Below are 238,068 nucleotides of genomic sequence, written 5' to 3'. Positions count from 1 at the left end.
GGTGGTCTACAACGTAACAACATGAACATTGAATTCTCCAACTTCAAGTAACTCACATCCCCTCTGTCCCTTTCTCTCTGCTTCTGATCCACCCAGGTCCTCTTGCAAACCCCCTGCTTTTCAAACCAACCCCCCCCCCCCCCCCCCCCCCCAGCACCCTGTCACTCAGTTCCTTTCCCCTCTGCCATCTGGTTCCATCTGCCTATCACCCAGACACTCGATCCTTCATCACTTTGCTTCCTCATCAGATTCCCTAATCTGCAGTCCTTTGTTGTCTCCAACTATCACCTCCCAGCCCCTGTCGCTATCTCCACCCCTCTCTCCTCACCTGGATCCACCTATCTCTTGCCAGCTCTGCCCCACCCCTCTCCCTCACGTCTTTATACTACCTATCTCCTCTTTACACTCTCAGTCCTGATGCAGGGTCTTGAATGAAACATCAACCATCCCTTTGCCTTCACAGATGCTGCCTGACCTGCTGAGTTCTTCCAGCAGTTTGCTTTTTGCTAATATCCCAGCATCTGCAATCTCTTGTGTCTCTGCAGAATTAAGATGTTTGGCAAAAGAACTGAAGATGACACGAAGAATATTTTTTAGAGCACTGAGCTGTGTTTGGAAGGCATTGCCTGAAAAGTAATGTAAGCAGATCTGGCAATAACATTCCAAAAGGAATGCAAGGAGGAAGTTTTCAGACCTATGGGAAAAGAGCATTGGGAATGGAACAAAATGGAGCTCTACCAAAGAGCTAGCACAAGCACAATGGGTGGAATGGCCTCCTTTGATGTAACATTCCCTGATTCTTTGTCCAGTGATTATCAGACCATGCCAAAGTGTTATGTTGGAGACATAAGAAATTCTGCAGATGCTGGATGTATCTGGAGCAATACACAAAAAGTTCTGGAGGAACTCAGCAGGTCAGGCAGTGTCCATGGAGAGAAATAAACAGTCGAAGTTTTGGGCCGAGACCCTTCATCAGGACTGGAAAGGAAGAGAGCAGAAGACAGAATAAGAAGGTGGAGGGAGGGGGAGGAGCACAAGCAGGCAGGGGACAGGTGAGTTCAGGTGATAGCTGAGTCCAGGTGAGAGGGGGAAGGTAGGTGGGTGGGTGAGGGGGGGAAGATGTAATCAGCTGAGAGGTGATAGGTAGAAGAGGCAAAGGGCTGAGGAAGAAGGAATCCAGTAGGAGAGGGTAGTGGACCATGGAATAAAGAATGGAGGAGAGGAGGTGGACAGGTCATCAAGGCAGGGGAAGGGAGCCACAGGAATAAGGGAAGACAAAGGAGTTGGGGGGGGGGGGGGGGAGAAAAAAAAAGAGTGGGGATACCAGAAATTAGAGGAATTAATGTTGAGGCCATCAGGTTGGAGACTCCCAAAGCGGAATATGAGGTGTTGTTCCTCCAACCTGTGTCTGGCCTCAATGTGGCAGTAGAGGAGGCCATGGATAAACGTGTCAGTATGGGAGTGGGATGTGAAATTGAAGGGGGTGGCCATTGGGAGATCCTGGCTGTTGCGGCGGACAGAGCAAAGGTGCTCGATGAAGTGGTCACCCAGTCTGCGTCGGGTCTCACTGATGTAGAGGAGGCCGCACCAGGAGCACCAGATACAGTAAATGACACCCTCAGACCTTGGCAATCTAAAGGCTGTAAAGAATGCTATGGGCTGAGGCACACTGCTAATGCTTCTTGTGACTAATTGGTGTGTGGGGCATGAGTTTAATGCTTACATTCTCCTGACTCATATTCCAATTACATCATGCAGGTACCAACATGTTGCTTAAAAAAGATTATCGTGTAGTTACTACTGTCTGCATTTGTACAATGTATACTTAAACATCATCACATTCTGGATTGTAACTTGGATGTTACCACACCTTCAAATCTATAGGTTGGATTATTCCCTGGTACATTTGAGCAATAATTGGAAGTCATGTGCAGTCAAATCAAATAGATTGCAGATTGTGACACACCTTCTCATTAAATGCACATCATTGCTCTCCAAGTTTCTAAAACAACAGACTGTCACACCCAGGATACCAGCAGACAAAGTCCTATTGCTGCCTCAGGCAAAATGGATCCTGAACAAGAAGTGGATTTGAATTATTGCATTCCAGGCAAGCCACAGAGCATTAGCGAGGTGCTGTCCTGTATATGGAGGGAGGGTAAGGAAGCCAAGATAGGCCATATCCAGTCCATTTCAGTGCAAATACCAGATCTCATTTCCAGAACAACCTTCGTGGAAATCTGGGAATGCTTTTCCCAAAACATCTCTATTGTCCTTGACCTTTTCGGCTGGTAGGTCATCTCTCTTTTTGCACTCTGTGTTCCCATCCAGTTCTCCCCACCTTCCAGCACTGATGTCCCCCCCCCCCCCAGTACAAACTCACGGCACCGCCTTGAATCATTGCCCACAAATCTGGTCCAGTCATCCAGCAATAAAGTCTTATACCTTTTGCCTCCACAGATGCTGCCTGACCTACTGAGTTTTTCCAGTGTTCTGTTTTTTGTTCTAGTTCCAACATCTGCAGTCTCTTTTGTCTTCATCCCCAACATCAGTATTCTTTTTATGACATCATGTGTTGCTGTGGCTTGCTCTCTTTGGCCAAATCAATTTCTGAGTAAACCAGCTATATGATCCAGAGACTTGACCACAAAAATCTGGTTGACCTTCCCAGCAGATAACCAAGAGAGTGCTGGATTGTTGGAGATGTTGTGTTTTGGGCCCCATCTCCCTCTCAGGTGGATATTAAAAAGTCCTCTGGTGCTATTTCGAAGAGCATGGCCTGGTTAATATCTGTCACTCAATTAACATCACTAATGCAGATTACGTGGTCACATAACTGTATGTGAGGAACATTGTTGTACACTAATTGACTACATTACCACATAACTACTCTTCAAAACCTAGCTGTGATTCTGTTATAAAAGGCATTATTTAAATGCAGGTCACATAGCACAGAAACAGGCCCTTCAGCCCACTGAGTCTGTGCTGACCATCAATACCCATTTTACACTAAGCCTACCTTAATCCCTTTATTTCATTCTCCCCACATTTTTATCATCTCCCCAGATTCTACCTCTCAGCTACACACTGGGGACATTTTACAGTGGCCAATTAAACCACCAACCTCATCACCTCTTTACGATGTAAGTGGATATGGGGCACCCAGAGGAAACCTATGTGGTCACAGGGAGAACGTGCAAACTCCACACAACAGTGGAGGTCAGGATTGAACCTGGGTCTCTGGCGCTGTGAGGCAGTGGCTCTACTGTTGCGCCACTGTGTCACAAGTCTTTCTTGAAAATGAACTGCTTCCTCAAATCCTTGTCACACGGTAATGCAGCAGTTAGCATAATGCTATTACAGCGCCAGCAACCCGGGTTCAATTCCAGCCGCTGTCTGTAAGGAGTTTGTACGTTCTCTCTGTGTGTCTGCGTGGGTTTCCTCCGGGTGCTCCGGTTTCCTCCCACCTTCCAAAGACGTACAGGTTAGGAGCTGTGGGCACGCTATGTTGGTGCCAGAAGATTGGCAACACTTGTAGCCTGCCCCCAGCACATTCTCAGTAACACAAAAAGACGCATTTCACTGTGTGTTTCAATGTACATGTGACTAATAAATAAATACCTTAAATATCTTATATCGTGATACAATCTCCCTTCTGAAGCCGTGAAAAATTTATGAAATTTTGAGCCTCTAAGATTGAAATCATTCAAACCTCTCACCCACTGCATCTCTGAGAAGCCAACACCCTACACCTTGTCTTCATTAGCTCTCCGAGATCATCACATCTATGAGATCCACTATCTGTTCCTGACCAAGTTAATGTGTAGACTCTGGGAGCCCCCTTTTCACCTCCACATGACCCTCCTATGATTCATTGACCTTTCAGATCCCACAAAGCGAGTTGGCCTACCACTGCAAACTTCAGCACTATTGATCAGGTGTGACAGGGTTCAAAAAGGAACAAATGGCATCTGGTGTCGGAGCTAGGGCCAGTGAGCTTGTAGTGGGAGACCTGCTTAAGACTTGGTGGGGGTGGGGGATTGATGTATTATTCAAGAACTTGGTGTGGAATCTTCACTGGTTGGAGCCAGGTTGGGAGGTGGGGGCTCAAGAGGTAGTAGGTAAGTAATGGGACTTATCACAGTGGATGAGTCCCATTCCAGAGGTGTGCCATGGCTGTTCTAGAAATAATCATCAATGGTTGCTCACAGGACAACATGGATTAATTTCCCTGATGGCATTGGGAAGACATGGCACAATGAATGACATAATTTGATACTCAACTTAAGTGAAATTCATATCAGATGTTCAAGTTTGGCCCATGCCAGGAAGAGCTTAGCTAAAATTTCAGAGTGATGCAAAACAACTCAGAAATGGTTATTATTGTGGTTCATTCCAGGACAAGTGTATTTTTAATTGTGCAGCACTGGAATGAATAGTGTTATTCAATTAAACTTCTAGGCAACTGTAATCTTAACCAGCGCCATTAACTCTGGTCATGAGGAGAAGTGTTCAAGAGGAGGTCTAATGAGGTGCTCAACACAAGAAGGAGGACTTGGAAAAAGAAGGAAGGACCCTTTCTTGGTGGCACAGTTTAAGATATATGATAAAGGCACCAGAGGCAAACTGAGTAATGTTTTATTTAACATGATGAGTTGTAAATGGGGGCGTGCTACCTGAAAGTGCGGAGGGAGCGGATTCAATAGCAACTGCCAAAACAGGGTTAGATGAACATTTAACAAAAATAAGTTTGCAAACTACTGAAAAAGAGCAGTAGGAATGGGACTGATTGGATGGCTCATTCATAGATGCAGAGCAGGGAGGCTGGAACTCTCCATGTGTGTCCACAGTAGAAATCAGCAGCAGTCCCCAACCCTTATTTCCATTCCATGAGTACCTGGATAGCAAAAAGGTAGCACAGCATTTGCAGTGAAAAGCCAACATTTTCTGACCTTGTTTCAGGTCCATTGTTGGAGCAATCTGATTATTAAAATGAAGAAAGGATTGGATTTATTTTGCACAAGACATCCCAAAGCTAAACGATGCTTCTTGAAGTGTTGTCAATAGTGCTCCAGAGATGTGAGCACAAGATCCAGGATGATGCTCCAGAACAGTACTAAGGGAATGCTGCACAGGAGGAAATACAGTAGCTAGTTTCACAGCAAGTTTTGTCAAATAGCGTGATAAATGAGAAGATCATCTTTTCATAGCCATTGATTAAGTTTTGGCTAGGAATAATTACCCTAGTCTTCTAAGAGGGCAAACAAGTGCCCTGGTCTAATCTCTTTTACATTGGTGACCACCTCCAACAGTGCAGCACTCCCTTAGTACAAGAGTGCACACTGGATCCTGTTTTCATGTCCCTGGAGTTTCACTTGAGTTTAACCTGCAGACTCAGAGGCACAGCTAGTACTGACTCAACAAGCAGAAGATAAGGTGCATATTGTACAGAAAGATGCCACAGAATGCAACATCCTGATGTAGTCTCTGGTTTGACTTGATTTTCCTTTTCAGACAATCTACAAACTGAACAATTCTGAAAGAACAAAATAGCAGTTAATAATCAGAATGGTAGTTCACTGATGCTGCATGTTCCAAGCTACAAATGGGACACACACTGTGTTCAGCTTCCAAAGCTGACACTCTTCCGTTTGCACTTTGAAGTTGTTAGGACACTGGATTCCAGATGAGGTCTATTTTGATGCAATCTTTGCAGAATGACTCAAGCTGACCGTGTAACAGGGGCCCAGACTGATCCACAAGTGATGTGAACATCTGGGTTGTACTTATATCTGTAATGAAGTAAGATGTCCCAAATGTCTCTTTATGATGCTTATTGTCATGATGAGGTATTAGGGAAGAGCTTGGTCATAGAGGTAGGTTTGTTTTAAAGGAGGAAAAGGTGGCTTAGAGGCAGAGACATCCAGAACTTAGGGCCTTGGTAGCTGAAGGCATGGCTGCAAATGCTGGAATGGTGGAAATCAAAAGGTCATACCTGGCAACTCATGGTTTGACCTAAAATCTCTGGTGTTCTTCAAAAAATTTTAGAAATCCAACACCTGGCATACACTCAGCTTTTCCTACGTCTGTCCCTTGTGAGAGCACTGTGCAGCGACATTGTTCTGTGAACACAGGCAACATGTAGTGTGATGCATGTGGTGATGGTGGTCTATACCTGCAGTTGTACAGTTTTCTGGTGCAGAATGTGTTCTGCAGGGCAACCAATGAGAGTTCAACCTGGTGAATTCTGACTGTCGCAATATGAGGATTAATTTTTTTTCTCACACTTGGTGGGAGGGGCAAGTAGGTAATGACACACAGCACACAGAGCAGCGGGCTGTGTCCCTTTTGTTTTGTTTTATGACGTTAGCACATTTTCCATTTTAAGGATACTGTGCTTTAATGAGCTTCTTAAAGGGAGGTAGTTCAGAATTTAAAACCAAATTACTGAATAGGCATAAAAAGCTATAGTTGATAATGGGGAACATGAAGCTTGTGAATTGTTGTAATACCTATTCTCTAATATCTCTCAAGGAAGGAACTCAACCTTCCTTATCCAGTCTGATCATACACTAAAACCTTGGCATCTTGCCATTGAATTTGTCCACAGAAACGAATTAACTAATTGTTTCCACTTCCTCCATAAGACTTTTGGGAGCTTTGAGCCAAGATATCCGGTATCAATATGATTAATTGGCAAAGTACTATGGAATATATTGATATTGATTAGTTCAGTAAGGTCTCTGGACTCTCAGAAACTACCACGTCAGGTGACCATTTCACTTGGTTGCTGAGAATCAAATTTATAAACACCCACTCACACTAATCTAATGAGGTGCAGGTGTGATCTTGACAGTAACCACATGATGCACTTTTGGAGCTCTCCAGACAGGAGTGGACTGCAACTAGATGGAAGGCAAAGTTGTGTCTTCCAATTACAGAGCATTTTCTAAATGTTAGTACTTGCTGAAGATGTCTCACTTGCCATGGATTCCAGAGTTTATTTAGCCAAAGACAATACACACATGGACTGTCAAGTCTGCATTGCATGGGCTTCTATTGTGCAACAAAAACAGGTTTGTAACAACAAGCCCAGATATTAATGAAAGTATGTAATATTATCATCAGAAGTTGCGTAAATGTTCTTGCTTTATTTCACTTGCAGAACAACAGCTCAGAAAACACTCATATAAAAATTAAGTGCAGTTTTAGGATAATCATGTAGAAGGGTGTGTATGAAGGGAGGGACAAGACACATTAACTGTGAATGTTTAGATAAGTCACACTGGAGACTGTAATTAGAACATTTCTTTTGCAAGGTTCAGATCCCACATCTGGAATTCCCTCCCTAAAATTTTTCACCTCTCCCTCTTCCTTTAAGATAATTCATTATTCATTCATTCATGGGATCTGGGTGGTACTAGCAAGAACAGCACTTAAAACCCATCCCTAACCTTCATGAGAAAATGCTGGGAAGTTATCTTCTTGAAACTGCAGCCCTCCTGGTGTAGTCCTCCTGTATTGTTTTTGGGTAAATGGTTCCAGGATTTTGGCCCAGCAATAATGAAGGAATTTTTCTAAGTCAGGATAACATGTAACTTGGACAAAAATCTGCAAGTAATGGTATTCCCATGTGTTCACTGCCCTTATCCCTCTTTGTAGAAAAGGTTGCAGGTTTATAAATTGCATTTAGCAGTCACAATGTGCCATTGGTGGAAGGAGTAACTATTTATTGCGGCGGACAGGGTGGCAATCAAACAGGTTGCTTTGTCCTGGTTAGTGCTGAGTTTATTCAGTGCTGTTGGAGCTGCCCTCATCCAGGCAGGTGGGACTATGCCATCACTCTCCTGATGTGCCTTCTAGATGGTGGAAAGACTTTGGGGATCAAAAGATAAGTCGCTCGCTGCAGGATACCCACCGTCTGACTGCAGTTGTAGCCACAATTTTATGTGGCCATTTATGTTAAGTTCCTGATCAAAGATGACTCCCAGGATATGGATGATGGGGCTTTTTGAGTTGAATGTCAAAAGATGGTCATTGCCTGAAATATATCAGTCCATGCCTGAAAATCGCACAAATATTTCTGCTCACAACTAAAAATGACTGTTATATCAAATCTTTGCAACAAAACTATTGGCCACCTGCTATGTTACCTGCTAAAATCTTCAGTGATAAATTATATTTGACTAATTGCCTTAATAATTAATCAGATCCGGGGCTTTGATACCTAAAAGTGCTTGCATAATGTTTAAAGATGCTTGTATAATGCATGTGCTTGTTGGTCTCCCAGTTCAGTAGAAATCCTTAAGCATGGATTGATTCTGCATAGTTTCTGATAGTCTTCCACATGAGAATTGCCCTCAGAAGCTTTGGCAAGAAAGCTGAGAGTTCCCTGCAAGTTATGTCGTTTAATATCTGAGGGAATCTCACCCTAATCCTTATCCCACTTGTGTCAGCAAGGTTCACTGGATTCTGGAGAGCAATAGTTTAAAAAAAACCTTGTTTTTTAACACCATCACTAACCTCCTCGCATTGCCTCAATGTACACTGTTGTAATGCAAACAACATTCTACAGTCAATTTGCACACAGCAAGATCCAACAAACAGCAATGTGATGATGGTTGTGTGGGAAGTATTGGACAGAACATCAAGCTCATTTTCAAAATAGTGGAATCTTTTAAGTCCATATGAGAAAGCAGATAGAGCCCCGGTTTAATATCCCATCCAAAGATTTTGTACTCAAGTATCTGGACTGGGTTTTGAACCCATGATTGTTGACCTAGATTCATGAGTTTCAGCCACTTGACTCACAGCTTATCTGTTACTAAGTAGATGATATTATCAGCAGCAGACATGTACATCCAAGGCTCCCTACTGTTGCAGCCTTGAAGAAGTGGCAGTGTTGCCTGAAAACATCATCTGCCTCCACCTGTGCCTTGGCTCGTCACCCATGCTTTTGTCACCACCAGACTCAAGAATTCCAGTGTTCTTCTGGCCTGTCACTTATGTTGCATTCTGGCTCCCCGGGTCCCATTTGAACATTGCCTACTTTCTAGCTATGACTGTGAGAGAATACCTCAAACCTTAAATTCTTGTCTGTGTGTTTATTTTACAACCTATCTGACTCTATCACTATACTGTCTTCCATCATTGCAATCTCCCTCATAGAGCTCTCCATTGTGGCAATTTTAGTCTCTTGTATTGTTGCATCACCATCTGTGGCCTTATCTTCCCTTCAACCATTTGGTTCTTGAACCAACCTCTACACAACTCGAATCACTACCTCAGTATAGCAACACTATGACCACTTTGCACTACAATGGACTTTTTTTTTGGTTCTAATTGTGTTATTTCTTGTAAAAGTTGTGTATAATTTATGTTTACGATATGTTTTTCTTGTGAATGCTGCAAGTAAGTTTTTCATTGCACCTGTGCATACATGTACTTGTGCATATGACAATAAACTCGACTTTGACCTTATCTCTACTAATAGAAGTGGCCAAGGCACGCATGTGACCAAAGATATAACTCTATCTGAAGGATGAAATAGAACTGAGAGAGTCTGAATTTCCTGCACCTGTTCTTCCAACTCCATGCATCAACCATAGCAGATAACCGTGTGCTCCAGTACAATGCAGCTCTCAAGAAGTCTTTTATGTAGCACCACTGCAATGTAAATGCACTTGACAGCCAATTTGCACACAAACAGCAGTATCCAGAAAGGGGTCATGAACATTGAACCATTTGATTGGGACACAAGAGAACCAGAGCTGCTGCATAATCTGCTTCAGTCTCGCAATCAGAATGGCACCACTAAGACTGAAGGATTTTTATCAAGATTATGGTGCCCCAGTTTGTTATCTACCAGTATACAAAGTCTGCACACAAACAACAGCAGAAAAGCTTTCCACAGGAATTCAAATCCAGCTGAACCTTGTCCCATATAATGTTTTGGCCAGGAACTCTGCCCCTGAGTGCAAAACTTTAAAGCAACTACTTTTTGCCAGATCAGTCATTTTATGGCTCTGTGCCTTATCTCTGTGACCAATTAATTCTTCAAGAGGGATTTTTTTGCTCGATGCCTATTGTATTGCAGGTGTAGGCCCATTAGAGTCAGATATGGGAAAACGTATAATGGGGAACAAAGAAATGGCAGAATAATTACGCACATACTTTGGCTACCTTAAAAAATACTAGGGAACCAGGAATCTAGTGAAAAAGAGGAATTAAACAAAATTAGTATTAGTAAAAGAAAAGGCCTGGGGAAATTAATGGGACTGAATACAAATAAGTCCCAGGGACCTGATAATCTATATCAAAAGAGGTAGCCATGGGAATAGCAGACACACTAGTTGTCGTCTTCTAGAATTTGATTGATCGTTGAACAGTTTCTGCAAGTTGGAGGGTGTTAAATGTAACCACAGATTTTAAAAAGGGTGGAAGAGAAAAAACAGGGAGTTACAGACCAGCTAACGTAAATCAGTAGTAGGAAAAATGCTAGAGTCTATTCTAAGGAGTGCGATAACAGGACACTTGGTAAATACCAATGGGATTAAACAAAGTCAACATAGATTTATGGAAGGGAAATTGTGTCTGACAACCCTTTTGGAATTTTTCTGAGGATGTAATGCATAGAGTAGATGAAGGACAACCAGTGGATATGGTATATTTGGATTTTTCAGAAGGTGTTGGTAAAGTCCAAAAGTTAGTGTGCAAAATTAAAGCACATGTTAACAGATTGAAAATTAGGTGACAGAAAGGAAGCAAAGAGTAGAAATTATTGTTATTTTCTTTGGGTGGCAGGTGGTGAGTAGTAGGGTACTGTTTGGTCCCCAGCTGTTCACAATATGTATCACTGTTTTTAAGGCAGCACCAAATGTAATATTTACAAATTTGCTGATGATACAAAACTAGATGAGGTTGTGAGGAAGATGCAAAGTGGCTTTGAGGTGATTCAGACAAATAAGAGTGGGAAAGTACATGGAATATGGATTATAAGGTGACTATGTGTGAATCAGTACATAACCAGAAAGGTAGAGTATTATTTGAATGGTTATAGATTGGGAAATGCTGATGTACAAAGGGACATGTGTTCTTGTGCACCAGTTGCTGAAAGAAAGCATGCAGTTAAGAAGGAATAGAAGCATAGAAAATAGAGCATGAGTAGGCCATTTGACCTCCTTTAGGTTACTCCACCACTTAATATTATCATGATTCATCATCCAAATTCTGCACCTTGTTCCAGCCTTCTCCCCATATTCCTTGAAGCCTCCAGCCCTACAAACAATATCTAATTCCTTCTTGAATATAGTTAATGATTTGGCTGCATTCTTTGGTAGAGAATTCCACAGGTTCATCACTCTCTAGGAGAAGAAATTTCTCTCATCTTAGACTTCAATGGCTTACCCTTATTCTTAGACTGTGATCCTTGGTCCTGGACTCCCCTGACATCAGGAACATTCTTTCTGCAGCTAATCTGTCCAGTCCTGTTAGGATTTTGTAAATTTCAATGAGACCCCTCTCACTCCAGTGAATATAACCCGAATCATCCCAATCTCTCTTTATATGTCAGTTTGGTGAATGTAAGGTATGTTGGCCTTCATTGCAAGAGGTTTTGAGTGCAGGAGCAAGGATGTCTTGCTGCAATTATGCAGGACCTTGGTGAGACAACACCTGGAGTGTTGTGTGCAGTTTTGGTCTCCTTACATAAGAAACAATGTACTTGTTGTAGAGGGAGTGTGGCAAAGGTTCACCATACTGAGCTGCGATTGGCGGTTCTGTCCAATGGGGAGAGATTGGGTCAACTTGGCCTGTGCTCACTTGAGCTTAGAAAAATGAGTACTGATCTCATTGAAATGTATAAAATTCTGACGGAGCTATATATACTGGATGCAGAGAGGATGTTTTCCCTGGATGTCTGGAATGTCTCAGGATTTGGGTTAAGACTTTCAGAACTGAGATGAGGAGAAATTTCTTCACTCAGTGGGAGGTGGGCATGTGGAATTTTCTACCACGGAGGGTTATCACGTCCTTCCATCCAGTCCATCTTCATAGTGCGTTGCATTAGGAAGGCTAACTCTGTCGTCAAGGATGTCTGCCACTCTGGCCGATCCTTTTTCTCTCTTCTACCTTCTAGGAGAAAATACAGGAGTTTGAAAGCCCCAATGACTAGACTCAAGAACAGCTTCTTTCCCACTGCTATCAGACTTCTAAACCAATCACCTCTTTCACATCCCCTTTCCGGTGGTGCTGCCACATTCTCATGCTCTTAGTTTGACTTTTTCTGTAATTGCCACTTTAGCATTCCTTTTTGCACTACCTCAGTTTGCACTACTATCCTTTGCAACATTCTGCTATTTTGTGCTCGTTGCTGTACTTGTTGTTGTATTTATTATCACCATGTACACTGTTTACACTGTGAGCTTCATGCGAACAAGGAATTTCATTGCACCCTGGTGTATATGACAATAAACTAATCTGAATCTGATCCCCTGGAGAAGGGATATTTCATGGCCTTGTTCTGGCAAAGCTTTTATTTGGTGGCTTAAAGTGCTGTGAGCTCTGGGCCAAGCAGGCTGAGGGGTGGAAATTTGAGGTCACAAAACAGGTGGAATGGTATCTACTGCTTGATGTACATTCTGCTTCCATTCACTTTCATTGACTTAAACATCAAATATCAAGCAGGGTGTATAATACACAACACAGCTGTTCAGTGCTAACAAATTTCTATCCTAGTGTAAGTAAATTTCTATCCAGTGTCTTTTCTCATCCCCACAAACATTAAAACACATTAGAATGTGTCTGTTATGGAATATGTCCATGGCTGTGGCAGCATGCAGTTCAACAGAATGGTATTGGTGTTCCATGCTCACTTTGCCCCACCCTAAAGCATCATTTGGAAGACTGACTTTTGGTTCATGTGAGTGGGTGGTGCTTGGGAAGAATGGCTCTGGTCCATCTGTTCCCAACAAATCCGTCAGTAGATTCAAAGTCCATTTTTATCTTCATTTGGCAGAGCATAGACTATGTCAGCCAAGTGTGGACTTCATCAGTCCATGAACAGGCAGTTGCAAAATAGCATCAGAGGGTAATCTTGCACCTGATTCCTGGTCAGCCCTGTGCTTACTGGCCATGATTAAGCAACCTAAAAATCCTCAGCCTTATTTCTCACCCACTCTCTTGGTTTGCCTCATCTCCTACTCTCCAGTATCATCCAGCCTCATGACCCTCAGAGATGTCTACACTTCCCAATTCTATACTATAAATTATAGAGGACGTTATGTCGATTTTGTTGCAGCATTGAATTATAACATTGGGACGGGGTACTTGAGCTATACAGCTGTGGTGTTTCACTTCTCTGTCTCTGCCATTTAAGAACTGGCAGAAATATTACTGAGCTCATCTTCTGTCTGAGTGCATGCCTCACATTCATAGAGGAAGTGGTCAGCGAGCATGGATCTGAGGTAGGACATTAGCCGACTGAATCAGAGTTATTTTTAATGCAACAGCTTGCTGGCTGAACTTGACAGCAACAATGTTAGGAGTGAGTTGGTGAGCAAAATTCCTGTGACACGGCTTTCAGAAAATAACTACAGCTGCTGACCCTGCTCAATTGAGTTGGCTGTGTGAACTTATGGGTGACTTCAGTCAGTGTTAACACCCATTCATCACACCACCAATGGTGGACAAACCTTCAGCAGCCTGGCCCTATATCTGCAATAGCCTCTACCGCTCTTCCTTGAAGAAGCCCCTCAAACGCTGTCTCTTTGACTAAGCCTTTGCTCACCTGTCCTAAAAAGACCGTAAGATAAGAACATAAGAAATAGATGCAGGAGTAGGCCATTTGGCTCTGAGCCTGCCCCACTATTCAGCATGATTTTGGCCATTTTCCAGTACCATCTCCATATTTTGAATGAACATAATGACTGAGCCACAGCAGTCCTCTGGGACAGAGAATCGCAAAGACCCTACACCCTCCAAGTACAGGTCCTCTTCAACTTACGAACACCTGACTTATGTACAGCCTGTACATATGGACAAGCATTTGGGAGACTGGTGGGAGGCGTCTTCTGTCTGTGTTTGCATTTCTGACTTGCAAATTGTTTGGGTTACAAACAGTTCACAGGAACAGAATCCTGCCATAACCTGGGGACAAACTGGAAAGAAATTTCTCCTCCACTCAGTCCTAAATGATCTACTCCTTATTCTGAACCTCTACCCCCTGGTATTAGACTCCTCAGCCAGGGAAAACATTCTCCCCGCATCCAGCCTGTCACAACCTATAAGGCTTTTGTAAATTTCACTAAGGTCTCCCGCCATTCCTCTAAACTCTAGAGAATGCAGGCCTGATGTACTCAGCATCACCTCATAGGCAAACCCACCATTCCCCAGACCCAGTCTAGTGAATCTTTGCTGCATTCCTTCTATAACAAGTATATTTTCAGGTGAAGAGTCCAATTCTCCAGGTGCAATCTCACTAAGACTCTGTCCAACATTTTTTTGGCTTGCTATCAAATTTTCTCTGAGTATGCTCAGTGTGTTGCCCCTTGCGAGGTTTTATTATGTTGAAGGAGATAAGTCCTTGTTTTTGTTGAGAACACCCCAGATGTTCCCATCACTTGTGAAAGGTCTGAACCACTGTTACATGGTCAGCTTTAGTCATCCTGCAAACATTGTGCTAAACTGGAAATCATCTGATATCCTGAGTCCTAGCACAGTTCACACAGATATGATGGTTTTGGAAATTGAGTTCAGTCTTTATTCCCTTTATCACATTTATGGCTTTAGAAACTGCAGTCTGATGCACAGTTGTGATTAATAATCAGTGCTTTGCTCCTTCAGAAATATTTATGTACATCAAAGATTTAGCTGTCAGCTGTTGTTTAGTTGATAACATTGCTGCCTCTGTGTCAGCAAGTTGTGGTATCACATCCTTCTCCACAGATATGAGCACAAAATCTGGGCTGGAATTCAAGTATAGTGCAAAGGGCCATGCTGTCTTTTGAAGGAGACTTTAAACATTGGCCCTATCCATCCCATGACACTATGTGGAAGACAATCAGAGAGTTATCCCTGCCCAAGGTTTATCCCATTTTAGTTGTTATTACATTGGAAGTTTGCTGTGAAATAATTGGCTGCCAAGTTTCTTACAAAGGTGACTACACTTCAAAGTCAAAGTCAAAGTCGAGTTTATTGTCATGTGCATGAGTACACGTATGTACAGGTGCAATGAAAAACTTACTTGCAGCAGCATCACAGGCACATAGCATCATATAAGCAGCATTCACAAGAAAAACATAAATTAAACACAAATTATACACAATTTTTCCAGGAAAGAACTCAATCAGAATAAAAAAAATCAAAGTCTATTTTAGTGCAAAATGGTCAAAGTGGTCATAGTGTTGTTAAACCGTAGTGATTAGGGTTTTGCCGGTTGGTTGAAAAACCAAATGGTTGAAGGGAAGAAGCTGTTCTAGAACCTGGTGGTTTGGGACTTCAGGCTTCTGTACCTCCAGCCCGATGGTAGCTGTGAAAAGATGGCATGGCCCAGATGGTGGGGATCTTTGATGATCACCCATCACCGATCCAGATGTTGGAAGAGGAATAGATTTATGAGACAAACCTTAGATGATTCCTTGAATGGGAGAGAAGAGGGTTCAAAGCAAAGTACTGTTGCCAACTTATAGAATGATTCATCACAGGACACCATTCAGGCCATCATACTTATTGAAAGAACCATCTAAACAGTCCCTTGGCCTGCACTTTCTTAATATTGGTATTTCCTCATGTTGAACACCACCTCTCTCCAAACTGACCAAGGTCGAAGGTCACTGAAGGCAGTCTGTGCCTTCTGCAGATTGTAAGAGATAAAGGGTAAAACTACTTGTTTTCATTGATCTTCCTATTGTGAGTGCATCTGTCCACAATGGCATCGCTAGGTGGTGTCCCATGCACAAATTTTTCTGAAGACAAGGTCTTCCCTTACACTGAGGACATACTCCATTGTGTTATGTGGTACATTATCGGGCTAATGGAATAGATTCAGAATGGATATGGCAAATCAAACTGAGCATCCACATGGCATGTGAACCCAGCAGAGGCAGGACTATAAAAATAATCATACTTTGTAACATTGGCCTTCACTCTGCTAATTCAATTGACACAGGGGATCGATCCAGAGGTAGCAAAGAGCATGATTAAAACTGGTGAAGCTACAACACCTGAAAGCAGAAGCAGCAAACTACATACAGAGCTAAACAATCCTGCAATCAACAGATTACATCGCAGCTCTGTTTTATTGCCATATCTGTTTGTCAAAAGTAATTAGCACAAAGCAAGATGGTTGTGGTTGTTGGAGGTCAATCATCCCAGCCCAAAGACATCACTGCAAGGTTGCTCAGGCAAGTATCCAAAGCCAGCCATTTCCAGTTGTTTCATCAATGATCTTTCTCCTGTTATGAGGTCAGTGGGACATAACATTACATGCTGTACACGCACCAAGCAATGACCATCTCCAACAAAGCTGGATTGTTAATTGATGCGGCAGATTAGAAAAAAATCCTTTAAACTTGGAAATTAGTGCCGTAGGATATTTTACTGTGTTAAAAGCACAATGTAAGTGCAAATTATTATTGTATATGATGGATAATTATCATGTACAATTTCCATTTGTTGCTTAAGGTATTCCTGGAGGTTCTGTCACATGACCCAGCCTCCACTATTTGTCACAGCCAATTAGAAATTTCTGTCTCTTTATTACCTAATTAGATGATCAGTAGAACAGCTTTTAAAATATATTTTTATAACTAATAAACAGAAATGTTTAAAAAAATGAATTAAATAATTTCCCTTTATTGCCATGATGATTTTTCTACTTTGTTACTTCCGTCAGAGTATTGAAGAAAAATTCCTGGAAGTTCCAGTCTGATCTCAGCGAGTTCACAACACCAGAGTCAGGAATAATTAATCATACTTTCCAATTAGAGAGTTAAATGTGGAGATACAGAAGTGTTAGCAAAATTTTTTTGCTTTGGCTGAAAATTCAAAATGAATGTTTATCTTTTATACAAGTCAATTAGCACTAGGCCACAATAAAACCCCATAAAGAAGATCAACAACAAGCATAAACTAGACAGATGCCATTCACAACAGAAAGTCTTTATAAATCAGTGCAGACAACAAGGTCGCAGGTGGAATGCTAAATGAGCCTAAGTCAAAACAGCACAATCCCTGAAGTAAAGCCCATAGGTGGAGTAAGTGGGTCTCAATGGACAGCAATCAACCTCGCCAGAATTGTTCCCAGATTATATGAGAATGTTCTTAAGAGAGTAGGCAAAAATAGAAAGCACCCTTAGTTAATCATCCAGGAGTATAAGAAACACATCAGAAAGAAATTAAAATTGAAAGGGTTTTGATAGCTCAACCAGGGACAAACTGTTTCCAACAGCACATCAGTTGGTAACCTAAGGGAACAGTTTTAAGGTAATTGATAAGAAATATGAGAGATTAGTTAAAAATATTGATGATCTGGGACATGTTGGCTAAAAGAAGATTGGAAACATATTTGCCAGGAGCTTCCAAAAGTTGCAAAAAAAATTGCAGTGTTGTGGGGAAGGCCTGTCTCAGTAGTGGTAACCATGAAAATATCAAAGCCCATGTGGTTCACTAATTTTCTTCAGGCAAGGAAATCCATCATCCCTACTCAATCTAGCCTACGCATGACTCATGACCCAATAATGTGGTTGACTCCAAACTGTCTCCAGTCCTGAGGCAACTAGGAATGGGCAGTAAATGTCAGCATTGTCAGCAAGGTCTAATCTTGTGAGCAAATTACTTGAGTGAAAGACCAGGTGAGTAGAAAGAATAAATTCTCCCAATAATGAGCTGGCATCAGCACCACAGGTGATTGGTTCCTTCCAAGTTGTATCATTCTGCAATTCTGCAAAAACTCAGTAAGCCAGGCAGCATCATTGGAGGGAAAGACAGAGTTAATAGTTCAGGTTGAACTGGAAGTTAGAAATTGGCATTTTCTAAAGCATCGTGAGAAAAAGGGAAGGGCAGGAAAGGTTAATTGACAATGGAGAAGATAGTGTGAGGTAAAAGAGGATGTATATCACAAGCCTGATAGTGTTCTTTGAGGAGGTGACCAGACAGATTGATGAGGGTAGTGGGATCCAGGGAAGCTTGGCCATGTGGATTCAGAATTAGCTTGCCTGTGGAAAGCAGAGGGTTGTGGTGGAGGGAGTGCACTCAGATTGGAGGGCTGTGACTAACGGTGTCCCACAAGGATCGGTTCTGGGACCTCTGCTTTTCGTTATTTTTATTAATGACTTGGATGAGGGGGTAGAAGGGTGGGTTGACAAGTTTGCAGATGACACAAAGGTTGGTGGTGTTGTTGATAGTGTGGAGGATTGTAAAAGATTGCAGAGGGACATTGATAGGATGCAGAGCTGGGCTGAGAAGTGGCAGATGGAGTTCAATCCGGAGAAGTGTGAGGTAGTACACTTTGGAAGGACAAACTCCAAGGCAGATTACAAAGTTAATGGCAGGATTCTGGGTAGTGTGGAGAAGCAGAGGGATCTGGGTGTTCATATCCATAGATCCCTGAAAGTTGCCTCACAGGTGGATAGGGTAGTTAAGAAAGCTTATGGGATATTAGCACTCGTAAGTTGTGGGATCGAGTTTAAGAGCTGCGAAGTAATGCTGCAGCTCTACAAAACTCTGGTTAGACCACACTTAGAATACTGTGTCCAGTTCTGGTCGCCTCATTATAGGAAGGATGTGGAAGCGTTGGAAAGGGTGCAGAGGAGATTTACCAGGATGCTGCCTGGTTTAGAGGGTATGCATTATGAGGAGAGACTAAGGGAGCTAGGGCTTTGCTCTTTGGAGAGGAGGAGGATGAGAGGAGACACGATAGAGGTATACAAAATATTAAGAGGAATAGATAGAGTAGACATCCAGCGCCTCTTTCCCAGGGCACCAATGCTCAATACAAGAAGGCATAGCTTTAAAGTAAAGGGTGGGAAGTTCAAGGGAGATATCAGAGGAAGGTTTTTTACCCTGAGAGTGGTTGGGACATGGAATGCGCTGCGTGGGGTGGTGGTGGAGGCAGGTACATTGGTCAAATTCAAGAAATTGATAGATAAGCATATGGAGGAATTTAAAATAGAGGGATATGTGAGAGGAAGGAGTTAGACAGTCTTAGGTGAGGTTTAAAGGTCAGCACAGCATTGTGGACCAAAGGGCCTGTATTGTGCTGTACTGTTCTATGATTAATGGGATGGGGATAATGGAATGGCCTAGAGGAGGTATAAGCAGCAGCAGTGAATTCACTGGCGTATCCCCCATCCGAGGAAACATCCTCATGGTCTAAAGTTGCTATCTTTGCCATTAAGAACAGAAGGCTGCAAATATTTTATTGAAAGTTTGGGAGCTGACTCCAGTTATGCAATATGAAAATATTCCCCCCACCTGTGAGCTTCAGGGCAGCCCAGTTAGTGCAGCTGCTTCACAGCTCCAGTGACCTGGTTCACTCCTGACCTCCCGTGCTGTCTGCTTGGAGTTTGCATGTTCTCCCTGTGACCATGTGGGTTTTCCTCTGGGTGACTTAGTTTTCTCCCATATGCAAGTTCGTAGCTTCATGGGCCACTGTAAATGGTTCCGGGTGTAGGTGGGAGAAGGGATGTGTGATGAAGATTCGAGGGGAAATATGAAATTAATAATGTAGGATTGGCGCAGATGGTGCTTAATGGTTGGTGTGGAAGCAGTGGGCCAAAGGGCCTGTTTCCATGTTCTATGTCTCCGTACCTATCTGTGGGGATGGTAGGTGAGAGGATGGGGTTGGAGGTTTTGGTTTGACTTGCCTCGGCATTCCATCGGTAGATGGCAGGCTTGATGGACCAGCTGGTCTTGCACTTGTCAATCACGTGCATATTCACTGTAGCTGAAAGCTCAGTGTTGATGAACGTAAAAATTACCAGTTCGTTTCCACCAAGATCAGGGTTTACCCAAAGTGTCAGAACTACCTCACCCCCCCAACCCCCCGCCATGCACCTCAGATAAATTCACATAGGAGCTCCTTGTGACTTGCCATCATTAGACAGAGATCACCCCACAGAAGTGGCAATGGAGTCCGTGATTTCCAGAGGGAAGCAATGGGTGGCTCACATTATCCTTCCTTGGTTTATGCTGCTCTGTGACTCCACCAGCAAGTGGGCTTTCTTTACTGGCTGTCAAAGCTTTTGGCCTTGTTGAGTTCCTGGCAAAGTTTGTAATTCTTCCTACTCTTGTTTAGGGATCCGTGGGGCATAATTTTGTTTTGTGCATGCCTTAAATTGTCTCTTGTTTGCGTAACGAGACAATGGTCCATTTTGCACAGGCTGGAACTGCAAGCCCTTTAATGCAGCAAAATGTTCCAAGGCATTTCACAATAGCACAAAACATTACACAGAGAGTGGTAGGTGCCAGGAACATGCTGCCAGGGGAGGTAGTGGAAGCAGATACAATTGAAATATTTAAGAGGCATTTAGACAGGCAAATGAACAGGCAGGGACTAGAGGGATATGCATCATGTGCAGACATATGGGATTAGTTTGGTCTGGTATCATGGTCAGCATAGACATCATGGGCCAAAGGGCCTGTTCCTGTGCTTTTCTGTTCTATGTTCTATGTAACCGAACCACATGGAGGTGATGGGATGGATGACCAAAAGATGTAGGTTTCGGAACAGCAGCAGGTAGTGCTTCTGTCTCATAGCTCCAGCGATCCAGGTTCAATTCTAACCTCTGGTGCTGTCTGTGTGGAGTTTGCATGTTCTCCCTGTGACTGCATGGGTTCCCCCGAGTGCCCTGGTTTGCTCCCACATCACAAACGTATAGTTGGTGGGTCAATTAGTGAATGTACTTGCCTCTCTTGTGTGGCTGAAATGGGAGGGGGAGCTTAATGGGCATAAGGAAGCAAATGAATAGCAGGGAAATAAGTGAAGTATGGGAATGATGGGATTACTTTGAGGGCCAGCATGGACTTGATGGGCCGAATGGTCTCCTTCTACTTCATTTGGAATATATGAAGTGTAAAGGAGGAGAGCAAGGAAACAAGATGGGGAGGTTTAGGGAGGGAATTCCAGAGCTTGGGGCCGGGTCGATCAAGAAGCCAGAATTAGAAGAATACAATAACCACTTTAAACAATCACTCTGCTGCACATAAAGAGCTCTCAGCATCGGGTCACCTACCAACCACTTCTCACTCCGTGGTATTGTTCTGTTAAAGGAGCAAATTATTGAGTCGGAATTACTTTAAGACATGCAACAATCACAAAGACTTGCCTTCAGGTCGGGCCCTTGGCACAACACGGACTGCTTCACAAGGTTGTAATCAAATGATATTTGACCTAGAACCACATTAAGAGTAGTTTGTCAGGAAAGTTAACCTGAGGAGAAGAGAGTGGTGGAGAGGGACAGTGGTTTCGGAAGGGAGTTCCAAAGCATAAGGTCCAGGTAGCTGAAGGCAGAGGTGCCAGTGGTGGAACGATTAATGTTTATAATTCTTCTAATGCTGGCTTCTTGATCAACCTGGCCCCAAGCTCTGGAATCCCCTCCCCATCTTGTTTCCTTGCTCTTGGAGGGATGTTGGAATGTCAGAGGGCTGTAGGGCTGGAAGAGGATCCGGCGTTAGGGAGGGCTGAGGCCATGGAGGCATTTGAAAACAGGGATGTGAATCTTAAAATCAAGGTTCCTGTGTAGACCAGCGAGCACAGCAGTAATATGTGAATGGTACTTGATGTGAGTAAGAACTGTGAGGTTATGGAGAGGTCTGCTGGAATAGTCAAGCCTAAAGGTCACAAAGCTGTCAAAAGAAGGGGCAGATCAAAATATGGACTATGTGGGCCCAGAAAGTCAGGACAGAAGAAGGAAAGGAGGGCAGTGAGGGGGAACTGTAGGAAATTTTGACAAATATTTCCATAACCACATTCTAAAAGTACACAGCTGGGACAAAAGAGTATGAACATAAAAAAGCATTTCAATAATCGTAACTCAGAAAAGCAAACTGTGAAAATGAATGTCAAGTCTAAAATTGACCCTCAAATAACTACAAAACAGAAGAACAAGAATTTAATGGCGCAATTATTTTCTGGGCCAATTTCAGGTTATGATTAAGTAGCCGAACCACAAGATGTTACAGGCATGGTGCAGACAATGTTCAATTCTCACAGATTGCCCACACACTACCTACTCTATCCTACACAACATTTCACATTTCGTTTCATTTTACTCCCTTACACATAAGAGCCTCGGTGGATAACACTCTTACCCTGAGTCAGTAGACTGTGAATTCAAGTTCCACACCAGAGATTTGAGCTCAAAGATCTACATTGATACCACAGTGCAGCTCTGAGGGAGGTGCCCTGTCTTTCGAATGAGACATTAAGCTGAGGCCCCATCTGCTCTTTAAGGTGGATGTAAACGATCCCTCTGTGTCCAGCTGAGGAAGAAGAGGGAAGGTGTCCCTCGTCTCCTGGTCACTGTTCATCCCTCAGTCAACATTGCTAAAGGATGTATCACATATAACATTATTAATGGTATCATTGCATTGCCTTTGAAGGAATCTTACAGTGCTACATTTCCTGCATTGCAACAGTAACTACACTTCATTTCCCTGTAACCTATTCTTCACACATTCCCATCAATCCTTCTGCCCACCTCCATTAGAGGAAACTTACAGTAGTCAATTAACCTGCCAATCCACACTTTTAGAATGCACAAAGAAGCACCTGGGGAAACTCACACGGTCACAGAGAACACGCAAACTCCACATAGACAGCACCAGAGGTCAGCATTGAACCTGTGTCACTGGAGCTGTGAGGCAGCAGACCTAACTACCTAGACATACAATGGTGGAGCTGTGCCACAGCTAGAAGAGCTGCTGAGTCACAGCTCCAGCCACCTGGGTTCTAACCCGATCTCTGGTGCTGTCCTGTGAAGTTTGCACATTCTCCCTGTGATGTGGTTGGGTTTCCTCCAGCTGCTCTGGTTTCCTTTCCCATGTTAAAGGTGTGTGGATTGTCAGGCTAATTGACCACTGTAAATGGGGGGACAAGTCCCTGGACAATGGGGGCAAAATTGTCCCCAATGTCGCCCTCATCCTGATGACCAAATTTGTCTGTGGCTGCATCAGGCTGTGCATGGAACCAAAGTACATGGGCACCAAGTGTCACTACATGCCGAGGTTCTACCTGTCCCCGGTGTTGTGAAAGATGGGCCTGGCCCCATTGCCGCGCAACAGCCCAGTCAGCTGGACGTTGCCACACTACCTGTCTTTCGTAAAAAAAGGTTCTTCCAGACCAACACCTTTGACCACAAGTCCATCAGGCAGTGGTCAGCACGGAACATCCTGCAGACACTGCAGGAGAAGGACTCGATGGATAGTGTAGGGTGGTTCCCTGAGCAGACTGTCCAGACCAGCTGGCAGAATGCCTCATCGCCAGAATTCACCAACAAGCACCAAGACCTCGCCTGGCTGGCGGTGAGAGGGGCCCTCCCAGTCAAATGCTTCCTGCATGGTTGAAACATCAGTCCCAGTGCGCACTACCCCTGGGAGGACCACGCTGGGGACGAGATGGTCGCCCACCTCTTTGCAGGCTGTGGGTTTGCGAGGAGGGTGTGGCAAAAGATGCAGGGGTCCTTGTCACATTTCATCCCCAGCAGCTGTGTAACAGAGGATTCTCTGATCTACGGGCTGTTCCAGGGGACACACACAGAGACGGACATCAACTGCTGCTGGAAGGTCATCAACTCAGTGAAAGACGCCCTTTGGTCTGCCTAAAACTTGTTGGTCTCCCAGCACTGCGAGATGTCCGTAGGGGAATGCTGCTGACTGGCGCATTCCAGGCTGCAGGAGTACGTGCTGAGGGACGTACTGAAGCTGGGTGCAGCCAATGCAAGGACTCGGTAGGGAAGGACTACAGTTTAAGGTTCTTCTTCCACTGGAGAGGGAGGGGCGGGGTCAGGCAAGGAAGCCGCATAAATATTGTAAGTAAGGGATTGGGGTAGCCCCCCCCCAGGGAGCCACACAAGTGGCATTGGTGCTGTGTTTTTTTAATATAAAATGGTAACACTAATGATTGATCTGTACACGAATGTAAGGGTTTGCACTGTTTTATTGTTGTATATAGTTTGGTTTTTATGATGAATAAAGTTTATTTTGGAATAAAAGAAAATGGGGGTGCTAAGGAGAATGTGAAGAAAATGTCGTGGCATTAGTGTGGATGAGTGCTTGATGCTTGGTGCAGACTCAGTAGCTTGAAGGGTTTGTGTTCATCTCATTTGCCTCTAGATAGAGAGGATCTACTTCCACTGACAAGAATCTCAGTAACAGCGGACATAGATTTAAGGTAGCTGGCAAAATAACAATACACAGAGATCTTTGATTTATTCAGTAAGTGTTGTGACCTGGAATTCACTCCCTAAAAGGGAGTGGAAATAGATTCAACAATAACTTTAAATGGGAATTGGATAAATATTTGAAAGGGAAGAATTTCCCAGGGTATGGGAAAAGAACAGTGGCACAGATTTAATTCAACATCTTTCAGAGAGAGGGCACAGAGATGACAGAAGAGTGGTCTTCTTCTGTGGTACATGACGCTGTGTTCTGAGCAATAACAGAGTTTCTCTCAGACTGTACTATCCATTTGATTGAGATTTTATAAGTGGTCCCGTTAGTGCTTAGAAACTTGTCCCTAACCATCAGCTGAGAATAGGCCTGGCTGAATTTTCCTTCTAAATCATGCTAACATCTGGACAGTGATTAAGACAAGCTAGTATTTCACTCAGGAACTTCCTCATTTGTAGGTTTCTGTACCACACCAGGAGCTTCAGTTATTCCATAAAAACACCAAGATCCTAAACTCATTTAAACTAGAACTCACACGTGTATGATTAATGTCTTTACTTGTTCTTGCTCTGAACCAATCTGCCATTTTATCAGCAACATTTCTTTAATTACAACATTCACAAGTCTCATAAAGTATTTCACTGCTTTTGGACACTCTGAGTCCATAACCAGTGCTGTATAAAAGTAGAAAAATTGCTCACTAACAAGCATTTCCACAAATAAAAAAGCACTCCCAACTTTGGATTCATGCATTGACTGTTAACCATTCTATGTCCAGAGGAGTTCCTCCTCCAGCACTATTACAACACCCATCTGGACAATAACTTCCTCTCCGCTTCCTAATCAGATTATTGTTTTGTGTATTGATTCTACTGTCTGACTGAGAGCTTTGAATTGTTCACATTTCTCTCTGTTTGCTGCTCTTACATTAATAGTGGTTTCCTGTGCAGATCCAAAGTTGAAAGTGTCATTTACCAGTGGAAGTATTTGTGAATGAGCAGTCTAAGGGGAATATGTTAACTTGCTCTGGTTTATTTTGTTCACACAGTCAATAAGGTTTCTGCAATCAGATTGTGTTTACATCCACTAGTGATAGCATTTGACAAAGGCTGCTGTTCCTTGTGGGAAAGGGAAACATTTGGGGAACTCCCACATCAACCACAGAAATTTTGACAGGCCAGCTTCGACAATGAATAAGTGTTCAAGTTCTGACGCATTCTTGCTTGACGTACTTTGTGTTGCTTAAACCAGAAAGATACTATTTCCATTGTTAAGTGTTCATTCAAGACCCTGTTGGCCCATGCATGAGTCACAAAGGTTGTGGGCCCTAATCACGCCCCAGATGCCTGAATACAATAATCTGCACCAATGTTGCTGTTCAGTGCAGTGTGAAGGAGTGCTGTGCAGATGGAGGTGCAACCTGCCAGGATAAGATGTTAAATAGAGACTATGTAAAGGATCCCATGGTTATATAGGATAATGAAAATGGGATGTTCTCTCCAGCATCTCTGTCAATATTTATACCCCAAACTAAAACAGATTACCTGGCCAGCTTTACCAACTAAATCACAGGGAATATTATGGAGGAATTTCAAAAAATTGCAGGAATATCCCAAGATTGGAAACACACACAAAAGAAAATAGTGAGGTGTCTGAAGGTCGCACAACTGGATTTCAATTAAAATAAATTGCAAACTTTATACTGATTTTACAATAAGTTTTCGACTTCCTGTTGTAAAATTTATTGCAGCTGGGATATTATCCTGACGGCACGGTAGCGTAGCGGTTAGCGTGACGCTATTACAGCGCCAGCGATCAGGGTTCGATTCCCGTTGCTGTCTGTAAGGAGTTTGTACATCCTCCCATGTCTGCGTGGGTTTCCTCCGGGTGCTCCGGTTTCCTCCCACATTCCAAAGATGTATGAGTAGGTTAAATTGGGTTTAAAATGGGCGGGGCGGACTCGTTTTGCTGAAAGGGCCTGTTACCATGCTGTAAATAAAAAAAATTAAAAAAATATATGTAACTGAGGGTGACACAGTGGTACGGTTAGTAAAACTGCTGCTTCACTGCTCCAGTGACCTGGGTTCAATCCAGACCTCCAGTGCTGTCAATATGGAGTTTGTATGCTTTCCCTGTGACCACAAGGGTTTCCTCCAGGTGCTCCAGTTTCCTCCCACATCCCAGAGGCGCTCGGTTTGCTAGGTTAATTTGCCACTGTAAATCGCACCTGGTGTGTAATTAAATAGGTAGAATCTGGGGAAGTTGATGGAGTATGGGGGAATGAAGTGCATTTAACATTGCTTTGGTTAATGGTAGGCATAGTTTTGATGGGCTGAAGGATCTGTTTCCATGATGTACGACTTTATGTCTCTCTTGATAAATGGGTTATCTGGGAGCAATACACCTATTAATGAGTTGTATTGTGTTAGTTCTTGTGAAGGAACAAATGTTGAGTCAGCAAATACTTGACATTCTTCCTATTGATGCATTAAACTAAGCCAGAGCCAGAATAAATTAACGTCAATTTAGTCTTTATCGTATGGTCCATCAAATTCCATTTTACCCCCTTTGATCTTAATTTGACTAAAGGCAAAATTTTTTTTCCTTTTATCTCCATCCACCTTCACCTTTCAAATGAGATACAGCAGCCTTTCAGGTCCAAGCCATTACCCAGAAGAGCAGCCAGTTATCCCTGGAGCCCTGGACACCAGAGATCCTTTAGTCAATATCTCTAAACACTTCAGACTACAGTTTTGTGGGAGCTTGCTGTGCCTCAATTGGCTGCTACCTTCTCTACTACAGCCACTCCCCAGGTTACGACAGGTTTCCATTCCCAAGAACTGTTTGGAAACTGAACTGTTCATAAGTCGGAAATGAACAAAAACAGTGTATTGGAGAGGATCACTGAAACAACGATGATGGGAGGGCGAGCAAGTGCGGGAAGAGCAGCCGCCAGCCGACCTCACTAACTCAGTGAGTGAGCGAGTGAGTCTGCTCAGCGGTCCCGGCTCTGCTCGGCTCCACCCAGCCCCCAAGTGTTGCGGCTAAGAGAAGTAGATGAGGGGATGAGGTGTGGAGAGAAGGCACGAGGAAGTGCCTCGTTCCCACCCACAGAAGATGCCTGCAGCCCTGCAGCAGCTGGCAAATCCATCCCCATCCATCCTGCTGTTCTCCCAAACGCTCTATGTGTGGGCTGCCCATAGGTCCGTGTTGGTAACTCAAGGGGGGGGGGGACAAATACAGTGCCAAGAGAAAGGGAGGGGAACGGTGCTGAGAAATACTTTAGACCCTTTAGAATGAAAAAGCTGATATCAAAGAGTTTTATCTTAGGAGGTGTATCCTTTTTCAGAGATAGTGATCATGTGGAGAATTCCAGGACTTTGACTAGTCTTGGTGAACATCAATCTGACTTGGCAAAGGGACTCAAAGGTGACCGTGCACTGCGAGAGTGATTTCTTGGTGAAGGTTGCACAGCTGGGTGGAAAAGTGAAACAAAAATAGAAAGTGTTAAGAAACAATCTGCAGATCCATATTTTCATATAAGATATAAGATATTTATTTATTAGTCACATGTACATCAAAACACACAGTGAAATGCGTCTATATGCGTTACTGAGAATATGCTGGGGGCAGCCCACAAGTGTTGCCATTCTTCCGGCACCAACATAGCGTGCCCACAGCCCCTAACCTGTACGTCTTGGAATGTGGGAGGAAACCGGAGCACCCGGAGGAAACCCACGCAGACACTGGGAGAACGTACAAACTCCTTACAGACAGCGGCAGGAATTGAATCCGGGTCGCTGGTGCTGTAATAGCGTTACGCTAACTGCTACACTACTGTGCTGCCCCTAAATGACATAGAAGGAGGCTGTTTGGCCACACTGAGTCTATGGGGATAGGGGAAAGATCATCAAAAGACTGAGCTACCCCACACTGCACACACTCATTGCTTATTGTCTGATGAATCGCCCACACAAATGGACCCAAGATCAAGCAGTCATTGGAGATAAGTTTTTGGGAAGGATATCGTATTATTTTTCATTAACAATGACAAATCAATTGCACAGGCTGGAGAACAGCAGTGGTTTAATGAAGCATATAGTTATTGATGTGCAAATCTGTCAACAAACAGATCTGTCAACAAACAGATGCAGTATTGATTGTGGGATAGGTATTGGCCAAGACTCCTCTTACTCTTCCTAAAATGAGTGATGTTAGACTTTAATGTTCGCCTAAGAAAACAGGTCACACCTTAGCTGAGAGATAGTGTTCTTTATTAGCTGCACTGGAGTGTCAGCCTACATAATGGGCCGAAGGCTTTGAAGACGGGGCTTGACTCCACATCTTCTGACTCATACTTTAATTTACACCAGTTTGTGGGGTAGATTTTCACATAGTGTTTCCAGTAGGGAACCTTGACCACATAGCAAAAATCAGATATGTGATGCATATGGAGTTCTGATCCTCAGGAGGCAGTTCCCAGTAGGAATAGGAAACTGGAAAAACACAAGGGAGAAGGGAATGAAAAGCTCTGCTGCTGGGGAGGGAGAAGAGGATGGCAAGGAGGCCCACGCAGAGTATAAACAGCAGTGGTTGGGATGAATAATCTGTTTTCCTGCAGTAAATACTTTGAAATGCTTAGTAACCTAGTCAAGAATCCTTCTCCTTTGTTATGCTTAGCCTGTTTCACCCTGCAGTGCCAACAGTCACAATTCCAAAAAGAATGCAGGAGACCTTTCATAAGAACAAAATGGAGCCAACAGGGTTTCTGTTCTCTGGAAAAGAAAAGTCTGAAAGGGTGAAAGGGTTCCCAACAGGGAACTCAGGAGAATCTTCCTTTATCTAGAGACAGATGACAACATGGAACTCACCCCCACAGGGGAGAGATTGAAGCAAATAGCAAAGATGCATTTAAAGGGAAGCTGGATTAACATATGTGGGGGAAAGGAGTAGAAGCATGGTGAAATGAAGGAGACATATGTGGAATAAAAAACACCAACACTGACCATTGGACCAAAGACCCTGTATGTTTGCAGTAACATTGAACTGTTAAATCAAGTGTCTTTTAGTATGATAATTGTTAAGCTTTAGTGTCTGCAAATGGAGACTGTTGAACAATGATACAGCTTTATGAAAACATCTGATACGAGTAGGACTAATTTGATAGATCTTTCTATCAAGGACGATGGGAAGAATGATCTTTCTTTATGTTAAGTGAAGTGCTATGGACAAAATACAAATCACTGGATTGAAGGGAGAATTTTTCCCTGATACATACTAGTCCAGATGAATACCATTCATTGTTTTGGAGAAGAGTATGATTATTAATTCACTTAAATAGAGAAGGATTATGTCATTTAAAACTATTTTTGTTCACCAGTTTTGATCATGTCACAGTTTTACTTCATGTCCTGCCAACAATTTCTGCTCTCTAGCTTTTGTATTATATTAATTTGTAGCAAGATAATGTAACTAAATTCATCAAGGAAAATTTTAAAGTTTGGTACTTAAACACAGTGGAAAAATATTTTAGTTTGGATATCTGTCACTTTATACGAGCATATTTTTAGAGTGTGACAGCTTTTTCAAATCACTTATCAAGATGGGAATGGCATAAGACGTTTCTTGTTTGCAACAGTTTAAAATGAAATGAAAGCCATCTGGTTTTACTTTTGCCTCACACACAATGGGGGTTTAATAAGGTCATATTCTATGTCTGGGAATCGTGGGCTCAGTACAGACTGTGGGCAGATTCACATTACAATCCACGTTTGAGTAAACTGAAATGCAAAACCAAGATGTGGAACTTTTTGTATCACAATGCAATTTTATTTTTGTTTTTCTGTCTAAGTGTCCTACTTTCACTGAGAATGGAAACCACATTTTTAATGAGAAGTAACTCTCCAGAGCAATCATGGTCAAGGCATTGTCCAGAGATTGTGAGTGAACACTGCTAATTTGCCACTGATATTAGAGTCCTTTGCTATGATGTGTGCTATGGCCCAGTGGTAGCATTCTCCTCTCTGAGGCTGCAGTTCCATGTCAGGTGCTTGGACACGCAATCCAGGCTGACATTCCCAGAAGGCCCGAGGGGGGAGATGCACTGTCAGAAGCATCTAAGGAGACATTAAACTAGCCTCACGTGGACGTAAAAGATTCCATGCCAGGTTTTGAAGAGCAGTGGAGTTCTCTCTGGAGTCGTGATCAATATTTAAATCTCGAGCAAAAAACAAACTGCTGGAGGAACTCTGTGGGTGCAGCAGCATCTGTGGAGGGAAATGGACAGCTGACGTTTCAGGTCGAGGTGAAGGGTCTTGACGTGAACTTTGACTGTCCATTTCCCTTCACAGATGTTGCCTGACCTGCTGAGTTCCTCCAGCAGTTTGTTTTTTGCTCCAGATTCCAGCATCTGAAATCTCTTGTGTCAACATTTAAATCTCAACCAACAACACTGACCACAGATTATGGGATAAGAATTCATCTTCACTGGCAAGCATTCAAGTGCAGAATATAGTAACATTTATGGCAGAAAACTTGTACCTTCCCATTGTATTCTGCTTCCACTAATGTTCATGATAAAGTGTGAGCACATATACAGTACTCCTGTATTGTGCATTTTGAACATGAGCAAGAATGAATTTCTCCTCCATTATCTGGTCACTATCATATTGGTACTTAAGGAATCTTCCCATGTACAAATCAGTTACCTAATAGTGATCACACTTCAGAAGTACTTAATTAGTTGTAAAGGGTTAGGGATGATCTGTGGTTGTAAAAAGTGCTATTTAAACATAAGTCTTTCTATTTTAACAGTAGAATACTAACCATTGATTTAACATAATGCACTTCCTGCTATGCGTCTGGGTGCATTGAAAACGTTGCTTAATGCAAACCTTGATGCTGGGTGACTTTGCCTTTGTATAACTTTCAAACTGTTCAAATATAATCCATTCATTCGTGCACACTTCATATTATCCTTAAATACCACTGGTGTTAAAAAAACACCCTCAGAATTGGCCTTTATCTCAGAAGATCTGGAATGGAAGGGGAGGGATATTGTGTCCCAGGGGCTTGGACCTCTAGGTGAACCCACTCTGGAGTACTTAGTTCTGTTCAGGGCACTGCACCTCAGGAAGGATGTACTCATCTTGGAAGGTTTGCAACAAAAAATCACAGAATGATTTGGTGAACTAATTGTATTGTTTAAATTTTTAAAAACTGCAGATGCTGGGAATCTACAATAGTGGAAATATTCACCAGGTCAAGCCACATCTGTGGGAGGAGAAACAGAACTAATGTTTCAGGTTGAAAATCATTGATTTGTTTAAATTGATTAGAGGATTTGATGAAGCACTATTTCCTCTGGTGGGTGGAGGAAGGTGGGAGCTCAGAAACAGGAGTCATGACATTATCATAGCCATACCATCCAGGGGTGACGTTGGAGCACAGCGCTTCACACAAAGGGCAATGGAAATCTGAACGCCTTCTCCCAAACAGATTTTAGGTGGTTAACCTGAAGGTCAGATACAGGTCAGAGCAACTGAATGACAGCATAGACTTGAGGGATGGGGGGCTGTTCCTACCTTCCAAAATTTAGGATTTAGATATGCTAAATGTTATGAGCTTGCAGATCACAGGAGCTCAGTGACTGGAGGGGTCTGGTGTTCCATATTCAATAGAGCAACTTGGTCAGGTGTGCTCTGCTAATGTTGAATGAGTGAATCATAACTGAAAAATCTGGAGAAAATTTAAAGGGCGATTTTATTACCTGTGACTGTAACCCTGGAAATCTAAACAGAAGCTGGAAAAGTTGCTAAATTATCCATTGGAAGGGAAAGCTGGTGGGGTGGAAGGTGAATACAAATATGTCCAATGGTGTTTTCAGCAGGGAAGGGAAGGGGGAAGGACAGTAGCGCAGAAAGAGAGTCGGACAGGAGTGAGGGACCTTCCCGCCGTGGCATGAGATGAGGAAATCTAATCCGCTGAGAATTGTCTGGAAACTGTTGTTCTAAACAATGGTCTGGCAAGTCTCAAAACACATTGAGTCATATTGCACAGAAGCAGGCCCTTTGGCCCATTATGTTCATGCCAGGCCGAGGTCTTTGTACGTTTGTACGTTCTCCATGTCTGCGTGGGTTTCTTCCGAGTGTTCCGGTTTCCTCCCACATTCCAAAAGATGTATGGGTTAGGAAGTTGTGGGCATGCTATGTTGGCGCTGGAAGCATGGCGACATTTGCTGGCTGCCCCCAGAACACTCTACGCAAAAGATGCATTGCACTGTATGTTTCGATGTACATGTGACTAATCAAGATATCTGAATCTCTTTATCTTAATCTTTTGCACTTAAGTATTACCTTAAGGAGCCGAGTTGTCCACTCCTGCTCCAAGTTGGTATCTTGGTAACTTGGTAACTTAAACTGCTCCAGTTTAAGTATTACCTTTACATCATGGTGAGGTCATCCAAGGATTTGTACGATGCATTTACAAGGAATTTTAAATCTGAGTGCTTTCTGCCCCTTTTTCTCATTGAAGTCTACTTTTGAACACTTTCTTTCTAGTCATGGTTAGTTACAGTATATCTCTTAGCAGACTGAGCAAATGAGGATCCAAACAGGAGCTGGGAAGGAAATTCCAACAGCCCATGTGGGAATTTTTTTCTGATTTTCTTTGGGCTATTAATTAGTAGGTTTAGATTAAGAATAACAACTATCTGCAAACACCGAAAAACTACCTCGGACTATATTTCTTCTTTCTCTCAACTTGCTCTAATATCATTATGTTTATTTTAGTTTATTTTGTTGCGTAAGTTATGTATAATTTATGTTAATTTAAATCCATGTTTGTCCTGTTTATAATGTACTGTGCTGTTGCTGCAAATAGTTGACTTTCATCCCATTTTGCCTATGACAATAAACTTAAACTTAAAACTTGAAACATATCACCTGCTTCAGATCATTTGCTGCTGAAGCTCTTCAAAGTTGCTTTTAATCATCCATCTTACTATCTCTTTAGATAGCTCTGTGTCAATCTTGGGTTGATAAATCCGTGAAACTCCTTGGGGTATTGTGTTAAAGGTGCTGTTTAAATAAAAGCTGCTGTTATGTTGCATTTAAGGCCAAAAACTTAAATCTTCACATCTGTCTATGGTAATTATTTACAGCCATACGTAGATACCAACTTGGAGCAGGAGTGGACAACTCGGCTCCTTAAACCAGCTCCGCCATTCAATGAGATCATGTAATCTCAACTCCACATTATCTTTTATCCATAAGTTGCTGCTTTACAGTGTGGAGACATTGATTCCTCTGCCTGGACAACTTAGAACCAGAGGTATTGTCTCAGGATAGAGAACTGCCCATTTAGGAGAGAGATAAAGTACTTCAATCAGAGGGTTGTGAATCTTCGTAATTCTTGACACTGGAAGTATATTGTTGACTGTATTGTGGGCTGAGACCGGTAGATATTTGGACATGGGGAACAGATCTCATCGAGGAGGAGGTACAGGAGCCTGAAGACTCACACTCAACATTTCAGGAACAGGTTCTTCCCCTCCGCCATCAGATTTCTGAACGGTCATGAACCCATGAACAGTACCTTGTTATTCCTCTTTTGCACTCTTTATTTATTTTTGTAAGTTATAGTAATTTTTACGTCTTTATGTCTTACACTGTACTGCTGCCACATTCAACAAATTTCATGACATATGTCAGTGATAATAAACCTGATTCTAGTTCTGATTCTGATGGGATGGAGGATTGACCAGAGAATTATTGAATGCAAGACCATGCTCAAGGAGCCATGTATCTACTTCCCCTTCCATTTCTTATGATCTTAGGTCCTAAGAGCACCCACATCATTACTAAACAGCATTCACATCATTAGCAAAACACAATATAAAGGAGAATTCATAATTGGATTTTTACTTAAAATCAGGCTTTATTGCCAGTGAGGAAACCTTTAAGTTGATAATGCCATGTTTTACATTTTGGAGTTATCTGTAAATTTAGTACGGTGTCTGCTGTGACTCAGAGGCTTACACTCTTGTATCTGACTGGGAAGTTTGCCAGTTTCCCCTTGCCAGACACTTGTGCACAAATACACCAGAGCTGAGGCAGTGCTGTTTCAGAGTGAGATGTTGAACCATGGGCCTTGCTGATGGATATAAAAGATCTTGTGACTTGACTATGAAGAGCAGGGGAGATTTCCCAAATATCCTGGCCAACATTTATTCCCTAACCCATGGTTTGCCTAGAAAGTAGATTGTGTAATGTCCTGGTTCTGTGCGCCAAATGATTCAACTTCTATCAATCATAAAATAAAAATGAAAATCAGAAACTTAGCAAGAATCACAAAGTCTGCTGCTTTCCTCACAGCTTTCCTCCATACATCTGCTGCATAACACGTTCAGTGGCATCCAATAATGCATAGAACACTGCTTCCTGCTGTGCAATAATCATTTAATGGGGATCTGCAGCACCAAATAAATTCTAGGTCATCATCTGACCATTATCAGTGCTTCCTGCACTACACAGTGGCTGTACTTCAAAAGGACCTCACCAGCAGTGTAAACTAATAGAACACCTGAGGTTGTGAAAGGCTTTATACACAGCCCAGCATGTCACGGACACCAGCCTCCCCTCCTTGGACTCTGTTTTTACCTCTCGCTGCCTGGGCGAAGCAGCCCGCATAATCAAAGACCCCACCCACCCGGGTCATTCTCTCTTTTCTCCTCTTCCTTCAGGTAGAAGATACAGGAGCCTGAAGGCACATACCACCAGGCTCAAGGACAGCTTCTATCCCACTGTGATAAAACTATTGAACAGTACCCTTATACAATGAAATGGATTCTGACCTCACAATCTACCTTGTTGTGACCTTGCAAGTTATTGCACTGCACTTTCTCTGTAGCTGTGACACTTTACTCTGTACTGTTATTGTTTTTACCTGTACTACCTCAATGCACTCTGTATTAACTCAATGTAACTGCACTGTGTAATGAATTGATCTGTACGATTGGTATGCAAGACAAGTTTTTCACTGTACCTCGGTACAAGTGACAATAATAAACCAATACCAATACCAAATTAAAGTCATTCTCCTTTTAATTTAGGTTGGTACTTTGATTTTTGTCCATTATGTTTTGGATCTAATTTGTACTCTCTTCCCTTAATAAGGGTTTTGTTTTTAACAAAGTGCTTGATGAACAATTTTATGTCCATCCTAATGCAGTAGTTTAAAATTTGGACTGTTGACTCTGACACCAATCCACTCTTCTACTTGTAATATGACAATTTGTTTAATATAGCATCTTTAACATTGTAATGGAAAAGTCTGCATGCTAATATAACAAGGTACCATTTGTTGAAATTGTGGGGCCAAGTTTTATTCACACTATTTGTATGATGCTATTGTGACACTGTGGTATGGTATTTATATCAGAACACAACTGGTATTCACAACAATAGCTACATTTTAAAACACTGTAAGGGATGTGAAGCACTTTGGATGACAAGAGGCCACGAAAGGAGCTGTAGGAATCCGAGTGCTTCTTTCTCATTTAGTCATAGAATCATGGAAGATGTACAATGCAAGAAGAGGCCATTTGGCCCATCATATCCATACTGTCAGAAAAGAACTATCCAGCTGAATTCACAAGAAAAACATAAATTAAACATAAATTATACAAAATTTTTCCAAGAAAAAACACAATCAGAAAAAAAAAATCAAAGTCCATTTTAGTGCAAAATGGTCATAGTGTTGCTTAACCCCAGTGATTAGAGTTTTGCAGGTTGGTTCAAAAACCAAATGGTTGAAGGGACGTAGCTGTTCTTGAACCTGGTGGTTTGGGACTTCAGGCTTCTGTACCTCCTGCCCAATGGTAGCTGTGAAAAGATGGTATGGCCCAGATGGTGGGGATCTTTGATGATAGATGTTGCCTTCTTGAGACAGCACCTCATATAGATACTACCGATGGTGGGGAGGGATGTGCCCTTGATGTATTGGGCAGAGTCCACTATTCTCTGCAGCTTCTTACATTCCTGTGCATTCGAATTGCCGTACCAGACCATGACGCAACTAGTCAGGATACTTTCAACAGTATATCTGTAGAAGTTTGTTAAAGTGTTCGGTGACAAGCCAAACCTCCTTAACCTCCTAAGGAAGTAAAGATGCTGGTGCACTTTCCTTGTGAATGCATCTATGTGCTGGGCCTAGGACAGGTCATCTGATAGGTTAACACCCAAGAATTTAAAGCTACTGACCCTTTCCACTGCCGATCCCCCAATGCCCCCTGCCCTTTAACTGTTCTATTAAAGGAAATAGATTTTTCCTGTTTATGTCAATGAGACTCCTCATACTTTTATGGATCTCAGACAAATCTCACAGCTACAAAGAAACCACACAAGCCTTTTCAAGCTTAACTCATCTATATTTTTCCAGCTCGACAAATTGAATGAAGCTGGACAGTAGCTTTGACAACATGTGGGAAACAAAGATAGCTGGTATAAATAGGATGCTGTTAACCAGCAAAATCTTCTTTCTTTTTCAATCTTTTTATTGGTTTTCAAATTAATACAGATTACTATATCAATGTTTATACATGTAATACAAAGAGATCAGGAGAACAATCATGACAGGGATGATCATAAAGAACAATAAAGTATAAAAAAAATCTGTAGATCCAACGATCTGTTAGTGAATGAATATAATATAAAAGAAAAAGATTTATTATAAAATATAAAAGAAAGAAAAAAAACCCCAAAACAATAAGAAAAATTATGAACAATATATCAAACCAAACTAAGCTAAAGAAAAAAAAATTCAAAAAAAGCAGAAAAAAAAACTGGACTAAAATTTCTCAATAGAAACAGAGCAATATTATGTCGTCAACTCCGTTCCTCTAAATTGAAATAAGGGGATCTATATCATGTGAAAATATTGAATAAATGGACTCCAAACTTCCTCAAATTTAAGTGAAGGATCAACAGTACCACTCCTAATTTTTTCCAAGTTTAAACATGATATAGTTTGAGAGACCAGCAAAATCTTGATCCCTCATGAAAACCTCACCAGGTAATGTGCTGCCATAGTGTTAAAATAAGTGCTTGAACTTGGTATGTTGAGCAGCAACATTTATTTGACACATTGAAAGCATCCTCCTGTGCATTAGAGGAGCCACACGATCTGTGTATCAGTGGGTCAAGTAAAGTCGAGTTTGTTGTCATGTGCACAAATACGGTGAGGTACAGGTACAATGAAAAATTTGCTTGCAGCAGCGTCACAGGCATGTAGGTACAGACAACACACAGTATATAAATTATACATAAAATTATACCATACAGTGAAAGAAAAAGACTACAAACACAGGACCTTAGAGCAAAAAAAAAGCAAAGATACAATCAAAGACAAGTCCATGGTAGTCCAAGAGGTTGTTCCATTACTGAGGTTGGGTTAGGGTTGTGCAGGTAGGTTTAAGAACCTGATAGTTGTAGGAAAGAAGGTGTTCCAGAACCTGGTGGTGTGGGACTTCAGGGCTCTGTACCTTCTGCCTGATGGTAGTGGTCTTCCACTCGCCTCCAAGTTTGGCGGTTGTGGGTTCAATCTCCACTGCAGTGCTGCTCCAGTGAGGTATCGAGGGAACACTGCACTGGTGGGAGTGCAGCTTCAGAAGGACTTTTGACATTAGATCCTTTCTGCCCTTTCCAGGTGGTGATCCCACCACATGAGTTCAAAATACAGCAGGGAAAATCCCCTCAGAATCCTGAACAAGGGCCCAGAATTTCCTGGCAATAACTGAAAGCCAACACTGACTGCCTACCTACCCTTTAGGCCCCATTATCTCATTAAAATGGCACCAAGTGATGAATTTCAGTTACCTGGTCTTGTTTGTCTTAAGCCAAAGGAAGTTGAAGGGAGATTTAATGGCAGTGCAAAATTAGGAAGCATCTGGGCGGTGTAAGGAAAAAGAAATTTGGGTAGAAGTTTAGCCACTGGCACTAAATGAGCTCTGGTGTGCTGGCTATCCTCCTGACCATTTGAATACAATGGTCACTCATACTTTAGCACACAGCTAGCACTAGAGCTCAAAAATGAATTCCAAGCTCTCTGAATCCATTTGCAGAATTAGTTGTTGTTGTTGATTATTGCACCGTCTAAAATTTTCTAAAGGATTTTTGCATGGCTATTGAAGATTTATATGTGAATTTTCATATTACAGATTGATAAAGACAAACTTACGTTACTATAGTACCTTTTATGACCTCGTTGTTTCTCGAAGTCAACAGATAACCTTTGAAGTTTACGTGCTGCTGTAAGAAATACAATGGCCAACCTTTGCATGGAAAACTCCCATGAATTGCATTGATCAGATGATCCTGTCAGTGTTTTGGTTTTAGGTTATATTGACCTGAATTTTCTGCATGGAACTGCTGACATTTCTATGTGTAAGGATCAGTAAACTCAGGACAAAGTCAAAATTACTGAATTTCCTGAGAGGTTCCAGCCTGGATTTTGCAAATTATGTTCCACCACAGTGGTTCTCATTGGAGCCATCTTCCCTCTTCCATCCGCCTATTACCCCTCCTCACCTGGATCCACCTATTGCTTGCCTGCTCTTGCTCCATCCCTTCCCTCCTCCTTTTTACACTGGCTATATCCCCTCTATCTTTTAGTCCAGATGAAGGGTCTTGACCTGAAACATCAACTGTCCATTTCCCTCGATAGATACTACTTAGCTCACTAAGTTTCTCCAGCATCTTGTGACTTGCTCCAGATTCCAGCATCTGCAGTCTCTTGTGTCTCCAGCAGTGATCCTTTCCCTCCTTATGTTTCTGTAACCTGGACTACTTACAGCAGGCATCTCAAAGCACTGGAGAGATATCACCAATGCTGTCTCCACCAAGTCCTCCAAACCCACTGGTTGGATAATCATACCATTGTTCCCACGTCAGCGTCCCTAGCACTGAGACACTAATCACACTCAACTCTGATGGGTGAGCCATGTTCCTTGCATCCCTGACACCAGATTCCTGAAAAATGCTCTCTACTTGGACAGAAACAAGTTAAGTACATTCTTAAACCGACTTGAAAAATGGTATCATCCCCACTGATATGTGGGAATCCCTGGCTCATGTCTGCTCAAAATGGAGGAGTAATATCTGGAAAGTGCCTGAGAACCTTGAGTCTCTTCAGTGGGATCATGCAGAAGCCAAGTTAAAATGGTAGAAGGAAAAAACCACCCAAAATACCTCCTGACCTCTGCCTGTCAAGAACCTCTTGCCTCGCCTGTGACTCAGACTGCAGATCCTGCATAGTGTTCACCAGCTACCTCAGAGCCCAGAGATGTGGAGTGGTGGCAAGTCATCCTCAACAGGAACTGTGCTTAAGAAGAATTACCATCTCTCCAGGATTGTCTTGGAGTCCTCTAAGAATGAAAGACTAAACTCCCAGACACTGCTGACATAGGTGAAGAAAGCAGTGGAGTATTCCTTTAAATTTTTCATTTGTGATTGTAAAAAACTATTGGCGTTTGCGTAAAATAGAACCCAGGATTATCGCAGGTGGAGGCCATTAAACTGCAGGAATTCATCCAACCAGAGCCAGTAATTCTGTTGCTGCTTGTTATCAGGTACTGTGGAACTCTCAGATTTTTATCCTCTGTTCACTGCTGTTAAACTGATTGCAGCTGCAACTGATAATTCTTTATAGCAGAACGTTAGCAGACTGCAAACTATGGGATCCAGCATGTAACCTTTGCAGCCTAAGTCATGGCACAGTAATCAAGAGCACAGGTTTTCCTTTATCCGTTTGTACCTCCTAGTCCTTCTCCAGCTGGGAGCGCAAAGGTCAACAGTGATGCTTGACCTGTAATTAGTTTTATTTCACTGCTGAGTGGCATTCAGGTTTCTGGTCAGATGGTAAGTTAGCACAAGGACATGGCCAATGCTAAAGTGCCAATGACCTTCCATCAGAATGGGAAGAAATTGTTTTGAGCAAGTACAGAGGCAAGGAAAGGTGAGGAAGGAAGGAAAGAACAGAAAGGAAGACACTTGACAAGGCAGGAGATAGGGGTAAATAACTAATAGTTCAAATGAAGGTTTGAGGCTGAAAAGAGTGTTAATGAGACACGTGTAGCAGCAACAAATATGTTAAAAGCAGAAATGGCCTCCTGGTGCAGTCCTTCCAAAACACTCTGAACTTCAGCATCACTGTGAACTGCTCTCGAGGTTGTGGTAGGGATGAGCCTGTTACCCAACTCCTGCTGGGCAGACCCTTTACATGAAAATTATGGAGAAAGATGCTTTGGTATCTGTCCCCTTCATCCCCAATAGGTCTCCATGCTCCACTAACTATCCCCCGTGATACACAGTGAGACAGTCATCAGTTGCTGGCTGATGGTCTACAGGGTGAGAAGGGCCCTGTGGTTCGCTCAAAAGCTGCTGGTCTGCAAGCAGGAAGAACCGTTTGTTACTGAGTGTTGCCGACTAGCACACTCCAAGCTCCAGAAGTAAGCTTGGTTGGACACAGTGGTGTGAGGTGTGATGTACACAAAGAACCTGTGGGGTAATACTAGGGTGTAATGCCTTCTCCAGCAAGCCTCCCCTTACACCAGGAGGCCATTTCTGCTTTTAACATATTTGTTGCTGCTACACGTCTCTCATTAATACTCTTTTCAGCCTCAAACCTTCATTTGAACTATTAGTTATTTACCCCTATCTCCTGCCTTGTCAAGTGTCTTCCTTTCTGTTCTTTCCTTCCTTCCTCACCTTTCCTTGCCTCTGTACTTGCTCAAAACAATTTCTTCCCATTCTGATGGAAGGTCTGGGAAGACAAAACCCAATATTATTAAAGACATGAGGATTCCCTTTTACCCTCGATAACAACTACACCTGCCAATCACTCCACATTTACAGCTCATACCCAACACAGAAAGTGGTCCCGCACTACTGTAGAGCAATTGGATGGCTATGGTGAAGATGGGATGGTTTGGACCAGGAAACTGGAAATAGTTAACTTGATGGAGGATGTTGGAAGAGCCATAGACAAAGGAGGGAAAATCTGAAAACTGTCAAGTGGAAAGTTGCAGTCATTCAGAAATGTGTTTGGTTAATAACTTGACCTTGACTATAAAAGTGGGCCATGGTGCACCTCCCAACTGGAGGTTAATAAAGACAAGTAGTGATAATGTTCCCTCTGTTGCCATTTATGCCTCCTTTGGATTCATCTTTACTTTCTTTATTCCTCCCTTTATACTGGTATGGTACTAAAAACTCACATTTACATTATCATTTAGTAAGAGATTTCACAGAGTTGTATAGCACAGAAACGGACCCTTTGGCCCACCACGTCCATGCCAAACTTGTTGCCTATCTACACTAATCCCACTTGCCTGCATTAGGACTATATCTTTCTATGCTTTGCCTATTTAGGTGTCTGTCTAAATGCCACCTAAATGCAGTAATTGTATCTGATTCCACCACCTCCTTTGGCAGCGCATTCTAGATATCAACCACTCGGTGTAAAAAAAGTTACCCCTCAGATCCCCTTTAAAACTCCTTCCTTTCACCTTAAACCTGTGCCCTGTTATTTTTGAGACCGTTAACATGGGAAAAGAATTTTAACTGTCTACCCTATCTGTGCTTCTCATAATCTTATAAACTTCTATCAGGGCATCCCTCAGCCTCCTTCACTCCAGGGAAAACAAGCTTGGCCTATCCAATTTCTTTCCATAATTAAAGCTCTCCAATCCAAGCAATATCCTGGTGAATCTCCTCTACACTGTCTCCAATGCAATCACAATCTTCCTATAGTGTGGAAACCAGAACTACACAATACTCCAAGTGTAGTGTACCATCCCAGCTCTTCCTCCACCACCCTTATCGACCTGTGTTGCTACTTACAGGGAGTTATGGACTTTGGACCCCTCAGTCTCAGGGTACTGTAAAACCTGAAATCCAGCTGATGTTCTATATACAAAAACATACCGTGAGGACGTGCATGATCATTGATACCAGCTTTGGGATCACTGGGTTAAAGTAGACCTGTGAGAATCGCTAAGTTGCTGCCAATTTCACAAAGTAATGCTGATGAGTACTGGTGTAGTTTTCGGCATTAGTACTACAAAATCCTGACCTGTACATTTACAGTTACATGAAAGTAGCACCATTTACTACTTTCAATGGTGCAATCATGTAACTGAAAAAGAAAACAACTTATTTTGAAAGCCTCATCTTAAACAATTGCATCTTGTAGTCAGCATTCCTGGGGTCATCTTGCTTTTTAATTTGATTTGGGGCCTGATTTGTGGGCAGTGCTTGCCTCCAGTGCAATGTTTTCCTTGTACCAGTATTAAAGTGTATTAAAATTGTGTCAGTCATAATTTGCCCTTAATAATACCTTGATCCTGGAAAAACTTGTGCAACGTAAGGGAAATTTTACCCTGGTGCATATGCCCAAGGGAGTTGGGAGTACATTGATGCTTATCTGACTTCTCAAGTACATAGAGTAATAGAGGTGAACAGCATGGAAACAGGCCATTTGGTCCAGCACATCTATGCTGACGAGTGGGCACCCATCCACACTAATCCCATCTGCCAGAACTTGGCCCATACTCTTCTATGCCTAAGTGATTCAAGTGTTCATCTAGGGACTTCTTAAATGCTGTCAGCAATCCTGCTTCTACCCGTTTCTTGGCAGTGCATTCCAGGTACTCACCACTCTCTGGGTGAAAAAGGTCCCCCTCATATCCTTTCTGAATCTCTTCCCCCTTACCCTAAATCTATGTCCTCCAGTTTTATCTACTTCTGATATGGAGAAAAGTTTCCTGCAGTCTACCCTATCTATACCCTTCATAATTCTATATACCTCAATCATGTTCCCTCTTATCTTCCTCCACTCCACAGAAAACAGGCCTAGCCTCTCCAGTCTCTTCTCATAACTGAACTGCTTCATCCCAGGCAACATATTGGTGAATCTCTCTGCACCCTCTTCATCACTATCACATCATTCCTATGGTGCGGTGTCCAGAACTGCACACAATACTCCAATTGGGGCCTAACCAAAGTTTTATAAAGTTGGAGCATAACCTCCCTGTTTTTTTATTCAATGTCACGACTAATGAAGGCCAGTGTTCCATATGCCTTCCTAATCATGTTATCTAATGCCATCTTCAAGGATCACTGGACTTATAGTCCAAGGTTCCTCTGTTCATCAATGCTGCCTAAGACCCTACCATTCATGGTATATGTCCTAGCCTCATTAATACTCTCAAAATACATCACCTCACATTTATCTGAATTGAATTCCATCTGTCATTTATCAGCCCATTTCACTAACAAATTGATATCATACTGTATCTTATGACTACCTCCACACTAAATCTAAATCTCTTTACTATCCATGACTCTGTCAATCTTTGTGTCATCTGTGAACTTATATCATGCTTCCTAGATCCACATCCAAATCATTCATGTATTTTACAAAGAGCAAAAGTCCCAGCACCGATCCTAGTCACAGGCATCCAATCACTAATACTATTACCTGCTGTTTCCTATTGTCAAACAAATTTTGGATCCAATTTGCCAAATTGCCCTGGATCCCATGGGCCCTAACCTTGTGGACCAAACTCCCATGTGGGATCTTGTCAAAGGCCTTACTGTAGTTCATGCAAATCACATCTACTGCTCTGTCCTCATCAATACACTTGGTTACCTCTTCAAAAAAAATCAATCAAATTGGTCAGACAGGGTCTGCCTTTGACAAAGCCATATTTACTGTCTCTGATTAGACCCTGTCATTTCAACTGATTGTTAATCTTGCCCCTCAGCATTTTCTCCAGTATCTTCCCCACTACTGATGTTAGGCCCACAGGTCTATAGTTAGCAGGCTTTTCTCTGCTTCCTTGTTGAAAAGGGGGAACCACAGTTACTATCCCCCAGTCAACAGCAACTCACTTTTGGTCAGTAAGGTTTTAAAAATCTGAGTTGTCACACATACACTGAGCAAAAAAAATCTTTAAAGGAATAGAGGCAATATTTGAAGGACTTTTCTTAATTACAGAGAAAATAGACAGGAAATCGAATATATGTTGTGCAGAATTAGGTCTGATCAATGCATTAGCATTCCTTGAACATAAACAAAATGGTGGGTGTGATAAGTCCTTCCTGTGGCTGCTTGAACTATTTTAGTTATAACTGTGGGGAAAGCTATGTGTAGTCAACCATTTGGAATCTATTTTGCACATTGTAATTCAGTCCTAATAACGATCTGCTATTAATAGCTGAAAACCAGTCCTTTGAACTTTGTGAATTGCTTTTCCGTAAAGCTGGTGATTTCTTTTGATAAAAGAAGTGGATAGATTAAAAAAAATGAATCTAAAGGACTCAATTTTAAAGTTAAAATAACTTTTGAATCTGCTTCCGCTTTGTAAAGCAGTGTATTCCTGATCAAAAGCTGGAAGTGGTTGTCTGCATCTGAATGGGTAGTGGATAAAGGATTCAACCTTGGCTTTCAAAGAAGAAATGGGAAGTAGTTGAAGGGGAAGTACCACTGGGGAAAGAGCCGGGGAATGGAATGAACTGTAACGGTCTCATAAAAGTTGCTATGGGATCAATGGGTCTTCTGTGCTATAACAATTCTGTGTAGGTCTTCTATAAAAGCACAGTACATTTTGTATTTCCATTGCCATATTCCTAGGCACATCTTCTATTTTTCCCTCTCACTTTGATATTCTGTTGGAGTCATTTTATACCTCTTTTGGACCCACCTTTTGTCTGAAATTTCACCATGGACAAGACCTTAGAAGTACTTGAGTGGCTATTAAGTGTTTATGATGTCCTCAGGCTGTAAAAGGCAATTTCTACTTTCTCTCTTGTACCAGCTCTCTTTTAAGAAACATCATTTCAGTCTATTATTCTGGCATTCATTCAGTTAAGTGTAGTTCATTGAAGTTTGTATTGAATTTACATGCTGAGCATAACTATTAATCTTCAAGACAGGCAAAAACCAAAGAGATCAGCAAATATCTTTCTATCCTAGTCTAAGATGGAACAAATACTGATTTAAAAAGTCAGAGTTTTTTTAAATTCATCAATTCTTGAGCAAGAATACACCAACAAGGAGATGGAAGCAGATGTAATGGAAATGTTCAAAAAGGAATAGGATTAATACATTAAAAGTAAATATTATGCAGGGCAATGGAGTTAGGAGCAGTGGGGGTGGAAGAAGTGGATATGGGGAGTACAGATTGCATGTGTCAGAGGAGAAGTGGTAGAACTAATTGGACAGCTGACGTTAATGTGATGGGCTGAATACTCTCTTTGTGTACTGTGGAAATTCTGTGACTCAATAGTTTGCACAGGAAAGCTTACATTACAATAATTGCAGAAGCCTCCCATTTGCCTTTTATCACACCAACCATCCTTCTCTAATATAAAATTTCACCTACCTGACTTGTGACTTACTGAAAATACATCCAATAGAAATCCCATGAGCAAAACTGGTGATGCAAACAAATAGAAAACACACAAAGGGCATCGTAACAGTGCAGAACATTGGGGAACAACACTCCAGCATCGTTGTCATTCTGATGCAACAAGATTTCCGGTTGCCAATACAACTATAGGTTATGGGGTTTGGAGGTCATTGAGAAGGCTATTTAGCCCTTGAGCCTATTTTGCATTTTAGTTTTCTTCTTTTGGAGGCTGCACAGGCAATCTGTTCCTACCTCTCTAAAGTGCAGCTATGAATTGTTATAAGATTTTTAAGGTATTACTTAGAATATTCGAAATTCCAATATTTTATTTAAACAGTACTGTACACAAATTCAACTGCAGTCACTTATACTTAATGCAAAATATAGCAATAGTTGTGTATTCATAAAATCACAGAATTATTTTGGCAAAGAAGTGCACTCAGACCATTGCATCCATGCTGGCTTCCTGCAAAGCAATCCATTTGCCTGCTGTTTCCCTATAGCCATGTACATTATTTCCCCTCAAGTGCCAATCCAATTCCCCTTTGAAAGCTCTGATTGATACTGAATTCACCAACTTTACAGGCAGAGATTTCCAGACAGCATTGTATCCTGCTTAAGAAATATTTAAGTTGGGTAGCTTGGTTGTCATTCATCAATGAGACATGGAGCCTTTCTACCATTATGTTCCCCAGTCTTATAAAAGAAGAAATCTGAATGGCAAAACAGGCTCAAGTGTCAAGATCTTTGATTCCAATATTCCTAGTTATCTAGCTTAGGAGGGTGATGTGTTACCAAATCTCAGAGAGGAACAAAGGAATTACCTGGACCTATCCCCCTACCTACCTAAACATCATATGGGATGACTCTGATACCATTTGCCTACACTTAATATGCATCACTTGCTACATTCGCTGAAACATAGAGGTAAATTCTCCCACCCTGCCTAAATCCTCTCCTTTTTCAAGGTAGTGGTTATAGTGTTGTACACAGCTATGTTGTTCAGTACTTCCCACTTTGAAGGCATCTATGTATACACCATTCCTTTTGTTCCAATAGCTTGGGTCTAGAAAGTCTGTAGAACTTCCCATTTCCATCCACACTGCAGCCACAGTAGCTTCTTCAAAGCACCATTCAGCTGGATGACACTAGGAAGTCTCCCTAGATATCAGGAGGTGGAATAGGACTACAGCAAAGGTGGCCCTAGGAGTTTTTCTGACTGCTGCTTCTGCTATCACTACTGAGTAAATCATTATGCCCTCCAACAGGGGAGTGGAAGGGCATGAGTACAATATGGAAATGAAGCTCACACCTACTATTGAACAAATGCAAGCTGTAGTTATGAGCTAGGGATCACACTATCCATTTTATCTTGTGCCGAAATCAATATATTAGATAATATGTGCTCGCTCTACAATTAAGGAATGAAAGTCCAACGTACTGCTCATATCTGTCTTAGTGCATCTGACATAATAATGTAGTCAATTCTTATCCCAGCCTATGTTTATTGTCTGGTAAAGTACACAAGAAAACCTATAAAGCAAGTAAATAGATACTATTTTCACTGACAATATATCCTACAAATCAGGGTCCTCAGATTATCAGATGATAATGTCAGACTTGTTTGTTTGAAATCCAGTTCAGGATGAACAGAAATTTCTTCCAGATAATGAAAAGACCGAAGCATTTGACCTTGGACTCTGCTACAAACTTTGTTCCCTAGTTATTGACACCATCTCTCTCTTTGGCAAGAGTTTGAAACTGAACAAGTTGCTTTGCAACTTTGATGTCATATTTGGCACCAAATTAAGTTTCCATGCCATCACTAAGGATGCCTACTTTGTAAATCACCCAACTCCACTCATACCTCAGCTTATTTGTGGTTGGGATCCTTCTCCATGCCATTGTTTCCCTTGTCCTACTCTTTATAAATTTGAGATCAGCCAAAGCTCTGCCAATGTATCCTAACATGCACCAAGTTCTGTCCGCCAATTAACCTATGCTTGCTGATCTACCCTGCTCCAAGTTAAGTAATACCTTGATTTTAAAATTCTCTCCTTTCTTTTAGTTTCCTCCTTACTTTCTCCAGCATATAACATTTCAAGAATGCAATTCTCCAAATTTGTTTTTTTCTCAAACCTGAATTTAATCTCTCTGTTTTCAGCTGCCTAGACCCTTAGCTCCGGCATTTCTTCCTTAGACTTCTTTATCTGTACCCTAATGACTTGTTGTTTGGCTTGAAGTCAAATGTTTCATTGGTAGCACTCCAGTAACTTTTTATTACATTAAAGATGCTATATTGCTGCAAGTTGTTGGTGTGGGAAGTGAGTCCTAAATTTGAATATCTCAAGCAGGTGCCTGTACATGACCTTATGCACCAGGCTACCTCAATTGGTCTCAGGTACAACAGAAGTCCTGGATGGTAACCACCAATGAGGAAAGGCATTAACAACAAAATTCTTGAGAATCAAAGACTGTGGGGCAGGGAGTTCAAAGGACCACAAGATTTCCCAAGATTTCCAATGGAAGACACCAAAGACTCTTGTATGTCACTGAAGACTCTTGCAAATTTCTACAGATGTACAGTGGTGAGCATTATGACTAGTTGCGTCACAGACTGGTATGGAGCCTCCAATATGCAGGATCAAAAGACACTGCAAAGGATTGTAGACTAAGCTATCTCCATCATGGGCACAACCCTCCCCACCATCGGGAACATCTTCAAGAGGCAGCGCCTCAAGAAGGCAGCATCTATCAATCATTAAGGACCCTCACCACCTGGGACATGCCCTCTTCATGTTACTAGCATCAAGGAGGAGGTACAGGAGCCTGAAGACCAATACTCAATGTTTCAGGAACAGCTTCTTCCCCTCCGCCATCAGATTTCTGAACAGTCCATGAACCCATGAACACTACCTCGTTATTCCTCTTCTGCACTATTTACTTATTTTTGTAACGTAGTAATTTTTATGTCTTGCACTGTACTGTGGTTGCAAAACAACAAATTTCATGACATATGTCAATGATAATAAACCTGATTCTGCAAAGGAGATCAAGTCCTGTCAGTGTTTTGATAGAATATTCAAGTTGCCTATGAGTGCAATTCTAACAATGTTCAATAATCTTTGTGCAATCCTGGAAAAAACTGGCATACCATTCACCACCCTGAACATTCATTCCCACTGGTGCATCACGGCTGTAGTAGGCACCATATTCTTCCACAAGGTTTCTGACAGCAACTTGGATATCCACCACCTCCGCTACCTGGAAGAACAAGAGCATTTGGTGCATGAATTCCCCTTCTAGTTGCTCACCCTCCTAATTTTGAAATATTTAGTAGGATCAAAATTATGCAGCTCACTACCCAACCATACTGCGAGAGCACTTTCAATGTTACATGAGGGGCTCATTATCAGTTCCTTGAAGGCAATTAGGATTGGGCGTGAAATGCTAAACTCGCCAGTAGAGCCCATATGCAAAAAATCTTTTTTAAAAAAATTGCAGGTCCCAAAGCAACTACCTTCCCACCAGAATTCAAGCTGGATGCTGGTGTAACAAAACAAAAAGATGGACTATGGCATTCAGAGGTCAAGAGTTAATCTGCACTGTAAAGCCTTTCTGATGGTTGCTAGTGGCAAAACATTTGTTCTGGGTGTTTTCTTTAATTGCTGTCATCAGCTTTTGTGACTGATTTAAATGTTAACTCCTTTAGTGAATCACATTGGACTGAATCAAATCAAGCAAATTAAGCCTCTGCAGCTTCATAAAGATCTTGGTGTACCTTGCAATTGTTCTGATGGCAATATGCTGTTCATCTGAAGACAATGCACCAGTAGCATTTATTCCTTTGGCTGTGCTCCCATGGAACTGAGAGTTTTTTCTCCCCTGCACATTTTCAAATATTGAAATAGAACTAAACGTCACGCTCATGGGAAGAGTTTCTGAAGCAAGAGGAGCAAACCCTAACATGTTGCTTTAAGGCTTCCTGGTGGAAGACCAATGCAGGTCAAAGTATTTTTTTAAAACTTACACTGAAACGTTCTCACCCACTCTCCTAACTTTGCTAAGCTTCAGTCCAACAGGAGGCTAACACCAAACAAGATCTCATCTCATATGGGTGGTGGGTTGGAACAGTTTGGAACACCAAGAACTAGAACAACTTCTGTCACTGGGAGGCCTGTCTCCATTTCTGGCTGCCTACTTTGGGAAAGATGCAAAAGCCTTAGAATGGTTGCAGAAGGGATTTGCTAAGATGACTTCAGGGATGAAGACCTCATGTGAAATAGGCAGGAGCTGTTCTCTTTGCAAGGGGATCTGACGGGTATTTAAATTCATGAAGGATATTATTGGAGTAGATAGAGAGAAACTGTTCCCATTGGAAGAAGGGGTAAGAACTAAGGGATGTAGAATGAAGGAACTATTTTAGCAAATTTCTTCTGTACCCTCTCTAAAGTGCCTCTATCTTTCCTGAGGTGTGGCTCTTATAACTGGATAGAATATTCAAGTTATGGCCAAACGATTTATTGTGACTTCTTTGCTGTTGTTCTTTATATTGTTACTTATTGGCAAAGGAATCAAAAATCAAGGAAAATCTTTTTACATAGCAAGTGGTTAGGGTCTGGATGCACTGTCAGGGTATTAGAAGAGGCAGATTCAGAAGGTAAATGATAAGTATTCAAAGGAAAGAATTTGCAGGACTATAGTTAGAAAAGAGGATAGACTAGTTAGATTGGTCTTCCATAGAAGCCAGCACAGATTTGGAAGGCTGAATGGCCTCTTCCTGTGCTGCAACCATTCTGCTATTCTGTCATTAACACTTTGGAGCACTAAGTGTTTTTTTTTAACTAATTGGGAATATTGGGGCAAGACTGAGCAGGTGAGTGACATCAGTGGGTAGCGCGCGAACAATTTAAAAAGAAGATTGCCATATCCAGTGGGCAGCGTTCGGAGCAGGCAGTGGAGTGAGAGGTAGCAGAGTGATTGGGCTTTGGCTCAACGGGCTTAGGCAGTAACGGAGCAAAGCGAGGTAGGTGCTAACAGAGGAAAGGGAGTAGTACGAGTGCGGTTTTCTGTGCTCGGTGTCAAATGTGGGAAGTTCTGAAGTCCTCCAGCCTCCCGGACAGCCACTTCTGCACCAGGTGTGTTGAGCTGCAGCTCCTAAGGGACCACGTTAGGGAACTGGAGAGGCAGCTCGATGACCTTCGTCTGGTCAGAGAGAATGAGGAGGTGATAGAAAGGAGTCATAGGCAGGTGGTCACACCGGGGTCACGGGAGGCAGGCAAGTGGATCACAGACAGGAAGGGGAAGGGGAAGAGGCAGATACTAGAGAGTACCCCTATGGCTGTACCCCTTGACAAGAAGTGCCCCTGCTTGAGTACTGTTGGAGGAGACAGCGTACCTGGGGGAAGCAACAGTTCGGCCCTGTAGCTCAGAAGGGGAGGGAAAGAGAGAGGAGGGCAGTAGTGATAGGGGACTCTATAGTTAGGGGGTCAGACAGGTGATTCTGTGGATGTGAGCGAGAATCCCGGATGGTATGTTGCCTCCCAGGTGCCAGGGTCCAGGATGTCTCTGATTGGGTCCACAACATTCTTGAACGGGAGGGAAAGCTGCCAGAAGTCGTGATACATGTTGCTACCAACGATATAGGTAGGAAGAGGGATGAGGTCCTGAAAAGTGAGTTTAGGGAGCTAGGCAGAAGGCTGAAGAATAGGACCTCAAGGGTAGCAATCTCAGGATTGCTGCCAATGCCACATGATAGTGAAGGTAAGAATAGGAGGAGATGGCAGATGAATGCATGGCTGAGGAGTTGGTGCAGGGGGCAAGGTTTTAGATTTTTGGATCATTGGGATCTCTTCTGGGGAAGGTGGGACCTGTATAGATTGGATGGGTTACACCTGAACTCGAGGGGGACCAATATCCTCGCAGGCAGGTTTGCTAGTGTGGTTTGGGAGGGTGGAAACTAGTTTGCAGGGGGTATGGGAACCAGAGGGATAGGTCAGTGGAAGAAGTGCATGGAGTAAAGCCAGATCTAGCAGAAAGAGAGGCTTTGAGGAAGGAGAAGCAGAATATAGGGTATAAAGGTAGTAAGGTGGATGGGCTAAAGTGCATTTACTTAAATGCAAGAAGCATCAGGAATAAGGGTGATGAACTGAGAGCTTAGATAAGTACGTGGAACTATGATATTGTGGCTCTTGCAGAGACTTGGCTGTCACCAGGGCAGGAATGGATACTGAATCTTCCAGGATTTCAGTGTTTTAAAAGGGATAGTGGGGGGGGGGGGGGCGCGTGGAAGAAGAGGAGGGGGTGGCGTTACTGGTCAGGGATACTATTACAGCTGCAGAAAGGGTGGATAATGTAGCAGGATCCTCTCTAGAGTCAGTATGGGTGGAAGTTGGGAACAAGAAAGGAGCAGTTACTCTACTGGGAGTGTTCTATAGGCCTCCTGGTAGCAGCAAGGATGCTGAAGAGCAGATTGGGAGGCAGATTTTGGAAAGGTGCAAAAATAACAGGGTTGTAATCATGGGAAACTTCAACTTCCCAAATATTGATTGGCACCTGCTTAGTACCAAAGGTTTATACGGGAAAGAGTTCGTAAAGTGTGTCCAGGACACATTCCTATCACAGTATGTTGACAGGCTGACTAGAAGGAATGCCATATTAGATCTAGCATTAGTTAATGAACCGGTTCAGGTGACAGATCTCTCAGTGGGTGAGCATTTGGGGGATAGTGACCACCGCTCCCTAACCTTTAGCATTGTCATGGACAAGGATAGGAGCAGAGAGGACAGGAAGATATTTAATTGGGGAAGGGCAAATTATGAGGCTATAAGGCTAGAAGCTGCGAGTGTAAATTGGGATATTTTTGAAGGGAAATGTACTATGGGGATGTGGTTGTTGTTCAGGGATCTCTTGCAGGATGTTAGGGATAAATTTGTCCCATTGAGGCAGGGAAAGACTGGCAGGGTGAAGGAACCATGGGTGACAAGAGAGGTGGAACTTCTAGTTAGGAGGAAGAAGGCAGCATACATAAAGTATAGGCAGCAAGGATTATATAGGGCTCTTGAGGAATATAGGATAGCAAGGAAGGAACTTAAGAAGGGGGCATGAAAGGCCTTGGTGAGTAGGGTTAAGGAAAACCCCAAGGCATTTTTCACATGTGAAGAGCAGAAGGATGATAAGAGTAAAGGTAGGACCGATTAGAGACAAAGGTGGGAAGATGTGCCTGGAAGCTGTGGACGTGGGTGAGGTTCTCAATGAATACTTCTCTTCAGTATTCACCAAGGAGAGGGGCATTGATGACGCTGAGGATAGTATTGGTAAGGTTAATATTCTAGAGCATGTGGATATCAAGAAAGAGGATGTGTTGGAGCTGTTAGAAAGTATTAGGACAGTTAAGTCCCCGGGGCCTGACGGAATATTCCCCAGGCTGCTCCGCGAGGCAAGGGAAGAGATTGCTGAACCGTTGGCTAGGATCTTTGAGTCCTCGATGTCTATGGGAATGGTACTGGAGGATTGGAGAGTGGCAAATGTTGTCCCCTTATTCAAAAAAGGTAGTAGGGATAGTCCAGGGAATCATAGACCAGTGAGCCCTACGTCTGTGGTGGGCAAGCTGTTGGAAAGGATTCTTAGAGATAGGATCTATAGGCATTTAGAGAATCATGGTCTGATCAGGGACAGCCAGCATGGCTTTGTGAAGAGCAGATCATGTCTCACAAGCCTGATAGGGTTCTTTGAGGAGGTGACCAGGCAGATTGATGAGGGTAATGCAGTAGATGTGGTCTACATGGATTTTAGTGAAGCATTTGACAAGGTTCCACATGGTAGGCTTCTTCAGAAGGTCAGAGGGCATGGGATCCAGGGAAGCTTGGCTGTGTGGATTCAGAATTGGCGTGCCTGTAGAAAGCAGAGGGTTGTGGCAGAGGGAATGCATTCAGATTGGAGGGCTGTGATTAGCGGTGTCCCACAAGGATCGGTTCTGGGACCTCTGCTTTTTGTTATTTTTATTAATGACTTGGATGAGGGGGTAGAAGGGTGGGTCGGCAGATTTGCAGATGACACAAAGGTTGGTGCTGTTGTCGATAGTGTGGAGGATTGTCGAAGATTGCAGAGGGACATTGATAGGATGCAGAACTGGGCTGAGAAGTGGCAGATGGAGTTCAATCCGGAGAAGTGTGAGGTGGTACACTTTTGAAGGACAAACTCCACGGCAGAGTACAAAGTTAATGGCAGAATTTTGGGTAGCGTGGAGGAGCAGAGGGATCTGGGGGTTCATATCCACAGATCCCTGAAAGTTGCCTCACAGGTGGATAGGGTAGTTAAGGGAGCTTATGGGACGTTAGCATTCATAAGTTGTGGGATCGAGTTTAAGAGTCGCGAAGTAATGCTGCAGCTCTACAAAACTCTGGTTAGACCACACTTAGAGTACTGTGTCCGGTTCTGGTCACCTCATTATAGGAAGGATGTGGAAGCATTGGAGATGATGCAAAGGAGATTTACCAGGATGCTGCCTGGTTTAGAGAGTATGCATTATGAGGAGAGACTAAGGGAGCTAGGGCTTTGCTCTTTGGAGAGAAGGAGGATGAGGGGAGACATGATGGAGGTGTACAAAATATTAAGAGGAATAGAGTAGACAGCCAGTGCCTCTTTCCCAGGGCACCAATGCTCAATACAAGAGGGCATAGCTTTAAAGTAATGGGTGGGAAATTCAAGGAAGGTTTTTCACCCAGAGAGTGGTTGGGGAACGGAATGTGCTGCCTGGGGTGGTGGTGGAGGCAGGTACAGTGCATTGGTCAAATTCAAGAGATTACTAGATAAGCATATGGAGGAATTTGAAATAGAGGGATATGTGGGAAGAAGGGGTTAGATAGTCTTAGTTGAGGTTTAAAGGTTGGCACAACATTGTAGGCCAAAGGGCCTGTATTGTGCTATACTGTTCTATGATTCTATGTGCTAAGACCATCAACTCATCCTCCTTTCTTTTTGCATAACAATGCAAATTATTTCTCCTCCAAGGCTGCGTATCTTCTGGTTTTGTGCAGCTTTGTCAATTCAGTCTAGCCAAGATTTGCTTTAGTGCCATTTAAGAAGTTGTGAAACTTCAAATGCAAATTACATCCCTGCTATTCTCCAAACAATCCTTGGACTGAATTAATCACCATGGTTAATTTATTCCAATTGTGCCAATCTGTTTTCTTTTTAAGGCCATTAAAAAAAAAGCATTTATTTTGGGTGCAAGGACACTATTAAGAATCTTTCACATGTTTAATGATTAAAAGATAGTTGATGTATTATGAAACTGACAAACTAGACTTGCAAATGTTTCAGTATTATTTTAGGTTACTTTCTGTGACTGATAATCAGATTAGGCATAAGTGGAAGTCAAGACCTTCCTGTCCAAATGTTATCTTCAATAATAATGCTTGCATCATCAGTTTGATTTATCAAATGCACCAGCTTGTAACTGTTATTGCATCACTGAATGTTTTAAAAGGTTACATTCCATTAGATTGTTTTGTGCGCATTTGTATTTGAGCAGGAACTGGAACCATCATGACTTCAACAATGGTACAACTTCAACTTTAATTTGTGCTGTTTCCTGATTGCACCCCAAGTAACACCTTTAACACCAGATAAACAATTAGGAATAAGGATAAAGCAGAGAAACAATTATCATGAGCCTTTTGTTTTGCTGGAATAGTACTTGAAATGCAGCATATCAAGTGGACAAAACTTGATTACCTTGGAGGGAAAGATTTTATGAAGCATGTCTCAGATTAAATAAATAAATAATGCCCAGCAGAAGGTGGCACAGATTTAAGGTAAAGGGTGGGAGGAGATCAGAGGAAGAATCTCTTTATTTGGCAGATGGTTGAAACACAGAATGCCCACCTAAATGAGTGGTGGAGGTACTCTCACAGCATTTAAGTGGTACCAAGATGAGTTCTTAAATTACCAAGGCATAAAAATGGAATCAGTACAGATATGTGCTTAATAGTTGATTATGATCATGGTAGGCCAAACTACCCATTTCTGCAGACAGGGCAGTGAGCAGCAGACAAAGATGGAAGGTATTTGGTAATTAAAAGCAATAATGCAGGGCTTGAGAGGGGTATTGAACTTTGGGTGGGAAGCAGTTTTACCCAGTGGGTATATGCACTGCTAGAAAGGGCACTGGAAACAATTCAATTGTGGGTCCTATGAGGTAATTAAATTATAATTAAAGCTTCTGATGCAAAGACAATAAAAAGCTACACTGTGAAGTTCACCTAATAAATAGGAAATAAGGTTGTGCATTTCTACTGCACCTTTATTGTTCCTCTGAGGACATCCTTAGGCGCTCTGCGGTAAAGGAGTACACTTGATGTGCAGTCCTGATTGTCCTGTAAAAAAAAATGTATTGATGGTTAAATATTGGCTAGATAGTTAACTTGGTAGTCATGCTTTTAATGCTATGGTATTCCCATACAAGGGGAACTAATTTAAGGGATCTTGGGGTGTGGCCCCAAAGAGGAATAGTGTGGATCTACACATACACACGTGTGCTATATTTATGCAGCAGAACATGGACTTCAGTCATCCTGGATCTTCTCGCCATTGGACCAAGACATCACTGTCAAAGCCAATAGCTGGTTTGCAACACTAGCCTAGTTTTAAAATAAAAATTCCAGGTACAGATATTTTCAACTCCTCAGGAGTGGAAACAAGTCATCCCCAATTGAAGGTCTACCCAAGAACATGTGGTGATGATGCAGTTGTAAAAGTACCAGACGTCAAATCACACCATGGCATCTGTGGAATTTAAATTCTGTTTTAAAGTTCCAAATTGTTTAATTAAAATCTAGTCTCCATAATGATCAAAAAAACCTAATGCCTTTTAGTGCAAGTCTGCCATGCTTACCTGGTTTAAATGTGGTTGACTCTTAACTGCTTGCTGAAGGAGCCTTCTAAGCATTCAGTTAAATGGATAATTAAAACTTCTGATGCAGACACAATAAAAAAAACTACCCTGTGAATTTCACCTAATGAATGGGAAATAAAGTTGTGCATTTTTACTGCACCTTTAATGTTCCTCTCAGGACATCCTAAAGTGCTCCATGGTAAAGGAATACTTTTGATGTGTACTCACTATTGTCCTTTAAAATAAATATTACAGTTAAATATTGGCTGGATAACTAACTTTGGTAATCAGGGTCTCTGAAGGTGGCTCACCACCATACTCTCAAAGACAATTAGAATATGCAATGAATGGTGGCCTTGCTAGTAACATCCACATCCTGAAAAATTAATTGCATATATGTTGACACAACTCTCCAAATGCTATGCTTTAGTATTTTTAAGAAAAGTTTCAATTCCTTTTGATTCATCTGTATATGTTTTGTGATAAGGGCCTCAGTGCCCTGACCACTATTTATTCCTCCATTAACTTCCGCAAAACAAAATCTGGTCATTATCATGTTGCTATTTGTGGTAGCTTGGTGTCATAACTATAAGAACAGAAAATGCTGGAAACACACAGCAGGTCAGGCAGCATCTCTGGAAAGAGAAAAGAGTTGGGAAAGAGAGAACTGGGAAAGAGAGAAAACAAGTTTTCAGTAGCAGAGAAGGTGGGGAAGGGATGGAAAAAAGGAAATATCTTTGATAGGCAAGACCAAAGTGAGTTAACGTGGCATTTAGAAAATAATCCATTTTTGTCTGTGTTGTGTGTCATTAATAGGAGGGCTATAGGACACCCCTGGCAGAACAGATTATATTAATGGAGAAAGAAAACCAGCCAAAATCAAACATAGATGACAGCAGAGTGGCTAGTTCTGATATGGACAGAAAACGTTAGCTACAGTTTGGAGTCTGCAATGCTGCAACGTGCATAGATGGAAGAGGTGGTATTGCTACTAAAGTTTGCGTTGGGACATGTTATAAAGTGCAGGAGACCACAGACTGATGGGGGAGTGGGATGGAGAACTAAGGCAGCAGCAGCAGGAACATAGGGTTGCCTCAGAACACAAGTGCTCCACAAAGCAAGTATCCAATCTGCCTTTGGTTTCTCCGAAGCAGAGAAGTCTGCTACTTCTTCCCTCTTCCTGTTTATATACTGCTTATCCTCTGAATGAAATATTTAACAAGAATCTCAAGGTTTTAGATGCTCATTTGCATTTTAGGGGATGTCATCCCAACAAAAAGGCACAAAACAATTTGTCACCACTTGATTTTTTTTAATAACAATTAAAACAAACACTATACGTTATAATCTTGTACCACTTCATAAAGTAGTGACAAATAATTCATACAAAAACTATTCACATTACAACTACATTCAAATCCATTTTATTCAGTAAAAAGTTGAATGTACAATTCATATCTCAGAATATATAGTCTTCTGAAGCAAAATTTTTCACTGTTTAAGCGCTTAATGGCAGAGTCTGGAACACAATACAAAGTTGACAATTAAATAAAGCACGCTTGTTTTCCTGTGTCTGCTTATGTACATGGCAATGTCAGTGTCATTTAATAGCAATCTCAGATTTAAACCAACAAGGACAAAGCTGATACATTCTACATGACTATAGTCACCACATAATATTCCAGGGTCATGCAAGGCTCATATTTAACACCAAAAAAGCCCACAGAGGCACAATTACTGGGACCCTTTTAGCACAGGATTGTGTCAATGACTGATGATACACAAATGTAACTTTACAAAGTTGAAATAAACCACAATTGGTGTTGACACCTCTCCTTGTAGGCTTTGTTCTTGCAATGGATAAAAATATACAAATGGCTCAATAAAAATATGAAAATCGTAAGATTGTGTATCAGAGACAATTCATTTTTAGTTAAGCAAGTTTTAGAGGTGCCACACAGTGCTTTGTAATTGCAGAAGTGATTCAAATATTTACCACTTCCACTATGTAATTTGTTTTGAAATTCACAGCTGAAGTGTCATGGAAAAAAACCAGCATTACATTAGGTTGCAAGTAAAATTCTCATTTCAGCACTGGCCAGGCTAACAAAAATTTTGTTAAAAAACAATTCTATACAATAAACACAGTCAACAGTAAACAGCAAAGCTCAAATGACTTTAAATCATAAAACTGGTGGATCACAACTAGACAGTTTTGATAACAACAGGACATCCTCAGGATTCACCCGATTCATGCCAATGGATGGGTGGGGTGAGATCATATATACAAACATTATACTTGAGCTGTGCAATAGTTATAGTGAGTAACCCTTCACACCAATAAAATGACATCATAAGGGTAATGGTCAGAATAAAAATGAGGCAAGGGAGGCATCAGCGGTAATAATAAGCTAAAATTTGTCTGGCCCCAGTTGAACCAGATTGTCCGAGCTTAAAGTGCATCATTCACCATAATGCTGCTTGAAAAAAATTCATTATTGCTCACAATGAATTTGACTGTCCAGCAGTGATTTATGAGTAAACCAACTATTAAAAAAAATTAACTCCAGGTTCTAGGTGTGTTCTGAATACAAACAATTTGAAAAGTTGTATTTATGACACATACATTATGCCATTTCTAAATGGCTGTAACCCACCCATCGCCCCTTGAACATAAATTCTGCACACGTTCCTCAGAGAATAAACGTTCCTCAGTCTCACCCCTATTTATCCAAGCAAACATAGCATTTTCACCTCTCCTCTCCCCCCCCCCCCCCCACTACTCCACCCACTCCCAACCTCACTGCTTTTAAACAGATCTAGTTCACCACTACAAATGGTTATAACAATGAGCTGAGTAAACTGGATACTTTTGAATACAAACATCAACACATAGCCTGGGGAAAAAAAACTCAACTGCATGCATCAAGTTTTTTTTTGCAAAAAAATCATTAATACGCCACAAATACTAAATGAGTCTTCATTAATGTAGTCTAGATTGAAATGACAATAATGAAAACAACATTAGCAGACCCAGTTTGACAACTTTTGAATTAGGTGCTGTAGTCGTAATTATAACCCCTACAAGCCCTCCCACCTATTAAACATTATTCAGTTATGCAAAAGGACACAATATTTACAAATTATTGAACTTCACATCCTTACTTCAAAGGCAAGGTTTTAACTTGAAGATGCCCAATCCCATTTTGTCTTGAAATTATCATTCACTTAGCTGGAAAAATATTATGCAGCCTAGTTGCTTTGATTCTCTGGAAAAGGCTACTTAGCTGCTGAATAGGCAACAACAAAATCTAAAAGCTAATGCACATGCAATGATTACCACTAAAGTTGTTCCAGAAGATTGCAGATAAAATTAACTTTAGCCCACTTTTGGTCATTGCTATAAAAGGCCAAAAAATGCCTGTTTGTCAACCACCCCGATGGAGTTTCTTTAAATATAATTTTTCATTAGCTAGTTACGCAGTTTGCATCAATGGAGTATTTACCCATCAGCTTTTGTTTTTATTCCTAAGCAGTGCAGTGTTGTTTGATGACCAAACAATCTCCAAACCTAACATTTGAAGAAACAGTGCTTTGTACATCTGGTTTATATATAAAAAAAAGTTCAACTATTTTTTAAAAATTTTCTAACCCACCATTTTGTGCAGACAATAGAAAAACATGCATTTTTGGCCTTAAAGTTCCTGCAATTGTTTGTTTTAATTTCAGCTGCAAGTGCCAGGCAAATAAATTAACTTAGAATACTAGGACACATGTAAAAACTAGTGAAGGTGGAACTATTTAAAAGTCTTTGTACAATCATAATACTTTTCTTCATTTCTACAGTCAGGATGTGCTGTTCATACATCAATAATTTCTTCAGCTGTGCCACCACAGCGCAGCTTGTAGCGACCTGTCCGCCAGCTTATGGTGGGGTCCCAGAGGGCAGACAAGAATATATATATTGTCATGGATTCTCTGATAAACCAGGCAACTGCATAATCAAGTTTTGAGAAACACAGAGGTCCACCCTGGATTGGAGATGAGGAAGAAAAAAAGAAAATTATTAACAGTAAATTAACAGACTTGTATTTAAAATAATGGCAAGTGACGTTAAATAAATTGCTAATGCTTAATTTGAAAAACTACCACTCAAGCATTTTCATGTTTCTTCAATTCTAATTATCTAAAGTATTGCCCAGAGCTAATGAACTGAAATGTCAAGGGAGTGAAGTTTGAAGTTTACATATCCCAGTTTTCCAGACAACATCACAAACAGATTAGTCTGTTTATTTATTTCATTGCTGACTGTGGGAATTTAGTGTGCATAACTTGACTGGCATGTTTTCCTCTTGCAAAGCACTTTATTGGCTTTGAAACATTTAAATGCTTTATTTTTAAGATAAGTTATCTTTATTAGTCGCACGTACATTGAAACAGTGAAATGCATCTTTGGTGTAGAGTGTTCTGGGGGCAGCCCGCAAGTGTCGCCATGCTTCCGGTGCCAACATAGCATGCCCACAACTTCCTAACCCATGCATCTTTAGAATGTGGGAGGAAACCAGAGCACCTGGAGGAAACCCACGCAGACATGGGGAGAACATAAAAACTCCTTACAGACAGCGGCCAGAATTGAACCCGGGTCACTGGTGCTGTAATAGCATTATGCTAACGGCTACACTACCGTGCCTGCCCTTTAACATTATTAGCTACGTGGGTTCTGGGGTTAAAGCAGCTGGTGTCTTAAACTTGTACTTGTTGAGTGCATTTAAAGTGAGAAGGATAGAAGAGTGAGGAATAGCAAAAGTGGGGATATGGAACTAGTGCTTTACTTTCTCTCAGAATATTCCAAACCCATTACAGCCGATGAAGGACTTTGAGAATACACATTGTTGCACTATAACATTTTCTGATCTGACTAGTTTAATGACTATAATTCAAATGGAATCACAGTTTCAGGGTGATTTTACTGATGCATTTCACACTAACATTGGACTCCAAGTTACTTGAATTGAGCTCCAAACCAAAAGGCGCGTTTTCCCCCAAATCACCTCCAGCAATGAAAACCCACTGTTTGCTGAAATAAACTCTGCAGAGTGCAAAGAAATTTCAAAAATCAAAACTGAACAGCCACCAATGTTCCAAAGTAAATCAGCACAGTGACCAATAATATCTTGTAGATACTTTTATGACCCCTCATCCCTATTAAGCTTTGGTTCATATTAAATATTCATAGAAAATGTAGGAGCGGGTTTGTTTACTCTGATTTTCTTCCCTACTGCATCCTTTTCTAAATGGACCAGTTTGTCTGTCTTAGCTTAACCAAGTGGATCTTCTGGATATGTCTCTCAGAATTGAGTAATTGGCTACTTGAAGCTGGAGGCCACTGCAGGCAAGCAGGAGCTCTACCCCAGAAGCTTTCCCCTACACCAGTCCAAGGATACCAAGATCTACAGCACAATCACATCTTTAAAATGGATGATTAGAATTGCTACCGGATGTCTAATAAAGCATTTGCTATTTTGCAAAACATGTTTATGAAAAATTTGCAATAAATATAAAAAGGGTACACAATTCCTGAAAACTATGCTAGCCATGGTGTGTAGGCCATGGATTACTAACAATAATAGCCCACAAGGAGGGTTCCTGGTCTCCATTATGCTAATAGTGAGAGAATCAAAAGGAACTGAGCTTTTTGAGATTACTTTTCTGTCTTCTTTCAGAAAGCGGTGTTTTGTAGCAGTATTTCAAAAGTAACATTGGTAAAGGCATGAAAACTGATTGCCTTATGACAGAGGGGCACAGGCTTCCCATTATAAATTAAGAAAAAATAATTTTGCAGACTTGCCCCACAACAAATTTACTGTAATGAGTCAGCCAATTACACGTACCTGAATTCCTCTGAGCTGGATGTAATCAGATATGAACCATGCCAAGCAGTGACACATAAAAAATACCATAATGTCCCATTTGAAAACATGGTGAGCTGCCCATCCAATTATCAAACTTGCAACAAAGCACTCAGAGATCGGTTCGCAAATAATTGTAGCAGGCAGCATGTTGATACGCAACTTTGACCACCTTATTGAGGAGGGGAGAAGAGCAGCAAGATATTAGAATACTTTCAACAATTCTCTTCATCATCTGTTTCCTCCCCCACCCCCACTTCATTTAAAGTGGTGTTCACTAGGCTGCACTCAGAACTGAGTCAGTAGTTTCAAATCCCACTCCAGAAACTGGAGCACTAAATCAGCGCCAGCACTCCAGTGTAGAACTGAGGGAGTGCTGTACAATTAGAAGTACCATCTTTTGGACTGAACCAAAACCCCTTCTCCTCTCAGATGGACACAAAAGTTACAATGGCACAATGTTAAAAAGCAGAGACATTATTCCAAATGTGCTGGCCAGTACTTATCCTTTTAACAGTATCAGTGTAAAATGGTTAACCTCTTTCTGTATCACGTTGCTGTTTAGGAGCTTGTTGTGCATAAACTGTCAGCCTTGTTCTGCTACATTATAACAGTGACTATACTTTTAAAAAGTACTTTGTTGGCTGTAAAGTACTTCTAGTTCCATGGAGGTCATGAAAGACAATTTATAAATAAATGTCTTTTCAGATCTACAAACTGTGGCTGATATTGCTGTGCACCAAAAGAAAGTTTTTTAAAAAGATAAAATATTTTTCCTATTATTTCTTCTTTGAACATTGACTCACTCAGATTCACAAAATGCCACAAGTGATACCATTCCTATGCCATTGTGATATACAGCCAAGAATGGATTGGTTCAGGCACAATCCAATGGAATTCAAATCAAATTAAACATGAACTGCTGAAGCAATGTTGATTATTCAAGTGCTATTTCTAACAGTCAAAATATACTGGAAACACTCGGCAGATCTGACTGTGGGTGGAGTCAACACTTCAGGTCAATGACCTATTTTCAGAGCTGATACCAATTAAGTTTTAGGCTGCAGAGAAAGATCAGTGAGGATAGGCAGCAATACCTCCGGCACGATTATTCTCAACACTGGTGCCCCACAAGGCTGTGTCCTCAGCCCTCTACTCTACTCCCTATACACTCACGACTGTGTGGCCAGATTCTGCTCTAACTCCATCTACAAGTTTGCAGATGATACCACCGTTGTAGGCCGTATTTCAAACAGCGATGAGTCAGAGTACAGGAAGGAGATAGAGAGCTTAGTGGAATGGTGTCATGACAACAACCTTTCCCTTAATGTCAACAAAACTAAAGAGCTGGTCATTAACTTCAGGAAAGGGGGCGGTGTACACACACCTGTCAACATCAATGGTGCTGAGGTCGAGAGGGTTGAGAGCTTCAAGTTCCTGGGAGTGAACATCACCAACAGCCTGTCCTGGTCAAATCACGTAGATGCCATGGCCAAGAAAGCTCACTAGCGCCTCTACTTCCTCAAGAGGCTAAAGAAATTTGGTTTGTTCCCTTTGACACTCACCAACTTTTACCGATGCACCATAGAAAGCATCCTATCTGGATGTATCACGGCTTGGTACAGCAACTGCTCTGCCCAAGACCGCAAGAAGCTGCAGAGCTTTGCGGACACAGCCCAGCGCATCATGGACACCAGCCTCCCCTCCTTGGACTCCGTCTTTACCTCTCATTGTCTTGGTGTAGCAGCCAGCATAATCAAAGACCCCATCCACCTGGGACATCCTCTCTTCTCTCCCCTTCCATCGGGTAGAAGATACAGGAGCCTGAGGGCACGTACCACCAGACTCAAGGACAGCTTCTACCCCACTGTGATAAGACTATTCAATGGTTCCTTTATACAATGAGATGGACTATGACCTCACGATCTACCTTGTTGTGACCTTGCACCTTATTGCACTGCACTTTCTCTGTAGCTGTGACACTCTGTACTACATCAATGCACTGTGTACTGACTCAATGTAACTGCACTGTGTAATGAATTGACCTGTACGATTGGTTTATAAGACAAGCTTTTCACTGTACAAGTGACAATAATAAACCAATACCAAGAGGAGTGATGGAAAGAACAATGGGAATGTCTGTGATAGGGTGAGGGCAAGAGACCGACACAAATGATGAAAGTGCTGGCTGGGGGTGAGGTAGGGACAGGGGGACATGGGTAACGTCTTTTACCCTTTTCTTCAAAACAAATTCACTTTTAATCAGCCCCCAGCAAGTTTCTGCTCATCTCTAGGCATCCATGCCTCTCAAAAGTTCTTACATCAAGTGTACACTCATCCAGAATTCTACTTAAATCTCTCCAATCAAACTTCCATTTTGCAGGAGCACCAAAACAGCCAAATGACATTCTCCTTGACATCTCCAACATACACACCTAAAGCTCAGTAGAATTGCTCTTAAATGGTTCCACTCATCCAATCACAACTAGAGCATTTTCAGCAATAGCTCTTTCTACCGAGTACCTTTACCTACAAGCAGCCTCCTGATGAGATGATCGACAACTGCAAAGTCAGCCAAGAACACCCAGATCGCTCCCTTCCTTAAAGCTCTTTGCCACATCGGGGTCATCAAACTGCTTCTGTGATCTTCAACTTTGGATGAGCTGCAATTTTCCTTAGTTAAATACTGTGAACATTGAAGCAATCACCTTTGCATGTAATCTATCAGACCGAGTAACATGACCCATCTCTGCCTAGGACTATTTTCTGCTGAAACACTCATCTATTCCTCTATTATTCCAGTGTTCCCTGGCCAGCCTTCAATCCTCCTCCAATGTAAATTAGTTTATATAAACTCTACTGTCTATTCTTTAACACTCACTCCCATGCTTACTCTGGACAGGTCCCCAGTACCTCCATACTTCCAAACTGAAGTTACCATCTTCCTATTCAAAAACTTTCAAAGCTTCCTTACCTTGATCACCTCCTCCAGCCCTAGAACCTTGTGTTTCAGCTTTGCCCTCCTATGCATCCTCTTTCCGTTTTCACCATTGGTGGCCATGCCTTCAAATTCCTCAGCCCAATTTTTCCTTCTATCCCCACCTTTTAAGATCTCTTTAAAACTTATTTTGACCAAGATTTTTAGTTACTGCCTAATGTTTTCTTGAGTTCTTAATTTTTGTGTGATTATACTTTTGCAAAGTAACTTGAGATATTTTACAATGCTCATGGAGCTATACACATGGAGACTGCTGTTAAAATAACTGTACAGAGGTCAGAGTCGTGCAGAAGGAGAAAGTCTAAATTATTTGACAGCTGTTACAATACAAGATAACTTAGATTATGTTATCAAAACTCACCTGATCATTCTTGACTGGAAGAGAGAAATAGAATAGCTGCCAGAATTCTGCATCGCTACTTGGCTTGCCATAGCAAACTTCCATCCCCTAAAATAAAATCAACATAAACCAAGTTCAAACCACACCCAAACAATATATAAAAAAGTACTTCTGAACATAATAATACTGGGCAGATTAGATCCTGCTCAACTGTTGCTTTTATTGCAGGTGCAGCAATTAGAACACGTTATACGTCAAAGACATGATCCACTAGTGTCTGAAAAGATTTCCACTGCTAACAAAAATATAGGACCAAAAAAAAGGCAGAATTTCTTCTTGGATTTCAGATGATTTCTAAATTGTTCATTCTAAATAAATCTGAACCCTGTTAAATGGATTTGTAACATGCTCCTCAAAGGATATAAAGGCTTTGATTTACCAGAATATTACCTCGGGCTACAATGATTTTGAGTAAGAGTAGACAAAGCACCTTGCCCTTCCTGCTGTGTAGAAGGTTAAGGGGCAGGCTGATTGAGGAATTTTGCATTTTGAAAGATATTGACAGGGTGGCTAGAGAAACATTTTCGTCTAAAGGGGCAAGTCTAGGACAAGAGGACAAAATCTTACATTTAGAACTAGGTCGTTCAGAGAGAAGTTAAGCCAGAAATGTGGAACTCTATCAGAATAGAATACAAAGGCAATTGAAAGTGTAACCCTTTCCTCCAAAAGCTGAAGACATTAAGTTAATTAATTATTTTACATCTAAGATAGAAAGAACCAAGTAATATGGAGTCAAATTAGATAGACCATAGGGATATGGATCAACCAATTTTCCACCTTTTCCTCAAACTTAATTTCTTTCTAGAATGAATGCTATGCATGGCCTCAAAAACAATGCAAGAAACTAATACTTAGGCTATGGCAAATGCATACAATGACTAAAAGTACATAAGAGAACAAAAGGCTGTTCCTTCTCTCAGAATAAGATCTCTGCTTGTTTCATGGACTGCCTTGGTTGAACTGAGATGCACCAGTTGGAAAAATGCAACCATACCAATACTTGATTTCTCGGTGCTAACAATAAAAACAAATTCAGCACAGAATATACTCAGGGACACGATAGCTAATAACTATTTGTTTATCTCAATACTGGTTAGATAATTTGTTTAAGCACTTAAACATATTTTCGTACTTACGGATTTCTAAATACTAACCTGTCTGCTATTGCCTTGGACATAAAATAATCTTCAGCAATATACTGAGCAAAAGCAACAAGTCCTCCAGCTTGATCCAACACATCTTTTCTCATTAAACAAGACATCCCCGTTACACATTTGAAGCCAGTTACATTGGCTGATAGATATGTTCTTGGGTGTGATGTGCCAAAATACACCTACAACACATTGAGATTGCAGAAGGTCAGATATATTCCACTACATATTCACAAATCAAGATTCCAGAACAGGGTTACATTTTAAACATGTTAACAAATAGTAAAAAAGTCATACAGATACTAAGTTGCTAAAAAGAACCAGTTAAATAAACATCACATATTACACTCAGATCACGTCAACCAACATCTCAGGGAATATCTGCATTAATTCAAGCTTATTATCATACAGTGATGAAAATGAGATGGGATCCCTTCAACTTGTTGTAAGCAAAATAAGTAACAAGATCTTAGGAAATCAATACCAACTGTAGGTTAACAATCCAGAAAAAACGTGAATTTGTTCCCTACTGTACCTATGTCATAATACTGCTGAAAAACTCAACACCTCATCTTGATACATCAAGTTTGTTCCTCATCAGTGCCATGTAATAACTAGGATTTTTCATTCTATATATAAGTTTAAATAGGTAATACAGAAGGTAAAATAATTTGTCAAATACATCTCACAATAATTTAGACTCTCAAAATACATTCAATATTGTGTTAAATCAAACAGATTTGAATAGCCGCTACTTCCAATTAGGATTGCTCATTCACAATTTGCACCCAAGATAATTAATAACCCTATCGAGGTATGCTAACCAAAGATGGAACTCCTTTGTAAAAATAGCATACCATGTCAACACAAATTGATCATTTTCATCGAGGCTCATGTTGTCATTACTGATTTAAACTGTAAACACAAAACTTCAAAAAAGTAGAAACTGGAAACCTTTAGATTTATACAGATATCATACTTATGAATTCATATAAAAGACCATTACATTTGTCACAATGTGTGAAAATTTTAAGAATCAGCTAGGTTTTAATAGGATCTAGTAAACCATTACATATTTGACTGTATAGACCAGCTCAAAACATGTCAGATCTTAAGAAATTATAAAACTCTTAACAGATTTTAATAAAAATACCATAGAACAGGGGACAGAAAATAGCATTAGGAAATTATAGAAGATGGGAGAGACCAGAGGAAGATGCAGGTTTAGGGAACTTACTGGTTGAGGGGAGGGTATGGAGTAGAAGGGAAATAAAAGCAGCTGATGTTACTGAATGAATCTATCAGTATTAATTACAAGAAACTTCATAAGTTCCTTGTACATATTGGAAGCAAGGGAAGGAAAGTGCTCAAAGAACAACTAGAAGTGAAGAAATGCAATGATCTTTGCTCACCAGAATGATTTTAAGTAGTGGACGGATTTTGGCAGGAGAGAACAAAACTGATTAGCATTCAACATGAGTACATGTACATGTAAAAATGGATAAAGCAATAACACACTACAGATGCCAAAACCGTGTTCACTGAAGCACAAATCAATGCCCTACTGGGGGAAATCAACTGCAATGGCAGAGACTAGAGGTTTTACCAGGGATAAAGGTATCACAGAAATTAGGTTAGGAGTAATTGAGCCATTTGACAACCACAGAAGCAGTAGGACAAATAATATGGCATACACTGCTGACCACTTGAAACTTTGATAGTGCAGCAGAAAATGGTTTCAACTGATTACTTTTCAATATCCCCATTAAAAAGTACAAGGGCATTTTCCACAAAATACTTTTGATTTGTCAATTAAATTATTTAAAGCTTTCCTCATTAAACAACTATTAACCAGCAAGGAATCTTCTCCAATACATTCAAAACATTTAAGAAAGCAGTCAGTCTATATTTTCAATAATCATTTAGTTTTCTTTTAAATTACCTGGGCAAAAACAGTACTGTAGCAGCCAAATCATTTTGCTCTTACCTGTTCCAAAGTAGCAGCAAATCCCTGCCGATCTGCAACATATGGTAATCCGTGGACCAGACCTACTTTCTCAGTCATCATATTGGTCATATCTGTCAGTGTATCTGGTTTCACTGAACATAAAGGAGCAAAATGAAAGCAGTTTAAAAGGTGATCACATTTGCTGAAGAGCTTCCTGCCATTTGTGGATTCTCTTATGTTCCCTTAGAAAAAGAATGAACCTATATATTGTTGGCCTGGGGTATTAACTCTATTTCTCTCTGGCTTGCTATGTGTTTCTAGGATTTACCATTTATGGTTTCATATTTCCAGCATGAACAGATTCTTTTCTTTTCAATCCTTTATCAGTTCTAACACAATTCAGTTATTTTCTCTTCATAGATGCTACCTGACCTGCATTACCTTTTATTTCAGATTTCCAGCAAATGATACATTCTACGTCTCAGCTCCAGCAAATATTTTTCGCTCCTTTTCTCCTCCTGTCAGATGAGGCACCATTAACATGCCTTCAGCACCCTCCCCTAATTGTTATCAATCTGTGTCATCTATCTTATCACAGACATCCCCTTTGTTCTCTCCATACATCTCACTTCTCTGTAAATTTAAACATGCCTACTTTAAGTTTTTCCAGTTCTGAAGTTCATCAACCTGAAATGTTAGCTGTTTCTTTCACCACAGATGCTGCTTGTTCTTATTTCAGATTTACAACATCTGCATTTTTTTCTTAAATTTTCATTTGAAAAAATAGAGTAGTAAATTGCAATAAATTCAGAAAATCTCAGACAATTGTTACCTCGAATTCCACTGTCGCAGATCCAAACAAGTTCATATTTGGCTGTCTCATAACCTGGCATCAAGTTATTTATTTTGGGATTAATGCCAACCTTTTTGCCACCTGAAAGTTATGAGAATCTCCCATTACTTTATGGACAATTTATCAAAAGACATTTTAACAATATTTTTGACAAGGAAAAGCTAAAAGACTAGATTAAATATCTGAAAACATCTCAAAATGGATTGCAATTTCACATTGCATTTTAGTCACATCACAACTGCTCTGTAGATCACTTGGAAAATGAGGCGACAAATCAATGGGTCAGGATTAAGTATTGCCCTAATCCACAGGTACAATCAAGGGTAAATGCAAGTAAATATTTCCCCATACCACCTAAATTTAAAAAATGCAAATGAATCATATAGAACTTACAGCACAGAAGCAAGTGTTGATGGTCCACATGAACCTCCTTTCATATTTACATAATCCCACCCCGTCAAAAAGTTATCCTACTCAGTTTCAATGTATTTAAGTCATTTGCCTCAATCCTTTCATGTGCTGTGAAGTTCTGCATTCTCTGAAGAAAGAGGTCCCCTTCCCCCCCCCCCCTTCCTTATTGAACACAATAACTAGCTTTTATTAGCCAACAAAACCTGGACTCCTACTACAAATTAATAAATCAAGATGCATGGATTTTCATCAAAAAAGTTAAAAGCACCAATTATGTTCAAGTATTTCCTGAAACAATACCTACTGTTGAAGTCTGCACCAGAAATCAATTAAAGAGAATTGCCCTAAAATAGCCAAAACTTAGCAATGATTGAAAAAGCTACAAGGAACTGCAGATCACAAATTTCTATCCTGTTGTAACATTAGCACAGTTTGCTTTGCCAGTCAAGCTTGAACCACTGATATAACGTAGAACATAATGCAGCACAGGAGCCTGGCCTTTGGCCCATGATGTGTATGCCAACTAAAATTAATCCCGTCTGTCTGCACATGATCCATATTCTTCACTTTCCCACATGTTGATATGCTTGCCTAAATGCCTCTTAAATGTTGCTATTAAATGGCCACTGGAACACCCCCCCCCATGGAGAAACTACGCAACAACATAGTAGCCATCTTCTCCTCCACTACCTTCTCTATTGCTCACCTCATTCCTACTACAATACAAATGAGATAGAGAATACTGATATGCAGGAGAAACACACATTTTGTACCAGTGAACCACACAAGGCAATGTACAGTACCTGTAGAGCTGTCTGTATTTAACCGGGATTGGGCAAATTTATGGGCAGTTTATTTATGCAGCTTCACCTTATATAGCATTTGCAGCACAGAAACCAGTCATTTGGCCTAATAGACCTCCACAGATGGTTGCACTCCATACAGACTTACTCCAAATCTAATTTATCTAACCTGCTGATCTTATACTTCCCCTTCATAGCTTTTGCCTTCAAACTACCACTGTATTCAGTAATTTATGTAAGCAATTATGCATGATTAATTCTAATGCAGAAGGAAAACACTGCGATCTGATTTTAAGCTTTATTTCTTACCATCACAGTACAAGAACAGAAGGCAGTCATTTGGACTGTTGAGCATCTTCTGCCACTCTGAGATCATGGCTGATTAACAACTGAATACCACTTACTCATCTCTGATTGTGTCCCTTGATATCATTTCAATAAACTTCTTGAAAATTTCAACTAAGCATTGAAAACCTACTGGAAGAGGAAGATCTTAAGTTTCCACCATTTGCATGTTTAAATGGGCTTCCTCATGACATTGCAACTATTTTAAGCTCCAAGTAATTTAAGACAAATTTATATGACTGGTTCTCATAACTTAAAGAAAATTAACCCCACCGCACCCCCCCCTCCTCCATCATTCTGGTAAATGTGTGCCAAACTCCCAAGGCCAATATAATTTATATATAGTACAGTGCCCAAAATTCAGTGCTCTAGCTGGGACTTTCTGTAAAGTGAAAACCAAGTTCCTCCTTGCATTCCAACTTCCTTTAGATATTGACTGATATTCCAGTAGCCTTTTAATTACTTTCTCTCCTTGTGCATTAAATTTTAGCACACATGGACACTCAAATCCCATTATAAATATAATACCCTAGCCATTAATAAAATATTCCGATTTGTCTTTCTTACATCCAAAGTGTAACCTTACACTTCGTCACATTGAATACCATCTGCAAATTCACTTAGTCTATGAACTTTTGTAACTTCCTGTTCTCACTGGCACAATTTACTGAACTTCCTAACTAATCAATCATTTAGAAACAGAGATATGCCATTCTCTATTCCTTTATCCAAGTTAATATATTATGGTGAAATTACACAAATTCCATGGGGAGCACCAACTGATACAGCCCACCAGTCAGAAATGATCTTCACTCCTAATCTGATATTTCCTACCTCCTAATCAATTATCCAGTTACCAATCAATTATAAGGTTATTTCCAACTTCACATTTCAATTTTCTTGCTAAAAATCTCATGGCTGGTATCTCACCTATCATTTAAATCACATCACCCATTGACAACTGGCTACCTTTCTCAGAAAAATTGGGTTAATCAGACCTATTCTTCACAAATCAGTGTTGGATTGCTGATCAACTCAAACTCTGTCCCTGGAGATCGGCTCATTTTAATAAGGCTTATTTTAATAAACCCCTCCTAAATGATAGAAAATGACAGATCAATAGTTAGCCAGTTTCTCCCCTTTTTAAATGGAGTGATCATTGCAATTTTCCAGTTCTAAGGGACAATTCACAAACTCGTTAAGATTTTGAAATCAGGAACCCAACCTTGACAGCAAAGATGCAATAAACAAAAAAGTCAGAAAAGTAATTGCAAACTGAAGATATGTATAGAAAAGCTAAGGAGAGAGGGCAATAGGCCAGAGTCAACAATGATGCAAGGTGGAAAGGCTAATCTACTTCCAACATATTAAGCATAATATACCCACTCATTCATCAGCTTTCTGTTTTTTTTACAAAAGTGGAGTTTCTGTCCCTGCATCCATTTATTTTACCTCTCAATATTAGCAATGAGCAAAGCACCACCCAAAGCTACCTAGAGAGAGTAGCAGTTCATTAATATAGAGTTGGAATGTGCAAAAATTAGCAAGAATTCATAATGCAACACCTTTGTATGCTGTCATAATAAGGGAACTTCGAAGCTTACGATTAAAGACAACTTTGCAAATCTTTTTTCTTAACTGGCAAAGTGGAGGAAGATATGTTTTTCCATGTTCAATTTGTGTAACATATCCATACCAGAGAGTTTAGATAACTTTGAAAAGCTATTATGCAAATAGGGTACAAAGTCCCTCTCTTTCTCTACAGTTAGATTATTTTTAAACATAATACAATTTATGTCATAGAACAATACATATCCTTTGGCCCACCATGTGGTGCCAACCTTCAAATCACTCCTAAGACTATCTAACCCCTTCCTCCCACATATCCCTCTATCTTAAATTCCTCCATGCTTATCTAACAATCTCTTGAACCTGACCAATGTATCAGCCACTGCCACCACCACCCCAGGCAGCGCATTCCATGCACCAACCACCCTCTGGGTGAAAATCCTCCCTCTGACGTCTCCCTTGAACTTCCCACTCATTACCTTAAAGCAATGCCCTCTTGTATTGTATTGAGCATTCAACTCCTTTTGTAAATTGTTTCAGTGACAGACTACTAAAAGCATTTTCAGGGGAGTAACAAAGTGGCATCAATGAGAGAAGTTGCTGATGTAGTCTGACAATACACATCTGAATTATACAAAATGAACCAAAGCAAACAACTTCCTAACACAAAGATTGTATTAAAAGAATTCTTACAGCATATAGAAGGTGTCTTGCATATGATTATGCCTGCGTCTGTTTAATCACTTACACAACATGGGCATTATTAGCAAGGCTAATATTTACTACTATCCAGAATTGTTCGGGAAGCTAGAAGGGAGCCATCTTCTTAAACCACTGCACTCCTTCTGTTGAAGGTACTGTTGATTAGAGGTCCAAGATTTAGGTCCTGCGACAATGAAGGGACAGCAATATACTTTAAAGTTAGGATAGTATGCGAATTGAGAAGACCCTGCAAGTAGCAAAGTCCCAATGTTGCTGATGTCCATGGCCCTCTTGATGTTAGAGGTTACAAGGTTCGGAAGTACTACTAGAGTCAATACAGAACATTTTGTAGAAGACACAAAATGCAGTTGTGGCATGGTAGTGGTTGTGTAAGTGCATATTTAGGGTGGTGTTTGGGTTGTCAATCAAGCAGGTTGCTTCAACTTGAATGGCACTGTACTCATTCAGTCAAGTGGAGAGCATTCCATCACTGATTTGTGCCTTGTAGATGGTGGAAGGGCTTTGGGATGTCAGGAGGTGAATACCCACAGGATACCCAGCCTCTATCACTATTGATGTAGCTGGTTTGAGAGTTTCTGCTCAATGGTGCCCAACAGAACACTGGGCTCTACAATGGTAATGTCGTTGAAAGTCAAAGTTAAGTCTTGTAACTGCCTGACATTTGTGGTGTCAACATTAATTGCCACTTATCAACCCAGGCCTAAATATTGTCTAGACTTTACTGGATGCAGACTGCAACATTTTCTCAGGGTTTAGAGAGTGAATTAAAAGGCGACCAATTTTCTTTAGCAGGAGGAAAACTAGAGGGCCAAAGGTTTAAGCAATAAGTAGCATCAGAGACCCAAGAAAACATGATTTAGCCCAAAGAGTAATGGGGGCCTGAAACTCACCACCTGAAGAGATGGTGCAGGCAGCAAACATAATCAGATAATAAGTATATGAATGAAAGCAATTTGCCATAACCTAACAGCCTAGAAAGTGGGATTAACCAGGGGCCAGCTTGCTTCTTTCTGTGCCATAAATTTATTTCTATGATCAGCAAAATAGAATGAATAATGTATTATGCTAGAATAAGAACCATTACATTGGTGAATATTTGAGTAAATCATTAAACCTGCTATAAGAAGCATCTTGATTTTTAAAATCAGAATATTCAATTTAAGAACATTTAAAATGTAATGGAAAAACTTCCAATCTATAATGTTGAGAAGTTCTAAGCAGGTTTTGGGGAAATAGCACCAAACATAACTTATTTAAATGCAGCTCAACACCAGCTTCTGTCAGTACCAGGAATAGCTTTATATTAAATCTGCTTACCGATAAATAATTTGGCGTCCACATTTGGATATTTGCCCAGCAGCTTTTTACACACATCAATTGCAGGATCTTCGTGGTCTTGTATGCAAAGGAGTATTTCAAACTGGTAAGGGTAGGGCAGGAAAAAAGAGTAGTGGTCAAAACCATGCAGTCTGGTAAAGGCGAAGAATGGCACAGCCTTAATGGAAACTCACAGGTAAATGACTATTCCTTATGAAGTTAATTAATTGCATCAATTCAAGTGCAAAATCTGGGTTCTCTCGTTTCTTTCTCTCCTCTCTCTCTGGCATTCCTTGCACTTAAGTCAAGGCGAGTTTTTTTCCCCTCCAAAAGGGAAGAGGAAATCTAGAGGATGGATCTAGATTACTCTCATGACTTTTAGAAACTAGATTAATAATGGTAGATTCCGATCAAATGGAAGAGGGAGAAACAAATTTAACATTAGTTACATCAATAATTTCAGATTTTTCTAGACATGACTTTCCATCTTGAAAATTTACGCATGGGTTTGGTCACAACGGATAACAAAGCTAACAGTGCAAAATGGTCACAAATAATCCTAGTTAGTACTTAGAATGCACCATAGAAAGCATCCTATTTGGATGCATCACGGCTTGCTATGGCAACTGCTCTGTCCGTGACCACAAGAAACTAGAGTTGTGGACACAGCTCAGCTCATTACAGAAACCAGCCTCCCCTCCATGGACTGTCTATACTTCTTGCTGTCTCGGTAGAACAGCCAGCATAATCAAAGACTCCATCCACCCCAGATGTTCCTCCTTCCATCAGGCAGACGATACAAAAGCCTGAAAGCGTGTACCACCAGGCTCAAGGACAGCTTCTATCCTGCTGTTATAAGACTTTTGAACAGTTCCCTAGTACAATAAAATGGACAATCTACCTCGTTATCACCTTGCACATTTTTGTCAACCTGCACAGCACTTTCTCTGTAACTGTGACACTTTATTCTGCATTCTGTATTGTTTTACCTTGTACTACCTCCATGCACTGTATAATGAATTGATCTATATGAACTGTATGCAAGTTTTTTCACAGTACCTCTGTACAAGTGACAATAATAAATCAATTCCAATTATCCAGAACTAAACTATGAACAATTGAAGCGAAAAGGATTACCAAGTTTAAAAACACGATAGGTAGATAGTCAATATGGAAAGGGCAATGCAAGCAGAGAATGAGTATTTTTAAGGTAAAGATAGACTTTTGATTGGAAGGGACGTAAAAGGTTACTGTGCATAGAGCATAACTCAGTTTACGGTCAGATTGGGTATGATCTCATTAGTGGAGCAGATTGGATGAGCTGGGTAGCCCACTCCTGCTCTTAATTCATGATACCAAAACGGATCAAATCAGTATACATATTACATGGCAAGGAGTTATTTAAAGGCCATAGTTGATTTGGATTACAACAAAAAGCAGCTCAGTCATATCTACAATTCTCAAAAGCCTCAATCTGATTATAGTCTTGAAATCATGTTATATACCAATGATAAAACAATCAGAATCTGAACCACCACCTACTCACTCAAATCTTTATAAGGTTCCATTCATCTACCATACTTATTTCTGATACTTTTGAATGTTTAAATAATTGCCAGCATATATTGCTACAGAGATCTAATTTACTGAAAACCAAATTGACATATCCAAGAAAGAATGAGCTCATGGCTACAACTTAAAATCCAGCTTCAATATATCTTTCTGGAGATATAATTAAAACACATGGTATAAGTATTTGGAGGTTAGGTGAGAAAATCAAAATCAGACAATCTGACAACAAATTAAGTAGATATTGAGACAGATAATCAAAATATTTCAAGGAGACAGTTTGAGATACTTGGAGAAGGTTTAAAGGAGCCAATATCCAGAATTTAGCTCAGCTGAAGATAGGAGACAAGAAAAACATTAACCAGTTATTAATTTTATAAGATTCAGAACCAGTTTAAAGCAGAGGAATGGATCAGAGCCATCAGATACCTTGCCAAGTGATCACTTTGCATGTACAACAGTGTTTTCTGCATTATTGATACCAAAGCAAAGTATAATTCCACTGTCACCCAACATTAAGAACTTGTCGGAAACCTAGCTCAGAGGAATTTTCCAGCACCTCTTACTCCAACAAATTTTAACTAATTTAGGAATTGATCCAGCACCATCTAGATGAAATGTGATCAATTGAGCCATCTGGATTTTCTAATATAACATTAACACAAAAGTTAATTAAAACATAGCACATTCAGCCCTATCCCTCGAAATGTATAAATTTCATTCCTTTTTGTTTAATTTAAAGCCCCAAAGCCCCTTTAAAAAGTTTTCTTTTTAAAAATCACAAGTTCTGAAACATACCAACTAAGCACAAACTTGAAAGTCAAAAATTTCTTCCCGATTATAATGATTTGCTTAACAGCAAATTACAGTTGAAATCTGGGTAAAACCTGGGTATAGATAGGAAATTGATAGGAGAATAGAAACGAACAGGTATAAATTCAAGGTGTCTGGAGAGGAGGGGAAATGGGTGGGGTGCAGAAAATATGCAATGTGTTTCTAGTTTGGATCAGTGGCTTGAACACAGAAACCCGATACAAAGTGGTCAAAGTTGCTGGTGATATTGAGCTAAGAAGATCTATAGAACTGTAGAAGATAACTGAAAATAATGAAATTCAGTCTGTCCAATGTACAGTAGGGCATAGTAAAGCACACAATCTTTGAAACAAAGATGTAACAAAAAGTTCCATGAAATTTCATACATACTTTAGGATAATCAAGTTCAAAGAAGGTTTCCAAGTTGCTTATGAGGTTTGGGTCCACTCCTTTCAGAGGTTTAAGCAAGGATACACCAGGGAGCTTGCTGTAAGGCTGTTTGTCAGTTGTTTTCTTGTTTAGATGAAGGCGGCTGAGAAGGAGATGCAAAATTATCATGGTTAGTAATTGTTTTGTTATTAGTTACAAGTAAAACAGGCACAGAATTGAGTACAAGCACAGCACAATTGTAAACGCAGGGCTCAATTCTGATGATTGAACAAACAGTTCACTTGATGCTGTTGGTCCACTTGACAGGTCAATGCCAAATTGCTTGGCATACACTGTTTAAAAAAAAACACAGGATTAATTAATAGTTAACATTACAGAGGCAACACAGGGAATACCAGGCATTCTCATTAATTGGTGAAAGTGCATTTGCACTACTTTTATTTAAATATACCCTATAGAATAGTTAATACATTCCCAGTACATCATACAAGGGAAAATAAATGAGAGTTTGTAAGCAGGAATTAAAAGATAATACAAGCACACCCTGCAAGAAAACCAAGTAAGACTGCATTGAAACAGGAGAATTGCAGTATGTAAAGCAGACATGCACTTGTATAATATTTACTGATACCCACATCCTGAAAAATAATTTTAAAATTTATATATCAAAAAGGCTTAAAGTCATTAATTTTTTTTGCAATTCTGTCAAAACCAAAAAGAAACTCACTTGATTGCTCCTAACAGTCTTTTTGCTTTACTTCACTAGATTTATGCAATGCCATATTATAGAGTTCATCACAAAGAATTTCACAAAATCATTACACAGTTCCGTTACCTTGCAATGTCAGTCTTTTGGCCATTTAATCTATCCTTCCTTCTCTGCCATTGTGCACATGCTCTTGCTTTTGTTCTACTCTTGTGACATTCCTACCCGTTCTAAAACCTGTTTAACTTGTTGCAGATTGCCAGACTTTTTCCAGTTGAGGAGAGGTTTCAGTTTATCGTTTACCCTTTCCCATTTGATGCTACTTGCAATTGCACTCTTTTCTGATTTATTTCAAGATTTACAGCAGCTGCAGCATTTTAATTTTAGTCTTTTTGGGTGATAATACCAAAAAAAAATGCAAGTATGTTTGCCTGAGTATACTGTTTAATGCTCTGCAATACATCAGTAAAGAGAAAAAAAACCACCATATACATGCTGGTATAACACTAGAGCTGTTAATCCAGCACAATTGCTGTTGCATGCTTTCTAAGTTTGTTAAACCAGATCAATCTAATCATTGGTTTGTGGTAACTCATGGTATACATTAAAAAAAAACTAGGTGCAAGCATCAAACTACTGGAAATATACAAGCTTGTTCAAAAGCCTTTATGCTTCCTGCATCCACAAGGGCTAATACATGGATGGCTCTTTTCACAATTGGATACTGCTAAATCTGATGTAAAATTCACAATGTCAACAGATCAGATGGTGAAATGCTTTAGTGGAAGTCTGTTGGAGATATTTTTCTTACACAAGGAAAACTGCTACTGCTGCATAGTTTTGCAAAACAATCACACCAAATAAATGGACACATTTACAATTCGTACCACCTGCATGTGCAGAAATACATTTTAAATGTATTATTTCAAATTTGTCACTGTGTAGAAAACATAGCATTGTTCAACATAGCATATCCTGTGGCAGTATAGCATTAAGCCACAATTACCTGGAACTTTACAAGTTAAGCAATGACTCACCTGCTGCAATTAAAAACTTGGCTTTATTTAAACATTTATAACTGGCAGCATTGAATAACATTCACTGAAAGTTTTGCAAACTATCATCTTTTGTTAAGATCTGCCTCCAAAAAGGTAAAAGTCAAATATAAAGTCAAAAACAGGATGGAATGTTTAATCTTTAAATAGCATGGCAAAATAAAGGTTCATTTTGTTCAGTTTTGGACAGTTTCCATAAAACACTAAGTCATTTAAATAGCTGTTGTTACTGTTTTAAGAATTGGGAATGAACACAATACACACTGATATCAAAAGACTAGTTAACTCTTAACTAAAATGGAAAAAAATTACCCATCAGGGAAGCACGAGCAAAGTTCTTGTAATTACACAAGAATACATGAAGCTGAAGACGTTTGAAATCTTTTGAGGCATGGCTTACATTACTATCAATTCTTCCATTCCCCAAATTCTGTGGGTGAAATGGAAGAAATATATTTAAAGAAGCATTGTTAAGAATGCCCTTCTCAACAGTTAAATTTCCCAAGTGATCCAGAAGCCATGTCCATTGCACTCCCAAGGTTACTAAGGCTTCTATCATTTGCTATTTGTTTGCATTCAGGAGCATATAGGGCAAGATTGTGTCTACACTGACATATGCTTGGTTCCAATGTCAAAATAAAGGGAAATAGCATTTCCAAAGTACTAAATAAAAATAATGATGAATTTAAGGATAGGGAAAGAATCATGGGATTTTCACTAATAGGTTGGTCTTTGAGAGAGACAATATGAACAACAAAATTTATACACACACACAAGATTTCCATAGTTCAGCAGTAGCAGTTTTCCTTGTGTAAGAAAAATATCTCCAGTAGCCTCAAATGGTTGCTAAAGGGAAAGTAGCAATACAAATTTCAAAAATATAATGTGCAAGTGATGATATTTGGAAGATCACATACCTCAAATTGACATGTTCAGAGGATGTTAGGAAGATAGAGAGGGTTAAGGCCATGGAAAGGGCTGTAAATATAGAGGAGAGTTGTGAAATCAACATACTGCTTGACCAGGATCCAATGGTGATAAACCAAAGACATATGGAGCAAGGCAGGAAATGAGCATAGCTTGAGCAATCTTGAATTTAGAGCCTTCAGAGGTAATGATGCAGGAAGCCATTGATTGGGATGAATAGGTAAGAAAAAGTCATACTGCAGTCCCACTCAGTTGGATAACACTGCAAAGATTATGGAGGATAATGCTGTGGTCAACCGCATTAGTGCTTGTAAGTAGTTTGGAGGATGAAGAGGAAATACGCATTTGTGACTTTGATAAAAGATACTGTGATGGGCTTAAAATTTTGATTGATATTCAAATTTTCCATGAATGATGGATTTTGGTTTGGGATATTACAGCCTGTCCACTTTAGAGGAAAATTAGGCACAAGGTGGGTGGTTGCAAGGGCAGAAAGGTCAAAGGATTTATTTTTTTTAAAAAAAGAGAATTTTGTTGATAGCAGATCTGAAGAGGAGAGGCAGTACCAGATAACATGAAGAGGAAGGTGGATGGGTGGTTAACATTTTAGAGCAAATGGAGTTGAGGGAGAAGAGGGTCTCAGACTAGATGATCTTGATGGGGACAGGAGAGAAATTAGAGAAATATGCTATTTTAATGTAGGGCAAGGGGGAAAAAAATCAACCTGTTAATCTCAAGGCCTGAGAAAAGGAGGAGAGGATGAATGGATCGTTTCAAATCCTGTTGAGAAAAGTTATTCAATGCCTCATGTTTTTTTGTGTACATGGATGGGGGAAGCAGGGAAGAAAACCAAGATGACAGCCCGTACTAGTCAAAAGAAGCCAGATTATCTTTGTAGTTCAAGATGAATCTGGAAGAAAGAGTAACTTAGTAAATGAGTACCAGATCTTATGGTGCTTGGGAGGTGTCACAGTTGTTCACATTTGCATCCCTTGAATTTTAGGCCAAGGATACAAGAACCATATCAGCAAAACAAATGGCCAAACGTCCTCCTCCAATGCTAGAAGAATTTGAATCTACAAATAATGCTGCATTCTTCACTATAGATGAAACAAAGTAGATACCAAGTTTTAGGGTTACCACCATCAAATAATAGCAGTTGCTAAGATAAATTCTGTGCTTTAAAAGGTTGGTTATTAACTATTTAGTTTTACCATTTGCATCCCGCAAATTTGATTAATCTGGTTACCAACAAGACACTAGCTACAGCAGTGTGGATTGCATCTGAAGACCACTGGATGGTTTAGACTTTCCAACCAAACAGGTGATGATTCACATAATTGTTGCCTGAGTGTGACACAAACAAGAAAATGTAAAATACAAACAAAATAGATTACCACAATGTAAATAAGCTGCCCAGCCATGAAAAGTATTGCGTTTAATGCCATTTTTCTAAACTCTAATCAAATATACATCCCCAATAGGAAAAACTAAATTACCTCTGGAGTTAAATCGTCCAATTATACTTTATTCTAGTCCTTGCAGTACCAACAGCCACACACCTATCAATCTACTTCAGAGACTGGGAATTCAAGACACTGACATTGTCATCACCACATTGAGTGAGACATAACTGCAATAGATAGCCAGTTCAAAGAGTAAGACAGGGGATACACCTTCCTCTGGATGAGAAAGTCATAAAAGGAAATGAATGCTCATAGGATAAACTTCACTCTCAAAAATTAGTTGGTTTGGAACTCAGTGACGCCCCATGGAATAAGTGAATGTCTCTTGACTGTCCGACTCCAGCGCACTACGGCCATCAGCACATATACCCCAACACGAAGTCAAAATATGGCCAAATAAGATTTTACACCATCTTGGGGATGGAAAAAAAACTGGCCCAGAAGACAATCCAATCTTCCAGGTGACTTCAATGCCAGGATCAGAACACACAGAATCCTCTGGCAAGGTGTAACGGGCAAGGGCGTAGGCAAGGCTAACTCCAAAGGATTCCTTCTCCTTCCAAACCATTTGGAGCATGGACTTGCCATAATCAATGCCCTGTTTTGCCAGAGACATGCAAAAGATATGACAACACCCTCAAGCCAGACACTGGCATCTGTTGGATTATCAGAAATGTTTCCACGAGAAAATCAATATTGAAAGTCTCTAGGACCCCACAAAGGTTGCTTTTCTTAGTGCATCAAAACTTGAAGATCTCCAACAGTATATCCATTGTGTCTGGACTACCTAAAGTCCACCTTAGCCACCATCTGCAAAGAGACCTTTGGCTGCTTTATCAGGAAACACCTGGATGGTTTGATCACAATGATCAAGAGATCCAGGAACTAATTAACCACAAACCCAAGACATTCTTGGAGTGGAGGTTCCAACGAGCCACAAGGAAAGGAAACAATTTACAGGCACCTGAAAGCCAAGTTCCACAGAAAACCCTTCACTGAAGGAACAGGTGGAGGGTGGAAAGAGCGAAGTCTAGCAACCCTCTGATAACCATGACACATAGGAATTCTTCAGCCCTGTCAAAACCAACCATTACCCAAACACTCAAGGACACACCCCATAGAGCTTTCAACAGAAATAAACATCAAAAAAGAGGCAGACAGCACGCACTGGAAGGAAGAGTTCAAAGAACTCCAACTGTGACTCTGTTCTGGCCCAGGTTCACTGCTACTCCAATTGACAAGGTCAAGAAAGCCATACACCAACTGGAATAAAACAAAAACTCAAAAGCAAACAGTATTCTGCTGGAGTTTTAAAACTTGGAGGAACATCAGTCACTCATTCACAATCACAATGAGAAAGAAGATATGACAGGGGGACTTGTAATAGTGACCATGTTCACTGAAATTGAGTCAAAATGGATTTGATGAAGGACACAATTAACATTGCTCTCAGATCTAATAAAACTCTCTAGATACAGAGTAAAGCTACAAAATTCAATTATTTCAGACACCATGGACTATAGCTGTAAACTTTATTGTTGAACAAAACCCCAACATTAAACATCATTGGTCTCAGCCACTGCTAATGTACAGCTGGAAAAAAATCACCCAAACCTGATATTGAACCATCAGGAATTATAGTGGCACTGTGAAACTGAGCCATTTGATGCCATTGGTTTATCCTCATGTATTGAATTTAGTCAGGCTGGGGCAAAGACAATGGACTCAGGGAAAGAACATCAATACTGTTGAAAATCTAGCTGTGTAAATGGAAAACCAAATGTACATGTACTTGCAGTTTCCAGATTTTTGGTTGCAGCAGTGGCTGGTTTATTTTCTCCATCCTGGCCATCTGAAGCTCCTGGTTGCTAGCCATTTTAGTTCTCCTCTCCATTCCCACATCAACATGTCTCTCCTCAGCCTCCTCCACTGCCAGGGTGAGGCTAAACGCAAACTAGAGGAACAGCAACTCATATCACCTGGATAGATCATTGAATTCTCCAATTTCAGGTAAACTTCTCCCCGTCTTTTTTTTCTCCTCCTGACCTCCCCAGTTACTCCTACACTCACCTCAGGCAACACCCTCCACCCTCCAACCCCCCCCCACACCCACCATTTCTTTCTCACCCTCCACCCACTCCATCTGCCCATAACCCACACACTCCTTCCGTTTGTTCCCCTCCTCCCCCACTGTTCCCAAGTGCCCTCCCCACCTCTGTTAGTTGATTGCATGCTCTACCTTCCTCTCCTTCAGCCCTGTCACCTCCACCTATCACCTCCCAGCCTCTGTCACAATATCCACTCTCCCCTCCTCCATCTGCCCATCACCCCTCCTCACCTGAATCCAACTATCACTTGCTCCTCCCTTCACACACACACACGTGTATATGTATGTGTGTGTGTATATATATACACATACATACACACACTAGCTATCACCCCTCTATTCTTCAGTCCAGATGAAGGGTCTCAGCCCCAAAACATCAACTGTCCATTTCCCTCCACAAATGCTGCCTGACCCACTGAGTTCTTCCAGCATCTTGTTTGTTGCTCCAGATTCTAGCATCCGCAGTCTCGTGTCTAGTTTATTTGCTGGCTGCCTTAGTTTTGAGAGTACACTTTTCTTTTGCATTTTGTTAAGCAGCCAGCTTCCATGTAAGCTAATTACAAATTTAACATATCTACTGCACACAAACTGATTCTGACTGACATGTCAGCAGGTGCAAAGTATTAACACCATTACAGCACATGACAGTGGACATATCAGAAACTAGAGGAGCTTTCAGTGCTGCAATAAACTTGCATGTCTTAGCGGTAATCATGTACACCTAGTGAGATAACAATTCCAATATTTACAACAAAGACCAACAAGTGACAACACTGCATGTGCCTAATTATAGCAGTCTGTAGTTACAACAGGACTTTCCTTTGGGAAAAACAAAAAGCCCTCAGAGAATGCCATGTTCTAATTTATTCAGTCCTGATCCTCGCACCTTAGGGAATATGCCATAATTCAAAATAGTAGCTACAATGACAAGATAGCCACACAGAAAACCTGTAGAAGATCCAGTAGCAATTTGAGGACAAAGATTAAAAGTAAACTGGTAAAAGAACAAAGATAACATTATTTTTTAAAAAGGCACGTGAGGTATATCGATCTGGAAAGCACTGCATGAAATGGTGCTGGAAGAAAACTCAGCAATTTTCTAAAGAGAATGTTTTTCCCCCACACAGAGGGTGGTGGGTATGTGCAACAAGCTGCCAGAAGAAGTGGTAGAGGCCAATACAATTATAATATTTATAAGGTATTTAGGGAGGTACATGGATGAGAAAGGTTTGGAGGGATATAGGCCAAATGTAGGCAAATAGGACTAGCTCAGGTGGGCAACTTGGTTGGCATGGGCAAGTTGGACCGAGGGGCCTGCTTCCATGCTGTATAAACTTATGACTCTAAATACTTGAAGGGGAAAAAATGTAGGTGCCATGGGAAAAGGGAGGGCAAAAGGGATTTATTCAATAGCTCTTTCAAAGAGTCAGCACAAGCACAATGAGCTAAGTGACCTCCTCCTCTGATTTTATTATAGAACCTGCATGACTTAAAACAAGCCATTAGCAGTCACGGATGCCACCCAGCTTCAGCAGACAAAGGTGAATAGGAGTTGAAACAAATGTATTTTGTTTTAATTTCCATCTAAGAATTTCTCTACAGCTAGCATGATTTTTTTTAAAGTTATAAAAATGCCCTTTTACTTTTCTCAAGCTAAAGTGCAGTAACTGGTCAAATTAGCAGCTGGTGCATAAAATCACTGACATTTTAGGAGGTGCCATTCAGCCCATTGTCTCCTCTGCACCTTCTCCAGTACAATTGCATCTTTCCAGTAATATGGTGCCCAGAATTATATGCAGAACTTAAGATGTGATCTTGATGTTGTACTCAATTCTAGCACAACCTCCCTTGCTCTCTCCCTCTACATATAAAGGAAACATCCTGTAAGCGCTTTTAACCATATTATTGACCTGTCCCACTACCTTTTAAGGATCTGCGGACATACACTATAAATAGGAGCATATTGAGAGAAGTGTATTCTCTTACCTTGATGCATTTCCTAAATGCATCATCACATATTTTTCTGGATTAAATTCCATTTGTCACTTTCATGTCCACTGACCAGAGTATCTTTATTTTCTCCATAGTTTAAAGCTTTCCTCCAGTCCACCATACAGACAATTTTTGTATCGGCAAACTTATTGTAAAACATTGTTAGAAATCATGCAAACTACCTCAAACACACAATCATCAACTCTGCATGTAATCAAGAAATTCAATCAAACCAATCAGGCACTGCCATCAATAAACCATTCTATGCTGACTGAACTTCACTAATTTGTGCTTTCCAAATTAAGGTTTACACTATCCCTCAGGATTCTAATAACCATTGAAGTTAAACTAACTGGCCTATAATTACTTGGTTTATCCCTTTCTCCCTTTAAGGGATGGTACCATTCCTAGAGCCAGGGAGGATTGAAAAATGAAGGTCTTATTCCCTTAACTAACTTTGCTGTTTTTTTTTAAGTAACCTGGAATATATTTCAATTGGGCCTGGTGATTTATTTACCTTCAAAGGTGTTCATCCCTTAGTTCCTTAACTGTGTTCACACTATTCACCATCTCTCACTTGCCTTACGTTCTAGTCTCTCTTCTTTCCTCTGTACAGCAGGAAGTATAGCCAAATGGGACAGTTAAACAACACATTTCATATTTTTTTGCAATATGTCGCACTTCCATATGGCCTTTCTTTCTTCAGTGCACTCACTTTTATCATATTTTTGTGCATGAAGGATCCCTGGGCTACTTTAACTCCCAATGCATCACCACCTGCTATGGAGGCTCCAATGCTGAAGATCAAGAGAGGCTGTAGAGGGTTGTAGACTCAAGCCAGCTCCATCACAGGCACAACTCTCCCCACCATCGATGATATCTTCAAGAGACGGTGCCTCAAGGCGGCAGCATCCATCAGTACCTGGGACATGCCGCCTTCATGTTACTACCATCAGGGAGGAGCTACAGAAGCCTGAAAACCCACACTCAATGTTTCAGGAACAGCTTCTTCCCCTCCACCATCAGATTTCTGAACAGTCCATGAACCCATTGAACACTACCTCATTATTCCTCTTTTGTACTATTTGTTTTTTTAACCTACAGTAATTTTTATGCCTTTATGCCTTGCACTGTACTGCTGCCACAAAACAACAAATTTCATGACATATGTCAGTGATGATAAATCTGATTCGGATTTATTTTTTGTGAGCAATAGAGAATAAGGGGACTCAATTTTTCTTTTCATGAGTTACAGATTTTGTGATCTATTCCCTACGTGCTTGGGTGGAAGGGCCTCGAAATACTCAGCCGGTCAAGCTGTATCTGTAGAGAGAGAGAGAAAAAATCAGAGCCAATATTTCATGTTAATAACCTTTCATTGCACAGGTCATGCATTAGAAGGCTTGAGGTATACATTTCCCAGATAACTTGATAGGGTGGATGGTGAGAAACTGTTTATCATTACTGGAGAGTCTACAACCAGAAGTTGGTCTTGGGATAAGGGGTCAACCATTTAGCACAGAAGTGAAAATATTTCTTCGCAGGTTTCTTAACCCAAGGACAATGGGCGCTAAGTCATTAAGTATATTGAATTGGTATCAGACTTTTGGACATAATGTAAGTCAATGAACAGAAAAAACAGGGCAGGATAGTGGAATTGAAGGACATTACGATAATCTTATTCAGGAGAGAAAAAGGCTGGCATGGACTATGCCTGCTTCTACTTCTTGTGGTCAAAAGATTAATTTGCTATAATACAAACATCATGAAAGTATGGTTTCACAAGGTCAACTATAATGTTGCCACCAATATTGCTGGCAACAATGGAAATGAGTGATATAAACAATATGACAAGGTAGTTTTGGCCTGCAGCTCCAGCAGCAAGGCAATTATGTTTTTAATAGATACTGGTGTCTGTGCTCAAGGTGCTCCTACCTATCCCAACAAGTCGAAGGTTTGAGACTGGGCTCCTACATATTTATGCCCTGGTTAATGGAGAAATTACATCTTAATAGGAGTGGGAAGACATATAGACTTGGAATGGAATAAGTATTATAGAGATTAGCCTGCAACTTAAAGGTTTTTGCAGCAAAAGGAACAGAATTTACAATGTAATTAGAAAAAAAAATATTGTATATAATTACTGGTTTTTCAATAGTCAGAATATTGCAATTAACGAGAGCCTTTATTAGAATGTACAAAGTATATGAATTACAAAACCTGAAAGTTTATTTCCATGCTTCATGATCACAGTTTTAGAAAATTTAGAGCCACCACAGAGTGTGCGCGATTTCCTCTGAGCAACAAAAACATTAACAAACTTAGTACTTTTCAGGCAATAAAATCTTCTGAGGTGCTTCACACAGCTGGTTATCAAATGAAGTTGGGAGATGTGCAAGAGGCCAGAATGGAGGAGCAGAGAGCCAAGGATTCATGAAGAGAGTGGCAAGAGGAATTGGAAAAGACAGTTTAAAAAGAACAGTTGCTGTGCTGAACTAGGAGCCAAAATAGATCAGCAAGCACAGGGATAGTGATAAGGACCTATGCCAGAAGTAGAAAACCTGAGGCAGAAGGGTTATCTCAATTTATCTTCTGGTCAGCTAAATGTTAATAATTTTAAGTAATAATATAATTTTCATCCTTCTATTGTGTGAAGAGCAAGAGTGAAAAGGATCTAATATGGCCTCATTTCAACTGCAGAAGTTATCTTGAGCCTTCACAATTGAATGATATCAAAGACAAATTTAATTTACAGATTTTTAGTCTCTTTGGTGAGTGCAAATCAGCTTACTTATATGTATTCTTGTCTTTTCAAGCTACCTCAGGAGATAATTACCAATGAGTTATGATTTACAACTTTAAGCCTACAAGGTGTGTTTTATATCAATATTCTTATATATAGGCCATCCCTGGCTAATGAATCGGTTCAATTTTTATAGACGTTCACAAGTCGATTGGGTCCTTGGGTCGGAAAATACAAAAAATCAATATGGCAACCATACGTCCACAGTATTGTGGTGTGTGGCATCAAAAGCACATAGGACTGAAGAGAAAGAATGATTACTAAAAGTAGAGAGAGAGGGGATACTAACTCTGCTGTCTGTAGGAACAAATGCATGAACACACATTTGGACTTCTGAATTTAATATTATAGGAGCTAATTCATAAGTCAAGGTGTCCATAAATTGGGCATTTGTAACTTGGGGATGGCCTGCAGCTGATTTATTAACACAGATTGATAAGGAATCTTGAGATACAGATTTTAAAAATTGAAGACCTTTTCTAATGAAAAAGCAAAACTAGATGAGAAGCAGTAGAGGAGGGAAAATTGTGAAGACCTGGCTGCAAATATGGAGTTTTCAGTCATCAGGGAATGCTGGAGTTTCAAAAATACAAAACTCAAAAGCTGATGTCACCATTTTATAATCTGCAATAAAACCATACTAATTACATCCTGGTTTTATAGCATGAGCTTGAATTATTCTGAGAACAAAATGTAAGTTCAATTCTTTTTTTTCAAAAAACTATTGGATTTCCATTGTTTTACCTTCTATTGAAACTATTAACAGAAGAATGAGGGACACCAACTTTTCAGCATGCATCATATTAGTGGGTCTAAATTATATATTCCCCACTGTTCTCTTCATCAAAAGAAAGCTGACATTTACTGTTCATTATACACTTTCCACTAAACAGAGGCTGATATTTGGTTATCTTCAGACCACACCAGCACCATAAAGCACAATTAACATTAACAATCTGATTTAATTTGAAATCATCACAACGTAAATATATGTCTTGTCACTTATGAGGTCTCTCCTTCCAGCAAGTCCCTTCTGCACGTCATTGCAGTAAAACAAAATAAATTTTCCTAGCTTCCTGTTAAAAAGATTCAAAAAATGTCACCAGTGCTGAGCAGAAAGGGTTAATAAATTTGGAGGATAAAATATAAGAAATACACATAACAGGAAGAAACAAATTATATATCTAAACAAAGAACTAATCTTTTGCAGGCACGTAGGATTTTTACGTAAGGTTGTTTTTAGTAAACACATGGCCATCGGCTCTGGCAACACTTCTTTTAAGCACTGAAGGCTTAAAAAAATATTTTGGCAAAAAAAATGTTCTGTATAAAAAATAGAGGAATACATAGTGGTTAAATAAAACACATTATTCACTACAATTTTTATGTTGGAAAAGCATCCCAATATCTGAAATATTAATGCTCTCATGTGCACCAATTGCATTTCTTTTGAATGAGACTTGCACATTTGACATTCACTATTTTACAGTCACAGCAGGCAGCCACAGATTTTTTTGCAGCCATATACTGCACCAGTTGGAAGTGTCAAGCAATGCGTGCTCAGCAAACTGCCTTTTTTCACCCCAAAATATATTTGAAAAAAAACCTGAGTTTTTCCTGGGTATCAAACGTTTGGTTTTATGTAATATTCAACCACACTCAAATGAAACTAATTAAATTCCAAAGCAGCAGAATAACACAAGCTCTCGAATTGTGATTTATCCAAATACGAAACACCAGACAGATTTCCTACTGAGGCAGTGCAAAGTAAAATGCTGGATGTGCAATTTTATAGCATAACAGATTTTCTCATAACCCTGCAGCACTATCAGCCCAAAAGCACTATAAGACCCTCCTGAAAGGTCAAACAACAATGCACTGAATTATATTTAGAGCTTTTAAAACAAAAATTCTCACGTACAACCCCGTGCATATAAAATGAACACAAAAGATACTGGAAAATAAAAACTCTGTGTCAAAGAATTTTGCCATCAATTGATAAATTTCTCCTGAACCCTCATTAGGTTTTTACCTTGCAACATATACTCATGTCTCCATGTGCAAGTTTTGTACAATAATGGAAGAACATAAATGTACTGTAACCTCTTGTTCCTCTGGTATTTATGCATCCAGACTTCTCATGCAACTGGCAAAAATTACTAAGAATATTAAGCAATTTCAGAAAATGCCCAGTGAATTATATTTTAAGTGCCATAACATATGTGTGAAAAAATATTTTAAATTTATTTACCTTTATACAGAAGGGCAATGCAATTGTAGGCTGATAATTAGCAACATCCTCTGAAAATTTGGCACCATATAATGGTGAGTACAGTCATTCATTTCTGCTGTATTTTACATTACTAGAATTTAAAGTATAGAATTGCATTGTAATTTTTTTTATTTAAAAGGATGGAGTTCAGCAATTTAATGGAGTTCAGCAATTTAATGGCAATTTATTTAAAGGTTCATGCAGAGAATATGAATGTGTGATGTACAGTACTTTTTTTAAACAATTCTTTTGCAATCAGCATTCCCTATGGATGCCAGATAGCCAAGTATACCGTAATTTGAAATTCATGCTTGAAAATGTCATGACTTACAGAAATCATATACCACATGACCAAAGCCCCATTTGAAACTGTACATAGGCTTTCCCTGGGTTAAGGACAGACACTCAACCTATGGACATCTGTACATACGAGCGAGCTCCCATAATATTATTAAATTCAAAAGTCTGATGTACATACATTGATTCCAACGAATGGCAGAACTAGTTTCTTCTCTCTCTCCACTTTTAGTAAGTGTTCTTTCTTATCAGTCTTGTGCACTTTTGATGCAATTTCATTACAATACTATGGAGACTTGTGTATTTTCTGACATGAATGTCTATAAAAACGGAACCTGTTTGCTACCCAGGAAGGCCTGTATACCATTGCATCAGAAGGCCTTTAAGCCCACTACACCTAGCCAAAGCTAAGTGTCCAATATTCTGATGTTTCTCATCACCAACAAGGACCTTGCTATCCAAATGAATGTCTGCTCTAATATCCTGATAGAGTTCCCTTGGTTCTCACCTTTCCCCACACTAACCTCTGCATCCAGAATATCATCCTTCACCATTTCTGCCAGCTGCAATGGGATCCAATCACCTGTCACATCTTCCACTCTCCTCCCCACCTTGCTGCTTTCCTCAGGAACCTCTTTCCTTGACTTCCTGATCTGCTCATCCCTCTCTACCCCTAGCACTTTACCTTGCAACCACAGGAGGTGCTTTCCCATCTGCTCATTATCCCTCCCTTATCTAGTTCCACATCACATTCAAGTCTGTTTTTATCTTCCCATTCCCCTTCCCTTTGCCTTCACAGATGCTGCTTGCCCACAGAGTTCCTCCAGCAATTCTTTCTTAACTTTCTTAGCACTCTTCCTCCAGCACTTTCAAAACTAATCTCAATGAGATCCAATTAATGCTGTAATGAGGTAAGATTTTGTAGAAAGAATTTGAGCACAAACATAATTTTTTTTAATAAAATAGAAAAACATTAAAGCTCTCATGATATCACTCATTCCAAGTCAAATTGCAATTTTAAAAGACAGCGGTGATATTCTGCAGTGTCTTCAAGACTGGTTGTGAGTACTGGATTGATGCCCAGCATTCAATGAATATAGGCACTCTCCAACAAATGTAAAGAGTAAATGGGTTCCTCAGCTTTGTTCCGCCCATATTCGAGAAAATTTGCAGGAAAACAAAGGAAAGCAAGAAAGCATAACAGCTACTCTTTCTCAGTAAGTGAATCAAGAATCTCATCTAATCAAAAAGAATGCTTCAATTATTTTTTGAACACTTACAACCAAAAATTTCTAACCATTGGTTGCAAACCTGATATTAATTAGTCCCTTTCAGCTGTCTTGTTATACAATAATGACAACTTTCTGCTAATTATTAAGACTTTAAGTTTAAAGGTATTTAAACTATGAAACAGAATAAACAAACCAGAAGAACAACATTTGATTTTCACGAGAAGAGTAAATTCATTTGTGAAAATTTGTGTAATTTTAGATTACAGAGTAAATACTTTATCTGCAAGACATGGGCATCACTAGCAAGGCCCATCCCAATGTACCCTTGAACTGAATGGCATTTAAGAGTCAATGTCATTCCTGTAGATCTGCAGGTTGCACATGGACCAGACCCAAGAAAGCATAACACATTTCATTCCCTAAAGAACATTTCAACAATCTGTTTCATAGTCACCATTGCTAATACAAGCTATTTAATTTTATATTATTTAACTAACTGCATTCCATATATTCCATGATGGGATTCAAACTCATCCCTTGATCATTTGTTCAGGCTTCTGGATTACCAATCCATTAACAACAACTAAGCTACTGTACACTTTTAAGGCTTTTCCTATGCTGCATTATCCCATGTTTATTAACAATTTTTCAGCTAAATGACCAGTTGTTTTAATGAATTATATACATATCAGATATATAGACCAATGGTGAAAGATATGAAAAGAGATGTACATTCTTTTCTATAGCTACAATTATAAGAAAAAGCAGGCAGTGGGCATTTTGGTCCTGTGTCTGCTCCATTAATTAACATGGTCATGGCTGATATTTCATCTCAGTGGAATTTTTCTGCATTAAGTTCACTTTAAATGTTCTTTTCCAGGACCTGGGCATCAGCAACAAGGCCAGTATTTATTGTCCATCCCTAACTGCCATTGTGAAGGTGGCGATGAGCTGCCTTCATGGGTCACTACAGTCCTTCTGATGTAGGTCCTTCACTGAATTTAGGGCAAAGGTTCCAGGATTTAGACCCAGTGGCAATGAAGGATATTTCCAAATTAGGGTGGTGAGCAACTTAGTGTTATCTTGTGCACCTGCTGTCTAACTTTTGGAGTTGGAGGTTATAAGCTGTTAATGTAACCAGAGAGAGTAACTGCAGTGCAGTTTGTAGATGGTACACATTGCAGTGAATATGCACCAATGGTGGAGTGAATGAATGCTTAGGCTAGCCAGAGAAGTGCAAATCAAGTGGTCTGTTTCAAGTGGATGGTGTTAAGGTCCGAGAGTTGCTGACACTGCACTCATCCAGGCAAGTGGAGAATATTCCTGATTTGTGCCATGCAGATTGCAGAAAACCCAGCCTCTGACTTGCCCTTGTACATGCAGAATTTACTTGGCTAGTCCTGTAAGGATGCTGGTCTGGTTGAGTTTCTGGTCAATGACAACTCCCAGGGTGTGGATAGTGAGGGATCTGGTAATGAAATGCCACTGAGTGTCAAGGGCAGGCAGTCAGACTCCCTCCTGTCAAAAATGGTCTCTACCTGGCACTTTTGTGGTGCAAATATTACTCGTCACTTATCAGTCCTTGCCTGAATGTTGTCTGGGTCTTGCTGCACACGGGCATACACTGTTCCAAATGACAGAAAGAAGGTCATTAACAAAGCAGTTGAAGATGGCTGGGCCAAGGAAGTTGCCCTGAGGAATTCCTGCAGTGATGTCCTGGGGCTGGGATGATTGACCAGAACCATCTTCCTTTGTGTGAGATATGACTCCAGCTGTTGAAGTTAATGTACTCCCTTTGATGCCCCTCGACTTCAGTTTTACCAAGACTCCCCGATGCAACACTCAGTCAAATGGTGTCTTTGTCACGGGTGGTCACTCTCACCTCACCTATAGGATTCAGTTCTTTGGTCCATGTTTGAACCAAGGCTGGGGCCAAGTGGTTCTTGCAAAAACCAAACTGGGCAGCTAGTAGGTTAAATGTGATGTCATTTGGGCACTGACTGGACAGTAATTAGCCAGATTGGTTTAGTTCTATTTTTAAGTGAATGGGACATATCTGAGCAATTTTTCACACTGTTGGGATGCCAGTATTTAACTGCACTGCAACAGCTTGGCTAGAAGCTCAGCTAATTCAAGAGCACAGGTCTTCAGTACTACAGCTGGGACGGTATTTAGTTCCATAGCCTTTACTGCATCCATACTCTCTGCCATTTCTTGATATCACATGTCATGAATCAAACTGACTGGAGACTGGCTTGTGATGTTGAGGATCTCAGGAGGAAGCCAAGATGGATCATCTATTCCACACTTCTGGTTCAACAATGTTGTGAATGTTTCAGCCTTTTCTTTAGCACTCATTTGCTGGCACCCACCATCTTGGCGCCTTCTCCTTCCATGAGGTGATTGTCTGCTATCATTCATAACTGGATGTAGTAGGACTGCAGAGTTTGATCAGATCCATTGGTTGCAAAATCACTTGGGCCTGTATATTGCATGCTGTTGTTTTTGTTTAGCATGCAAGTGGTCTTGCACTGCAGCTTCACTAGGCTGGCAACTCATCCTGATAATACCACTCCCTGCAAACCCCTCTAAACTCCTCAATGACACCCTAGTCTAACAGTCAATTTCTGCTGCTGATGATCCAGAGCATCTCAAAGATGACCAGTTGAGCTGCCAGATGTGTTAAGACTATCCCATTTAGCACATCTGTAGTGCCACACAATACTACGAAGGGCATCTTTGGTTGAAGGCAGCCCAAATCTCTCGATTCCTTTATTATTTAAAAATCTAAATGCCTTGTATTAGTATTTCACATATTTTGAAGAAAAGGCTTATCAAAAAGGACAGCCATGGGAATCAATACAAGTAACAGCAGATAAACAGTTGTAATACTGTATCACAACAGATTTCCAAGCTGGGATGGTAATATTATAGACACACAAAAGTCATGACTCAGATACAAAAAAAAACTTAGTTGGAGCAAGAAACACTAATTATTTAAGCTTCTCTCAGAAAACTCAGTAGTTGAATCATTTCACTGCCACCCTATGTTCTCAGCAATTGTACATCTCCCATTTAACTTCATCTCAAGCAGTCCCTCAAAATCAAGAATGACTTGATTCCACTCCTGTTTTGTCAGTTCTGAGGTGATTGAAGAGGCCAGTGTGAGAATTGGGCTCACAATGGGGGAGGTGGTGCCTGATGAGGAGACATGTGGGTGGCTCGTGAGACTGTGTGCTCCTTTTGCCATTTACACAGGGCTCCTTTTTGCTCTTGATGCATGGACTTGAGGTCTCAAGACCATTCAAGAAGCCTTGAATCTTTTCCTTGATTTAGCTGGTAGCATCCATTACATGACAGAGCTCAGAAGAATGTGTTTTGGAGTCTAGTGTCAGGCACGTTAACAACATGGCGTACCCAATGGAACAAAGTGTCACTAGTGCTTCAACACTGGACATGTTGTCCTGGGAGATGGCACTGATGTTGGTTTGCTTATTCTTCCAGTGAGTTTGGAGGACTTTATGGGGATAGCATTGGTAGTATCTTTCCAGTATCTCAAGGTGCCTTCTGGAAGTCATCCAGGTATCAGTAGCATAGAGGGTAGGGATCAGGTGCCTAGTAAACCATTTGATGACAGTTTTAAAACAGTTTGACAGATATTCTACTATACAATCCATCTCTCTTGCAGGATTATACATGTTTAACTCATGGAACATTACCATCTAAGAACATACACTGTTTTTGAAACATATCTGAAGTTATTTTTACACTCATTACCTATTTGCAAAATTCAGAAATTACAAAACATGATGGTTTAAGTTTAAAATCTACAAGTACAAATATTGGAAATACACACACACACACACCTGCTCCCTACTAAAAATAAAGTGTCAGGAGGCCAATGGAAGAAATGTGCCTCTGAGGAAAGGAAACATACTTCCTGCAAAACAAGGACAACCTTGTAGATTGTGCCTAGATGATGCAAATGCATCAGTAGTCTCATATCTTCATTTGTTTTTTATATTGGCTATTTCATAGAAAAGCTGGTTACCTGAAATTTAATGCTAAGTCCTTAAGATGGTAATGTGTCAAATTTTACATTCAGAGTTAGAGAGAGAAGAATGTGTCCAACACTAATGTTTTTAAACTTAAGAAAGATCAATCATGATGGAATGAAAACAGAGCTAGCTAAAATGAACCGGCAAGTTAAGGGATCAGTTGAAATACAGCAGCATACATTTAAAGGGATCTCTCAAAATACAAAGGGAAAGTGTTAGAAACAATTTAACACTTGCAGAGCAAGGCACACAGAAAAATTCAATGCATCAGACAAAGTCAACATGGTTTTGTGAAAGGGAAATCATGTTTGATCAATTTATTGGAGTTGTTTGAAAAATTAGGTGCTGCACCAATGATTATTTAGAAAAATAATGGCTGCTGGTGTAGGAGGTAAAATATTGGTGTGGAAAGAAGACAGTCTGGCTAAAAAGACACAGAGACTAGGCATATGTTGTCTTTTTCCACTTGGTAAGATGTAACAAGGGTTCAGTGCTGGGGTTTCAACTTTTTACAACTGATACAAGCGATCTAGACAAAAGATATGATGACGCAAAGATAGGCAGGAAAATAAATTGTGAAGAGGACATGAGGTTACAAAAGGATATATAGCTGAGAGGACAAAAGGTCTGGCAAATGGAGCGTAATGTGGGAAAATGGGACTATGTCCATTTTGGCAGGAAAAAGAAAATAAATGGTAGAAGACAGAAGCTCTGACATGTATAGGGAACTAGGTGTCCTAGTAAATGATTCGTAAAAGGGTACAAGAAGAAATTAGGAAAGCTAACAGAATGTTATCGCTTATTGCTAGGGAAATAGAATACGAAAATCAAGGAGATTACACTTGAGTTATATCGAGCATTGGTAAGATCACATCAAGGATTACTGGTTTCCCTATTTAATGAAGGATGCAAATGTTTTAAATGGTTCAAGCTGCTCCAGTGGAGGTGGGCCACTACCAGACAAACCTCTGGTAACCAGCTCAATGGCCAGCAACCACCAACCAGAAGGTGATGAGAGAGACTGAAAAGACATGGAGCCAGTGTCCAGTGAAGGCCTGCATTCACTGTGCCAGCCAGGTATGCACCCGTGCTCTACATCTCAGCACTGAGTGGCTACACCACTTGCCCCAGACCACTCAAATCAAGCCACAGGCAACCATGGCTGCAGGAGCACCAATGGAAAGCAGGAATTTGCACCAGGTTCCAAGCACAGCAGCAATGGCGAACACTAGAGCTCACGCTAAGTTCCCAAGTGAAAACACAGGGGGCTATTTAACTGTGACTGGACTGGAGAGCTACAACAAATCAGCACAAGGCTGTGTAGACCAAGAGGACTCCCAATATATAAATTTTCAGGCATTACAATGAAGCTTAGAATTCAAAATATTTTTTTGACTGTGATGACTTTCTACTCTGATCAAAGTCTAGTTAAAGGGTTGCTAAAATAGGTGCCAATTTTCAAGTATAATCCCCAATTTCTTTTTTATTAATAAAACAAGTATCAAGAAATATTTAATGGAGGAAAAGATAGTAGCTTGTCTGAAAATCCCTAAATAAAGTTAGCTACAATTTGCTGTTCTGATGTGAGACTAGCAATTTGCTCACATACACTTGCAAAATGCCCAATGTCAATGTTTTTTTAAATTACTCAACTTGTTTGAAAGATCAAATACTTTTGCCAAACTTTCTTTAATACACGATTTAGCGTACAAGACAGTTACGTAAACTAATAAATGATTAGGGAATCAGCTGAGCTCACATGACTAGTTCAAAGCCATAGTTCATGATGAAGATTATGCAAAGATCAGATAAAGTAAAAATGACTTGCTGAAAAGCCTACTCTTTATAAATTAAGCAACCTACAATCATTGCCCAAAACACTTCCGATTACAAAAGATAGTTATTCAAACTATACTCCATTTCAGTGGATGTGGCAAAATTCTCATTAAGAAACTCATGTATTGTATATAACAGTAATCTTAAATCAATTGCTTAAGAATCTTAACATATATACCAATATCCCTTGGAAAATAAATAGTCTAGCTGCATTTCTACCAGATTTTTGCCATTAGAGGAGATCTAATAACTGTGTTGCAGCATTATAATGTTGAGTCTATTTTCAGACTTTCAAAGAGGTGGCTTTGAGTGGCTCTACCAGCAAAGTATAAAAGGCAGCTGCAGTCTTTTTCCTAGCCCTCAGCAGGTTCTCAGGGGAAGGCTGATAGCCAGAAAATTAAAGTGATCTTTGTGGCATTTCAACTACATATACATTGTTTTCACATTGCAGTTGGTTGGTTGAAATTCCATCTTGAACATAAATGGAACAAATTCCAGAGTATGGAGATGAAGAACACATGCACAATGGCTTCAAGTAGCAGTTTTGCAATACAAATATGGCAAGGAGTTGTTATAGTATACCCCTTTAATTAGATCCAAATACAGCCCCCACCCTTTCCTTCCCTGCTTACAGACGTCAACTCCTTGCTACTCTAGTTCGTACGTGTGCATTAGTTATCCCTTGGGTACATTGGCTAGCTGTCAAATCTCATCAAGTTATTCAATTATGGCAATGTTAACCCTCTGCCCAATATCTACAATGACTTTCAACTTAATTTGCTGAATAATAAGAGTTGAAATCCTCTGTGATGGTCCTTAAATAAACCTTCAGTTCCATAATGCTGATCTAGATGATGAATTGAACCATATCCAACATGAGTAACTACATTGCTCACCAGACAATTTTCTTCCCAAGAAACTAATTTATATCTCATGTATTTTGGAAATATGACTAGATAAAATTTAAGACATTTTTAAGGGCAGTTACACTAAAAATTCCTGAACTAGTTGAAGATTACCTGTTCTCAAATCAGAATGAGAATTATGCGGGGGGGGGGTGAAGACAAAAATAAAAATGCTGTTTTCACTACCAACACTCAGAATTCTTGCCTCATCTTGGAATTACACAAACAAAATCACCTTTTAATAATGTTTTATCAAAAACAGATTTTCCCTAACTTTCGGCAAACACATTTACTTTATGCCAAGACAATAAGATATCTTTCCCAACAATAGTGGATTAAAAAACCCTCAAATTAAACTTCTATATGATGGAGGTGGGGCGGGGGGAGGGAGAACTGTTTTTCATTATTCCCATCATAATATTACTACCACACGTAAAGACGTATTTTAACATAGTTTGTTACACCGAGTTATTTGGGAATAATGGGTTTCCTCGCTTTTATTTTGACAATATGACCCATAATAAATACAACCAGTTTATCTCGGAAAATTGTACTATAAGTGTTTGATTCTTCTTTTAAGTGGTTGCGTACGGTATGATCTTCTGAAACATGAAATATTAAAGCCGATCAGTTACATATTATGAAAAAGACGGGCGGAAGTAATTGAAGGATTTTGTTAAGGAACCCCACATTTATCTTAATGTCACGACGATCTTTTCAAATATTAGTTTACACAATTCAAGGAAAATACCTAGACACAAGGGAATTAAAATCCGATTTACAAAAGGCCAGTGGGGAATTGTTTTATTTAAAACGACCAACGTACTGTCGATGAGACCCGGTTTCGCTTTCAAAGGCGACCGCGAGAATGTCTTTAGAAAAAGGTGTAAGAGTTGATAAATAAATAAAACACGTGCCCTTTCGCCCTATCATCCCAACGAAGGGCCATCGTTCCACACAAAAGGGGGAAACAATAAACCAAAGGGCCAAAGTGACCCATATCCGCAGGCTCCAAACACATTATGTTAGTATATCCTTAATGAGGGGCGAAAAGAGGCCCACGCCAGCCAAATGGGAGAGAAATGGGAGAGAAAGGGGAGAGGGGGAGAGAAAGGGGAGAGGGGGAGAGAAAGGGGAGAGGGGAAGAGCCCCCCGCCCCTCAACAGTCAGAGCAGCCCCAACCCCAGGCCCTAAGGCCCGGCCTTACCCGTAGATGATGGACATGAAGTGCATGAGCCACAGGATGATGAAAAGGATCAGTCCGAAAATGGAGAGACCCTGAAGAGCCAGGTCCAGCACCGCCATTGTACTCGCTTCGGCCTCTCTCGGTACGGGTCCCCTGGGATGCGATCCGACGCGCTCCGTGCGCTGCCACACGGCTGCTGTCTCTACGCTCTGACTCGGCCCTCGCTCACCGGACGTCACGATGGCAGACGCCGCCGCCGTCGCCGCCCCTCCCCCCCTACCGCCGGGCAAGACCAGCAAACCCCGCCCCTCCCTTCTAGCGGTCAAAAACCTGCACACAGTTCGCTCCCTCTCACTGCGTCTCTTCCAGACACAGACCCGGCTCCAGTCAGACACTGTTTCCTTCCCCAACCCAGTAAACCACACTTACAAATTAAGAGATCCCGTTCCTGTGTTATTATGTAGTTATAATAAAGAACTACAGTTCCCAGTAGGCAGTGCAAGGGGTCACATTCAAACAAAGTATCTTGAATCAGCTTCTTTGCCTGCCCAGTCAACATTTTGGGAAAAAATTGTAAGACAACAACTTCTCGGCAAAAAAAGTTTAGTCTACATCGACAAGTGGGAGTCATTCAGAAGTGAAAGTGGGAGTTCGAGGCCAACGTGTTCCCGTAAAGATAAGGACAACAAATAGAAAGAACCCTGGACATTAAGGGAGATCGACGGTTGGATAAAGAAACAAAAAGGAAGCATATGGCAGGTATAGAGAACTGAAAACGAGGGAGGTCTGACAGAAGTACGGAAAGTGCAGGGGGAACATTTAATCAGGAAGGCAAAGAGTGAGCACAAAATATCTCTAGCAACCAAGATTGAGGAGAATCACAAAATATTTTGTTAGTATATTAAAGGCAAGTAAAAGGAGTAGGAACTATTGGAGTAATCCATGCATGGAGCTGGGGGTCATAGGTGAGGTCTTAAATGAATGCTTCTCATCTGAGTTCATTAAGGGGAAGGACATTTTTTATTGGAGAATTCAAGAGAGGGCAGTGAGATTCTAGAATATTACCATTAAATTGGTTAATTGGTTTATTATTGTAACATGTACTGAGGTACAGTGAAAACTTGTCTTGCATACTTTTCATTACAGATCAATACATTACAACAATGCATTGAGGTAATACAAGGTAAAACAATAACAGAATGCAGAATAAAGTGTTAGATTTTCAGGGAAAGTGCAGTGCAGGTAGATGATGAGGTGCAAGGTCATAACGAGGTAGATTGTGAGGTCAAGAGTCTATCTTATCATATTAGAGGACCATTCAACAGTTTTATAACAGCGGAATAGAAGCTGTCCTTGAGCCTGGTGGTACGTGCTTTCAGGCTTTTGTATCTTCTGCCCGATGGGAGGGGGCAGAAGAGAGAATGTCTGGGGTGGGTGGTCTTTGATTATGTTGGCTGCTTTACTGAGGCAGCAAGAAATGTAGACAGAGTGTATGAAGGGGAGGCTGGTTTCCGTGATGTGCTGAGCTGTGTCCACAACTCTGCAGTTTCTTGTGGTTACTGGCAGAGCTGTTGCCATACCAAGCTGTGATGCATCTGGATAGGATACATTTTGTGGTGCATTGATAAAAATTGGTGGAGGTCAAAGGGGACATGCCAAATTTCTTTAGCTGCCTGAGGAAGTAGAGGCACTGGTGAGCTTTCTTGGCCATGGTGTCTATGTGGTTGGACCAGGACAGGCTATTGGTGATGTTCACCAAAAGGAGGTATTTCAATATCTCAGCAGCCATAAAGTTGGATACATCCCCAGGACCTAATGAGAGCTATCCCAGGCTGCTATGGGACACAAGGGAGGAGCTTGGTGGGGTCCTGATAGAGATCTTTATATCTTCACTGGCCAATTGAGGTGCCAGATGACTTGAGGAGAGCATATGTAATACCTATATTCAAGAAGGGCGTCAGGTAACAGACCTGTAAATCTAACATCAGTGATAGGGAAGTTATTGGAAAAAATTATAAAGGACAGAATTAATGTATATTTGGAAAGGCATGGATTAATCAGAGACAACAAGCGTGGCTTTGTCAGGGGAAGATCCCATCTGACCAGTTTGATTTTTTTTCAAGAGTTCTCAAAGTGTATGATTGAGGGCAGTTTGGTTGATGGTGGAGGATTGTTTTTGTGATTGGAAGCCTCTGACCAACGAATTGGTGCCAGCATCTTTAATGTTTGTTATATACATTGATGATTTGGATGTGAACATAGCAGGTATAATTAGTAAGTTTGTAGATGACATGAAAATTATTGCTGTTGTCAGTGGTGAGGACAATATTCATTCATGAGTTGATAAGATGGGAAGAGGATTGGGAGATGGAATTTAATCATGATAAATGTGAAGTGATGCATTTTGAGAGGACTGATTCAGCATAGGACATACAAAATGAATGGTAGAGCCCGAGGGAGTATTGAGGAACAGCAGGACCTTGATGTCCAAGGATTCCTGAAGGTGGCAGCACCATTAGAATGATTAAGATGGCATACACGATACCTGCCTTCATTAGCTGTGTCAGAATACAAGAGCAGGGAGGTCATGGGACAGCTTTGTAAAGTATTGTTTAGATAACAGCCGGAATACTGTTTGCAGTATAGGAATGATATGATTGTACTAGACAGGTGAAGAGGAGATTCACCAAGATGTTGTCTGAGGTATGAGGAGAGGCTGGATAGGCTGAGTTTGTTTTCCTTGGAGTGTAGGGTGCCTGAGGGGGAGCCTGATTGCGATATATAAAATTAGGAGGGAATGGATAGTGTAGATAACAAGGAATTTAGCAGGAGTGTCTAAAACCAGAGGGCATAGGTTTAAGGGGTAGGGTTTTTTTTATGGGACCTGAGGAATAATTTTTATACTCATTAGTTGGCATGGACATGGTGGGCTGAAGGGAATGTTTCTCCACAGCGTCTCTATATGACTTTATGAAAAGGTAATGAGGCTCTCAAATAAGACCAATGAAGGGATGTCCTGGTCAGCAATGAAATCAACATCCCAACTTGCAGAAAACTCAAACCTCAGCATAAGCAGCAGTATAGACCTTGTTCTTTTGGATAGTAATATACAAAAAAAAAGAGAAAACAACTGAACAGCTATGATCTGATTGAATACCACAGCAGGCTCAAAGCAACTTTTGCCCTACCCCTGCTCTCATTTCTTATGTTCTTAAGAAATGTAGTTTTTCCATAAGCCAGATTTGACCGATTGTCAAAGTTACTGGCATCTGTGAAGCTTATCAATTCACTTACCCCTAGGAAGAACACAGCCATTTCCAGCATTGCCACTGGTTTGTGGTGACTGCTGCTCATTGGTCCTTGGTATGTTTGGGGCCATAGCAACTATTAACATCACAATAACCAAAGTGATTTGATGGGGAGCAGTTGTGTCTGATTTCTCTTGGGTTATGCCAAATTCGACACACCAGTGGCAGTGGAACATATCTCTGCCATTTTGGAGCCTCTCGGCAAACTCCAGGGAATGATATTAGTGCATTGGGATTTTCATGACCATTCCGCAGAATAGTCTTCCTACAGCTCTAGATGGAAACAATTCATAATCAATTCACAATACATTTATCATTGTTGTAATTTGTAGAAATGGGAGGAGATGATTTAGCTCCTTGAGCCTGTCCACCACACAATGAGATCATGGCTAATCTGACACCATATAATTGCCTTTGCCATATACAGTATCTCTTAATATCTTTAACAGAAATTCATCAAATTTAGCTTCAAAATCAACAAATCAATCACTGCCACATGTGGAGCAGAGTTCAAAATTTCACAGAATTGCTGAGTAGTTACGGTGTGTGGAAGAAGGCCATTTGGCCCATTGAATCCTTACTATCCTTTCCATCTCATTCCTGAAAGGCCTTGCTTTAACCTTTAGATTAAATTCCTCCTATTACAGATTCCCCAAAAAGCAGCAGTTCCCCTTGATACCTTGAAAAAGGTTGTTATAAGTTCTAGGGAATGCAGTCCTCGTCTCTGTACCTGCTCCCTGGAATGTAACCATTGAGTTCAGGTATCATTCTTATATATCTGTGTTGAACTGCAACTAAGGTTTTTGCATCCTGTCCAAAATCTGATGGCCAGCACTGCTCACAGTAACACCTATTGTGGTCTAACCATTATGGGTGCAGCATAAACTCCATGTCCCTGTACTGTACTCCAGTCATTTATATTTAAATGCCAATATTTTATTCAGCTTTTTAATACTTTCTAGACCTATCTTTTATATTGAAATAATCTGTGTATAATGAGCCCTTGGTCTCTTGGAGCTTTGTTTATAGCCATTGTTTATAGTTTTTCATGAAATAGAGATTGCTCTGTTCTATCATTTTTAGATCCAAAGTGGAAAATTGCATATTGCCATAGTTTTGTCCGATCATTCAGTCTTTCTATAATGGTTTTCTCTAATTTTATGCTTCCATCTGTATTACTTATAATGCTGGCAATCTATGTGTCAACAGCAAACTTGGATACATGCTCTCTATTGCATCATCTGAATCATTAAAAAGTAGCCAAAGCCTGAGGCCCTAATACAATCCTTACAAAATGCACTTAGTCATATCTTGATAATTAAAATACTTGTCAAATATGTCTATTTTTTGTCTTACACTATTTGGTTCATTTCCTCAACCAGGTCAATAATTTGCCTCAACTTCATGACCTTCAACCTCAGCTGACAATCTCTTATGAGGGATTTTATAGAACTCCTTCTGGAAGTCCATATAAATACAGACATAGGCATTTTCCTATCCACTATTCTTCAAAAGAAAATTCAATTACATTCATCAGGAATTACGTACCCTTTACAAATCGATCCTGGATCTTTTTAATCAGTAGGAACTTTTCATAGTACTTAGTTATTAATTATAGACTCCAGTAATTTCCCACAGACAAATGCTAGGCTCATGGCTGGATTACTTCCTGGTTTCCCTCTCTTTCTTAAGGGTGATGAACAATTTTCCATTCTAAAGGAATGGTTTCTTTTCTTTTTCAATCTTTTTATTAGTTTTCAAATTAACACAGATTGATATATAGCATCAATATTTATACATATAATACACAGAGATCAGGATAACAATCATGGCATAGATAATCATAAAGAACAATAAAATATAAAAAAATCTGTAGATCCAACAATCTCTTAGTAAATGAATATAATATAAAAGAAAGGAAAGAAAAAGATTTATTATATAAATTAAGAAAAAGAAAGAAAAAAAACCCAAATCAATAAGAAAAATTATAAACAATATAAACTAAACTAAACAGAAAAATTTAAAAAAAACAACAAAAAAAAAGAAAAAAAAACTGGGCTAAAATTTCTCAGTAGAAATAGAGCAATATTATGTCGTCAACTCCGTTCCTCTAAATTGGAAAGTTATTGAAAGGGGACCTACATCATGTGAAAATATTGAATAAATGGACTCCAAATATCTTCAAATTTAAGCGAAGGATCAACAGTACCACTTAAAGGAATGGTTTCTGAACCAAGAAAACACTGGAAGATTATAGTTTGGAATTTATTTTTAATATCCTGGGAATAAATACTGATGTTGGGAATTTGTCCCTCTTTAGTGTCATTATTTTCATCATTATGCTGTTTGCTTCCATTAGTTCTGGTGAGACACTCACTGATTCTATATTAGCTTCCTTGGAGGTCCAGCATACTACCCTCTTCCTTTACTAAAAATACAGATGCAGCTAATTATTTAACTTCTGTTATTTTCTTGTAAACATGATAATTTTTTTGTAACCCATCCATAGTGCTCCACATTCTGTGCTGATCATGATATTACTAAATTTCTCTTCTCTACTTGTCCACTGTCTGCTGCTCTGCTTTTTCCAATGAGCTCCAATGGGCTCAGATATTGCTTAATCCCCCTTCTCTATTTACTGCCTCAAGCTTGAACAAGCCTCTACAAGTATTAATAGGAAAACTAAGCACCTCCTTTTCCTTTTGCACTAAATTTTCACTCTCATTAAAATCCTAAATTTGCCACAGTCTTCACAGTACACTCACTTAACCTTGCAAACTGTGGTTTCTGGTTAGGTTAGTACCTAATGAATTTGAGAAAGAATACTCAGCCCATAAAACAGTGATATATTGATCTCATTTGTTCATTAGGTGGCTTGCATTTTCATTTTGATTGTATGACAAAAGGAATATTTTCCTCCAAAGATCAACATTTCACATTACAATTTTGCTTTATTGGTATTAAAGAAAGACATACCTTTCACAATCAAAGCAGTTTATAGCCAATGAATATTTGAAGGGTAGTCATTATTGCAAGTCACAGGACACGGCCCACAGACGAGCATCTACCCAATGCAATGCAAAATGTTGCTGCTAATTAAGACATTGTTCTCCCTTATACTGTATATAAATGTAAGGGTAACCTTAAGAACTATGTATAGTATAAGACTGGAACTGTTTTTGGACAAGACAAAATGACCAGTAACTAGTAGTTTGTGTAAAAGATCAGGAGTTTATTAAGCACAAAATTCAATATTTAACAACAGTTGACATGTAGCTCACAATCCTTGGCCTCTGGAACTCCCGGATGCAGATATCATTATCTTCAATTTGCCTCCTCTTTTCTGCCTTCCCATGTGGTCTTTTCTTTCACATGCTTAGCTATATACCTCACTACTTGGACAGAGTTCACTTGATTTCATTGGCTAAAGTGATCAAAAATATCACAGCCACTGAAGACTTCAGGTGACACCTTGCCCCACCCAGGTCAGTACATCATGAAGATTTGGCCATTGTTTACCATTATCTCTGTCATACAAATGACTCACACCTTTTCCTACCTCAATCTTCCTGAAGACCTCCAATCTCGTCTCTACTAAATTAATGACCATATAGATTTGCTCTGGGTTTGTTCACAATCTTTTAAAAAAAAACAGACAACTGATTGCATCAATGATCGCTGCTTGGAAAGAGCCACTTCAACAAAGAGACACATATATCTCATGTCAGTTCTTCAGCATATACTCTGATAATTACAAAATCAAAGATCCTTATTGGAATTAATAGAAACACCCTGTGCCTGTATGGTTTACACATTGTCTGCAGAATTCTTTAACCCTTAGCAAACTTAGCTAAGCTTCCCATCATGTTTTGTGATTACAAATTCACCAACAGGAGATCAAGAGTGGTTTGTTTGATACTATGGTACTACATGGTTTGATTTGATATTGATCTTTTGTAACAGACATTGCAGTTTAATGGGTGTACTGTTTATACCTCCACTTCAGTCTAATTATCTATGTTGCAACAACACAGGGAAAGTCTGGACCATTCGACCCCAGACCTCATTACAGCCTTGGTCCAAGCATTGCCAAGATACCAGATTTCAGAATTTAGGTGAGAATGACTACCCATGACAGCATTTGACTGAATGTGGTGTCTACAAGTTTCATAAAATTAGTTTTAAAAAGGTAATGGAATATTAATCAAGAGTTATCTTTGTAAATAATATCAATCAAGGATACATGCATTTTTTATTTATTTATAGGTTTTGGGCCTTGTTAGCAAGAGCAGAATTTATTTCCTATATGCAATGTCCCCTGCAAAGATGATGCTGAACAACTTTCTTGAACTGCTACAGTAGATGTGGTGAGTGCTCACCTACAGTGCTATTGGATAGTGAGAATGAAGGAAGATGATACATGTTTATGTCAGTCTGCAGTGCAAGTACTTCTCTGTGAGTCACACATTCCTCCTCTTCTTTATCCTCTTATATTGTTGGTTGCTCTTAATGTCAACTAAATATTGGAATCACTTGTCCTTGAAGAAGCTGTGCAACACGCCACACTTCATGATTTTACCATCTTTTTGGAAGAATCCATAAAGGAGTTGTCAAATTGTCTAGGCATATGAAGTATAGTTCAAGCAGGCTAAAGCACTTATCAAAATCCCAGCCCTCCTATCTTACTGGACTAGACTTAATTCTTATTTGCCACCCTGTGGGGATTAATCAAATGTCACCATGTCTCGGTTACTTTCAGTTGGTTCCAGTCCCTTCTTGGAGTCAGAAGTTTATTGGTTCAAATTGCACTCTGGAGATTTGAGCACAAAAGTTTAGGCTGGAATCAGTGTAGTGTTGAGGGGAGTGGAACTGGAGGTGCATCTGTCAGATGAGTTGTTAAACTGAAATTCTGTTTATTCTCTCAGGTGAACATTAAAGTTTGCAGAGCAGTTTTCTGAGGTTGAGGAGGGGAGTTCTTCTTGGTGTTTTAGGACCAATACTGCTTTCAGCAAAAAAATCTTTAAATGTGGATTATCTGTTCATGATCACTGTGCTTTTTGTGGGAGTTTGGTGTGCTCAGATTGGCAGTTGTGTTTCCTACATTACAACATTGACTTTATTAAGTGTGAATCAATGAAAAGTGCTATATAAATGCACATATGTCTTTCTTTTCCATGGGTATTATGAACCATTACCCATAGTTTCTCTTAATCTAACGTTAACCCTACATTCAAAGTTCCATAACATTGGAGTATTCCAATGAAGCATGGGTATACCCAAGAAAATGAATTAATTCTAAATTGGGGGCTAGTACTAGTTCACCAAGGAAGAAACTGTTATTTTGATTTGATATTATGAGATGATACTAAAGATCCTGAAGGGTCTTGACAGAGTGGAAATGAAGAAAATGTTTCCTTTTATGGGAGAATTTAGAACTTGAGGTTACTGTTTAAAAAATAAGTGGTCCTCATTTAAAACAGAGCTGAGCTGTATAATCACTTTTGTAATGTAAGAAATGTGACAGCCAACCACATCTCACAAACAATACTGAGAAAATGACTAGATGATCAGAGGAGTGCAATGGAATTTAAATTTGCTGGCTCTTGAAGGGGAACATGCAAGCATCTTTACCTTTATTGGACTTTGAAGTGTACATGTTATTATGGATGATTGTTGGTTGGGTGGGTAGGGCTGGGGGATAGAGTGGGTGGAATGTTCCTACTTTGCACATGTTGATTGTAGGGTTAATAGTGACTCCAGACACCAAAAATAATTTTTTTTTGCTCTTCTGCCATTTGGCAGAACGCCTCATCGCCAGAACTCACCAACACGCACCAAGACCTCGCTTGGCTGGTGGTGAGAGGGAGCCTCCCAGTCAGATCCTTCCTGCATGGTCGAAACATCACTCCCAGCGCACACTGCCCCCGGGAGGACTGCGCTGGGGACGAGACAGTCGCCCAATGCTCTTCATTGAAAAAGATCCAAAGGATCTTTTACATTAATCTAACCCCCACCTAACCTGGCTCCATCTGCCTTATTTTTGTCTGCCTTCATCTATCATCCTCCTGCCTCTCTCAACTCCACCCCTCCCCTTCCAGGCTCGATATGACTGTCATCCTTCAAACCTCCTTGGTTCACTGGCCTCTTTCTCACCACTCTCCCTCTTCTCTTTATTCTTGCTATCTTCCCTCTCCACTTTTAAATATTGCAGTCTACAACTGGGCTTTCTCAGGCTTTAGTTCCCAAAGGTTACCAGAGTTTGGTTAGTACCTGATGGCCAGCCAGTGTGTTTCTTCTGAAACCCTGTATTTAGACTGAGTGTAATCCTGATGATCTGAAGGACTGCCGATGTAGTGAAGAGGAATTACAGCATTCTTTAATGTACTGATATCAAATGATATCAAGTTTGGTAATGAAGAAGGGCCCTGCTGTTTACTATCATTCTCAATGACTTACTAATAAACTTCTGTGTCTACTTCTACAGCTGGCTCAATATTTTGACTCGTATGTAGCAGACATTGTTTGTGGAAACTCTCTAAGGGTTATGCCAAAAAATGCCTCCTGATTATCCAGGCAGCGGAAACATTGCCTCAAGAGGTCTGATGTTTACGCTCTAAAGTCTTGAATGGAGACTTTTTTTTATTCCAAAATAAACTTTATTCATCATAAAAGAACAAACTATATGCAACAATCAAAAAACAGTGCAAACCTTTACATTTGTGTACGGATCAATCATTAGCGTTACCTTTCTATATAAAAAAAACACAGCACCGATGCCACACCGTGTGGCTCCCTGGGGGGGCTACCCCAATCCTATATTTATAATATCTAAGGGGCTTCCTCGCCTGACCCCGCCCCTCCCTCTCCAGTGGCAGAAGAAACCGAAACTGTAGTCCTTCCCCACCGAGCCCTTGCATTGGCTACACCCAGCTTCAGTGCGTCCCTCAGCATGTACTCCTGCAGCCTGGAATGCGCCAGTCAGCAGCATTCCCCTACTGACATCTGACAATGCTGGGAGATCAACAAGTTTCGGGCTGACCAAAGGGCGTCTTTCACTGAGTTGATGACCTTCCAGCAGCAGTTGATGTCCGTCTCTGTGTGCGTCCCCGGGAACAGCCCGTAGATCAGAGAATCCTCTGTTGTGCAGCTGCTGAGGATGAAACATGACAAGGACCTTTGCATCTTTCACCACACCCTCCCCGCAAAGCCACAGCCCGCAAAGAGGTGGGCGACTGTCTCGTCCCCAGCGCAGTCCTCCCAGGGGCAGCGTGCGCTGGGACTGATGTTTCGACCATGCAGGAAGCATTTGACTGGGAGGGTCCCTCTCACCACCAGCCAAGCGAGGTCTTGGTGCTAGTTGGTGAGTTCTGGCGATGAGGCGTTCTGCCAGATGGTCCGGACAGTCTGCTCAGGGAACCACCCCACAGTATCCATCGAGTCCTTCTCCTGCAGTGTCTGCATGATGTTCCGTGCTGACCACTGCCTGATGGACTTGTGGTCAAAGGTGTTGGTCTGGAAGAACTTTTCCACCAAGGACAGGTAGAGCGGCAACGTCCAGCTGACTGGGACATTGTGCGGCAACGGGGCCAGGCCCATCCTTTGCGACACTGGGGACAGGTAGAACCTCGGCACGTAGTAACACTTGGTGCTCACGTACTTTGGTTCCATGCACAGCCTGATGCAGCCACAGACAAAGGTGGTCATCAGGATGAGGGCGACATTGGGGACACTTTTGCCCCCATTGTCTAGGGACTTGTGCATGGCGACCCATTGGGCCTGCTCCACCTTGGATCCCCAGATGAACCGGAAGACGGCACGGGTGATTCCCAAACCGGAGGAGTGAGGAACAGGCCACACCTGCGCCAAGTATAGCAGCACTGAGAGCACCTCAAACCTGATGACCAAGTTCTTCCCAGTTATTGATAGGGAGTGCTGTTCCCACAGTCCCAGTTTCTGCTTCACCTTCCCAATCCACTCCCGCCAATTTTTGTTGCCCCTCTGAACGAGATCCCCAGCACCTTCAGGTAGTCAGGCCTGACAGTGAAGGGGATGTTGGATTGGTCAGGCCAGTTGCTGAAGAGCATGGCCTCGCTCTTCGTTCGGTTAACGTTGGCTCCTGATACCAACTCAAACTGGTCGCAGATGCTGGTCAATCTGCAAACCGACCTTGGGTCCGAGCAGAAGACGGCAACGTCGTCTATGTACAGGGAGGTTTTCACCTGGGTGCCCCCACTGCCTGGCAACGTCACCCCTCTGATGCTCTCATCCTTCCTGATGGATTTGGCAATGGGTTCTATACAGCACACAAACAAGACAGGGGAGAGAGGGCAGCCCTGCCTGACTCCAGACTTGATGGGGAAGCTGTCTGTTTCCCACCCATTGATTTGGACTGCACTACAGACGTCTGTGTCGAGCAGTTGGATCTAATTCCTGATTCCCTCCCCAAAGCCCATTTTGGAGAGCACGTCCAACGTGTACATGTGTGATATCCTGTCGAAAGCCTTCTCCTGGTCCAAGCTGACCAGGCAGGTGTCCACCCCTCTGTTCTGCACGTAGGCGATGGTGTCCCTGAGCAGTGTGAAGTTGTCAAAGATCTTCCTGCCAGGTACAGCACAGGTTTGGTCCGGGTGGATCACCTGTCCCAGAGCAGACTTGACCCTGTTGGAGATGGCCTTGGACAAGATCTTGTAATCCATATTCAACAGTGAGATGGGTCTCCAATTTTTGATGTCCTCCCTCTCCCCCTTCTGCTTGTAGATGAGGGTAATGGTGCCCTTCCTCATGGATTCTGACATGCTGCCAGACAGAAGCATAGCGTTGTAAACTTCCAGCAGGTCCAGGCCCATCCAGTCCCATAGAGCCGAGTACAACTCTGCCGGTAAGCTGTCACTTCCGGGAGTTTTATTTGACTCAAGGAAAGGACGGAGCCAGTCAGCCCCTCCAGGGTCAGTGGCTGGTCCAGACTCTCCTGCTTGCTGTCATCTAAGACCTCCATGACAGAAGACAGGAAGTTCTGGGAGGCTGTGCTGTCTGTAGCCTTTTTGTCGTACAGACTGGCATAGAAGGATCTGCAGATCCTAAATATGTTCGTCTGCGAGGATGTTATTGAGCCGTCCTCTTCCTTAAGGCTGTGGATCACAGAGCTCCCCCTGTGCACCTTTTCGAAGAAGAAATGTGACCACGCCTCATCCTGCTCCAAGGAGCAGACCCTGGATTGGAAGATAATCTTGGAGGATTCAGAGGTGTGGAGCTGGGCTTGCCGGCTCTTCACCTTTCGGAGTTCCTCCCTCACATCCACCCCCCTCGATTGCAGAAGGAGGAGTTGCTGCAGGTCTGTCTGGAGTTGGCACAGTCCCCTCTGACTCTGTCTTGCTTTCTGGACCCCTCTGCGGATGAAGAACCTCTTGATGTTCTCCTTTGTTGTTTCCCACCACTGCACAGGGGAGTCAAAGAGGGGTTTCACTGTTCTCCAACCTGCGTAATCCCTCTTTAGTTCCTCAATGCTTTCTGGGGTCAGCAGCTTGATGTTCAGCTTCCGTGTCCCCCTGCCTGCCTTCTGGTCCTCCTGTAGGTGACAGGAGGCCTGAAGGAGATGGTGGTCAGAGAAGAACACCAGCGTGACGTCAGTGGATCTGACCGTGATTGGCTCCAACACAGAGGAAGTTGATCCGGGGCCGGGCTGAGCCATCCGATCTCGACCAGGTGTGTTGTGGCTGTGCTCCGCCTGCAGGGCTGCTGAAGGCGTTGCGCAACTTGGCATCTTTAACTGTTTCCACCAGGAGTCTGGAGGTGCCGTCCAGTCTGCTGTCGGCACTGCCGGATTGTCCAGCCGCATCAATGATGCAGTTGAAGTCACCAGCCAGAACGACTGGCCGGGACGTCGCCAGCAGCGGTGGGAACTGCTGGAGAATGGCTAGCTGCTCGCTCCGCACGGGCAAGGAGTACACATTAATTAACCAGAGTGGAGTGTTCCAGTACATCACATCTGCCACGAGGAGCTCCCCCCCGCCCCCACCACCTCTGACTCGGTGATGGAGAAGTTGCCCCCCACCGCATCAGAATCACCAGGCCGGAAGCGCAATAATCATTGCCCCCCGACCACACCGACAGTTTGTGGGACCACCATCACGACCACCTCCAATAGTTGCGGAGGTGCAGCAGCCCGCACTCCTGCAAGAAAGTCACATCCGCCTTGACCTTGGCGGTGAACTGCAAGGCGTTAACACATCGTGCAGTGCTCTTCACACTACGCATGTCTAGAGATGCCAGTTTTATCTCCATGGCTCTTGTGGAGTTCAATACCAATCACACAGTCCATTTTCATTTGTCCTGGGCTCTCATGCCCACAGCTTTGGTGAACTGCATCACTGATTTTGGGCTCAGATATTGGAAGTGGTCTCTCCCTGGGTGTGGGGTCCCTTGTGGCGAGGCTGGTGGTGTCTCTTGGGAGAATCCGTCTGTGCCCCTGTCCTTTTCTCTCGTGGTCCAGTTTCTTTCATCTCCCGGTGCTGGGGTGCATTGGATGCGGTGCTGCTCCTGGTCTCCCGGAGCTGGGGGGGCGATGGCCTCTGTCCTGCTCCCGATATCCCAGAGCTGGGGGCTGACAGCCTCTGTGCTGCTCCCGGTCTCCTGGAGCTGGGGGTCGGCAGGCAGGGTTCTACCCTCACTTGTTCCTGTCTGTTGTTTCTCTTCGGTTTTCTCTCCTCCATTTTGCCACTTTCTTTGCCTCCGTCGTCGGCTTCCGCTGTTGCTTTCATCGTCTGACGAGGAGAGGTTGCTGGTCCCTCTGCTGCATTATTCTTTTCTTTCCAGTCCCCTTGTTGTCCATGGCCCGTTGTCTCTTGGGTGGTGTCTTTTGCACCTTCTTCCTCTTCACCACCTGCCATTCCCTTTCTTGTCCCTCTCCCACTCCCTCTTCCATTGACTCCTCCTCTTGGGGAAGGGGCCGGGAGTTCATGGCTGGGGGTTGAGAGCTCGAGGCGGTCGGGCTATCCTCACCCCACCTGGCCTCGGTCTCTTCTGAGGCACCTGTGCTGGTGGGGGGGGGGGGGGGGTGGTGTCGGTGTTCCTTGGGGTGTTGTTGGTGCTGACACCCCTCTTATTGCCTGCGCATAGGTACAGGCCCGTTTTGGGCAGGCCTTGTAGAGGTGGCCTGCTTCCCCGCACAGGTTGCAACATTTGCTTTCCTGACAGTCCTTTGTATGGTGACCTTCCTGCTTGCAGTTCTTGCAGATGACTGCACTGCACTGGGCCTCCACATGTCCAGGTTTGTTGCAGTTGCGACACATCCTGGGTTGTCCCGTTTACACCATGTTTCCATGGCTCCCTCTGATGGCAAACACTGAGGGGGGGGTGGATGATGGATCCATTTGCGTCAACTCTCAACTTGACCTTCACCTGGCGCTTGCTGGTCCAGATCCTGAACAGATCTGGACCAGCAAGCGCCAGGTGAAGGTCAAGTTGACACAGCTTCCTGCTCCCTCAACATAACGAGCCAGGAAGGTGAGGACATCCACCACGGGCACATGTGGGTTAAACATGAGCACTGTTGCCACATGTTCCTTCTGGGTGGGGAGGGTGAAGAGTGGCTGCACCTTCAGCAGTGGCAGCGGAGCTTCATTCCCTTCTCCCAAAAGTCCTGCAACAGCTTCTGCCATCCCGTCGGGTGTTTGAAGGTAACATTGAAGTACCCATCACCTGTGAAGTCCTGGAGGCAGTAGATGTCCTTAGCCTTAAACTTGCAAGTATCCAGCAAGACCTTTCTGATGAAGAGGCCCCGTGTGAAAGGGTTCCCTTTGCTGAGATCCTTCACCGTCACTCTGACAGTATTGCAGATCACTCCTCCTGAGGTGCTCATCGCTGCCACCATCCTGATGCGGTCATTTGCTGAACAGAGCAGTTAGACTGGTTTCCCAATCAGCATTAGGATCCACCTCTGTGTCAGCAGGTTAAGCTCTCATCAGGCAGCCGCTTGATCCTGAAGAGTCCTCAATGTCTTTCCTTCAATGTCGCTGTCTGCAGAGATCCACCATGAATCCGTCCTGGGAGAACCGCCTTTTTGATCACGGTCTCTCCCCTGCCAGGTAAGTAGTTTCTCTAGTCACAAACTATAAAATGATCATTAAAATTATGATCATTTTAGATGTACTGTTGGAGGTGCTATCTTTGAGATGAGGCATTAAACCAAGACATTGTTTCATGTGGTCAAGGTCTCTTTAAAGAATAGTGGGGTTGTCTCCAATATATTAACCAACAGTAATAAATCAGCCAACAACTAATAAAAAGTTTATCTGGTTACTTATCACATTATTATTTATTGGAACTTACTGTGTACAAATTTGCTTCCTTTATTATAGCAAAGTACTTCATTGACTATAAAGTGCTGCAATGTTCTAACATAGTAAAAGACCCAATAGAAATGTGTATCTTTCTTTTTACTCTGTATTGTGCTCAGGCTCTGATTGGAGATGATATACTTTGTGGATAATACTTTGCTCTTGAGGGAGCCAGAAGTTCTTTCAGACCGATGTGTTCCTGCTTTTTAACAATCCATGGAGAAAATATAAAGCCATTGGTATGTGTCACCCAATGAGTCTAGGTCAGATAAGACAATGATTAGAATAAGCATAAACTTTAGTTGCTATATTCAAGGACATCTGTAACCTTGCATTGACTGTGTAGCGGCTAGCTACACACTACAAAATGAAGACACAGAGTCACTGGTTCGAAATCAGAAGTTGAATGAACAACAGGGGCGCGGTGTGCCTTTGATATCCCAAAACTTCCCGCGCTACAGTTCCCGCGCTGACGTCACGCGCGGGTCACCTGACCTTCCCGCGCACGGGCTTTCCTAGCCCGACGACGGGGAAGAAGGAGGGCCCCGCGCCATCTTGGATTGGGGCCTCCGACAACGTTCGCAATGTCGGGAGCCGGTTCGATGCCAGTGCGGTGAGTCGCTACATAACCCCCCACCGAACCGGCAATACCGTCGCGAAAACCAGAATTAAATAAACTATGACTTGGGTGACCTGCCCCTGCGCTGCGCTCGCTGGACCACCACGGGTTGGTCCAAGTCTAAATGAGCCAGCTTCAGCCGGTCAATCGTAAACACCTCCTTGCGCCCCCCCAATGTCCAGCACGAATGTAGACCCATTGTTCCTGACGACCTGGAATGGCCCTTCGTACGGCCGTTGCAGTGGTGATCAGTGTGCGTCCCTCCTGACGAAGACAAACTTACAGTCTTGGAGGGAAGTCGGCATACGGGTCGGGGCCTGTCCGTGTCGCGAGGTGGGAATCGGGGCCAGGTTTCCAAGCTGCTCGCGCAGCTGGTCGAGCGCCGCAGCAGGTTCTTCCTCTGCCCCCGAGGGGCTGGTAAGAACTTGCCCAGGGTGACTAAGGGCGTTCCGTAGACCATCTCCGCAGACGAGGCATGCAGGGCCTCTTTCAGCGCGGTGTGTATCCCCAGCAGGACCCAGGGGAGTTCGTCTACCCCGTTGGGCCCCTTAAGGCGGGCCATGAGTGCCAACTTCAGGTGGCGATGGAACCTCTCCACCAGCCCATTGGATTGCAGGTGATAGGTGGTGGTGAGGTGGATCCTGGAACCCCACGTCGGCAGCGGCAGACCACAGGCCGGAGGTGAATTGAGCTCCCGTCTGGGGTGATATGTGCCGAGACACCGAAACGGGCCGCCCAAGTTGACAAAAGGGCCCGTGCGCAGGACTGGGTGGAGGTGTCTGCAAGGGGAATGGCTTCAGGCCAGTGGGTAAAATGGTCGACAATCGTGAGGAGGTACCGCGCTCCTCGGGAGACTGGGAGGGGGCCAACCAGGTCGACATGGATATGGTTGAACCTCCGGCGGGTAGGTTGAAAATCCTGCAGGGGGGCCTTGACGTGCTGCTGTACTTTCGAGGTCTGGCAGTGAGTGCAGGACCGGGCCCATTCAGAAACCTGTTTACGCAGGCCATGCCAGACGAACTTGTCTGACACCATCCGGACAGTAGTCCGGATGGATGGGTGTGCAAGGCCGTGGATGGCATCAAACACCCATTAGCGCCAGGCAGCTGGGACGATGGGGCGGGGTCTACCTGTGGAGCTATCGCAGAGCAGGGTGCGCTCACTGGGGCCTACCAGTAGGTCTTGCAGTTGCAGGCCCGAGACTGCAGTGCGATACATGTCCATTCGCTGCACCTCCACCAAGGCGCCAAAATCCACCCCCTGGGACAAAACTTGGATCGTGGGCCGTGACAGTGCATCTGCAACCACGTTCTCTTTCCCAGACAGATGGCGGACGTCAGTGGTGAACTCTGAGATGTACGACAAGTGCCGCTGCTGCCGTGCTGACCAGGGATCTGAGACCTTGTTGAAGGCAAAGGTCAACAGCTTGTGGTCGGTGAAAGCTGTAAACGGCCTGCCCTCCAAGAAGTATCAGAAGTGTCTGATGGCCAGGTACAACGCAAACAGGTCGTGGTTGAAGGCACTATATTTGAGCTCTGGTGGTCGAAGGTGCCTGCTGAAGAACGCCAGCGGTTGCCAACGCCCTTCGATAAGCTGTTCTAGAACGCCTCCGACCGCTGTGCTGGAGGTGTCGACCGTGACGGCAGTTGGGATGTCCGTGCGAGGATGCACCAACATGACCGCATCCGCCAAGGCCCACTTGTTTTCGACAAACGCGGTGTGAGCCTCTTCTGACCAAACAATGTCCTTGCTTCCACCTGACAGGAGAGCAAACAACGGGTGCATGATGCGGGCCGCGGATGGTATGAACTAGTGATAAAAGTTTACCATACCGAGAAATTCCTGCAGGCCCTTGATGGAGGTGGGTCGGGCGAAATGGCATCGACCTTTGCAGGCAGGGGTGTGGCGCTGTGTTTGTCGATCCGATGGCCCAGGAAATCGATTGTTTCCAGCCCAAATTGGCATTTGGCTGCTCTGATGGTCAGGCCGAAATCCTTCAGGCGAGAAAAGAGTTGGCGGAGGTGCATGAAATGTTCCTGGTGGTTGTTGCTGGCGATCAAGATGTCGTCGAGGTATATGAAGGCGAAGTCAAGGTTGCGCCCGACCGCGTCCATCAGTCGTTGGAAGGACTGAGCAGCGTTCTTGAGACCAAAGGGCATCCGGACGAATTCAAAGAGGCCGAAAGGTGTGATCAGCGCCGTCTTCGGAATGTCGTCCGGATGCACCGGGATCTGGTGATACCTGCGGACGAGGTCGACCTTGGAAAAAATGGACCGCCTGTGCAGGTTGGCAGCAAAGTCCTGAATGTGCGGCACGGGGCACCGGTCCGGGGTAATAATGTCATTGAGGCGTCAGTAATCGCCACAGGGTCGCCAGCCTCCGGCTGCCTTGGGGACTATGTGTAGCGGAGAGGCCCATGGGCTGTCTGACCTGCGGATGATCCCCAGCTCCTCCATTTTTTTGAATTCCTCTTTCGCGAGGTGGAACTTGTCTGAGGGTAGCCGCCGGGCGCGGGCGTGGAGGGGAGGGCCCTGGGTGGGGATGTGATGCTGGACGCCATGCTTGGGCAAGGTGGTGGAGAACTGGGGCGTTAGTACAGACGGGAACTCTGCCAGGACCCTGGCAAACTCGTTGGTCGACGTGGTGACGTAGTCGAGGTGTGGGGCCGGTAGCTTGGCCTCACCCAATGAGAATGTTTGGAAGGTCCTGGCATGTACCAAACGCTTACCCCGCAGGTCAACCAGCAGACCGTTGGTGCGAAGGAAGTCTGCCCTGAGGAGTGATTGTGCGACGGCGGCCAGGATGAACCTCCAAGTAAAGTTGCAGGTGCTGAACTGGAGGTGTACCAAACGGGTGCCAAAGGTCCGAATGGTGCTGCCATTGGTGGCTCTGAGGGCAGGTCCTGGTGTGCAGTTGCGAGTCTCGCGGCTGTTGGGAGGCATGACGCTGACTTCGGCTACGGTGTCCACTAGGAACCGACGTCTGGAACGCCTGTCCCACACATGCAAGAGGCTATCCGGGTGGCCAGCCGCCGTAGCCATCGGCAGCGGCTGGCTCTGGCGTTTCCCGGAAACCTGCATGGTGGCCGGCATCTGCCGGTGTTAGCGCCTCACCGCTGGTGGTAGAAACACCATTGGTCGGTCGGTGTCTCAGATCTGGTGGTGGATGGGGTGCGTTCGATTGCCGGGTCTGGCCTGTTGGGCACGTGGTGTGGCAACGCGCTCGATGGACGCCCCGCTCTCCTTTTTCACCCACCAGAGGACATCCGCCCGGGTGGCCACCTTCTGGGAGTTGCTGAAATTGGCATCTGCCAGGAGCGGGTGGATGTCATCAGGTAACTGCTCCAGGAAGATCTGCTCAAACAGCAGGCAGGGTTTATGCCCATCTGCCAGGGCCAACATCTCATTCATGAGCACGGAGGGGGGGTCTGTCGCCCAACCCATCGAGGTGGAGGAGGCGGAGGCCTGTTCGCGTCGGGAAAGGCCGAAAATCTCGAGAAGGAGGGTCTTGAACTTATCATACTTCTCCTCCTCCGGGGACACCTGGATGAAGTCCTTGACCTGGGCTGCGGTGTCTTGGTCGAGGGTGCTCATCACGTAATAGTACTTGGTGTTGTCCCTGGTGATCTGGCGAATCTGGAACTGGGCCTCGGCCTGGTCGAACCAGACACGGGGCCGGAGGGTCCAGAAGGTAGGCAGTTTAAGGGCTACTGCCTGTACCTCTTGCTGTGCAGACATCGTGGGTCCAAAAACGTTTGGGCCCGTCGGGGTCACCAATGTAGTGGCTAGCTACACACTACAAAATGAAGACACAGAGTCACTGGTTCGAAATCAGAAGTCAAATGAACGACAGGGGTGCGGTGCGCCTTTAATATCTCAAAACTTCCCGCGCTACAGTTTCTGCGCTGATGTCACGCGCGGGTCACCTGACCTTTCTGCGCACGGGCTTTCCTAGCCCGACAATGGGGAAGAAGGAGGGCCCCGTGCCATCTTGGATCGGGGCCTCCGACGACATTCGCGATGTCGGGAGCCGGTTCGATGAGTCGCTACAACTGCAATTAATGCTGTAGTTGGAGATCTCTGTGACAATCTCTATACTAGTACTGACACCTAACATACCACATCTTGGTGAAATGTAGTTTTTGATTCTACACTTGCATAAAGTCCTTTCTCCCATAAGGTTCCCTCTCCTCTCCTCTGGAGTTTGCTAGAACCTCCTGGTCAAAAATCCTCTGCATACTCAACATCAGTATCTCTAATTTATGTAGCACCTTTATCATAGCAAAGCATTATGACATAATTCTCAGAATAATATTAAGTTAAAATTACCCTTTTTTTTCTTAATTAATTTACACAAACCTTGCTGGTAATACATGCATTTATTGCCTGTCCCTGATTACCCTTGAATTGATGTAGTTTGCTCAGCAGTTTTAGAGCACAGTTGACAATCAAATGTGTCCCTGTGGTTCTGGAGACACATATAGGTCAGCCTGAGTAAATACAGAAGATTTCTTTCCATGAAGGATAGGAGTGAACCAGATGATATTTCATCAAAGCTTCACAGTCTCCATTACTGATACAAGTCTTTCATCCCAGAGTTAATTCAATTAACTGGTTTAATTTCCTAGCCACCATGATGAGATTAATTATGAAGTCTCTAATCGTAGTCCGGACACTAGATTGGCAATGTAATCACTATAATACTGCACTGTACTCTGCTATGGGAGAAAATATTAGAATTGATGATCAAGAACTTAGTCAAAGAAATGGTTTTAAATGCATCCTACAGGTGAAGAGGGTGGTAGCGAGGCAGAATGGTTTAGAATGCATTGGTGATGTGTGAACCAAAATAGATCTGCAACTGTTGGTTGTAATAGGTGGATGGGGCTTGGTATTATTTAGCACACTGGATGCAGAACTTTTGATGAGTAAGTTTATGGATGGCGATTACTCAGGACTCAACAAATCATTTCCAAAATCAGTGTCAGTTCCGGTGACCAAAATGACTATTGATAACACAACCATCCTATGCCACCCACCCAAATTTTTCAATGCAATGCAATCTCTTTCAATGGCACCAGAAATGGTGTCCTCCGGCTATCCTTGTCTATGTCCCAGGTGATTGATTTAGAATTGACAAATAAGTTGATAGGGGTATTCAAATAGGCATTTACATTCATAAGCACATAGATTGCTTGAAACGGCTTGGTGATTTCAGGTGGGCAACTTGAGGCCTAAATGAAATAAACAGCATCAGATGCATTTATTGTGTGAAATGGAAATACAAACTCTATGGTAACTGACTCTGTATAGAGAATTCATTACTTCAGTCCAACTGCCTCCAGTTCAGTTCCTGGCCTTTCATCAGACATAGGAAAAGTGAGAAATTAAAAGTTTTAAGTTGCAGAGAAGGGAGAGAACAAAGGTATTGTTATCGACTAAAGAGCAGGAGAAACTTAATGTTCCTATTTATTGAGTTTTTGAATATTTTAAGGTAGAATTAGAAAGTTTCTTGAAATGCAAAGGGGATGAAAGACTTCAGTGGTAAGTGGGAATGTGATGTTCAGTCACAATCAAATAATCCATGCTGTTATTGAATGATGAAGTATGCTTGAGGGTCTGAGTGGCCTGTTCCTGCTCCTAATTTGTATGTTTTTAAGTTGCTGCCCCATTTACACAGTAATAACAAAGCAGCTGACAGTTTTGCCATCATTTCAACAACACAGTAGACTTTGAACTTCTATAATCATGGATATGGGATAATAGAGAGCTGTTAGCCTGTGGTAGATTTCCCCTTAATGTAACAGAATATGACCAAGGCAAGTGTAAAAGTATCTCAGTATTTGGTCAGTATTGTTAACAAACATTACTATTAACATATCTTTAAGTGGAAAATATTTTACATATAATAAATTTTTTCTTAAAACTTCAAATTTGCACTCACTGGCTATAAGAGTAATTACTTAAAAATGTAAAATTGTCCCAAAATGTTGTCAGGTCAATGAAATTGTAATGAGCAGGAAAATGGAAATGGATTCTGTAAAGTTGGATGTTTCAAATTATTTAGTATTAATGTTTCACATGTTCTGAATATAATGTAAGATATTTTCACATATTATTATTTTTTGAGATATAATGCAGATTATTACAATATAAAACCAGAATACTAAAATACAAAATACTAAGGATGTTGGTAATCTGAAACAAAAAACAGAAAATGCTAGAAATCTCTAGTAGATTAGATGGCATCTGTGGAAGAACAAAGTGTTCTAATGAAAGGTCATCATCTTGAAACATCAAATCTGTTGCTCTCACTGTAGGCACCACCTGATCTGCTGAGCAGTTCCTGTAGCTGGAGGAAAGAAAAGGAAATTTAGTCTTGATTTGGCAGAAAAAGTGATGGAATGTGTCAGCCCCTTCTCAATCTACTGGGAACTTTTCCCATTTTGTCTTTTTCTTGTCCATCATGGAAGTGAACAGTTACTGACCATTGAAAAGAATTGATTATCTTTCTAAAAATGGTATTTTATATCACATGGTGAATAGATGGATTTTAATGCAATCTACAATGATATTCTGGTTTACCAAACTGCTGTGGGGCAGGTGTTGCAGCGCATCAGTTGATAAAGGCCCACCTGTCCAGATAATGATCTTGCTCTGTTACTGAGGACAAGGACCAAGGTTTCAGACATGGGCATATATTAGTTTCACTCTGTTGCACTGCCATGAGTGAAGCACAGGCCATAGAAGTTAAAACTCTTGATATCTGTTATTAGACACAGAGCAGAAAACAGTCAAATATGACACAAAAAAGATGGATGACATGACCTTTCACTTCTCCTGCATCAAATGAGCTCTTTAATCACATGATTTGGATGTGATTTAGCTAGATAGGGTGTAGAAAAAATTCACAAGGATGTTGGTGGAACTGGAGGGCTTGAGTTATAAGGAGAGACTGGATAGGTTGGGACTGTTTTCCCTGGAGCAAAGGAGGCTGAGGGATGACTTTATAGAAGTTTATAAAATCATGAGGGGTATAGATAAGGTCACAGTATTTTTCAATACACAAAAAGTGCTGAAGGAACTCAGCAGGTCAGGCAGCATCCATGGAGGGAAATAAACAGTCGACATTTCGGGTCAAGACCCTTCATCAGGACTGGAAAGGAAGAGGGCAGAAGCCAGAGGGGGGAGGGGGAGGAGCACATGCAGGTAGGTGATAGGTGAGTTCAGGTGATAGGCAAGTCCAAGTGAGAAGGGGAAGGTGTAATGAGCTGAGAGGTGATAGGTAGAAGAGGCAAAGGGCTGAAAGAATCCAGTGGGAGAGGGCAGTGGACCATGGAAACCTCCCCCTCCACCCACCACCTTATTCTGGCTTCTGCCCTCTTCCTTTCCAGTCCTGATGAAGGGTCTCGGCCCGAAACATTGACTGTTTATTTCCCTCCATGGATGCTGCCTGACCTGCTGAGTTCCTCCAGCACTTTTTGTGTATTGTTCCAGATTCTAGCATCTGCAGAATTTCTTGTGTCACAGTTTTTTTCCCAGGGTAGTGGAGTCTAGAAAAACTAGAGCGCATTGGTTTAAGGTGAGAACGGAAAGATTTAAAGGGGACCTGAGAGAAGGGTTTTCCCCATAGAGGGTGCTGGGTATATGGAATGAGCTGCCAGCATAAGTGTTTTAGATGGGTATAATTACAATGTTTAAAAGATATTTGGACAGGTGCATGGATAGGAAAGGTTTAGAGGGATATGGGCCAAATGCAGGCAAATGGGGCTAGCTCAGGAAGGCACCTTGGTCTTCGTGGATGAGTTGGACCAAATGGCCTGCTTCCATGCTGCATAATTCTATGACTCTATGATTGACTAATAAATTGTGCAAGACCTGGCAGAGGGCACATAATGGCCTGGTGATGGACAACTTGCATAAAATATCAGAAAAGTTCTGATAGTTCTCAGTTAAGATTAAGAGTTTTCTTAAAACCTCCCTCTGACTAAGATTTAGGTCATTTGTCCTATTATCTCCTTAAGTGGCTTGGTAGTAAATATTGAATGTGCTTCTGTGTAGTCCTTTGCGATGTTTACTATGTTAAAGGCCCTATTTAAATAAAACTTTACGTTGTCTGAAAATTTATCTCCGGTCAGTAGTGCTTAGCACAATATATATGAGCATCAGTGTAATACATCCTACCTTTGAAATTCACTGCATGGAAATTGATGGGGTGAATTTTGGACAATTATCCTCAGTCAGCAGTGTTAAGTCTGCTAAATACTTGCCACTATCATGCAGAACATTTAGCACTACTGACTGGGGATGGAATTCTAATCAATTGTTTTTCTCCTATATTGTTCATTGTTATAAAGTCAATTTTCAATATTTGTTTCTGTGTCCATCTCTGAGCAAGTGAAGGTCAATGTACAACTATATTTCTTGTTTAATCAGTGTAGAGTATTTTTATGTGCCTCTGTCAGGAAGGCATATCCTCCCTGCTTTGAGAAGCCTCTGCACTGACAATGTTTGAGAAATACTGCAGATGATATCATCTTGATTGAAACCACCCTGAAACTAAATGTACTTTATACTTAATACCACACCATGTATACAATTGAATTCAACTACTTAAGTAAGCTTGCTTAAGTTTCTTTTTAAGGTAGGTGGAGTGCAGGTTAAATAACAATGATGTCAACTTTGCCTCTGAGTCAGCAAGTTAAGAATGTAATTCCTACTCCAGAGGTTTGAGTACATAATGTAAACTGGTGTTGCAGTACAACCTACACTCAAGAGATCTCACATTTCAGGTGATGTGCTGGGCTGAAGCCCTATCTGCATGTCAATTAAACGTAAAGAGCTTTCTTTCTTTTGCATTTACAGTGGTTGCTGTTTTGTTTTTTCTCCATTCTACATAAGCATAAAATAGCAAACTGGAAAGGAAAGCATTAGAACATAGAACAGAGAACATTACAGCACAGTACAGGCCCTTCGGCCCAAGATGTTGTGCCGACATTTTATCCTGCTCTAAGATCCATCTAACCCTTCCCTCCCACATGGCCCTCCATTTTTCTATCATTCATGTGCCTATCTAAAAGCCTCTTAAATGTCCCTAATGTCACCTCTGTCGGCAGTGTGTTCCATGCGCCCACCACACTCTGTATAAAAAAAACTTACCTCTGACATCCCCCCATACCTTCTTCTAATCACCTTAAAATTATGCCCCCTCTTGTTAGCCATTTTCGCCCTGGGAAAAAGTCTCTGACTGTCCACTTGATCAGTTACCAATTCATTTTCAACCAGACAATGATAAGATCCTGAGGAAAAGTAATTGAATATAGTGATAACTTTGATATCCACTGATTATGGGTGGCTATAGATACAATGGGTAGTTGATCTTTTCCCACTTTGCTGCAAAAATATGGAATGTTATGACATCCTGAGTCTTTCCAGAATTTCATCTCTAGTCAGTGGTCCTAAATCTTGTGCTTGCACAATGTTCAGCAATATAAGGCCTCTTTAAGCTGGACCTTCTGGTTATTCCCTCTTTCCTGAAATGCTGCAGGTATGTGAGGAACAACTTGCCACTATTCCCGAGATTCTTTTTGTACTTCATCAAGATCCTGCAAACGAGTCTAGGATTTTATACAACAATTTTGCAGGATAACCTACAGGCCTGCAAGTTGGCACTATCAAAATTTGAAAAATTAACAGCAAAATTCACATCTAGATTCAAATAATAACAAAACCTTTCCAAGATTTGCTATAGCATCACCCAATACAGTTTTTTTGAAGAAAGCCTTTTGCAGAATCACCCAAGAAAGCAGCTATGAAGCTGCAGTAGGAAACACTCCAATGTGCTTATTAGTCTTTCAGTTCAGACAATGCCACTGTGCTCTGGCCATTTCATTGGCAACTTCCAGGCTGTTCAGGAAAATCTCTGCACACTCAGTTATCTTTCCAGTGCTATTAATATAGCTTTTAATGAATGATGGCCATGTTGAAATTGCCAACCTTTCTCTCCTGAGTGGGTTTCCTGCACATATTCTGACATACTTGAGTTAAGATAAAATAGACATGGAATTCACTGGATTAACATTGTGTTTCAGATGCATTTAAAATTGCTGGCTGCTCCCAAACTCATCTGTTAATAGGGACTAAAATTTTTCCCAATAATTCATGCCAATGGAAAGGGAGGTCTATGATTTCCTTGTAAGAAATTATGTCTCATAAGAAAATGAAAAAAACATACTTAATTTTATGGCTGCCTTCTGACCCTGATGGAGTTCTGCTGCTTTGAAAAGGTTAGTTAGCTGGGAAACTGATTGCCATTTCTCTCTCATGATTGAGGGAAAATTTTAACCCAGTTATGATGATGTTGTCATGAAGAAACTAACATTTGCCAATCTTTTTATCATTTTAAAGACCTTAATTAAACCACATCAAAGTCTGCCCCAAGGAGTTTCATAGCAAGTAAGGCCCTTTAAGTAATCCAGTGAGCCCCTCCAAAGCTTTGCAGAACTGCTTAACATCTTCAAACATGCAGGCTTGTAGAATTCAAAGTCAGGATCAAAATTCCACATGAATATCCTTATGGTCCCTGTACAAATCACAGTAAGTTTATTGGAGTTGAGGAGGGAAGGGGTGGGGGAGAGGGTGGTGGTAGAATGCAGTGGATGTGACGAAGAGAGACACCAGGAAATATTAAACTGAAAATGTTGGAAATACTCACCAGGTTAGGTCACATCTGTGGGTAGAGAAACAGGGTGTGGCCTGCCAGATCTTCCCACAGGTATGGCCTGACCCGCTGAGTGTTTCCAACGTTTTCTGTTTTTATTTTAGATTTTCAGCACCTGTGGCTTTTTTGATTTTCACCAGGAAAATTTAGGAGATTATTAGCAATGTTGTTATATTATAGTGAATATGTTACATGACATCAAATAATAGAGAAATTTGTAAAGATAGAAGTATTGAAATTAATGTACTTAGGATGGAATCTTGGAGGTCAGGGGATACAGGGTTAATGGGTAACAGGACATATCACAGGACATGATATGGGTGGAAGATGTTTAGAGGAGTGGGAATTTAGGCTTATGTTAGGGATGTCCAGAAACCAATATAAGACTAGTCATCCAGTGCTGGTAATCAATGTTAAGCTGAATTTATTTCCCACCTTCCTATTGGATTAATATAGGTTAGCATGGACATGCTGGGCTGAAGGGCCTGTTAACATGCCGTATGATTCTATGACTCGAAGCCTTGGAAAGTTGCTGCAATGCACTTTGTACACGGTGTGCACTGCCACACAACATGCCTGTGTTGAAAGATTGTGTTGTCCATGTTTCATTGCAAATGGACACAGATGGTTTCATTATATGAGAAGTTTTATGGGTGCTGAATACGACTCAAAGTAGTGGATCACCTTGATTCCTGTTGGTGTTAATCTCTGTGATATTTGTGAAGAGAAGGCTGGAAATGGAGCTTTTGGGTGAGTAGAAAGGTAATTGTTAGTATAAGCTAAGACGGAGCGGCCATTGTCAGAGTGGACAGAGTCAGAGTGACTGGCTTTGGCACAACAGGGTCCGGCGTCAAGAGGCGGAGGCCATCTGCAACAACACTGGAGAGTAGCTGGTAAGTAAGGGTAAGGTTTACTGTTATTGTTATAACCTTTAAGTAGACTACAGCTAGGTAGGAAACATAGTTCAGATGGAGGGCAAGGCGATGTGCTGCAGCTGCATGATGTGGGAGCTAGTGGACCCTGTTGGGGTGCACAGTGACCACATCTGCAGTTAGTGCTTCAGGCTGGAGGAACTTCGGCTCAGAATTGATGAGCTGGAGTTGCAGCTTCAAACACCGTGAAGCATCAGGGAGGGAGAGATTCATGTAGATGCTGTGCATCGAGAGGCAGTCACCCCACTTAGAGCAGGTACTTCTAGGGTCCAGGAGGCAGATAGCTGGGTAACTGTCAGGGCAGAGAAAGAGAAAGGGAACAGGCAGACAGTGCAGAGGACCCTGGAGGCTGTTCCCTTCAAAATCAGGTATTCTGCTTTGGATGCTGTTGAGAGGGATGACCTACAGGGATCAAGTGGCAGTAGCCAGGTCTCTGGCACTGGGACTGGTCCTGCAGCTCAGAAGGGAAGGGAGGAGAAGAGGAGGGCATTAGTGATAGGGGACTCGATAGTCGGGGGAACAGACAGGAGGTTCTGTGGACGTGAGCGAGAATCCTGGATGGTATGTTGCCTCCCAGGTGCCAGGGTCCAGAATGTCTCTGAACGGGGCAAAGCGAGGTAGGTGCTAATAGAGGAAAGGAAGTAGTATGAGTGCGGTTTTCTGTGCTCGGTGTCAGATGTGGAAGGTCCTGGAGTCCTCCAGCCTCCCGGACAGCCACTTCTGCACCAGGTGTGTTGAGCTGCAGCTCCTAAGGGACTGCGTTAGGGAACTGGAGAGGCAGCTCGATGATCTTCGTCTGGTCAGAGAAAATGAGGAGGTGATAGAAAGGAGTCATAGGCAGGTGGTCACACCGGGGTCACCGGAGGCAGGCAAGTGGATCACAGACAGGAAGGGGAAGGGGAAAAGGCAGGTACTAGAGAGTACCCCTGTGGCTGTACCCCTTGACAAGAAGTGCTCCTGCTTGAATACTTTTGGGGGAGACAGCCTACCTGGGGAAAGCAAGTGATAGGGGACTCTATAGTTAGGGGGTCAGACAGGTGATTCTGTGGATGTGAGCGAGAATCCCGGATGGTATATTGCCTCCCAGGTGCCAGGGTGTCTCTGATTGGGTCCACAGCATTCTTGAGCGGGAGGGAAAGCTGCCAGAAGTCATGGTACATGTTGCTACCAACGATATAGGTAGGCAGAGGGATGAGGTCCTGAAAAGTGAGTTTAGGGAGCTAGGCAGAAGGCTGAAGAACAGGACCTCAAGGGTAGCAATCTCAGGATTGCTGCCAGTGCCACATGATAGTGAAGGTAAGAATAGGAGGAGATGGCAGATGAATGCATGGCTGAGGAGTTGGTGCAGGGGGCAAGGATTTAGATTTTTGGATCATTGGGATCTCTTCTGGAGAAGGTGGGACCTGTACAGATTGGATGGGTTACACCTGAACTCGAGGGGGACCAATATCCTTGCAGGCAGGTTTGCTAGTGTGGTTTGGGAGGGTTTAAACTAGTTTGCAAGGGGTATGGGAACCAGAGGGATAGGTCAGTGGAAGAAGTGCATGGAGTAAAGCCAGATCTAGCAGAAAGAGAGACTTTGAGGAAGGAGAAGCAGAGTACAGGGTATAAAAGTAGTAAGGTGGATGGGCTAAAGTGCATTTACTTAAATGCAAGAAGCATCAGGAATAAGGGTGATGAACTGAGAGCTTAGATAAGTACATGGAACTATGATGTTGTGGCTCTTGCAGAGACTTGGCTGTCACCAGGGCAGGAATGGATACTGAATCTTCCAGGATTTCAGTGTTTTAAAAGGGACGGGAAGGGGGGGAAGAAGAGGAGGAGGGGTGTCGTTACTGGTCAGGGATACTATTACAGCTGCAGAAAGGGTGGATAATGTAGCAGGATCCTCTCTAGAGTCAGTATGGGTGGAAGTTAGGAAGAAGAAAGGAGTAGTTACTCCACTGGGAGTGTTCTATAGGCCCCCTGGTAGCAGTAAGGATGCCGAGGAGCAGATCGGGAGGCAGATTTTGGAAAGGTGCAAAAATAACAGGGTTGTAATCATGGGAAACTTCAACTTCCCAAATATTGATTGGCACCTGCTTAGTACCAAAGGTTTATATGGGAAAGAGTTCGTAAAGTGTGTCCAGGACGCATTCCTGTCACAGTATGTTGACAGGCTGACTAGAAGGAATGCCATATTAGATCTAGTATTAGTTAATGAACTGGGTCAGGTGACAGATCTCTCAGTGGATGAGCATTTGGGGGATAGTGACCACCGCTCCCTAACCTTTAGCATTGTCATGGACAAGGATAGGAGCAAAGAGGACAGGAAGATATTTAATTGGGGAAGGGCAAATTATGAGGCTCTAAGTTGCGAGTGTAAATTGGGATGACATTTTTGAAGGGAAATGTACTATGAAGATGTGGTCATTGTTCAGGGATCTCTTGCGGTATGTTAGGGATAAATTTGTCCTGGTGAGGCAGAGAAAGAATGGCAGGGTGAAGGAACCATGGGTGACAAGAGAGGTGGAACATCTATGCGCATTTGAAGAATCATGGTCTGATCAGGGACAGCCAGCATGGCTTTGTGAAGGGCAGATCATGTGTCACAACCTGTTAGTGTTCTTTGAGGAGGTGACCAGACAGACTGATGAGAGCAGTGCAGTAGATGTGGTCTACATGGATTTTAGTAAGGCATTTGACAAGGCTCCACATGGTAGGCTTCTTCAGAAGGTCAGAGGGCATGGGATCCAGGGAAGCTTGGCTGTGTGGATTCAGACTTTGCAGATGACACAAAGGTTGGTGGTGTTGTGGATAGTGTGGAGAATTGTCGAAGATTGCAGAGGGACATTGATAGGATGCAGAGCTGGGCTGAGAAGTGGCAGATGGAGTTCAATCCAGAGAAGTGTGAGGTGGTACACTTTGAAAGGATAAACTACAAGGCAGAGTACAAAGTTAATGCAGAATTCTGGGTAGTGTGGAGGAGCAGAGGGATCTGGGGGTCCATATCCACAGATCCCTGAAAGTTGCCTCACAGGTGGATAGGGTAGTTAAGAAAGCTTATGGGACATTAGCTTTCATAAGTCATGGGATTGAGTTTAAGAGCCACGAGGTAATGATGCAGCTCTACAAAACTCTGGTTAGACCACACTTAGAGTACTGTGTCCAGTTCTGGTTGCCTCATTATAGGAAGGATGTGGAAGCATTGGAAGGGTGCAGAGGAGATTTACCAGGATGATGCCTGGTTTAGAGGATATGCATTATGAGGAGAGACTAAAGGAGCTTGGGCTTTGCTCTTTGGAGACAAGGAGGATGAGAAGAGACATGATAGAGGTGTACAAAATATTAAGAGGAATAGATAGAGTGGACAGCCAGCGCCTCTTTCCCAGGGCACTAATGCTCAATACAAGAGGGCAGGGCTTTAAAGTAATGGGTGGGAAGTTCAAGGGAGATATCAGAGGAAGGTTTTTTACCCAGATAGTGCTTGGGGCATGGAATGCGCTGCCTGGGGCGGTGGTAGAGGCAGGTACATTGGTCAAATTCAAGAGCTTGCTAGATAAGCACATGGAGGAATTTAAAATAAAGGGATATGTGGGAGGAAGGGGTTAGATAGTCTTAGGCAAGGTTTAAAGGTTGGCACCACATGGTGTGCTGTACTGTTCTTTGTTCTAGAAGGGGTGTTGCACGTGTGAACTGGATCTGGATGGCACAGAAAATGTTTGAGATCTGAAACAAGGAAATAGTTGTGAGTCACAAGTGAAAAGATAACTTGCATACTCTTGCCAAAACTACAGTGGGTATGCGCCAGAAGGGCTACAGGTTTTAGCTGCCCTGGCTCTAGCCACTTATGCATCCTTCAGACCTGAGGTATGATTATTCTTAAAGATCACAAGACAAAGGAGCAGAAGTAGGCCATTCGGCCCATGAGCTAAACTAAAACTATTCCTATCTAGCCCCAATTTCCAGCATTATCCCCATATCCCTTGATACCTTGACTAATTAGATACCTATCAACCTCCTCCTTAAACGCCCCCAATGATTGGGCCTCCACAGCTGTAAGTGGCAAAGAATTCCATAATTTTACTACCCTCTGGCTTTCTCCTCATTTCTGTTTTAAACTGGTACCCTCTAATTCTAAGAATATGCCCTCTGGTCCTGGACTCACCCACCAGAGGAAACAGCTTAACCACATTTACTCTGTCCAGTCCTTTCAACATTCTAAATGTTTCTATGAGGTCCCCTCTCATTCTTCTGTACTTCAATGAATACAGTCCAAGAGCCAACAAACGCTCATTATAAATAAGCCCTTTCATTCCAGGAATCATCCTCTTAAATCTTTTCTGAACCCTCTCCAACATCAGTACATCCTTCCTAAGATACGGGGCCCAAAACTGCACACAGTACTCCAAATGAGGCCTCACCAGTGCCCCACAGAGCCTCATCAATACTTACGTACTTTCTTACTTTATACCTCTCGAAATGAATGCTAACATAGCATTTGCTTTCTTTACCGCCGATCCGACCTTTAGGGTATCCTGCACGAGTACCCCCAAGTCCCTTTGTACTTCTGTACTTTGAATTTTCTCCCCATCTAGAGAATAATCTGCCCGTTTATTTCTTCTTCCAAAGTGTACAACAGAACATTTCTCAACATTGAATCTCATCTGCCATTTCTTTGCCCATTCTCCCAAACTATCTAAGTCTTTCTGCAACCTTCCTATTTCTGCAATACTCCCTACTCCTCCATCTATCTTGGTGTCGTCTGCAAACTTAGCCACAAAACCATTTACTCCATAATCCAAATCATTAATGTACAGAGTAAAAAGAAGGAGCCCCAACACCGAACCCTGCGGAACACCACTAGTAACCGGTAGCCAACCAGAACAGGATCCCTTTATTCCCACCCTTTGCTTTCTGCCTACCAACCACTGCTCCACCCATTCCAATATCCTACCTGTAATTCCATGAGCCCTCATCTTATTAATCAGCCTCTTGTGCGGCACCTTGTTGAAGACCTTTTGAAAGTCTAAATACACAACATCCACAGCCTCTCCCTTATCCACCCTACCTGAGATTTCCTCAAAAAACTCCAGTAGGTTCATATCACCCACCTATTTGTAAAGTTCTTTCTGGAAATTCTCTTCTGGTCTAGTTCTTATAATTGTGAGGCCAGCATTGCACCTTGCCCAGTTTAGAAATTTCTTGCCTGGCTATCAATAGAAATAAAAAAGGTAGTTCCTGCATACTGAAGTCGATCTTTCATGGTAAAAGGTAAAAGCAAGGTAAAGAAGCAAAGAATGAGATAAATGTAATGAGCAGGAAACATTGGCTATCCAGTTAGTGTCTCCTCAAAAGATCGACTTATGCTTCTAGGAGAGGCTTACTTTCACTAGCAGCAGGGGTTCCAATTAAATGCTCTGGTTGTGGTGTTTCGTGTTTCATGTAATGGATCTATTTATTGTAGCTATTTATGGATTATGGTGTTTCTCAATTTTTGATGATCCTGATCCTGGAGATGGTTTTAAAAGAATACATTATGGAGCACTCACTAAGCCCAATACCTTTTCATAACAATGTGTACAATTTATAACTGCTTTGGCATATTTCAGCTGATGATATGCAAGCTGTCAAATAAATAGTGTGACTCAGATACTGCTGTTCTGCAGTATCTTTAAACAGAATTGTATCCTTTACAAAATAACATTATTGTAAAAATCTTTATTAAACATAATAAAAAGTAGAAATTCTCCAGAAAGGGAAAAGCTAAAGCAAAATAAAAGAGCAAAAGGAATGGATAACAGAATTGAAAAACCAATACAAGAAAAGAATGGGGGAGAATTAAGTGCACAATTGCAGTTTCTTGTTGGAATATGATTTTCATATTGGGCAATAGTCATACATTGCTATAATGATGATCCTGTTTGTGGTTGTCACTGGCACCAATAATCAAGGGAATATTGATGATGTAAGGATTCCCAGAAGTAGTTTTCTCAGATTCTAAGTAATGTCAATTTGCTTGCAAAGAGTGCAGGCACTGTAAGAGATGGAACATGGTGTAGATTTCTATTTTATCTTGAAAGGTTCTGAACCACCTGATGTACCACCTGTTCAGCCGCTAGTACTTTGTTCACTGACCTTTCTTGGTTCAATTTAAAATCATGAGTTTGTCAGATATTTTGTAATATTATTTTCAAACCTTTTCAGAGTCTTGCTCACTCCATTTTTTTTTCCAATTCTGGCCTTTTATACATCCTCAATTTCAATCATTCAGCTATTGCTCCTATACTTTCAGCTATCTACATTAAAATTCCTAGAATTGGCCCACTTAAATCATGCCATGTCTCTAAGTTTCTTTTCTTTCTTTTCAGATGCTCCTTAAAATGTATCTCTTTAAGCAAACCATTAGTTACCTAACATGTTTTGTCAGTATTGCCACAAAGCAATTGAACTCCATTGAAGTTGATATTAAAGATGCAAGTTGTTATTGCTGTAACACCAGCTCTTGGAACCCAGTGTTGCAACAAAACTTCTAACTGCATTGCCCTATTTGGAATAGTATGATCAGGTGATTTGTTTGCAGCACTAGGGACAGAATAAGTGATCTGGGATCATCAGTGGATATTTTTAAAAATGTAGAAGGAATTGAAAGGCAAAACAAAATGAAGAGAGGGAGCAGTACAATTGCACTTTTCGTGTATTACTTTGCAACTCCATATTTCACTTTTCTGAAAAACATAATGAAAAATGTAATTGTTTTGACACCATTCCAAATTAAAAGTACTGTGTTCCAAGAGACCAGAAAATGCTTCTGTTTGTTTAACTAGTTTAGTAATTATTATTTAGTAACTAGTTGTTATTTGTAAAGTAAATATTGTGTCAGTTATATCATTGGCAAAGAATCAATTGAAAGATGGATAAAACAAATTTACAACAGCAAAATGCTGCATATGCTGGCAATCTGAAATTAAAACAGAAAACACAAGACTCTCAACAGGGAAAGCAGCATCTACGATGAGAGAAACTGAGTTTATGGTTTAAGTCAATGATCTTTCATCAAAATTGGAAAAATATGGAGGTAGACAGATTTTAAGATGCAGAGGAAAGGAGGGGTGGAGGAGATAACAGAAGAGAGGCTCTGTGAGGGACACAATATTTACTTTACAAATAACAACTAATTACTAAATAATAATTACTAAACTAGTTAAACAAACAGAAACATTTCCTGGTCTCTTGGAACACAGTACTTTTAATTTGGAATGGCGTCAAAACAATTACATTTTTCAGTAAGTTTTTCAGAAAAGTGAAATATGGAGTTGCAAAGTTATACACGAAAAGTGCAATTGTACTGCTCCCTCTCTTCATTTTGTTTTGCCTTTCAATTCCTTCTACATTTTCAAAAATATCCACTGATGATCCCAGATCACTTATTCTGTCCCTAGTGCTGTAAGTGTAAATGACAAAAAAAGGAATGATGGTGCATGAAAGAGGATGGTAATGGGACAAGAAAGTCTGTTTTAGAAGAACAAAAAAAAACAAAAAACAAAAATTGCATGTGCTGGAAATCTCAAAATAAAAATGTTCTACAAGAGGTGTAAATGGCAGAGACAATTTCTCAGAGATACAAAAGATTGCAGATGCTAGAATCTGGAGCAACAATCTGCTGGAGGAACTCTGGGTCGAGCAGCATCTGTTATGTTTGTTCTTCATCAAGAGACAAACTTCACGTGGGTTTAACATCTGAACATTTTATTAACCAACACCAGACTAGCTTGCTTTCCTTCTCTTACAGCCACTTCCTGTTCCCCCATGTGACCCTTTGCATTGCCTACTGGGAACTGTAGTTCTTTATTATAACCACATAATAACACATCTTCCCCCTTTAAAGAAAAACAAACACAATACTTTGTCCTTATAAACCTGCCAAGAACCCTTGTCCACTCAGCAGCTTTCAATCAGTCTCTGAGGTGGTTTAATGGTCCTTTTTGGTCTGGTGCTTGTTTTTGTGGGTGTATTGCTTTCATTTGCTGCATTACTATTGGTGTTTTCCTGGGAACTCTGGTCCACATGTTCATTTTCTCCATATGCTGGCCCCTTTGGCGTACTGACAGGGGACGGGTCACAGCCATGGGTTGGAGCTTGTGGTCATAGATCCACGCAGTTCCTCCTCGGAGGTGTCCCTCGCTCCGTCTGGATCTGGTATGAATGTGGATTTATTTCCTCTTGCCCAACTGCTTGCATTTGCACTTGATCCCCAGGCTTTAGGACTGGTAGGCTTTTCACTGTCTTGTCGTGATTCTGTTTTGGTTTTTCTTTTCCTTCCTCTTTGGCCTGTTTGACCTTGTGTGCTCCTTCAGGTGTCAACAGGTTTTCATGTATTGGAAGGTTAGTGCATACGCGTCGACCCATCAGCATTTGGGCCAGTGAAAAGCCATTCTGCAGTGGCGCACTTCTGTAAATCATTAGAATTCTGTGGAAATCCTCTCGTCCATCTTGCGCTTTCTTCATGAGGCCCTTCACCACCTTAACTGAACTCCCTGCTGGGCCATTAGATTTTGGGTGATGTGGGCTTGAGGTTATATGGCAAAACCCCCAAACATTGGCAAAGGATTTAAATTCACAGCTCGAAAATTGTGGACCACTGTCTGATACTACGTCACATGGAACTCCATGTCTCGCAAACACAGCTTTCAGGAACGTGATAACTGCTTTGCTGGACGTTGATTGCAGTGTCGCAACCTCTGGGTAATTGGAAAAGTAGTCTGTTACAACAATATGGCTCTTCCCATTACAGTCAAACAAATCCACTCCCACTTTGAAATATGGCCTGTCTGGTACAGGGTGTGGTGTAAGTGGCTCTGCTTGCTGCTTTGGTCTGTAGGTAAGGCATATTTCACATGAAGCAATGGTCCGGCTGATGTCTTGGTTCATTCTTAGCCAGTACATCACTTCACATGCTCTACGTTTACATCTTTCCTCCCCAAGATGCCCTTCGTGTATATTCTGGAGCATCTCCTTGTGTAGTGACACTGGAATCACAAACCTGTTCCCTTTGAATCCATATCTTTCACTACTGACAGTTTGTATTGTGGAGGATCGTGGTTGTCACATGACAGCACTGCCCATTACCTGGTCGAAAAACACATCATTGCAAATCAAGGTTTGGCCCTGCCCCACCCATCAGCACACACCTAGCCATTGGCCTTTGTAATCAATTAGACACTGCTGGTACCGAGCCATTGGCCCCCTGTAAATTACCTGGGCTGGACCCCTCCAGCACTATAAAGGGCACCACGTGTGCTCAGCTCTCTTTTTGCCACCTTCAAGGGACCACCCTGCTTCACTCCAGGCTGAGCACCGTGGAACAGCGCTGGAGAAATCATTGGTGAGGTGTGCATTGTTAAAGGGTTGGGAGCGTTTTAGTTAGTGTCCCTAGTAGCATAGAACTGTGCCTGCACTGAGTCAAGGGGTGGCGGGTATCGTATTGTTCTTCCTTGATTGTATGTACCTAGGTTGTTGTGTATGTGTGTGTGCATTTTATCCTTGGTGCAATTTTCCCACACTCGCTATTATCTGTGTGCGTGTGTGTTATTCCCGTTACCATTTTCCCACACTCATCTTTTGTAAATAAAATCATTTACTGCCAGACTGTGTTCAGAGTCCTTGCTCTTGAGACCCATCGAATCTGTTTTCTCACTCACAACACAGTTCAGCTCTGCATGCCCAATAATCCCAAATACACATTGGACCGTCATCCTTTGCTGCCGGCCATCCTTTCCGTATTGTATCATTGAGTACTTTCATTGTTTCATCTGCCTCTGTTGCTTTCCTAATCTGCTCTGTTCTATCCGGAGATACTGGAAGAGAGGTGACAATCATGTCAACATGGGCCTGTATATCTGCATTAACCTGTTGGTCACTCTTTTCTGTCTTGTCGACTGCTCGATACAGCGCATCAACAGCAAACATATATTTTCCCGGTGCGTAGATCATCTTCACGTCATATTTCTGCAGCCTTATCAACCTGCGCTGTATCCTCATGGGACAGTCATTCAGTGGTTTGGACATAATTGAGACCAATGGTTTATGGTTTGTCTCCACTTCAATAGCTTGCCCATAGATGTACAGATGGAACTTTCACATGCATATGTACTGGCGAGAAGCTCTTTCTCTATCTGTGCATAGTTGGCTTCCACACTTGTTAAAGCCCTTGATGCATAGGCCACAGGTTGCCATGTGCCATCATGTTGCTGCAGTAGTACTGATCCAAGGCCATGCTGGGACACATCAGCTGATATCCTGATACACCTTTCTGGATCATAAAACTTCAGCGCGGGCTCTTCAGTTAGGACCCTTTTCAACATCTGGAAACACTCTTCTTGCTCATGAGACCAAATCCATTCATTTTGTTGCTCAAGGAGTGACCTAAGTGGTGCTGACACTGTTGACAGTCGAGGGATGAACTTAGCCAGGTAAGTCACCATCCCTAAGAAACGTCTCACCTCCTCTTTGTTTTGGGGCCTCTCCATGTTTTCAATGCCTGACGTCTTTCTTGGGTCAGGCTTCACTTCCTCTTCAGATATGGCATGTCCTATGAAGATCAGTGTCTTAACACCAAACTCACATTTCTCTTTATTTAATTTCAAATTGACATTCCTTGTCACGTCAAGCACTTGTCTCAGTCGAGTATCGTGTTCCTCCTTGGTGGACCCCCAGACAATGACGTCATCCATCATAGTCTCGACACCAGGTATGCCCTCAAAGATCATATAGATGGTTTTATGGTAGACTTCTGGTGTGAACAGGATCCCATATGGCAGCCGAAGAGAGCGATATCTTCCCTGTGGTGTGTTAAAAGTACACAGTCTCGAATTTGCCTCATCAAGCTTCATCTGCCAAAACCCAGATGGTGCGTTGAGCTTGCTAAACCATTTGGCACCTGAAAACCGGGACATGATCTCCGCCCGTGTTGGCAATTTGAAATGCTCTCTTGGTGGCTTTATTGAGATCTCTTGAGTCTAGACAGATCTGCATTGCTCCATTTTTCTTTTGCACAGTGACCAGTGAACTCACCCAATCTGTTGGTTCTTCAATTTTCTGTATGACATTCATCCATTCCATGCATGTTAGTTCTTGTTTAAGTTTATCTCTAAATTGAAACAGAACTTTCCTGCATGTATGGACAACAGGAGCCACTGCCTCATCTATGTGAATGTTGTGTACACCAGGTAAGCATCTGAGCCCCTCAAAGACATCTGCATACTCTTCCATGAGTGTTGTGTGGTCGTCTTTGGTATGTGAAGCTACTATGAAAACTCTTTTCACTAGGTTGAGCTTTTCACATGCACTCAGACCTAATATTGGCTATACTCTCTACACTCAGTAGCTGTGATTTTAAGTGCTGCCCATTGTGCTTAAAGGTCACCATACAGCCCCTTTTTACTGGAACTTTCCTTCCAGTGTAGGCTGTCACTTTTAACTTCACAGGGTAAATCTTACCCTTTACTGTGAGAGTCTTATAATCATCCATGGATAACAGATTCACCTGAGCTCCCGTGTCAAGCTTGAATGGAATTACTGTCTCATTCACAGTTACTGGAACAATCCATTCTGTTTTACCAGCAGCCAGAGTCTGTACAGAATCCACAAAGAATTCCTCCATTTCCTCATCATCTGTGTGCACCTTTCCCTTGTTAGCCACAGCTTTGCAGCACCTTGTAAAGTGATTCTTCTTCCCACAGCTATTGCAGGACTTCCCATAAGCAGGACACATCTTTGGAATGTGTCTACCTCCACATCTGCTGCATTTGCTGATTGAGCTTTCCTTTGCTTTGTTGCTTTCAGAAGTGCCTTGTGTGCTGCTTCTCTGTTTCACAGCATGCACTGTTGTGTCTGCCCTGTGCAGCTCCTTAGCTTGTGCTCGTGTGGTTTCTGCTGACCTACACATATTCACCGCCTTTTCCAGGGTCAAATCTTTTTCATGCAACAGTCTTTCTGAGTCCATTATCTGGAGTTCCACAAATTATTCTGTCTTAAACTAGTGAGTTTCTCAAATCTCCAAATTCACAAGACTTACTCAGTGTGCGAAGCGCAGTTAAGTATTGTTCAAAGCTAACACCTTGTTTCTGGCCACAGAAAAAAAAATTCTCTCAAATGTGATGTTTTTACTTGGGATAAAATACTCCTCAAATTTTTTCATCAAAGTGCCCAACTCAAAAGCTGTCTCATCAATTTGAAAGCTGTTATAGACGTACAAAGCATCTTTGCCGATCACGTGCAGAAAAATAGACACTTTCAATTTTTCATCATTCCCTCCCGCTCCACTAGCATTGCTGAATTGCTGTTTGAAGCATTTCCAATTATTGGTTAGATTACTAGTAAACTGTATAGGCATGGGTGGACTTAGCTTATCCATAACAGGAACTCTCAGCCTCTCACCTGAATTTCTCTTGGCAAATCCGGTGACAGCTGAACTTCAGGAACAATGTGGTCTCTTGCCACGCTGGCTGGCTTTTTCTCCATCTTCTTACAGCTTTTCTTTCATACTCACTAAGTCTCTCTTTCTCAATTGCACACAGTATTCATCTACTCTCCCTGTTCAGACCTCTCTCCAACTTCTGACACCATATTATGTTTGTTCATCATCAAGAAGAAAACTTCACGTGGATTTAACATCTGAACACTTTATTAACCAACACCAGACTGGCTTGCTTTCCCTCTCTTTTTATAGCCACTTCCTGCTTCCCCCATGTGACCCCTTGCATCACCTACTGAGAACTGTGGTTGTTTATTATAACTACATAATAACACAGAATTGTCGATGGTTTGGGTTGAAAACCTGCATCAGGATTGTTTATCTTTGTTCATGCAATTTCTTTTTACAGCATCCATGGATGTATTATTGGAGGCAAAGCACTTATTGTTCATCCCTGCAAGAGCAATGGGAGTGAAAGTAGATTCAACAGTAACTTCAAAAAGAGAATTGGACAGTTCATTTAAAGTGCCAGAACAGGCACAGAAATGGCTTTCTTCGCTTCAGGGCGGCAGCATCTATGGCGCACAGGGCTAATGGCCATCTTCTGTGCTTGTAAAAAAAGTAGTGAGATGCCTCAACAAGTGAGGCACAGCTCCACGACCAGCGGCAACGGTTGATCAGAGGAACCTGGTTCTGTCACGTGGAACCAACCGCCGATTTAAAATAACAGTCTGAAAGCGGTCGTGTTGCCGTGGAGACGGAAGCGGGTCCAGAGTCTCGCGGATCGGTGTGTATGTGCCGTCCGCTTCCCCCGCCCCCCCCCCCCCCAGCACCATGTCCTTCCGCGCTTGCGCGGAGAGGCGGACGGGGAATCGCCATTAAGTTTAAATTCATGACTCAAGGAACTTTTATTAGTTGTAATACTTGCATCCACGAAAAAGCTGTGAGATATTGTGTAAAACGGTATTGTGAGTAAACATTTTCTCCCGTCCCAATTAAAGTTTTGATTGATTCCTAAATTTTTCATTGAAAGTATTAGGCTTCACTGTTATTTATAACCTCTCCAAAATATTTCACCATACTTTGCGTAAAGATGCAAATTTTTCATAATGCATACATCCCTTCCTCTTCTGAATTTGTTTCTTGTACTTGTGCTGCTTATTGGAAGTATGTGCAGAAATTGGCTGTTATGTTTTCCATGCAACAATAGTGTTTACACTGCAAAAGTGCTTTGGTTGTAAAGGTGTTTGAAATGTTCAAAAAGAGATGTGGAAGATGTTAAAGAAATCAAGATTTTGTTTCTTAATTGTGCATGCCTTTAAGTAATATTCAACCCTCATGTTTTTGCTAACCTCAAAACCATTTTGTCAATGTCCCCATGCTACCCTTTGCCAAGCCATTCTCGGCAGAACTTTTAGTTATCTTGCCTGAAATTTTCTTCCCAATTCCCTTTTGTTTTAGTCCTTTGATTTTGTAGCTATTCCCAAGATTAAGCCAGAATTCCACCTGCTTTGACCTCATCTACTAATGTGTCAAACCTTTTGGAATTGCATATCATTTCAGGAATTCTCATAGCCCACTTGAGATGTCACTTAAAGTTAAGAAGGGTTTCCAAACAGTATGTTCCCCTTCTGAATCCATGTTGGTTTTGGTTTGCTATTGTTGTGGATTACCGAGATTCGATAATAATCAGGAGACACAGAAGATTCTTCAAGAAGTTAAACCTTTATTTGCAAACAAAGGTTGTGACGGTCAGAGAGCTGGTCACTGAATGCCCCTGAACAAAGGCTTACAGCTCTTTTTATGGCCCCTTCCTAGTCCAGTTGGCATTATCAATCATGTCAGTTTCAGCTACACAGTGACATCCGATTTACAGACCCTCGTTCCTCAACTCCCTGCAGTTTGCCACAATTGTCTTCATAAGTCTTTCTCTAATCTAATCACAACATGCTTGTACCTTGCTACAGTCATTCTCTAAGCTAATCACAATATACTCTAGTCATTTCTGCAGACATTCATTACTAGGCACCAGGTCACACTTAGGTCATTGTGCTCAGTCACCCGTGAGTTACCTTACTCTTCCCGAACGCGGGCTTTCCGTTCCCTTGGTAAAGAGGGAGAAGTAGCCAGCGCCATCTTAGGCACAAAACAAATTATAAGCAAACGTGTGTACAGCCTCTATTTTCTGTATATTCTATACTATGATATTATTGTACAGAATAGATAATCTTCAAGTTTATTCCCAATTAACAGATGTGTTGCCAATTATTCATTTGTCAGTCATGTGCTGTTCACTGCTGACCAGCTGAAACATTTTTGAGTGAGATAAAAACAAAAAATAGGTCAATATGGTTTATTTTCTTGCCCTGACGTCTTTGCTTCTAATAAAATTTTTGAATCCCTTGTGAAGCAAAAATGGAGTATTGAAACCTCACCTTTTATGTTGTATTTCACGTTATTTACTGTGGTGTTGCACATAGAATTAACAACTGTGATATAGCAGATATGTTAGTAAGAAAGAATTCTAACATGTACACAATTAAATTTTGTGGACTATGTTAATTATACTTGCCAAATTAAATGGCAATGTTAATTCACATTTAACACCAATAAATGTTGATCCTTTCTGCCTATAATGCAGGAACACAGGAGAAGGGTAATCAATTAGGCAACTGACAGAAGTTTTACCATGTTTACAGCGGTTAATTACCATGCCGTAGACTATCTTCACGAGGTAAAGGGAAGGGATATTTTTGTTTTATGTTTAAGAAGTAGGAGTGTTTTGAAGTGTTGGTATGCTCATCTGCTATCTGAAAAAGTAAATTGAGTACCTTGAAATATTAACTCACTGACTGAACTGATTGATATAACTTTATTAATAGCTGTCATGAAAATCAATACAGGTAGGTTCCCTACCAGTCAAAATCATTTTCTTCCAACTGAACCAACAGGAGAGTATTCAATGCTAGAAGGAGTCATATATTTTGATTATTTCACAACACAGGGTTCTATTCGATGCCCTGGTCAAAATTTATTATTCAATCGACATCACAAAAGAAGTCAGATTTGCCTGTCTCCCTTGTGTTGCAGATTGTGAAGACATGCTGTATGTAGATTGGCTACTGCATATTCTGGGCTACCATGGGTTAACACTTCTGAAAGGATTTCCTTAGCTGTAAAACACATTGGGACATCCCAAGGTCTTAGAACTTGCTATAGAAATGCAAGTTTTTATTTATTAGTGGGCCTTTTGAGTATTCCACTGGCAGTTGATCAAGATCAGAGGGGAGATAAAATGCTGCTGTGAGCATTGGAAATGAATGTTGTGTTTGTTTTAGTTCAATGCTCCACTTGACTGCCATAAAAATAATTATAAACCTCTTGTTCCCCTTTCTTCTGAATGACTTGTGGTAGGACTACTGGTTAGATTATTCTATGTGAAGTATTAGTGGGCTTTAATTTCAAGGGCCCAGCAAAAATGGTACAGATCCAAATGGCTGTAGAAACAACCAGTAAATGCCATACTGATTTTTTTTAATCGTTACTGCCCTACTCCCCCTTAGTGGAGAGGATGAAATTTGGCCAGCCAGGAATCACACCTCAAGTAAAATTTGTGAATATGGGAGGACAATTTACTTAAAAAAAATTGCAACTGCCTTTCAGGATCACAAGATCAGAAGACAAAGGAGCAGAAGTAGGCCATTCGGCCCATTTAGTCTGCTCTATGAGCTACACTAAAAACTATTCCTATCTAGCCCCAATTTCCGGCCTTGTCCCCGTATCCCTTGATACCTTGACTAATTAGATACCTATCTATCTCCTCCTTAAACGCCCCCAATGATTGGGCCTCTACAGCTGTACGTGGCAAAGAATTCCATAATTTCATTACCCTCTGGCTATAAAATAATTCAGTGCATCCAAGAGGGGTTCTTGAAACAGTATGCATATAGTCCAACTAGACCAGAGAACGTACTGGACCTAGTTTTGGGAAATGAGCCAGACCAGGTGACAGACTTGATAGTGGGAGAACCTTTTGAGAATAGTGACCACAACTTATTATAAGATGGTTATGAGTCAGGATATAATTGAATCTTGTGCAAAAGTACTAAATTGGGGGAGGCGAAATTATGATAAGACAGGAGCTAAAGGGCATTGATTGGGAGCTGCTGCTGTCGGATAAGTCCACGTCTGACATGTGGGAATTGTTTAAAGGCCATCTGATCAGAGTTCAGGATCGGCATGTTCTGGTAAGGACAAGGATGGTAAGGTAAGGACAAGGATGGTAAGGTAAGGGAACCTTGGATGACTTGAGAGGTCCTAAATTTAGTCAGGAAGAAAAAGGAACCATACAAAAGGTTTAGGAAGCTAAATCAGATTGGGATTTTGTGGAATATGAAGTAACAGAAAAGTGCTCGTGCAGGCGATTAGGAAGGTCAAAAGGGGCCATGAAGTGTCCTTGGCAAGCAGGGTCAAGGAGAATCCCAAGCCATTTTATCCTCACATTACAAAAATGAAGATAACTAAGGAGAGGGTAGGTCCACTCAAGGATAAAGTAGGGAATTTGTGCCTGGAGTCAGAGCAAGTGGCTGAGGTACTAAATGACTACTTTGTGTTGGTATTTACCGAGGAGAAGGGTTTGGAGGATAGTGAAAACAGAGTGGGGCGTGCTAATGTGCTTCGACGTTTTGAGATTAAGGAAGAGGTAGTGTTCTGTCTTCTGAAGAGCATTAAGGTGGAGAAGTCCCCAGGGCATAATTCCAAGAATATTGAAAGAAGCAAGTGAGGTGATTGCTGGGTTTTGACATTGATCTTTGTGTCCTCACTAGCACCAGGTGAGGACCCAGAGGACTAGAGAGTAGCACATGTTGTGGCTTTGTTCAAGAAGGGAAATGGGGATAATCCAGGTAACTATAGGCCAGTGAGCCTCATGTCAGTGGTAGGGAATCTATTGGAGAGGGTGTAGAAGAGGTTTACCAGGATGCTGCCAGGATTAGAGGGTATGAGCTTGAAGGAAAGGTTGGACAAGCTTGGGTTGTTCTTCCTCGCGTGTCAGTGGCTGAGGGGAGACCTGATAGAGGTTTTTAAAATTATGAGAGGCATAGATAGGGTAGAGAGTCAGAATCTTTTCCCCAGGGTAGAAATGTCAAACACCAGAGGACGTGCTTTTAAGGTGAGAGGGGAGAAGTTTGAAGGCGACATGAGGAGCAAGTTTTTTTTTGTGTAGAGAGTGGCGGCTGCTTGGAATGGGTTATCAGGTTAGTAGTGGAAGAAGGCAGTTTGGAGTTTAAGAGGCTTGTAGTTAGACATATGAATATGAAGGGAATGGAGGGATATGGATGATACACAGGAGGAAGACATTTAGTATAAATGGGCATCAAGATTAGCACAACATAGTGGATTGAATGGTCTGTCCAGTGCTGTATTGTTCTATGTTCATTCTTGCACAGCAATTTCAACAATTTCTTAGCAAGAACCTATAAATTTACTTTAAAGAGGAATATCTGCCTAGTTTTCTTCGAGCAAAAAGAGGGGAGAGGTAAAAATATCTTTCACATTTGGATAACTTGCACCATTTTCTGTGCAACACAAAACAAGTTTAATTGTATTAACAACTGCTCAACTTGGTCCCAAAAACCTTAATATCTGTTCAATTCTTGTTTAAGAGGAAAAGTACTTCCTCCATCCAGTTAAAGATGATAACCTACAATACAAGAAGTATTTAAAGCCAGGCACAATTTTTCCTCCCCTTGACACTACTCCCCTTGATACGTTAATGGATTTGTATTCTGTGCACACCACTCTGTAGGGAGCCTGACAGTTAATGGAAAAAAATGCAGATACTGAAAATTTGAAATAAAAATAGAAAAAAAAAATCAGCAGGTCAGGCAACATCTGTGGAAAGAGAAATAAAATAAACATTTCAGGTCAAAATCCCTTCATTGGAACTGAGAAAGGGAGAAATACAAGTTTGTTTTAAGTTGTCAAGAAGGTGGGGAAGGGTGGGATTTATAGGACAAATAGAATAATTGTGATGACGTGAAGCAAATCAGGTTTATTATCACTGACTTGTGTGTCGTGAAATTTGTTGTTTTGCGGCAGCAGTACAGTGCCAAGACATGAAATTACTATAAATTACAAAATAAAAAATGTGAAAAAAAAGGAATAACAAGGTAGTGTCCACGGACTGTTCAGAAATCTGATGACAGAGGTGAAGAAGCTATTCCTAAATCTCTGAGTGTGGGTCTTTAGGCTCCTGTACCTCTTCCCTGTTGGTAGTATTGAGACGAGGTCATGTCCCGGATGGTGAGGGTCCTGAATGATGGATGCTGTCTTCTTGAGACACAGCCTTTTGAAGATGTCCTCAATGGTGGGGAGAATTGTGCCCTTGATGGTGCTGGCTGAGTCTACAACTCTCTGCAGCCTCTCGCAATGTTGTGCATTGGAGCCTCCATACCAAGCTGTGATCCAACCAGTCAGAATGCTCTCCACTGTACCTTTGTAGAAATTTGTAAGAGTCTTTGGTGACATACCAAATCTCCGCAAACTTCTAACGAACTCCTTCTTCGTGATTGCATCAATGTGTTGGGCCCAGGATAGATCCTCCGAGATGTTGACGCCCAGGAACTTGAAGCTGCTCGCCCTTTCCACTGCTGACCCCTCAATGAGAACTGATGTGTGTTCTCCTGACTTCTCCTTCCTGAAGCCCGCAATCAATTCCTTGGCCTTGCTGACGTTGAGCGTGAGGTGGTTGTTGTGACACCACTTAACTAGCTGATCTGTCTCACTCCTGTACGCCTCCTTGTCACCATCTGAGATTCTACCAACGACAGTAGTGTCATTGGCGAATTTATAGATAGTGTTTGAGCTGTGCTTGGCCACACAGTCATAGACTTAGAGAGAGTAGAACAGTGGGCTAAGCGTGCCTCCTTGAGGTGTGCCCGTGTTGATTGTCAGCAAGGAGGAGATGTTGTTACCGATCCACACTGACTGTGGTCTCCCGATAAGGAAGTTGAGGATCCAGTTGCAGAGAGAGGTACGGAGGTTTTGAAGCTTGTTGATAAATACTGAGGGGATGATGGTGTTGAATGCTGAGATGTAATTGATAAATAGCAGCCTGACCTATGTTTTGCTGTTGTCTAGATGCTCCAAAGTGGAGTGGAGAGCCAGGGAGATTGCATCGCCGTAGTCCTGTTGTGGCGGTAGGCAAATTGCAGCAGGTCCAGGTCCTTGCTCAGGCAGGAGTTAATTCTAGCCATGACCAACCTCTCAAAGCACTTCATTCCAGTAGATATGAGTGCTTCTGGGTGATAGTTGTTGAGGCAGTTTACTCTGCTCTTCTTGGGCACCAGTATGATTGTTGCCCTTTTGAAGCAGGTGGGAACATCAGACCACAGCAGTGAGAAGTTGAAAATGCCCTTGAACACTCCAGCCAGTTGATCAGCACAGATTTTCAGTACCCAGCCAGGTACACTGACACTTTGTAAGGGTTCACCCTCTTGAGGGATGTCCTTACATTGACCTACAAGACAGAGATCACAGGATCATTGGATGCTGTGGGGATTTGTGTAGGTGTAGTGTTATTCTCCCTTTCAAAGCGTGCATAAAAAATGTTGAGCTCATTGGAGAGTGAAACATCACTGCCATTTATGCTGTTAGGTTTTGCCTTATAGGAAGTAATGGCATGCAAACCCTGCCACAACTGTCGTGCATCCGATTATGTCTCTAGCTTCACATGGAATTGCCTTTTTGATCTCATGATGGCCTTCCGTAGGTCATGCCCGGACTTCTCGTAGGGTTCTGGATTGCTGGCCTTGAATGCCACAGATCTAGCCCTCAGCAGACTGAGAATCTCCTGGTTCATTCAGGGCTTCTGGTTTGGGAAAACTCAGTATGTTCCCGAAGACACACACTCATCCACGCAGGTTTTGATGAAGTCAGTGATGGCTGTCGCATAATCATTCAGATCCGCGGATGAATCCCCGAATATGGTCCAGTCCACAGATTCAAAGCAGTCCTGAACACGCTACTCTGCCTCCCTTGATCATACCTTTGTGGTCCTCACCACTAATGCTGAGGTCTTCAGTCTCTGCCTATATGCTGGGAGTAGTACAGCCAGGTGATCGGACTTGCCAAAGTGTGGACGTGGGTTGGCACAGTAAGCATTCTTGATTGTGGTGTAACAGTAATTGAGTGTGTTGACTCCTCTGCTTCTGCAGGTGATATGTTGGTGGCAGTTGCCGTTGCCATTGGCATTGCCAGAGGGTTGCCTTCGGATAAGTTGTAGAGGTCCTCTGATCGAGTGAGTTAATGGGGGAAGTTGGGTAATATAGCAAAACATTCAAGGCACTTCATAAGAATATTAACATGAAAGGAATTGATGCTGAGTGACTTAAGAAGGTATAAGGGCAGATGTGCAAAAGTTATATCAATGAGTTAGTTTTAATATGTCTTAAAGGAGGAAAGTGAGATTGAGAAGTGAGATTGGATAGGGAAAAAATTTCAGAACTCTGAGTCTTAACAGTTGAAGGCACACATGCCAGTGTTGGAGTAATTAAAACTGAGGTTGACCAAGAAGCCAGAATCAGAGGAGCATAGCAACTACCTCAGAGGGTTATAAGGTTGGAGTAGATTACTTAGATAAAAATGGGTGAGACCAGGGTGATATTTAAAAATGGGGATGAATATCTAAAAATTGGTCCAATTTTGGTCTGCAAGCTTGGGGGAAATGGGTATATAACAGCAACAACATCATTCTAAAAAGTAATGAATTGATTGTTAAATGCTTCAGGATGTTCTGCAGATGTGATAAGAGGCCATTTTGTTTTGATCTTCACATGAATGTCTCTTATACATCTGCGTTTTGTATTGTTTGCAAACTGTTTGAGAAATCACTTGCATGCCAGGTTAATAGTAATTTGTTGTTACCTGTGTAGATTTTGACCAGAAGGAAGCTGACAGTAAATTGGTTACTACTTCCATCACCTCGTAATATAGATCATTCTGAAAAATACTGTTACCAAGGTAGACTCAACAATGATATTTACAGGAGGCCATGGACTCGAGGTAACTGTCATATTTGCTGTTAATCTTCCTACTATATTGATTCACTGGATGGAAAAGAACCTAGAAATGTATTAAAGAGCAAAACAGCATTCCTTCCAATGTGCTAATTGCTTTTGTTCTTCCGCTCAGGGCACTGCATTTTTGCACCAGGCTTTTATTTCTTGCTGCACTCTGGACTGGCCCTCGTCCACAATCAATTTTACTCTCAATTTGTTTGCAGGAAGTGGTATTCCTTATTTGTAGTAACTGCTCTGGCTTTCTTCAGTCTTTTCCATGGAGTACTACCATGATGTGTATTTAGTTGGGTAAGATGAGTATTTGGGTTCTCCTGGCTTTTTGATATTACCCTGTTGCTGTACAGGCATTCACGTGGTCTACATCTTTGAATTATTTCCATTATTTTTCCCTGTTAAGTGAATGTCTTCTGGTTGTACAAGTCAAATTGATCTTTCTTAAATGATTTAAGTTCAAGTTTCCTGTCATGGGCGTACAGATAAGATAAGATATCTTTATTAGTCACATGTACATCGAAACACTCAGTGAAATGCATCTTTGTATAGTGTTCTGGGGGCAGCCTGCTAGTGTCACCACGCTTCTCGCGCCAACATAGCATGCCCACAACTTCCTGACCCATACATCTTTGGAATGTGGAAGGAAACCAGAGCATCTGGAGGAAACCCACGCAGACACGGGGAGAACGCATGCAAACCCAGGGTTTCATTTACATCATCTCCAATACCCATCAATTCTTTCCTGACTATGTGCAGACCTTCAGAAATCCCAATATGTTTTGCTATTCTAAAATATAAGCTGTCTGACTCAAGGACTTTATCGTCATTATTACTTGGTTTCCTTTGGAGATATAACCTCCACACCTGATTTTGAAATTGTGTAGGGTAGTTTATATATAATTGTTGAATAAAAAGTTGCTTTTTACTTTTTAGTGAATATTACGAAGATAATTTACCTTTTCCCTAATCCTGAATTACCACATAGTTTTTGTTTAGTTTTTCGAGTTCTAACAGTTTTCTCACCCTGTCACGCTTCAGTAATATAGGGGACTGGTGAGACCACATATGGAGTACTGTGCATAATATTGATTATTTAATAAAGAATGTAAATGTGTGGGAAGCAGCTCAGAGAAAACTTACTAGACCAACACCAGAAATTGGTGAGCTATCTTACAAGGAAAGGTTGGATCTGCTGGAGTTTAGAAAATTGAGAGGGAACTTGCTTGTAACATGTATGATCCTGAGGGGCCTTGAGAGAGTGGATGTGGAGAGGATATTTCCTGTTATGGGGCAATTTAGAACTAGGGCTCGCTGTTTAAAATTAAGCGGTAATCCATTTAAGAGAGATTTGAGACAATTCTTTTCTCAGAAGATCATGAGTCTTTGGAATTCTCTTAGTGGACGCAGAGTATTTGAACATATTTAAGACAGAGGTAGGTGCTTGATTAGCAAGTGAGTGAAAGATACCACAGACTAGATTGGAATGCGAAGTTTGGGTTACTGTCAGATCATCCATGGTCTTATTAAATGGTGGGTTAGGCTTAGGGGTCAAATTGCAAACCCCTGCATTTAATTCATATGTTTGTATGAAACCTTCACTTATGCCATTACTACGTACAGACTTGTCTATTTGAACGCAGTCCTGTCTGACCTCCCTCACTTGATTTTTTTTTCTGTAAACATGAAGCCATCCAAAGCTCTGTCCTGACTGGTACTAAGCCCTATGACTCCATCATTGCTGTGTTCGCAGATCATTGCTGGCTTCCTGTTTAGTAACACCTCAATATTAAAGTTCTCATTTTTCTTAAATACCTCTATGCTTTCACACCTCTGTATTTCTGTAATCTACATTAGCCCTTTGAGATTTGTGCATTCTTCCAATTTTTTTCCTCTCAGCATCCCTGAGTTTAATTGCTCTACCATTGTTCAACAATTTTCCTGTGAAGCCCTTAGATTAATTTTGCAATGTTAACTGTGTAGTATAAATGGACATTGTCATTATAATGTTCTAATTTATTTATGGCAGGGAAAGTATTTTCTACATGCAAGCTGATGAGTTGTGACTCTGTACTTACTGAATGGAAAAAACATATCAGTTTGGAAAATTTTCTTGAGAGGTAATAACCAAATATTGATTTTCCCATTTTTGTAATTTGGAAAAATAGCTAGTTATTCACTCATGGCATTGCCCTTGGAGGAACTGGAATGAGTGGAGACCAGGTAAAGTAGATTCAGAGGTATAATTGGATCAAGCAGAGAAGTATGAGGGAGATGTAGAAGAATGAGGGAGGAATAACACTGGGGAGAGTAGGTCTATTGCTTATAGGGAGTGAATGCAATAAAGGATTGGAATGGAATCAGCTGAATGGTTGAAAACTACATCGGGGCTGGGGTGAGGTATGGATGTGGAGTGATATTGGAAGAGTACTCCATGGAACTGGAAAGTTACATCATATGGTGTGCTCTGTCAATATAAGATAGGGACAGAATTATCAATAGCTAGATGGAATTATTTTGTCATTCCTTTTCTTCCTTTCTCTTTCTCCTTTGTTTTCTCTCTCTTGCTGTTTCTCTCTCCCCCTGGCCTGTTATCTTTCTCTCTTTTCATCTTCCTCAGTCCTTTATTCCCTTGGTCTCTCTTTCTTTCCTTCTTCCCAGTTTAGAGATTCTGATTCATTCTTATTAAGGGGAATTGCATGTTCTGACTATTTTGGGGACTGCCAGTAGTTTTGCTAACATTTTATTTGAAGAATCAAGGAGAAGAATTTGAGCACTACTACTTTATGAAACTGTATTATTTCAGTGAACAACAGTTTACAGAAAAACTATTCTTGTTTGTGTGTGTCCAGAATGTGGAGTAATGTAATCTTTAAAATATAACTAAATTAGAGCTAAGATGTACTTTAATAGTGTGAGAAAGGAGTTTGTCACACAGAGGATAATGGAAATCTGAGATGCTCATTCCCAAATTTTCAATGGAGCTGCAGTTCCATTGAAAATTTCAAAACTAAGATTGGTAGATTTCTGTTAGACAAGGGTAGGAAGGGATATGCAATCTAGGCGGGGAAATGGAATTAAGAACCAGATCAGCCATGTTCTGTGAAAAGCAAGACAAGCTTGGGAATTGATTTGGTTACTCCTGTTTCTGACTGTATTGCCCTTTATAATTTTCAAAATAAGAGTGTGAACCTGGTGTATTCCAGCATAAATGTAACAATGAAGGACCTACATACTATCGGATAAATTCAGCACTGAAAAATGAGAAATCACAAATGCTCATCACTGTAGAGGTTCTCGAATATAACAGAATACAGGTGACCCCCACATTACCGGGGGTGGAGGGGTGTTGCATTCCAAGAAAATGGTCTGTATCACAGTGCAAAGCCACGTTATCTGTGCATGCTTCAAGAAATGCAAGTTGAAACAAAAATTGTTTATTTACTTTTATCACAAGTTCTGAGAGAGCGAATTTTATTCCATATCTCAAAATTTTGGTAGTGATTTGTGAATTCTGTGAGTTCTGCAAGTTTCTATTACCCAAATGGCTGTAACATGGGGGTCACCTGTATAAAACTTGAATGGACAGATTTTAATAATTTCTTGGTTAGAGAAACCTATGTTTGTGATATCCCTCCAAGTCTGTTTAAATTTTGTCTTGAAAGTTGCAACCATTGTGGGTCAAAGTATTATTTTATAAAGGCAGAAAATGCTGGAAAAACTCAGCTAGTCAGGCAGCATTTGTGGAAAGAGAAACAGTTAATGTTTCAGATTGAAGACCCTTCATCTGTACTCGAGGTATTATGTTGGTTGCTATTTTTTCTGTGGCGAATTGGACTGCAGCCAGAGACTAGCATAAGAAATTATAAAAGGAAGATATGGAGATAGCTTTATCTGATCTTTGTCTCTTCGTAAACCATTTGGTAACATTTTTGTTTATGTTATTTTTCATATCTTTTTATTACCATTTTTGTTTTTCTAGAGTATATATTTATTCCATGTCACCTGAAATCAGAACCGATAGTTTAGAGATTGTGCCAAGTTCAAATCCGAGTTCTCAGATTGACATGGAAGATGTTAGCTCATTTTTAAGAAGAGATGTTCTGCACCCTGCCAAAGATAAGCAGGAGAAATTTGAGGTTATTGATCCTGAACATGTAAATTCACATACAGCAACAGGTAATATGTTAGCATTGAATCCAACTGCTTTGGTAAAATCAATATCAATGATATGTTTTTATATATTTTTTATAAAGGGTATAAAGGGTCTTGAAACATCATTGATTTAAAATATGATGGTTTTGGATAGAAATTAATTTAATTGGATTTTTAAAATGATTTCTGCCATTGGGTTTTGTTGATGCAGCTGTATGGGTAGATGTCAAAGATGAAGGTATTGATTTGACCCTTTCTCTGACACAGTATACCTGGTGGCCACTGTATTGTGCACCCTCACTGTCGGTGCACATTTGCTAGTATTGTGAAATGTGACCTATACACTATGCCCATCTTGCATTCCTGAACGGAACCAAAACTAAAAATGGAAAAATTCAGGGCCTACCTATATGAGACAAGGTATGACTTCTTGAGTGGTACAGTACAACTTTGGAAGAAGCAGATTCCTGGAAGAATGTAGTGCAGTGTTTGTCTTTGGAGAGATTTCTGTGGCTTCTCTATGGTATTTATAATTGAGACAAGTTGGCTAGGAGAGTACTAGAATGGTTATTGACAAGATTTGACAAGTGCATGGATGAGGGATTTGGCAGTGAATAGGTTGATCCAAGGCTTTACTTGGTGACGTTAGAGGGGTGGGCAAAAGCAACTCTTGAGGGCACAGTTAATATGTCTAAAACTAAACTTTGAAACTGGTGTCACATTTGTTTCTGACTTTCTCATTTGCTGTGTTATATTTATTCTGCAACCTAAATTCCCATTGCTTTGAGTGGAATGTGTTTTAAATGTGTAGTAGCAGCTTAATGTTTTCTGCCAGGTGGACTTTAAAATGTTCTACTAGTTATAATGTAATCTGTGGGAAAATATATTTAATTTTCTCTGCTGAACTGTCAGGCTAAGAGCTTTAATTTTTCAGTTTTTCTTTTTGGTTCTGATGACAGTATTTTAATTATCAATGTTTGGCTTGATTGGATATTGATTGTTTAAAAAAAGCTTGAGAATAATGTATTAACTAGCTTTTTATAAAATTGGCAACTGAATTAAAAATGACAATAAATAATATCTGCATGTTCAAAGTTGTCTGTTTCCACCCATATTTTTACTAATCTAGTTCTCCCCTCCTCTACAACCCCAAGTTAACCAGTCATATCAGTCGTTAGGATATTCTGTTGATTGTCCACAAACAAATGTGGTTGGTCACTGTTCTGTACCTGATATCTACATTTTAAAGGTTGCATTCCGAAGCATATTTGAATTAAAAAATGGATTTCAGTGGAGTTTTATCAATGTAAAAGAAATTATTTTGTAGGCCTTTCCATGTGTGATATTTTGTTCAAAGCATCATAGGTTCAGCATATTTTAAAAAAAAATTTAACAATGCTTGAAACTGATAGGTTTGTGGGGGAAAAAGTGTTTCTTTGGTATTGTTTGTTTAAAAAAATTCTCTTAACTTTAAAAACTTCATTTTCCATATTACACGAGTGCAGTACATTATTGGGTGACTTAAATAATATAGATTTATGATTCAAAAACTGAAAACCTGACATTAGGGTACAGTTCAATTTAAAAATATGTAATACAAAAGAACAAATAATTTTAATACTGCAAGTTCCAGCTCATTAAATACACCATTCACACATAGCTCATTCACAAAGCATATTTCCCAGCTGCTTAGATAAGAATTTGCCAGTAAAGCATACTACTGTTTTAAAAATAAACTGTAAAAATATTGCTTATTTGCAGAAGAAATTTCAGCCATTCATCGCTTTTATCCTCATGGTGGTTAATGTGTATAAAACTGGCTGCTCTTGTGTAGTTGGGGTAGGCAAAAAATATGGTGCTAAGTATGAATGTTGATGATATGCTGAATGCACAAGCCTGCTCATATCACACTGGCAGTGGTCAATGTTTAAAGCCTTGCATTTCTGGTTTGCATGAACCTCTTGCAAATTTTAACAGTTTTACAAATTAAGGGAAAGTTTTACTCTCTTGAATTTCTTAACAGTTGAACCAGAGTACAACTTCATCACTCCCCCTTTATATTTTATGCAAAATCCAAAATACCTCCCTGCCTGGCTTTCAATCATAATGACAAATATCTCAGGATTCTGCAAATAACAGCAAAGTGTTTATTTGTTTGCACTTTGAAATAGGTTTTGTTCCTTTTAGTGTTCCACTTTGCTATGAGAATATTCTCTGGAAACCCATTGAGAAAATGGAGACATTGACCAAATGCTGCCAAGTCTGCTGTTTCAGTCTTCCATTTGAACAGCTTGAAAGCCAGGGGAGAATTTCATATCTAGTTCTATGGCTGGCAACTTACCCAAAACCCAACACCAAAATATCTTGACACCACACTTGACCTTGTGACCTCCAGAATATTGGAGCTAAAGTCAAAACACGAGTGAATCTCACAGGGAAATGGTGAGTACCACCTGAACAGTAGAGCCAACGTGCTACACACTCTTTTCATTTGCCCTGATCTACACAGCAGCAGATTATCTCAAATTGGTCTACTGCTGCGTATTCATCTCCAGAAAGCTGGGAGGATCACCTCTTGAATATTGAGACTAATAGCTTGAATAGTTTCCTGTTCTAGCCCACGTTGAACTTCTTGATGCCCACAGGGAAACATTCCTTCTTCAAGAATACCACTGACTGACAAAGCATCCCAAAGTCAAAGGACCTTAAAACCCCCCATGAATCCATCTGAAATACTGCAAACCCTACTGGAACATACTCAAAATCCTACAAATGAATGATTAAATAAGAATTTGCCAGTAAAGCATACTGTTGTTTTAAAAGTAAACTGTAAAAATATTTGTTATTTGCAGAATATACACTTTTTGATAGCATGTCTCTTAGCTGATCACAAACATCACAAACCACAATTTGGTAACTGACCCAAGCAATGAAATTTCAGTCTTTAACCTTGCATGAAAAATATCAGTTGTTGAGGGAAGATGTGACCACCTACTCCATGTGAAATATGAAAAATAGTCCAAATTATGACTGACCACAGAGTGAAAACTTGTCCTGCAGCACTCATTTTAATTGGCATTAGATTCATTGACACTGCTTCACCCAAAGCATGGAATGGACTGATGATCTTGATATCAAACTACAACTCTTTCCCTAGCCACGTAAGTATCTATATACTGTTCTTTTAGTTTTACTTTCTCAATGAAAGCAAGCCCAACATAGAGAATGGATATTTTTGAAAATTGTGCTTGCTGTCAAAGAATTTGAGAGTGCAGAGGAGGATGAATAACAAAGCACTTATCAGAGGGAGGTTTATCTCCATTTGTCACTGCTCAAGTATATATGTCCATAAGTCTCTTCAGAGCTATTTTGGTATTTCAAAGGATAAATGCTGGAGTAAATAGAAATTACAGAACAGAAGCAACTTATTTAGCCCAATCAACTATTGCCACATTTATCCCAGATGAACTAAATAATCCCAATCATATTTTTTAGAAACTGTCTTCCTATAGTTTGTAGATTTCCTGGAATTGTTCACCTATACCTGATTCCTAATATAATTTGGGATTCTTGGCAAGTGAAGTTTTGTAATACCTCCTGAATCTCTCAGAATTTCATTTCTCTTTTGCGCACTGGCAAACCGCTTCTGCCCCTCGAAGACTCCCTCGTGTGTTAATTTTACGAGTGCTTTATTCCTTTTACTGGCTTCAGATCCCATCCTCCCAAGTGATTTGAGGTCCTCTACTTCTCATTACTGATGGATTCCTGCTCCCTTCTGACTGGAGTCAGCCACCGCTTTTAACAGTTGTTTATTAACTTGAACCCATGTTTCTCAATCATCCCAATTCACCTTAACAAGCCTTCAGAGTACTTGAGTATTTCCCCAGGTATTTCTATACTGAAATGCTCTCAGACTATTGCCCTACTGAATTTGTTTCCCACTCTGCACTACTCCCTCCCACTACCTCCAACCAACCTCCCCTCTTCTCCCTGTCATATACCTAGACTCCAAAACACTTGTGGTCCTGATCATGTTCACTCTCCCAACCAATTATTTACACCATTGTATTTTCCAAACACAGTATTCTCTTAATGGTAATTTTCCTGAATCATTAAGACAATTTTTTTCTAATGCAAAAGCAAAATACTGTGAGTGGGGGTGTGGCTGAATGTCTGGAAAACAGGAATAAAAACAGAACGTGTTGAAAATACTCAGCAGAATAGGCAGCATCTGTGGAGAGAGAATCAGTTAATGTTTTAGTTGAATCTCATTAACTTGAATTGTCATCTCTTGCTTCTTTCTCTTATTTATGTGTGCTACATAACTTCCAGACAACTTGCCTCATCCCCACTCAAGCATCTACTTTAAACTTGTACATGACTCTTGATTGCTTTGGGCTTTAATTTAATACATTGAAGCATAAGAAATGGAAGCCAGAGTTGGCTATTCTGCCTCTTAGCCCGCTCCGCCATTGAGTATGATTTTTTATATCTGCGTCATCTTCCTGTACTAACCCATATCTTCTGATTCTCCTAATATCCAAAAATCTATTGATCATCGTCTTGAATATATTAAATAACTGAGCCTTCATAGTCCCCTTGGGTAGAGAATTTTAAAGATTCACTCCTCTCTGGATGAATGGCCAAACCCTTATTTTGTGACTCCTTGTTCTAGAGACTCCAGGCAGGAAAGCCATCATCCTAGCATCTACCCTCAAAAGAATTTCCTATATTTCAATAGGATAGACTCAATCTTCTTATCTTTCCCCACAGGACCATTCCTCCATTCCAAGAGTCAAGTTGATGACTCTTCATTGCGCTCCCTCTATTGCAAGTATATCCTTGCTTCGGAAGAACAGACCTGTACACATTCTCACTCTGGTTTCACCAGCACTTAAATAATTGCAGTAAGGTGCCCTTATCCCTGTACTCAAATAATTCTGAAATAAAGGCAAGCATACTAAACTCTTTGCCTTCCTAATTGCTTGCTGTAGCTGCATGTTAACTTTAAATGATTTGCATACACGGACGTGCAGGTTCCTCTGAATACTAATACTTTTCAATCTGTCATCATTCAAAAATATGCTGATATTCTATTTCTTTTCTACCAATGTGAATGATTTATATTTGTTCACATTATGCCATGTCCTTGCCCATTCACTTAACTTGTCTATATCCCCTTGAACCCTTTCTGGAGCATCCGTCATCAGTGAACTTGAATACATTTTACTTAGTACTTTCATTGGATCATTGATTTACATTGTAAACAGGAGGGCTCAGCCCTGATCCCTGTGGTACCCTACTAGTTATAGCCTCCCAACCCAAAAATTTGGTCCATTAGCCATCTTCAGTCTGTCAGTATATTACCCCTAATGTGCTCTTATATTGTTTACTAATCCCTTGTGACACATTATCAAAGGCCTTCTAAATGTGTGAGTACATCATATTCACTGTTGCATTCTTAACTATTCTGCTAGTTGCAACCAAAATACTTTGAACAGAAATTTTGTCATCTTGGAAAGAAATTGAGAAGGCAGAGCAAAGGGAAAATTTCTTGAAGGACTAATAAGTATGATTTTAAAAATAATTAGAACTACAAGAAAAATAATTTACATATTTTAGGAAGCAGTAATGTAAGGAACATTTAATGGTGTGAGTCATCAAGTCATTTGCTTTGGGCATTCCTAAATTTGATTAACTTGTATTTTGTTAAATAGAAATGTGACTTAAAGATCTGATGCTTTTCTGTTGAAATTCTGTTCAAAATTGCTGTTGCGTGTAAATTACATTTAATTTTCTTTTCAGATTTTTTTCTGCATGATGAAATAGTGTTTGCAGATTACCTGTCAGAGTTTCACATACAGCTGCCCAAATTGCATAATCTCAGTTGCAGATTGAAAGTAATTACCCTGAAAGACACATTTGTAAATTCTGAAGGAGAACCTTTGACTGAGGCAATGTTTTTCAGGTAAAAAAATACTTCTATGTGGAAGTTAAGAATTACAGTTTAAGTTGATTACTTAAAGTGCAAAAAAAAAGTAATTTAAAACTTATTTTTGCTCAATTTTACAGTTTTATTCAGGAAATCCGAGAGGATGTTAACATTATACACTGTACACGTTTAGCATACCCAAAAGTGGGTGAACTCCAACTTCTAGGCCTAGACCTATATGCTTAATGTTCCTTTTGTGATGCAAAATGGTTACCAATTAAAAGTAATATGTCTGGCGTTTTCTAGTTTTGACCATATGGTGTTTTATTTCAGCTCCTGCATGCGCTATCCCTCACAGAAGGATATTACTGCCAAAGCAACTGAAAAGCTTTTGATTAAGGAAGATTACAAGCCATTTACACAGTTGGATGATGAGGTACAATAGTATTTAAATATGAATACAACTGGAATTTGCTTTCATTGGGAGTTGGGAGTTTAGCATTGCTGGAAGAAAACACCCAGTTCTCTTAACAATCAGCCTAGTATTGTAATCATTTAAGTATTGCTTATTATATGTAAGCACAAAAGGTAGGGAAAAATGTTTCTGATGGTCCTTGTCTTTCTGACTCTTGCATCTGTCTCTCTTATCTTTTCTACCTCTATCCCTAGCTGAGCAGAGTTCTGTGTCCTGTCCCCCTACAGAAGGATTGTGTGTATGTGTAGGAGAGGGATGCAGAATTGCAGGATTTGTAATAACAGTGGTATTGGATGCTACTCAGCAAGATAGCCAAGTCCTACCTCTAACTAGAATCACTCCTTTTGCACCTGACTGCTGTAACAGATATGGGGCAAATGTTCAGTGTAAAGCCAATCCTTCCTAAACATCAGTGAATGAGTTGACGATCAGAGCTCAGCCTCTGAATGTTTACAAGTGTTATCTGCATAGTGCAGCTTGGCTACTGAGGTTAGGGTGGCCTTGGTTCTGGAGTGGAGGAGATATGAGATACTTTCAACACAAGTCCTGTAGATTAGTTCCACCAAAGGCAAGAAGCTGTTGGAGTTGAGTTATATCATTGCAGCAAAAAAGATTGAAAGAACATTGGGGTGATGACGCTGCCTTGCTTGACAGCGATGTACAACGAGATTAGTTCTGTTGTGGGCCTGCTGGTTAGGATCGTGGTTTGTATACCATCATGAAGCTAATGGAGATTAATTTTTTGTGGTCAGACAAATTTGAGGAGGGTGAAATAAATGGAGGAATAGGATTGATGGTCTTTCTCTACAAGCCAGCATAGACTCTATCAGCCAAATGAAGTATGAGAGATACGAGATGTGTGAATATGATTCTCCCTGTGGCAAACAGTGGGTACAGTCCTTTGTAGCTACCACATTTGGATTGTCTCCTTTCTTGAAGATGGTCACAATTATGGTGTTTCTAAGGTTGCCTGTCATATCCTCTTTACATTTGTCGACAGTAAGGTTATACATTTGTGACTGAAATTCCCGCTACTGTATTTTGTAATTACGGCAGGAATATTGTCTGTTCCCAAGGTCTTGTAGTTTGACTTGGCATATGGCATTTTTAACTTGCTGTTGGTGTGGAGGAACATAGCAGTGGCTGTGACCTGGAGCTGGTTGGCAAGGAACATGGACAGATATGTCAAGAAAGAGGGTGATTGTAAGAGTGGAAGCAAAAGGGTCTGTGGAAGGAAGTCTGATTTGAATTTAAACTGCAGCTTTCGCAGCCTCAGAGTCCCACAGCTCTTCATAGTCAATTAATTACTTTCTAAGTATAGACACTAATGTAGGAAACTAACTTGGCAGACAATCTGCACAAAGCAAGGCCCCACAATGTAGCAATGATGACCAGAATATCTGAGTGTTAGTTGGGAATAAGTATTGGGAGAACACTCATGGTATTCTATGAGAGAACTTCTTGTGCATTGCTGCCCTCTCTTGATTAGGAAAAAGCCTTGCAGAAAATTGAACAAGAGATTGTCAGAAATTGTCACTGTCAACTGGACGAGAGCATTTGGAACATTTGCAAATATTTTACAAAATCTACGTGTCCTGGCATCAATTGTAATTTCCCTTTCATGTAAATAAACCAGATTATTGTGCAATTATTCTCTTTTTGATCTGCTTTATATTTGTTTTTATTTTCTTTTAGTAATTTTTATTATTAATCTCTGCTTATTTTCTTCATCTTTCAGGGTTACTGTATCTCTTTTTCTGTCTTAAAGTGGTGGGTAGATGGCTAGTTAAAGAGAGATTTAGCCTGGGTTGGAAATATTAGAAAGAGTTAGAGGTAAAAATCACAGGGTTCAAAGGCATTTGAAGTTGGGGGAGAAAGCAAATGGAGAAACAATAGTGAGGGATGGGAGGCATGAGTCATAAATTGGAGGCATTAGGAGGAAGGGGGAAAGGATGTTGAGCATAAGAAAATGGTTATTTGGGATGGAAGGAAGAATGCAAAAAAAGGGTAAAGTAGAGATGGTGACAGTCACATTTTTAAAACATTCTGGTTAAACTTATTTGTGTAGAAGAAATAATTAGAAGTTATTATTCTGAATTACTATCAAGTAATATTCTGACAGTTGAATCCAATGGGGAATAAGGATTAGCCTGTTTCTTCTTTGAAAATGATGTTAAAAATTGAATGGAGGAAAATAAAAATGTAACAATGTACTTTTTGACAGTCTCTGATGTTACCTGTTGAACTGACTATCAGCAGTACAGTGGATTTAAGTTGGACTAAAGGCTTCTCACCACTTTCAGAAGTTAAATCGCTTTTACCATTGACAACAGAAGATGTGACAAATGTTGATTCATGTAAAAATGTTATAAACAGTGGTACGTTGCATACAGAGCAATTTTAGTCTTGTTAATGTTTTATTTATCAGTAAGCCCTAGCAGCCATGTCACCAAACATCACCATGCAGTTGTTACTCATCTAGTCCTAACCATGTTGAGGCTTTTCTGATTTTGAAGTAGCCATGGAAATTGTGAATAGTTCTCCCCTCAGTAGATGGGTGCATGTGTAATCTATGATGTATATTGGATCCTGATTCAATTTTTGTGTTTTACTAAGGGGTGTGCAAAATGCACAAACCTCATCTGGTGAACTTAATATAATGATGCTCACCTGGTGTTGCAAATTAACTACCCCACTTAATTAAGAACTGCTGAGTCAGGACTAAATTATCTGAGTTATGAAGAAGAAAATTGTCTATGTTTCTTATTCTTGATCTGTTTGCTGGAAGTACTTGTTTATGGATATTGCTTGAGGTCAGAATTAGGCTTGCTTATGATTTCCATTGCAGTATAACAGAGTACTGATGCCTTCAGTCAAGGCACACACAAAAATGATGGTCACATGCAAGATGCTGTACCCTGCTCTGTGTAACTCCATATTTTGGAGAAGAAGCGAGAACGTTGAGAAAGGGAAACTGGCAAGAAAAGATTAATTTACCTGCTGTTTTTATTTTGAAATGAATACTTAAATATCAAGGAGAAAACAAAATCTGATATATTTCCAGTATCCTCAAATTATGTCAAAACAAAAATAATGCATATTGTATAATTTTGTGAAGATGAAGAGAACTGCAGATGTTGGAAATCTAAAATAAAAAGAGAAAATGCTTGAAATACACAGCAGGTCAGGCTGCATCTGTGGGAAGAGAAACAGAATTAATGTTTCAGGTGGAAATATTTCCAGTATTTTCTGTTTTTATTGTATAATTTTGTCTTGTTGGCTGAAGGTTATGTGTTTTAGTGGTTAATAATCATGTGCCACTTTATTTAACGTGCCTGGTATATACAGATAGTATGGAAAAACATTTGCAAAAATTACATTAGGGGAGGGAAAATATTGTATCCTCCAATTAGCATGACATAGAAACCTAAACTGTAGTCCCATTCTATAGAAAAAGACTGAATTATGATTGATAAATGGTTTCATCATTCAAATTTACTTTTCTTCCCATAGATTTCAAAGATAAATATATGCTAAACTTAGAAACATTTGAATGTTGTGAAACTATGAGTTCATTGAATGAAAATAAGAATGAGGCCAATGAATTCACTGCAGACATTAGTGATCCAGGTAATGTTGTTTTATATTGTCTTTATCTGAAACAGTATATTTTTATAAATTGAAAGTTTAAGTTAGTTGGCAGCAAATATTTTAAACTTACCAGGACCCCCATTCCCTTTGCTCCCTTCAAACTCTCCAGACCTCACTTTCCACACTCCTTCTAAACTCTCTGGGTTCTGTTTCCGCTGTTCCCTTTAAACTAACTAGGGCCCTTTTTTAAGCTTTATTATATTTTACCTTTATTAATTAAACCAAATGGAAGGTATCACATTCTAATTTTTGTAACATATTCTGGATAATTTATATTGGTTGGATTTAAGAAATTGATTCATTCTTATGGACTCTGATTGATTTGCTACAGGTTTCTGAATAGTTTAAAAATAATAATTATGGTAAAATGTACTTCTTCATGAATCATCCCAAGATGCACTTCTTGGCCCACCAAAGCACCAAGTAATTCAATCTTCAGTTTATTTTAAAGAAATGTAGAAGATACAGGAGCCTGAGGGCACGTATCACCATACTTAAGGACAGCTTCTACCCCACTGTGATAAGACTATTGAATGGTTCCCTTATACGATGAGATGGACTCTGACCTCATGATCTACCTTGTTGTGACCTTGCACCTTATTGCACTGCCCTTTCTCTGTAGCCGTGACACTTTACTCTGTACTGTTATTGTTTTTACCTGTACACATAAATGCACTCTGTACTAACTCAACGTAACTGCACTGTGTAATGAATTGACCTGTAGGATCGGTGTGCAAGACAAGTTTTTCATTGTACCACGGTACAAGTGACAATAATAAACCGATACCAGTACCAAATTCCAGGCACTGTTAAACACTGATATGCACTTCATTCACAAAAACAAAATATTTTATCTAGAATTGTATATGTGGCAGTTATTCTAATTATAAAATCAATGGTTCAAAATACAACTGCGTTTTGAATATGTGTATTGGCTTTACGTCAGTGGTGTTGCAGACACAAGAGACTGCAGATGCTAGAATCTGGAGCAAAAAACAAACTGCCAGAGCTGCTTAGCGGGTCAAGTAAACCCATTGGGTTGCTCCAGCAGTTTGATTTTTGATTCAGTAGTGTTACAAGTTGTTTTTCATTTGCAGGCTGGAAGGAATTGATTCAAAAAAAAATTGTGTGGCTGCTTTTGTACACTGCACTTCCTTTTTAATTTTGCTTACTCAGACAGTAAAAATTAGGGAAATTTAGTTAACTTTTTTCTGGGCTTCCTTCTGAATTATAGGGTGAGTTTGAAAATGATCAGTTTGAAATTCAAAAAGTTAAAAGGAACAAGAAACTATGTAGATTAATTTAGCTCCTGCATTTATTTATAAATAAATAAAAACCATATATTTCTTAAAATGAATTCAAAAAAGACAGTTAATTTGATTGGTTCCTTAAAACAGATGTAGGAATCATGAGGTGCAATTAACTGATGCCTGTTTATTGCATCTAAGGCAAGACCCCAACTTTGTGCAGTGTTGCCTTTGCGTGATTTCTGCAAGCATCCAACAATTCCCATGCCACTTCACTAGGAGGCCCTATATTATAATTGTTAAGTGCTACATAAAGGTAACTTGGACAACTTAAAGTCCGCCTTGACCTTTTAAATGCCAGGTGTATTGTAACTGCTAAGATCATTCAGAATATTGCCCTGTGGAAGAATTAGTAATGGTTAACCGTAAGAGAAAGCTATAGTAAAATGTATGGATGTTGCACTTCAGGTCTTTATGGAGGATGTGGCAAGAGAGAGAGGTGTTCCGTATCTTAGAGGGGTGGAGATCCATAACATACATAGAAGGCAATGACAAAGAAGTTCCCCTGAGGATCTGAATGTGGCACAGGAAGGATTTTTAAAACTTTACAAGTTGTTGAGTTCAAAACATGCACTTTCAAATACCATATCCTAATAACTTCATCCACTTCTTAACTTACCACACCAACATATCTCGCCCACCAACAATCTCCATCAATCACATGTCTAGCCTCACTTTTATTTCTTAAATGGTAAATCTCCCACCCACATCGCAAAGCTTGCACACACTGGCAACTATTCAACTTTCAGAAATACCTCACACAAACATTTTGCATAATATCCATTGTTACAGCTTTATTCCTTGCAGGATAAGGTGGCACATAACAGGAAACAGTAGGAATTAATGGATAGCAGTGAGGTGCCTGGATGTTTAGATCCTGTGGAGGAGATGGTGTGGCTATTAAGGGAAATGATGATACTAAGTTCATCCAAGCTAGGACAACTGAAGGTGAGAATTTCTCCATATCTAATTTTCCGTCCCACTTTTCACTTGTCTTGCAATTTCTTCTGCAGATGGTGTAAATGTGTATTTTATATTCTTACTTCACTAGCTGCAACTGTGCCCTTGTCCTTTTTTCATTTCAGATATTGAAGAACTGGAACTTGGCAGCGCAGAAAGAGCCATAAAAAGTACAGATGCTCTCTCACTCAATTTCACATTCACTGGCATCCGCACAGATACTGAAATGCCATGTAATTTGAAGGATAAGTTAGAGTGGATATTTGTACTGCACTGAAGGCTGGGCAGAGGATAGGGTTGAACAAGTGCCAGCTTGCTGAATGGCAAAATCACACTTCTGCAGAGGAGTCAGATGAGGACACTGAAGGATCACACTTCAGAAGAAAGTTAATGGGTATATGAACCCAATTGTTTGTATCTGGGGAAGCCTGCTGGATAGCTTACTGTCAAGGAACATGAATGTATTCAGTACCTTTGGCACAGGGCTGTGTCTAGAGCTTGAAGCTCATCCTTCCCACCTGGGGCAAAAAGCAAACTGCTGGAGGAATAAGTGCAGTTCCTGTGTTCCTTTCCAGCTCACCAGGGCTCCTGGTTCTTGTGCTCCCGTTAAAGTCACCAGGCCTTTAAGAAGCACAAGTACAAACTCGTCAACTGTCCGTTTCTCTCTACAGGTGCTGCCTGACCCACTGAGTTCCTCAAGCAGTTTGTTTTTTCACTCCAGATTTCAGCATATGTAATCCCTTGTGTCTCCTTTCCACCTTAGAACTGGTAATTATGATTATCAATACACCTATGGAGTTAACCATGATGCAGAGTCTGATGGCCAATGTTTTAGCTTCCATTGCTTTATATTACAGTGGAAGCTCAGGTAGCTGCCATGAATTCTCAGTTTACTACCATGGATTTAGATACCAATGTATAAAGGGGCTTCTAGGGCATCACATCATTTCAATTTATACTCAATAGATTTGTGCTGGATAGACATTCTGCAGATGTGACCTCCTGTTGAGAATTCATTCCTCTTTCTGTTCCTCTCTTTTAACAACTTGTCCTGCTGTACATGGCCTCAGTAACAATTTACATATGCATAGCAGCTTTAATATGTTCCAAAGTAGAATTTTTTTCAAGCAAAATTTAACCCAGATTACATAAGGAAAAATTAATTCTGATAATCAAAGCTAAGTCAAATAATTAGGTTTTAAGCAGAACCTAAGAGGTTTAGGGAGTGGATTCTGGAAATCAAATCAAAGGCAGCTGAAGATAAAGCCATCAAGGGAGTGTGATTAAAATCAGGCAATTTAATGGAAGTGGAAATGGATGGTTTTAATATTGGTGTGGATATTTGGCCTGAAACTCTTCGGGTATAGTGTGATATAGTAAAACTAGTAATCAGGCACACTCAGCATTTAAACAGTGCTGGATTAGCAGATTTTCTGGAATATGCAATACAATATGCAATGCAATATGCAATACTCCATGCACTTTTAATTCACTATTTTTTTTTGGATGTTGCACAGTAGAATAATAAATGTCCAAATGAAGCTGGTAAGTTTAACAGGAATAGGGGAAACAGGGTCCCGGTGAGTTAAAAGGGAGCATGCAAAACAAAACCAGGTGAGTTTAAAAGGAGCAAAGGAACAGAGGTGTTGGTTAGTTTAAAGGGAGCACATCCCTGGTATCTTTAAAGAAAACACAAGAACTGAGAGCCCTGGTGAGTTGAAAAGAAGTACCGGAACTGGACCTATCCCTACCACCTTCCACTTTGCAGAGTCTAAATTGACAAAGTAGCTTATTAGAAGCACAAGCACAAAAAAGAAAACTGCTTGAGGACTTTATAACTAGCAGGTGGCAGATGAATTGTAACAGGTGGCAGATGGATGTGAATTAATGGAAAAGGTAACAAGCGAAGTGTGGAATTGTTAAATGGAGCAAAGATTCACTGATCAAAAAAGGATTCTCAGAAAACTAATGTTGCTAAAGGCCGGAAGTCCCTTGGGCCTGGTGGTCAGCATTGTAGAATATTAAAGGAAATAGCTGTAAACCTAGTGAATGGATTAAGTGAACTTCCAAAACTCAGTAGATTCTGGAAAAGTTCTAGTGGATCAGAAAACCACAAATTTAACATGTCTATTCAGTAAAGGGGAGAAAAAGCAGGAAACTAGATGCCAGTCATTAGGAAATTGCTGGAATTCATTATTAAGTGAGTTGTGGCAGGATATTTAGAGGATATTAACATAATCAAGTGACAACATGCTTTACTGAAAGGAAAATGGTACTTGACAGATATATTAGGGTTCTTTGGGGATGAAATGAGCAGGGTGATCGTCAAGGTGAAAATGTATTTTCATGGGGATATTGGGAAAAGACTCTTAACCTCAGCAATGATGGTCTCCAGAGCAAATCAGATATCAGTGCTCATTGTGCATGCTCATTCATGAAGCAAAAACAGAAAATGTTAGAAATACTCAGCAGGTCAGAGAGCAGATGTGGAGAGAGAAACAGAGTTAATATTTAAGGTTATTTTAGGTATGAAGCATTTATGTTGTTGGGTTGTCCCTCAGGATTGAAGATAACTATGCTTCCATTACAGTTCTGTGGTGACTAATGAATTCAATGCAGAATCCGCAGACTTTGCCACAGTTGGGGTAGGTGGCTGAGTTGTTTTGATTGTTCTATGTTCCCTCTGCTTTTTGTGTTTGGGCTCTACATATTCCCATTGGAAAGACTTAAAGTGCTCGGTGCAGTAGATGTTCCGAGATGCTTCTCCATGATTTGAGTGATCATGGGTCAAGGATTCCTTTGAAGAGGTGATCTATTTTCCAAGTATGCTTTGAGAATGTCCTTATAGCATTTTCTCTGTCCTGTTGGAATTCACTGGCAATGATGGAGCTCGGAGTAGAATGTCTGTTGCAGATGGTGTAGCTGGTTGAGTGTGATCAGGCTTGATGCTTGTTGATTTGCCTCTTGTTTAGTAAATTTGAAAGATTTTATGGAGGCAGCATTGGTGAGACTTCTCCAGTGCTTTGAGCATTCCAGTTGGAGGTTTTTAGCTAAGTGTGACTCATCATATTCAGAACTGGAAAAGAAAAGAAAAAATTAACTTTTGACAGTGTTATTTAACTGAAATGATTGAATTGAATTAAATATGTTTACAGTTTGCTGCGACATTTATAGAAGTGTGGAAGTAGAAACCCCATTGACTCCTCTATACACAAATTGTGTAGAAATTACTTTATCAACCAAGGAACTGCATATGGAGGAACTTTGTCCATCATCATTTGAGTAAGCATAAAGTATTCTTCATCTGTTAATTCCAATTACTCACCCAGAATTTGAAGACTTCCTTTTGTATAAATGTCTTTATACTTCTTACATACTAAATATAGTAAATAACCTGAGACATTGATATCAACCTCTTTACTGTGACTTTTTATTTGAAATGAATAAGGTAAGGTCCTTTACTATTGATTTTTTTTTTCCAACCTCTGCATGCCAAACCGCACCGAAAAACCACATGGGAACAATTTTTTTATATTGACTATATATTGACAGCTTCATTCTCAGCCTCACTCTCTTGTTTTCATTCTCTTTGACTTGACATTTGTTGAATGAGTGACAATATAAATAGATTGTGGAGAATGTCATGCATAGTAAGTTTTGCAGCTGACATCTAGAAGCATATCTACTAGAGTAGTGATATCAACTGTTGTGTTTCAGTGCTCTCATTTGTCCCTCATTGACACTAAGACTATTAAGGAACACGCTCACGTTGCCATTTTGTTTTGGGCCTGTCTTGTGGCTTCTTCCACTCTTGCAGTGGTTTCTCAGCTGAGTAGATTCAAAGTGCAAATAAATTTATTGGAGGAGGTGATAATGATCAATCAAGCTGGACTGCATCGGTTGAAAATTACAAAAAAAATGCAGATACTGGAAATCTGAAACAAAAACAGAAAATGCTGGAAACCCTCTACAGGTCAGGCAGTATCTCTGGAAAGAGAAATAGATTTAATGTTTCTGGTTAAATGCAGTTCATCAGAAGTGATTTCTTTCCTCTGAGGTCTTCAACCCGAAACACTGACTCTGTTTCTGTGTCCACAAGTGAAGCCTACTGCCTGACCTGGTGTATGTTTCCAGCATTTTCTGTTTTTGTTGTAGACAACAGTGGTGATTATTCAGGAAGTATTCCATCTTCTTTAGATTTTGTCCTGATTTTAGTGGGGTACATGTAATTCAGAATTAAATTCTTCACCTGATACATCCCCATATTTCTGAGCTATATTTAAATATAAAATAAAAATAGAAAATGGTGGAAATACTCAGCAGGTCAAGCAGAATCTGTGCAAAGAGAAACAGTCAGCGTTTCAGGTCCTGGAGCTTTCGTCATAACTGGGAATGAGAGGAAAATAAATTAGATTTCGGGAGGAGAGAAGATATGGGAGGGTTGGGTAGAACAAAGGGAATATTTATGATAGAGTAGTCCAAATGGATTAATGGGGGCATTTACAAGCACATTGAGTTTCTCTGTCTGTGTAATGTGTTGTAAATAGCTAGGTTGTGGGACATACCCAGCAGGTCAGACTAGCAGAATAGAATAAGAAAAACTGCTCCAAAATAATGACAAGCAGAAATGGCCAGATGGAATGATAAAGTGAGTTACTTAATGATGGAGAATTCAATATTGAATCTGGAAGGCTGCAACATGCCCAGACAAAAGAGGAAGTGTTCTCCTATGCATCTGCAGGAATTGCAACACCTGGTCTTTCCCCTTCCCATGATCCAGAGGCCCAAACAGTCCTTCCAGGTGAAGCAGCAATTCACAAGCACTAATTTACTGGTGTACTGCATTCAGTTCACACTGTGGTCTCCTCTACATTACAGAAACAACAGGCAGATTGGTTGCTTTGTTGAGCATCTGTATTCAATCTGCAGGGTGACCCTGAGATTCCAATTGTTTGCCACATTAATTCACCATCCCACCCCCATTCTGATCTTGCTGTCTGTGGCTTCCTGCACTGTTACAATGAGGCCCAGTGCAGCTTGAGAAAATGTAGCTCATCTGTCTGGGCTTTCTAGATTCAATACTAAATTTTCTAACTTCAAGTAACGCTTTCTTTCCTGTTGTTGACTTTGTGACAAGACACCTTATCAATTTGGGGCAAGAGTGCAAGCCTAACATATTCTAGTATTAAACTTGCACAGCTGAAGTTAATAAAATTAGAAATTGAGCACTTCTATGAAAGGCTGGTGATGCATTAAATTATATTGCAAAACATCTAAACGTTCTTATGCTGTTGAAGACCTTTATGCAATCTCCTCCGGTGAAAGACTGAAAATGTCACTGAGTTTGAAGCTTGATGTATGCATTGAATAAAAATTTCAGTTGACATAACCATTTAAGACAATTTCTTGTGCTCAGCAGATAATTTCTTCCCACCTTTCTGCCTCAATCTGATGATGGGAACACCCTAGCCGTGGACTGAGGATGATCTTTTTACTCACATACTGTATTGTTCTGGATTCCAGTCAATCAAGAATTTCTGTAAAATTCTGGCAAATCTTTAAATGATTCATTTCAAAATTCTCTGACATTTGAGATATGTCGTACAGTGTTATGCAGTTCATGATTTCATTCTGCATTTAGAATTCTTAGTTCTAAAATGTACAATGTAAGAACTATCAACATAATACTTGGACTAAAGCTTGGTTGCATTTCACTTTTGCAGTGCAATTTTGACAGGAACAACAAAGGATTTTCTGGAGTTTCAAATATGGCAGTCAGAAAATTTCTACAGTTTTTCATCTCTGAGATTGGGAGGTAAGGTGTACAAATATTATATTTGCCTGTCACATTTTTAAACTCACCATGCTGGAGAAGATGGATATTCCATGCAGAGAAGCTGAAGTTTTCATACCAACATCATTGTTTGGAGGGTGGTTTAACATAAATTTTTCATAATATAATTGGAATGTGGTGAAAAGTGCATATTTTTGCACAAGAAGAAATTGAAACTCAAGGTGAGAATGTCAGGATTATCAGAGATTGTGAAGTTTGTGTAGATTACCTCTTTGAAAATTGCACTGTGTAGTGGTTGCTACCGCGAAATAAAACAAGACGCTAGTCGGAGGATTGTCGAACAAGAAGTGGTTTATTTTCCCGCCTTGCGCAGGCCCTTTAAGGGAGACTGTTCCCGCCCAAAGCAACCGGCAATGACGTAAGTACTACGTCATCAAGACTTTCCCGCGCGCGTGTTCTCCCCGTCGCTCGGGAAAGACGAGGCCCGCTGCCATCTTGGGCCTCGTCGCTCCGACGCCGCGCGACCCGACTGCTGAGCCGGTTCGCCTGACTAAACGGTGAGTCGCCACAACTGGATGATTATATTTGAGATGAAAAGAAAAAAAAAGTGCTAGAATTAAAAGTTACTGCTCTCAAAAAAAGTCTCTATAAACAGCAAAATCTAACTAGAAAAGTAATTGAACTTTCACAGCTTTCTTGGAAAGGTTATGATTACGACATTTCATGATTTCACCAATTAGTGTATAATTTCTAAATATGATTATAAAAATAATTTTTATGTGTATTCAGGGAGAGCATCTTGCCAGTGATACCATGAGGTCTTATCCAGAACTGTTTAGTGTGCTTAACATAAACTATTCATTTTGCCTGGGCCTTAGTGAAAACCATTGAGAGGTTTTGATGTGGAGGAGGTGGAGAGGGTGGGGTCAAAATTTAAAGTGCTCACCCATTTAAGATTATGCAATTTTTTTTCTCAATGGGGTTATTTTTTCAGAAATCTTTTTCAAAGGAGGTGGAAACAGGGTCTTTGAATATTTTTAAGGCAGAGCTAGCTAGATACTTGATAACCATTGGGTTGAAAGGTTACTGGTGTATGCAGGAATGTGGAGTTGAGGTGACAACCAGATTAGTTATAATTCTATTGAATGGCTCAAGGGGCCAAGTGGCTCGCTTCTGCTTCTAATTTCTATATTCATAATTGTGGATGGGTCAAAGTCAATTCGTGAAGCTTTTTATTAATTAGGAAAAAACAAAAACTTAGAGAGAGAAGTTGTGTGTCTACATAATATTTACATTAGTAGCAAATGAAGCTCCAGGATCAAATATTGAATTCAAGTTAATGTTCAGAAGTCATCGAGAAAACTAAGCCCTCAAAAGAGAGAGAAGCAGAAGAATGGGACAGGTTAAAAGGGGGATAAATGGAGAGGAGATGGAAACAATGGGAAGGGATTGAGGAGAGCAGAGAAGACAAGGTACATTAGGTGGAGAAAAGATCAAGAGATATAATATCAGCTCAGCAGAACTAGGGTAAGAATTGTGAGATCGGAGTAAATTTTGAGTCTGGATTGATGGTTGATTCTATGAGAAATGGGTGCTTGAAAATTTCAGTTGCTGCTGTTGTGGCTTACTTATTGCTATTATGACCTTCTGTTTTCTGATTTCTGCTGATGACATGTTGAGCTATGAAACCTGATTAAGCATTTGTCTAGTTCCTGTCTTTATTTCCACATTTGCCAGTGAGGTGGCGTGTCCTCATGGTGAGAGTGAGGAAAGTGAAACTGTAGTTGTTGTCAGCGTAGAAACTGTCAACAGACAAGACTAGTGCAAGATTTTGGGAAACAGAATCAAGAGAGAGAATGTCTTTATGAACCTTGGTGGTGTGCTTGACTTAATTACTCCTGCCACTTTGTCCATGGCTTTATTACCTCAAGATTTGACAATTTTATTGCTATCCCCCATTTGCCAATCTTAGCTAACTCTCTTGTCTACATCATGGCCATTTCATTTATTGCCTCAGTTTATTAATCTGCTTTGGCTTCTGATTTGGCAGCACTTCACTTTAAAATTCCCATCCATGTTTGCAAATCCCCTCTTGTCTTCACTCCTCCTACCTTTGTAAATTTCTCACACTCAAGATCTGTTGTTCCTCTAATTATAGCCTCTTCCAAATCCCTGGTATTAATCTTTGTCTTTGCCTTAAACACTGGAATAACCCATCCCCTCCCCACTGTCCCCTACCAAATTTCTCTATCTGTCTCTTGTCATTTGAGATGCTTAACAATTAATCCTTTGGCAAAAGTTTTGGTTGTCTACACTGATATCTCCTTGGTAAATTGGTTTATTATTAGCAGCTGGCAGCTACAGTGAAAAGCTTTGTTTGGCATGCCATCCATACAGATCATTTTATCATATCATTGCATTGAAGTGGTACAAGAGAAAACAATAACCGAATGCAGAATAAAATATTACAGCTGCAGAGAAAGTGCATTGCAGGCAGACAATAAGGTGCAAGGCCATAACGAGGTAGATTGTGAGGTCAAGAGTCCATCTTATTGTACCAGAGGACCATTCAATAGTCTTATAACAGAAGGATAGAAGCTGTCCTTGAGCCTGGTGGTACATGCTTTCAGGCTTTTGTATCTTCTTCCCAACGGGAGAGGGGAGAAGAGAGGATGTCCGGGGTGGGTGGGGGTCTTTGATTATGTTTGCAGTTTTACCAAGGCAGTGAGAAGTGTAGACAGAGTCCATGGAGGGGAGGCTGGTTTCCGTGATATGCTGAGCTGTGTCCAGAACTGTCTGCAGTTTCTTGCAGTCTCGGGCAGAGCAGTTGCCATTTCAAGCCATGATGTATCTGGATAGGATGCTTTCTATAGTGCACCTATAAAAATTGGTGAGGGTCAAAGAGGACATGCCAAATTTCTTTAGCCTCATGAGGGAGTAGAGGTGCTGGTGCACTGTCTTGGCCATGGCATCCATGTGGTTGGACCAGGACAGGCTATTGGTGATGTTCACTCTTAGGAATTTGAAACTCTCAACCCTCTCGACCTCAGCACCATTGATGTAAACAGGAGCGTGTGCACCACCCCCCTTCCTGGAATCAATGACCAGCTCTTTTGTTATGCTGACTTGGTGTCAAATTCTGGATTGATAACAAAGCACCTTGGGGGGACAAGATATCTCAAGGTATTCTTGAGATATAAGACACATTGAAGATAGTTTCATTTTCAAAATTTTAAGGAAAGTGAACATACATTCTTGAAAATAGGAAAACAAAAAATTATTCAGGGAAAAAAATAATGGAACTAGAAGATGAGCTTTTCTGTAAGTATTTTCTTATTGCTTTCCTTTATATATTATTAATAGTTACTCTTTTTTTTAGAACCTCGGATAAAAGAACATGCCTTCCATCATAAACCAGCTTCTGAGTTAATTTATCTGCTAAATGCCTCCCCAGAGGAGCTGATAAGTACTTCAGTAAAAAGTTTATGGGAGGAGTATATGAAAATAGCTGCACTTCAGATAGACTTAATGGAGCAACTGCACTTGGGTCACGTTGAAACAAAAGAATCGGCAGCTGCTAAACTGGAGGAATTTTCACCAGTTACCATGGTTCATTTGGAAAGTATGTTCATTGATTATATTCCTTCACATCATTAAAATGAATATAAACACACTGTAGTGTAAAAGGAATAAATTTGTAATTACATAATAATTAAGGGTTCTTATTGTGAGATTTCTCAGTGCCTAGAAATCCATAAACTTTGCATGTTAATCTACTATATTACTGGCATATGATATATTTTTGTTGTGTGTCATAGAAATTGTGTAAATTAGTTCTCAAACATAATTAGTTTCTCATTCGCTAACTGACTGAGGCACACATCAGGAGTCAATGATACAAATACTCCGCTATCAACAAACTTAATTCAGTTCTAATAGTATATTTTAAAATCCTTATGGTGTTGAGATACTTTTCATTCATTTAATAGATTAACATGCAAATTTTATGGATTTCTAGGCACTGAGAAATCTCGCAATAAGAACCCTTAATTATTCTGTATATGCAAATTTATTTAACATTTTAACATCAGCCAGGACGCCCGTTTGATTGTCACTTCGTTAGTGTGGTGAATGAAGTGACAATCAAATGGGCCGTCCTGGCTGATGTTGAGTTTCTTGATTATCTTTAGAGCTGCTCTCATCGAGGCAAGTGGGGAGCTCCTGACATGCCTTGTAGATGGTGGAAAGGCTTTGATGCATAGGTCACTTGCTAAAGGATACCCACTCACTGACCTGCTCTTGGAGCACAGTATTTTAGGGGCTAGTCTAGTTAAGTTTCTGCACAATGGTAGTGGAGAACTCCTGACATGTGCCTTGTTGACGGTATAAGGGTATTAGAGTGAAGAGGATGTGAGCCACAAGTTTTATGTAAGCCAGTCCATACTTTGATACATGCTTTGATCCAGTAATGTGATTGAATCAAATTTTCATTTATCTTAACCTTGTGTGAATATAATGTAGTCATCTTTGAAATTTTAATTGTGTATCTATACTACTGCAGGAGCATTAACACTTCAGTAGTGGTGCAATTGCAATCTAGGGTCAGATTAGGTTTTAAGCACAAGTTTAGCATTAGTGAGAAAACAAAGCCATGTTGTACTTGGTGCTGAACTTGTAGCATTAATGTAACTTCAACTGACTCTAATGCATTTCATGCCCTTATTTACTGCTGCATGACATTTCTACATTACATAAAAATGCTGGCCACTTTCAAAAACGCTAACCACAAATTTATATGATAGCTGTTAAACTGAACAAATTAAATTTAAAAGCTCCAGTAATAATGTTTATCTTCCACTTTGTTTAACAGAATGTTCTGAAAGCCCAGCCTTAATAAATGGGAATAATAATGTTACAATTAAGACATATCCTGAAGATGAAGAGACAACATATTCTCATGCACACCAAGATATAAATATTGGAAGTGAAGCATTACCTTTACAATCACAAAATATAACAACCATTTCCCAGATGAGTTACATTAGTTCTGAAGATAAGTGTGATCCCATGACAAAAATATACCAGGAAGACTGTGATCCTCTCAACAACTTCATAATGCTACGGTCCAAGAAGGTGCCAGCTATTTGTCAGACAAATAAAGACGATGAAAATCAAACCACTGCCAGTAAGTTCCAACAAACTCTCTACCACAATTTTTAAATTTGACTAATTATTAAATAGCTCTTTGTTTTAAGGTCTCTTTAGAGATGCTGCAGGAAGTTTAGGATGTCCTAGAAGTCAAACAAGAAAATGCTCTGTTCCCAGAGAAAATTATTTTACACTTCACCTTTATTTCTCCTTCAAAGGTACCTCAGATTCACAAATGCACTGTGTAGTACAGTCAGTTTGTAATTGAACATTGATGGAATAATAGTCCTTGGCATTCAGGCATACCAAATGATCATGTTGTTTACCCTCATTATCCTCCTCAATTTTTATAGGAGAATACTTCATGGTCAATCCAACATCTTAGAGTCAGCTGTGTCAACATCACTGAGGTACTGTATTGTTGAGATTTTGACTCAGCAGAGAGGCTATGAGTGAGGGGTACCACTTCTTTCATGAAGTTTTGCACTTTTGCTGATCCATCTCCACAGCATTAATGTCACCAGAGGCTTAACTTCTATGCAACAGACCCAGAGGTAGAGAAATTGGCCTTTTTTACCTGCCACTGCTGCGTTAAGGAAATAATTCAAATTCTACTTCACCACAAGCCCATTAACATACATTTCAGCATCACCGGTGGCAGCAGAATGATTTCCATATTTTGCAGGGTTTTGTGGACAAGTATCTATATAATGTACTTAAAATAACAAGAATTATTATTTTATTAACATACAATACAAAAACAGGCCCTTTAGCCTGCTGAGTCTGCCCCAACCATCAATTACCCTTTAAGATGCCATTTTTTTTATCTTTTCCCCACATTCTTATCATTCTGTACATTCTCTCCCTAGATTCTACCACTCACCTACACAGTAGGGGCAATTTACAGTGCCTACCCACCAACACATCTTCGGGATATGGGAGGAAACCAGATCATCGGGAAACCCATTTGGTCACAGGATGAATGTGTAAAGTCCAAAGGGACAGCACCCAAGGTCAGGATTGAACCTGGTTCTCTGGTGCTGGGAGGCAGTGGCTCTACTAGTTGCCGCCTAATAAAAGAACATTATTTAAATGCAACTTACTTGTGTGGGATTGTGATTTGGAGAGATTTTGGGGTTGCTTTTATCATCACTCTCCAACCCATTCCATCCCCACCCCTCCCTCAATGCTTGAGTGATATTAAACCAACCAGCTGGCACCTGTCCCTCCACCCGATTTAATTCCTACAAGAGCACTGGTGCATTTCGAGTTCAAGGCTGAGGATGGAATATGTGCCAAAAACTTTGCAATATTGGGCAGCCAACCCAGCCTCTGAATTAAAACCTAATTGTGGAATTTCTCACCAATATCGGGGAGCTAGCACTTTGTCATTTTTGAATATGAGGTCTTAAAGTCACCATCCATTTTCTCTTGACTGAGCTGAGATGTGAGCTGTGTATTTATCCCCAGCACTGAAACCTAGAATTTCTATAAAAATGGGATGCAGGTGTTTGTGGATTGCAGTGTGTTTGACTTGTTCTTTTTTTTTGCAATTTGTGTTTCTCTTTATGCATTGGAAAGGGTTCTGTGATTAACTTCCTGAAGAGTCAGCAGTTGAGAGGCTTGATTTTCTATTTCAGTTGGCGAAAGTGTTCACAACATTGAAGTAAGCAGTGAATCAGTGTCACTAAGGACAGATTCAGTGCAGGAAAGTGGCCAGCAAGATTTAAGTAGCATTTTGATAGAAGTTCAAGCATCAGGTATTCAAATTTTTTTGACATTTTAATGTAGAAGTACTCATCAAGTTGGTGTAAAAGTGGTTGGTTTTACTTACTATTAACATTTTTTAAAAAAGCTGCCTTGGGAGTAGAGATATGCTGTTATTCTACATCACAGAGGTAGAAAAAACAGCACATTGTTCTAATCTCTGCTTGCCAAGACACTTGCATCACTCAGTTATCTGTCCCAAGCCTCTTACAATTAAAATTTGCAATAGGATCATAAAATATGTAGTTGAACATAATAAATTCAATAAAAGAACAAATAAAAGCCATTTTCCTAATTGATAATGAATGTTTCCATACAAAACACTGCAGATGCTGGCAACCTGAAATAAAAATAGAAAATGCTTAGCAGATCATCCAGCATCTAGGGAAGGTGAACATTTCAAGTTGATGACCTTTCATCAGAACCGGGAACAATTAGAAATAAAACAAGTTTTTGTTTTGCAGGGAAAGAGGGGAATAATGGAGGGATGCAAACACTCCTTACAAGTGAAGTGGCACTTTAGCAATATTTCTTCCTATTTGTTATACTGCATTTGAAAACAAAATGCAGATTGGGTAACCATTTTGCAGAATGCCTCCATTCAATCTACAAGGTTGATCCCAAGCTTCCAGTTGCTTGTCCATCTCCATACTTCCACTATGATATCTGTCCAATTTACTCCAACAAAATTCACGTAAACTCAAGGAACTGCAGCTCTTCTTCTGATATGGGCTTCAGGACTCAATTCAGCCATTCCAGTCTTGTGTCTGACGTTTTCAATGTTCAGTTTTTTTTTCCACTCCTCTTACAGTATTTCAAATTTTATTTGTCTCTTCCTAGTTACACTGTGAGATATACCTTTATCACAATTTTTTAAGTGACACCTGCCACTACTTGTGTAATTTGGTCTCTCCTGCTCTGCAGCCTATCATAGATCATCCTTTTTGTTTTCACCCCACTTTCTCTGCAACTTAAAAACTTGTCTTATTTCTAACTTTTCCAGGTTCTGATGACAGGTCATTTACCTGAAATGTTAATACTGTTTTTTTCTTTCTCCACAAATTTTGCATGATGTGCTGAGTTTCCAGTATTTTCTGTTGTTATTTTAGTACTGCATCATTGTCATTTTTATCATTTTGTTGACTAGAAACATTTTTCTTCTGCTTGTAGCCAGTCAATGTCAAGCATATCATCTGCTGGAGGCTGCAGCCATCCCTGTACTGAAAGACCTGAAAGGCTGTGCTGTTTCTGTGGCTGTGACAGGGACATTTACTTCTCTTGCTTTTGACCATACTAGGTTTTTCCTAAAGCAGCAGGAGAAGGTAGTGAATGATAATGTTAAACAAGGTTAGTCTTAAGCATTCCTCACATAAGAAATATTTACTTGGAAACCCCAATTAAGAAATATTGTAAATAAACCAAATGTGAAAAATAGGGTTTTATTTGACAATTATTTATTTTTCATAGAACCTCGTTTCCGTTTGTACATCCTGAATTATGTGGTATCAAATGTAGCTTTGAAATACAGGCCCACTATTTGGATTCAACAAAGGATTTACTATTCTAACAAAAGACCAACTTTATTTGCAAAAATATTGGCGATAATATGTAATCTTATCATTTGAGCAAGTGCAACTGAGTTTAGCTTCATAAACATGGCAATATCATTCAAGATGGGCACATCTAGTTCAGTCATTCTTAAATTAAAGAGTATTTAATGTCTTGGTTCTAAATAATTGTATAAAAAGATCTAAATGTAAGTTAAAGAATGTCTTTCTATATTGAAAACCTATGTAAATATGAAGCAGTTGGATAGGGAAAAACTTGCTGATGAATCTATATAGAAAACATTTGCACTTGTGTTGTGAGGTCACTTTTCTCATGACCTCACAATATGATAAAATGACAAAAGGCATGAAGTCATTTCTACTTAATGCTTAAGATTTTTGATACTAATAGGACATGAAAATAAAACACATATTGTTCTGTGCTACTTTGATATTGTGTGAATATTAAAGCTTGGAGACTGGTTTTGAAATTCGTTCTCCTGGTTTAACTTTACAACTTTCTTAGGTTGCTTTTGGGTGGATAGTTTTAACTGGAGTGTGCACATTCTGTTGGGTAATAATGGTATTTTAAATTGCTGCACTTAAAAGCGGAACATACCTGTTGACAAATGAAGCAAACAGGCTTCACACCTTTCATTAAGCACAAAGAAAAATTCACCAATTCACTTTTCTTGAAACTCCTAGTTTTCATCTTCAAAAGTATGTACCCTTTTCTTTCTTTAAGCTTGTTGTCTGCTTATAGCCTTGCCATGGCCACTACTTTCTCCAGCCTCATTTTTTATTCTTTCCAGTAACTCAATGCAACAAAAAATAATAAGGCAACACAAATGGTTGAACTCTGGAGTTCTGTGTTCATTGACATTGTAATATTGCTATAATACAATAGAGATATTTGATGTACTTATTAGTGTACATTGCATCATGTAGTCAAGGTGACCTGTAAAGAAAGTGGATATTGATGCATGTTGTAATGTTGCAAATAAAATAAATCGGAATATAAACAGCTAGTCAAGGAACTGCACTTTGGAATGATGAGAGTCACTATTGGCTCATGGGGCTTGCAGTGAACAACACTGGCCTAGACTAATTTCTTTGTGCTATGCAAAGAAATAAATCAAAAAGTCAATGTGGTAGGACTCAAAATTTCTTCTGGGTCCTCTGCGCATATGACAGGCTTACACACAAAAGTGTGGCATACAAATGTTATCAAACAGTGTTCAATGTATATTTTGGTGTCTCTGTTTACTTTCATATGCATTTATGCATAAGATGAATGAGGCTTCCTTCAGCACAATTCAAAAGAGAGCACCCTGACTAGCTTTGTGGCAGTAGATTCTTATGCATGGATCCTCCTGCTGATGTTAGATTCTTACATGCCTTCATTCTCATCCCCAACTTTCCTCACTGCAAACATCCTTCAGGTCCTACACCACGTCCGCCCAGCCCTCTCTCAACTCCACCGCAATCCGTGATTCACAAGTCACCTGATTTCCACAGCAAATCAAGGAAAGATCTTTGTCTTTACTTGGTTACGTAAGATCTCATCCATTGCATAGGCCTTCTGTACAGCAGGATATTGCTGCAAAGGGTAAATATATTTTAAACAGTAGTAACAACTGCAAGTCAAGTCAATTACCCTTTTAACTTTCAGCAGTTTTATAATATGATCATCCTTTTGGTGACATTTTTTTCTTTATGAATAAAATAATAACATAAGAAATAGGAACGGGAGTCAGCCTTTTGGCCTCTCAAGCATGCTGCACCATTCAACAAGATCATGACTAGTTTTCTACGTCAGCAACATTTTCATGCCCTACTCCCCATAACCCTTAAGTATCCAGAATTTTTTGATTTCCATTTTGATGCAACCAATGACTTTAAGGCTAAAGAATCCCAAAGATTCACCACTCTTCTCACTTCAGTTCTAAATGGCCTATCTTTTTATTATAACTGTGACCCCCTAATTAGGAATCCTCAGCTGGAGAAACTTTCTCCTGTATCTACTCTTTTGAGCCCTCTAAGAATTTTGTATGATTCAATGAGGTCATCTTTCATCCTTCTCAACACTGGAGTATAGAAGCAGAGGTCACAAAATCCTTTCTTATTCGACAGACTTGCCATCACAGGGACCTGTGTTGTGAACCTTCATTAAACTCCCTCTATGGCAAGTATATCATTTTTAAACAATTTTACACAATACTCTAGGTGGTGTCTCACCAAAACCCAACAAATTGCAGTAAGACTTTTTTATTTCTGTACTCGATTAGAGTACAGAAGGTGACTCTAGCAATGGAGGCCAACATACCATTTGCCGCCTTAATCTCCTGTTGCACTGCCATATTAGTTTTCCGTGATTTATATATATCAATACCATTTAAAATATGCTTAACAGTTTTGTTTTTTTTCTACTGAAATGGATAACCTCACATTTTTGCACATTATATTCCATTTGCCATGTTGTTCCCCATTCGCTCAGCTTGTCTATATCCCTATCAAATTTCTTGGCATCATAATCATCATCACTGCATTTGGTACCGTCAGCCTAATCGTTGTTCTAGGTTGTTAATAGTTGGGGTCCCAAGCACCAATCCTTGTGTACCTTGTGTACTCTACTTGTCACTGCCTGTAAATCTGGAAAGGAACTGTTTATTTTTACTGTTTGTTTCTGTCTGTTAAACAAGTAGTCCATTACCATGAGTTTTGTGCCAGACCTGAAGTCCTGATCTTCAAACACCCTTTTCCTCAGCTGACCAAAGACTGAGCTGGGGCATTGAAGGTAGTTGTGAATTTCATCATCAATGTTTGCATTCTCTGAGAAATGGCTGCCATGACATGGGAAGTAATCCACATTTTTCACGATCTCAATATGAATCTTTATTGTCAGAGGGCCGTATGGTGTAGCAGGAGCTGGTAAATTGGTTAATTATTGTCACATGTAGCAAGGTACAGTGAAAAACTTGCATACAGATCAATTCATTTCAATAATGCATTGAGGTAGTACAAAGTAAAACAATAACAGAATGCAAAATGTAGTGTTACAGTTAGAGAATGTCTACCTGCACTGCACTATGAGGTGCAAGGTCATAACGAGGTAGATTATGAGGTCAAGAGTCCATTTTATTGTATTAGGGGACCATTTAATAGTCTTATAACAGTGGGATAGAAGCTGTCCTTGAGTTTGGTGGTCAGCTTCCTGGTAGAGGATGTTGGTCTTTCAGATATTGAGAGTAAGGTCCATCTTCTTGTATACTTTGGTGAACGAGTCAACAATGATTTGGACCTTGACCTCCAGACACAAGGGTTCTCAATGTACATAATAACAGAAAATGCTGGAAACACTCAGGTCAGGCAGCATCTGTGGAAAGAGAAACAGTTAGCATTTCAGGTTCTAGTTGAACGTTTCCAGAATCTTCTGTTTTTATCGCAGATTTCTAGCATCTTCAGTTTTTTGACTCATTTACGTACAGCAGCTTGACTACTTATGTTTGAGTGACCTTAGTTCTGGAGTGTAGTTGCTGAAGGAGCAACAATTTCCCATCAGTTTCAAAGATTAGCTGCACACCCATGGAAAGTTTGTTGGAAGTGAGGTACAGCATTGAGGTGAATGATTCCTGCCTTCCCAGAGGCTTTATCAACCTGGACTACCAACACAGATATCTTAAGGCATTGGAAAAATAATCACTAATACTATCTTTGCAAAATTCTTCATGTTCACTGGAAGGAAAAACTAACCAATGCCAACGTTCTCTCCCAGGCCATCATCCCCAGTTACTCTCAATCGGGTATGTTGTCTAAGCCACAACACAAGACTCCCACAACAGCCATGCTACTCTGGGCTCTGTCATAGAAGGAGGTTACTAGCTGGTAAAGAAAAGGATACAAGGATGTACTCAAATCTTCCTTGAAGAAGTGTGACATCCCCACTGACTATTCATAGGATGGTATTGAGAACCTTAAGGAAATAAGTGGCAGAAGGAGCTCAGCTCCTCACAAGCTACCCACCCAACCATTCCGTCAGTTGTCTCCTATGCCATTTGTGGATGAGTCTGTGGTACATTGGCTTCCTCATCCACCTTGGAGCCTACAAAACTGGAGCGGAATCAAGTCACTCTTGTTTCTGAGGTACTGCCTTAGAAGAAGAACGTTATCCCTAACACCATGTTCTCTGCTTTAGGTGCCAACCTCCTGTGTGGTGCCTTCTGAATATCCAAATGTACAATATGCACTGGTTCTCCCTCATCTGCTCTACTGGATACATTCTCAAAGAACTCCAATGGATTAGATTAAAATAATATGATTCCCCTTTTGTAAATCTACAATCTGTTCCAAGACGTGTAGAATTTTGAAAAATGATAACCAGAGCATCCTCTATCTCCGTATGCCTCAAAATGAATCTGATGAGATAATGTTAACATGCTACTAAATTATACATATAATTTTGAAAGGGTGAAATTAAGATTTAGAATAACCAGAAAAGCTAACAAAAAAAAATGAGATACACACTTGGTTAAACTGCAAAGGACATTAACTCTAATTTAGCCTTCTTGTCACCAGAAAATGATGGATCAGGAAAAGTTATCAATAGTAAAGTAACAAGAGTGGTTGCCATTGAAAATAAGATCATGTACTTAAGGTGCTAAGGAGCCCAAGAATGACTAAAGTTATCAAGAGGATTCCCTGTGGTCATAACTAGCCGAAAGGATAATGGAGTAGTTGAGGAGATCATTAATTGAAGCCCCAGCTGGAGTCCCACTAACTAAGTACAACTACACCATCACTGCACTTCCTGTCATCATAAAATCAAGAATGGAGCTATTTGTTGATCCTATAGGCTTCAGCTCTATTCATAAGTTCTATGATTTGGGTAACAAGTCGTAAGTAATATAAATGTCAGGTAATGACGATCTTGAACAAGAAAAAACAAACCTAACCTACCTCTTTGTTGCTAATTTCTCCAACATCAATATCTTGGGGCTCACCACTGAACAGAAGCTAAATCTAAATAGGTCAATATCAACAGTCTAGGTGCAGGATCAGCACAGAGGCCAGGTAATCTGATGGCTCAGCTCCTCGCCCCTCAAAGGGAGATGTTGCTGCAGCAGCACTAAAGAAGGCCTGAAAGAGAACTGACTACTTGACTGATCAATTTGTTTCTTTAGGATGCAATTGACAATGTTTGCTTCCCTGTCCTGTCGTTTGTGATCTTCAGCACTGTGAAGAATGAGCAGCAGTGTTCTACATCGAAAATCTGCCTCAATTCCAAAGCCTGCATCTTGGGCATATATCAATATTCCCTTTTCACTATGTCAGTATCCTAAAATTAATAGCACAAAGGTCATCACCGTATAAACTGCATTGATTCAAAATACCTAAAATTTAACATTATAAAACAATTGATCTGTTATTCTGGAATTATAATCAGTTCAATTTGTTTACTTAATTTGAGATGTTATTGCCTTCATTGTCAGTCTTAAAATAATTCGTACTGATTGCATGTTAGAAATAATCTCACATGTTGCATTACAGGCTTCTTACAGAAAAAAATGGGGCACAAAATAAATCCATCAGACTGACGTAGCAGCTTTGCTACCTTCAAATTTTAGTCATTGTTTAGGTTCTGAGATCTGTGCACATGTTTGACCAGTTCTGTTTTCCATGGTGTTTATTCAAACACATTACAGCACTTAAGTTTGCAAGCTCAGCTGATAGTCTTAAAGTGGCATCAGTTTATGCTGACACCGAAATAGAACAAAGAGTTTTAAATTTGGATCATTTGATCTTAGTCAACCATATCATTACAGGGTACATGGGACATGATAGATATTTAACTGGAAAATTAAAATAATAAGGAATATTAGCAGTAGCAATCTGCTCTGAAATTGAAGTTTGGATATTCAGTGGCATAAAATTATTTCCTTTTGTTTCTGTACTAGGTAAGCATGATGAAAATGAAATTCACTTGTACAAGCTTGCAGCCTTTCTTCATTTATTAGTGACCATTCGTGATCTTCTATTGATGTGTGACCTGGACATTGCAATAGGTATGTACACAGCAGCAAATAGGTTTCTGTAATTGAGTCAAGGTAAAAGTGTAATTTGAGATAAATAATTCAAGAACATTATTCCTGAAGGTGATTAGCAGACTTATATGAATTTATAATCTTTGTATATGATTGTTTTAAATTATTATTTTGGGGAAAAAAACAATACAAAAGACTGACTGCTATCAAAAGAGGCCAACTACAAGCTACTAAACTGTACTATGTTTCTTCATAAACTATGAAATACTTAAAAATAAGTACACTTGATGATAAGGAGGATAGATGCTGTTAATTTGTTTCAAGATGATCCAAATCTCAATGCACAAAGAATTTATGTAAATGTTAATATGCTTTGCATTTTTTAACATTTCCATGTTTTCTGTCATATTTCTTGCAGGGCAGCTTTACTCCTGTTATTGAAAAAATGAATTTTAAAATGTAGACATCTGCAAATTCAGTGTATATAAAGCCCACGTCATGTGATAAATATGAAGTCTTAGCCTTGAAGTTCTCATACACCTTATTGGTTAAACTAAGTGGTTGTGGCAGTGCCATGCCAATAAACATTTTGGGCTCGTGCAAACTTATATACAGCTCAAGGCCCTACTAAATAGTGGACTGGCTTTGGATCTTTCAGGAATGGAAATATAGCACTCAGGCCCAAGGCTGGTTTGGAGGGATATTGGGATGTGGAAAGAGAAGGACAATGCTCCATGGCCAGATCAGGGCTTGATATGAGTGGAACAGCTGTTAGTTAAGTGGCTGTGTTTTGATTTGGGGGAGGTGGGTGGCCAAGGAAAGGTGGGGACAGTGTTCAGGGAAGTAGCTGAAGGTAAGATGGAGGGATGGATAGAAATCATGGCTCTAAGTGAAGTCTTCTGGTATTGTGGCTTTGGAGGTTTAAGACAATTGGAAGGTAGGAGGAGATCAGTGGGTAGAAGGGATTGATAAGGGTCATGGGGCGGTTAGTACCTTGGCTGATTAGAGAGTCAGAATGATGTGAACTAGGCTGATTAGAGGAAGAGCAGTGGATGGGAGGAGAGGGGTGATTGGTTAATATGATGTTAGGAGGAGGTAGCTCAGAGGATAAAGGGATGGAATTAGCTTAATAGGGTCTCAGTCCAATGCTGTGCTGGGAAAAACTGTTGTCACAGAAGTCCCCAACAATGGTCACTTCCAGGGCATTATGGATTCATTTTTCTGGTAATACTCCAATGGGAGCCTTGTATGGGGAATAATGTGATTTGACATGCATTATATGTGGAAACCATGTCAGATATGGAGGTGTGACTCATGGTGGGAAGTGCACAGACAAGGACATAAAATGACCCAGAATTGGTTTTTAATCACATCTCACTCCGCAATGGGTACACTTTCAATTGTGTTATCCTGAAATTAACAGTGTGTGATCTAATTTCTAGGTTCTTTTGTCATGTAAAAGTTGCTGTAATTTTCTAAAGGTTTATAAAACCAAGATACTGCAGATAGTGGAAATAGAAATAAAAATGGAAAATGCTGGAAATCCTTAAATCCAGAACTCTTAATCAAAACAATCAAGTCTTTCATCAAATTTGAAATAAGATATTCTTATTATTAATGCTTAAGCCTTAGCACAACCATCATTAATTTAAGCTAAATAAAGTGAAGAAGTTTGCCTTCTTAACTTTGAAACTTAAGCTTAGTATTAAACACTAATACTCACCATATTGCAGATTTTCTTAAATATCTTCATTCTAATTTTACACCCACAGCTTACTTATTCAGAGCAAAAGAAATGTATATTAGCACCTTAGGTGCACGTCTAGATGATATCTGGAAGAAACTCCGCATTGTGCAATATGTGAGTCGGAATAAGCAAGAAAGTTACCCCAAAGTAGCTGAACTTCAGAATCAGATAATAAAATGGTTACATATCTCTCACATGAGTCAGCATAAGGTAAGAACCCATTTTAGAAGCTGTCCATTAATTTAAAATATGGGGTGACATAAAGAGCACTACAGTACTTTTTTGTCATTTATGTCAGATTCTGACTATAAGAAATGCAATGATGATTTTCAGTAGTGAGTCATGCTTTAAGTAAACTGCCCAAATATTAAATTGGAATGTAGCAAGTATTTATTACTCAATATTAGTCATTGGCTTTTTCATTTTCACCTCTGTATTCCTTAATCGCTATAATTTGCACTTTGTGCAAGCAACATCAAGAAAACCGTGGCCCTGAAATAGATTTGTTCTCAAATAGGTGCATGGAAAGTGCATAATATTTTGCCCTGGTGCTGTATTTAAAATATGCCAAAGGACTGCAATCCTAGTATGACAGCACAAGCACATGTTTATTTCAAGTAATTCCTAATTTGGAAAGTTGTGCACCTTAATGAATACCTCCAATGGAATTCTGTGCAAATGTGATGTATTTATAAAGAATTATGCTGTTCAGACACACAACTATTGCAAGTACTGTTAGTCACAATTAGAAGAGAGAGTGATAGAGAGGATGTGTGCAAGCCCTCTGCTTTCTGGAGACCTCAATATCCTCTTGGAGGAGATCCAAACAGGAGAGTGTTGCTTTGTGCCAGCAGAACCAGAAGACCAGCTAGTCACATCTGGCAAGAGGTGGTGGAAGAGCTAACCTCCAGGAGCGACACATCAAGAGTGACAGAGCCACGAAGGTATAAGTATCATGATGACCTTACCAGAAACGTGAAGATGAGACCTCTACATTCTACACTTGTAACTGGCATGCATCAGCTTAAGATCGAATGGGCACCAATTCACCTTCTCCCATACTCACTGACAGCCAGGCAGTGACACTCTGAGAAAAGTCAATCTTCATTCACCTAGTGCTATGTACTATGAATTTCTAGACCCAAGTGTTTAAAGTTGACGATGGATCTTCTTTTTGTGAAATGTTAACCTGAGGTCCTCTTGTAGTTGATATAGAGAGGTTAAGTTTCGATGATTTTCCTTCTGTGTGTTTGCACAAAAAAATGTATGCTGAACCTTTTTCTAACAAGCAGAAGTATTTATTCATGTCGGTATAGTATCTTATTTACTAGAGATGCTGATGTTGTTGATGCACCTGAACTTTTCTGAAGTACAGATAATTTTAAATGTAACTGTTCTTGAGCAGGTATTAATCACCATTAGGATGGATTCAGACTGTGTTAGAGCTACACTAGTGAACAGCCTTACCAACATAGAAGGTGAGACACTGGGTTCATGTCTGTCAGATTGTTTCTGAGTTCTCATTCATGTACTGGTTGGTTCAGTTGTGTTAAATATGCATAGCTGGCACAAAATATAATTTTTGCTTCCAAAAACCTATTCACATATGCACTTTGAACAGAATTAGCTGCAGAAAGTAGCTGCATATTAAAGATCCTTTTCTATTCAATGAAGTGCATTTTATATTTTTTTAATCACAGGATGACCTTCCATTTGCAGAATTTAATTGATCATTACTTTCTAAACAGTATAATCGGGTGCATTTTGAGGTAAGCAGTGTGTTGCAATCTTCACCTGATCAGGAAGCTGCCTAGAAAGATGTAGTGATCCCTGGCATTGTTATACTCTTTTCTGATTTCAGATGTTACCTGTAAGGGTTCCGTTATACTCAGCAACAGTGATGACGTCAAGCAGGTTCTGCAACCGGAAAAGTGATGGGTTTTAGCTAGCGAACCAGGAAGATTAAAATCACAAATCTAACCAACTCTTTAACCATTTCACAAATGTAAAATAAAGATTAGAACAAATGCAGGGCAATGTTCTGAAATATAATATATAAACTTTTATAAACAAGCTTCTAATATTTTAAACAGTTATGTAATTTTCACATTATTTCTTTGAGGGAATGATAAACCACACAAAAAAAAGTTTTGTTTAGGACCAAACAGGTTGTTAATCCGTAATTATGGCTTAGTGTTCCATTAAAAAATTTATACTTCATGCAATAAAGCACAACGTTTTAATCATTGCAGATCTTTGCAGATTATATGGCAGAAGGCATTAAAATGATACCTCCTTTAGAAGAGCACAAAATCACTGAATGAAACTTGTGGATTTCCATGTATATATTCCAAAAGAGACACAAGAGACTGCAGATTCTGGAATCTGGGGCAACAAACAATCTGCTGGAGGAACTCAGTGGATCGAATAGCATCTGTGGGGGGGGGGGGGGGGGCGGGTGAGGAAGGGGAAGGAAGGAAAAGACTAGTCCTGATGCAGGGTTTTAACTCAAAACATTGACAGTTCTCTCCTCCCACAGATGCTGCTTGACCCACTGAGTTCCTCCAGCAGATTATTTGTTGCTCTGTATATTTCAAAAGTTACTGTCAGGTTTCCTTCAGTATAATAAACACTGATAGCCTTACCATGATTCTTACTTCATATTCTGGTCAAGGTCTCATACTGCTCATGTGCTTGCTCTTTCCAAATGTATTAACCTTCTGTTTTGTAGACTTAAAACCTGCTGCGGTTTTTCCTGAAGAAGGTGCCACTTTGACTTGCCAGAAAGTTTTAAACTGGTTAGTGAAATTGTATTTCGATTGTTGTTTCTCACATTGGAACACTGGTTGGATTGTGATAGTCTGATGGAATGGGTGGAAGGGTATCAGGAACACCATTGGTTTGGTGTGCAGTGATGGGGTGGGTTGAGGCAAGCAGCTTCCCAAAGGGATGCGCAGGTAGATGGTACGTGGAATTTAGTGTTGGTAGGAAGAATGGAAAGAGGTAATAGAAACTAAAGAGCACAATTCAGAAAGTGGAGCAGGAGTAGAGGGTTAGTTGGAAAATTGTACCAAGTTCTTGGTGCCATACTTTAGGAAGGATGTAAAGGCTTTTGAGAGGGTTCAGAAAAGGTTGACTGAAATGATTTAATAGATGAAGGGCTTAGGTTATGTAAATGAACTGGAAAAACTGGGGTTGTTCTCCTTGGAACAGTTGAGATTGTTACTGGATCTGATAGAGGACAAGACAAAGTAGGTAAAGAGGGGTCAGTAACTAGGGGATATAGAATAATGCTGATTGGCTGAAAAGAAAGAATTTGCATGACACGAGAGAGTTGGGATGTTGGATAAGCTGATTCCACTAACATGGCGTTGGTACAGATTTGATGAGTTGAATGGCCTGTTTCCATACTGCAAATGGAAGGATCAGATGGAATGGATCAATTCATTATCTACATATTCTTCACTCATAAGCTGTTCTTTCTGTGGTTCTACTGCAGCTAGAAAAGCAATGAGCACCACACTCTCCAGGATTCTGATACCAAGTTTGCTTTACTGGCAGGAGGCATCCTTTGTTGTTGAATGAAATGATTTAAGTAAAATTTAACTTCCCCAGTTTGTGGGGGCTTGGCAGTGGGGGTGGGAGGATGCGGTGGGAGGCGGGGGGTGGGAGGCGGAGAAGAGGGAATGTGTCATTTGAGAATATGGCTAACAGATAATCAGAAATCAATAGGTAATGGATTACTACAACAATATTTATATTATTCGTTTAACATACTAAAACATTCCAAGGCATTTTACAGCAATGTATCCAGTCAAAATTTGACATTGAGCTTCGTGGCTAAATTTTAGGAAAATGAACAAAAGCTTCGTCACCAGGAGGCAGATTTTTTTCAAAGAAATGCCTTGAAGTCGTGGAGATTGGGAGTTTAGAAAGGGTATTAGAGCATTTAGGGCCAAGGCAACTGAAGGCATAGCTGCCAATGGAGAAGTGATTTTAAAAAAAGGGAGGAGCAAAAGTTTAAAATTAGAACAATGGAGAAATCCAAAGATCCAGGATGAAAAGGGTTATATAGATAGGGTAGGTAGATATTGAGGAATTCAAGTTTACAGCAACAAGTTTGCAAAGTAAACTTCTTAATCTGCTGCACAACCAGCAGAAATAATTCTTTATGGTTACATGGGTTATCGCTAGTAGCAGCTATTATTGCTGTGTATCCCATAAAAAAAATCTTAAATCCTTTTCTATTATGAGATGTTCTGTAGTAATTATAACTACTATTATTGAAGGCACCACAGTTCGACACCAGTTAGTGCTGTTGCCTCACGGTTCCAGAAACCTAGTTTTGGTCCCGACCTTAGTGTTATCCATTTGGAACTTGCATATTCTCCTGGTTCTCTGGTTTCCTCCCATATCCCAAAGATGTGCTATTAGGTTAATTGACAACTGTAAATTACCCCGTGATGTAGGGTAATGGCATAAATAATGAAAAAGAAGTTGATGGGCACGTGTAAATTCTAGGGGTAAAGGGGGAGTGGGACTAATGGGATTGCTCCCTTGGGAACCAGCATGGACCCTTTGAGGAAGAGAGTTCCTGGCTGAATGGCTTTCTTCTGTGTTATTATAAACATAAGACAGGATATAGAGCTGGAGTACTGTATACAGTATTGGTCTTTCAGTAAAAGGAAGAATGTTAATCTATTGGAAACAGTTCAGTGAATGTTTACTAGATTTCACCTGGAATGCGCAGGTTCACATACGAGGGAAGATTGGACAGGCTAAGCTTGTATCCACTGAAGTTTAGAACAGTGAGAGGACTCATGACTGAAACATATAAGATCCTGAGTGGTCTTTACTGGATGAATGTAGAGAGGATGGTTCTTCTTATGGGAGAATCTACAACTAGAGGTCATTGTTTAAAAATAAGTGATCACCCTTTTAAGCTAGAGATGAGATGAAATCATGAGTTTTTGGAACTCTCTTTCTAAAAGGGTAGTGGAAGCAGCATATTTGAATACTTTTAGAGCAGAGGTAGATATGGGAGTGAAAGGTTACCACAGGTAGACGGGAATGTGGAGTTGAGGATACAATTAGGTCAGCAATTATCTTATCAAATGGGGGAGTGGGTTCCTAATGTGAATGTTAATATGTTCATTCTTCTTTGTCATGCCATGTTTACTTGCCTTGTTCTGTTCCAGTCTGGAAAAATATTCCTGTTTGGTAGTCTATAGTCATCACATTGGAGCAGATTTTCCTTGGGTTCAGTTCTCTTTGGTGGTAGAGTATGATTACATGGAGAACTCGAGTTGGGCTGAGCTCTGCAAGCAACAGAATGTAAATCACATCATCTTTCAAACCATAGTACCAGAAGGTCCAGAAATAGGTAACAATATCTATAAAGAAAATCTATTACAATTCCATTAATCAATTTATACATTCTATTAAATCAATCTTACTGCATCTCACTCTTCTGTAAGTGAAAATAATAGGAGTCTACTATTCCCTGAGGACTTCCCTGAGTGATCTAAAAGATGGATGCTGCTAAGTGCACAGAATTATGAAGGGGATAGGAAGACTTAAATCCCAAGGTAGAGGTGTCAATAATTAGAGAGAGACACATTTAAAGACCTTTTTTTAGCTAGAGCAGTGGGCATCTTAAATTCACTGACTTTAAACATTGCAGAGGCTGAATATTCATCGCATTTAGAAAGTATTGGATGTGTGCATGAGTATGCTAATCTGCAAGCTTTACAGACCAAGAATTGGAAAACAGGATGAGGCTGGCATCCTCGTCCTTGACCAGTACAGACAGAGTGTGCAGAATGACCACCTTAGAATCACAGACATTTATGGTTCAGAACTTGCTGTCTCTCCATCTATAAAACAGAGAGAATGAATCAAAGCTTTGGTAGTTACATGGGTAATTTAAATGCACCTTCTGCAATAGTGCAACAGTGATAAATTGAAGGATGTCCCAACAGTCCTTTGCCCTATCGCTCCAAACCTGGTTCTTAATCCATTCTCAGTACATTTCATAACAACAGCTTCTCAGTTTGAGATGATAGCTTGGTGCTAACTTTTGCCCAATTTAATATAAAAAATACATTTGCCTATAATTAAAATACTACAATGAATAACACTTCCTTTTTGTTCTTCAGGAAATATGTCAGCCATTCAGTCTGAGTTCCCATTGATGGAGCTTCCCATTCCTTATACATTCCTGATGTCTGAAGGCTTGTTGAACTCTCCAACCATGCTCCAAATTCTAGAGTCAAGGTAGATTTACAGTTCTCTTGACCAGCTGTTGACTAGTGCAATACTTAGATGGGAATTGTGGAAGAATTCTAATAGCTTTGGTTCTTTTTCCTTTCCTAGGATTTTGGACTTTCATGATTCTTTTATATACAAATTTACTAATTAGGAGTAGGCTAATTGGTCCCTTGAGCCTGCTTTGCCATTTAATAACATTACGGCTAACCCGATTGTAATCTCAGCTCTGCAATCCAGTTTAGCCACAGTAACTTTTCACTTGTTTGCTTTGATACTTTTGGTCGCTAGTCATAGAGCTTGTGACCATAGAGAGGGCTGAGGGATAGGGAGAGTGCCACAACATCCAACAAGAGGGGATGAGAGAGTTGGAATTGGGGGGGGCTGCTGGGGAGATACAGCGGTGGGGGACCCAGCATCTATCAAGATGTGGAGCACCTGCTGTTGGTCCTCAGGAATGGCACGCACTCACCATTCCTGCCAGGCTGCCCACATGAGCCTCATAATACTGTGCCAAGCAGCTACACTGTTAGCCCCAACCTGTCCTACACCAGTCATCACAGGCAGCCAACACATTGGCTTGGTAACTCACTCCATTCAGTCATGCAGCACTGAGATCACTTTAACCACTTCATTTTTGTAGATACACCTGCAGAGGGTTGAGCCCTCAGGCTTGTGACATAGCAGTGTACAGTAGAACGAAGGGCAGAGGTTTCGGTGTACTTGCATAATAGCCTTATGTGAATCATGCACTAGGATACCCAAATCCCTCTGCATCTTGGAACTCTCATTCTCCTACCATTTAAATAATTATTTTTATTTTTTATTTTTCCTGTCAAAATGGACAACTTTACATTTTCCCTTTCGGTGCTCTATTCAACAGATATTTACCCATTCATTTAACTTATCTATATCCCTTTGCAACCTCCTTAAGTCTTCTTCACAATTTGCTTTCCATCCTATTTTTGTGCCATCGGCAAATTTAGCAACCAAAATTTCAGTGCCTTCATCCAAGTCCTTTATATAAATTGTTAAAAGTTGAGCCCCCTGCACTGATCCCTGCAGAGCACCAATGAATGCATCTTGCTAGCCAGAAGAAGACCCATTTATGCCTACTCTCCGTTTCCTGTTAGTCAACCAATCTTCTATTTGCATGCTACACCATGAGCTTTTATTTTCTCAATAACTTTCAATTAGGCACCATATCAAATGCCTTTGGAAATCTAAATATGGTATATCTGGTAGGTCTCCTCTATCCTAAACCTAGTATTCATGCCACACAAGCCAGGCAATGACAACATACAACGAGAGAAAATACAACTATCAGCCCCTGACACTCAATGGCGTTATTATCACTGAGTCCCCTACTATTGCTCTTCTTGGGTTTACCATTGACCAGAAATTGAACTGCAGTAGCCATATACGCAATGTGGCTACAAGAGCAGGTCAGAGGTGAGGAATCCTGCAGCGAGTAACTCACTTCCTAACTCTCCAAAGCCTGCCCACCATCTACAAGGCTCATGAGGGTGATGGAATACTTTCCATCTGCCTGGATGGGTGCAGCTTCAACAGCACCCAGGAAGCTTGACACCTTACAGGACATAGCAGCCCACTTGATAGGCACCCAATCCACAGCTATTCACTCACTCCACCACTGACGTATAGTAGCAGCAGTTTGTACCATCTACAGGATGCACTTCCGCATCTCATCAAAACTCCGTAGACAGCATCTTCCAAACCCATGACCTCTGTCAGCTAGAAGAACAGGGGCGGCAAAAGCATGGGGACACCATCACCTAGAAATTGCCCTCCAAGCCACGTGCCATCCTTATGTGGAATTATATCACCGTTCCTTCACCTTCACTGGGTCAAAATCCTGGAACTCTCTCCCTAACAGGATGGTGGCTATACCCACATCTCAAGGACTGCAGCAGTTCAAGAAGGCAGCTCACCACCACCTTCTCAAGGGCAACTAGGGATGGGTAATTAAATGCTGGCTCAGCCTGCAAAGGCCACATCCCTTGAATGAATGTAATAAAATCCATAGCAGATGTTAATTCTTCTAAGAACTCTAATCCATAGCAGATGTTAATTTTTCTAAGGCAAAAATAATTTCCCTTTCACAAAACCATGTTAACTTTGTCTGATTACATTGAATTTTTCCAAATGCGGACTCTGAAGTCTTTAATCAGTCTTCATTTTCCCCATACGGCTGAGAAAGCACACCAATACCTGTATTTCCTCAGAAAGCTAAGGAAATTCGGCATGTCCCCGATGACTCTTATCAATTTTTACAGTTGCACCATAAAAAGCATCCTATCCTGATGCATCACAGCTTTGTATGGCAACTGCTTTGCCCAAGATCTCAAGAAATTGCAGAGTTGTGAACGCAGCCCAGTCCATCACGCAAGCCAGCCTCCGCTCCATTGACTCCGTTTACACTTCCTGCTGCCTCGGGAAAGCAGTCAGCATAATCAAGGACCTGTCCCACCCTGGTAATTCTCTCTTCCCCACTCTCCCACTGGACAAAAAATACAAAAGCTTGAGAGCATGTACCACCAGGATCAAGGACAGCTTCTATCCTGCAGTTATCAGGCTCTTAATGGACCTCTCATACACTAAAAGATGAACTCTTGACCTACCAGTCTACCTCATCGTGCCCTTGCACTTTATTTGTCTGCCTGCACTGTACTCTATCTGTAACTGTAACACTATATTCTGCATTCTGTTTTCCTTTTTACCACTACAATGTACTTATGTATGGAATGATATGTCAGGATGGCACGCAAACAGAAGCTTTTCACTGTATCTTGGTGCATGTGACAAAAATAAACTAATACCAATACCTGTAACTGGCCTGTAGTTTCCTACCTTTTTTGAACAAAGGAGATACATTCATTATTTTCTAATCTAATAACACCTTCCCCAAATCTAGGGAGTTTTGGGAAGTTAAAGCCAATGCATCAACTATCTAATTTTTAAGACCCTGGGATAAGGTCCATGAGGACCTGGAGATTTGTTAACGTGTAGACTTGTCAGCCTGCAGCTCCAACAATTTGCTCAGTAGCATTTCCCCAGTGATTCTAATTTTCCTGAGTTCCTTCCTCCCTTTCTTCCAGTTCCTGATTTATAGCTATTTCTGGGATGTTACTTGTATCCTCCCTATTAAACTCTGATGCAAAATATTTGTTTAATTTATCTGCCATTTCATTGTTTACCTTCATTAATTCCCCAAACTCACTTTCTTTTGGATCAAAGCTCACTTTATTAACTCTTTACTTTTTCAGATATCAATAAAAACTCTTACTATCTGCTTTTATATTTCTGACTAGCTTTATCTTGTATTTCAATTTGTTAAATATCTATAGAAACTCTTGCCATCTGCTTTTGTACTTCTAGCTAGCTTTATCTCATTCTTTTCTCTTCATTAATGTTTAGTCATTCTTTGCTTTTTTTTCCAGATTCGGTCCAATCTTCTAACCTGCCACAAGTCTTTATACAATAATATATTTTCTCTTTAAGTTTGATTCAATCTGAAACTTTTGCATTTAGCCAAGGATGGCGGACCTAGCACATAAAGCATAGAACAGTACACCACAGGAACAGGCCCTTCGACCCACAATGTTGTGCCAAGCTAATTAAACTAGTATTTAAACGCCTAACTAAACTAGTCCCTCCTGCCTTACACAAGGTCCATATCCCTCCATTCTCTGCATATTCATGTGCCTATCTGAGAGCCTCTTAAATGCCTCTATTGTATTTGCCTCCACTGCCGCCCATGGCAGTGCATTCCAGGTACCCACCTCTGTGTGTAAATAAAATTGCCCTGCACATCTCAGTTGAACTTACCCCTCTCACCTTAAATGCATGCCCTCTAGTATTATGCATGCCCTCAGTTCCTCTCAGAACTTTCTCATTGGAAAGTATCTATTCTGTGTACACTGAAAGATCCCTTTCAGTGTATCTCAGTTGATGGATGCCTTAACCTGATTTGCCAGTTCACTTTAGCTAGTTCTGCTTTCATACCCTCATAATTGCCTTTATTTAAGTTGAAAGCACTAGTTTTGGACCCATTCTTCCCTCATTTAACCATAGCTCCCATCCAAAGGCCAGCCAGCAGCCTACTCCCAGGCCTCCACAATAGTTATAGGAAATGCTGGAATTTATAATCGTCATCGCTTCACAACTCCCCAAAGAACATGTGCAGCAAGATCTAGACAACATTTGAGTATGGGCTGGTAAGTGGCAAGTATCATTCATGCCACAAAACCTCTGGTGAATAACCACTTCTAACAAGAGATTTTCTGACCATTTTCTCTTGAATAGCCATTTTAGTTGCCAAGTCTCCCACCATTGACATCATAGTGGGCCCCTTTGAACATAAATTCAAATTGTCTGGTTATATTTGAGAACAAGAACTGGTTTTGAGGCTGGGTATCTTGCAGCGAGTAACTCACCTCCTGACATTCCAAAGCCTTTCCACTATCTACAAGGCACATGATTACAGGTCAAACAACACTTAAGACCAGCATCTTCTAGGACCAAAGCCGTCTGCTTGATTGGCACTCCTTTCCAAACAGTCAACCTTCTACAGAATGCATTGTAGTTGCCTGCCTAGGTACTTTGACTGCATCTTGCAAACCTACAATCTCTCCAACCAAGAGGGACAAGGACAGCAGACACAAGGGAACACCATCAGCTGCAGATTCCCTCCAAGCTGCACACCATCCTGGCTTGGAAATTTGTTGCCTGGTTGAAATACTAGAACTGCCAACCTAACAGCATTGTGAGATTACTTTAACAAGAAGTACTATAGCATTCATGAAACTAACTTTATCCACTACCTCTTCAAGTGCAGTCAGGGATGGACAATAAATGCTAGCCTTGTCTAGAAGGTCCAGATCCCAAAAAATGGATAAATAGTCATGATTCTGCTGAAATTGTACAGGATTTATTGAGCAAAGCATTTTTTGTCTCCTTATCTAAGGAGGAACAGATTTACCATTGAGTGAGATGTAACAAAGATTCACTAAATTGTTTTCTAGAATTCTCCTATGAGAAAGATCGAATAGAAGTTTAGATGAATGAGATATGGTCTCATTGAAATATGTAAAATTGTTAAAATGGTAAAATAGATCAATGATGGAAGGCTATTTTCCTGGCTTGATGAATTCTGGAGTCAAATCTTTTTTCTTTTTCTTTCTTTTACAATATTTTTATTAATTCCACAAAGAAAATACAGAAGATAAAATACTACAAAAAGAAAGACAAAAGACAAAAAGATAAAATATTACTAAATACATTGTGTTAAATCATACTTGAAATCACAATACCCTATATTAGTAATCAAAAATGATAATTAATAATGAATAAATTGGAATAATTTTATTATTAAAAAAATCTAAACCCACTACCAAGACCGAAGCTGTTTGGTTAAAAAAAAGGACAGGGAAAAACCCTTAACCTATAATGATATTCACCAATATCTGTACTTTAACCACCAGATCAAAGGTTTTGAAAGTAGTTCGAAAAATGTCCCCACAATGTTTGAAAGTCTAAGTTAGATTCAGAAATTGAACAACGGATCTTCTCTAAATTTAAGTATGACATAACATCCCGTAACCATTGAACATGAGTAGGCAGAGTAACTTCCTTCCATTTAAGCAACACAGCCGTCTGGGCTATAACAGAAATAAAGGCCAAAATGTGTAGATCAGAAGTCTCCAAAGTTATATCTTTTTCTCCAACAATCCCAAATAATGCAGTCAAAGGATTCGGTTTAAAATTTATTTTAAAAAGTACAGAAAAAGTTTGAAACACCTCTATCCAGTATTTTTTAAGACTCAAATTTTAAGATTGTGGCCTTAGCTACTTATGGCTTAGTTGAAGAGAAATTTCTTCACTTGGCAGATTTTGAATTTTTAGAATTTGCTACTCAGTGAACTGCTGGTACTCAGTGATTGTGCAAGTTCAAACCTGAGATTGATAGCTTCTTTGGCACCAAATATGGGACATGGGGGTTAGGACAGAATTTGCCTGGAAGAACAGGATCAGCCATGATCTTATTGAATGGTGGTGGAGCCTTGAAGGGATATAAGGCCTACAATTGGAACATTTAATAACAAAAGCTGTTCTAAGGTAAATGTATGTACCATAGTCTGTAAGTGTCGAACAGTGCCTTTACTGTGGCTGCGTGGCTCTTTTGTGACCAGATATCAGAGGTACTGTTGAATAACTTTTGACTTGATGGCAATGAAAAATAACCGTAATTTTTCTTTCCTTGCAGTTTTTGTAGAACAGTCAGGAAACCTTTGCAACTATTTTTGACATGCGGTCCAAATTAAATACAATTGTTCTCAATGAAACATTCATGCATGCTTTTGCACTTTGCAAATATCAGGAAAGCTATTAGCAGCACCACTGATACCCAAAATCTGGAACCAGGAGAGAAAAGAATATGCTGTATTATTTAAAATTTGGAGATTTGAAGATTCTTATTCTTAATTACAATGTATTTAATAGAATCATATATCTAGGACTTCAATGTTGTGGTGATTAAGGAAGAATAAGTTTAAATAATTAATGAGCAAACAATCTGTTGTCAAAATCTTTGATCTCTTCCCTGCACCAGATTCATGATCTACTTATTTTTCTCATATATGTTTGCTTTCACTGAGCAGAAGTGCAGATGTCATGGTATGGTAGTTCATGTTCCATCTCCATGGACCTATATCTACAAAGAATATGGCAATTTTTTGTTAATGTTGCTAGATTCTTACTTAGGACTATCAACCATGCCATTGCATTGATAAATCTCCAGCTTAATAATTTACAGTTTAGTGCTAGCATGTTTTCAATTACCCAATATCTTCACAAATTTAATTATTTTCTATCATAATAGAAATAAAAAAACATATAACAATATTGGCTGGTTAGTCTTATTTTTTACATAATAATGAAACATATACAGTTATTAATGTTTTTTATCTGTAATCAGTGGCACGAGGCTATAAAGAGATAGACAGTGGCATACAGTTCACAATTGAAAATTTGAAATGCATTGTTTCTTGAGCAGTGGTTAATAGTTACCAAGGTTACTTGAAATATTATATGGACGTATAAATACATTACTGATATTATTATTTGACTTTGCAGGTACAATATAACTCTCTTAGAGAGAACCAGTGATGAAATGTTACACTTATTTGGAGGAACAGATCACTATGCTGTTATAACAGTGGATGAATGTACAGCTATAATATTGCAAGTATGAAGAAAAATAGTATTGTTAGTAAATAGAAAATATAGAATTTTAGAACAAAATGTTCTCTTTGGCTTGATCACATGAGGAGATGATTTTTGTGGACTAGTAGCTATAAACTACAGCAGCAGACTGTGAAAAGTCCAAGAAAAGCTGAAATCCAGTAGACTGGAAGAGTTATATGAAAAAAAAACAGGCCCTATGGCCCACTGAGTCTATGAACCTACATATCTTGGGATGTGGGAGGAAACCTGGAGAAAACCAATGCAGTCAAAGGGAAAATGTACAGCTTCCAAGCATACTGCACCAGAGATCAGGAATGAACCTGTACCACTGGCTGTGAGGCAGTAGCTGTGCCACTATGCCACTCCAAAGTATACAAGACTCCAGTAGGTCATCTGGATTTTCATACAACATCAAAGGAATCTATTCAGCCTATCAAGTCTATACTAGCTCTCAGAGCAATCTCAACATTCCCATTTCCCCTCTTGTTTTCCCGTAGCCCATCATTGCAAGGGATATGAAGGTTAACGGTAGTGTGTGTAAGAGAAGTGCATTAAAGAATATGAAAGTGTTACTTTAATATTTACTTGGCATCCATTTTCACAGTAAGTAAACAGGATATAATACCAAGTTACAAGAGAATGCAAGGCTAAGTCAATTGCAAGAGTATTTCAGTAGAGTTTTAAAAGATGGTAATAGAGAACAATACTGAAGGTGGACAAATCTCCAAGACTTTATAGTTCCCACACCAGGGTTTCAAATAAGCTGGCAAGGAAATCATAGGTGGATTTTTCTCAATTTTCCAAAACCCTCTAGGTTCCAAAGTTGTGCCTTTAGGCTGGAAAATGGCGAATCTGCCTCCATTGCTTAGGAGAGGAGAGAAAAAGAAATCCGAAAACTGCAGACTTGTTAGATTGTTATTTGAGGGCTACTGCCAGAATCTATCACAAGGGCATGGTAACTGAACATTCAAATAAGTGTGCACAAAAGGATGAAGGATTTGCCTAATGTCATGAGAATCTGTACCAGAAAATATTTGATAAAGTTCCTTACAAGAGATACAAAAATAAAAGTGTAGAGAACTGAAAGTGAAAAAGGGTTTTCAGAGATGGCAGAATTTTTTCAGATCTTTAATTGGTTGGATGTGATGGAAGGGTGATGTATCCAAGTTTCCAAATGACATGCAAGTTAGAAAATAATAAGTTGTGAGGATGGGAACATGATATTTTCAATACAGGTAGATAATAAACTAGCAAATCAAACTGGGGAGGTCTGAGATTAGATCCAAGAAAAACAGGGATATTTTCTTAATGATGAAAGGATGAGAGATGTAGCAGAGCAAAAGGATTTGGGAATTCTGGTACACAAATCACTAAAGGTTAGTGTACAGGCACAAAAAGTTATCAGAGGATTTAATACAATATTGGCCTCTATTTCACAGAGGATGGAAAAATACTTCAGTTGTACAGAACCAATGGTCAGACTCTGGCTGAAATCCTGCATTTAAGCTGGGTACCACCACTCAGTAAGGAAAAATTGATCATGAAGTAGTAAAGCATTGAGTCACCAGAAGTAAAGCAGAGCATAGGTTATGAGGAGTTCAGAAAACTAAGGGTTGATGTAACTGAGGTGTCTAAAAATATGAAAGGATTTGATAATTTAGATACAGAATCTATTTTCTCTGCCAAGAAAACCTTGATCAAGAGTGCACAAAGTTAGAGCAGACCATTCTGAATTAAAATTAGAAAACAATTTTCACCTAAGCTATAATGAATTCTAGAATTCTCAGCATATACTAAACAATCTATATGTTAATTGCAAAAGCTGCCAGATAAATAACATATTTTGACGCTTGGCTTTCAAATAATGATAGTCCGTCCATTAATTGCTTATATTTATTAGGATATTGAAGAGTTGGCTACCGAAAAAGCCTCAGATTTTATTATTCAAAGACTAACAACACTGGCACTGCAGTACAGCTGTTGCTGGCTCGTTTTCTATCCAAAACAAAGCCTAAAGTTACAGTAAGTAGAACATTATGCTAAAATACTTGTTTCAAATTGAACAATTACTCACAATTATTTCTGGAAAGAGTGTGTATTTTTGCAACATGGTTGTATTTTCTCATAATCAAGATACGTGACATCAATTCAGTCTCAGACCTAATATCAGAAAATTTCAACTCGAGTAAACTCTTTATCACATTCTACTTCTTGTACCAGAGAGGGTGCAGAAAAGATTCACTAAGATGTTGATGGGCCGAAGGGTTTAAGTTATAAGGAGAGATTGGACAGACTGGGACTTCTTTCCTTGGTGCAAAGGAGGCTGAGGGGTGATCTTATTGAAGTTTATAAAATCATGAAGGACGTAGATATGATGGATAGTCACGGTCTTTTTCTCAGGGTGGGAGAATATAAAACTAGAGGGCATAGGTTTAAGGTGAGAGGAGAAAGCTTTAAAGAGGACCTGAGGGGCAAATTTTTCATACAGCGGGTGGTGGGAATATGGAATGAGCTGCCAGAGAAAGTTGTAGAGGCAGGTATTACAATGTTCCTTTCTTTTTACAATATTTTTATTAATTCTGCAAAGAAAATACAGAGTACATGAATCAAAAAGGTAAAAGTACTACTAAATACATTGTCTTAAATCATAGTTAAAATCACAATACTCTATATTAATAATCACACATGATAATTAATAACGAACAAATTGGAATAATTTTATTATAAAAAAAACCTAAACCCACTACCAAGACCGAAGCTGTTTAATAAAGGAAAGGACAAGGAAAAACCTTTGACACATGGCGATATCAGCCAATATCTGTATTTTAGCCACCAAATCGAAGGTTTTGAAAATAATTCAAAAAGGTCCCCACAGCGCTTGAAAATCTAAGTTAGATTCAGAAATTGAACAACGGATCTTCTCTAAATTTAGGTATGACATAACATCCCGTAACCATTGAGCATGAGTAGGTGGAGTGACTTCCTTCACAATGTTTAAAAGACATTTAGACAGATACATGAAAAGGAATGGTTTAGAGGGATATGGGCCAAATGCAGGTAAATGGTACTATCTCAGGAAGACACCTTGGTTGCATGGACAAGTTGGGCTGAAGGGTCTGTTTCTGTGCTCTATAACTCTATTTGTGTAAAAGTCTGCAGTTCCCACTTTGGCCTCATTTTCCACCTCAGAACCTGCAAAACCAGAATGGAAACAAGTCATCGTCAATCCCGAGAGACCCCGAAGAAAAGGATGTTATAAAGAGGAGTTTTCTGCATAAATTTTGCACATTATGCATTTTAGCACCAATAAGTTCACAGCGTAGAACAAACTATTTGCCAAATTGCTACATGCGAGTTTGCTCCCCTCCCACTTCATCTAATTCCATCAGCAAACCTTTCTATCCCTTTCTCCCACATTACTTATCCCGTTTTCCTTCAAATGTACCAATGGTATTTTTTTCTCAACAGAGCCTTGTAATAGCTTATTCTACATTCTGACTGCTCCTAAATTCACAGTTGATTTTAATAAAGACAGCCATATATTTATGACACCTAGTTTTGATTCTCCATCAAAATGGAAATATTTTGTCTAAGTCTATCCAATCAAATACTTTACTTACCTTAGAAGTTCTGTCACTTCATCTCCCACACTTCTCTTTTCAAGAATGAAAATACCAGCCTGCGCAGTTACTGCTGATAATTATAATCTTTCAGTTCTAGTGGCAGCCTATTTTACACCTCCTCCAACACCTCTTTAAAGTGGAGACAAGATCTGTTTAGTATAAGTGTAGTTTATCAAAGTGCTGCACAAATTTAACACAATGTCTTTGCTTTTCCATAGAACCATAGAACAATACAGCACAATACAGGCCCTTCGGCCCACCATGTTGTGCCGACCTTTAAACCTCTCCTAAGACTATCTAACCCCTTCCTCCCACATATCCCTCTATCTTAAATTCCTCCATATGCTTATCTAACAATCTCATGAACTTGACCAACATATCAGCCTCCACCACCACCCCAGGCAGCGCATTCCATGCCCCAACGACTCACTGGGTGAAAAACCTCCCTCTGACATCTCCCTTGAACTCCCCCCCCCCCCCCCCCCCCCCATTACCTTAAAGCCATGCCCTCTTGTATTGAGCATTAGTGCTCTGGGAAAGAGGCGCTGGCTGTCCACTCTATCTATTCCTCTTAATATTTTGTATACCTCTATCATGTCTCCCCTCATCCTCCTTCTCTCCAATGAGTAAAGCACTAGCTCCTTTAGTCTCTCCTCATAATGCATACTCTCTAATCCAGGCAGCATCCTGGTAAATCTCTGCACCCTTTCCAACGCCTCCACGTCCTTCCTATAATGAGGCAACCAGAACTGGACACAGTACTCTAAATGTGGTCTAACCAGAGTTTTGTAAAGCTGCATCATTACTTCGTGGCTCAAACTCGATCCCACGACTTATGAAAGCTAACATCCCTTAAGCTTTCTTAACTACCCTATCCACCTGTGTGGCAACTTTCAGTGATCTGTGGATGTGAACCCGCATTTCCCTCTGCTCCTCTACACTGCCCAGAATCCTGCCATTTACCTTGTATTCCGCCTTGGAGTTTGTCCTTCCAAAGTGTACCACCTCACACTTCTCCGGATTGAACTCCATCTGCCACTTGTCAGCCCAGCTCAGCATCCTATCAATATCCCTCTATAAGCTTCGACAGCCCTCCACACTATCCACAACACCACTGATCTTTGTGTCATCTGCAAACTTGCTAACCCGCCCTTCCACCCCCTCATCTAAGTTATTAATAAATATCACAAAAAGTAGAGGTCCCAGAACCAATCCTTGTGGGACACCATTAGTCACAGCCCTCCAATCAGAATGCACTCCCTCCACCACAACCCTCTGCTTTCTACAGGCAAGCTAATTCTGAATCCACACGGCCAAGCCTCCCTGGATCCCTTGGCCTCTGACCTTCTGAAGAAGCCTACCATGCGGAATCTTCTCAAACGCCTTACTAAAATCCATGTAGACCACATCTACTGCACTACCCTCATCAATCTTCCTGGTCACCTCCTCAAAGAACCCTATCAGGCTAGTGAGGCAAGATCTTCCCTTCACAAATCCATGATGGCTGCCCCTAATCAGTCCATGATTCTCTAAATGATCATAGATCCTATCTCTTAGAATCCTTTCTAGCAGCTTACCCACCACAGACGTAAGGCTCACTGGTCTGTAATTCCCTGCACTATCTCTACTACCTTTTTTGAATAAGGGGACAACATTCGCCACCCTCCAATCCTCCGATACCATCCCCGTGGACAATGAAGACTCAAAGATCCTAGCCAATGGTTCAGCAATCTCCTCCCTCACCTCACGAAGCAGCCTGGGGAATATTCTGTCAGGCCCTGGGGACTTATCTGTCCTAATATTTTCTAACAGCTCCAACACATCCTCTCTAGAACATTAACTTTACCAACACTGTCCTCAGCGTCATCAAGACCCCTCTCCTTGGTGAATACTGAAGAGAAGTATTCATTGAGAACCTCACCCACATCCACAGCTTCCAGGCACATCTTCCCACCTCGGACCTACCTTTACTCTGGCCATCCTTCTGCTCTTCACGTACAAGTAAAAAGCCTTTGGATTCTCCTTAACCCTACTCGCCAAAGCCTTTTCATGTCCCCTTCTCGCTCTCCTCAGCCCCTTCTTCAATTCCCTCCTTGCTTACTCTATATTCCTCATGAGCCCTATCTGATCTTTGCTGCTTACACCTTATGTATGCTGCCTTCCTCTTCCTAACTAGTTTTTCCACCTCTCTTGTCACCCATGGTTCCTTCACCCTGCCATTCCTTCTCTGCCTCACCAGGACAAATTCATCCCTAACATCCTGCAAGAGATCCCTGAACATCCACCACATCTCTATAGTACGTTTACCTTCAAAAATGTCATCCCGATTTACACTCTCAAGTTCTCGCCTTATAGCCTCATAATTCGCCTTTCCCCAATTAAATATCTTCCCGTCCTTTTTGCTCCTATTCCTGTCCATGACAATTCTAAAGGTTATGGAGCAGTGGTCGCTGTCCCCCAAATGCTCACCCACCAATGGATCTGTCACCTGACCTGGTTCATTACATAAAACTAGATGTAATATGGCAATTCCTCTAGTCGGCCTGTCAACAAACTGTGACAGGAATCCGTCCTGGACACACTTAACAAACTCCACCCTGTCTAAACCTTTGGCACTAAGCAGGTGCCAATCAATCTTTGAGAAGTTGAAGTCTCCCATTATAATAACCCTGTTATTTTTGCATCTTTCTAAAATCTGCCTCCCAATCTGCTCCTCAGTATCCCTACTGCTACCGGGGGGGCCTATAGAATACTCCCAGTAGAGTAACTGCTCCTTTCTTGTTCATAACTTCCACCCATATTGACTCTAGAGAGGACCCTTCTACATAATCCACCCTTTCTGCAGCTGTAATAGTGTCCCTGACCAGTATTGCCACCCCTCCTCCTCTTCTTCTCCCCCCCTCCCTATCCCTGTTAAAACACTGAAAACCAGGAATATTCAATATCCATTCCTGCCCTGATGTCAGCCATGTCTCTGTGATAGCCACAATTTCAGTTCTGTCCTTCTAAAAATGGACACCTGTGTCTGGTTTGTAATTTTAAGACTTTCTTGACCTGTACAACTACTGTTAGCATTTAGTGTATTAATGGCAAAGATCCCTTTGTTCCTCAATTCCTTTTGGACCCGTGTTGGCCTGTTAGAATGTGCAAAATTATTTCTTTTACCAAAATACTGTGCTCACGCATATTCGGATTGAAATTCATTTGCAATTATTGCTCATTCTGTAAGTATATTGGTGTCTTCTTGTATTTTGGTTGTGCTCTTTGCAGACCTGTTAGATGCATATGATTTGGTCCTCTTCCTTTTCTCTTGGGTGAGGAATAGTGCTGGTAGTCTTAAACTGCCAGTTAAACAATATTGAAATTTGTGTAAGCTGCAGGAAAATCTTTATTCTTTTTCTAGTGGTATGCTTTTGCTAAATAATACTATTTTTTACTTATTCGTTCCTTTCTCATGCATTGAAAACACACTCTGTCAGTGTACTAACATATTTCTACATCTTCATTATCTTTACAGGGTACACACAGGAAAGCAAGTAAACATTTATTTTGTCTTTAATCATTTAGGCAATAAATTCATAATGCAAAGTTACCCATCCAAGAGTGAGAACCCATTTGGTAGCAGAGCCTTTTGAAATGATCTGGATAAACTATTTATTTGATTTTAATTTTTGGTATTATTTTTGGTCTCTCATTGTTTTCTTTCTTTCCAGGTACTGTTTGAATGGGAAGGTTTTTCATAATCTTACCTTGATCTATGCAGCATTGGTGCTATTCATGTTGAAATCTGAGGAAACTGAAATGAAGGTACAACAGTAGATAATGATGAATTTGTGAATAAAATTATTTTTCTATAATGCAATTCAAATCAATGCAGACGTACTTTCTATGAAAAGTGATAAGAATCTATTGAGTAGGACAATAGAGTATGCCAAAGAAGAAACCCCAAGTATGCACCTAACTACCTATTCTCTCAAGAAAATGTTTTCGATAATATTGGAAAGTAGTTTGGAAAGATCAGAGTCAGGTTTATTATCACTGACATAAGTTGTGAAGTTTGTTGTTTTGTGGCAGCAGTACAGTGCAAGACATAAAAATTACTGTAAGTAAAAATAAATAAATAAAATGGTGCAAAAGAGGAATAATGAGGTGGAGTTCATGGACTGTTCAGAAATCTGATGACAGAGGGGAAGAAACTGTTCCTGAAACATTGAGTGTGGGTCTTTAGGCTTCTGTACCTCCTCCCTGATGGTAGTAATGAGAAGAGGGCATGTCCCAGATGGTGAGGGTCCTTAATGATGCCTTCTTGAGGCACCACCTCTTGAAGATGTCCTTGATGGTGGGGAGGGTTGTCCCGTGATGGAGCTGGCTGAGTCTACAACTCTCTGCAGCCTCTTTCGATCCTGCACATTGGAGTCTCCATACCAGGCGGTGACGCAACCAGTCAGAATGCTCTCCACTGTACATCTGTAGAAATTTGCAAGAGTCTTTGGTGACATACCAAATCTCCTCAAACTCCTGATGGAGTAGAGCCGCTGGTGTGCCATCTTCATCAATGTGTTGGGCCCAGGATAGATCTTCTGAGATCTTGAAGCTTCTCACCCTTTCCACCACTAACCCCTCAATGAGGACAGGTGGTATTCTCCTGACTTAACCCTTCCTGAAGTCCATAATCAATTCCTTGGTCCTGCTGATGCTGAGTGCGAGATTGTTGTTGTGACACCACACAACCAGCTGATCTATCTCACTCCTGTATCCCTCCTCGTCATCATCTGAAATTCTGCCGAAAACAGTGGTGTCATGGCGAATTTATAGATGGTGTTTGAGCTGTGCTTAGCCACACAGTCATGAGTATAGAGGGAGTAGAACAGTGGGCTAAGCAAGCATCCTTGAGGTGCACCTGTGTTGATTGTCAGCGAGGAGGAGATGTTACTGCCGATGCACACTGTCTGTTGTCTCCCGATAAGGAAGTCAAGGATCCAGTTGCAGAGAGAGGTATAGAGGCCCAGGTTTTGAAGCTTGTTTTGAAGATAGATCCTGTTTAATTGTGATAACTTGTTCAAATGATAAACATACCTCAAACTTGTGACTCTTGTTTCCCTGAAGTAATATGAGAATTCATATAATAGAAGCTCTGTGCAGAAATGTCGGGAATATTTTAAGTTGTGCAAGAGAAATTTCCACAATGGTTCTTCTGTTCAACTACCATGACTTTGGCAGAAAAGCCACAGAAACCTGGATAAATGGGTGTATGTCATGAACACCGATTTTCTGGAATTTCAAAGCCCCTTTGAATTTAGTTATGCCAATGAATGGGACAAACCCTTTGGAGTTAGAATGGATCAAACTATGCATTAATGTTGTAAACTATTTGAATCTGACAATATTATTTGTAGCAATAAATTTAAGTTCAACCAAATAAAGCCATACGCAATATTTTTAACAGTGCATATACAGAGAAGTAACAGATGTCACCAAATTTTCCAAGCATGTTGATAATCTTTATCAATTCTTTTTGATCTTGTCCTTCCCCATAACTTGTTAAGAAAACCTTATGATAAGATATCTTTATTAGTCACATGTACATCAAAACACACAGTGAAATGCATCTTTTGCGTAGTGTGTTCTGGGGGCAGCCTGCAAGTGTCGCCACGCTTCCGGTGGCACCATAGCGTGCCCACAACTTCCTAACCCCTATGTCTTTGGACTGTGGAAGGAAACCAGAGCACCCAGAGGAAACCCACGCAGATGTGGGGAGAACGTACAAACTCCTTACAGGCAGTGGCTGGAATGGAAAAAGACCGGCTCTCTCAGACCCAGTCATTGTTGATTCGTTATGACATAGCACGTTATTATGAAAAAGAGCCCCAGAGTGATAAATTTCCTTCAAAAACACCAGATGTTAATTTGCTTATTATTTCATAGAAGCATAGAATCATACAGCACAGAAATGGCTCAATTGGCCCAAATGTCCATGCTGAATATGATGTCTATCTATGCTAACCCTATTTGCCTGCATTAGATCCATTGCCCTCTACACCTTTCCTATCCAAGGACCTATCCAAATCTCTCTTAAACTTTGTAATTGTATCTGCCTGCATCACCTCCTCTGGCAGATGGTTCCAGATAACCACCACCCTCTGTATGAAAAACTTACCCTCAGATCACCTTAAAAAATGCCTCTCATCTCACCTTAAACCTGTGCCCTTTCGTTCTAGACCCCTCTATCTTGGTGAAAAAGACTCTATCTATACCCCTCATAATTTTATAAACCTCTATAACATCAGCCCCCCAGCTCCTACATTTTAGTGAGAATAAAATCAACCTATCCATTCTCTTATAATTACAAGCCTCCATTCCAGGCAACATCCTGGTGACTCTCCAAGGCCCTCTGTACATCAGTGCTCCAAAGGTCTCTGCCATTTACTCTATGTATCCTATTAGAATTTAACTTCCCATTAGCTCACCAATTAGCTCACAAAATCCATTACCTCACACTTGTTTGGATTAAATTTGATCTGCCACCATTTTGCGCAACTTTCCAGCTGACCTACGTCCTGTTGTATCCTTAGACAACTTTCTTCGCTATCCACAATTCCACCAATTTTCATGAAACTTAACAATCAGACCACCTTCGTTCTCAACCAAGTCATTTAGATATTACAATCCACAAAGGTCTCAGGACTGATCCCTATAGTGCACCATTTGTTACAGACTTCCAGTCAAAAAACAGCTGTCCACCACTACCCTCTGCCTCCTATGTCCTGCCCCTCAGAATCTTGTCCAACAACTTCCTACCACTGTTGTTAGGCTCAATGGCCTGTAATTTCCAGGCTTATCTCTACTTCCCTTTTTAAGTAATAAGACAACATTAGCTATTCTCCAGTCTTCTGGTCCCTCACCCATGGCTATTGAAGATGCATCAATCTCCATCAGAGCCCCAGCAATTTCCTCCCTTGCTTTCCTTGGCAACCTAGGATAGATTCCGTCAGGCCTTGGGGATTTATCCACCCTAATGTGTGCCAGTATTTCTAAGACTTCCTCCTCCTTGATACATGTGTGCTCCAGAATATCAGCTTACCCCTCCCTTAATTCTTCACATCCTTCTTCCTGGTGAATACCAATGAGAAGTATTAATTTAGGATCTCGTTCATATCCCCTGGTTCCACATAGATTACTCCTTTGAATGTATGATGTTGTAGCCATTAGTGAGGCTTGGTTGCAGGAACGGCACGACTGGCAGGTCTATGTTCTGGGATTCCAATGTTTTAGACATGATAGAGAGGGAGGTATTAAAGGGGGAGGGGTGGCATTACTCATTAGGGAAAAATGTCACAGCAGTGCTCAAAGAGGACATACTGCAGGGCTTGTCCACTGATGCAATATGGATGGAACTAAGGAATAAATAAGGGATGACCATGTTAATGGGACTGTATTATAGACTTCCCAATAGTCAGCAAAATTTAGAGGAACAAATTTGTAGAGAGATAGCAGACAGTTGCAAGAAATATAAGGTTGTGATAGTAGGTGATTTTAACTTTCCACATATTGACTGGGACTCCCATATTGTAAAGGGTTTGAATGGGATAAAGTTTGTCCGATGTGTTCAGGAAAGTTTCCTTAATCAATATGTAGAGGTCCCAACTAGAGAGAATGTGATACTGGATTTCCTCTTGGGGAACGAGACAGGGCAGGTGACAGAAGTATGTGTAGGGGATCACTTTGGATCTAGTGATCATAATTCCATTAGTTTCAAGATAATCATGGAGAAGGATAGGACTGGTCCTTGGGTTGAGATTCTAAATCGGAGTAAGGCCAATTTTGATGGCATCAGAAGGGATCTGACAGGCATGGATTGCGATAGGCTGTTATCCAGCAAAGAGATGCTTGGTAAGTGGGAGACTTTCAAAAGTGAAATATTTAGAGTACAGAATCTGTATGTTCCTGTTAGAATAAAAGGCAAGGCTAACAGGTTTGGGGAACCTTGGTTATCGAGGGATATTGAGGCCCTGGTAAAGATAAAGAAGGTGGCACATATCAATTATAGGCAGTTAGGATCAAATGAAGTGCTTGAGGAGTATAAGAAATGCAAGAGGACACTTAAGAGAGAAATCAGGAGGGCAAAAAGAGGACATGAGGTTGCTCTGGCAGACAAGGTGAAAGAGAATCCCAAGGGTTTCTATAGCTATATTAAGAGCAAAAGGGTAGCAAGGGACCAAATTGGTCCTCTTGAAGATCAGTGTGGTCATCTATGCATGGAGCCGAGAGAGATGGGGGAGATCGTAAGTGAATTTTTTGCATCCGTATTTACTCTGGAGACAGACACAGAGATTATAGGACTGAGGCAAAAGAGTAGTGAGGTCATGGACCGTATCTGGATTAGGAAGAGGAGGTGCTGGCTGTCTTGAGACGAATTAGGGTGGATAAATCCCCAGGGCCTGACAAGGTGTCCCCTTGGACCTTGTAAGAGGCTAGTGCAGAAATTGCGGGGGCCCTGGCAGAGATATTTAAAATGTCCTTAGCCACTGGTGAAGTGCCGGAGGACTGGAGGATAGCTAATGTTGTTCCATTGTTCAAGAAAGGCTCTAAAAATAAGTCGGGAAATTATAGGCCAGTGAGCCTGACGTCAGTTGTGGGTAAATTATTGGAAAGTATTCTAAGGGACAGGATATATAAGTATTTGGATAGACAGGGCCTGATTAGGGATAGTCAACATGGCTTTATGTGTGATAGGTCATGTCTAACCAATCTTAGAGTTTTTCGAGGAGGTTACCAAGAAGGTTGATGAAGGAAAGGCAGTGGACATTGTCTACATGGACTTTAGCAAAGCCTTTGACAAAGTTCCACATGGGAGGCTGGTCCAGAAGGTTAAGTTGCTTGGCATTCAGGATGAAGTAGCCAGTTGGATTCAACATTGGCTTAGCAAGAGAAGCCAGAGAGTGGTACCAGGTGGCAGGGATTGGTGCTGGGTTTGTGGTTGTTTATCATCTATATTAATGATTTAGGTGATAAAGTGGTAAACTGGATCAGCAAATTCGTGGATGACACCGAGATTGGGGTTGTAGTGGACAGCGAGGAAGGCCATCAAAGCTTGTGGCGCGATCTTGACCAGCTAGGAAAATGGGCTGAAAAATGGCAGATGTAATTTAATGCAGACAAGTATGAGATGTTGCACTTTGGGAGGACAAACCAGGGTAAGACTTGCACAGTGAATGGTAGGGCTCTGAGGTGTGCGGTTAGAACAAAGGGACCTGGGAATACAGATCCATAATTCCTTGAAAGTGGCATCATGGGTAGATAGGGTCATAAAGGGAGATTTTGGCATGTTGGCCTTCATAAATCAGGGCATTGAGTACAGGACTTAGGATGTTATGTTGAAGTTGTACAAGACATTGGTGAGGCCAAATTTAGAGTATTGTGTGCAGTTCTGATCACGTACCTACAGGAAAGATATCAATAAGCTTGAAAGAGTGCAGAGAAAATTTACACAGATGTTTCTGGGACTTGAGGACCTCAGTTATAGGGAAAGGTTAATTAGATTAGGACTTTATTACCTGGAGTGCAGGAGAATGAGGGGACATCATATACAAAATTACGAGAGGTATAGATAGGGTGAATGCATGCAGGTTTTTTTCTCCTCGGGTTGGGTGAGTAGAACTAATAGTCATAGATTCGGGGTGAAAGGTGAAATATTTAAGGGGAATCTGAAGGAAAACTTCTTCACTTAGAGGGTGGTGTGAGTGTGGAATGAGCTGCCAGTGGAAGTGGTAAATGCGGGTTCAATTGTAACACTTAAGAGAAGTTTGGATAGGTACATGGATGGGAGGGGTTTGGAGGGATATGGTCCGGGTGGTAGATGGGACTAGGCAGAAGATCAGGTCTGCATGGACTGGATGGGCCAAAGAGCCTTTTTCTGTGCTGTAGTACTCTATGACTCTATGCCTGAGAGGCCTACTCTTTCCTCAGCTATCCTCTTGCTTCTTATATACTTACAAAAGGGTTTAGGATTCTCCTTAATTCTACTCTCCAAGGTCATTTTAAGCCCTCTCTTTGCCCTCCTAATTTCTTTCTTGTCTCCTACATCCCCCGTAGATCGCAAAGGACTCGTTTGATACTAATTTCCTATACCTAACATACTCTTCCTCTTGTTTTCCTGATCAAACCTTCAAATATCCTTCATTAACCAAGGTTCCCTAAACTTACCATCTTTGCTTCTTACCCTCACAGCGTAGATTCGGAACTCTTACTATTTCAATTTTAAATGCCTATTTATCGGATGTTGTTATCCCCTCTTGCAGCTTCTCCCAATCTACTTCTGGCAGGTCTTGTCTTACACTAATGAAATCTGCCATCCCCCAGTTTAGGCCCCAGACTCGAGGACCAACCTTATCTTTTTCCGTGACTACCTTGAAGCTTACCGAGCTATGGCCACCGTTCCAAAGGAGTTCCTGCACAGACACTTCTATCATTTGCCTATCCTTGTTCCCTCACATAGGGTCTAGTACAGCCCCCTCCCTAGTAGGATTCTCTACATATTGTTTCAAAACACCCTCATGAAGGCATTTTACAAATTCCACCCCACTAAGTCCCTTGCAATAAGGCAATCCTATAAAATTCCCCACTACTACAACCCTATTGCTTTTACACCTTTCTGCAATCTGCCTACATACCTGACCTAATCCTTGCTGACTGTTGGGAGACCTATTGTATAATCCCATCAAAGTGATCACCCCTTTCTTATTCCTAAATTCTACCTATATAGCCTCATTGGTTGAACTCTCCAGGCTATCCTTCCCGAGTACTGCCGTAATGCTCTCCATGATCAACGATACCACCCTCACTCCCCTTTTGCACCCCCCTTTCTCATACCTAAACATCTACGCACTGGAACACTGAGCTGCCAGTCCTGCCCTTCCCTCAACCATGTTTCCATGATTGCAACAAAATCATAATCTCTTGTGCTAATCCATACTCTCAGCTCATCCACCTTACCTGTGAGGCTCCTTGCATTAAAGTAAATGTGGTTAAGCCTACCGGCCCTCTCTTGCTTCCCCTCCTATCTCTCTCTGCTCTTCCCACTGGATTTGCCTACATATGAATCAGCCTCACCATCTATTTAGGATATAAATAATTATCCATAACTCCATTGTCCCATTTTCAGTCCCATCTTCTTTGGCTACCTTGTTTCACAAAGTAGACAAGAAAATAAATCAAGAGGCATTAGTCGCATATCACGCACTTTCAACAAGGACTGAATAGCACAAGTCAGCTAAATTGTAACCTGACATTAGTCCTAAAGTTGATTGGGATTGAAAAATATAATCATTTCATTATTTCTTCCTACAATATTAATTTACTAGCTATTCATATGTAAAAAGAAAGCAAACATTTTAATCAAGGTTAATCCAAATTATAACCATGTGTACATAATTAGAAATCTTGCAATGCACTAATTGATGATAATTTGAAATGGTGCGGGTGACATTTATCACTTTCCACTTTTTACTAATTTGTATGTTTTGAAAATACTGTGTTTTGTTGTAGCATTGTTCCAGGGGAGTGGGTTTTATCTGACCAACACATATAAGTGATTGGAAAGTTACTGGAAGGAATTCAGAGAGGCAGGATTTACTTGCATTTAGAAAGGCAAGGACAGTTTAAAAATAGTCAGCATGGCTTTGTGCTTGGGAAATTATGTCTCACAAATCTGAGTTTTTTTTTTGAAGAGGTGGCCAAGAGGATTGATGAGGCCAGGGCAGTACACATGGTCCATATGAACTTTAGCAAGGCCTTTGATAAGATCCTGTATGGTAGGCTGGTCCGGAAGGTAAGACCACATGGGATCTGGGGTGAACTAGTCAATTAGATACAACATTGGCTTGGTGGTAGGAGGCAGAGGGTGGTAGTGGAGGGATGTTTTTCAGATTGGAGGCTTGTGACCATTGGTGTACCACAGCTATTGGTGCTGGGTCCCCTGTTGTTTGTCATATATATTAATGATTTGGATGAGAATGTAGGTGGCATGATTAGTTAGTTTGCAGATGACACCAAAATTGGTGGTATAGTGGACAGTGATGAAGGTTGTCAAAGGTTACAACAGGATATTGATCAACTGGGAAAGAGGGCAAAGGAATAGTAGATGGAATTTTACTCAGACAAGTGCAAAGTGATGCATTTTATGAAGTTAAACCAGGCAGGATATGCACAGTGTAGTGAAGTATTATTGAATAGGGAGACCTGTGGGTACAAGCACATAGTTCCCTGAAAGTAGCCATCCAGGTAGACAGGGTGGTGAAGAAGGCATAAGCATCGCCCGTGGCAGTGAGTACGAGAGTTGGGATGTCATGTTACAGTTGTACAGCACATTGGTTAGATCACACTTGGAATATTGTGTGCAGTTCTGGTTGCCATACTATTGGAAGGATGTGATTAAGCTAGAGAGGGTGCAGAAAAGATTCACAAGTATGTTATCGGGACTGGAAGCCTTGAGTTATAAGGAGATATTGGATAGATTGGGGCTTTTTCCCTGGAGCGTAGGAGGCTGAGGAGTGACCTTATAGAGGTAGATAAAATCATAAGGGGGATAGATATGGTGGTTGCTCACAGTCTTTTTCCCATGATAGGGGAGTCTAAAACTAGAGGGCACAGGTTTAAGGTGAGAGGGAAAAGATTTAAAAGGGATCTGAGGGGTAAGTTTTTCCCACACAGAGGGTGGTGGGTATATGGGACAAGCTGCCAGAGGAGGTGGAAGAGGAAGGTACAATTACAGCATTTAAAAAAACATTTGGATAGGTACCTGGATAGGAAAAGTTTAGTGGGATATGGGATTAACTGAAGTAGACATCTTGGTTGGCAGGGATGAGTCGGATGGGACAAGGGGCCTATTTCTGTGCTGTCTCACTTGATGATTTAATGAATCTGTAAGCTCTAAGCCCCAACGAATTCTGGCAAACTCCATGGTCAGGGAGAATGACCCACTCTTCTTGTGGCCCCCCGGATTGTGACCAGGAAATAGAATCCAAACTGAATTTTGTAGGATAAAGATATGACTCAGACTCCATAAACACTTAAGTTCTTCGGCACGGTGGTACAGATCTAGAAGTAGGAAGTCATCCTTGGTCTTCTATAATGGTGGGGAGCTCAGGAGGAGGTCGAGATAAACTTATTCGCTTTGCACTTCCGGCTGAAGATGATTGCAGTTGCATCAGCCTTGTCTTTTACACTCGTGCTGAACTCCACCACCACTGAGGATGGGTTATTTACAGTGCTTTGATTACCATTCACAACTGGATATGACAGAAGGGAAGAACTGTGATATTATCTTTTGGACATTGTATATTGCTGCTGCTTCTGCGTAGCACATATTGAGCCCTGTGTTGTAGCTTCACCAGGTTAACACCTCACTTTTAGATGTGCCTCTTACCATTCCAGTAATGCTGTTCTACACTCGTGATTGAACCATGGTTGGTTTCCTGGCTTGATGATAATGGTAGAATGAGAAAGATACCAGGCTATGAGGTTGCAGATTGCAGTGGGATACGATTCTGCTGCTACTGAAGCCTCAACTACAACACATGGATGCCTACTTTTTTATCTGCTATTTTTGTGCTGAATGCATCCCACTAATCTTGAAGGTAATGTCAGATAATACAGTGGATAATAGTGGGACCTTCTATCTATAAAGACTGTATGGTGGTCACTCCTACCAATGATGTGATGGACAGATGTATCTACAGCAGGTAAAGGTGATTTTCCAATGTATCGGTTCTCTTAGTATCTACTACTGACCTGGTCACACAACTGTGAACTTCAGGACTCAACCAGCTTGGTCTGTGGTGGTGCTACAGAGCCACTTCTGTGATGAATGTGAAGTACAGTTTACTAAGTAGTTTATAATTTTAGCAATTTTCTTCTTTCCATTCTTCTAGGTTGTAATTGCACCAGGAATTACAGAGACAACCCAGGTGGTTCGCCAAATAGCAGACTTCACATTGACTTCAAGCAACCGGGATCCATTCATGTGGCTTGACAGATCATGGCTTTCCACTGTTCCAACTGAGGTCTGTGCTTTGTTACAATTAATGCATATTCTCTGGTATTGTCCTGTAGTCAATTCTGATCCACTCCAGATTTACATGGAAGATCCACTGGAATCTCCAGTCTCAATACACAGTGAAGAATGCATGCTTACTTCTGCTTGCTAAAGATTGCATTTAGTTGAAAGATATAAATCAAATCCAAACTAGTGAAAGAAAATGAACATCAGAAGTTGGGCTCACTTTGAACTACTCATGTAAATTCTTAAGGGAAAAGCATTAGACTTTATACACTTCTCACAAACACACTGTGGGGAGGCACCTGTCTGCTTCAATATATTTCTCTGTCAGTGATGCATTTTATGATAGCATCTTGTTCAGAACAATTAAAATATAGTTTTCCAATTCTCAGATTGAACTTGCTATTATTCATAGACCAACACAACATGGATACAGACCCTTTGGCCCAACAAGTCCACGCCGACCACGTTGTCCACCTAGCTAGTCCCAATTTCCTGTGTTCGGCCTATATCCCTCCAGGCCCTTCCCCTCCATATACCTATCCAAGTGTTTCTTAAATGATGCTATTGTACCTGCCTCAACCACTTCCTCTGGCAGCTCATTCCATGTACTCACCACCCTCTGTGTAAAAAAAAAGTTGCCCCTCACGTCCCTTTTAAATCTTTCCCCTCTCACCCTAAGTCAATGCCCCCTCATTTTGGACTCCTCTACCCTGGGGAAAATGACTTATTGTCCACCTTATCCATGCCTCTCATAATTTTAAACACTTCTATAAAGTCGCCCCTCATTCTCCTACATTCCTGGGAATAAAGACCTAGCCTGGCCAACCTCTCCCTATAATTCAGGCCCTCTAGTCCTGGCAACATCCTTATAAATCTTTTCTGCACTCCTTCCAATTTAATTACGTCTTTCCTATAACAGCGTGACCAAAACAGTACACAGTACTCCAAGTGCGGCTTCACCAACGACTTATACAACCATAATGTCCCAACTCCTCTACTCAGTGCCCTGACTGATGAAGACCAGTGTGCTAAACGCCTTTTTTACCACCCTGTCTACCCGTGAAGCCGCTTTCAATGGACTATGTACTTGTACTCCTAGATCCCTCTGTTCCATTACACTCCCCAATGCCCTGCTGTTCATAATATTAGCCCTACCTTGGTTCAACTTTCCAAAATGCATCACCTCACACTCATCTGTATCGAAATCCATTTGCCACTCCTCAGCCCACTTCCCTAACTGACCAAGATCCCCCTGTAATCCACGATAACCTTCTTCACTATTAACACCTCCCAATTTCATGTCATCTGCAAACTTGCTGATCAAGCCTTGTGTATTTACATTCAAGTCATTTATATAAATAATGAATAACAAGGGTCCAAACACTGACCCTAGCGGCACACCACTATTCACTGGTCTCCATTCTAAGAAACAACCTTCAACCACTACCCTCTGCTTCCTGCCTCCGAGCTAATTTTGAATCCACCTAACGAGCTCTCCCTGGATTCCATGGGACTTAACCTCCCAGACCAGCCAGCCGTACAGGACCTTGTCGAAGGCCTTGCTGAAGTCCAAATAGACAATATCCACTACCCTACCCTCATCTACCCTTTTGGTTACCTCTTCAAAGAACTCTGAAAGATTTGTCAAACATAACTTCCCGCGCTAATTCCTCCTAATCAGACTCCATCTATCCAAATGCTGGTAGATCCTGTCCCTCAGAATTCCGTCCAGTATCTTCCCCACCACTGGTGTCAGTTTCCTTGCTTGTTCATGCTACCCTTCTTAAGCAACAGAATAACATTAGGCACCTTCCAGTCTTCAGGAACGTCACCAGTGGCTAAAAAGAAGCAAATATCTCCACAAGGGCCTCCACAATTTCTTCTCTAGCCTGCCACAAAGTCCGAGGATGTACTTGGTCAGCCCTGGGGATTTATCCACCTTAATGCACTGTAAGGCTGCAAATACCTCCTTACTGGTAATATGAATATTCTCCAAATCATCTTCACTTGTTTCCCTTATCTCTTGAGCAACCATGATTTTCTCTTCAGTAAACACAGAGAGGAAATATTTGTTAAAAATCCCACCCATCTCCTGCGACTCAAGACATAGGCAGCCCTGCTGATCTTTAAAGAGGACCTACTCTCTCCCTAGCCATCCTTTCACTCTTAATATATTTATAGAACCTCTTGGTATTTTCCTTAACCTTACTTGCCAGATCCATCTTATACCCTCTTTGCCCTCCTGATTTCCCTCTTAAGTGTATTCTTAATCTTTTTATAGTCATCAAGGGATTCGCCTGTCCCCAACCTCCTAAACCACCTTTTTCTTTATGCTTCCTTCTTTTTCTTGACCAGAGCCTCAATATCTTTCATTAGCCGTAAGCCATATTCATCCTGTATAAGGTTAAACTATGTACTACCCACCTCATTTTATCTAATTTTCTATTTTGTGGCCATGCAGCTATCCTATGGGCTTCAATTTTGCTAACAAATTTATGATGTAGGCTTTATCAATACCTTTTAAAGCTCCTCATGCATATTAACCACAGTACCCTCATCAACTCTCCCTGTTATTTTTATCTTTTGCTAATTTCTATTCCAGTTGTGCGGAATACTCACATGAATGGACCTTCTTGCCCAGGGGATTAGTATTCTGGACAACTAATCTGGAGGTGCCAGTTTAAACTCCATTTAGTCAGCTGGGAAATTTAAATTCAAATAATAAAAAATATGGAATTAAAAGCTCATGTCAGTAATTAAGATCCAAATACAATTGGATTGTTGTAACAGCTCATCTGATTTGTCCATGTCCTTGGAAAGTAATTTCCTTATCTGGTAAAGTAGTTATGTGACAAGAGAACCATCAATGTAGCTGAATCTTAACTGCCCTTACTAAATGGTAACTAATAGTGGACAGTAAATTACAGTCCTGCCTGTAACATCCCTGTTCACTGAATGAATTAAAAAAATCATGAGGGATGGGTTATCCTTCACACCCGGTTTGATTAATGCATAATATTAGAAACATAGAAAAACTACAGCACAATTCAGGCCCTTCAGCCCACAAAGCTGTGCCGAACAGTATTCCGGTGGGAAATAACTCTTAAAATGGGAATGTTATCTCTTACGTGACCATAGTGAAATCTCTATTTTAATTAAGAGTTAAATAAAAGAATTATGTTGCTGGATTTAGCAGTTAATTTCATTCTATATGTTATAGTCCTGCGACCTGAATCATAAGATGAATCTTACAAATGGTGTTTTGTGATTTTTTTATTATTATTTGTCATGTAACCATTCTAGTTAATTTTGTGTTCCTAAATACTTATCTTGTATTATAGGATGAGAAGCAGCTACTTAATTTCCCTAGTTTAAATTCACTTGTGGCACAATTAATGTTGAGAAGAGCTCCATCAATGTTGTGGCTGTTGTCAGCATCTTTAAATGAATTGCAGGAAGTCCTTCCCGAGGTGCCAGGAAAAGTTCTGAAGGTCGGGTATTTATTTAGTTTTGAATAATTTACTGAACTTAAAGTTTACTTAAAAAGTTACAGATACAATGAAAGATATATTGGAACACATTATACAGACACAGACATGAATGATATCAGAATAATAGTATGTGATTGTGTTTTTCAGTTAACCTTGTTTCCAAAACACACTGGATGAATTATGGTCAGTAGCTTGTGTCACCTGTCATAATAATTACAAAAAGATCTAAGCTAATGGTTACCACCAATGGGTTGGGGGAGAGGGAAAGAGACCAAAGAAAATAAAAGGAACATTAAAGAGGGAATTTGTTTCTTCATTCTAATTTAAGAAAAAACACATTTTTGAAGGAAACAAATAGGGAATGGGGATGTAGTTAACCAGTTGAGGCTGAGTAAATATATAGTCTTTTTATTTAGCTTTAGAGATATGATAGAATGAGTTTAATGATCAGGAACCAATATTGATCATCTAGGTGACTTGTAAGGAGCTGAGATTTGAGGATGGAAGGTCGGTCAGGTGAAAATGGAAGCATTCCCTGTAGGTGACAAAGGTAGCACAAGGATTTCACTATTGGATGAGGTGAGATAGAGGCAGAAATTAATAATATTACAGAAAAGTAATAAATAATTTTTGTGATGGAGGATATGAGGTCAGTAGCTCAGTTTGGGGATTTAACAGGAAGTAAAGATTGTGGAGCAAAATGTCCTCCTCTGAGGTTTCCTCCTCTCTCCAAGTGAAGATTGTGATCAGTCTTAGCTGGTGATCCAGGGTGGTTTTAGAATTGCTGGTAAGGGTACAGAATTGATATTCAGGACTGAAGATAAAGGCTGTGATCTAACCACTCTCCAGGTGGAGGAAACTGTGTTAAACAAGCCAAAGGTGGATGTTAAACAAGCAATTTGATAGCACCAATGCAGTAGAAGGTTGAGAGGTAAATTTGGGTGCCATCATCATTCATGGGAAAATTGATTTACCACAATAGCAAATTAAATATCGATGTGACTGCATAGAAATGTTGTGATCTCTGATGATGACATTGTAGAAGTGGAATGATAAACCATTTCTGGAAAACAAATAACTCATAACAAAAGCATTGTAAGGCTCGAAGTCTGTTAAGGCTTGCTTATAGCCTTAATGAATTTTGGAATACTGTAGGCTTTTTTGCATGATAGTCTGAAACCCTTCAGAAGGTCTACCAGCAGACACCATAAAACCTCTCTAAATTTATTATAAATGTCTCATTCAACTTGATTAATATATCAATGACATCTCAAATCCAATGTAGTATTACTTTGCTAAACTTGAACTGCATGATTATTCTATACCTCCGGAAAAGTGTGGCAGTAACCCATGCCTTGCTACATCTTTCATGTCCCACATATTAGTTGTTACTGTATTGAGCTGAGATGTATCCATCTCGGAAAAGGGAATATTCTTGTTTAATGACACTGATGAAACAGTAAGGAAATAACAAATAAACTATTCTTGCAAATGGTGTAAATGCTTTTTAGATTACTTTTCACAGGTTCATAGAGTTAGTAGAAATAAAACTTGGAGGAAGGGATGGAGTGGGGGAAATGGTGGGTGCATAGCAACATCAAGAGGCAGATGCTGAGTCTTTAACACAACCTGCTAATGTAGTATATGGAGCTTTTCATCAAGCCTTTGATTATGTCCGGTTTGATAAACCATCACTTGTACCACTTCACTTAATATTGTGTGATTGAATTAATCCAATTGTCACTGACAATTGGCATTGTCAACAATATGCTCACCATTGTGGTGCACAGCAACATTTGTCCATACCACTGTATAAAACTACCTTTCAGAAATCTTGGTTTAATTCAAGACATTTCTACAGCAAGTGTTCAGTTAAAGTCCTGTCATTCCAGGGCCAGCTCCTTTCTAAGTTCATTGCCACTACTCTGTAAGTTGTTGAATAGAGTAATATAAAAGAAATATAATTCACAATACATTAATTTAAATATTGAAATTTAGATTACATCCTTGGCCATTTTATAATACCAAATAAGAATATCAAGAGAATCAGAGGAAGACTCTGGCTGGAACTATACCTTCCAGAAAGGAGGATGGTTGTTGGAGGACCTTGCTGTGAGGGTTCACAAGGGCAATGCCCTAAGCTGTACCATTTCCAGCTGACTTCTCAGTTACATTCTAAGGTCAAAAGTGGGGATATTCATTGATGATCCAATGTTCAATTTCTGACAACTTTTGACATAATGAAACAGTTTGTACACTTGTGCAGCTTGATTTGGACAATATTCAGACTTAGTGCATTAAGTGGCAGTGACAACTTCAAATAAAAGGTACCAGCCAATGATTTTCTCCAAAACAAAACCTATCTCCCCATGACGTCCAATGGCATTACCATCACCAAATCCTCCACCATTAATGTCAGTGAAGAGCCAGACATCATTGACTGGAAATAATATGGCATAACAAGTTATGCTTTTGTTAAATTTATGGGATGTAGGCATTGTTGAGAAGACCAACATTAGGATGTCTGGTCTGCCTGATTGCCCTCGAGAAAGCCCTTCTTGAACTGCTGCAGTATTTCTGATGAAGCTATCGCACAGTGCTGTGAAAAGAGCATTCCAGGATTGATCTGGACCCAGCAATAATGACGATGGGACAATAATATATTTCCAGTTTAGATTGGTGTGTGATTTGGAGTGGAATTTGCAGGTGATGGTGTTCCCATATGCCTGCTGCTTTTGTTAATCTTAATGGGTGAAGCTATATGATTAGGAGGAGCTGTTGAAATAGCCTTTGATGATACACACTATAGCCATAGTGTTCTAGTGATGGAAGTAATTGGTATGATGGCTGAGTTGCCAGTGAAGCAGGCTGCATTGGTGCGGATTGTTTTGAACCTTTTGTGTTGTTGGAGTTGTACACATCCAGGCAAGTGAAGAGTATATCATTAAACTCTTGACTTGTGCCTTGTGAAAAGTGGAAAGAATTTGGAAGAAGAGTCACTCAGTACAGGATAACCAGCCTCTGACTTGCTCTTTTAGCCACAATATTTATTTAACTTCACCAACTGATCTTCTGGTCAACTGTGATTATCAGGATGTAAATGGGAAGGACTTAGCAAGGTAATGCAGGGTCGGGGCTTAGAGGGATATGGGCCGAATGCAGGAAATTGGGACTAGATGGTCCATGCTGTATGACTCTAATGCCATTGGATGTCAGAGGTAGGTAGTTAGACGAGCTGTAATTGGAGATGGTCACGACCTGCCACATGTGTAATGCAAATGTTATTTGTCACTTACTAGTCTATGTTTGAATGTTACCTAGTTTCACTGCACGCAGGAATGAGCTGCTTTGTTTGAGGAGCTGTGAAGGAATTGGACATTGTGCAATTATCAGTAACATTCCACTCCTGTGCTTATGATGGAACGAAGGTCATTGGGGAAGCAGCTGAAAGTGATTAGGCCTAGAATTCACTCATGAGGATACAAGAGTGAGTCAGAAGGTGAATATTCTACAGAGGTTAAGTTATTCTCCACAAAATATTTCCACCATCTGCAAGTTAGAAGTCAGAATTCTTATGGAATATTCTTCAGCAGTTCACCACATCCACCACCATCTTAAACATTTGCTCTGTCCACCGTGGTTGAAGGGCTTACCATCTACATGATGCACTGCTGCAATTAGCCAAGGTTTCCTCCCAACCCTGTGACCTCTCTGACCTAGAAGATTAAAGACACTTCATAGAATAATAATTGACAGTTTTGAAGTTTTTATTTTACTAGCGTAAATTATTTACAGATATGATAACTGCTGTTAATACTAATTCTGCAAAGTGATTATTATGTTTCAGAAATAAACATCCTATAGAAATGGAAGGAAAGAGCCAGGATTATTTAAACCATATGGGCTACTTTCTTTGTGCTAGTAATCTTTAACTATTTTGATTTTATAATTATCATGTTTTTGAAAAATACTCACACAAAGTTTTAAATTAAAAAATATGGAATAGTAATATTAGAAATCCAATGAGAGACCACAGGGCACATGTTGTAATTAATATGTTCCCTATGGTTCCATTTTATATTTTAATTTCTGAGACTCATTCTTTGTTGAGTATTTGTAATGACAATTGTTGTTCTAGCTTTTCAGTGAGATTACTGCATTACACCAGCTTGGTTCATCCCAGGAATCAAGAAAACCACAAGAAGAACTGTCTTCTGAACAAAACATGTTATCCTCTACCTCTTCCACATCTGAAATGGCTGGCCATCAGTTTTACCCAGACAATGAAATGGTGAAGAGTATCCACTCTACCAAAGACAGACCTAAAGAATTAGAGGGTCTTAAGATGAATAATAATCATGGACTAAGGGATCTGTGGGAATCTGATAGCATTTCCTTCGATGTGCAATCTCAGAACTTATGTCCAGTTTTCAAAGCCAGGACAGCCACCCTTTCACCATGCTACTGGTTGAATAATTGCAAGCAGTCAGAAAGGAGGGAAATGGCAGTAAACCAGGTGAACGAGCAAGATGGTCTACATCATTGTTTTGAAAGTTTGGGATATAATGATGAAGCAGAACATTCAAACAGTACAAGCTCTGGGAACATTCTTCCAGTTGCAAACTCTCACCAGTTAGGCCCACTGAACAATAAATTATTTAATCCACTGGGTCATTTATTATTGAAGAATAGCTCAGATCTTAGGGATACCGACATTTATTTTGGAAAGGCTGAAGTACCTCCAGTGGGTCATTTTTACATGGGAGGGCACACACAAACTACAGAAAACAAGTTTGAGAAACAACCAAAAGATGCAATCAGTGTAAAAGCAAGCAGTAATTCACAGTACGGCTTCCTTTCTCAGCAAGATATGGGTGTTCTTCACCATAAGTTGAGTGGCAAGTCTAGTAACTTTGTAACAATGCAGAAGGAATTGATTGAGACACATCATCCAATGAACTCTAATCAAGTTTTCCCATTCTTACTGAGAAAACATTTGGATGATTCATTTTACCCATTCAATGAACCTTTCTGTCACCAGAACAGAGCTAAAGGGACTAATCATGAACAGCTGCTGAGTGTTAGACCTAAATTTACAGATTATGATTCACTTAATGTTGACAAACCTGACATTTGTAACAATGTTTACTTTCACCGTAAAGCAACTGACTTTTGCAATGACATTGTGGAAGAACAGACCTTCAATCAAGAATCTGTTAGAAGAAAAGGACAGAAAAGACAGTATGCAACAACAATCATGAAAGAGTGGACAAGGTCTCCTTCTAATAGCATGGAGGAACCTTTTTCAGATACTGAAGTATTTTATACACATTCAGCAAATTCACCAGGTAACTATTCATTTACATTTATGGTAGATACTAACTTTGGTGTGCTCTTCAAAGCAAAATGTGACTGTATCTTTAAAAAAAGTCACCTTTTAACTCTGTTCACTTTTCTTTTTAATCATTAACTGAAATCTCTAGTTCTATAAAGCTTTAAACAAAATAAGAATGCATCAGAGAGTATGCAAAGACATAATCTTCACAAGTCTGTTGGGGCTAATCTGTGGATTAATATTAATTTTAAGATTACTTTCCCCAAGACATGCCTCCAGACAGCTAATTCAACATAGATAGGTGAGCAGAAGTGGCCATGTGCATGAACCAGTTATTAGACTCTGAATTCAGTCTGCAAATATTTTCTACAAGTCTGCCAAACAGTGCTGCAAGACTCAGTTGGAATTGGTCCTCCTGACCTCAGGAATCCAGAATGAGCTAAATTCCATATTAAAATAAGTTGTGTATTTCAATTCATCATTTATCATTTTTCCAAATGTCCTAGTTCCCCTTCTTTAACAAAGGCAAATCAAAGAATCACCCTTCAGCAGATCCACTACAATGCTATTGAAGGCTAGGCTTGCTCTCTGCATTATCCTACATTGACCTTAAACAAGGCAGCTTTAAAAAATTCACCTCAATAACTTAAAACTGTTTAGTGGTGGTGGCCTTAGGCTTCACCCCTTCTAACAACTAAACAAATGATATTTAGTTTCCATGGATAAGTGAGGAATGCTTGTTCTTAATGAAATATTTTTATAAATGGAAAATGATTATATTGAATCATCCTGAAAAAAGTTAATGTTGGTTGCTTTTGACCCAGGCCAGATTATTACAATAATTTCATAAACTATAATGTTCTATGACCAAATAATAAATTATAAATAAGTTGAGTTTAGTTTTTTTTAAATTTAATAAATGCACGGAAACCTCAACATTTTAAAAAAAAGTTGGCGGTGAGCCAGTGATATTTCCCCAATTCTAGACTCCTCAGCCATGGGAAACACCCTCCCTGAATCCACCCCATCAACCCTGTAAGAATTTTGTAAATTTCACTGAGATAGCCTCTTAATCTTACAAAATCCAGACAGCACAGGTCTAATCTTCTCAATCTGCCCAGTTATGGCAAACCCACCATCCCTGAAACCAGTCTGGTGAATCTTCGTTGCACTCCCTTGATGCCACATATATCCTTTTTCAGGTAGGGAGACCAAAACTGGACACAAGACTCCACCAAGGTTCTTTACACTTTTACTCCAATATTCTCTTAATGAAGGGCCAACATACCATTTGCTTTCCGATTTGCTTCACCTGCCTGTTAGCTTTCAATGAGTTGTGTACAAGGACATCTGGACCTCTTTTACCATCAATATTTCCGTATCTGTTACTATTTAAAAATACTCTGCTTTTCTGTTTGGATGAGTTTACATTGTCCCACATTCATCTGGCTCCACTCACTTAGCTTGTCAATATCCTCCTCCCTGCTCAAAATCCCACCTGGTTTTGTATTATCAGCAAAATTGGCAAAATCAGCAAATTGCTGACATAGATCAAATTGCTATGGCCCAAGCTCCCATCCCTGGGATATTTGGGATAAAGTGATAAAGACCCATTTATTCTCACTCATTGCTTTCTGTCTGTTACCCAATTCTCAATCCATGCCATTATCTTAAAATGGAGCACTATTCAAGCAGGTTGCTTTGTCCTGGATGGTGTTGAGCTTCTTGAGTGTCATTGGAGCTACACTCATCCAGGAAAAGAGAAAGTATTTCATCACACTTCTGTGCCTCGTTGATGGTGGAAAAGCTTTGGGGTGTCAGGGTGGATGTCAATTACTCACTGCAGGATACCCAGCCCCTTATCTACCCTTGTAGCCGCAGTATTTATGTGCGTTGTCCAGTTGAGTTTCTCATAAATATTGACCTTAATACGTTGATGTTTGGGGACTCGGTGATGGTAAAACCATTAACCAATGTCAAGTGTGTGTTACCAGCATACCACCAGCACATCTCCTGTCCCTCAAGGGGCCCCAAATACCCTTGACCATTGCTAGACAACCATCAAAGATGCCTACCAAGCCACCCCCCACCCACACTTTGGTAAATCAGACCACCAGGCTGTGCCCCTTCTCCCTGTATACAAACAGAAGCTGAAGCATGAAGATCCAGTACAGGAAGTCATACAGTGCTGGTCTGAGCAAATAGATGAGCTTCTATGCAATTGAGTCAGTAGACTAGTCCATGGTCAAAGGCTCAGCTGCCAGCCTAGATGAGTATGTCACCACCCTCATGGACTTTATCAGCAAGTGTGTTGATAACTGCATTACCAAAGAGGACAACCTGGGTGTTCCCAAACCAGAAACCGTGGATGAACCAGGAGATCCATTCCCTATAGAAGTCTAGAACTGTGGCATTCAAATCAGGCAACCCTAACCTATACAAGCAATCAAGAGAAGACCTCTGTAAAGCTATCAGAGATGCCAAGAGACAATACCAGTCCAAAACTGGAGTCTCAGACCAGCCCACAGTTGTGGCAGGGCTTACATGCTATAATGGTCTGCAAAACTAAGTCGGGCAGCATCCCTTCCCAATAAGCTTAACACATTCTATGCATGCTAGGAACAGAAGGGGATTGGAATGTCACCAACTGCCCCGACAGCCTCCAATACACCTGAACCCACAGTTACCGTTGCATACGCAAGATCAGTCTTCCAGAGAGTGAAACCGCTGAAAGCATCTGGCCCAGGTGGTGTCCTGGCCACATCCTTAGATCCTGCGCAGATCAGCTGGTGGGGGTATTGCAGACATTTTTAACCTCTCCCTGCTTTGATCTGAGGTTCCCACCTACTTTAAGAAGACCACTATCATCCCAGTACTTAAAAGAAACAAGGTAAAGTGCCTTAATGACTACCGCCCAGTGGCTCTGACATCCACCATCAGCAAGTGCTTTGAGAAGCTGGTCATTGCACACATTAACTTCAGCCTCCCAGACAACATCGATCCACTGCAATTTGCCTACTGCTGAAACAGGTCTACTGCGGACACCATCTCCCTAGCCCTACACTCATCTCTGGAACATCTGGACAGTAAAGACCTCTACATTAGAGCATATTGACTACACCTCCACCTTCAATACTATAATTCCGAGCAAACTCACCTCCAAACTCCTAGACCTGGGACTCAACACCTCCCTTTACAGCTGGATCCTTGACTTCCTGACCGACAGGCCGTAATCAGTAAGGATAGGCAGCAACACCTCTGCCTTGATTATTCTCAATACTGGTGTCCCACAAGGCTGTGTACTCAGCCCCCTATTCTACTCCCTATACACTAACAACTGTGTGGCCAGATTCTGCTCTAACTCCATCTGCATGTTTGCAGATGATACCACCGTAGTGAGCCGTATCTCAAATAAGTTGGAGTACATGAAGGAGATAGGGAGCCTAGTGACATGGTGTCATGACAAGAACCTTTCCCTCAATGTCAGCAAATCAAAGGAGCTGGTCATTGACTTCAGCAAGGGGAGTGGTGTACATGCTCCCATTTACATCAACAGTGCTGAGGTTGAGAGAGTTGAGAGCTTCAAGCTCCTAGGAGTGAATATCACCAATAGCTTGTCCTGGTCCAATCACAAGAACACCATGGCCAAGAAAATTCACCAGAGCCTCTAATTTCTCAGGAGGCTAAAGAAATTTGGCATGCCCCCTTTGACCTTCACCAATTTTTATCGATGCATTATGGCTTGGTATTCAACTGCTCTGCCCATGAACACAAGATGCTGCAGAGTTGCGGACGCAGCTCAGCACATCACGGAAACCAGCCTCCCTTCCATGGATTCTGTCTACACTTCTTGCTGCTTCAGTAAAGCAGCCAACATAATCAAAGACCCCACCCACCACAGACACTCTCTCTTCTGCCCCCTCCAGTTGGGCAGAAGATACAAAAGCCTGAAAGCACATACCACCAGGCTCATGGACGGCTTCTATCCCGCTGCTATAAGACTATTGAACGGTCCACTAGTTCGATAATCTACCTTGTTATGTCCTTGCACCTTATTATCTACCTGCACTGCACCTTTTTCTGTAACACTTTATTCTGCACTCTGTTATTGTTTTACCTTGCACTAGCTCAATGCACTGTTGTAATGAATTGAACTGTATGAATAGATGCAAGACAAGTTTTCACTGTACCTCAGTACATGTGACAATAATAAACGAATTTACAAATGATAGTTTAGGTAATTTAGCTGAAATGATAGCATATGGAATTAGAAACACCTTTCGAATTTGGATTGGAGGTAAGAGACACAGAACAAACAAGTGTACGTGCTCTCTCTGATAGGCTATAATGTTTGTTAAGGATAGAATCTTAAGGTGACAAAGTGTGGGATCAACTGCAATGAACTTCAGTAAAATATGTCAAGAGTATTTTTTTTTAAATGGTACTGCACAGGACCAACAATTTATGGGGTCAAGACATTTATTTGAAGCTAGTAGATATGTTGCATAAAAAAGCAATTAGAATATTGGCCTTTTACCTCAAGGAAGTTCAATTACAAATGGGAGGAAATCATGCTTCAGCTGTGGATCCTTGGTTACTCCATCTGGAATACAACACTGTTTTGGGGACCAGGTTTTATGAAGGACAACTTTGAGGAATATCAAGTTTTTTTTTCCATTTCCCTTGGAAGCTGTGCTTTGGCTATTTGAACTTGATAGCTAAACAACAGTCTGTTGTATTCTATACTGCTGTGATCTGACAGGTAGGGAGACTTTACTGAAGAGTGAAAAATTTCTTTAACATATCAAAATTGGATGGAAGTCTAAAGAGTAGTAAATATATTGGCTCCTTACCGGGCAAGAGTCCATGCAACTATTCTGAAGTACTTGGAATTAAAATTAATGTTCTTGACATCAAGGCAGCATTTGACCACATGGTGTCGAAGTGGTATTATCCATGGGCATTAAGGGGAAAACACACTTCATACAAAGAAAGATGAATGTAGTTGGTGGACACCAATCATCCCAGCCCCAGGACATTGGAGCAGAAGTTTCTCAGGGCAGTGGTGTAGTCCCAATCATCTTCAGCTGCTTCATCAATTATCTTCCATCTATTACACAGCCAGAATTGTTCAATGATCAATTCCATTTGCAACTTCTCAGAAATTAAAGTAGCCTATGCCTAGATCCAGCAAGACCTAAACAACATTAAGCTATGGCCTGATCAATGACAAGTAATATTTACACCAACAACTATCAAGGAATGACCACCTCCAATAAGCAAACCATCAACCATCATGTGCAAAAAGACTGCACTGTCTGCAAGATTTTGATTTAAAGTGGTGAACCCAAAGGATAAGGCAGCTATGAAATGCATGGAAGGAAAAGACTTACATCCATACTTAGAAGTGTTACAGTACAGCAGGTGGGACTGATAAAGGTGCATCATAACAGGATACGTTTCAACGCAAGCAATCATTTCAGCTGTGCAAGTCCCAGAAGCAAATGCAGATTGTTTCCTCAGATGATTGGAGGTACTTACCAAGGTGTACATCAGTGACTTTGTTATGGACCATAACTCCTGGCTGTTTACCTTTCTGCCCCAGTAGTTTCTGCAGCTGCTCAGTGACATCTTTTACCATGACACCAGGGAAACAGCACAGCATCATCCTGGATTCATATCTGCAACCATAGAAATGCCTATGGTCCCCTACCAATAGAATCCCCTATAACTAGTGCTTAATAATTAGGTTTCAAATGCAGATCTAGAGCTGCAAGTCTCCTGTCAGTTCATTTTTAATATAGTGCTATACATAGATGTTAATGTCAAACCTAGAAGTGGCCTTGAATAGTGATATCTGCACTATGCAAATACATATTTAAATTTCATACTTTGCATTTGAAAAACCACAAGGCTGCCTTATGAAGAAATCTGATAGCTCACTGTTATACTAAAGGGTGTTTGCTCAGAGTCTGTGGTTAAGACACATGTAGTGTTGTTATTCAAATCTTAAATTTGCACAATCCTACATTTTAGGGTAGAATATCCAATATGAACCATTCACTAGCTGTATATTCAATGAGTTCCACTGATTTCCTGGCAGATAAAAAGAACAACCTCAGGACTCATTGAACTATTTTGTTTCTTATTATTAAACAGCAATAAAGACAGTTTTATTGGAAATATACAAGAAGATCTTAAATCTTTAAAGAGATGATTTCTATCCACTCATCTAACTGTTCAAACTACTGGAAGATGTTGCAAACCACATCTAGAATGCACACTTGAGAAATTCAACCTAGAATTCAAACCCAGTGAAAAGCTTTGTCTAACAGTGGGCACAGATATTGTGGGCTGAAGGGCCTGTTCCTGTGCTATACTTTTCTATATTCTAAAGTTTGAAGTAAAAATATCCAGTTAAAGTCTAGGCTTTTGAGAAATTAGCTGTAGTTATAAAAGGCATTCAAGAGAACATAAAATGGAGACCCAGGCAAAATGATATAATAGCAGAACATTTATTTCCATATACCAATGTTAATAGGGATGAAAAGCAATTTCAGTTTCTAAAGAAAAAATAGATTTTGTTCCCTAACTATATATTGGTTAGTTCAAAGTACCTCTGCAAAATATTGACCTTCATCAATCAAGTCCTATGCTATAAATGTTTTAAATCAATTATTCTATTTTTAAAGTTTGTTAGATGAATTGAGATTTGGGAATAGAAAATATTTGGCATTTTTTATTTTTAATAGTACATTGCTTCAAAATTATTTATTTTTCTCAACCAAAATTAAAATGGACTTCCACTAAAGGTATGATAGAGAACAAAGTTAGATTGTTAATGTAAAACCAAACCCAGTTGTTTGACCAGGTAAGAGGGAACCCAAAGCATTTTATACTTACATTAAAAACAAGAAGGTAGCTAGGGACAGGGTAGGACCACAAAGGAGGGGTGACTAGGGTATTTAAAGTGTAGATCAGTTGCGAACTATTTTGTTTAAAATGGTATAATGTTCGAGATAATCCATTAAATATTTGACACTGGTTCATTTAATAGTACGATGTTCAGTGACCACTCAGGTTGAATAACAATAGACAGAATTTTACTTGTCTCTGAATTTGCATCTTGGAATGTTAACATACAATTAACAGAATTGTTTACATTTGATCCTTCACTATTTTAAAGGAGGCTTACGCCTTTTACTGTGTAATAGATTAATACCTCTGTTGAATTACAGTGTAACCATTTGTGCTATGCTACCATTTGCCATGATATTCAGAGCCACTTTTTTCAATTATTAGAACCTAAGTACAGAATTTTACCAGAAATGAAGAAAAGAAGACTAGCATATGAAAAGGTTCCTGGAAGAATTGATGGGCAGACTCGCCTCATATTCTTTTAGAGCAATTTTTGAAAACTTCAGATTTTATTCAAGATTAGTTTAAATTTGATGGTTATGCAATGTAAAGTTGAGATTTAACCAACATAATGTATATAAAGTGTTACCAGTTAAAATATTAGATTAACTTTGAAAGGTATGCAGAACCTTTTCACGATATATACCATTTTTCATTCGTCATATTGAATCTTGAAGTTTTTCAGTTGATATGCAAGTAAATGCCATATGAAATTATAATCTTGCATGATTGTTGTTTGGTGCTACTTATTCCTTTCCTACCATTGGCAAACATTGCGAAGTTGATCCCAATGTATTGCAAATTTCTTTAAGCAGTTTAGTATTGAAAAATTCCATTCAAATCACTTCCCTCATTATTAAGTTTCTTTCCTCTACATAAATAGAATGTTCTGCAAAATTAGAATGAGGGATTTACAATGTATTTCACAATTTGGTTTCTCTTTAACAATCATTATTATTAGACTGACTGCAGTGCAAACAATGATTTGTTGTTGCATACCTCCCCAGCATTTCTTGGACTACCTATCCGTTGTTATTCTTCCTTTCGGGTCTGGAACAGTGCAGGCCCATATCTCCATTTTGGCCACTATGATCTAAAGGAGTGTTTGAAAATTAGTAATATAACACTTTGGATGAAGAATCCCCATCACTTTTGAGACTTCCACATGTCAGTCACTAATTTGCCATTACTTAGAAAGAATTTAATTTTTGCTAGGAACTGGAATTATAATTTTGTTTTAAAGGATCAAATACAGCATTTAAAAAAACTCTCAACCAGAAGGAAATGCCTTGTACCTCAGCAGGTCAGACAACATCTGTGAACAAGGTACAGTTAAAGTTGCAGGTGAATAACTTTTCATCACAACTTGACAAATTGGCAAAATGTGTAACATTTAGTTTACAGCATTTGATTGGTATCAGGACTGTAAAGGTGTGCAATGCCCGTGTCTCCAGAGGAGATACTGATGCATTTAACTACTGGAGGATCAAATTGGAAGGGGTACAAGCACACTATTATCTTGTGTGTATGATCCAAACTGAAAACCAGACCAGAATGATTCAAGTTCCTCTTTCTGCCAGCTGAGTGTCTGGCCATTGATTACATAGACAGCTTCACTGTAAACACTATCCACATTTACATAATATTCTAGGTCAAATGTGTGTGGATTCAAGCCCAACATCGGGACAGGTCCATGCTTACCAGAAGCTGGGTCAACAAGTCTTAGTGACAATGTTGAAGCTCCATCTCTATCTTATCTTTCTGTTAAAATTAGCTCCAACATCTAGGGTTATAGTTTAGTGCAGTACCAAGGCAGGCTACGTAATTGGTAACATTGTTCAGGACGTGGAGAGAACTTGGCTGCCTATTCTGATGATTCAGCACAGGACCCACGACCCCATTTGAGAATCAGCAGGGTTCTGGAGGTCAAGTCAACATTTATTCTTTGAACATCACCACTGAATGAACTAGCCATTCATTTCATTGCTGTTTATGAGATTTTACTACCTGGAAAATGGTTGCAGCAGCAATAACTGCACATCAAAGTAGCTAATAGTATCTTAAAGTGAGAAACTGTATTAAATCAAGAAATAGATATGTAACTTTTTTTTGCTTGTTAAGCTATTAAAATTCCTGTGATATACATGAATCATTTGACCATCCAAATGAGGTCGGCACCCAGTAATGAACATGTGTCCATGGAAGCAGCAACATTCTTCAATACTACAATACAGACAAATAGCTTTCACTTAAAACATAGAACAGTACAGCACAGGAACTGGCCCTTTGGCCAACAATGTCTGTGCTGACCACAATGCCAAATTAAATGCATCTGCCTGCATATGATCCATAT

The 238,068-nt window shown here is 40.6% G+C and overlaps 3 protein-coding genes across 3 annotated transcripts; 2 read left to right on the top strand and 1 right to left on the bottom strand.

Annotated features, from left to right (window-relative positions):
- Positions 1–58,161: 58,161 nt before the first annotated feature.
- ugcg (UDP-glucose ceramide glucosyltransferase) lies at positions 58,162–101,050 on the bottom strand. Its single transcript, XM_052020426.1, has 9 exons — positions 100,816–101,050; positions 77,953–78,094; positions 75,181–75,283; positions 69,992–70,093; positions 69,199–69,311; positions 67,215–67,393; positions 66,022–66,108; positions 62,645–62,834; positions 58,162–60,784 (listed from the first exon to the last, which is right to left on the bottom strand). Exons 1-9 carry the CDS (start codon positions 100,911–100,913, stop codon positions 60,614–60,616), a joined length of 1,185 nt encoding a protein of 394 aa, XP_051876386.1. The 5' UTR covers positions 100,914–101,050; the 3' UTR covers positions 58,162–60,613.
- A 15,082-nt stretch (positions 101,051–116,132) lies between these two features.
- Positions 116,133–188,468, top strand: LOC127572558 (protein shortage in chiasmata 1 ortholog-like). The gene is made up of 11 exons (XM_052019951.1): positions 116,133–116,185; positions 154,215–154,411; positions 160,193–160,355; positions 160,653–160,755; positions 163,019–163,172; positions 164,308–164,424; positions 169,868–169,994; positions 172,436–172,527; positions 175,886–176,128; positions 186,923–187,030; positions 188,452–188,468. The coding sequence occupies exons 1-11, from the start codon at positions 116,133–116,135 to the stop codon at positions 188,466–188,468; spliced, it is 1,374 nt and encodes a 457-aa protein (XP_051875911.1).
- A 451-nt stretch (positions 188,469–188,919) lies between these two features.
- On the top strand, positions 188,920–236,292 carry LOC127572706 (protein shortage in chiasmata 1 ortholog). Its single transcript, XM_052020234.1, has 12 exons — positions 188,920–188,966; positions 190,162–190,234; positions 191,488–191,554; positions 193,955–194,139; positions 194,915–195,032; positions 202,179–202,290; positions 204,190–204,311; positions 209,626–209,719; positions 219,841–219,972; positions 223,313–223,462; positions 227,601–228,810; positions 236,100–236,292. Exons 1-12 carry the CDS (start codon positions 188,952–188,954, stop codon positions 236,198–236,200), a joined length of 2,379 nt encoding a protein of 792 aa, XP_051876194.1. The 5' UTR covers positions 188,920–188,951; the 3' UTR covers positions 236,201–236,292.
- Positions 236,293–238,068: the final 1,776 nt, after the last annotated feature.

Source organism: Pristis pectinata, chromosome 7, assembly GCF_009764475.1.
Source record: "Pristis pectinata isolate sPriPec2 chromosome 7, sPriPec2.1.pri, whole genome shotgun sequence".
In the NCBI taxonomy this organism is placed as follows: domain Eukaryota; kingdom Metazoa; phylum Chordata; class Chondrichthyes; order Rhinopristiformes; family Pristidae; genus Pristis; species Pristis pectinata.
This window is presented reverse-complemented; position numbering and strand designations above follow the sequence as displayed.

Coding starts and splice junctions, on each gene's coding strand:
- ugcg (XM_052020426.1), bottom strand. CDS start 100,913: ATGGCGGTGCTGGACCTGGCTCTTCAGGGTCTCTCCATTTTCGGACTG. Junction 75,284..77,952: donor TTGAACTTGATTATCCTAAA/GTATGTATGAAA, acceptor TACCCTTACCAG/TTTGAAATACTCCTTTGCAT. Junction 62,835..66,021: donor TTCCAGTCAAGAATGATCAG/GTGAGTTTTGAT, acceptor CTCCTCAATAAG/GTGGTCAAAGTTGCGTATCA.
- LOC127572558 (XM_052019951.1), top strand. CDS start 116,133: ATGAATCCGTCCTGGGAGAACCGCCTTTTTGATCACGGTCTCTCCCCT. Junction 169,995..172,435: donor CTTTGTCCATCATCATTTGA/GTAAGCATAAAG, acceptor TCACTTTTGCAG/TGCAATTTTGACAGGAACAA. Junction 172,528..175,885: donor TTCATCTCTGAGATTGGGAG/GTAAGGTGTACA, acceptor TCTTTTTTTTAG/AACCTCGGATAAAAGAACAT.
- LOC127572706 (XM_052020234.1), top strand. Junction 219,973..223,312: donor TTTCCACTGTTCCAACTGAG/GTCTGTGCTTTG, acceptor CTTGTATTATAG/GATGAGAAGCAGCTACTTAA. Junction 223,463..227,600: donor TGCCAGGAAAAGTTCTGAAG/GTCGGGTATTTA, acceptor TTGTTGTTCTAG/CTTTTCAGTGAGATTACTGC.